Source organism: Brachyistius frenatus, unplaced genomic scaffold (genome assembly GCF_029030835.1).
Source record: "Brachyistius frenatus isolate BFR_SWC_R1_liver_20210118 unplaced genomic scaffold, ASM2903083v1 Contig_12, whole genome shotgun sequence".
Lineage (NCBI taxonomy): Eukaryota > Metazoa > Chordata > Actinopteri > Embiotocidae > Brachyistius > Brachyistius frenatus.
The window spans coordinates 1094200-1350772 of NW_027210611.1; the positions used below are offsets into that span (position 1 = coordinate 1094200).

General features: G+C 40.0%; 10 protein-coding genes across 18 annotated transcripts; 4 read left to right on the top strand and 6 right to left on the bottom strand.

The window, feature by feature from the left end:
- Nucleotides 1–40672: 40672 nt before the first annotated feature.
- dsc2l (desmocollin 2 like) lies at nt 40673–49196 on the bottom strand. The gene is made up of 16 exons (XM_069692046.1): nt 48902–49196; nt 48600–48690; nt 48290–48489; nt 48093–48197; nt 47554–47709; nt 47020–47164; nt 46779–46933; nt 46489–46623; nt 46168–46353; nt 45774–46021; nt 45467–45609; nt 44688–44909; nt 43030–43251; nt 42598–42713; nt 42132–42461; nt 40673–41713 (listed from the first exon to the last, which is right to left on the bottom strand). Exons 1-16 carry the CDS (start codon nt 48950–48952, stop codon nt 41516–41518), a joined length of 2703 nt encoding a protein of 900 aa, XP_069548147.1. The 5' UTR covers nt 48953–49196; the 3' UTR covers nt 40673–41515.
- A 2879-nt stretch (nt 49197–52075) lies between these two features.
- LOC138617241 (desmoglein-2-like protein) lies at nt 52076–60545 on the top strand. The gene is made up of 14 exons (XM_069692041.1): nt 52076–52221; nt 52932–53054; nt 53737–53892; nt 53996–54137; nt 54230–54393; nt 54700–54834; nt 54937–55122; nt 55246–55511; nt 55613–55755; nt 55834–56055; nt 56416–56643; nt 56907–57034; nt 57147–57488; nt 57713–60545. The coding sequence occupies exons 1-14, from the start codon at nt 52168–52170 to the stop codon at nt 58721–58723; spliced, it is 3300 nt and encodes a 1099-aa protein (XP_069548142.1). The 5' UTR covers nt 52076–52167; the 3' UTR covers nt 58724–60545.
- A 1747-nt stretch (nt 60546–62292) lies between these two features.
- On the bottom strand, nt 62293–67010 carry LOC138617242 (tubulin beta-2A chain). The gene is made up of 4 exons (XM_069692042.1): nt 66810–67010; nt 66244–66352; nt 64866–64976; nt 62293–63738 (listed from the first exon to the last, which is right to left on the bottom strand). The coding sequence occupies exons 1-4, from the start codon at nt 66864–66866 to the stop codon at nt 62654–62656; spliced, it is 1362 nt and encodes a 453-aa protein (XP_069548143.1). The 5' UTR covers nt 66867–67010; the 3' UTR covers nt 62293–62653.
- A 1823-nt stretch (nt 67011–68833) lies between these two features.
- LOC138617243 (solute carrier family 22 member 23-like) lies at nt 68834–108486 on the bottom strand. Its single transcript, XM_069692044.1, has 10 exons — nt 107703–108486; nt 100488–100591; nt 100238–100392; nt 82605–82773; nt 80708–80835; nt 78307–78409; nt 77227–77462; nt 75409–75441; nt 73979–74102; nt 68834–73411 (listed from the first exon to the last, which is right to left on the bottom strand). Exons 1-10 carry the CDS (start codon nt 108138–108140, stop codon nt 71854–71856), a joined length of 3048 nt encoding a protein of 1015 aa, XP_069548145.1. The 5' UTR covers nt 108141–108486; the 3' UTR covers nt 68834–71853.
- Nucleotides 108487–114598: 6112 nt separating this feature from the next.
- On the top strand, nt 114599–130747 carry dspa (desmoplakin a). Of its 2 annotated transcripts, none has more exons than XM_069692054.1 (24): nt 114599–114950; nt 115975–116059; nt 116318–116436; nt 116811–116955; nt 118672–118797; nt 118942–119001; nt 119116–119283; nt 119394–119498; nt 119578–119673; nt 119765–119890; nt 120193–120345; nt 120463–120617; nt 120911–121037; nt 121199–121385; nt 121728–121960; nt 122160–122341; nt 122532–122670; nt 123080–123273; nt 123418–123580; nt 123919–124002; nt 124088–124195; nt 124483–124581; nt 124745–126559; nt 127037–130747. In XM_069692054.1, exons 1-24 carry the CDS (start codon nt 114706–114708, stop codon nt 130253–130255), a joined length of 8133 nt encoding a protein of 2710 aa, XP_069548155.1. In that variant the 5' UTR covers nt 114599–114705; the 3' UTR covers nt 130256–130747. The 2 variants fall into 2 exon arrangements, with proteins under 2 accessions (XP_069548155.1, XP_069548156.1); XM_069692055.1 differs by having other exon boundaries at nt 124745–125242.
- Nucleotides 130748–132354: 1607 nt separating this feature from the next.
- Nucleotides 132355–163617, top strand: LOC138617249 (tensin-3-like). 2 transcript variants are annotated; one of them, XM_069692056.1, is made up of 27 exons: nt 132355–132793; nt 139417–139584; nt 139820–139870; nt 140112–140234; nt 140679–140743; nt 141816–141899; nt 142828–142940; nt 143395–143455; nt 143651–143726; nt 143818–143947; nt 144204–144269; nt 145026–145127; nt 149800–150993; nt 154694–154851; nt 154940–155072; nt 155165–155248; nt 156977–157046; nt 157177–157712; nt 157816–157902; nt 158291–158422; nt 159884–159979; nt 160586–160663; nt 160853–160930; nt 161126–161294; nt 161374–161442; nt 161692–161721; nt 161845–163617. In XM_069692056.1, exons 2-27 carry the CDS (start codon nt 139432–139434, stop codon nt 161987–161989), a joined length of 4083 nt encoding a protein of 1360 aa, XP_069548157.1. In that variant the 5' UTR covers nt 132355–132793; nt 139417–139431; the 3' UTR covers nt 161990–163617. The 2 variants fall into 2 exon arrangements, with proteins under 2 accessions (XP_069548157.1, XP_069548158.1); XM_069692057.1 differs by lacking the exons at nt 132355–132793; nt 139417–139584; nt 139820–139870; ... (7 more) ...; nt 144204–144269; nt 145026–145127 and adding an exon at nt 147380–148502.
- A 6599-nt stretch (nt 163618–170216) lies between these two features.
- Nucleotides 170217–175509, top strand: LOC138617260 (insulin-like growth factor-binding protein 3). The gene is made up of 4 exons (XM_069692076.1): nt 170217–170589; nt 171637–171887; nt 172700–172819; nt 174486–175509. The coding sequence occupies exons 1-4, from the start codon at nt 170217–170219 to the stop codon at nt 174609–174611; spliced, it is 870 nt and encodes a 289-aa protein (XP_069548177.1). The 3' UTR covers nt 174612–175509.
- Nucleotides 175510–175562: 53 nt separating this feature from the next.
- LOC138617259 (insulin-like growth factor-binding protein 1) lies at nt 175563–182113 on the bottom strand. Of its 6 annotated transcripts, none has more exons than XM_069692073.1 (7): nt 180840–182113; nt 180260–180748; nt 180078–180164; nt 179846–179992; nt 177044–177543; nt 176725–176853; nt 175563–176613 (listed from the first exon to the last, which is right to left on the bottom strand). In XM_069692073.1, the coding sequence occupies exons 4-7, from the start codon at nt 179883–179885 to the stop codon at nt 176488–176490; spliced, it is 795 nt and encodes a 264-aa protein (XP_069548174.1). In that variant the 5' UTR covers nt 179886–179992; nt 180078–180164; nt 180260–180748; nt 180840–182113; the 3' UTR covers nt 175563–176487. The 6 variants fall into 6 exon arrangements, 4 of the variants coding, with proteins under 4 accessions (XP_069548174.1, XP_069548173.1, XP_069548176.1 ...); XM_069692072.1 differs by having other exon boundaries at nt 177044–177546; XM_069692075.1 differs by having other exon boundaries at nt 177044–177120; nt 177352–179992.
- Nucleotides 182114–182200: 87 nt separating this feature from the next.
- LOC138617258 (adenylate cyclase type 1-like) lies at nt 182201–220704 on the bottom strand. Of its 2 annotated transcripts, none has more exons than XM_069692070.1 (20): nt 219632–220704; nt 216507–216656; nt 216101–216219; nt 210138–210249; nt 195484–195611; nt 194417–194575; nt 193620–193761; nt 192157–192312; nt 189039–189236; nt 188825–188922; nt 188606–188690; nt 187729–187818; nt 187207–187469; nt 186184–186310; nt 185556–185717; nt 185324–185470; nt 185121–185219; nt 184867–184981; nt 184645–184769; nt 182201–184311 (listed from the first exon to the last, which is right to left on the bottom strand). In XM_069692070.1, exons 1-20 carry the CDS (start codon nt 220238–220240, stop codon nt 183892–183894), a joined length of 3504 nt encoding a protein of 1167 aa, XP_069548171.1. In that variant the 5' UTR covers nt 220241–220704; the 3' UTR covers nt 182201–183891. The 2 variants fall into 2 exon arrangements, with proteins under 2 accessions (XP_069548171.1, XP_069548172.1); XM_069692071.1 differs by having other exon boundaries at nt 185601–185717; nt 219632–220701.
- A 13201-nt stretch (nt 220705–233905) lies between these two features.
- LOC138617250 (NAD-dependent protein deacylase sirtuin-5, mitochondrial-like) lies at nt 233906–240020 on the bottom strand. The gene is made up of 9 exons (XM_069692058.1): nt 239950–240020; nt 238585–238686; nt 238312–238445; nt 237766–237991; nt 236971–237058; nt 236783–236836; nt 235456–235579; nt 235178–235293; nt 233906–234906 (listed from the first exon to the last, which is right to left on the bottom strand). The coding sequence occupies exons 2-9, from the start codon at nt 238679–238681 to the stop codon at nt 234834–234836; spliced, it is 912 nt and encodes a 303-aa protein (XP_069548159.1). The 5' UTR covers nt 238682–238686; nt 239950–240020; the 3' UTR covers nt 233906–234833.
- Nucleotides 240021–256573: the final 16553 nt, after the last annotated feature.

The window sequence follows — 256573 nt, forward strand, 5'->3', positions numbered from 1 at the left end:
GCTCCTGTACCAAAACAAACAGGATAAATCTCACCAGCAGAGGCAGTGGTGCAGAGACAAGCCTGACAACAGCCGCAGGGCCCAGCGTCAACTGCAGTCTGCCTAATCAAGCAGCCTTTTGAAAGCGTTGTCACTTTTATCCTGGTAGAAAGAGAAGCACAAGAATGGGGTTTCAGTTGGCATCGGCAGCAATAGGAAGAAAAAAGGAGAGTACGATTTCTGTCTTTAAGATGTTTTGAGTAGCCGTTCTTCAGGTGTTACTGTATAAACCAATGTTGTGCAAAAGGATGTTGCGGGGGATAAAATACAGCAGAGTGGCGTGTGTAGGAAGCAGGTGTACAGATTTGCTGTACAGGATAATGGACTTGATTCATTGCTGTGTGCATCTAAGGAACTACTAAATGATCCAAGGTTGGCTTTGTCAGAGCTTTTATTTAGACATTTTTCCTTTTATAATATTTATTTCTGTATATAGTCATATGGGTACTGAATGGCAAGCAATTAACAGTCCCTGTCTGACCTTGGCAAAAAATAACCACATACCAGTTCACTGTGTCGTTCAGTTATGATGGACTTAGGCCAGCCCCCTCCCTCAACCTGCTGTATGATGGGAAATCAGCAGCAAGTCCTATGTGAAAATTCAAAGCAAACCTGGGTGGCCAAATGTCCTCAGAAATCTGACATGTTTTTATGTTTGCCAAACAATAGCCTGAATTAATTATCTTCTACATCAAAACAGAACTATTTATGATCATAGGCAGACATTCTTTTCTTCTCTTTGCAAACATGAGAAAATGTTGAACCTTTCAACCAGACAACAGAAATATTCATCTCCAATTTAGGAAAATATTTCTCTCTCTCTCTCTTAAATATGCCCAATAGCTGCACTTACATGGACACTCTTTTTTTTCATTCTTCCCATGCCTGCCTATCCTTGTAATGGAAGATTTCAGGTCAACTGTTTTCATGGAATGTGATCTAATACGGTGTTTGCCTGTTCCGTTGCATTTAATCAAAACAGCTGTGTGACATACGTAAACGTTATAAATACATCACGTGGTTCTTAAGGTCCCTGAGGATGGATACTTATCATCCGCCGTGTTGCTCCTTATCAAGCAACAGCTTGATAACAATGAAGGCTTCTAATGGAAGTAATCAAGAAGGCATTTTTGGTGATTTGCATCGTGTCTAAGAGTCCAATAATGTTCAGTTCTTTAAACATTTTCTCAAAAACAAGCTTTCTTCTCTATTCTAGTTCAGTTTGGAAGCTGCCATTTTTGTGAGGTGGATGGAAAAGGAAAAATCCTTCTGCAACCATTTTGATCACTTTGGACCTGTTTATTCTAATAGTGAGCATTTTTATTCTGTTTGGGCTTTTAAATTGATTTTGATCGGAATTAGGCTCCATATAAATGTGGCTGTTGACATGTTATCATTGTTTTAATGATAGAAGCTAATTTTCAAGCTCAAGTACACTTGAAATGATATTCAAATACCATAATTGTACCATAGCCGATCTATTAACATCCTGTTTAAAGCTTTTGTTAAAACTGTACTCTACTTTAAAAGATGAACATATTCCTGTTCGACATAAAGTATATACTGTAACATACAGAACACTGCAAATCTTTACTGTTTGAATTATTCTTTTGTTGAACATTTATTCCGTCAGTGTTTTCAGTTTTGGAGGAAGCAATGGCAGCGAGAGCGAATGACCTTCCACTCTCGGTCTTTCTCCTCCATCCAGTTAAGGGTTTTATAATTATTGGCCTTTACCGCTACTGAATTTCAATGACTCTCTTTCAAATCGAAATAACTCAAGGTTTAAGGTTAATAATTTATTCAAAATAATGAAATTAAAACCATCTCAATGAAAAGTGTTCTCCTTGATTACATTATAAGAAAGGAAATTTGCTGAGAGTATTTAAAAACCTGATAATAGGAGGAACACTGGCAGAATATTCAGTGTGGAACTACTTTCTGATTGAATTTGAACACAAATACTTCACTGTAGGTCTGTTTTACAGTATATCTTTGAGGTTTTTCTCCCATTTGCCCATTTATTTGTGTAATGAACAAATAAAATAACAGTGTGAGAACCCAGCTAGGACTTTCCCACTGAGTTGTGCCAGTACTTCTGTCTAACAAAATGGAAAACATGGAGGGCACCTTACCTCAAAACACATGTTCCTTCAGTTCTAAAGCAGTCAATGAAAAATTTGAACCGAGATGTCACTCACCTCGCTATAACCCAAGTCATCAGAATATAAACCGTTAACTTTATGAAATGGTGTAAAAAGAGATCAGTCGGCACCACAACTGACAAAGCTGACTGACAAAATGCAAGGCCAAATTTGTTCCACATTGTACCTACACACGCAATTCTACTGAAGAGATTATATTATGCTATCATTTTTTTTCTATTGCTGTATTCCCTCATAAATGAAGTGTGGTTTTAATGCAGCGTACTCTACGTTGAGCCAAGTGTGTCATTAATACTGTACATTTCCATTTATTTCCCACTTCCTTTTCACGTGTTATTGTGCTAAATGAAAAGAAAATTACTTTAAATAGCTATTAGCTGTCATCAGCAATCAGCAAGTAATCAAAAGGAAACCCTTCTGTTACAATAACAGGGACTTGCGGGGGGAAAAAAAAATGTCTGACATGTTTTAGGTGAGTTCGCCAAAGCTGAGGACTTAATGGAGGCCATGTTTATAGTTCTCAGCCTCGTCTCTGTTGTATCAATGTCTTCAACAGGGCAAGGAGGTTGAAAAGCCCCTCCACAGAAAATCTTTCAATCTCAGCAAGCTTTGTAAGGCAAATTAAACATTGTTCATATTTAGCCTCTTCCCCCTCCTCAAGCAGGACAAAGTTGACTTTTCTTCTTATCCCATCCGTGCAAAATGTAGAGTAACAAACTTGCTGCAAAAATAAAAATAAGGTTCGCGTGAGGAGATGAAAGAAAAACTTTGGAACATCTGGCGAGCAGACGATGGCAGGTTAAGGTAAACAGAGTGTCCTTTTATGGTAGTACTCCTAGTCTCCTCAGAATCAGAGGTATGATGTGGAACACCTTCAAAGGAGCGAGGGGCCAGCACATCTTGTTTCAATTTATGCTCTCACTGGCAGACATGCTCTTTGGCCGTAATATATTCCAACAAAGAGAATACTGGGCATACCCTCATACAATTATGCACTGACAGAGAGACATGCAAGGAAATGGGCACATTTTCAAACACAGAAACTTAAGCAAAAATATGCATTTCATGCAGACTCATACTCAGACAGTCAGATATTCACAACCTCACATATTTCCAGTGTGACCTTCTGTGAAACCAGGGCGGGAGGAGATTAATTAGTTCACGGCCAGCCCCGAAAATCTCATGCCAGACCTGCATGTCAGCCTGTACAACATCTGGCAGTGGGCATCTGGTGCCATACATCAAACTAGCTCCTCCACGTTTCACGCCCCACACACACTGAAATGTTGGCTCGATCAAACTAACTTCTAAAACTAACATTTGCTTTACATGGGAAAAGGGGGCACTGCAAGGTCCACAGGCAGAGCAGATTCCTGTACCTGCTTTTCAAAGGTACTGTACTTTTTTTGGTTTTAGAGGAAAATAATGAAGGAGAGGAAAAGGCAGCATAGGAATGCTTGTTCATCCATTTTTATTTGTGTGTGTATCCAATTCCGACCTTACGCTCCCAGCCCTCATACCCCCAGCTGCTCCATGCATCCCCCGCTTGCCAAAGCCTTTGATGTGACTAGCTGAAATGTCACGAACCTACAAGCGTTCCAACCGCTTAGAAAGCTCTAATGAACAGAATAAAAAAAAATAAAAAAAAAACCTAAATCTGTGCGCAGGCAACAGCAACCCTGTAGCTGTCACACTGATATCAGAGCAGGTCTGCCCTCCATGTTGAAGCTGCAGGAGAAAAACAGGCTTCCCCTGTGATAATAGGTAGCAGGCTTTAGGCTGTTAAACTGGGTCACTTAGTGGTGCATGTATCAGTGGAGCTCTCCTCTCCCTCACTCTCTCCTTTGTTTCTTCTCTTCTCTTTCTCACTCTTCACCCTATAAACCTTTTTAAAATGCCTACTCCCCAACAGAGCACCGCCGCCCTGAGTACTCCTCTTTAGCCCTGCCACCCACTATCGCTCACCCCTGATAACATAAACTGCATTCCTCTCCGGTGATACCACAAAGTATTACTGTTGCCAGTTATGTAGCAGACTGTCGGACTCCGATGTGTTCTGGTCATGAGGCGGCGCGATGGCAAATAGCGGTGCCTATCTGTCTGCATGCGTGTGGTATTTTATTATCATGTTTCTTTGAGTTCTGGCTTTTTGGTTCTGTAATGAGAGAAAAAGACGGGTACCTTCGCGGCTTCTCCCTCTGAGCATGGTGCCATACTCAGCGGTGGAGTATAATTGAATGATTTTGTGGGGGGGGATCAATGAGATTAGGGATTGTGTTTATTCCTCTGTCGCTCTGGATTAGTGGTCCTTTTATATCTGCCTTGAGGAATAGCATGTACAGTACACACTGTGAACACAAACACACATACACAGACACACACACACACACACCATGGCGGATATAGAGGCAAACATGCTGACAGGATAGCAAGACGAGGTGTTAAAGCTGTAAATGTGCTTAACAAATAGCAAGGTGTTTCCGTTTTAAAAGAAATGACACTAAATTATGAGTCATCGTCATGTTTTTGTGAAAAACCTCTATATATACCTGTTTTCTTTGCATCTGTAGGTACACAGCCTTTGTGAATACCTTCTTGTTCTGTGTACTTTTGTGCATGTTTCAGCGAAGCAGCTTCAGTGGAGATTGTTCGGGGGAATTTTTCTCATGGACTGTATCCTGAAAGTGGGGGTAGGATCAGACGTTTTTATAATGTAGGGAAAGCCTGCGGGCCTGTCTGTCGGGTAAAAGGAGAGTTTGCTATTATTAACCATGCTATGCATCCCGTCCTTCTACCAATCCACCAGTAATCCTAATAATCCAAGCTTGTGCTCCCATCCCTCCGTAATAAATGCCAGATGCTGATAGTACAGATAAACAGCAAACCTGTGTTTTTATCCAAGAAAAATAAAGCAGAGAGGCCCACTGGAATCCACATGCTGGGATGAAAGAATGTGAAAACAACAGCCACGCATAAGCAGAGAAAATCTCTCATCAGCAAGACAAAACACCTTATACCACTCACACGGACAGATTCATTTAAAGTGGCAGGATTTAAAGAAAATGTCACGTATGCACTAATTTTCAACAATATGAGAATCAATTATGCTTATTATCACTTTGAACACTTATATGAGCAAATATAATGGGAAAAAAACTAAAATTTTATAACAAGAATACAAATACATTTCTTGAAAAAAGCTACCTGAAAAGAGCTAATAACATAACCAGAACAGGCACGATGTAATACAGATGTAGAAAGGGAAAAAAAAGAGACAAAGATACATACAGCAAGAGAAGATATCTGACAGTTCAAAGGAATTGCTTTTGGGCTGTTGTGAAAACACAAAGTGTTATACATCCACACCCAAAGCTCTCTGGGCCTCAGAGAGAGTGAAAAGCAGCAGAGCATTGTTCACCCTGATCTCCCTGGGGCTGTTTTTGGGCTGCACAGATTGCTTCCACCGCTCCTCAGAGGCAGGCCTGTGGTGATGGAAGGCCAAAGAGAGGAGATCATGTGCAAGGGGGCTGCAACAAAATGTAAGGGATTTATTTGTTCATATAAACCCACCAAGATTCCGTGGAATCATCACGCCGGGCACTTTGATGCACAACTCTCAGTCGATAATGAAAAGAATTGATGCCGGAATGCAAAGGCAATGTAATTCTCTCATTTTGGTTGAGGCAACAATGAAAGATGGCAGCAGGGAAGAAAGACGGAATAGTAATGTTAACTGCTTTTAAATGGGACCTACAATCAGGTGTCACTATTCGAGTCACCAGGTTAATTCAAATAATTCTCAGAGATGTCACTTAAAGTGAGCGTCTTAATAGATGTTATTGAATGGTTTCTTTTGTCACTTCTGAAAGTGATTCATTTTCATTGGTAGAAGAGTCCGCCTGACCCAGTTGTAGGAATGCTTTGCTTTCCTTTTCCTTTCAACTAAAGAATATTCTGGCCTTGACTAATACCCCCGCACAATACCTTGCCTTTAAGGCTTTTACATGCCCCTTCCTTGGGCACTATTCAGGGCTGAATTGTTATCTGTGTGACATACCAACAATAAGTTGTGGCAGTGTTTGTCATACATGAATTCAAGGTCCCATTCCTTGAAAAGGAATAAGCTGTTGAAAGCGCAACACAGTTTGGAGAGAGTAGCATAAAAAAAAAAAAAAACCCTCACTGATGATATTTCAATGAGCTTTGACTGCGATGATGAACAGTGTAATAATGATACTCATGACAGCACTGATGTCTATGAAGATTAAGTGCAGATGCCGTATTGGTCCCATCGCTGTCCTTATTGCAAACGTAACTTTTACACAACGGAGTGCTAAGCAATGGCCCTCGGTTGGCGATGTTTAAGCAACAACCGTGCCTTTGTTTACTACCTACCAGCCTATCAGCACCCTTCCTCCAGAGGTAGGAAAACAAGAGAAGTGATACCAAGGAGGAATCGATCATAGTAATGGTTTTTCCCTGTGGAGAGTGAAGCCAGGGCAGGTGACATATCCACCCCCATCATACACGGCACAGCACTCCATCACCTCTGTCAGCCTGAACTGCAGACTCCTCATTCTATCCAATCTAGTGGTCCTTTACCTTATCTCTCCAACCAATCCCTTTGCTCTTGATCCTATCCCCTCAAACAATTTAAATTCAGGAGCCTCGCTTTAACCAGTCAGAGTCCACTGCCCTTTTATCACACCAACCAGTCAAATTAATAGCCACTACCTTTACATGCAACATCAGAGGGATCGACGAGGCAAGAGGGACAAAGACGTGCTCCCTGCTGCTTTGCTTTGATACCCTAATGCAAACTAGCCAGACCACTTGAGTTTGTCAGTTTGCAGTGACTGAAATATGAAAAATCTGTATCCTGGTAGACAGAGGCTTCACATTATATTTTAATTGGTAGTTCATCCCTTTTTTTCCACAAATACACAGTGCCTGTTACTGCTCAGTCATGCTAACATGCTGAAATAAACGGAACTAGAATTGATAAGCAGCTTTACAACTATTTCAAGCCAACATTGCTGGATACTCAGATCAAACTAAAGAAATCTAGTCATTTGTGAGGTCTAATAGAGAAATGATATCCTTTTCGTTGACCTCAGCCTTCTCTTTTAGAAACATAACAAATCCAAACCCCTTTTTTAGAGTCTCAATCCAAAGTGGGTTTTTTTTTTTTCCCAGACACTAAAAGTAACGTGTTATTCAAGGTTTCCTGAGAAAGCCGTGACCGAGCATGACCAAACATTGCCTCCTTTGTTGGGAGGATGATGATGGGGATGACTCGTTCACATGGTATCCGAAAAGCCAAAACTGCTCTTTATGTCTCACTCTTCTTTTCATGTTGAATGACGGTGGCCCCCATTAGGCAGGGATGTGTAATTGCATGAGTCAGGCACACTAACAGCTCCTTTTTGTCTCTTTTTGTCAGTCTGCGCGTCACATTGCTGATTAAAGGATGAGGCAATCTGCCAGCTCCAACTCCAGAGTCCTGATTTTCTATATCCAGTGTGTGTGTGTGTGTGTGTGTGTGTGTGTGTGTGTGTGTGTGTGTGTGTGTGTGTGTGTGTGTGTGTGTGCGTGTGTGTGTCGCCGTAATTGTGTGCAAATGTACTAATTTCATGCCCATTTCTTATTTATTGATTTCTTTGTCTCATTATTTGTTTATTTGTCTTCAGTCCATTACAGCATTATTGCCATGATTGGTCTTTGGAATAAATCATGCAGAAGGCTGTTAAGCAGTCAACTCACATACTGTACAATGAGGCATATCTCCGATACATATTGACTAAATTGTGATGGCTTATTAACACAATAAGGATAATTGTTATCGGTAATTGACCAAATAGATACAACTAAATAGGTTCAAATAGCCTCACAAAGACTAGAAGCATGCTAAGATTTTTTTTTTTGTAAGCAGCAGTTTCAATGATTTTTTTTAATGTGAAAACAAATGAGCTCATTTATACTTGAAACCCTCTTTCCAATATTATAAATTACCAGAATAAAAATAGCACTTATTCATGTATTTATCCCCCCATGGAGATGTAATATACTTTCATAAACCTTTCCCAAACCACATCCAAATGTAGGAGCAGTGCTGCATACAGTAGAGTGTTTACCAAGTTGAATGAATGTGCATTTAACTTTAGTAAGATATGATCAGACACCATAGTGGAAACAATTAGAATATTATCAGCCTCTTGCATGCAGTTGTAATATGAAATTTGCAAATCATGTTATGGACCATTACATACAGAACCATTTTCTAAACATCATTACTATGTTCTTGTCGTCCAAAAATTTCTAAAGCTCCAAAGTTACTCTGGCACGCTTCACTATATTTTAATGACAATTTGGATAGCAATCAATGTTAGTGAAGGCTAAATGTTTTTTTGTTTTTTTTTACTACCAATAATCATAAGCAAACTAAACAAGTACCCTTTTGCCATACCTGGAAGCTTAGTAGTTCCCATGAAGATCCAACAGTATTAGCAGCGTCAGTATTACACAAAAGCGTGTAATACACACATCAGTCCACTAGAAGATACCGTTCACATTTTGCTTCACCTTAGATGTGGGCATAATGGAGTTAGGGTTAAGTAAAGATCATGGTTTGGGTTAAAGAAATTAATTTAATATGTACTTCTCGTAAGTTACCTAACACAGGTTGTTTAACTTAAAGATGTTATGTTATATAAAGTAACTTACTCACATTACCTAAAAGAAGCCCTCATTGACTTTTGCATTCTCACAGACTTGAACAGTGGTCCTCCAAGTGAAAGTTCTCTGTTTGGGTCACCCAACCACCCTCAACCTCATTCTAACCCATACTATCAATCTACCCTTGCTGACAACACGCTGGTCAAAAATGCAGTTTTTTTTTTTTTTTTTTGCCTGGTCGAGGCAAAATGAGCCACTGACACCGTCTACGGGACTGACGGTTGTATAACATGCGTCAGCATGACATCAGGCTAAATGAGCCAACAAATTCGCACAATAAAGTGACATCAAATGTGGTCAACATTAAATTCTCTTTCAAAAGTGCATGTCGTCTTTAGTGTGTCACGTTATATTGTCTGTCTCTACTGTCAGCTGGTTAAATGATGGGAAGGAAGTCAGACACATTGGAAACAATGGCACTGTTATCGGCTAACCGTCAAAAATAGAGGTGGGCATGTGCAGCCATTACCTCCTCATACACCAAATCACTTTCTCCTGGTGATTTTTTTTTTTTTAACCTCAGTCTCCCACTAATAATATAGGCTACTGAATGCCACCATTACAGTAAACCACCACAGGTCTGATAAAAGTCCCATGCAGTTGGGAAATGATAGTCCCTCAACTGAAATTTTAAAAAAACAACAACATTGCTCTGGTGAATTATTAATATGACAGCAATTCTCACATTTTTCCTTGTTTCTCTCCTTTTTGGGGCATAATTAAAATATGGAGCCTTCTGACTATGCTGGGGATTAATCTCCCATGGCACATCTCCATCTGCGTGCTGGATCATCAGCCATCCCTCTCTGCATTAGCCCCCAGCTGTGCAACTGTCTACACAACCCAGGCCTAGCACACTGTATAGGGGTACACTAGGGAAAGGGGAGAGGAAGTAACAAGGAAGAGACAGAAAGAAGGAGGTGTGGGGAGGGGTGGGTGTTGAAGAGTAGCAATAAATCTTAATATTGCACATCAATTTTATTTTGTGGAGCTGATTTGAGTATCATTTTCTCTCAAATGGCCTTCTCCACTGAGATCTGATTGATACTAATAGCTTCTATAGCAGTTACATTTATGGAGGATATAGAAGCTTCTTTCTTTTTTTATTGGTGCAGACAGTTGTTAGCGTGGCACCAAGTCAGATTGTAAATTTGGCTCTTTCATGTAATATTACTCTTGAGGGTGATTAGGCTGAAAGCTTTTGATAATCTACCGCTGTCCATACTTGCCCTGTTGATGACACATACTAATAAGATGAGTAATTTCTTAAATGAAAAAATACAATTTATTTGGCTGGAAATGTAAACTTCTGTCTATCTATAGTAGCCAAGACAATTCTGTAGTTTTTCCATTGTAATAAAATAGTCATTTGTATTCTTTTGGTGTCACTATAAGCAGCAAAGTGAAGTCATTCATGATGAAATTACACAGTGACAATAAGCTAAGTGTAGGTGTGGTACATATTGTATGTGTAGGTCAACATAATAGCAGGCTTAAAATGAGCAATGCAATATGACAGTAGTCAGAAACCCATGGGTATATAACTCTCCCAGGCTTTGGATTGGAAACTGTCCCGCCAACTAAACAGCCAAGTATTTGGCTGCATCATAGTCCAGGCGATTTAACAGGCCCTGGGCTCCAGCATCCAAGATATGGTTGATCCAATTTAGGCCATGCTCAATCAACCTAATTCTACAGGGGACACGGAGGCTGGGTACTGCACTGTGTGCAAGAATGGATTGCTCAACAAAGCAGCTTTTAAAGGTCATGTTTTTACTGCAGCCATGACTACAAGATCCTTATGGAGGGCGCCGTTTGCAAACTGAGTATGTAAATTCATTACAAACCTCCAACTCACCAGCGATTTATGCTGTAAACTGAAGAGGCGTCAGATGTGACTCAAAATGGGAGTGTAAAATGCAGTATGGCATCTCCAAAGTCCTGTTTGTGCTGCCTGCACTCTGAGAAGTCTCTTTAAATTACACTGACAGTACAAGTTTCTGACATTACAAGTTTCTTTTGAATAGATAAGTACTATCCGCAATCTCTTGTTTCACTGTTTACTCTTGCTTTCTTGTTGTTGCAGACACAAAGTAATTTCTTGCTAACATTGTAACTTGTCACAAATGTATGCACATGCGCATGTCAACAAGGTTTTTCTGCAAATTCCTCATCTTTCTCATGGGGAGCATGGTGTCATGCTTTTGCTTCTGCCATACAAGGAGCCAATTATATTATCAGCATGGGACCTCCGCTTGACATCGCATGTCCTGATGATATAATGAAATAAAAGAGGTTTCACGCACATGCTTCCACTGTGTCCTTGACGTTTGGAAATGTCTACTTTGCACTTTCTGTAATTTAGGTGAGAGGTATATTTTCAAGGATACCATGGAGTTGAATGTTCTCCACAGGGGTTAGGCAACCCTGTCTTCCATTTCAAGGGGTGACTCTGCTCAGGGAATCATGGATCATCCTCCACTGTTTGAAACTTGCCTTTGTGTGTCTCTGGATACTCATTAAAGCTCCCTCCATATATTTTATTGTTGAATCAAAAATGATACTTATAGTTTGATTATAATATCATGTCCCTTCAAATAATTAAGGGATAGTTATGGTTTATCATGACACAAGTCTTATTTTTTGGTCATCACTGATATTGTTAATAATAACAACAATATGGTTACTTGCTGAATTGTTAAAATTTGGGAACTGAGGCTTGTTTGGAAGAGGATCAAAGTTAAAATGATCATCCAAACTTTCTTTTGTAAGGTTCAGTAGCCTAAAACAATCTTCAACATAATGTATTTCTACTAGAATTGTTTGGTTTAGTATGGAGTTTAATGGATATTTATTTTTCACAGCTGAAGTTATTGGGTGAATTATATTGATTAAAAAAAATTTAACTGCAGTAATTGCAATCATTTCTTAACTATTTGAGTCATTTACAAAGCAAAACTGCCAAACTTTCTTTCAATTTTGATTTGGTGCTCGTGTTCGTTGAATTTAGCTTGGATTTTTCACAAGAACGCTTGCAGTGTTCAGAAAAAATAATTTTGGCACTTTGAGACTGAGCAAAAAAAAACGTGAAACAACAGTTGACATGGAAACTGTCAACTTCATGATGAGGAGAATTTTACTGGCTGTTGGAAGTCATCAAGTCTAACACACAAACTTTTTACAGCAGCCACAAATGTTTGTTGTAAATGCTCAACACGCTGCAATAAAATGTGCCAAGCAGTGCTTGATGCTGGGGTTTAAAACAGGCTTGTTATAATGAGATCTCCCACCAACAAACAGATGTGGTGAACCAGCATTCTGTGAAGTTAACATCTGTAGATAATTGGATGGTGTAGCTATTGTGGAAAACATGTTGCGGGCCCCTGTTCCTCACTGAGAAGTCATTATCAATGTTTATGTTAATAGCTTCGTCATACCAAAGCTACATGTGTTCTTTGACTGACGGGGGTTTGGAAGACCATTTTTGATTCACGTTTCATGGGCGCTTTCCTCCCAGGATCATCGAAAATTTTGAAATCATCACCCAGAGCTCCATTCTGCGGTCGGTCAGCTCCTTGTGAATAAAGCAAACATATATAACATGCAGACAGGTTTGGGCAATTAATTTACCGTTTGACTAAATGTTAAAAAGCCCAACATGTAATCTACTCCAAGCGATTGGAACTTGTGCGTTGACAGGTGCCTGATATGCCAAAAACTCTGTGACCTCAAGCACCTCTGGGGTTCCAGTTTGCAGAAGTCCTGCTTTGTTGAAAGAGAAGTCAGAGGGGAATGGCAAGGGTCATTCAAGCTAAAAGCAGGAACGAGCAAACAGCTGAAATTTAACAGAAGTTCGGTCATTGTCGAACATGACATTGAAAAACCATGATACAATGCTATCTAATGCAATCAGACTGAAATAACTTTTTGTTATACATCATTAATTTTGTGATACTGTGGGCAAGTCAGCTGAGCCATTACTTCTGTAAGTGAGCTAACAGCATAACAACTTGTACAGCTTCCTGATGTTCAGTCATCTGTTTGTATCCATCTTATTTAGGTTTTGGAGGATGATTATTCTTACAGCGTGTCTACGCAGAAAGTATTTTTCAGTCATCCAATTTGAATAATATCCCGCTTCCTGTACAGGCGGCTTTAGGGTTATTTTCCACCGAAACCGTTTGCGTCACGTTCCAGCTCTGACATGCCCACTAGAGCTGATCGCTGCCATTCAAGCCAATGCTTGATATTCAATGAGACGCACTGCAGTGCGTGTCAGCAGCATCGCAGAGGCGGTCCGGCGCTCCACTCGCTAAAGAAAGGCACTAAGTCTATTTTGATGGAAGAGATTGTGTCAAAATGCACAGAGCAGATGATTCAGGCGGGAAGTTCGACCAGAAGAACGCATAGAGCATCTGAACAATTTTGTAAAATAAAACACCCTGTGCAGACTCCCAATGGTATATCACATCGCTACATCAACGTCTACCCTCCTGGTCTTTCGATTAGAACAAGAAATGGTGTTCTCCGCCATCAAACAGGCACTGCATGGGAAATACAGTTGTAGTTACTGAATGTTTCTGCATTAACTGTGTCTGTAGGCTACAGCACAATGTAGGGAATGACAACAAATAACACAAAACAGACAAACAAAATAAACCGTTTAACAACATTTAAAGTGTATTTCTAAGATCCAAGTCTATATTTCCTGCATCCACCACAGTGATTGGGTTATTGGGCTTGGAAATGCCTCCAAAATGTGTGACCTTCAACTCAATATTGTGCCTGAACGCCTCCTGTGTAGAGGCAAACAGAGCACTGGAGCTGCTGCTGCTCTTCTGGTATGCTGCTCAACCTATGCCATCTATGTAGACACGGCTTTAATCCCACCAACAAAGCTCCGACTGTTCAACTGTAAAACAGATGAAAGTGGGCACTCCACCAAACATGTTTCGATCACTGGACAAATAGAAAAGGTGCAAACTGGGATTCAGAGATCTGGGACCATGCTGGAACCAGAGTGGATGTTTGCCTTTGGATACAATGTGAAGACAATGTTATTTCTCATGAAACAAGCATCACCTAAACAAAGTTAGGGACCATTGCATTGACTTCTGTGTACTCCCATGGTCGGTAAAGCTCACAATCTTAAACTAATGACACCTTGAGAAATTGATGCCGGACTATTTTGCAGACAGATGTTGGTGCTGTGTAGTATTAGATAATAATCCCATTTAAAAATGATAGAGCTCACTGACATGTTTCAATGTGTGCTCCCATTCAAAGCACCACACAAGTTAAATGGAAATGGGAGCAGGAGATTCCTGAGCTTCATTCCGCAGCCGCTGGCATACTCGGGGATGTCTAATACTCCAGGCATAATGTTTTATTTAATATGATGTAGTGTTAAAAGAGACAAGCCTTTAACCACATCCAAATGTTCACTTGGGAAGATGTAGGCCACTTCATAGATTTATGATAAAACTCAAGCAAAATTTTCATCACCAACACCAAACATGTAGAATATTACTAGAAAGATGTCAGTAAAAAAAAAAAAAGAATAGTCAGTTCGATTCCTTGCCAATTGACATGACATCAAAAAGCTACGAATGAAATAATGTTTGTGCCAGTAAGGATTAGTGTGTTCGACAGGCTCAGGTGATAAGGATGTGGTTTGGACTGGGTTTAAAGTAACAATTTCAAACTGCATTGACATACTTTTATTATTTCTTGAGTAAAGGTAATATTGAGTTGGCTTGGCAGGTTCAGCCACACAGCAAGATAACAAATTGATCATGAATTAATAAGGTCACTACTAATCAAAAAAGTCCTTTGGTTATGTCTGAATGCATTAGCGACATTAGACGACATGTGTTTAGAATCAGAAGTGTTAGTGAAGGCTGCTGAGGCAGAGCAGCAAATACCAGAGAGTGGGGTCAGAAGGTCAAAGGTTAAGTAAGAGAAAGACCAGACATGTCCGGACATATTACAATTGATTAAATTATTTTATTATTACTTACTGAAATAAATCAATCAGAGTTTCTGAAGGTGATTCTCATCAGTATCTGTATACAGATATTTTTAAATAGATAGAGTCATAGTTTAGCTTCAGGTTTATTGACTACAACAGAACACACTTAGTCAGGGATAGAACAACAAAGTCCTAGGGCACAATCTTACACCCGTTACAAAGCAGCGCGAAGCACAGGTGTCTTTTTTAGTTTCAGGCAGACACAGTTGTCATTTTTCCATTCAGCACCCACCTTGTGTAAACAGCAAATGTACTCTAGCCCATCTGAGCGCCCTTGGGCAAGCTGGTATTAAAATGAAGTGTGGTCGAGTGCCTTGTTAGTGCATTGCTATCTTGAGGATAGCACAAAGCGATTATGCAATTGACCAACAAAATCCTGGTCTTAAGTCAATGGTGCAGTATCTTACTGTTATTTAAGGCCACATTATTATGAGAGTGATATTTGCCCTATATGGACGGGTGCACAATGCACACACAAACATTCAGCAGTGCACAGGCATGTAAAAAAAAAATATATATATAAATATTTTAATCGTAAAGATTATTATTGTGTACATCTACTGTATCAGCACATGCTAATATATGTTTCCTCTGCAGGGAAGTGTTCTTTCCTTATACTTTGCAAATTATGTATTATAGCAATCCGCTGAGTTCCAAGAACACAAGGCTTTTAGAAGGAAATGGGAGATAATGCCCTGATCATGTTTTGCGAAATTAGTGCCCTAAATACAACCATTTTGAACCTCATATTTTTCTTTGCACTTTGCAGATTATCCACCGTTAAGCAAACAAAAATGCATTTGGTCATGCCCTAAATGTACCTGACTCGTGAGATTTTAGATTTTAGAATATAACCCCTTGTCTTATTATTTCCATTATCGTCCACCAACGCCATCAGGATGACGGCAGGCATATAGTGTCCAACATTAAGATAAGATAAAACAAGGCAAAAGAAAACAAAATCATATGAACAAACAATTAGAAAAAATTAAATTGAAGATAGTTTACACTGTCAATATCATGACCTGTGATTATTATTATTATTATTATTATTATTATTATTATTATTATTATTATATCTAAATATCTGCACTCCTTTGCTTTGCTTAGAAGGCAGGGAAGTTTGACTCACCCTTAAATAAAAGAAGTAGCTTCTTTAATTCCACAGCACCAAAATTAAAAATTAAAAAATACTGACCTTTCTTAAAGTTATATCTATAAATTAAAAAATGTCCACACTGGCTAGTTATGATAACGGAGTTCGCCCACCTTCCTGGAGTAACTATAAAAAAAACAACCTGGAAGACTTCCATGTAAAATCCTATAAACAATATTCAATTGCATATGTCGGGGCCGGCCTCCAATGAGACTGTAAGAATTAAAATCTTCCAACATGAGTTTGAGAAAGAAGCCAATCAATTGATTTTGCGTGACTGAGATTTAGTTTCAAAGCTTTTATAAGACCTCAATGCCATGAGCTCATTGCATAATCAAAGTATGGATCAGGAATGAGGCTAACTATTTCAAGCTTTGTCTGTCCAGTTGGTCTTCTTTCATAATAGTAAACATTGAATATAGTATTGTAGTAAAGCTCTGTGTAAGTGCATTAAAAATACACATGAATTTGAAATTGATATCAAGATATACCACTGTGTTTTCATTAACAGTTTGTAATGAATTATGTCTCCACCCACCGTGACACCCATGAGGCTCTCACTGTTTTCTAAACAGGCAAATTGTTTATCCATTTCATAACTGATATTGATTGAAGTAGCTGAAGAAGTGTTTTGTACAGGCGATGAAGTGCTATGGCATGTAATTATCTCCCACTGTCTTATGCTGATAAGGAAAAAAAAAAAAGCCATGTCTCAAAAATGTTAATCCGGGTATTAGACAAAAGTGAAGATGCATGTCTCAGTGCACACTGGGAATTAGTTTTCAAACACTTTCATTAGAGCACTGTGGTTGAAATAACTCCTTTGGCTGAGGAAGCTTTTCCATGGCTCTCCTTTTGCTCTATAGACAAAATAGCTGAGCAGTGTTTGTACCGTAACTGCATAGCGCTAAAATTGTTCTGAAATGGAGAGTGCAGCTTTTTTTTTATACATATAAACAGGTTGAGGTAATTGCTATTATTGGAATATATGAGGAAAATGTGCTGTTATCTGTAAAAGCTTTTAAGCCATTGTCTAAAGGCAGGATTTAATGGACAAATGGAAATGGAAGGACAGGTTTAATATTTCAAGATAAAGCCGTAACACCATTTTTGTTCTGTATTATCACTTCTTATAATTTCATCGTAATTTAAAGAATCTCAGTTCGGCATCACAAAGTGCTTCTGCTAAAACAGGAAAAATAACACGGACTAATCTAAAGTATGAACACACATTATTCAGGAAATTGGTCCCTTTCACACAAAACCATTTAGATTCCTTCTCACCACTGTTTCTTTCACATCACTTTGGACTTTTCTTATTTCTAATTGAAAATATGAACAAATATGTTTTTGCAGAGTCTCACAAAATTGTCTTTCTTTAAAAAAGGTAGAGATACCTATTGTAGTTGCATTCAAATTGTGTCATCTATGGGCCTTTTTCCACCCAGTTGAGCTGTTATCAGACTATTTATTAAGTGGTTTTCATCACATATATGTCACAAATATAGGGGCTAATTGGGGCCTACTAATTAATTAGTAAACATTTAGTTCAATTAAATTGTATTTTATGTGGTCCACCAAATCGCAGTGATACTGTCAGTCACTTATATATAGTGTAATACTTTGTGTAGTGCAAACCAAATTTCACCACAGTTCACCTTTCTGAAGTCTGAACTAAACTGACAGCTTATGAGCCAGGCTTAGTTCTATGGGGCCCTATTATTTATTAATTATTTGGCACACTATAACCTACCACTGCAGATGAAATTATACAGCCACACAGTACTTTGGTTGTATGCTACATTGAGTCGGCCAGTGCACAAGCAAACACCAACACCAGTCTACCTGGTCAGGAATTGACCTACTAACCCAGTCATGGAGATTTGACCCTTGGGCCCCTCTCTGGAGAGCACCTCGGGCCCCTCTTGAACTTGTCAGCCGCCTTCCCATGTCGCTAGTCTGGACAGCAGTGATTTATTCTCTGTGTCCTCGCTACAAGGAGCACTGCAGGGTTGGGAGATGATTGGCCTACTGAGCGGGGGAACAAACCACGGCACCAAGGTGTCACGAACCCCAGCTGGAGCTGAGAGCCAACTCTATCACAGGCACAAAGGAAAGAGCTGACCTGTCATCAAAGCAAAGCAACGCACGCTGCTGTCATATGAAAACTCGTAGGTCCAGCTGTGGTAATTTTATTTTGTGATTTAATGTTTTATTATGTGTTCCTCAATGGAAGGTATTGAAATGATAGAACAGCCCTTTCAATTGAAACATTATGAAAGGTAAACAACAATTAACTTAATAACATACACAAGAGCCTCTAATTATGCTTACTGGCAAGGCACCTTTATTTGTGTAGCACCTTTCAAAGGCAAAGGAAATTGAAAGTGCTATCCATAAAGCATAGGAATAATTCAAAACAACATTCAATGGAAGTCAAATGAAAATTAAAAAAGGAACAAAAATAATGTTTCAGTTACAGTATTCCGAATGCAGGCATAACGACTAGTTGAGGATGAACAGCTATAATCTTATGCTGACTTTAACTAGACATAAACAATTTTATACCAAATAGCAGTGCCAACGTGTCTCACCGCGGTAAGCTTCAGTGCGGACTAAATCACATCCACCCACGCACACCACATCCACTCACCCACACCCACCACCCACTGACAAATCTGTCACAGCCACTATCAGTGATGTTCCCTTTTCTATGGTGCAGCATGTGAGCAGGTGTGTGTGTGTGTGCATTTGTTTGTATGTGCAAGAGCAATAAATCTGTGTTAGCACGACATGATAAATCCTCTTTGCTATTTTCATTGCCTGAATTTAATCTCATTTTCTAAATACGTGCCATTTGATAAAATTCAAAAAGGAACTTAAAGAAACACATCTTTGCAACTAAAGTCTATCAACGTACAGTCTTTTTTTTTTTTTTTTTTTTTTTTTTTTGTCTTCTATTGTTGTTGAAAAATCAGAGACCAGTGGGGTACAAGACTGGTGGATGAAGTCGGAGATAAATTATCTACTGATGTCTCTTTTAAATACCTACTGATGTGTACTCAACCCACACAATCTCTCCCACTTACACCAACCCTCCACTACCACCACTTCTCTCTATTGCTTCCTTATTTGACTTAATGCTGATAAATGAGCCAGCTCTTACCCATTTCTCATTTGGAGTGGCCTGGTTGCATTTACTTTACACTGTCTTTCCCCTTCTTTAGTTATGGACTTGGTCACAAGGACACAAAGGTTATTATAGTGTAATTCTTGTGAAAGTCAGTTTGCATACATAGACCAAATATAACTAGAATATCAGAGAAAGAGCGGGTTGATTAAGTTTACAGAACAGACTTTTTTCTTTGTATATTTTTCGTATTCTGTTTTATTAAATGTAACTGCATGCAATGATCTATAGGAAACCTTTTGCAATGTTAAAAGGAAAAATACTGGAGCTGGTATTGCATTTAGAGAGGAACACTAGAGTTTCTCATTTTTACCTTGGAGACTTAAACTCTTTAAAGCATTGCCATTGATGTAAATTAACACTATTATTCTCCCAACTCTAATTACCATAATTATATACTGTAAAAAAAAAATTTGCTGAACAACTGGAGCAGTATCTCCACTGCCTGAGTGTTTAGTGTACGCTTGCACATTTTTCTTCAGAACTCTTTAGTAAACTTCTCATTCTCCCGGACAGCTTTTTGTGTGGCACCACACATTTTTTTCTTTAAAAAAAAAAAAAAAAGGAATGCGGGTCGGAAGGAGCAACATGGAAAGAAAGAACTGCGTGCAAGCGTGAGAGAGAGATGTCGAGCTTCACTGATATTGCTGGCTACTGTGTGTGAAGCCGGGATGCCATATCTGGGTCAGGCCTCCCAGCCTGGTTTAGGCATCATGTGAGATTCGACAGGGAGCGCTCTTTAACACCAACATGGGCGAGAGGGAGATGGATTTTGAGAATATCTTCTTCCGCAGGTGTGGCACAGTAGATAAAACACTTCCTGGTAAGACAGCTGAGCAGAGATTCATCAGCAGCACAGTGGGTCTAAAACATTCACAGACCAGCTGCTCCTCTCTCACAGCTATTGATGCAACAGAATTGCACTTGAAAACTTACCACTTGTGCCTACCTGTGTCTGTGTTTTTTTTCTGACACAAACCTGCAGTGAAAAGTAATGGTAAAAGGCAGCAGCAGTGTACACCCTTGACTCTCTCCACCGAGCAGTGCCCTCGTGTTACCAGGGCCTCTGGGGTGTAGGCCTGTTGATGTGCATAGTTTAATCAAACTGGCAGGGCGGCCTATGCTGAAAGGGTGTGTTATTTGAGCACATTGCTCTCTGTGGCTGGCTATCCGACTCTCTACTTTCCTTAAATATGAGAATCAGTGATGAGTGCTACAGCAGAAGACCATGTTACTTGTTTTCCGGTGCATCAATCCCAGCTACTCCTACGCTAACACAGTGGAGAGCACACTCCAGGGAGGCTCTGTTGGTCCTGAATTAACTGATGATCTGTTCATTACTAGATGATTTATGCTTGTTCATCATGGTTGTGGCTCCTTCTGAATATCAAACATGTAGTTCTTGGTAATTATAATTATGTATATGTGATTGTAAACAGTGCTTACGTGCAAGAATCCTCTGTGATTATTGGTGCTAATACCATTTTGTCTCACATTACTAAGTGGGAATATTTCACTGCTTGAGTACTTTGATTTAAAATGACATGATTCCTCTTGGCGGTACCTCCAGCTTCTTGTGCGTTCCAACGGAAACATTTGACCGCATTTGTGAGTGGGCGACCTTGTGGCTGCACTTGGTGCCGGCTCAGTGGGGAGTGGAGACATGGAAGATAGCATGAACCTCTCATGTGTTACTGGTTAAGCTCATTGCTGACAGGTGAAAGGAAGCTGCTGGCTGCACCATGTGTCACTAAAGTGGTGCATGTTTGTCTGTAGCTCTGCTTCTGTGGGCCAACAGTGTTCACAATTACAGCAGCTCATTAGAAACAGACCATGCATGGGGAGGAAATGGGAATTAGAAATATTTTTTTGTTCCGCACTTGCAGTTTCAGTAAATTCTGTAGCTATAGATACCTTTTTCACTAATTGCAGAACCTTGCCAAAACATAAGTTACACTTTTGAGAGAAAACTATCTCAGAACAAGAGAGAATGCTGTTGTTTTTTCTTTTATGATCAAGGAATGTGTGTGGGAATCTTTTTCCGCAGGTTTTTTTTTAATTGTGTAGACTTGACATGGATCTGAACTTTGGAAACTAAGGTCTACAAGTATAGCAAAAAGGCTCTTTGTCTAGGGCTGTTCTGTTTTATAAGATTGCCAGGAAGTTGGATACAAATTCGCTCAACTGTGTCGGTTTGTTTGGGGATGTTTGAGTGCAAAGCGGTTTCTCCTCTTCCCATACAGACACCAGCTTGTGCAGCAGACCATGCAATAAAAGTGCTGCCACCAACAGTTAATAGTACAAATTAGTATTTTTAGTTGAACTCTATTTCCAAATCATGGAATAATGTTTAGAATTGAAAATTATATAAAAAATGAAAAGAGCACTAATGCTATCGGCCACCTTTTTAAATGTTTGAACATCAATTAAACTAAAAAAAAACTGATGCTGTGAGGGATTTTAATAGAGCCCAGAACATGCAGGCGCTGTTCTGTCTAATTTGCCTTGAAATGAATTTGCCTCGAAATGCCAGGTTAGAGGACACATCTGTTGATCAAAAGTGCTTAGCGAATCCATGATGCAAACATTTTTTCAAAATAAACTTCCACAGTCTTTGTTACCACAAAGAAAAATAAATGCAGTCACAGTGTGAGACCCCCCCCCAAAAAAAAATGAGGTTCATACTGGCAGCATTTCTAAAATTCTGTAGATGAGCTTCTGTTCATCTTTCTATTTCAAGCAGTTTGGTGATCTCTGATAAACAGTTTTTCTTGGCAAAGCTATTAGTTCTGCTAAGAGCTTTACGCTTGTTGAAACTTGTTTCTTCCTCTTCAGATTGTGAGTCAAAAAGTCTGATCAATGGAACCTCATACAGAGTTGAGCACAATCATTCCAATCAGAGCCAGGTCTGGTGGGTACAAAGAGCAAAGAACAAAAGACACGGATAGCCTCTGGATACTGCTAAATGGGCATGTCATCCAGATGGTGAGTCAGTCTAATAAACTTTGTAAGTGGGTAGGCAGCAGTCAGGTCATTTCAGCAGGACTCGACTCAAACAAACATATAGCAAAGTCTGAAAGTATTACTTTCTTTTCTCTGTAATGCAGTACCTTTCATCTTTGTGTCACTGTGAGGAAACGGATAATATAGTGTCATGTGGAGGTTCTGTTAGTGTCAATTGTGAGAAACTGTAACATCAAACAGTAAAGGCAGATGAAACATGCAGAGCCACACTTGTGGAGCATAAAGCTGAGAAACAAAGGAAAACGTGGACTGCATTGGTTTCTTCATCTGGTCAGCTGGAGAAAATTCTTGGAACAAAGAAGGTTGAATCAATCGTCAAGAGATTTTGTATTGACCACAGTTTGCAAAGATGAAATCAATACTTCAGGACTCAGTCACTAAATGATAACCACCCTCTTATCACAATCTACCCTGCTCCTTTCTGTCTCTTTCTCTCTCTTGCCCACGTGTACAGAAATGCAGACATGCATGCTTGCTCATCCCTGTTCTCCAAGACTAATTACTTTAAATGAAAAAAGCTCTCCTTTGGGGCACCAATTTCACCCAGTGTCTGATGAGCAGAAATTACATGTCTAATGGAATGGAATAGTTGTGCAAATTGAAGAAATGAAACACACTTTTTTATCTTAGTGCCACCTGAAATTAGATTTTAATTTGGACCACACTCACACATAATGGAGTGTGGTAAGCTTTCTTTGGCACCTCTCCTAATTGCCTGTGGCTTTCTTGTTTCTGCAGATCGCCCGCTGTATCCATTATCAACTCCACTGGCTGCCATTTTAAACAGGATTCCTTGTGAGGCAGGAATGTGATGTCAAGACAGCTACTGTAAGTGTTGAAGCAGAACCACTTCCTCTGTCCAAACCTTTTTCTATTTATTTTTTTTAGAGAAGGAGCTATGACTAGAACTTTAAAATAATATCCCTGAAGATGAAAAATAGTCTGCTGACCAGGCAGAGTTGCCTTACATGGCATAAATATTTCCCCAGCTTCTGGAAAAACAACTTGCCAACCCGAGTAACATTACCAAGACTTTGGCTAAACCATCAGCTAATTCCTCCTCGCCCTTTTTTTTCTCCCTACCTGGTTTGCAAACAGATTTTTCACAAGCGGGGCAACTTTTCTGCAATGCTGGGGGATTCTGTTTGTTCAAAGGCGGGCAACATTTCTGCTGTGTAAATAATTATTTACAGGGCTTTAGCCTGGTCAGCAAGGTAAGTGTTGAGGGTCACTTTGACTCAGAGGCAGTTTACTACATTGTTTGGATATTGCAGCCACATAATACTACTGTAGACACATTGTGGTATGAAGCAACACTTCTCTTGATACTTGTTTGGATCGCAGGTGCATTATAATGTGACTAAAAGGCATTATATAACCTCAAATACCTTAAATGTAAACTGATGGATTAGGAAGGAAAAGCCGAAAAAGTTTTGTAGCTTTAACTAAGAATGAACTTGTATCTATAAAGGTTTTTTTGTCATTGCCATAGATTGTATATAAAAATAAAATAAAAAAAGTGTAGCCAATGCTGAAGTGTCTTAACGTGCAATACCACAGACGGCCACAAGGGGCTGGCACCAAAAATCTGTCTCCAACAAATTCCATTTCAAAAAGCATCACGTTTTCTCATGAAATGCAACAAATCTAAAGTATTTTTTTTTTCCACAAGTCATCACGATGTCATCAACTAAAGTCACTCTGAAACATTACTCTGAAAAGTCCTTTTGAAAATAATTGCATAATTAATCAGATATTAGGCCTCAAAGACAGGTATGTTTGGGGGCATGCCTGGTTTTATTGACATTCCTGGGGTGCACTCAGATTGCCGGTATAGGTGGGTGGGATCATTTCACCGGGTTGTCAGTCAGATTTATCCCTCACTTCTCTTCAGCTCATCCAAATATGGTCCCTTCTGGCTCCAAAAAAATGCCAGACCCAAAGCCTAAAAACGTCAGTTCACAAACCAATGGGTGATGTGGTGCTGGGTTGCCACTTGTTCATGACCTTACTGTAGTAAAAGCATTGTGAGTATGAGTGTTGGCTTGTAGTTTTAGATGCATTGTTCTGTTCAGATTGTTGTGTCATATTTTAGTCACATTTTCTCACTCTTGAGTGACCCCTACTTTGTTGAAAATGCTGGTAGTCTAATGCTTCACTCGTAGTAAATGCCTGCACCATTCCTACCACCACCAGCGCATTCACAATCACAAGGCTGTTAAATTTTAACAGGCTCTTTTTTTTCCCCCTTGCTCTGTTGGAGTAAAGGAGGAATAAGCTGTGGAATGTTTGCTTTGCCTCCTCCATCTGAGCCCATCTGAAAACATGTCTGAGTCGCAAAAAAAAAAAAAAGAGCGAAAGAAAAAACAAGATACAGCTGCTGGAGTTAAAAATAAACAGAAACTGCACTTACGGGAAGAGAGCTGGTGAGAGCTTTAGAGGCAGCTTCAAGAGGCTGACCTAACGGCCCAGAGGTCACGCTGTGTGTGTGTGAGAGACGAGGGAAAGTAGATTTAGAAAGTCTCTGAGAATTTTATAAGTCCTGAACAAACTTTTACAAAAAGATAATAAAATGTAAAAGGAGATACTGTATAATAGGATTAAATTTGGTCCAAAATGTGGTGACTTTGCTAAAACACTCTCTACTCCACCATCATTAAATACATTACACTAGTCCAATTTACATTACACTTTGTGTGAAAAACCATTAAGCCTCTTTAAAGAAAAATAACAACATTAATTCTTTCATCCATTTATTAGTTCATCTTTTCTGCTTACTCCTATTCTTCACTATGCGGACCAGCTCCAGCTACTAAGATTCAATGATAAATGAAAAATGTCTTTATCTTGTCTTATTAGGATTCTGCTGCGGCCCACTATGTGCTGATTAAAAAAAAAAAAAAAAGCTTTCATTTTATACATGAGGGAATTCTGGCAGCTGTCAAGATATTCCTCTGATAATGTAAGCCGGAGAGAAAAGGCAGATATGTTGAAAGAATTGCAGTAAGAATAGTAACTTATCAGCAGCACCAGATCCCCCTCCTTGACTGTACAGCACACTGCTGAGTCACCGCCCCAGTGTCCCTATGCTCTCCACTTTACCTCTTCTAGCTTAATAAGCCTGAACTTATCCACTACCCTGTGTGTATATGTGCATGAAAACTGTCATGCGTAACTTACATTGCAATATTAGTTGAGTAATGTGTTTTTTTTATTGTTTGCAGAATACTGCACGGAGTTCGAGTGCAGCTTCAGTGTAAGAGTGTTTTCGTTGAGTGACCAGTGTAAGACTTGAAGTCGTTCTAACAGGTGGTACATAAAAAAGGCTGGCATATCTTCCTGATAAATTGGTTGCTGGAGTATGATGCATTAATTCCAGTACTGTAAATACGTTGTCTTATAATAAATGACATTAAAGAAAAATAAACTGTTCCAGACCCCCTTTACAGTGGAGGTATCACCGGTAACTTTACAGCACAAAAGTTAGTTTATGTCGTTTATAGTTAACCTTTGCTCGAGTTTATTGACTGGCATGGGTCAATAAACCATGCCAGTCAATAAACTCGAGCAAAGGTTAACTATTCACCTCTGTTTTTCATTAGTTTATGACAGTTAATTACATAACTCGTGCAAGATGATACTCGGTGCTTAACCTTCAAATAAACTCACCATTGCATGAGATTTTCTCCTGTAGTAAGGGATTATATTACAGCTACAGGATTTTGTAAAGCCATTTTGAAAGATAAAATGACACGAAGTTCTGTAAATAGACGAAATAGCAGGGTGCAATATAAGCTCTAATGGATGGAAATTGTATGACTCCTCTTGCAGCTATCATCTCATTGTCATGGCTGAGACGGGCAGAGTGCCACAAAGGTGTTGTTTTATTTGAGTTTTACATTTTACATAACGCTTCCATGAAGTTTAGGCGGTGGACAGAAAAATGAGTTGTTCAAAAAAGTTTTGCTTGAGTTGTTGAATTGGATGTCTATGTTGGCTTTAACACAAAAGTGTTATTTCTTGATTCACAAACACTGCCTGTTCGGCCAATTAACCTATATACCCCCTTCTGCCTGCCTGCACAAATTTCCCAACACATTGAAAAACCACTGGCATTTTCAGAGATATAATGTTTGCAGAGTGAATGCTGATGCTCCTCTAAACTAGTTGGTCAAAGGACAAAAGAAGAAATGCATTACATTTACCAATATAGCGTGGAGTCTGTTGCATGGAGAATTACCTGGTATAAATGAAAGCACAGCCAGGAGAGGAAGAGATAAAGTGAGTGGATAAAAATAGAGGAATGCGCCCACCATTTGCAGATTTGTTGTGTGAAATAGCTGGCCATTATCTGGGCAGCCAGGAAGGTTTAGCACAGTGTGAGGAATGTGAAGGTGTGTCCTGCCGTGTAATTAACAGATAAAACTGTTGGTTCATTAAATGCATATGCAGTGTCATGCATTCACTATGTTGGTATTGATCGTCCGGACATCTCCACACACCTCCCCGCTCACCGGATTTCTGACACACTACATCCATCACACCACCTACCTCCACCATATTTATAGAATTCTAATTAGCTCTGAGCTCAAGCCAACATCATTAGCTTTCCACTGTCTTTTTTTTTTATCTTCTTCAATCAGCCATGCATGGTAATAATGGTGTTCTTAGAGACAGAAGCAGTGGGTACAAGGACACAGCATCAGAGAGAAAGAGGGAGAGAGAGAGAGAGAGAGCGCAGGACCAAAAGGTTGACAGTTTAAAATGACAATGAAAAATTGAAGCAGTGGGAGAAAAAACAGCATAACATGTGGAATGCAGGCAAGAATGTCACCTTGGAATAATTTCTGTATGATTAAATGAGGAGCTTCAACCATACCTCTGACGACAATATCTGAAAACAGTCCATACGGCTGCATCCCAAGTAGATGGGTGTGAAAGCTTTGTTTCTCCAACATGCAAGATGAGATTACCAGGTTTAGCCTTCAAACATGACAAAATTTATATGAAAACATGTCAGAAACATTGTATAACTGTTGATTTTACAGAAGACATTTTCTAAATGAAATTGACACCACAACTGCAATGCTAGAGTGTGATATTGTACATGTCAATATTGATTTTTATGCATGGACAAAAATAGAGAGGAAAATAGATTGGTTACATAAATCTAGATGACCACTTGCAGAAACTAGTAAGCTGGATTCCAGGACTCAGTACATTTCCCATGTGTTTTATCATGGCAGTGTGTGTGCGATACACAGAGGATACAGTGTCAATGTTACGTTTTGCCTCACCTTCGTGGAAAGAGTATACACGCGAGTATGACCAGGTCAAAGAAAAAAAGTCATGTGACATAGGTCATGTGATGAAGTAAGAAGGTGAAGAGGTTGGGGTGAATGGACAGAACCACACAGGACTTTCACCCAGAATTAGTGTTTGAGTCCATGAGCAAGCACAAGTCAGTGTGAGTTTTCTTTAGGTGACATACAGTAAGTTACCAACATAACGCAATCTGTTTGACTTACATAACATGCACTACGTAACTTACGTAATATATACCAATACTTTTGTAAAATTACTTATTTTAACTCAAACCGTGATCTTTTCATAAACCTAATCAAGTGTTTTCTGAAGCCTTAACCTACGATAACTTACTTCTCACACCTTGAGGAAGCAAAATGTGACACTGACTGGCTTTGGCATAAAATCAGGTTAGAATTTTTACTTTTATTTTTATCCAGGTATCGGATGACCTTTACTTGTATGTTTTTGTTGAAACTTGGCTCAGCAAGGAGTTTGTGAAAAACAAACAAAATAATGTACGTTCTCCTCTTCCATTACTTGGAACAAGATGAAAAAAAGGCAAATCTATACCAGAGCGTTACAATGCAACAGTGTCTTGGTCGCCATAATGGCTTCTTGCTCAGCTACTGAGGTACATTGATGACTCCACCAAAAGAAATGCCAGAGACAACAAACAACATGTATATTAAAAATGTAAGTGTTCTATGTTCCATCTTAAGCCTTCCAAACTGATGAAAATCTGAATATGACTCATAATGAGCAGTGTGTGTGAAAACACACTCGTAAGTATGTTTTACCAAATTTCCTCTCAGCTGTGTGGAGCGGCACTTTTCAGCAGCCCTACTGTAAATTCATTCATTCATCTTGTGATTCATGGACGTGACCCTCTGGTCTGTTGGGACATAGTATTCACACGCGCATTCACTCACGGACGCACACAGACGCACATTATCACACTATACTCACTTAAGGGTGACCTAATTAAGCCTGGGGGTAGGTGTAATTACATGCAACCTTCATCTGCCCTATTCTCCATTGTTATGGCTACTCGCTGGTTCTGGACTGAGTCACTGTGTGCCTCTGCTGCTGTCTCCCAGGGACTGGACTTTTTTCCAATCCATTACATGTGTAATTTCACAGAGACACAAATATAATTTATACAGCTTTAACTAGATATATTAAACCTTGGCTTTCTGCCTTAATATCTCATTTACTATTTGAAGGAATTGTATGCAAAGTCACCTGAGGGCCTGTTCACTTGGTTTGATATCGGCAAGTTATAAAATAATAATTTAAATGAATAATTAAGGTTGCCCTGTATTTTTTGGTGAGCAGCTTTTTTGTCTACAGACTACGGTTGTGAATTGTGTGCTCTTCTAATTACATACACTAGAATATTGTATGCAGGTATATAAGTCTAAAACCAAGAGAATAAGTTTTAAAACACGCCTGTATGCTTTATGAGGGCTGAAAGCAGTATAGCTCTCTAAGGCTGCATATGTTCTGCTGGCAACAACCATAGCCATTAGTCTCCAGGTTATACATGGAAAATGTTTTACCTCATAAATATACTGTCTGCAACTCTCAACATATGTTTTTAACCATATAACCTTTCAACTGTATTAATAGAATGTCTTTCCACCGTAATATTGGTGATAAACAAGCTTTACCTCTGAGCTTGATAAAATCTTTTTTGTGGATATTTTAAGCTGTCTGAATTCTCTCGATGTATCACCACTGAATATTTAATTAAAATCTTTAGATCCAGATCATTTATTTCAGACTTGTTTCATGTTTACACAGGCTTTCTCTCACTTTATTTTAATATGGATTTTGGCTTATGTTTTTGTTGGTTGCAATATCTTATCCTCCTTAACTCCACTGATGTGCCGGTTGCTGTGTCATTCAAAATTCATGTTGTGTCAACAAGCTTTTCTCAAATCCACAGAGCATCATTTTCAATTCTAGAAAAGATCCCAGACAGATACCACCAAATATTGAGCCGAAATAAAAGAGGTATCTACAATGTTTGAGACAGTCCTCAAGAATATGACCATATAGTTTAATTCACTTTAAAGTGACCTGTACGTTTACACCATGTACAAAGTGATGAGAGAGTCTTACTGTAGCAACATTACACGTTTGTTCATCCTTTCATGGAAGTCTTGACAAAGTATTTTAGTTTTGCTAACCTCCTCTGTCCCTTAACAGTTTTTTGTCACAAACAAAACCTTTTCATAATCTTTCTAAAAGTAGCGTAATCTACCTACGTCTACCCATACTTAAGCACAACAGAAGATTTGAATGGTTTGTTTTAAAATCAGGAAAACCAAGTGTGATACATAACCTATGCCTAATCCAATGTAATGATACACGACATGGTACCTTATGTTTGAATAGAACATTTTAACTTTAAAACAACTTTTCAATTGAAGAAGAATATTAGCATTATTGCTGCCCGTGTATCTTAACGATAGTCAATGTACATGTTGTTGTTGTTTTGGTTGTTTTTTTTTTAAATCTAACCTTTAATTCTGTCCTGTAACACAGTTTAATGTCTAAAAATGAAGATTTCATTTCTCCTTTTGCATGCATTCATTTTACAACGATCATTTCATTAATACCTTCCATGAAAGCAGGTCTAAATCAGGGCTGTGTGATCGATATGAGTTATGGAGGGGTGATGGAGATCACTGATAAGAAATGTTATCACACAAGCTGTCATTTGTGGCAGCAGTTTGCTGTGGGGCCTATTAATCACAGGCGCCCGCTAATACATTTATTCCATAAAAGAGGGATTGATCTGGACAGTGACCCTCCAAAGGTCAAACTCCCTGGGTGCTGGTCATTCTTTGAGACCTGTATTTGCAGGATGCATGGGGCGCTTCTCTAGTCAGTGCTAGCTAATCACTATGCACATATTAAACAAATCCCTGCCCAGAATGAATTTACATGTGTTTAAGATAATGTAAATGGAAATATTTGTACCACAGCGATTAGTTGTGTAACCAGAAATACACCATACTTGATATGACAGCACTGACAATATCAGTGAAAGAAATACAAATTCTGTCATTTCCTATCAATTTATAACTTATGAATTAAAGTAAAATTCTTGCTGATCAATAAGGCTCCCTATGTATGAGTAAAAAATTTTTTATCGGATTGTGGATACAAAAAAAACAACATATGCAGAGGTCCCGGACTGTCCAGGTACATTTCGCACTACTGAGTGGAATTAAAACAAAATGCAACAATTCATTGAACAGTGTTGGAATTGCTGATGATGAGGGTTTGATTTGACCTCTCGGTGGAGAGGATGAAAGGTTAGGGGAAAGAAATGACTGCCAAATGTACTCGCATTGATTTCTTCTCCTCCATTATTCGTTTACCTGTCACTCACAATAGATGGAGTGATTTCTGGGATGTTGGGGTGGCAATCAATGAGACTGGAAGAAGACAGGGTAGCTCCAGTATGTAGGAAACCAGGAGAAAATCATTCTTGTCCTTATTTAAGGGGAAAGACACACGCAGAATATCACACAGCGAGCCGGGGAACAGCAGGGGAACAGGTGATCCTGCATGTAAAGCAAATAGGTCAAGGTTGGCTGTTTGCTGAATGAGATGTGCGTAGAGAGCAGATGTTAAAAAGGACGCATTTTGGCGACACTGTGAAATAGGGTAATTACTGAGGCTAACAATAACACTGCGTTAGATTACTTTGTAACATGAGTGCTGTTTATCTTGTGACCATTGAGACAGAGGATAACATGACAAACTAGTACCAGAACACGTAATGCCAACATTAAGACACGTCTGTTCCGATCTTTTTTTTTGATGGAATGGTTTTTGTTTTGGATTAGGTGAGACTAATATCTCTTTTATATCCCTCTGTTTGTCAACTGGCATCCAGTTTGTATAAATTAGCACAAACCTGGGCGACACAAGAAAGCCACTTACAAAATTTGACATTTAATAAACATATTATAACCTTTGATCGTTTATTCATACAAAAACGGAAGGAAAAAAAATATTTGCCATTTTCCAGAGAGTTATGTCACAGACTATTTCTGATCAGCTGCCAGGCATCCTGCAGAGATTTCAGAAAATGACTGCACACAGCCAAGAAATTATCCAGCAGTTGGGCTAACCCCTGCGAGATGAAAAATTGTCATCTGTACACTTCAGTTTTAAACAAATGAGATGTAATGTTCTAATTTTTGAGGTTCAGAGAGTTGCTGTAGGCCAGTTTTGTTACCTATATAAGGTGTAGTGTGTGTGTGTGTGTGTGTGTGTGTGTGTGTGTGTGTGTGTGTGTGTGTGTGTGTGTGTGTGTGTGTGTGTGTGTGTGTGTGTGTGTGTGTGTGTGTGTGTGTGTGTGTGTGTGTGTGTGTGTGTGTGTGTATCTAAAGGCTTTCAGGCAGAAAACTGAGCTTAAAGAGGTCACCCACACTTTGGCGGCACCCAACGCACAATCATTCAAGATACACGAGTAAAACACAGGAAAATAGACCTAAAGCATAAAAATACACTTCGGGTTTAAAGTAAAATGTCAATCGTTACTCTCTATGTAGATGCAGCTTTAGACAGAGTCAGTCTAGCTGTTTTCCTCTATTTCTAATCTTTATGGTAAGCTAAGTGATTGCTATTGTAGCAAATATGACAATAATTTAAGTCTTATCATAAAACTCTCCACAGATTTAGGCGGCAGAATCTTTTGTGAAATCGGCAGAAATCTGCACAAAAGCAATCTGAAAACACCACTGTCGAGGCACATTCTTTCACATGTAAAAAGTGTTTTCAGATTTTCGAAAACATAGTAATTAAAATCATAAAACATTAACCAAGTGCTAACCAGATCAATCTTGCTGACAGACGCTACACCTTTCAGAGTAGAACACAAGATAGATCTGTAAAAACAGTGTGATGCAGTGATTCATTTTTTCCTATTGATTATCCAATTTAGGAACTCAGTGGAATCAGGTCTTCGCAGACATCTATCACTTGGCTGCCAATTGTCTGGAAATGCAAGCCAAGTGAACTCAACAGAGCACAACAGATTTGTGAGATGCTACCTCTTCTGAGCCAGCTGCATGAGATATGGGGTCAACCTCCTGTGTTTTCCACAGCACACATCATCATTTGCTGCTCTATTTGTGCTCTGCTCGCTATCCAATGGCTGTGTTGTTACGTACCAAGCCTTTTGATAGGATGAGGTTGATCCAAGCCTGACAGCAAATCAATGAATTGTATACCCTTAGCATCAGTGTTGGTGGATATAAAAAATGTCTTTTGAGCTCAAACTTGGAACATGAAAGAGATCGACATGTCGGTGTGGTTTAACTTCCGTGTGGTTTAACTTCTTCAGACATTGGTATAAACAACAAAGTGGTCACAGGGCTTAGTAAGAGGTTTGCTGCTTTGCAGTATTGGATTTTTTTGCCTCCACCGTGGGCATATTTATTCAAAGATAATGACGTTGTATTCTTATATCCTCTTATACATGCAGTGTTTGCAGTTTTCCATATTTTGTCGCACTGAAGTCTCTCAGTGACTTATATACCATTCTTCCTTGTCATGTTATTTACACAATATATGGAATATGCATATATTTGTCCAAATATATGGCAGAAAAAAGGTAGCCCCTGAAACTATTGAAATGTTTTGCCCAAAAATCCCTGTTTTTATTTCAAATTTGAGTGGTTACTCATGGCTTAAAAACTTCCTGAGGATCCTCATCAATATGTAAATTATTTGTTATGGCCATTGAGCTTTGAGGTCTGAGGGGGTTCAGATTTGGTTGCACGCTGTGTATCTTACAGCTTCAACCTTTAGCTCATCTTGTTTTGACACCTACAGTGTCAAAACATTCCCTGAAGTCAAATGCGCAGTGGGCCAATTAAATTCCACTCTACGAGTGTGTGGTTATCAGGGCATAACCCCTGGGTCAGACTGTGTTTTGTAGTCAGCTGAAGTCACTTTCTGCACCCAGCCAACAGACAGGCAGTGAGGCAAATGCAGCAGCTCACACAGAAGGTGGTCTGATCAGCCTTATAGATCTTCACTGCAGGGGTTACACAATGTGAGCCAAGTTAGCCTCCGTCTTTAGGCCGACTTAATGCTTAACATCAGTCCCCAAAATCAACTCACAAACACCCACATGAAAATTGCCTTGTCTCTGTGTGTGTGTGTGTGTGTGTGTGTGTGTGTGTGTGTGTGTGTGTGTGTGTGTGTGTGTGTGTGTGTGTGTGTGTGTGTGTGTGTGTGTGTGTGTGTGTGTGTGTGTGTGTGTGTGTGTGTGTGTGTGTGTGTGTGTCAGGCACTCTGCCTCTCTTCTTTATGCTCTTAATCTACCTGTTTATCCTCCACTCCTCAGCCTGTCTAACCCCGTCTATCTCTTTCTTTCTACTCAGGCAATTCGCATTCTGCTTATCCTTGCATGTTCAGCTGTTAAATCCCAGCAGTTAGTGAAACGTGACAGTGAGATTTTGCAGAGGGCTCACTTTGATTATGATAACTACAGAGAAAAACACGTTGTCAGGTCCCCTTTTTTTCTGTTTCCATCAGATAAATGTATCGGGGCCACTGTGCTAATATGCGACACTTCTGACAGGCAACAACGTCACACTCAGGCTCTTAGTCAGATGTTCTTTCTTCTCTGAAGACTTCCTGTCCTACCAAGATTGTAGCTATCGTCTGTCATCTTTTTGTTTGCGTCACCTTTTTTTTTGTATATGTGTATTCATTACACAGATTATGCTATGCGGTACTTTTACCTACAGAAGTTGTAGAAGTCATTTTATACCAGTAAGATCAACGCAAGCTGTGAATTTCTGTTTGTTCAAAGCCTAACCACCCAACCCAGATTGAACTCTGTCGAGGCAGCCTCAGCTGGATGAACAGTAATGAACAGGACCCGTACTTGATGATTTTTTTTCATGTCATATTTCTGCTCCTGCACCCTGACCTCCAGTTTATTGCACTTCAGTATTCCTGTTCACAAGCAGATATCTCAACCACGCACCTAAACTGCCTTTTGATGTGGTTCAGAGATGTGACTGTGGACTATGGAGCTGAATGGTATCAGCGGTGGTCAACTCCCGTAAATACATTTATCGGTAATTTTAACATTTTCTTTCTCCGTCCGTGCTTTTACCTTGTGCGTCATTCCTGTCCTTGTGTCCAGTGATCACTGCAGAAAAGGCTTGTGTTCAATAATAACCACGCAGATGTTTCATCTAAATCCGGGGAGAATAATGACATATTTATTTAGACAGTGTTTACAGGAGTCAGCACACTCATTATCCTTTTGAAAATACAGAATTGCTTAAAATGGTATTCAGATCCATTCACTTTTACAAGAGGTGGAGTCCAATCAGGTTCTGGACACATTTTGCTTTTACAACTTTCCAAATTCAATTTCAGATTAATGAAATAGTTTTTTCTCCCATCAATATACAATCTATAGCCCATAATAATAGAGTGAAAACATGTTTTTGGATTTTTTTATTTTTTTTTCACATTTTATAAAAGACAAAAAATGTTATCTCTTCAAAATTATTCACACCTTTAATTCAGTACTTTGTAGAAGCCACTTTGGCAGCAGTAACAGCTTTGAGTCTCTACAGGCTTTTCAAACCTGGATTTGGGCAGTTCATGCCAGTTTTCCTGGCAGATCCCGTCAAGCTTTGTCAGATTGGAAGTGAAGCATCTTTGAACTGCTGTCTTCGGGTCTATACAGAATTTAAATCTGGGCTTTCTCTGGGCCACTTCAGAAGAGTTGGAGTCTTGTCCTGAATCCACTCCAGCGTTGTCTTTGCTGGATGCCTTGGTTCACTGTGGTGCTAATAGATGAATGGTCACCCCAGTCTCAAGTCACATGCACTCTGGAGCAGGCTTTCTTCAGGGACCTCTGCGCATTTAGTAGCATTTATTCTCCCTTCAATTCTGACAAGTCTATCTGCCCATGCTGCTGAGAAGCACCCCCATAGCATGATGCTACCACCACCATGCTTCTCTGTAGTGATGGTATCAATGTTAAGCAGTGCACAGTGTTCGCTTAAAATTCTGTCCAAAAACTTCAGTTTTTGACTGATCGGATTAGAGATTATTTTTTCTTCATGCTCTCATTCTTTAAATGCAATTTGATAAACTCCATGCAGTCTGTCATGTGCCTTTTACGTGAGTAGTCTTTGTGTAGCCACTCTATAAAGGACTGGTTGATGGAGTGCTGCTGAGATAGTCGTCCTTCAATCCGGTTCTCCAATCTCTGAGGAAAAAAATCTAAAATGGCTGTTGGGTCATTGGGTCATACTAGCTTGATTACTCATTTAGGTTTCTGTCCTCCTAGAAACACTCAAACCTTTAGAAATGTTTTTATGACATTCAGTGTAAATTGTGGGATCTTATATACAGCTGATGTGTGCCTCTCCAAACTCTGTCCAATCCCTTCAATTTTCCACAGGTGAACTCCAGTCAGATTCAATCTCAAGAATTCTGAAAGCAAACGGGATGCATCTGACCAAAATTTGGAGCGCCACCGCAAAGAGCCTGAATTCTTTTGTAAAAGAGATTTAATTTTTGGATTTTTAAATCAAATTTCAAAAGTTTCTATAAACTCAGTTTAACTTTGTCATTATTATTATAGTTATTGAGTGTAGATTGATGAGAAAAATAGTTTTATTTCATTAAATTGAATTGAATTAGCCGAAAGCAATGACGTGTTAAAAGATGAATGGGTCTGAATACTTCCTGAAGTCACTAACCATGATTTTAAATTGGATTAATGTCACTCAGATAAATAAGAATAAAAACTATTTTAGGGCAATAAATAAGAAATATTTAAACTCTGTGTATGTATTCTACTGTTAATAATAATCGATTTAAGTGAATGCATTAATGTAGTGTCTATACATATTCTTTAGACGTTTTATCATTTGAATCGTTTTACTTCATTAAGATCTAGATGTCTCACAATGGCTTTCAGCTGCTATAGCAATTTGTCTAATTAATATGTAATCTGCACATTGGATTTGAGAATGATATTAAATTCCAGGAAGAATCACAATATCTCAGTGTTACAAGTAATTTAATTTATTGCATAGTTAATGTAAGAGAAGTTTAACGGTACTGTAGATTCTGTCAAATAGTACTTTCAAAGTAGCTGCTAAGATGACACATAATATAGGATTTTGTTAAATCTGTCATTATTTTTTTTCCTAATTACATTCCCTCTTCCGTTATATATATGGTTCCCAGAAATACAGTAATGATGTTCATTGCAATAGCTTTTCAAATTAAATTATACTTTGTTGCCCAGTGTTTGGTTACGGTAACCTATTTAAGTGACAGAAGGATACCATAGTCCTCCTGTGAACTGTGATTTGATGGTAATAATTTAAAAGTGAAAAATACAATAGTCTTTTAGAGCTTGTTAAATATTTGAGTTCTTAAAAGTGTAATTTTTTAAATAAACTGTCATTACTTGTATCAGCCCCCACTGCACTGACACACTGTCCTGGAGAGGTGGTGGTCATTTCCAATCTCACTTTAGTCATAATGAGCATCAAGGTGAAGCAGACATGCAATGAGAAACCTGATCTTATTAGATAAGTGACACCAAACGTAAGTGAAGGGGACTGTGAGCACGTGATGACTGTACAGTCTGACATGTACCACATCAAAGTATGATGAGGCCCCTGCCACAACTCGTGTCCCATCACTTCACTTTAACACTGCTGTTGAGACTTCACTGCTTAATTGAAGTGATTTCGGGTGTTTGATTACATGTGTGACAGACAGAGAAGTGTTTTCACTCCCACTCTCTAAAAATACTCCCCACAGCCAATCTACACGGTGGTGCTAAACTCAGATAAGAGGTAAGTGTGACACCTAGTGTTGCTCGCACTAATAACATCTTGTGTTTGGAACAGCCTGCATGAGGAAAGTCTAACTGAATCATACAGTTTATCTAGTCATTATTAATAAGGCAGTCTGGTTGAGATTAAGAACTCTTTTCTAAGAGAGACCCGAGAACAGGAAGCATTCACAAGAATACAAAACAGACACAAGAGAGCAAAACGATAAACAAGGAATTTAAAATAACAGTTACGAGAATCATAAATACATCTGATCGTAAGCTTTAAAATCTCAAAGTGCAATAAGAAACTGTATTTTGGGAACAGTTTGTAGATCATTCTATTCAAAAAGAGCATAGTAAATGAGACCAGTTCTGCCAACACTAGCCTGTACATGATTGTTACCTAAGTAGTCTCTGGATTGAGTACTCCAGGTACTGGAGAAAGAAAAAAGATGTGAGGTGGTTTGAAAGATTCAATCGTTGAGATTTATAAATTCAAAACATGAGATGGCTATTACCTCTTGACTATAAAGAAGCTCCCACTGTGCTACAGTGAACAGTGATTAAAAGGAAATGTGTCATTTGTGATAAAGCATAACGCACTGTGATACACAGGTTTCAACCACCAAAGGGATGGGCCGCCAAAACAATACAGAATATATCCATAGTCAAGAATAGACATGATGAATGACTGTACAATAGCTGTACAGTTGGACGGAGACAGACATCATTTAATGCTGTACATGAAGTTTGGTTTGAGTTTTACTTTTTGAGTTTTAAAATGTTGAATATGAAATTAGATTAAATAGTTTGCTGTCAAGCCAAATTTCCAATTTGTTTGACTCAGCAATTTGAGTAAAGAGAATCTTAGAAACATTACATCATCACAGCATGAGAACATCTGACAGTGCCATTGACCTTCAGTAATTAAATTGTTTACCAGCCAATTCGAACTATTTATGTATTTGGCCTAGATTTGCCAAGGCACACCTTGAGGGAGTTTCTTTGTCATGTGCATTGATGGCATCAAAAATATCTTGCACATGCCACTTAAAGCTACAAATCCTGAGGCCAAAGTCAACATGGGGTTAAGAAGTTTGTGTGTTCCATGTTCTTGGCAGCCGAAGGCACTCCTCCATTTTGAACTCAGATGGAGCCAAGTGTCCTCAGACTCTCTGGTGGAGGGTGAAAACACCCTATCTGGAGAGATTGTTTTCACAGTATGACGAAAACTAATTACAAGCAATAAATTAATTTCACGCTACTGCTGTAGAATTAATTGCATCTTTACAGAAGTGACTGGAAGTGATGGCTCAAGCAGCTCCGATAAGGGTGGACACACAAAGTGGTCTATTGAATTATGTGGCTTATCAGTGCCATTGGTTGACATCGGGATGCATTTGATAATCCTCAAAGAAATTACCTCAATTGTCATTTTTTGTCATTTTAATTGCAGCTAAGGTATTTTTGTCATGCAGGTCCCATGGCACACACCATATGTTAGGACAGCTCAGCTTGTTGTTTTAGTCCTTTACAGAAAGTTATCTTTTGGCCTATGCTTTTATATGAAATGTGTGAAAATGTAGTTAACACTGCAGTGAATGAGAGAAACCGTGGATCTGCTACCGTCATGTTGAACTTTTTCCTCCCTGGTTCTCAGTTTAAGCTTCGTTGACATATTTCACACTCACTGAGTGGTAACCGCCTATAAATAAACTGTGCGTCAGATGATTTAGCTGTTCAAGTAAAATTCACTCCCAAGTCTCGATGCTATGTCATCACTGTGAGCAGTTCCTTAGTCAGAAGTAAAATAGAGAACATAACTTCCTATACCCGCAACATGTTAAATACTGAACCCTTGGTTTAAAAAAAATGAAGGCATTTCCTCAGCAGTGTGTGTTTCTAAAAATACTGAGGAATTTGTATCATTGCAGCTTCTCATTGCAGATTTCTAGAAGACCAGTCCTAAACAAAAGCTTTTATTTCTGCAGAGACTAGTAATTAAAAAGAAAAAAGCAGGATGTTTATTGTCTATGTCTATGCTAAGAATGCCTTCTTCAGATATTTGGGTTAACTGCTTATTTTCATTATTTTGAGTTAAGTGACTTTTCAAGATTCTCTTAATTGGCCCCAGTGGGATTTCGAGCAAAAACCCTTGATGTTCACATCTCGTTCACATCCTCCCATAATTGTGACACTATTATTTTAATCTGTGCAGATAATATTGTTGTATTTTTAACCAGATTGCAGCGTTTGATCATAGCAAGAGGCCGGTTTCCTTCCAAGAATTAATTTCCCTCTTTTTTCTGCTCTTTGCGATCATATTTGATACTCATCACTACAATCGCATGACAGATGGTCTTTTCTAGACCCTATGATTATATTTCCAGCTTCAGTTTCATTTGTAACTCATCACATTGATGCTTGATTTGCATGGCATCAACAAAAGATGGAGAATTGTTTATGAGCACCAACGCTCTTTGATATTATCTATGAATTAAGTTTATAATCCATAATCTGTGTAATAAGATTATGAGCTACTGGGGATTTCAAATTGGGTTTCAATACATTTATTATATTTTATTACTTATTTATATAGCATAGCTTCTTATCTATAGAATTTCGCTATTTTAAAGGTGTTATTAAAAAGTTGGATGGACCCTACTATAAATTTCATGTGACTGGAAAACCGTGGCTAATGAAGTATTTTACTTTCTATGACAGAAACTACTTCACAATTATGGTAGAGTGAAACACCTTTTTGACGACAGCTGTAGCACTGTTGCCATGGAGACTGGATAATAACAGAACATGTATCATGCTAGAAACGCACAACAAGGACTGGAGTACTGGAGATAAATATTAGCAAGGAGGAGAGGAGTTTGGCAGTGTTGTCACATTGTGCCCTTCACATTGCCCCACACCCTGTAAATCATTCAACAAAATACATGCAAACACTTCTTTCTGCAAAGTAGGGAGTCAAAACAGTAAAGGGAAGGGTGTTGCAAAGCCTTTAGTGCGTCTAGCTGTTACAGCTTATAGCACATTCAAAACAAAATTATTTTATGACTCCTATTTGAAATTATAGCTCCCTCAAAGAAAAGCAAAAATTCAAGACGAGAAACATGTATTTATTTCAATAATTCTAACATGAATAACTTGAGAGCTACACCTATGGTAACATCAGATCCCCTTTAACTTGCAGGTTTTTAGGAATGTTTCTAAACCGTGTAGCCTTTCTTCCATCAGGCCTCTTGTATACAGACAATCATATTCAGACGGTGGCAGGCAGTGGCAGTTCCACCTCACCCCTCCCATTCACGCCCTTGTGCTGACTTTCACAGGATTACTGTGTTGCAATAGCCTCATTGACAGAGGGCTGAAACTACGCCCAGTTGACAGTCAGGAGCCACAATGGAATGTGTTTACACAACATGTACGGTTTTGGTGTCAATCGTCATCATTGTTTCGAACGTGTAATTATAAATGAAATATTCTTATGGGAAGTATTAAAGAAGGCAGTTAAATTATGGTTTTATTTCCTTTCGCTTTTTATTTTTATTTAACATATTTATAAAAAAAAACAAACACTTCAATTTAACAGACAATTAAAATTATCCACACAATTGTGAAAACGTGAATTATGTATACAGATGATAAAAACAAATACCCACATATGTTACTAATTGATAGAAAACCCCCGCAGCCCTTCACTTCATGTATCAAAACAAAAAACTTTATGAACCTGCAAAACCAACACTCCAAAGGCAAACATGTTAATACCCAGTCATAAACAACGCAACGTACGTACAACTGACTGCATCTGCATAGTTTTCAGTGTAAAAGACTTTTAGCAAAAAAAAGTAGCGAAAAAAGAAACCAACACAAAGCAATGGCAGAGCAGTGCTTGTTCTTTTTCTCTTTCATGTTCAGGGACAATCACTCAGATCCCACGCCTCCACATTCTGTGCAGCAACAAGTAAACACTATTATTCTGGGGCGTCACTGTTCATGTCTTTGTGCAGACGTCTGCAAGAGTTTTGAACTTTGGTCCGAGCGTGTTTAAGAAGTCGAGGTTGTCACTGTCGCCGTTGTCACTGCAGCAGCCCACAGAGCCAGCTGCAGAGCCCTCCCCCTCAAACCCGTAGGAGTGGATGATGTCGTCCGCGTATCGCCCGTTCTCCTCTGTTCCCAGATAACCCAGCTTCTGCAAGACAACGTGAAAGGGAGAGGAAGTGGGTTATTTCTCGGTGTAGACTAAGCCTGTGCGATGGGAGGTGAGATACTACTCCCTGTGATAACACAAGGCTGCTCAGGATATGACTGGCAGTCAGATATTACACAGTGAACAAACAACTCATCAACAAGTTAAGAGAAATAATATTTCCCACCAAGAAGTTGAGAAATATTAAAGTTTACTGAGGATAACATCGAGGCTTAGAGAACAAGATTATATTGCACATGAGAGTTACCTGAGCTCTAACACAACAAAGAAGTTATTAAACCTCAGAAAATGAAATGTGTTCGCATCTGGACGCATTTCATTCTGCCACTCTCTCCCTTTTTTTCTTGTATTATAAAAATTAAAAACCCTAAACATGTCTGTATTCGTAAAACAACATTACCTGGTGTAGGTAGCGGCCATTTGTTTGCCAGGTTTGAAGAAAAGCTGAGTCCTGGATGAGGTTTCTGTGGTCGAGGCCCACACCGCTACTGACAAACTGACCTCCCAGCTGCTGAGCATCATACTGGCTGCTATACTGGCCAGAATAGTACTCCTGCATATTAGTTGTGTTGATACCACCCTTATAAATCCCATTCTCGTGTGTGTTTTGGCCTCCGATTGTGCTTGAGCTCTTGTTTCCCACCCATCCTACATTCAGCAAGGAACCCTTAGTTGAGCCCTTTGCTGCTTGTTCAACCCCAAAATGGGGAACAGTGATGAGACTTGAATCCTGTAGAGCAAAATGAAAATAAGAAATCAAGCAACAACTAAATAAATGAAGCAAAACATCTTTCAAATGAAAATATGGTTGCTTTATAGAGATTATATTGTAAGCTCAGGCAATGCCTTCACTGTAACATCCTCACCACTTCGTCCCCTGGGGCCTCAATGTTGGATTTGAGCAGGATTCCACCACTGTCTCCAATATCTTCAAATTCCATTTTGTCTCTCTTTGTCGTGCAGAAAAATGCAAGAAGCAAACCTGCAAATGAAAGCAAGTATGTAAGAAATGAGTGCACGAAGATTATGTTATTGTTATAAGCAGTGCTTCATGTGTGGTAAGCATCACGAGAGAGCACATAACTGCATTGCACACTGTAGAATACTATTGTATGTTTCACTGCTTAGTATAGAATAAATAAACAACAAGAGAACCTTCAGCTTTCTATCACTCTTCCTGCACTTTTACACATGCTCGAAGACAAAAAAAAATGCCTTATTTTTTTGCCTTGTTTCATTATCTACACAGTGTAGTCTACACCAGTCTGCTGGCAAGAAGATAGCAGTGGGGGACTCACAGAGCAGTAGGAGGAGTGCCAGAGGGAACAGCAGAGTCAGTAAACCCAGTGGCCCTAATGACACAGAGCTTTGCTTGGCCAAGCAGACTCCATCCTTGCACTGGCAGATCTTTACGTTCACCGTCTGTGGTCGACTCTCGCCCTGCAGATCTGAAACGATCATGGGAACTTCGTGATTCCCTGTAGGAAGCGCTTTGATCTGCTCCAACGTAGCTGCTGTGTCTGTGGAGGAAACAAATGTAACAATTAACAGGAGATTCTCCAAAAAATGGCAAAAAATACAGTGAAAAATTCATTAAATTTGAAATTTCAGGACAGATCAGATGACTTTAACATACATTTCATCCAAAGATGCAAGTATCAAAATATTAATCCTATCCCATCACAATAGACTTAAATTGCCCATGCTGCAAAATCCAAGTCTCATGAATCCACTTGTACGCCACCTAAAATCTGTGTTGGCACATTATGCTGTCTGATAAGTACAAAAAGAATATAAAAGGTACGTTTGCAGCGTCTCAGAAAAAGTGTCAGCACTGCAAAGTTTGTCCATCAAGTCTTTTTTCAACTGCAAAATGTCCCTTTCACTACATATTATGGACACAGTTATTTTAAAAAAACAACAACAATGTATTAATGAATCTTTGTTAGAAATTTTCATGTTTGCATTTTTGTAAAAACAAAATGGATATCAATTCTATTTTATTAGATTTATTCCAAATCTTTTTAGACTCAATAATATTAAAGTGCCCCTTCACTCAAATATGTTTCTTCTTGTTCCTGCAGTTGAATATTTGAGCTCCGCTTTGCAGAATGATGTACAAGCAGAGTTTGGCATTCAAAGTTTTTTTCAATCATATGCTGACACTGTAAAGTTTCTCTATGTTCATAAAAAGTTAGATTTTTAAGGAGCGGGCCGACGAGCATGATTTTGATATCACAAATAGTTTAGAGGCCAATGTTTGTCAAGTTATAGAAGTTTGATGTGGAAACCTGAAGCCTCCACTGCATACACTGAGAACAGACGTTACGGTGAAGATGAGACATGTTGTGTCCAACAGTTAAACTTCTGAAATTTTAGGAATTTGGATATTCATTGATTCAGGAATTTTTAATAAGGGGAGAATGAGTAGATGTAATTTTAGAAAGTTTAATGAGATGTGATTTTTTTTTTTTTTTTTGTGGAAAAACCATATCAGACAGGCTTTATTCCATGTAGAGTATTTTTTTTTTTTTTTATCTTGATACATGTCTGCAGGGGCTCTTTAATCTTAAACTGAAATGAGTATCTGTATCAAAAATGTAATATTAGTAGAGTTCTGAAATGAACAACTTCCACAACACCCTCTCATGCCTGGCTCTCGCTTGCTCATTAACCAAGAGTGCTACTCTGTCAGATACTTTGTTAATGGTTTATGTTGGAGCACACGGGACAAAAAATGCACTAAGGTTTGTTTCAATAATGCTTTGCTGTTAGTAAACATGTGTCTAATCAATCAATCAATCAATCAATCAATCAATCAATATTGCATGCTGCATAGTGTGAGTAACTGATGCAGACATTTAATAGTGCAATTAAAACACTTTCCAAACAGTTATTTTCCGATTTAATTTAAAAGACACTCTTAGTTCAAATTTGTACAAAGGTAACCACCTACCATTAAATCTGGTCACAGACCATTGGCCATTGTTGTCATGTGGCAAGCTAAAGCTGAAGGGGAAAGAGAAGGGAGACTGGTCTTTGTCTTCAGCCACAAGCAGCACAGAGCCAAGCTCTCCTTCCTTCTCACACAGCACCTGCTCAGCGGTGGGGAGCTCTGGCACATTGTCATTGACATCCTCCACCACAATGATGACTGTTCCTGTTCCTGTCTTGGAGCCTGCAATATATAAGTAATACATTAGTTCCCACGTAGAACAAATGTGGGCATGCCGGCACATAGGAACAGCAGAACGTGTTATTTCTTCGCTGTCAATTATCTGAAAATTTCGGATTCTGACAAGCATTGGGATACGAGCCTAATTATCACTATTACTCACCACACAAGAAAATAAGAGTCATTGTAAATGTCCAGTCACAACGAATCTTGCCAACTTGGTGTAAAACAAAGCCAGGGCCGAGCCGTAAAAATAGGTGCAGCTGGTATTCTTAACTGCTGTTGACTAATAAACTGTCTATGGTGACGTGGCACATAAAATAGACAGTTTCCCAGACCACAGTTTTCTTAATGGCAGAGCTGGTTTACAGAAGCACTGTCTCCTTTTGAGTTTGGCAAATAGCCATCAGGTGACAGATGCAGGTAATGAATTGGTCAACAGCACGGTGTCGAATGGTGCAAAGGTTCAGCCCAATCATAAAAGAACATGAGATGTATTTGAGCTTGTGTTATTTCCTGTATGGACTCCCCGTGGCTTATAGAATTCACGAGCAACTTACTAGCATCAATGGCCTTCATGGTGATATTGTAAAGTCCATCCTGGAGAAACTGCGACTCTTTGTCGATTGTGTTTGCAACCCTCAGCTCTCCAGTGTTTCTGTCGACATTGATCCAGGAGGCTGGGTCCGTGACCTTGTAATACCTAAGACACAATGGGAAAAGTACCTGTTTAATACCAGCACATCCAGTTTAGCAGTCTGAGTCTGCCCTCCGGTGTTTGAGAGAAGTAACGTGGTCTTGAGAATTAGCTGCAGTAGGGTCTCTTATTAGCCACAGTATGCCATGAGAAGATGTACGATTGCTTACTTGATACCATCACTGCTCTTGGTCTCAGGATCTACAGCTGTGTAAGTTCCTATCAGAGTGCCGTTTGGTGTGTTCTCTTTGACGGTGTAGCGGACAGTAGGAGCAGTGAATGTTGGGCCTTCGTCGACATTGGTGACGGCGATATCCACAGGGATGGACAGCCACTGGGCGTTGGTGCCGCTCAGCTTAGCTTCATTACGCGCAGAAATCTCAAGCTTTACCTTTTTGTTCTGCTCATAATCCAAAGGCTGGAAAAACAAGGAACCATAAAAGAGGTGCATTGTAAATACAAATCTGTTCTCATATAGGCTGGAACTTTCCATAAGATGTGTGGCACATTATATATTGTCACCAATACTACTAAATAATAACTTTAATATGAAATCACACTCACCTTTGAGATGTACAGGAGCCCCTCGTTTGTTTCGGGGTCAGTGTCAATCCTGAAATTTCCGGTTTCATTTCCTTTAGTGATCACAAATTTGGAAATCCAGTTTGGTGTGTTTATCAAATCTTTATCTTCAACAGGAATTCGAAGGATAAGTTTTTCGCTTTCGTTTTCTTTGATACTGACATTGTACTAAAAGGAAACAAACAAAGATTAGGTTACTTAGATGACAGCAAATCTTTCAATGTAGACATTATTTCAGTTGTCCAGCTGAATTATTTATTGCCTGTTTTTGAAATGTATCGTCTCCCATTTCAAACCACTTACAGACGTTTTGGTGAAAGTCGGCGGATTGTCGTTGATGTCACTCAGCATAATTGTTGCGGTTGCTGTGTTGGACCGACCTTTTGGTGCACCATCCAAATCTTTGATTTGCACGGGCACCATATACTTGTCTTGCACCTAAAAAAGAAATACAATAAAATGATAAAAGTAAAAGATAAATCACAAATTGAAATTAAGCAAGAAATCAATGTAAAGCACCTGTATAATCTAACATCTGTTACATTTAAATGATAAATAAAGTAAATCATGAACACAATGATGGCAGGGCGCACCTCTCTGTCAAGGGTGTTGGTTGCTGTGGTGATGACACCTGTTGCTGGGTTGATGGCAAACCGGTCTAATCCGGACAAGAGAGTGTACCTGATCTTCACATGGGCGGTGTTTGGTTTGTCTCTGTCTGTAGCGTTCACTTTCCCAATCACTGTCCCTGTGGAGAAAATCATGATCATTTAGAGCACCCAAACTGAATGGCAAATTTCGCTGAATTACTGTTGTGTATTTCTTGTTCCTCACCCACGCTGCTTTTCTCGGGCACAGTAAACATTAGCTTGTCTGTGAATTCTGGAGAATTGTCGTTCATGTCAACCACCTCTACTTGGATGGGCAAAGGTAAATCTGTCTCTTCAATTTGGTCTCTGTTATGAACACGGACCAACATCTGTAAAGAAAAAAGCAAAATTTTACAACGATAACACACAAATATGCAAAGAAGAGCAAAGTATATCGTATGGTTTCTTTTATTTTCAGTGTCAGACTGGTCATTTATAATTCCCATCAACTCTTGTACTTTATGGTCAAATAGAAATGATGCCATCCCGAACAAATACAGATGAATGTTTATTAGGGAAACAAAGCTCAAATCAAAGTTGACAGAAAATGAATCCGCAAGTATTGTGACAGATTCTTTGTATTAAGTGATAACAAACTGAACTTTGTTTGTTTTTTTAAAAGAAATTCTGATTGACCTACTTAACTGTTTTATGACATTTGTGTATGATTAATTCATGAGCAAATAACTGTTTGTTGCAGCGTCTTCTTCGCACTCACTTTAAATACTGGGAACTCCTCACGATCCACAGGTCCGAACACAGTCAACATCCCAGTTTCACTGTTGATTTTGAACATACCAACTGGATTCTCATTAACTCCAGGTCCACTGATGGTGTAGTACACATTGTGCGTGGCTTGAGAGTCGGATACAATCTACAAAAGAAACCAAATAAATTCATACAGATTCGACTGAACAAAACAAAAAAGCTAACAAAGGAGTAGTCTGTTATTCCTGAACTATTCATCATAGTTAATAAGGCATCTGTGTGGCCTCTTTCAGGGAGCAGTGCTATCAAATGGATTAAGGAGGGTCAAAACGTGACTGCATTAAAGCCTTAAGCAAGCTCCAATAGACAGTTTGGTCAAAACAAGTGTAAACAAGAACATCACAGAAATGAGTCATTTTAAAAGTAATGTTGTTAGTAAGTGACTTGCATAACCCGGCAACAATTTAATCACCCAAGAGAAAACGTGTGAAAAGACGTGTGTCGTAGCAAAGCGTGTTTTTTTTCATATTTTGTCAAGATTGAAATTACCACTTCAATGTCTTTTGGAAAAGGCCCCCCGTCATTCTCCAGTATGTTGAAGGGTGGAGGACTCCAGCGTCTTTTAGTGCGCTTCAGGAGGACTTGATCCGAGTGCTGTGGCATGCAAACAAGTCAAGACATTTGTAAAAGGGCCCACTCCCATTCTGGCCTGTATAAACGAGTTAGAATGTACAGCAAAGTCTTACATCCTGCATTGTGTTGCAGACTAGGTGAACTTCCATCTCGCTTCCCGGCCCGCTATTGTCTTGCACCGACACAGAAAATGTCCGACCCCTCGATGACACCGACACAGGAGCTGCAGCTACTAGATCTCCATTTCTTATCGTAAAACTCGTGTCCTTCACAATCAACTGCACGGATTTGGCGTCACAGTCGGTAGCTACAACTGGAAAACCGAGACGGGTTCAGTTAAAAACTCAAAGTGCAAGAGATCGGCTATAACTTTTGGTTTAGTTTATGCAGAGTTATGCCATGAACAAATTATCAGGAAAATACCTTTAGCGATTAGGTGTCCAGTTTGAATTGTTTGTGGCACAACTACGTGGAGAGATTCCGGGATTAAACACGACTCCACATGGGACAGGAGCTGAAAGAGAAAATCGATCCTTCAGTCAGTTTCAAATAGGGTTGACGCATTTGAAAGTTTGTTGTGAAAGTGTATGCTTCAACATCAAATATTGACAAAAACTAAAAGGTACGAACTTTTTGGTATAATGTAGAAAAATAAAGACTAATGTTCAATATTTAAAAAAAAAAATAATAATAATAATTAAAAAAAACGAACTGGAAACACTTACCAAAATTACGCAGATGTTAAAAATGAAAACGTTCCCCATGTTTGAATACATGTTGACGGACTTTGTCCCGGTCCGAAAGGTAGGAAGAGTCCACTTGGTCGATCGGAGAGCGACAGATGACAGATGCGTTGTCCTCGGTGTACTGTCACTCGTCTGTTTCTTCACCTGTGCTCTCAATGCGTGCAAGTCAAAGGGAGCCGTCCGTATCTGTCGTTACTGGCGGTGAGTCAGCGGACACACCCCGGCTGACACACCCAAAGAACCTCCCAACATGCAGGAGAAGCACCTTTGGTCTGTGCTCAAGCGTTGTGTCGTTTTTTACTGAGCACGTAAACCCTCCTAAAAGTTTGCAGGTGTGTATTTTTTTCCCACCAGCAGGGGGAAACATTGACTTAGTCTTGTGGCAGAAGGCTGCAACACCTTAAACTAGACGGCATATAATTTCCCAGAAAAGAGTTAAAGCTGCATATGAACCAAACATAATTCACCATTCAAATGACTTTTACACCGCTTTCTATAAGAGCAGGAGCTCTTTTGTTTTAAATCATATTTTTTTGCACTAATCCTTGCAGCAATTTCTTGTTTGTCTGTGTGTTTGTTTTGTGAGACCTCTCCCAGGTCTACACAGAGCTTGACCTCTGCTTGCCCCTCCTCTCCCCTCTGCAACTCCACTGAAGCATTCTGGTAGGAGGAACAGAACTGGGCTCCTCACTTAACACCACAGGAATGTGAGCTGAATGAAAGCCTGGTGTGTGGGGGCGAGGCTGTGATCCCACAGCGAAGCTCTCACTATCTCTAGAAACTGCTGATAAAAGTTAGAGTGGTCCGGGCCTGAAACAATTGTGGGCCTGTGTTATTTAAACACAAGGATCTACTGTAGGCTGATGTGTGGACCTTGTAAAAGAATGCCCTGGGAAGTGAGACTTCTGCAGGGGGCCTGCAACAGGAAAGGTGAGAAAAATGTCAGGAAGACTGTGAGTCATGGGTGTGGACGTAATGAAAGGGCTTGGGGCTGGAAATGTTTACCAGCAGATGCAAAACAGACTCAGCAAAACTGAAAATGAATTCCCGTGTACAGTAAAACAAATCTATTATCTTTCTGAGTATTCTATGAGTGACACTTTTTCGGATCTCTCCCACACCGTCCACTCGTTGTGATAAACAGTAGAAATATTAGTCACCACCGATAAATTATGTTAATTACCAAAGTAATTTACGAAGGCCAAAGGTTTATCTGAAAGACTCTTCCAATAACTTGGAACTTCTCAGGAGATACACAAATGTCTCGTCGTCATTGCAGTATGACTTTACCTGTTTCATCTTGAACTAGACTGTGTTGTTGCCAGGTCTGGTAGGTTTGGTGGTTGGAACACACCTGTTCACTATTGCTGATATAGTTTTGAACACATCCTCTGCGTGACGTCAACAAATTGTCTGTGCTGCCAGGATGCAGCCAGATTGCCGGAAGAGCAGACTCAGGATGTTTTCAGTCACCGCAGGTCTGAACGACAAATGTGAATCCAGTTGTTCAGTTTATAATAGTGACATACAGCACGTATCCCAGAGGTAAAAAAGTTTCAGGTTACATCTATAAAGCAGACATGACACTCAGCTCTCCACACCCTTTGGATGAGCGCCAAACCACTGGCAGAGTGAAGTGTTCACGTCATACAAGGAGTTATTTTTTGGGTGACACATGTTGCTTACTGGTGCTCGGGCTTTTCATATGAATAATACCGTCTTGATTATTTGGGTGTATTTTACAGTCATATCAACTGAAGCGTTGTCATCAAATAGTTCTCACTTCCCAAGAACTCTCGCCTGCGTTAAAAGTTGTTGCAACATAGTGATTTAATATTTTCTAATGCATTCATTGATTGCAACTAACGTGCCAAAGATGATATCCTTATTAACACGGCACCTTTACACCAGTACATATATAGGACATTGCTTTCTGAGGCTGCTCTTAAATTTTGACTGTTAAGGACACTGAAATGTTTACAGGATTTGCATTCTCCAAAAGTGGCTTGGTCACTTGAACTTCAGACATGTGACACACCCAGCCCCTGCATTTTTTTATTTTTTTTTTTTTTTGTGTAACAAACTCACTCTACTGCATTTCAGAGTCCATTTTTGAAGATAAACCTGACAATCCACATTTTTTGTTGGTTACATTTTAATTCAGTTAGTTTAAAAAATCTCTCAGAGACCATGGTAAGATATTTTTGTTAAATCTTTGATCTCACACAGTGTAATTGCAACAGTCTCTTTCGATCCTTCTACGTACCACCTTTTTTCATGTACTGTATCTTAAAGCACCATCGAAACTATCCATTCATCTTTGTGCTGTGCTTTTATGCTGACTAAAAAAGTCAGTGAAGTCCTTCCTATAGGGCAACCATTCCCACTGAGTGAAAAGAAATGGCACAGTGGAAGCTCAACGCCCATAAATCATAAACCGATACTGTAGTTCCCCTCTCACACCTTTGATCATGGGGGAGTACAGGGTTCACGTATCTTCGCAGCGCAAACTCTGCCTGTGCCAACATGCATCCCATTTAATCTCTGTGCTTCTTTGTAAAGCAAACACACCGACACCTATGTGCAGACACAATCCAGTGTGCCGCTAAATGTTTATGAGCAGTGAAGTCAGAAACTGTGGTGTCCTCCCTGGGAATTTCATGGGCACTGGTGAAGTTTTACAGATGAGTGAGAAAGTATTGGCCACAAGGGCAGATACATGTTTCAAGTGAATATCAAAATCATAAATAAATTGTAGACTTAATCATGTGCTGCAAAGTGAAGGTAGAAATGTTAATTTTGTTGTCATGTTTTATCCAAAAAAGAAAAAGAAAAAAAAAAATACTTCACACATTGCCACTCCAAGTTCATACAAAAAAGAGGAAAAGTACATCTGCCTGGTTTTAATTCGTGTTTGGAGGGATTTTGTTTAATTTCAAGCCACCTGTTTGCTATGTATTTTTTTAGACAATAAAGCTGCACACAAATATCACAGCTACACACAAAGTGGATTTAGTAGCGTCCTTTTTGTCTCCGCCTGTTATCAGCAGCATGCGCAATCAAACGGAGCGAAGAACCGCCTATTGCTGTAAAACTTGTTCCAACCCCCTCCAAAGGGGTTAAAGTCTGTACCCGACCAACAATACCTTACTTAGCAAGTCAAACTGACGCAGTTTCACCTCAACGGGACGATTAAGACGTTTTTTGATTTTTGTTTTTTGTTTCTAGTTTTTATCTTCAAGCTGATGGCTCCACTGCTGAAATGCTGCCTGTTTACTCTGCTGGTGCTCTTCCTCACTGTGAGTAAACGGTTCAGTGTGTGCAACATGTTATTGTAGGTTAATTCCTCTGTGTAGAAAAGCGGATCTGGAACAGGTGTGGCTCCTGTCCGGCCAATGTATTAAACTCGTACGTTTCAGCGATAAAATCATAGCTACAGCGATAGATAGAAAACAGGAGGTAAATGCGCAGTCTCCGTGTTTGTATGGACTCTCACTTATTCTTCTGGAAGGTCACGTAGCAGTTCGTTATTTCCTCTTCAGAGAAGTAGCTGCATAAATAATGTGGAAAAGAAACTTTGGGGTCACTCAGGTCCAGCTGTGAGGTGTAAGTCATTATCACATGTCAAAGAGTCTCATCTCAATTCGATGGAGGTTTGAAGTTGATGAATGATTATATTAAGAGTCCCTGTTTTTAGTGTATCCGATTTTCCCGTTAGATGCATACTAAAAGACATGATTTTTTTTTTCAAACTTTTTTGATGAAGCCACGATGACAATGAAATAAGAAATTCTCTGTAAGCACATATTTTGTTGCTATTTTGTTTTTAATAGGCTGTATACGTAACTGCATAACTGAGATCCCCAAAGGATCATGCATCTTCTGGTGTAAATAATATAATGTCTTAATGAATGTCATATGAGTGAGGAGCAACAATATACCATATGATTTTGTAATCATTACACATGCACAATTATAACGTTTTTCTTCCCTCTTTGTTTACCTGCAGCTTGTTCCTGTGGGGGCAGAAGGAAACGGGCCTCAGTTACACAGACAGAAAAGAGAGTGGATCTTAGCTCCCAAGAAACTTCATGAAAACCAAGATTACACCCTCTATGACTTTATAGCCAAAGTGAGTACTTCTTTGCTCTATTTTTTTTACGAAGAATTATATTAATACTGAATATCCTAACTCTATACTTAGATGTTTTTAAATATAGCTATACAGCTTATTGCAGATATTTAACTTTAGGTAGCGCAACATTTTAATCCTTAAAATACCCATGTCATCGTCAAGAACATTATCTTTGTATTTTCCACCTGACTGGTTTTATCCTCAGGTCACATTTGTAGCTTAGAAGTATGAGTGAGAAGCACTCCTGACACATTCTGGCAGACTTATACATTCATAACGAGTCAGTTCAGATGGGTTACGTGATGATGAATGCATCTTTGTTCAGATATTTTGACACACAAGCTTATCTTGTTTCATATCTCAGCTAGATGTTGCTTTAAGTTTAATTATCTGAGCCATGTTACAATTGTTGTTGTGCCAACTAACAACAATGCAAGTATGTTCAGATGTCAGATCAGACTGAAAACAGTTTGAATGAAAAACAACAGTAATATCACATGCTTTTGTTTACATCTGAATGATGTTCATTTGAAAATATGCTTCATAGAATACAGATTTTTTTTATTTTTCATAATATAAACATACAGTAAGAAGGCTACTGTGATTTATACTTTCATTGTAATTTAAGATGTTATGTTTCAAGAAGGATCCATTCTGTGTTTATGTATCTATATTTCAGATTCGCTCAGATAAGGAGAACTTCACGAAGATAGTATACTCTATATCGGGGCCTGGTGTTAACGAAACCCCTTTTAATATATTTGGTGTTGACAAAGACACCGGCTTTGTGAAAATCTATTCCATTCTGGACCGGGAGAAGACCCCCTTTTTTCATGTAAGTTCAATTTAAAACAAAGTTCACAAGGAGTCATGAGTTGTACAGTGAAGAAATGGTAAAAAAGCTGTTCTGTTTTTTTGCTTTTTAAAACATTTTTTAGTTAAAAGGTATGGCAAAGTTCATCAACCAGACCAACGCTGAACCTGTTCTTGACCTTAAAATTGTCGTTGAGGATGAAAATGACTGCCAACCTGTCATTGAAATGCAACAAGTCGGACGGGTCAATGAATCCAGTGCAACAGGTATTTTAAGATATACTACGTATTGTGATATGACTTCAGAAAAAGAAAACAAAATACCAACAGTATTCAATCAACTTTATTGTGATTTCTAGGTACTGTTGTCATGAAAGTGATAGCTACTGATGCTGACCAAGAGGGAACACTTCACTCCAAGATTCACTATAGCATTGTACAGCAGAGCAACAGAGCTGGGATGTTCTCCATCAACTCTCAGACTGGGGAGGTCATGGTTCAACAGAACACTCTGGACAGGGAGGTGAGTCACTTTAATGACCTCATTAGTAGCTTGAAATTAAATCTTCTGTTGTCTGATGCAACAAAAAAGTTAGCATTTCAGAACATAGTAGCCAAATTTGCATTACCACATTACATAAACATGTTCTACCATAAACCTAATTCCATATTAGTTATTATTGTCAATGATGAAGAAACATTTTGCATATTTCTCTCAATATGCAACTGTAACAGAATTATAGTCATGTTTGTCAAGAATCTTTACATGAAATAAAAAATTGGAATCTACTAATCAGTTTATTGCATCTCTGACTTTTTTGTTTGTTAGGAACAAGATACATATAAGTTGATGATAAAAGCCAGTGACTTAAATGGACTGCCAGAAGGATTGTCAGGAACTGGAGAGATTGAGATCAGAATTCTCGACATAAATGACAATATTCCCACACTGGAAAAAAAATGGGTAAGCGTGAAATGTTCACTAAAACCAAACTATGCTATTCTTCTTTAATAGATGTTTTTGATGATGCTTGACAGTAACTGTTGATGTGCATTTTATTTGCAGTATGAAGGGAGTGTGATGGAGAACACAGTCAATGTGGAGGTTTTGAGGATAAGAGCCATTGACATGGATCTAATGTACACTGACAACTGGCTGGCTGTCTTCAAAATAGTCTCGGGGAATGAGGGAGGTTATTTCAGTATCACCACTGATTCTCAGACCAATGAGGGAATTATCATGATTCACAAGGTAAAGTGTTGTATTATTCTGGTGGATTGAAATTGTGTATAGCAAAAATGAGGGACGTGATTCAGCCATCAGAGTAAACATTACTGCAACATCGGATGTAAGCTGTGTCCTTTATATCTACAGGCCCTGGACTATGAGGAACTAAAGGTGCTCAACTTGCAAGTTGCGGTTTCCAACAAAGCAGAGTACAATTTTGGCAGTGTGTCCATCCCAGAAAAATTGTACCGTATCACTGTTAATGTGATCAATCAGAAGGAAGACCCCCGTTTCCAACCAAGCGTCAAAGTTGTGACCATCTCTGAGGACCACACATCGGTCTCCATCAACAAAGTCATAGCTACTTACACTGCTATTGACAGTGACACACTAAAGACTGCCACCAACGTAAGGTACAGTCACATACTTAAGGTTAAAGATGGTACTTAACAATAGATATATAGATGGATAGTTCACTTTTTGTCCTCACATGCATGGATTTATATAATTTCAGGTATGCAAAACGCCGTGATGACGACAACTGGTTGATTATCGACAGAAATACAGCAGATATCAAGCTGAATAAATGGCCCGACAGAGAGTCCAAGTTCTTGGTTAATGGAACATATTTTGCGGAAATTATATGTATCACCAATGGTGAGTTCTGTCACTATTGCATTAACTGTTGAGGTGCAAAACAGATTAATAATAATCTCTCTTTTGACTTGCTTTCAGAGGTTCCCTCAAAAACTGCTACAGGGACCATAGCCATTCAGGTGAAGGACTTCAATGATAACTGTCCAACACTGATCTCTAAAACTCAGACCATGTGCCTTAAGGACAATGTGATCTATGCCGCAGCAGTAGATATAGACGAGTTCCCCAATTCAGCACCATTTGAGTTCACTGTGATTGAAGGGAGCAGCAAAGGGAATTGGAAAGTGGAGCATCTTAATGGTGAGGACTTCCTGCAAATTCCTGTTAAAAGTGCTTTACAAGGTTAACTTTAAAAAGATATCCAGCTCTAGATTTATCTATTATCTCCAAAACATTTGATTTCTTAAGACTCACAACAGACCAAGAACATACTGGTATTCTAACAAAACAATATTTTATTTATATAGTTGTAGCAATTATTAAAACTGCTGCAAATATATTTTTAGCTCCAAAACACTTAGCCACGGGTGTTTCTCTCTCAGAATATTTGCAGTCGCACACTCAAATTGAATGGAACCTTTAATCATGGCCCCCTACTACCATGTCTGCTTTTTCTTTTTTAGCTGTTTTAAAAAAATCTTCTTTCTTATCTTTTCTCAGACACCGTAGCTATTCTGCGAGACCAGGCCAATTTGTGGCCAGGCAACTACAAAGTGGCATTAAAGATCATGGACCAGCAAGGAAAGTCGTGCGTGGATGTTCAGATAATGGATATAATTGTGTGCACTTGCCTTAAAAACACTAAAACCTGCTTGCACACCACAGCGACTGCAGGTTTTGGAGCTGCAGGTATCCTGCTCCTGTTGCTGGGACTGCTGCTGCTATTGCGTAAGTAGAGTAATCAATACTGATTTTTTTCTCTTGCAGTTTGATATGAATCATTAAATTATTTGCCCAACCCAACCCAATGGATGGGCCACAGGCAGTTTTTAAAAGAGGCAGATGCATTACAACAAATATTTACTTTCTTTCCCATTTGTAATGAAAGTGATTGACTGACCGATTGATTGGACTTCATTTGACCTGACCACTATACAACGACATCTTCTGATACAGTGTTAAATGTAATTTTCAATATATGTTTTTTTCAGTGGTGCCCCTACTGTTGATTTTCTGCCTATGTGGAAGTACAGCAGCTCTCGCAGATTTCAAGGCTATTCCGTTTGATACGAAACAACAGCTAATCTCATATCACACTGAGGGACAGGGAGAAGACAAGGTAGTATAGATCTTCTGAAACTCTTAGATGTTTCCTGCTTTGATAATTATATTATAAAAATGTACCTAACTTGCTGCTTCTCTGACTGGATTATACATTTTTCTTCTCACAGGAAGTTCCTCTTCTGCACGTTCCAGTGGAGGTCGATGGCGGCACAATATATGCCAAGAACATCAACACCTATGGGAGAAAGGGATACCTTGGAGGATTGATTGAATTAGGAGGAGCAGCAGGTGGAGGAGCAGCCTTGGGCAGTGCCATCAACAACTCCACTTTGACAGCTGAGAACATGGACCTGTACAACCAATATAGACACTTCAGTGGGCAGGAGGACAGAGAGTTTGTGGGTACAGGGATGATGACCGGAGGACAAATGAGTTTCAGCCATTACAGAGGTGGGGTCTTTGATGGGATGGCTCTATCTGATGAGTTCCTAGAGGAGTACTATTCAAGTGTGAGTATCTGTGAAGTTAATTAAAACCCCATGTCTGATCCAAATTGTTTATTAATATTCACAATATGGTAAATGCTGGAATTTATGTGTATTTGTTTATTTTCACATTGTCAGTTTTCATCATAAGTATGTAAGATCAAGTAGAAGCTGTATTATTCTGTCACAATTGAAATGACAGTGTTATTGACGTCCCATTCATATATTCTGTCTTTACGTGTTTGCAGAAATCAAACCATGCTGCAAACCAATCTCATCAGAGGGACGGTCTGCTGGTTTATGACTACGAAGGTCAACAGTCTCCAGTAGGTTCTGTTGGCTGTTGCAGTCTTCTTGAAAATGATGATGATCTTGCATTCCTGAATGACCTTGGGCCTAAGTTTAAAACCCTGGCTGAGATCTGTGGAAGATCCACCGTGGTGACCGAGTCTGTGAGTGCAGGAGTTTCTATCCCCCCGATCAGACCAGTGTCTCCTGTCAGGCCGTCCACTTCGACCCACACACATGTCCACACTCACACAAAAACAATCAGAGACAGGGACCGTGTCAACGTCAACACCCTCAACACCTCCAATGTAGCGTCAGGCTCCTCCACCATTATGCAAGAAGAGCGAATCACTGAGAGAGCCCAGGTTCCAGCAACTGTTCCCACGGCACACGTCCAGGACAAGGTAGTGATTCCCAGTCAGACACTGCTCATACAGCAGCCAGCTATGTACTATGCTGCCACGCCCATGTATGTAGTCGAGTCCAAGCCCCAAATGATGCTAGTGACAGGGGGCACCCAGCAATCAGTGGGTCAAGTTGGGCTCAGTCATGGGCTGGTGCAAGTTAGTGGGCTCCAAGGTTCTCAGGGTGTGGTACTCGTTGATAGGGACGTAGGAATGGGTGTAGCGACTGGGCAGGTAGCACAAGGCCGTTCACAAGGATCCGTCTCCAGGTCCAGACAAGTGTTGGTGGTGGAGAGTGGGTCCTCGGGAGGAGAGCAAGGTGCACACTTAGCACAGGGCTTTGTTCAGACAGGACAGGGATCTACAGAGCAGGGCTTTGAGGTCAGAGGTCAAGGTGTGCAGGTGAAAGGTCAGACTTTTTCTCTGGGTTCACGCGGCTCTAAAGGATCAAATGATGACTTTGCCCTGACAGCCAAACCCAAGGTGCAAGGGAGCCAGAGAGTGGTTGTGCAACATAAGAAGGTCTCAGTGACTGAGAGAAATATTGAGTCCAGTACAAGAGCATAAACAAACCCTTTTGTTTAGCCAATCTACATATGTCACACTTGTTTTAACATATGATGACATATATTTCCGCAGACTAAAATTTACAAAACAAAGTTTTTAGTTGTTTATTTTTTTATTTTTTTTTGTATATAAAAAATGGTGGGGGGGGGCTGAGGTGAGTGGTATTCAGTTGGTTACAATCTGCAACCTTAACACTACATGCCATTAATTCCTAAACTGCTCCTTTAATAACAGAATGTGCATTGATTTCTTGGCTGCTGATTGTTAAAATGAGGCTGTGTATGCATTTGTTGAAAGTGTATACAATACGCTATTAATTATAAGTATATTAATGAGAGAAAAAAGATTTTACCTATCAAACAAAAAATGCAAACCTCTGACCTTATCTCCCAACTAAAGAGAAACTGGAAGTACAGCACAGAACAAACTAAAAGGTGACTCCCTGCTTTAGTTAGTTACATATCAGAACAGGGAGTTCCTTGCCCATCCCAGATCCCAATATGCCAAACTATGGTAAGACAGGAACCACTTCACTGGTTGCTACTGGTTAGTTATCCCTGAAGGCTATATTTTGGAACAAGTCACCAGCTGGCAATCACCCACACAATTAAAATGTATCATCCAATTAAAGCGCCTCAAACAACGCTAACCAGACGCTTCCACACCCCAAGAAGGATATGAAGGGAAGGAAACACAGTACATGCAGTACACTAGTACTCTGGAAACACTAGGAATTTGTGTAGTCCCTGAGTCTGACAAAATGATTATAATGATTGTGGAAATGGAAAGTGAAAAATGTATTATTTACACCAAAATATCTTGCATTTGTCACTGGTATGGATTACTATCTCTCGTCAAACCTCAGCAGAGGTACTCCAGGGCCTTAAAAACCACAATTGGACCCTTAAAGTCTTAGTTATTGCTCTTCTAGATTAAAACAGCACAGACCATGGCTGTATGGGAATATTTACTGTGCAGCAACAACTATGATTATCAGTCTTGAGAAGCTCACAATTATTTTAAGAGAAACTAGGGCAAAAATAGAAGCTGTAGCTACTACCATGTTGCATTTATCCATATAGGCTTTCAACACCAGATTCAGTTTCCTGAGTACTGAATTATTTAAATGTGGTGTTATTCTAAATATTCTTGTTTTGCATTTTGTAATATTGAAGCTTTAGCTACGACAAAAGTTGCTCAGCTAACAATTAGATTGAAACTAATCAGTAACTGCTTGGAAAAGGTAAATGCTGGGTTTACTTTTAAACTGCTAAAAGAACCTTCTGCAGAAAAAGCCAAAGTGTTGAAGTGATTGAATGCATATATATGTAGCTAAACTGTCATTACGAATATAAACCAAAGAAGAAAATAAAAGACAACTTCTCTGCTGTATTGTTGCACTCTTTTTTTTATTATTTCTACAGAATATGTGTATTATTAAATTGTACAATCAACCAAGTGTCAACGCTGTAAAAATTGCACAGAATAGCATCCTGTTTTTGTAAAATGTATTTTGTGTCATAATTACCAGAAATAGTTTTCATATGTTGTTGTTTTTGTTTATTTGTGTGTAAAGGTAACATAATTTGGGTTTGTGGCTGGGCAGAGTAATCAAGGATCAGCTTACCAAGCACTGAATATATTTGGTGGAGTCACACTGTTTGATACTGTTGCTGTTGCTGTTGATGAATATGTATTTTCATATCTAGTTTCTCGTATGCTACATGAATATAGCAGTACCAAAAGTACAAATGACAATTAAGTTTTTGTTTTTTAAGTTTTGCACCTCGTATCATAATAAAATCAGTCAACAGATGGGGGATATGGCTGTGGTGGTTCAGATTTATTTGATGTGTGCTATGTCTAAAGTGAATCTGATCAGTTGCATAGAATTTCATCAGAGCAGGTAAAAGATCACATAGTCAAGTATGCTCCCTTGTGAACAAATAAAGAATTCTGAGTGTCAGCTACAGTTGCATTCAGAAAAAGTTGTCTAATTATCTCATTCTGATAAAAATGTGAGCTCTCACAAGGTTTTTCACTTTTCTTTTTTATTTGAAATAAGTCAACTCTACAGTTACCACTGAATAGAAACATTTAGCTTGTTTGGCTTAACAATTGAAATGATCAAATCGTGGTTGTGGCATAGTATTGGCAGTACTCATCATTTCAAAGTTTCATCGTCTTTCTTTAACAATTCACCTTTACATATATTTTTTGGCTTATCCCCTTCTGTTCTCTTTCTTCTCCACCTTCAAAATATGTTTTTTATCATTTTAGTCAATGTATTGTTTTATTGCTTTGTTGTTCTACTGGTATCTAACCAGAACAGGTGTGTCCTCCAGATAATGTCACCTTGCAAAGTTTGTCTTTCCCAATCTCAGACAGAGCTGTCAGTTTATGTTTAAAACTGCTCCGAGCAATTTTGTTAATGAACCTTTCATCAGTTGTGACATCCAGAAGAAAAGTGAGTTAATTTATGACATGGAATTTATAAGACTTGGCCTCATTGAGGTGATCCGACTAACTTGTCATGGATCAGACCTACAACTCTCAGCTCGACCTCGCAATTATCGCTTTCTCTTTTTCTTTCCTCTGGTATTATTTGTTTGAGATAAATATTGTCCTTTGCGCCATTTTCCCTAAAAGAAGAGAAGGTTAATAACATGATTTGCTTCTAATTTACTTATAATAACATACCGAAAAGCCGGCTATTCTGAGTATTTTCCACCTTACTCGGGGCAAAACTTTGCTGTTCCACTTCTCTCTCTGGTTTATTTCTTTTTTTAGAATTTCCTCTTCTGGCCATCATTCATGTCACAGCACATGATCAATCAGCTGTCAAACGTAAAAATGTGCGCCTTCACAACCCCGTCAGAGGCGTGGTTGTAGGGTAACATATTTCAGACTCAAAATCCTTGGAGAGTTCAACAGCCAGTTTCCACTCTTATCTGTGTGACAAGTAGACACTTGACAAGACTGTCAGAAGACCCAAACATCAAGAGTTTCATCATGTTACTGTAAACTTTACATTCTTGTGATCACTTTTGAAATTCTTCTATTACTTTCTCTGCATGTTCTGTACAGATTTATTTATTTGCTTGCGCTGGGCTCCTCCCTTGTCGCTTGGATGTGTGTCAATCTCGTACCTACTTATAATGCAATAGATCAAGCTGTCACAATGGCTTTCACAATTTGCATACTTCTATGAAACTTAAACCAAACAAAAATGTTTTAAGTTAAATGTTTCTTCTGGTTGCTTCACTTTCTTTATACTTCACAAATGTATCAGATAAGTGGCTGCTATTCATTATCTTAAGGGACAAAATGTGTCCAGAAATGAAAAGGTTCAACTGTATGATGCTTTAGTCAACAAACTCACAAAAACACCAAAACAACTGTGTTCCCATGTTTTCCACACAGGACACGTGATCACATGTATGAGATGTTGCAACATGTGAGAACATGGGGAAAATATGTGCCAGTCAAAACACATTCGAATAATGACAGCAGCCGACGCCAACAAAATATTCACACTGTAACTGTAACAAAAAATACATGACATGAAATTTGGATTGGATCTTTTATTTTAGGACTTGTGAGACAATGGATGCATGTTAATGTTACAAAACTGTATCAAGGACAAGAGCATATCTTTTGACACTGGCAAAGCATGACTTGGAAAACCGAATACTATAATACTTGCATAATTTTAGGTTCTAACACCAATCATGTTCTTTGTCAGTATAAGCCATATCTATATGCAGCATAATTTTTGCTAAACAACTATATGTCATACAATGATCTGCACTTTGCAATATTTAGTTGAACATCGTTATCGCTGGCATACTCTTTATTATCTCACTGCACTTGTCCAACAACAATTATCATTATTAGGAAGTGGCTTGATGTTTTGTCAGTGTTTCATAATCAGTGGCGGACATCATGGCGGACTTCTTCCTCATCCTCCATTTCATCTTCTTCATATTCCCCCATTTCGTCTGCGGTGGCATCCTGGTACTGCTGATACTCAGACACCAGGTCATTCATGTTGCTCTCGGCCTCAGTGAACTCCATCTCATCCATTCCCTCTCCAGTGTACCAGTGGAGGAAAGCTTTGCGGCGGAACATGGCAGTGAACTGCTCAGAGATCCTCCTGAACAGCTCTTGGATGGCTGTGCTGTTGCCAATGAAGGTGGCGGACATCTTGAGGCCACGGGGAGGGATGTCGCAAACGGCGGTCTTCACATTGTTGGGAATCCATTCCACAAAGTAGCTGCTGTTCTTGTTCTGCACACTCAACATCTGCTCGTCTACTTCCTTCATCGACATGCGGCCACGGAAGATGGCTGCCACTGTGAGGTAGCGTCCGTGACGGGGGTCACACGCCGCCATCATGTTCTTGGCATCAAACATTTGCTGTGTGAGCTCTGGCACGGAGAGGGCGCGATACTGCTGACTGCCCCTGCTCGTGAGGGGCGCAAAGCCCGGCATGAAGAAATGCAATCGCGGGAAGGGAACCATGTTGACGGCCAGCTTACGAAGGTCAGCGTTGAGTTGACCTGGGAAACGGAGGCAGGTGGTCACCCCGCTCATTGTGGCTGATACCAGGTGGTTGAGGTCTCCGTAGGTTGGTGTGGTCAGCTTCAAAGTGCGGAAACAGATATCGTACAGAGCCTCATTGTCAATGCTGAAGGTCTCGTCTGTATTTTCCACTAGCTGGTGAACAGACAGGGTGGCATTGTAGGGCTCCACCACAGTGTCAGACACTTTCGGGGAAGGCATGACACTGAAGGTGTTCATGATGCGATCGGGGTACTCCTCACGGATCTTGCTGATGAGCAGTGTGCCCATTCCGGAACCTGTGCCTCCACCGAGGGAGTGGGTGAGCTGGAAGCCCTGGAGGCAGTCGCAGTTCTCAGCCTCCTTTCTCACCACATCCAATACAGAGTCCACCAGCTCAGCTCCCTCGGTATAGTGACCCTTGGCCCAGTTATTTCCTGCTCCACTTTGACCTGCATGATGTAATGTTTAAAGATAAATCATGTTGAACAAATCATGGTTTGATTATTGATACAGGTTTTTAATTTGTAGCCAAAATATCAATCAATTGCTATGAAATCCATGGTCCACAGAGGATCGACCCTATTGACTTTGCTGATAAAGTAACTTTTCATCTGGCCCTACAATGAGGTTTATATTGTTGGTATTAGTGACATGTCTTGACAAGTATTGGATGGATATGCCATAAAATTTGTTTCAGATATTCCTAATTCTGAGTAAATCCTTTGTTGATTGATGTTTCCTCTCGCACATCCATTAGGTTTATGGTTTTGGGTGAATAGTCTCCTCACCTATTGACTGGGTTGCAGTGGGGCTTGGTGAGCCTCCCTCAAGATGTATTGAAGTAACTGTGGTGATCCTCTGATTTCCTCTTGTACCATCAGTAGCACAAAATTTCCATCTGTATAATACTTTGTTTTATGAATACCTGAAAAACTGACTGACGTAAATTATTTCCATGAGCTTGATATGTACTTTGGGTTTGGTGACAATTAGGACATATTACAATGCTAGCATGCTAAACAAAATAAGCTTAACATCAACATGTGTTAACCATGCTGACATTAGCATGTAGCTCAAAGCACCAGTGTGTCTCAGTATAGTTTCACAGAGCTGCTAGCAGGGCTGTAAATTGTATTCTTGTTAACATGTTTGTACTGCCCTATGACGCATTAGTAAATTATTTCATAACCAGCAAATATGTGTAGCAAGTTGTTTATGCTTGTGTATTTCATGGTACTGAAAATGAATAGTCATCCTGTGATGCAATTTGTTTGGCCCCTATAGCTTCATTTGTTATCAGCACATCTCTAAGCAGATTGTTTTTTTTCCTAAGTCTCCAAAAAGAGCTGTCTCAGTCTGACACAGCTGCTCACGGGTAATATATCACACTACTGGCACATCACCAAGACACAGAAGCTTTGTGCTCGGAACATACAGTACTTTGCAGTCCTCTCCGGTGAAGCGGAGCACAGCTTGACAGGATGTGGCAGCAGTTGCTGACATGCACATACATGTCAGCACATATGTGCAGTTGGTTCAGGATGAGCGGTGGCATTCTGATTTATTATCCACTCACCAAAGACAAAGTTGTCCGGCCTGAACAGTTGTCCAAATGGGCCGGAGCGAACTGAATCCATGGTTCCTGGTTCCAGGTCCACCAGGATGGCACGGGGGACATATTTGCTGCCTTTGGAAAGGAAGTGAGGGAGGGATAGGGAGAAGTAATTGATGGAAGGGTGGAGTAAGATATCGACAGGCTCACTGTCCATAATGTAAGAACATTTGTAATGAACCGTGACAAAAAAAAAATCCCTTTATTTCAAAAGATCCTCTACAATAGGTGCACCTTAAAGAACCTTAAAGAATATAATTGCAGCAGCACGTTTGCTCATGTGATATTTTATGTAAACAGACTTTTGTTTAACAAACACTAGCCTGCCCATCAAGATGGGTATCTACAGACAGACATCTTTTTTATTTTTTGCACTTTACTTTGGTCCATCTTCTCTGTCTGTGACCCTTCTTGCAAGCAAGCTACTGCAGCATGCTGCACTGCTTATTCTAGACCAGTGAGGCTTTCAAAGTGCTGAGCTCTGCATAGTCCAGTCAAACAAAGATGCAATCTTCCCCTACCCCTGCCTCATTTTTCTTTTCACTTTCACTGCTTAAGTTGTAAGGTTGCTTTCCTCTGTCAAAATCGGCCTAGAATTTAATTAGTCAGATATTCAATCCGCATGCAATAGTGACACAAGGTGACACTGATGCCAGCATGCAACACTGAAACTAGGATCAATAAAATGGCTGCTGCCTGGAAATGGAGATGGGGGTAGACAACTGTGGTGAATATGCAATGTTGCCCTATGGGGACCTTTTATTTAGCCAAAGTGGATGAGTGCTGAGTTTGATCTCAATCCTGCATTGACTGAGACGGTGACTATCTTGTGCCTTTTTGAAAGCATCAGTCCAAATGATGAAGCACAAAAGCTATGCTTTATGATTACTGCACCTTCATGGTGCTGTTTGTCTGTTTAATTTACGCTGGATGTTGGCAACAACATAGGATACATTTGGAATGACCTTCAGCATGCCACACCAATAAAAGCAGATACTCAGATGACACCACGGCACAGCTCGGGGTCAGCCATACAGAGACTGCAGTTACCTGTACTCCCTATAGAGAGGGGCAGAGAAGGAGGGGGGGTTAGAGGAGGGGAGGGGTGAGACAGAGAGCGATATTTTAACAGGTTCAATGTCCTATTTCTTTTCCATGCACTCATGGTGGGACCTACTTTTCCCTGTTGCTAAATCAGTGACACAAGCACACTGTGGCATTGAAATTAGGTCTGTGTAGCATAAGGCCATGCAAGAATGATGAGCAATGGAAACATGTTGTGGTTAAGTATTCATGCAAACATTTGATTTACTGAAAACTTGATTTGCTGATTTATTTTTACCTGATGCCTCATTGTAGTAGACATTGATCCTCTCCAGCTGCAGGTCACTGTCACCTTGGTAACTACCGGTGGGATCGATTCCATGCTCGTCACTTATCACCTCCCAGAACTAATACAGGACAAAAATATTCTCATGAGCTTCAATTGATGAAGAGATTTTGCAAAAAGAGAAGAAAAAAAAAACGTGGCGTGAAAATGAATTTAAAGTGCGTCAGTCCTTGTTTTGGTTTTTGCGCATCTGCTTGGTGGCAAATGACACGCAGCAGTGGGGGGCACATCCCTGCAGCCACTGCCTCCGACCGAAGCCCAGCCTGGACTGAACCGCACCCTGCACGTATATAAACTGTTAATAATTTCTATTAAACTTAGTAAAAGAGATTTGTCTTCCTTTTTATCCAAGAGGCACCAAACTAACTGTTTAAATGACCTGACTTACTACATTATTTTAAATAATCCCTGGAAAAATAACGTGGCGTTCTGCGTTTAAATTACAACTACTTGGTTAAATTTTACCTTTTTAAAATAAATGACTATATATATATATATATATATATATATATATATACCTTCGCCCCAATCTGATTTCCACATTGTCCAGCCTGGAGGTGAACGATTTCCCTCATGGTGCGCTGCGGATGCGGGCAGAGAGGGTCCTTTGTTGACTTGAACGGTGTCCACTCTTTAGTCTCTTGTCGCTGTGTTTCTCAAAATCAGCACTTGCCTCATTTCCAGGGTGAGCGTTGAGCCGGCGAGATAGATAAACGCGTTGCTGGTCAGATGACGTTACATACAGCGTAGCATCCCAATATCCCCGTCAGCCAATAGGAGCGCCCCAGTTTGATGCAGTGGCTCATGCCGCATCATCCCCCTGACACCACCCTGCCCCATGCAGGGAAACCGTTGTCTGCCTTTTTTTCACTGGTTTGAGATTTTTATTTTAAGTCCAGGCAAATGTTCTCCCTGCCAGGATGAGTCAACATTTATCAGTGCAATACTGCAGACTGCAGATAGGCTACATGTCCTGATTCAATCATGCGATGTCTGTGATAGTCAGGAGCAATGTTTAGCTACCTGCACAAAAGAGTCGGTTGTTTCAAAACACTACAAAAATATTATTTGGAATTTTGACATGTTTTTAACCTCGCCATGAATGTTTTAATGCAGATGCTGCAATGAGTTCCGGAAATGACACCATCTGGGACGGAGTGATTCAAGGGAAGGCCTTAAAAATGAGGTGAGTCCCCCACATGTACACGTTGCCCAACTAGTTTCACTGAATCTTAAACACTACAGTGTTTCTTTGCTGGAATATGGCCATGCCTCACGGTTTGCCCTATCTCTTTTAGTGTGTGATGATTTGATTAAACATACTTTGAATAGAGGATATGCATCACTGTATGAGAGACCCTTAACCATGGGTAAAATATAGGAGTCACTTTGGGCAGGGCCCTAGGGACAGCAAATTAGGTCTGACAGTTTGATCCAGACTCAAATATCGCAACAATCGGGGTACTGGATGGATTACGTGAACGTTCCTTGTTCTCCAAGGATAAATCCAAATAACTGACATTTTCTCTGGCAACACAATGACGTTTACAGATTTTAAGTACAAAGGGAAACTTCTTAAACATGTCTTTGTGTAGGTATGTGACCAATGGGCACAACAGCATTAATCACTCCACTATTGAATGATAATGCTTTAGCCAGTAGCAGTGAAATGGGCTGCAACATAATGCTTTTTTTTTTTCGGGTGGCAAATTATACTTTCCATAATATTGTCAGAAAATTATATTTAGAATCTGAGCCTGTCAGTAGCAAAAATAGGTTCCTTGAGAGGACGTACATTGACACGGTGCGATTGCCCCAAGCCTGTTTTGTGGCTCTGAACTGGAGCCATCTCGTTAATATTGGAACAATTTCAATTTTATTTTATTTAGGCCCAAAATTATGAAAAATACGGTCCATCCATTCCTTTTCTTCTGCATATTTGGCGTCGGGTTGTCGAACAAATTAGCCCAGACTTCCCTCTCACCAGCAACGTTTTCCAGCTCCTCGTGGGGGATTACAAGGCGTTCTAAAGCCAGATGAGACGAATAATCCCTCCATCGTGTCTCCCACCAGTTGCATGTACCTCGAAAATCCCCAGATTCGCAAACCACTTCAACTGGCTTCTTTTGATGAAGGAGCAGTAGTGCCACTCCCAGCTCCGTCTGTATGTCAGAGCTCTTTACCCTATCTTTACCCTCCCCCCTTTCACTGGAAACGCATTGGACTTTGTAGCAAGAATACGGACACGAGTCTTACTTCAGTTGAACCAAGACGGAATGGCATGTATAAACGACCCTCGAGCGCATATTCCTGCACGGTTGTAGTTCTTCTCCAAGGTTGAAAAATATCCATGATTCCCTTACACTATATCTATAGCATGGCTGAGGGATTTCGGCAGGTCTGGCAATCCATTGTTGGCTTATCTGGATGCTTTTGAAGAAGTTGCAAGAGTTTTGTTGTGTTTTTTTTTTTAGCTTGGGATCAATTTTCAATACGACCCATGAATAGTTGCTACAAAATTAACAACTCACTGATAGCCATATTTGATCAATAAATAGTGGTTTATTTTAACAACAGGTATGGCTTATATACAAGTGCATTATGTCTGTTAAAACAAAAAACAAAATGACCAAACAATTTAAACTTATAAATGGTACAATCCATGGTTTTTACATTCATTCAAATCTCCCCTTAAAGAGATTTTGAGTCGCACGGCTGAGAGAAGCAAAACCTGAAATGTGTACACTGGGGACTTCATGTCTCTGAGATTTTTATTTGCCAAATTCAAAACAATTCTCACCAGTTCATATGATCCATGATCCTTCATCTAATTGAAACTGGACGCTTCCACACATCTACTATATACAAAGGCATCACCTATTCTGTTTTAGTTATAGTTATAGTTTTTTTTTGTTTTGTTTTTTGCTTTTCCAACATGTCTTTCAGTCTACCCTAATGCTGGTGCTAACATTGCTTTGGATTGCTTTCACTGAACTTGCCTCACTAGCTGCATGGGAAAAAGTGTAAGCAACAGATCTCAGGAAAAACAATTGTATTGTGCCGTGTCGTCAACTTTATAATGGGGTTTTGGCGACACACAATTCAATTTCTGCAATATACGCACACTGAGATAGAGAAGCCAACATTCACAGACAACAGGGACTTGGAGTAATGTGAAGCTACTGACCACTGCAGTCAACCCACTCTCTGCTACAGATGCCAAGAATTCCTTATTCCAAATCCAGCGTTAACACCCTTTTCCACAAAGTAGATTACATGTGGAGTTGATGTGTAACTAGTCATTTCTGTATTGTTTTTAAAACCCCACTTCAGTTTCCCTTATTTTTTTTAATACATTTTTTTGACTGTCAAGGTGACAAGCTCCTCCACCAAAACTGACATCGTATGATTGCAGGTCATTGTGCTTTGAGGCGTAGCAGCACGGCATATATATGTTTGACATTAAATGATCACCTGAATATTTCAATAATAATAATAATAATAATGACATGATGATCTATTAAAAGACCACCCTGAATTGATGGAAAATAGAGCTTTCATAATTTAATTCAAGCTGCATTTGAGAAAAAACAACCACAGGTATGTCTGCTCAACCATTTAAATACCACACGATATATAGCCTTTTATCAGTGCACAGTTCACTTTGATAAAAGTAAAACTGAATTTTGGTACCTGTAAGGTTCTCCATAAGTGTATCACAAGATGGTAATAGAGAATCTTCCGTCAAGTGTTGCATTTGACTCCTGAATGACACCTTAATAGACCACCAATACTCCCTGGATATAGGTGATATGATATACTGTGATAGTTTTATCATATTTGAAATGAGAAGACATCATTCAGTTGGCTCTAAAGTTGTACAGTACCGTGTAATTATTATTTATCATCATTATTATGAGGATTGTTGTAAACAGTGGTATATCCATAATCACACATCCTTCTTTTGACAAATATTACAACCAACAGCTGTCAAGTTACACAAATATTTAAGTCAAGTATAATGCTGTCTACAGATGGACATGGACTTTGAAAGAATAAGTGTTTTCTTAAGCAATAGTCTGTCAATTAAAAAATATCAATGATGTGACCTGTATTTTTATAATGTCATTTTGACAAATGTGTGTAGTTGCATTTTTTTTGTTTGTTTTGTTTTTAAAGGTAAACCAAGCTATGCGTGTGAAGGTATTGAATACACTGATATACATTAACGATGTTAATGCCAGAACATGATTTGGAAAACACACTGAAGGTTAGTGATGCTGCAACAGTTGGTAATCACATCAAACATTTTGTCATCCATGGGTTTCATTTCAAAAAATAGCTTTTGCCTTTTTTTTTTTTTTTAAGATTTGATAGGTTATGTTTTGTTGACAAGTTCACAATAATTTTCATGCTTTGTCCCCACTGCAAAGAAAACAAAATAAAGTGCCACCACACTGAGGTGTTACAAATACTGAAAGAATGAAGTATAGCTTTGTACAATGAGGGCACGCCATGGGAGAGTATTCAAAATAATACTTCGAATTAAAAAACAAAACAGAATCAAGCTCAACAACTAATTATCCATTTACTTACATTGTCACATTTACAAAAAAAAGCATTTGCATACAATACGTTTCATTGGCTGAAAGAATTGGAAAAATAAAAGTTTCTTCAGACCGACAAAATATGGGTCATTCTTTTCACAAAGAGCACTGCTCATACAATGAACTACGTGTTGACAAAAGCAGTTGCGCTCAAACTCATTTCCTAATTCTAATTTATCAATTCGTGATACTGCTTTCAGTCTGTGTTTCACAATTTTTAAAAAGGGGTTTATCTGATTCACTTCACTCCAAATACAGTATGTGGCAGGGGGCAGCACTAGACAGGATTTCCCCAGACAGGCAAATTCTGTATCACTAATGTTTTGGCACTATGTCTGCATTTAATTTTGGTCAGGGTAGTTTTTGGCATTGTATTTTTGAAGAATCACTCCAATTTGGATTGTTTACCTCTATAGTGGCAAAAAGTACTTTGTAACATTCAGACTTTCTTGTCCATACAGGTAAGGCGACACTTTTTAATACAAATATGTTTGACTTACATTTCATTTCAGCAAAAGTACTCGTGATTTCTTTTTTTTTTTTCCTTTTTAGCATCATTGCATTTCTTCACCGGTGCAGATGACACGTCTCGGTGATTGTGGGTATTGTCTCTTAAAAATTACATTGATTTCCCATTCATTTACATCAGAGTAGTTTATACGCTGGTGAATTCCAGTGACATTTATGAACACATTGTCACATACCAGCCTGTGGCTCTCTCTCACTTGCGTGGTCTCCTTTGTTGGTGAAACGCATGAAGGAAGGGGGGGCACGGAGAAATGTACAGTCACTCTGTGAGACATGTCTCCTCAGGTTTAGGTGGGAACAGTCTTCATTAAGTGCCTGAAGCCTGAGATGGACAGTTCTTGCCCCTCCCTCCCCTGCACTGTATTCATGTAGGTGGCTGCCTCCTGGTGCAACACTTAAAGCTTCATTTCCCTCCCGCAGCACTGGATCACGACAATGCCATGACATTGACAGTGTTGTTTTCTGTGCTGGCACTGTCTCTGATAGAAAGGACACCAGAGTCTATGGGGGAGGACACGGTACAGTCCATTAGAGAGGAGGGAGTTGGTTCTGTAGAGGCTGAATCCGCGAGGGAAGTAGGTGCTGAATCTAAGACGAGGAAAGCAGCTGAATCTGGTGCAATGTCTGTGTGAGTGGTTGTCTCTGGAGTGGAGGTCTGCACAATGTCTGTAACGGGGAGAATGGTAGGAGGCGGTGCAGTGGTGTTGACATTAAGTGTGACAGGGGGAGTGGAAGTGTCCACTGGGGGCACATCGCCTGAGTCAATGGGTGGAGGAGGTGTGGGTGAAGGTGAAACAGAAACCGGGCTCGGGGGAGTAGAGGAATGAGGAGTTATATCTTTAACATAGGGAGAGGTAGAATCTAACTGAGGCGGTTGGGAGTCTATGACAGCGGGTATGGGGGAGTCTCTAATAGAAGGAGTACATGTAGGTTCATCTACTATTTCTAACTGGATGGGAATATCAGAGTGTGGGCTAATGGAGGGAGGAGGGTGAGTGGAAATGTCACAGTCTGTCACAGGAACAGGAGAGGGAGCGGGGGATGGAGGGAGGCTTTCATGCATAGATGGAGTAGGGGAGTCTGCTAAGGTAACATGAGGATCCTCTAGCAAAGGCGGGTCAGATTCAGTGACGATTGTGTCGATGTCATTACCCGGCGGGTTTGGAGATTCTAATGTGGTGCTAGGTGGGGGCTCGATGATGGGTGTGGTGCAAATCAATAAAGACGCGGGCATAGTTTGAGGGATGGGGGGAGTGAGAGAGTCCAATGAAGCGGCAGGGGTAGCGCCTGCCTCTCTTTTAGGGGATGGACCAATGTCATTCAATTCAGGACGGGTAGAACTGGTCAGTGGCTCAACAGAATCCAGGACTATCGCTGGAGGTTCTTCTGCATCAGCTAAGAGTGGATCTGTGATGCATGGGGCTTTGTGTAAAGGAGTGGAGGACAGCCGGTGCTGTTTACTGGCATGTGTGATGCCGTCTTTACCCAGTGTGTTGATGGGGGTCTTGGATGAAGATGAAACTGAGTGACCATTGGGGTCTTTAGGTTCAGGCTTGCTAGTCTGCATCTCCATGAACATGGGGACAGATATATCTCCGACCGACGCGGCGGTCAAATCGACAGCGGAGGAGGCGGTGGAGTCCATGGTGGACACTGCAGTGGCGGCTGCCTCATGGAGTGGCGTGTCATGCACTCTGGTGTAGTCCCTGCTGCTCTCAGACTGGGCCAGCAGGAGGCGCTGTTCTCCAGGTTTCCTCGGGGGAAGTAAAGGCTGACGAGTGTAGCTCTCGCCATCAGCCAGGGTCTCAGGGAGTGGCTGGTAGCGTGTCTCAGGCAGCAGGAGAATGCAGATTATGCAGATGAGAGTGCAGCAGGCAAAAATAATGTGGTGAAGGAAGTAGCCCTTCTGATTGTGGAGTTCCATGATGGGTGCAGTCAACATGCCAAAGCCTGCACTGGCCAGCACCAGGCCCAGACCGCCACCCCTGTAGGAAAAGAGAAAATTATTGAAACTGGTAGAGACACTAATCCATTAATCTTGACCTATATGTTGTATTGAAGAATCATCACCTAAATCCTTTAATATAAAGGGTAGCTCTTTTTTTCCCCATGTACTTTTCAGTTGTGTTCTGCCATTTTATCAAACAGCAGCAGAGAGTGCTGCAGTACCACCAAACGCCCTCCTCCACATGCAGTCCATTCCCTTCCTGTCATTGCCTGAGTTTGCCACCAGATGGTGACCTTCAAGCACTGTCAGCAGAATAATACCACTTAAATAACCCCACATAATGAACATCAAGTGCTGTGGCATTTATTCTCTGAGGGGATAACTAATTTGCACAAGATGTGGATTACATTTGACACTGAACTGAGAGTCTGTTGTTTCCAGCAGCTCAGTAGATCCATACCAACATTAAACAGGAGGTGGAGCAGCTAATCCATCTGCAGGATTGTCATTATGAACAACCACTGTAACAACTGACTTAAAATTTTCCACATTTCCCATCCCCCCCTCCTGTGATGGTACGGTCCAGCTCTTTCAGTGGGCTTACCTGATCACAGTGGGTGTGATCTCAGCGCAGAAAAAGATGCTCAGGTTGCTGACTGCGTGGGAGGAGAACATGCCGATGATGGAGAAGGCGACGGAGAAGTTCTTATTCAGCGTACCTGAGCTATCTGCAGACAAAGCAGGAGACACACACATGAAGCAGTTTTTACTCAGTGCCCAGTATAATCAGTGAAGGGACAACACTGCTGTGAGTGTTAAAGGACAAGCACAGCATCATTTATTGTGAAATTTTTTATTTTTTTTATTTTTTTTTACATAATACTGCAGCAATTCAGCTATAAAAGACAATAATAGAATACTGACAATACAAAGCGTAAACATTCAGGATATATGGAAGCAAAGTAAGGCTATAATTGTGAAATTTAACCATTACGATACTTCATATTTTAAATTAAAATATCAGTGAATTTACAGAATTTAAATGCATGTAATATTTTTTCCTAGATGGTTTCAGTTTTTTGATCCTAAATTTGAATGCCTGAATGTAATCGATCTAATTTGGGGAACTTAAGTTACTGAGTTTGAGCACCATTCAAAAATCTTTTTGAAAAAGTTCAACTTATCTTCTGGAAATAAGCAATCAAATCATATAAAATCCGACAAAAGGATTTCAAATTGAAATCACCTCCAATGAATGTAGTCTAGGCTACCGTATATTAAACGTGTCTATAATTCTCTAGGTACAAGAGAATGTGCAGTTTTAGAAAATGGATCATATGGCGGCATTTTAGAGCCTATAAACACATACTTTCTAACTGAATCAAGGAAAATCTTGTGGTAAAGTGCCAAGAAACTTGGTCAACCAAAATGTTTTTGTTTCTCAGAACAAATTTAAATTTTTGATGAGATACTAAGAGCAAATTTAGCCCACAGATGGTTTGAATACAGTGTTTTATGATCAAGACATGTTGAAGATGGCATAGAGAGGATCAGACGAGACTGCTCTGTGATCAGCTCTCGCTTCCCACAGGGGGATTAGTGTGGAGAGAACAAAGAGATTGATAAACAGGGGAGAACAGTGAAGGAAGGCTGGTGGTGAGTTCACAGCTCTGGAACTCACCAGGAAGCTCACCATTCTTTAACACAAAGGGGATGAATAAGGGAAAAGCCAGCCATAATTACATCTAGGACTTCATTATGGGTCTCTGCCGGGCTTGTATACACATAATGAAATACTGCACGCAGCATAGTTTCTAAAACCTCATCAAGATAATGCAGCAACCTACTGTAAGTGATGAGTCATGATTTGAGACAATTCAATTTTGACATTGAAAGAATGTAAAGTTGATATACATGATAGTTGAAATACAAATAATCAAGATTGCTCAATTACTGATGAGTTTATCTTTCTTACTCAAACAGTATCAGCAAACACAAGACTTACAAAGAATGCAAATAAATAGATGAACTCACCTATATTCAGATGGTTACTGTACTTCCCCAGCACTAGAGAATTAAAGAGATACAAAGCAGTCAGGATCACAAACATTAAAATCGTCCCAAGCTGTCAGACAACAGGTAAATTAAATTCAGGGTCAAACATTCAAAACAAAAATATGCAAATATAGCAACAGCTCCAAAAGGAACATGAAACATGGACATAACCTTGATGTGTTGACTCAGGTTAAACATTAAGTCTAGCTTATTTGTAACTAAATAAACTAGTGTGTTCTGTTTTGATCGACTGAAGGGCTTTTTGGTACACATTGACTAAAACAGTGTAATCACGTTTGGTGTCACTGATGACATTACAAATGGCTCTGTTCTATTCAAGTGTCCGAGTTTGTAATTGAAGGGTGAGACAGAGGAAGCCTGCACCATACCAGGACCATTAAACTCAAGCAGCTAAATGGATTTCAGTCAATAATGATTTAATTATTTACACCTTTGCTTTTTCTACTGTCAAAATGGCCTATCGAATACCGGCCGAAACAAAACTACATGACTGGCCAAAAGTTTTGAGAATGACACAAATATTAATTTTCACAAAGTCTGCTGCCTCAGTTTTTATGATGGCAATTTGCAAATACTCCAGAATGTTATGAAGAGTGATCAGATGAATTGCAATTAATTGCAAAGTCCCTCTTTGCCATGAAAATTAACTTGATCCCCCAAAAAAATATTTCCACTGCATTTCAGCCCTGCCACAAAAGGACCATCTGACATCATGTCAGTGATTCTCTCGGTGAGAGTGTTGACGAGGACGAGGCTGGAGAATACTCTGTCATGCTGATTGAGTTACAATAACAGACTGGAAGCTTTAAAAGGAGGGTGAATAAAGAACAAAACATCCTCCGAGAGCAACTTCTCTCAACCATCCAAGAACAGTTTGGTGATGAATAATGCCTTTTCCAGCATGATGGAGTATCTTGCCAAGGCAAAAGTGATAACTAAGTGGCTTGGGGAACAAAACATCAAAATGTTGGGTCCATGGCCAGGAAACTCCCCAGACCTTAATCCCATTGAGAACTTGTGGTCAATCCTCAAGAGGTGGGTGGACAAACAAAAACCCACAAATTCTGACAAACTCCAAGCATTGATTATGCAATAATGGGCTGCCATCAGTCAGGATGTGGCCCAGAAGTTAATTGACAGCAGGCTAGGGCAAATTGCAGAGGTCTTGAAAAAGAAGGGTCAACACTGCAAATATTGACTCTTTGCATAAACTTAATGTAAATGTCAATAAAAGCCTTTGACACTTATGAAATGCTTGTAATTATACTTCAGTATACCATAGTAACATAGGACAAAAAAAATAATCTAAGAAACACTGAAGCAGCAAACTTTGTGAAAACCAATACTTATGTCATTCTCAAAACTTTTGGCCGAGGCTTTTGGCAAAGACAGTTTTGATACTAGTACTAGTATCAAAACTGTCTGAAAAAACCTCCAACAAAACATACATTTCCATGAATTTTGTATTCTTTAAATTGCCTAATGAAGTTGTATATTAATGAATAAAGATGGAAGCATTCTATATTATCTCACTGTTACCAAATCCCATCAGAATGGATTTACCCACGTTGAAAACAAATGATCGTATCTACTTCTGCATTAATGGAGCAAAAGTTGTGAATGCAGCCCAGGTATCAAAATTTGGTACTAAATCCAGTTTGGTACCCAGCCCAACCCATATTTAAACCCAATAAACTACATCACAGTGGTACGATTCCTCAAGAGTGAGATGAATTTCATATGTCAGAGGAATTGTGGTTTTCGAAAAGCACTCACAGTTGAGCAGACCCAGCTGCAGCAGCGATGCCAGGGCAGTGATGATCATAAACATAAGAAGGCCACCACGCCGGCCCATCAGGCCTACGGCTGGGCACAGCGCAATGCACGACGCCACTGCAATGCCCGCCATTGTGTAATAGTCTGCATAGAAGTTATGGAACATGGTGGTTTCTTGGGCTTCGTGATCCATCATGCTGCGGGCAAAACAGTGGTGGATCCCATAACCCGTTAGCCTGGGTGAAGAGCGTGAAGAGGGGAAAATAGGTGAGGTAAAAACATTAGGAAATATCAACAGTATTAATACAGTGGCTATGTTAGAGCATACTAGACTTAAGATGTTGGAGAAAGGCAGAGTGTAAAGCAGTGAAGGGTGAACAGAAATAAAACAAAGGAATGCAATGGTATACACAAACAACAGAGAAAAATAGATCTAGATCCAAACAAATCTAACAGATTAAGAGGTTAGCTGCAGAGGGAAGAAAAAAAGGAACAATTCAATTTCATTTTGTTTGCTTTCATCTCAACGCATCTCGAAAAACTGCACATATGTAAACATTGCCTTATTGACACACAGCAACACACCCCACAAGCACACAAAAAAGACAAGCAAACACTCACACCCTCCCCACTGGTTGTCTAATGTTTCATAAGGACAACGCTCATGTAAAATTTATGCTGACTTAGGGAGTCAGGGACACCGTGCACTGAAGCAGAGGTAAAAGCTGGTTCTGCGTAGCTAGAGATGAAGTCTCAGATGCAGAGGAGAGATCCCATTACACATGAAAAGAAAGGGCAGCACGAATATAGAAGGACAAAAGTAGTGAGGGTGCAAGATCAATGCTGTATCGAGCATCCAGGTTAACAGTGGCATCTTGACTGCACAAAATGCACCTGCATTCCCTTATTTCTCTGTCTGTTTTCAGATACACACACACACACACACACACACACACACACACACACACACACACACACACACACACACACACACACACACACACACACACACACACACACACACACACCTTGACAAAGAAATGGCCAAACAGGTTTCTAAAACACAAGACCAACACTTACGAGTTGACACAGAGCACAACGATATTCTTCCACAGGTTTCTCGTCCCAACCATTTTCACAATACACGTCTTTTTGGGTTTCTTTTGAAGAGCTCTTTGTAGTTCTGGAAACAAGCAAAACATGTTTTGTTTTTTTTACAGAATTAACAATACACTGCTGTTTGTTTTTTTTGTTTTTTTTGTTTGTTTTTTTAACATCAGAAAGAAAAACATCCTTTTAATCTGTTTTTTATTATACTATTATATATATATATTTTGTTATTCTTTATTTTGTCTGTAAAAATAGAGTTATTACCATCAGTGGTAGCAGTAGAAGTCAGAGTTGCCTTTAACCTCAAAAGAATTGTAGCTATCTCTTGAATTTGGTCACATTTATCGTAATTTACAGTAACAGTAAACATTAATAATGAACAATAACCTGGAAATAAGCTTGATAAATATGAAACAAAAAAATATTTTATTCTTAAAATGGGTCAAATTAAAGTAAAAAACACCTCAAATGCAGTCTTTAAATTATGTGCATAGTCCCATTTGTTTATGTTAACATCCCAACAAAAGCATTTCATCAATAATTCAGCATGAAACCAATATTATCTGCCTGCTTATGCACTCACTGACCACTTTATTAGGTACTCCTGTACAATCCAATACAATGAATTGTACTTTTAAAAAAGCTCATACATTTTCAGTTTAATTTTTTTTATAATTGAGGTTTACTGTCTTGAAAGGTGTTTCTAATATTTTGTTCACCCGATTCACATACCTCTCCATTAAGGGGCAGATTATTATAAACTCATATCACTGTTATGCACTGCATTACAAGAACACTACAACCTCAATGATAATCATAAAGGAGAAATTGTATCTTTCTCAGTGTTAACAAAAATGGAAAATATAAACTTTATAAAATAATTCATGGCAAAACTCTTGTACTGGATTCTGCTACATTGTATGAGTGTACCTAAATGTACATCCATCAGGCTCTAGTTAATAATATCATGTGAATTTTGGTTTTCACATCAAAGGAAAGTTTGACAGCAGTATGGCTGCTCTGAAGAGTCAAACAAAGACAACCCTGATTTATTTCAACCACAGAAAATTCCAAATGTATTTTTAATGAGCATGTGTCATCCCACACAGCCAGTCTCCTGCTGCTCTGTGAGACAGGTATGACACCACTCACAGAAAGAACAGTTCCTGAGAGGGCAACACCCCCGAGCCATCGGTGATATGTGACATGGAGCGCGGTGGATGTTTTGGTATCATAGTGCAGATTGCCACAGAAACACACCTCTGCTTTGTGGTACTGTATGTTCACGTTAACCCAGGCATGTGACAGCATTCCAACACCACCCCTTCAAGGTTATTGCTGGCAGAACCACTCAGGCTTCCCAGTGATCCCCCAGCCAAGCTACAAACCTCTGAGTGAGATTATTCCTTCTCAGATCTATGCTAATCATTCCGCTCACTTCCAATGATGTGCCTAATCGGTAGTTACACATGCATCAATCATGCCTCAGTGCTTGAAAAGGTTTCTCAACTCCTCTTCTATAACAGCGATAAGTGGCAAACACTATTTAGTGTTGACTGCTGGAAAGTAGGAAACAGTACAGTAAAGTTTGAGGACAGCCTCTTACTACAAAAACCAAGAGAGGATAAATTAACATATATGGCAATGTACTTTTTTTTTTTTTTTTTCTAAATACTGCATCAGCACACAGTTTCTGAGTTAAAAAAAAAAAAAAAAAAAAGTGAGTCAATTGCACACCAAGTGGTTCCTTTCGGAACCTTTTCCAGCAGTGCCGCATGTTCTTTTTTTTTTTTCTAACTATACTAATAACTACAGTAAGCAACGGCTGAACAACACCAGAAAAAGTAAAACATGTATACAGCATACATGGTGCTGGTGAAACTTAATACAAATGCAATATGCTGTGATTTTTGACAACAACGGAGTTTACTCTGCCTGTGCCTCTGGTTGGTGTTATGCGTGCAGACAGTTACCCGGGGGTCAAAGTGCCTGACCTGCGTCCATCTGCCATCTGTACACTATTGTATAAGGTCCACTCATCCAGGCTATAATGAAATTAATGAATGTTGGAGAGTGTCATAATGTAATGTTCACCACCCACTGCTACCTCTGTGGTGGCATGTTACTATGGTAACAAGGCAGGAAATGTGTATAACCTTGTCAGTCTGTCTTATTTAGGAGAAGCCCAGCTGGAAATACTAATGCACACCCTGCCTTTTAAAATGAGGGAACAGCTTGGCAGATGACACTGCAGCAAAACTATAATGACAAACATGTATTTTAACAAAAAATATCAATACTACAAGTACTAATCAAGGTAATACATCAAAATATAAAGTCCAATTTCTTTAAAGAAGCTTTGATGCCTCACCTGTGAGGATGTTATCTATGTCAAGCTCCATGTTCACTCGATTTTTCTTTGCTATGTGTCCCATGATCCACTTTGAGCGGCAGTACTGCTGAGTGGCCAGCAGCCAACGCAGTGACTCAGGGAAGATCCTGTAAAAAAGACAGTAGATATTCATGTTAACATGACATGAAAAACATGTCAGAACAACAAGAGTTCTCTTTTTAAAAGGCTAAATGAAATCTCAATTAGTTAGCTGCAATACTGCCTCTTGTTTTTTATTAGCCAGTGTGCTTGTTCAACACATTTTGAATATAGTGCAGAGAATAAAACTGCAATGGCAAACCAAGATTATAAATTGTATGCAGAAGGAGAAATCAGTCCAATTCACTTTCAATTAATTTATCTATATAGCGCAAAATCCCAATTTTAGTCATGTCCGGGCACTAAACATAGTAAAGTCCTTACAAAAAAACCTCAAGACATTATAGAGAGGAACCTAAAACAATTAATAATTTAGGAATAAGCAACAGCTGGATGCTAAAAACTCTCTTTTAACAGAAAGAAAACCTCAAATAGTGCCAGGCGCCAAGGTGCGAAACTATCAGTCTCAACGGTTTGGCGTGAGGGGGGAGCAGAGAGAGAAAAGATCAGCATAGAGACAACAGGCAATAAATCTAGGGTAGGTTGATGGGGCCAGTAACCCCAGATCATTAACATGCAGCTGCAGAGCCAGAGATACCTGCAGTTATCAGGGCCCAAATACAGAACCGTGTGGAACTCCAAGACTAAATTTGATTGCATCGAAGAGTCATCGTTGACATGAACAAATTCTAATCGATCTAAAAAATATGATTCAAACCATCCTTTAATCCTAATGACATGTTCCAGTCTCTGTTATAAATCATTGCAGTGTCAGACACCACTGTCTCACAGCCAGTCACCTTTTATCTGGTATTTGTATTACATTATGTTGCACATATTTCTCTTGAGTGGTTTGGTATCTGCTCGCAGAAAGAGTGTGTTGATATGAAAATAGTAAAACAGTGCCACATGTCACAGTTGGTTGAATCTCTATGGAACATGTGTCTAAATGGAAGGGCAGGTTTCATCCATTTGCACTGGTGTGGTTTGTAAATCAACCCTAACCCAATCATCTGTATTTCTGTATTTAAAGAGTCAGCCACTTCGGATGAATTCAACTTTATATAATCAACAGTACAGTAGATCTGAGGACAGGGTAACACAAATTTACATTTTGTCACTCATTCAAACCTACAGGGAACAGTGATTACCCTTATATATGCCAAAGGTGTTGGGAAATCCCCAACAGGTCCTATACTAATGAGGTGAACTATATCATCCATAATGATGTTTGATCAGATTTGTGAGATACCTTTGACTGTTTCTGAATGGAACCCCCCTTTGCTATTCAGGCACACACACCTTTACAAAGCCAAGTTCTTTGTAACTCTGACAAAATCAATATTCTTGGATTTTCTTCTGCTGTCTTTGTACACATCAGCAGTATTGTAGAGCCATGGGCATTACTGTAGATTAAATTAAGGAAAATTAATTAATTTAGTAAAAGAGACCTTAGTTACAGCAAAGGTCACAGTAAACAAAGAGATATTTAATTTAGCTGGGAACTCACTGCTGGAAAATGTCCTTGGTAGTAAGATTTTCTCCAAATCTTTGTTGAAACCACGTAAATCTGCCAAAGCCTTTGTGGCTTAAGAAGGTTTAATTTAGACTATAGAAGCAACAGATGCTTAAAATCGAACGCACAGATTTTGACCGCAGATGGCACCAAATATATCAGAAGTACGAGAGCCTTGTGTAGATTTTAAACACCTTTTAAACAAAAACATAGGACAACTCTCTAACAAAGTGCAGCAGATGCTAAATTATTTTTTCTTACCAAATGTAGGACAGCATAAGCAGCAGGGGACAGATGATGACAGCTTGAAGTACCTGCCAGTCGCGACAGAGGTACGCCACCCCGGGCATCAGCAGCTGACCACCCAAAACTATAAAACTGGCCACCATGGTCATGGAAAATCGCCAATCTGGCAGGCACAGCTCAATCCCTGGCAGAGAGAACAAAGAGGAGAGAAAAATACAGCATGTGTTGTTGTTTTCAGCTCAGGACATGGATACAAAATATTCACAAAAACAGAGCAAAATACCCTTTTAGGATTTCAAACCAGCTTTTTTGTTAGTTCAAACTTGGCATAGCAGATGGAGATTATGCATCACAAAACTAAAATTGCTTGCACCAAATATAATGTCACTTATATAAGTACACAGAAACACAAACATAGAAATAGATTCATTAATAGCTGGTGAAGCCCAATCCAGGAGTTTATTTTAGGTAAATAAAACATAGGTTCAGAACATCGGCTGATCATTCATCAGGGTGACCGAAACAGACCAAATTTGATGAATCAGCTGTAACGTTAACAGAAGACTCAATATGCTATGGACCCGTGTCTAGATTCGTAAGGGAGAGGTTGTAAGGAGATAACAGACACAATGATCAACTGGAGCCGTAGGGTTACGTCCGACTGCAATGTGTAATAAACTTTAACAAACAACAAAAACATTAAACTATTTACACTCACATTTTAGGTTCAACATATGCAATACTTAGTGCATTCAACGTAACAATAACTGCTTAGCAGCTCGAAAACATAACGATGAACTTGTTATCAATATCACAGGTGATGAAAGAAAATTGTCTCTCGAGTGCAAACAGTTTAGACTTCTTTGGATCCAAACGTTTAAGATGATGCCGTGTTGAGGTCGTAACAGTTTTTAGTCAGCTAGATCTAGTCAAGTCAGTTTAGTTCAAAATCGAGGTCTTTGGTTCAACAAAAAAATAGTCTGAGACTACCACACTCGGATGAAGGGATGGAGGAACGGAAGGTCTCTTCCGCGGAACAACAGTTGATCGTGGTCCAACAATCTACAGGATTTTCCAGGTAACTCAGAAAAGGACTCAGATTCCCCATCTGTTGTGTTTTCCACATCCGGTAAGTATGATTCTGTTTCATTTTCAGGTAGAATCAAGGGTTGGCTGGGCCCCTCATTATCAGGCCTCTCAGTAGAAGGGGTTCCAGGTGAGTGTAGAGCTCCAGTAACTGTCTCTGTTATGTCATGTCCAGAAGGCAGGGCTTCCAGTTGTTCCAATGGACCTGAATAAGTCAAGTTCATGCTTGGTTCACTTCCAGGTTTTTTAAGTTCCGCTCTGTGTTTGTCTGGTTTTGGTATTGGTGTATCATAGATTTTGATAATGCGTGTCTCTGTCATCTCGTGATGGTGCAAACTGAAAACAGATTTCATCATCCTCTCCAGCCGAATTGTAACTTTCCGGTTGGACTGCAGTCTGTCTAGTCGTTGGTCTCTGAGGCTTACTGGTACGCTGAGGTTCCTTTTCCTCTACTTGTGATAGGAAGCCAGAAGGGAGCAAGAGGTCTCTATGGAGCGTTCGCAGTGGTCCATCACCTTTCTCTGGTTTCAGAGTATATACAGGCATGTCTCCCCTTTGCTTCGTGACCAGGTATATTGTTGGTTCCCATCGGTCAGCCAGTTTGTGTTTGTTTCTGAGACGGAGATTGCGGAATAAGACCCGATCCCCAACATCCGAACGTGGACTCACAGATAACTTTGTCGAACCTTCTCTTGTTCTTTTCCACCACTTTACTAGCATTCTTGACAGTTACTTGGTAGCTTTCCTCAGGATGGCTTTTCAACCTTTTCACATACTGCGAATGTGAGAGGGGCTGTTTGTTGGTGACAGGTAGTCCAAAGGCTATGTCTATCGGCATAACAACAAACAACAGGCACTTTGCTACAGTGCTGGCCTTTTAATCTCTAGTAGGAATGGCTACAGCGTATTTGGTGAAGTGATCAGTGATTGCTAGTATGTCTTTTGTGTTCTTGCTATCAGGCTCGAGTGAAAGGAAGTCCATGCAGACTAGCTCCATGGGCCTGGATGTCTGCATGTTACAAGTGGAGCTGCCTTATCAGGCGGTACTTTTCTGCGAACACACCTCTCACAAGCTTTCACTTTATCATCAATGTCTGCGGGCATCTTAGGCCAATAGAAGCGAGACCTCACAAGTTCTAGTGTGCTGCTCAATCCCTAGATGGCCCACTGCATCATGAAGGTTCTGAAGCACGATGGGCCTGAGGAGTTCAGGAAGAATTAGCTGCATCAAGGTCTCTGCTCCAGATAGACGCTTTCGGTAGACAAGTTCATCATGAATCTCCAGACACTTCCATTCTTTTAAGACCAAGTGGAGACCGGGGGAATCGGCTTTGAAATTGGCAGGTAAGTTGTTTCCCGCTTCTAACAGGCTAATAACTTTGGCAATCACAGGATCATCTCTCTGCATCTGCATGAGATCATGACGACTGTACTTAGGCATGGTCAGAAGACCAGTGTTTAGGTCTTCTTCCTCGAAAGCAGCAGGGATGGCAGTAGCAGACGTGGCAAGAGATTGTACCAACCCAAAAGAAGGCAAATCACCCTGCATTAAGGCTGTAGGCCTCTGACAGGTTGCAGTGACTGTGTCTGCAAGGAGGAGATGAGGCTCAACATGCTTAACAGACGACAGGAGATGGGATCTGAACTTTTCAATGCGCTGGCAATCCTCTTGGGAAACTATGTTTTCTTCCATCAATCCCTGAGGTCTTCTAGATAAACCATCAGCATCAAGATTCTGTTTGCCAGCTCTGTATTTGATGTTAAAAGTGTACGTAGAAAGCGCTGCAAGCCAGCGGTAACTAGCGGAATCAAGCTTTGCTGTGGTGAGAAGGTAGGTTAAAGGGTTGTTATCTGTGATAACAGTAAAGGTGTTGCGATATAGATAATCCTGTAATTTGTCAGTTATGGCCCATTTAAGGGCCAAAAACTCCAGTTCATGACCTGGGTATCTGGATTCACTACAGGACAAACCTCGGCTTGCATAGGCAATCACACGTGTGTTTCCATCCTGTTCTTGGCACAGGGCAGCTCCCAACCCAGTGGTGCTGGCATTTGTATGAAGGATGTACGGCAATTTTGGGTTAGCGTAGTTGAGCACAGGGGAAGAGGTGAGTTTTTCCAATTATGCCTTCAAAGGCTTGCTGACATGCATCAGTTCAACATTTGCCAAAAGGTTCTTTGGGATTTTGATATTTACATATTTTGATTGGGTTTACCACTCTTTCGCTGAGGTGGAGAGCCAGCAGTGAGGGAGGTAAGTGGCTTGACTATTTTTGAGTAGTCCTTCACAAACCTCCGGTAGTAACCGCTAAATCTCAAGAATGACTGAAGTTCCTTCAAGGTTTGTGGTCTTGGCCAGGTTTTTAATGCTTCGACTTTCTCTGGATCAGTTTTTACTCCCTCTCTGGACACAATCTGTCCTTGATAGCGGACAGAGGTTTGAAAAAACGTACACTTGCCAGGGGAAAGCTTTAGTCCATATGTATATGGTTATATGTTATATCACAACAGGTGATCGTGGTCCAACTCCTCAGGGTTAAAGGTGGCTCGCCATTGCCTTTGTCAAGGAGAATCCAAATCCAAAATCTACAGGGTTTTCCAGGTAACTCAAAAGCCCAGCCAAGACACGGCCAAACGAGGTTAACTGCTGGCACACCGGTGCTTGGACAACTCCCGTCTCTTCACAGAAACTCTCAAAAGGTAGACTTTTTGTTCACAGTTTTTACTATCCTGTGTTTAGCTGAAGAATTTCGCCGTCTCGAGCCTAGCTCGTCTGTTCATGCCGCCTTCACTTCTCTGCGCTCAGACTGCTACCTGGAGGGGTGGGACTTAACCTCCTCCTTGTCTGAACGAAGGTTGACACTGGGTTGAGCAAATAGACAACAACAAAGGAAAGATACTATAACCTGCGCAGTTTTACTACTGGGCTTGACAGCCAAGGAAACAGAACATACCTCTGACTAGGTGAGACAGACAGGCCTGAACAAGACAGAAGTTTAAGTTGTTCTGATGCAACACAGCCTAATTTGCAGAAATTTTGACTAACACTGTAGTTATACTGGGATTTTTAACACAGTAGAGTTTGGTAACTAAACCAGCAATGGAACCACTGCCACCCCAGTGAAAAGAAATATGTCAATTAGTGCTGATATTTTCCCTGTCCAAGTTTCTTAAATGTGAGAATATGTTTTATGCAAGTATAAATTAAGAGTTTTGAATATTTGGTATGCAAATCATTTTTTAGACATTTTATAGACTAGAATATCCACTGATCTTTAAAAAAAATATGTATATATATATATCTATGTGCCCACAATAAATAACTATGTACAGTCGTTCTGGGACTGTAGACAAGACGATGACAGTAGGCTGCTGTGAGAGTGAACTAACTAGAAAGAGCTTCCTTGTGCTCATTTCTCCTCGATCAGAATGGCACTGATTCATTCCCTTAGTCATTAGCATGCACAGCACACTGGCAGCCAGCAAGCACAGACAGTCCAGCCCTTTAGTTACTGTGTGGCACAATAAGTCGTGCACAGCTTATCGAATAAGCAATGTGAGCAAAATACAAGTACAGAAGGAGTGTTATATGTTCCGAAGGTGTTATATGTGTTTTTTAGGAGAAGGGAGAGTTATTTCAGTTTGGAATAATTTAGGGTACAGTGTTATTTATGTATTGCGCTGCAGTGTCAGTAAAACAGCCAGCGGGTGTCAGTGTCATTGTGTGAGCAGCGTATGCGCAGGGAGAGTCCCAGGGAAGACATTGCGTGAGAAAGTCAGATGAGATTCTCCATTAGACATGAGCAGGAAAAAACGCTGCGAATCAATGATCCACTGAAAGATATTTTTTTCCAATTTTCAGTTAAGCTGAAAATATATTAGGTTCTATAAGTGTCAGGGGTAGGACCATGGTTAGACTCTGCTTTGGTGATACTGTGTGATGCTTTCAATGTGTTTATGAGCAACTCACTGTACGGACCGTGTGAGTTAGCCTGTTAGCAGCTAATGTAGAAGGGTGTAAGCCTTAGCAATGAACCCTTCGGCGGAAGCTCACGTGTTCACTTTGTATTTTGACTGTTTCACTGCTCATGATTGTTAAATATTGTTCATATAGAAACTAAAGAGACAGGTTTTACTCAGAATAACAGGAAATATTATGTAATAGTTATTTTTGGGGGGATTTCTGTTATTTAGATAATCGCCTAATGTTGAGTGATATTCTCCGTTAGACATGAGCAGAAAAACGCTGTGTATCGACACTCCACTGAAAGATATTTGTACAATTTTCTGAAACCAATAAATGTGTAGCACCAGATTGGGTCTGCGTGACATCTTTCTGTGTCCCGCTACAACTGCAGTATTGAGGATAGGTTCACATCAAACCATAGAGAATAAACACTACTGTAATACAATGTCACCAAATCTTTTGTCCTGCTTCATTCATCCCTTTTTGTTATAGATCACTTTTTTTTTTCTTTTTCTAATGGGTCTTTTCTGCTGCCCAGGATTGTGAACAGTCTCCAGATTGGTCTTTCAAGGTGACGGGGCCAGCATAATACAGTGAGTGTCGGCGGCCCTGCTTCATTCCAGTGGAAAAGACTGGAATTTCAATTAGGACTTGCCCCCCTCTGAGGACATGAATAATGCTCTCTGTTCGCAGACACTATCGCAGCTGGAATGACAAAGCCAATGAGTGGAGTGCAGGGCGATGGGTGCAAGACCTGCTGAGTTTGAACCAACTAACCTCAAGACTCCTTCTCTGTGTGCTGCTGCAAGTAAAGTGCCGGTTCACTGGTTATAGACTGCATGGGATTGAAATTCTTTGGTTATGTACAAGGCGTCATGTGCGCTGAACAGGCAACTGCATTGTGACCGGAAAAGTACATCCTGAGGTGAGCTGTGGAAAAGTGCTCCCATAGACTAGATACAAGCATATGGCATTACATACTATATTATGATATCCACTAATATGACAGTATTGATAAATACACATACTTATATATATATATACATACACACACACATATATATATATATGTATGTATATATAAGTATGTGTATATATACATATATAAGTATGTCTATAAAATTGAACTAGATGGAAATGCAGAATGAGGCTATGAAAAGGAGGCTTGAGCTCCTTACTCCTGCTGACCCTAATCCTCCACAAACTACTAGATCAGCATTCCCACAATGCTCTGCAGCAGCAGCCTCTGTCCTACTGACATGGATCTACCAATAACTATTCTGATGTCACATCAAATAAACTCAAGAAAGTTGCAAGCCAAGGGTGAGGTGGGACATACAAGCTGTTAAAAAGATAACATTTGTATACATTTGTACAAAAAAACTGATGACAGTGGCCGTGGAAATGACATCATCAACCCTGAGGCCAATAGCTAATTAATAATGGTGATAATCCCCAAAGAAGCTTTTGCTAGTTTGCTGACTTTGGCAATACATGAATATGAATCACAGTCTCTGGTACACGCTACAGCAGCTCACTAAACCTCTGTCAAGTGCACAGCGCAGTCAAGGAAGCCCATTGTTTTACAAGTTAATGTTGACCACTAAAGGCACTCAGTGCAGCCACTCCCTGTACCCACAGGCTCATGTTAGTGGTCACATGGGGTCCATATGACCCCAGCCAATGGTTTCTCTGTCTAATTATGGCAACTTGATCTGTTAAATGTAATCATTGTGATAACAAGGCTGAGGTATTTTTCAATGCTTAAACATAACAGATTACAACATACATTTTTATGGCATAATTATGTGGGGTTTTTTTTGTACTACAGCAGCTGTACAATGGAAGTGTGGACCTGCTTCTTGCAGACATCACACCTTTATTCCCCCTCTGCTCTGTGTCACATACTTCTACTGCTGTGAATTCCAATGCTTCATGGCTAAATGGTACCCTGGTTCTGAATCTCTGAATCACCCCCTACTCCTTTGATTCATTCAGCAATTAAAATAGGACTGGTGTTTGCTCATTAAAGCCTGTTTCCTCCTGCTTAAGAAGCAATCAGTCAATTAATGCTCCATTGGTGGAATTTATATGAGAGAACATCGCCTTCCTCTCAAGCCACACCCATTTAAGAAAAATCAATACACTTGTACTGCTCAAACACAGGCGATATGTGGAATATGTCTTTGCTCATGAGAAGAACTGCTCCTATCAGTTACTACCACAGCTTCTGTTCCTAAATTTGTGTTTTGATGATGGTGGTAGAAAGAGCTTGAAACAAAGTAATTTGCACAATGCGTCTTCAAAAGTGCTTATAGCTGTTCTGTGTGAACACTCAAAGGTGGGCTGAAAAGGCTACAATTATTGCAAGGGGCTAGAGGCAATAGTTGTTTATTTTGGTGCCAATCTGTGGTGTTGCACATGAAAAATTATGAAATTAGTTGATGTAAGAATGAAAACAGAAAGTTAAGAATGCAGTTTAAATCTTGCCTTACTTTTCCACCTCTGCACACCTACCTGTGTGTCCTAATTGGATAGTTTGTTTTAGAAAGCTAGAAATACTGTCAGTTGCAGCCTTTCCCATTTTAGATGTTGGAATAGGATACTGTTGCCTCAACAGCTTGCTCATAGTGGTGTTTAATTGCACTGTGATGTGGTCCCTGTGAAGGTCAAAGCATATGATTCTCATTATTTTAATAATTTTCAGAAATATCAAACTGGGGAGCCCTTGTGTCCAGTGTGGAAGCATTAACAAATGCTGCATTTCTCCACAAACTCAATCAGGCCTTTAATTTGTAACCTGTTTCCAAATAATCAAAGTCTCACTTACACGTAATATTGTGCTAAGTAAACTCGCAGGCCAAGTTCGCTGTCTTCATGTGGGTGGTTTACATCGGGATCATCCAGGCCTTACTGGGTAGGTGTGCCATTCATTGCATTATCAATTCATTGTTAAGGTTCTAAAACCTTCAGTGCTGTGGTCACAGAAATGCTTGGAGAGACCAGACTCAATACAGGCATGTGCAAAGCTGCTGATGAGTTTTTGGAGTGCTGCGTCCGAGTGGCAGGCCAGTGCAGCATTGTCAGCAAACAGCATTTCCCTGATTAGGATCCAGCGGACCTTGGTCTTTGCCTGGAATTACTGCGGATCGAACTGCTTTTTTTGTGTGACGGCAAATTGCATCCTCAGTGGAACATAGTGATGACATAGAAGAAGAAATCAAACAGTGTGAGGGACGGGTGCACAGACCTGTTTAACCACAGTTAGTCAGGAAAGTCTCTGAAAGTAGGACACAGTTCAAATTTCAGTAGCACATAATCATCTGAGAAGTCATGGCAAAAAGCCAATGCACTGACGGAGCATGAAAACACTTATGCGGACAAGGTCAAAGGCGTATGTCAAGTCAAGTAATGGCGATGTAGTAACGGTCTTCTCTGCTCAGTGGCATTTGTTTTAGGGTTGGTGCAGTTAGAGGATCCTATTGATAGTAGATCATTTAAATTCCAGGTACATATGGGCAACAACAAACTGCAGTCTATTTATAATTACTCTGGCAAATAACTTCCAAAGGACATTCTTTTCTTTCCACTCTTCTTTCTTCATATATATATATATATATATATATATATAGAGAGAGAGAGAGAGAGAGAGAGAGAGAGAGAGAGAGAGACTGTTAGAACACAAACATCCTGAGGTATCCTTCCAAGCACTGAGAAGAGGCTATTGAGTAAGAATAAGGTCATACTCATTGATTAGTCTCTTATCTGGAGCTGCACAGAATACCAACAAGCCCGCTAGCCACAGACACTTTTCTTTGATCCATGTGTGCTGAAATTCTCAGCAATCAGGCCAGTAAAACACCACCAGTAGACTATTTTGTTATGATAATGTTTGTGTGTGAGTGTTTGTATGTCCTAACTAACCCCACAACCTTCTTCCCACACACAGAAAGACCAGCACAAAACAGGCTACTGGTTCCTCTGGAAAATACCATGTGGGAATAAAGTGCATTTGTAACATTAAGTCCTGGATTGGCCTAACACATCAGATTCCTCAGCTCGACCAAATAAGAACTGAAGCTGCATTCAGCCTTTTTTTTTTTGCGCACTCATCAAAAGAAAGTGCAAAGGTTGACAAAACTGATTCGGCCCAATCACTGAACTTCACTCAGGAATTTGTGGTGCAAGATAGTTTGAAGTTATGTCATACAATGTTGGCTCAAACAGTAAGGGTTCAACATTATTTCTACTCTGTGTCAACTAGAACATGACAGGAAGCAGTCTCAAAAGTAAAGAGTTATTTTTTATTAAAACAAATAAAAACTCCAATGTAGTAGATACATATTGTTCCTCACCGAACACATGTAGTCTGAAGCCATAAGAGGAAGTTGACTGAGCAACCAAAAATGCAAGCTCTGCACAACAGGGAACTTTAACCCAGTTCAAGGTAGAAAAAAACTGAGTCGGCACCTTAACCCATTTATCAGGAGACTGATAGAGCGGATTGTGGAGAAGAATGAGGACGGTTCAACCTGTGTTTCATGAAAAATACATTTCTCTGGGTGAAAAGCATTTGCACTCTGTTCCCAATCTGTAGTCTGTATCATACCCTGCCTCTATGGATGTTTTACCATCCTTTTCATTCACTCTAGTCATTTTTATTGCGAGACACTGCAGGCAAAAACACATTTTCATGCAATGGTCGGTTTGGAGGTTTTGGGCTACTTTGCTTCCATACTAGTTAGAAAAGTCCAAAATACACTTATATATGTTATTTTGTGACCGTGATTTTTCCTAGATTCACGAAAAATTAGCATATATAAAATGTGAAGAAAAAAAAATGAGCCAATGAATAATATATGAACAAAACCCTCTTCAAAATCCTTTGGCCTTTAATTTTACAATACATCTTTAAAGACCATTTTCATAAAATGACTCTAAAATGTTGACAAAATGAAACAAGAATTTTTAATCTAGCTTGAGCCAATGCCAACATTTCTTTTTATGGAAATTAGTGTATATTTACTTAAATAATGCGTCATTTGAATATTAAAACATACAATTTAACAAAACTTGTAATATGAAAAACTAAATATTGTATTGGTATAAGTAATCAGATGGGGAAGTTTTATGGAGATATCTATTAGTTAAAACGTTTACCCTAGTCACATGTAGTTTCTTTATGAACATACAGATTGAATAAAAAGGTGCATTATTAGGGTCTGTCTGATGGCAGTACAATCTCTCTGCAATAATATGAGGCAGACCTAGCTCCTTCATAGCCATATGGTAGGGAATAAAAAGCTTCTGTCTTCAGAGTCCAGATCTGGCACATACTATTCAGGTTAGGCCAAATTGAGCGATAAAAGCATGCGCACAAACAATTTTAACACAGAGAGGACAGGTAAGGAGAGGAGGAGACTCAACAAAGAATGCAGTCTTTCTAGAGCGTACCAACTAACACGATTCCGACACTGACACAAAGGAAACCATCTTACACACAGAGCTTCTATTTTGCTGTGCTGCCCCATGAGTCTGATCTGTGCAGAGCGATTAATGCCTGTGGTAAGAGGAGGGCACCACGGAGAGAAAACAGCTCATTACAGCCAACACAGGAAGAGTGAGGAAGACGAGGCTGGCCTGGCTGGACTAACCTGACAAAACACAGCATAGCGCTGCAGCAGGAAACATACATGGCCGTTCATCCTGTCTGAAGAGAGGAGCATTACTCCACTATCATAAGGGAGGAAACCTGCACACAGACAGCTGGGGAGACACACATCACCATCTAAAATCTCATGGATGACAAATATTTAAAGAAAGGATATGAGTGTTATATGACCAAATTGATTTTAGCTTTTAATATGATTCCTAAAAATAGAGGAAATGCTCTAAAACTTCTTTGAAGTTCTCTGCTTTTGAAGGATTCAAAACATTTTTGGAATACTCACTTTAAAAATTGAACATTGCTGACTTTGGCATTAAAGTTGTTTTTTAGGCATTTGCTTTATATACTGTGCAACCATAAATGACTTATCTTTACATGCTTGTTACAAATACTGTATGGTGCTTCGTCTGTTTGTGTCCACCACAGCATCGATTCACTATCACTGCATGTATTTAGCAAAAGCACCTCTCCACCTATTCCTCCTCTTCCTCCTGTATTAGCATTTAGATATATATATATATGAATTTTATGCATTTCTTTTAGTTTTCACGTTCAATAAATGTACAAAAACTGTTGTGTATCTCGTGATGCTTCAAATTCTTTCTGAAAATGTACAAGAGAACAAAACTGCCAAAATGAAATGTATATTATTGTTGCAATAACTGGTTAAGACATTACTTACACACTCCTCACTGTAATTAGGTAATAGCTAACACTATAAAACTAGGAGCAGTTAAATAATAACTTCAGTACACTTCAAAAAGTCATGTACAACCCATTGACAAGTGCTTCAGAGTACTGTAGTGCCATTAGTCATTGTATGTACTTCCCTTCCCTGTGTTTATAGTAAAATGTAGTCCTCTCTTTGAACTTGTGTACATAATCATTACCCAGTACATGTACAAAAGGAGTGCCAGCAAACACTACCACAATCAGTAGTGTCTCTAGGCGTGTCAGCAACAATATTACCATACTGATACAAATACAGACTCTATTTTTCACTTGCTAAAATGGGGTCATTTAACATGTTTTACTCCTTCTTCTTCTTCTTCTTCTATCTCACCTTGTCTTGCATTTTCTTTTCCAAACCTGAACAATTTCCCCCAAAAATGCATCTGGAATTATTACCTAAACAAAAACGAAGCCTCTTGGGATAATACAAACAGTGTATGCAGAGCACATTTTTGCAAGGACTCGATACAAAACCGCAGCACTAAATCATCTTGGAAGGCCTTTTCAGCACAGGACATGGTTACATTATCAGTATTCTGTGATGCATACTAGCAGATGTGGTTTTTCAAATCCAAGTTAGCACAGATGCTTTATTTTTATCATTAAATTAACTACTGCCATCTTGCAAAGTGTTTGTTTTTGTGTGACCTGGTGAGGTTGTAACGATTTTTTTTTTATGTGGCCATGATCTCACAGACCAGATTCTGTCTAGAATCTGCTGACTGTATTTTTTTGCAACTTCAAATGCTCAGCACAGGGAAATACCCATATTTCCACCCCAAATGTCAATATTACAGAAACCAAATGTTAGCTAAGAGCTAACAACAATGAACTATGAAATATTCATTGGCTGGTTTAATCTGCAATTCAGAAACAGTTCTTGTGTGAATAACCAGAGAAGAGGACTTGCACGTCAAACCAACAACAGGTGTGTACACTATCCATAAAAAAAGAAAGTACACTAGCCTTCAATGTGAGCTGACTTTTTCCCCAAAAGCAGCGTGGGTGTGATCCACACCATCCTCTATCAAAAGTAGTCACACACGGAGAAGCCGTAAACATTTATGGCCAAGGTTACAGACACAGAAGTCATAAAGCTCTTCATGATGCATGGCCAGAGACTATGAATGAATCATGTGGTCTGTCTGTCGCCTCCTTCATTTCTCTCTCACGCACACACACACACACACACACACACACACACACACACACACACACACACACACACACACACACACACACACACACACACACACACACGCACACATACCCATGGCATGCTTAGGCATGCCACCTCTGACTCAGACATGGAAAGTGAGCTTATACTCCACTTTAGACTAAGTTAGAGACATTTGCTCTTTTTACTTTGATGCAAAGTATACATGTCTTTTAACAACGTCAACAGTTCACATTAGGCAATTTAAGGTTCAAGATGAAAAACATTAAATTGCCCACATGCATATGAACAAATTTAATCCGGCAATGATTTTCGTGGCGAGACACTTCCCTTTAACCTTCCATTATTTCACTCAGTCATAGGGGCCACTTCCCCAGAGCCCAATTCTTTTTCAAGATGGTCATAACATTCTCACACAATCACCCAGCTAGCATGAATCAGCCAGCTCATGTGTAGTGTTTGTTTGTAATGAGGTGTGTGTGTGTGTGTGGGGGGGGGGGGTGTTTACTGTAAAAATGCATTAGTGAGCTGCACCATGATGCAGAGCCATTATATAGGCATGTGCCCTGTGCTGCGATGCTAAAAACGCTCACACTGATGGAGCAATGTGGTATAAATAGCAGGGCTGCATCAGGTGACATTCTATAGCAATTGGCTTTGCTACTGTGCTGTTATGGAGCCAATATACTTTAGATCAGTGAAGTAGAGAGATGCATTAGCTTGGTTTACACATGAAAGGGCTTAATGCTAATATACAGAAACACTTCACTTTCACTAGAGGCGGTGGTATAATTGTATCATGCTGCCTCCAAGTCAAGCACTCTTCAGGTATGAAAAATCGTACTTTCTCAATCCCCTGTGCGATGTCCACATTCTTCTCAGTCTTTATGTTCCACCTGTGTCTCCTTATACTGGGTCCACTGTCTCTCCCCTTGTCTCAAACCACACAGCCACCAGCTCTCTTTTCCTGTTTCTATATTAGGTGTCATATCACATCAGCCAGTTTGGCCTTGCTGTGGGCTTGACTTTGACAGGCCAATCTGGTGGAAGGGATAGTAGCTGTGCACAAATTGCTCCACATTTTTAAAAGAGGCTCACTCATATCCTCAAAGCTCAATGGATTTCTTGATTGATGCCTCCAGGACACAGTGAAGTTATGTACAGTGGGTCAGGAAGGTACTGTTTTCTAATTACCGCGGCACCGTATTTCCAAGTATGCATAAAACTGCAATCTGCAATTATCATATTGTTACTTTCTAGATTGAAATTATGGCACAGAATGTAGCCCAGCCTTCAAAATGCATGAAATAAGACTTAATTGCCCATGGTTTGATGCGAAAGTGTGTGTGTGGGGGGGGGGGGGATTAGTGTACGGCACTGCAAACACAGCTGAAGCTGGGATTTGGCTCTGGCTTTTCCTTTGTAAGCAGAGTCAAACAAAGCAAGCCACAAAAGAAGGTCATGTGGTTTATAATGTTACATGTCATATGACTGACAAGGGTGTCAAGACTACAATGAATATTAGCCTTTACTAAACTCTTAGCATGTGATCCACTTTCATGTGAACGCAATGAAATCGCTCAACAGAACACCTCGAAATAAAACGATTGCTTTTCTCCAGTTATGTGTTATTGAACGACTGTGTTCCTACTCTTGGAGCAGCTCGAGTGTAGTTTTGTCAATACAAAATGGCTGCAGGGCAAATATCATGTGATGGAGGCCACACATGATTAGAAATAAGGGTGGCAGTAGCAACTCAAAACCTGTACAAAGCTCAAACACACGTCTGCCCCACCTCAAGTTGAGTGTACTGTACTGTTCAGTACTATACTATAGCATGAAGACAGAATGATAATTTCCAATGAGTTCTAAATTGTTAGGTAAAAACACGCAGCTTATGTGGGGAAATTAGTTTGTTTATTTCATGAATATGTATAGACTAAAACAGCAACCCTGCAACTACAACAAGGAGGAAATACTGTTTAATCATTGGATGACATTTGTGCTTGACTGATTGTTTTTACTGGTAAATGAGGAATTTGTAGTCTGAATTGTAATGACCGCCTCAATCATGGCACTGTGAAGATCCTGTGTTTACTGTTGATGCAAATGCTTCAACATGGGTTATCCAACCAGTGTCCTCAGTCCTGGTTTTCTACCAAGCCACAGAAACTTTAAACCGCGTATTCAGATATTCTTGGCAAATTCTAGACTGCTGAGCCACTGCTCAACCACGTAGGTACTTGAATCTGATTGCAGAGGGTAAGATATTGCATAAACCTTTCCTAGGATGACTGAATAGAGAGAAAAACAAATAACGTCTGATTTGTGAGCACTTCATTTACTTTGCAATCAGTGTATTGTAGTTTTGTAGACGGCAGACTGTATGGTCAAATGACAAATGCAAAGTACAGTACTGAAACACTAATGCCATTGAAATAAGGAGGTGATATGAGGGAGCAACATCTTCACTCTGACTCGTTAATTTGATTCTCAATACATGAATGTAGTTTACAGTGAACCCTCGTTTTCCGCGGGGGTTACGTTCCAAATAGAAACCGTGATAGGCGAAATCCGTGAAGTAGTAACCTTTATTTTACAATTGAAATAGATAGAACTGGACATTAAATATATCTACGTTACATATAGTCGTAATGTGATTTCAATGCACGATGCAAATCCGTGAAGCAGCGAGACCGTGAAAGGTGAACCGCGTTATAGCGAGGGTTCACTGTATTTGGAAATGTAGCCCTGCAACATTGTAACTGCACCACTAAAGATCATTGGAAAAATAAATGTTTATGTTCCACCCATCAGAATTTCTGATACTGCTCAACTGCTCTGGCATCTAACTGTAAAGAGGTGCATAATTTGTCTTTTTATACACTTGCTTTAATTATGCCTTTGTCTTCAGGTAAGTTGCATTGTTGACGGTATCATGTAGAACAAATATTTCATATAAATTTTCTGCAATGGCTGATGCAATAAATGGGAACATTTGTATATGTCAAGATAAAACTATTCAGATATATTAACTAAGAAATCAAATATGAAGTATTGCAATATTGCAGTGAAACCTTTGAAATGAAGCTGTGCTTATTCATAGCTTAATTAATCTACCAAGAAAGAAATTCTCTTACCTTTTTTTTTTTTTTTTTTTTTTTTTATGATTCAGCTTTACAATCTACATACTATTCTAAATTTCACAAGATAAAAGCAAAAATGAGAGAGAAAAAATGCAAGTTTGTATAATCTGTATAGTAGATATGTAGTGAAATTTACAAAACGGCTGTGCAAAAACCCTCCATCTCCTAACTGCCAGACGGAAAACCACTGATTTACTGAGCCATAAACTGTAGTCTAATGTGAAAACAATAGATGTAGATGTCAAGCTCATTGAAATTTGATAAGACATTGTATAGTTTAACTCCACCCCTTTTGCCCCCCTGTCACACACTCTCTCCTTTGTCCTGGGCGCCGACTTAACAGTCCTATTCTGGGCGTGAGGTAAAGCTTTTCAAGGTACACAATGTGGAGTAAATTAGAATGACAAGGACACTGAGGGCCCCTTCCTTCATCATCTTGTCCTTGCTCCCTTCTTCCCTTCCCTGCACTTTTACAACCTCCATCTGCGCTGGTCAATTACTGTGGCCAAAAAGGCTTTTAAGTATCCATCGCTGAGACCAGAACGTTCATCAGCTGCAATGCCAATTGTCAGGACACAATGAAAAAGTCCCCTCTCTCCCATTCTTTGCAACTATAGCCCAGCATTTTCTACATAACTAATTATTTAAACCTTTACTGTCCTGGGATAAGGTCACATCAACAGGGAGACAATCATTACAGTGTCTAAAGACTCTTCCTGCAGTGATGGGTGGAACTGTGGTGAAGACAAGTTACCACATCACCCCCAACCCCTTCTGTCGTTATCAGATTATTGATTAGCAGAAACAAAGATTAAAAAAACCCCGGGAAAAAGACATGCTGGTGCACCTAAATGAAAGTGAAAGAGTTCAATTTAAGGATAAGCAGGCTGGCAATTTCTAAGTAATGAGAATTTATCCCAACAAAGGCATTCAGTTTAATAAATGTTCGAAGGTCACTGCAACACAATTACTCTTCTTTTAGCTGAATACTACTCTCAGCTACAGGCTACAATTAAAGTGGAATAGCTTTTTGATTGGGTATGTCAGGATGTTAGTGAGAACAGTAACAGTGGGAGGATACTAAGGATTAAGAGAATGCAGTACAGACAAAATTAATACTGCAATAATTATAACAGTATCATTGAAAAAATAAATATATATATATATATACACATTACATAAACAAATGTAAATATTTTAAGCACGCAAGCTATAATGCTGTGGCACATTTGGTCTCAACTTGTGTTTTTAAATTAGAAGTGAGATTTGTGATAGCATTCTGAAATGTAAATTTTTTTTCACATTATTGATTTATAGAAATGTATATTATATTAAAATATTTACATGGCGTTAGAAAATTCCCCGTTTAGAACACTGATCAAAGTTTTAAGTCAACTATAGTGGCAATGTCTTGATCTTAAACTGATTTGGGTGTGTTTAGTGTCAAGTCCAGCTAAAAAATACCCAAAAAGCATTTTACTTGCTGAACATATTCAGCTGTTCTCAAAGCCTTTTGGAATTTGTGCATGGGATCTGTTAGCTTTAGCCTCTTCTCCTAGCATTAGTATTTCTGTAGAAATTATCTGCAAATTTAAACAGCTTTATGAGTTACTTGTTAAGACAAGTCAACAGGAGGCTACAATTTTCAACCAACTCAGAGTTTGGCTTGCTCATTAGCAAACTAGCTACAGGTAAAATCTGCAAATGAAACTCGACGTTTCATGCAACAAAATGATTGCCATTGATTAGGAAGCCTGCCCTTGTTTTCTTTTGTATGAAATCTGCAAAGAGAAACAAGACATAACTGTAACAATGACCGAGAGAGAAAGGGATCCGTGAGGGCTTTTAGTTGAGAGTTACTGAGTTACTTACTGAGGACATAGAGAGAAAGGTTGATCCCTGCCAGACAGAAGCCCTCAAAGAAACGCAATGTGCTGAACATGGGGACGTTGACAGAGAAAGCCACAGTCAGCCCAAACACCAGCATGAACATCACCGATATGATGAGCACTGGGTGGCGGCCAAACCTACAGAGGAAGGCAAAAGAGAAAATGACACATAACATGAAAATTAGCTTTTAATGCTACATATTTGTCGGTATCGATTTATGTGAAAATCTTACCAGTCAGCAAGTATTCCAAACACCAGGTATCCAAAGATGGATCCCACCAAGAGAGAAAACTTTGCAATGTGGACTTTCCAGGCTGAGTCACACACCAGACTCCACTGTAAAGAGAAATATACACATGCTGTTAGTTCAAGGATAATTATGCTGGTTAAATAATTCTGAGATGAAAGATCAATAGTGTTTTAATCATGGTGAATTTCTAATACCAATAATAATTTTATTGAGCATTATCACCACCCTTAACACTGACATGCGAGAAAGATAATCCTCAACAGAGGGGCTTTCTGGTAGTTAGACCATCAAAAATGGACGCGATATTCCCCCAACAATTATCTTGCCTTTATTAATTATTATCCAGACATGTTATTTGTCTTTAGGCTCATTGTTTCCCCAAAAGAGAGAATCTCTTAACAAACTTGCTTGATATTTTTGAATTTCTGATAAGTATCTATTCACTGAGGGATTTAATCCAATATTTAATAGTGATTCTGCCAGTATCAAAAAGCAATATTATTTGTAAAATTAACGTACCGGTGTTTTCCCTCCTTTATGAATGTATACACGTTTATGCTAAGTCCACATTGACTTAAAATGGCCCCAGAAAGTTTAGACAATCATATTTATCCTTTGCAAATCAACATCAGGGATAAAATTATCTATTTGTCTGTTAACCCTTTTCTGAACACATTATTTATTTGCGCTCCTCTACATCGTGTCAAGGTGGTATATTGCAGGTAACTCTGCCTCTCCTCATTTCCCCTCGGAGACTGAAACTCTCCACAGCAGAGTGATTTCCAGAGTGCAAATGAGGCTGTGTGTGCCTGCCTTTGCATGCATCAAGCGCACCCTTTTTTTTTCTCCCCATCAGTTGCAACAAGTTGTGACGGATATACCTGACGCACAATACAAGCAATGATCAGAGAGTGGTAAAGCAGCAAATAAAAAGCCCAGTGAATCTGTTCTTTTAAATGTGAACTGCTCATTGGAAGAAACTCAATATCCATGAATTGTATTCAAACTTGTATTTTTGAATACCACTGGAGTATTACTTCATGATGCTGGAAGAATACATGATTCTGAGACAACTAGCAGATGAACTTCAGAGAGGAGAAGGATATTAAAGTTTTTCTGGCAACATCTGCTTTCCAGCTGTATGTGCTGAAAGAAACAGCAGGAAGGAGCAGACAGGGGTGTGGTGGCCATAGCAGGTGCAAAGTGTATGTTATGCTGACTGACCTTGACCTCAATTCTTCCTCATCTATACACCAAACCCTCCCACTATAAACAAATACATAAACGGATGTTGTGCAGCAGAGAAAACTTTATTTACTTAGTGTAGCAACTCCACCACATGTGGAGATACAAAGTGTACTATGTTGTTACATTTTTCTGGGGCTCTTAACCTCTCATAACCTCAACTATAGTGACCTGTTCAAAATGGAACGCTCCGGGATTACCCAGAGCCATCCAGCCATCACATGATCCAGGCATGCCACTCATTCATGGTTTGAGTATCGATGTCAGCAGAGAAAAAGACAGGGAGGAAAACAAGTTCCTGTTGCGCAATCACAGGGCAACCAAGGGTGTTTGAAAAAATCAGAAGTGGCCCTTCTCCGAGACAGTGACAAATCAACACATACACAGAAATGAAACTCCCAGTCCGTGACTGTACACTTCACGGCTGGAAGTTTATGGGCAGAACCCACATGTGCAGGTGACCGCAGGCAGAAGACCAATGTTTTACCGTCATCTGCATTCCCATGTCACATGCTGCAGACAAAGCACCAATGTCTCACAAGTTTTGAGGGCTGTTGAAATGTGTCACCAGATTGGCAGAGTATTGTAGGTTTTGACTGCCAAGTCTCATTAATGTGCTTTATTTCAAAGCATCTAGCAATTTGGACGTAATGTCAACCAGGTCTCTCTTCAGGCCAGCAGTCTTACAGAGCTTATACACATGTAGGCATCCATACCAAGGTCTACGTAGTCTGTATACTCATAGCTTCAATACCATTGGTGCCCTATAGCCTTAATCGTGAGGTGGGGGTCATTAATCTCGTCTATAAGATAAAGGATTTGGAGTGAGGGGAGGGCAATGACAATAAGAATAATCGCTGGCAGAAGCGTTCAGATAATTTCAATCTCTTGAGAGTCAAGAATAAACTTATTGGTAAGTGTGGTGGTTACCATAGCTTCAATAATGTAAAGCACGAGGGTACTAATTAAAAATACAATCATTAGAGCATGGTCGTGGAAGTGGAGAAGTTCCTCTATTACGGGTGAAGCTGCATCTTGAAATCCTAGTTGAGAGGGATGGGCCATTAAATAAGACAAGATACGCGGGGGTATGTAGAAAACATATAGGATGACATTAATCCATAGCAGAGTAATCCTTCCTCAGATATTCAGTCAGTGTCCCCCTGTCTGCTATGCACCTATTATTCCTGTCACTTGCTCCCTTGCTATTGTTTTGCTCATTTGAGAGTAATGAATAGAAGTCAGTGTCTTGAGTTGGGCTGGACGCACATGAATCTATTAGCTGATAGAAAATGCAGAACAATGAAAGGGCCAAGAGCAAATTAGTCAGAATCCCCAGGGAGTCTGTTGACCTCTCTCAAATGACTGACCACAAATGATCAGTCTACACCAGCGAGTCTCAGATGAAGACGCTCTCAGCTACAGCTGCACATTTGTGCACTCGTTGAACTACACTACAGTGGTGGGTGGTGGTTTCAGAGGGGACGGAGCAGCCCAGGAGGGAGGGAGGGAAAGCACAGGAGGAAGGAGAAATACAGATTGTACAATATAGCACCTGAATGTAAAGAGATATATGGAGGGAAGTGTAAGGAATAAAAGCAGAGACGAAAGAAGTATGGAATAGGTAACAAGCTTCAGAGAGAGAGGGGGATAGAGATGCTTAAAAGCAGTTGTGAGGAGAAGGCAGAAAACACATGGAGAGACTGCTGCATAGTTACTGCCTAGCAACAGACCATCACCGAGGTTATCTGACTCGTCTGCTTCCAAGTGCAAGTTTTGGCGCTGCTGCCTCACCGAGGGGTTGAAATCCTACAATACCTACACCGAGGGGTTGAAATCCTATAGTGTGGTGGTAGCGTCGGTGACGGTAAAAGAAAATAACAAATTACTGTCAAAGGAGAGTGAGTGGAAGTAAAAATGTTAAATCTATACCACTCGTATTTTGTTGCAGTTTGGTGGTAAAAAGAAGTAAAAAAGGAAAAAAATACACATACTGTTGGAGATGTAGCCTGAGGGACTTACAGAGAGCCGGAGGGAAAATGATCTACATGTGACCATGTTTCAACAGACTGTCATGCTGCTGTGGCATCCACAGTATACTAAACATCAGGAGACACTAACACGTTTGACAGGTCAGCTGATGGCAGCTCTATTTTCCTGCTATCAACAAACCTTTGTCAATCAATCTATTATTCATTGCCTCCTGTTGTTGACAGTTGATCAAAACCACACATCTATGTCACCAAAGAGACATCATATGTATTGTTGACGCACCAAAACTCCAGCAACCTGAATTCCATCTCACTATCCAAAAAAATAAACTTTAAACTGCAGCCAAGGGTCAAATACCCCACAATGTTCACCCCTCCCCGTTACAAAACAGCACTTATCAGAAACAAGCATGCAGCTCACACTCATGTCACAGACACAGAGAGAGCCCGAGCAGAGTTTTATCTTCTGGTCACACAGGCGTCTTTCCTCCCAGCTGACGCTGTCAGAGGCTGTCATTGTGTGCTGACTGGGTATCTGCAGTGGGGTCATCGCCTTTCGACAGCTGAGACCATTTCAAAGTGTCCCACACTGATCCAGGGTCTGTGGAAGGAGCCAACCAGCTGGGTAAACAGTATGAAGGGACACAGAACAGAGAGGCCTGCATGGGTGTTCAACCACAGTATCATCTTTCAGATATAGGTGCGCAACCTCCAGCCCAGAGATACTAGGGCCTGGGTGTACCCACCTTTGGGCCTGTACAACATATTTTTCTTATCACTACTTACATTCTGTGAAAAACAATTCAAAAATGACGCTGACATACTGTTTGAGTGGAGTGTGTGCATACAGATGTAGTGCTTAGACAATTATTTTCATTAATCTGTCAATTATCTTATTATCTTGATATTCTCAATTATATTTCTCTATTATTAAATTATGTGTAGGATAAAAATTTTATTAAAAAATAGATAAAAACATGGATTGCAGTTTCTCATAGCCCACTTTAACATCTTTAAATGCAATTATAAACCAAAAATATGTGGTTTACTATTACATATGTCAAAGAACATTACAAAATATATATTTTAATGCTGCAACCAGAGAATGTTTGGCTTTTTGGGTTTAAAAATTAATTTATGAATTAACCGATTTGATCAATTGGCAAATTATTTAAGCTCAACAATCAGCAGAAAATTCATTGACAATCAATATTCATGAAGACATTTATTGAGCAAAAACACTTGGGTTTTTTTCAGATTCAGATCCTCCTGATTCAGACTGGCATCTGACATATTTTAAGACCAAACCAAAGTATGTTCTAAATTGTGATATGTGTACAATCCCAAACACCATTCTACAGGGAGGTGGTAAATACTCAAGTCATCATCAGTACCTGACTGTCAAGTGAATCCTATTTTTATACAAGAACATATAATTCATAAGGCATCAGTGGAAAGGTTAATCTTTGCTTTGAAGAGGTTCTCAGGCCACTATTCCAGGCAGTGTGTGCAGCTGCTACCCATCTGAGTGGGAGTAAGGTAGGTTACAGAGAGACTCTGTCTCCGAGTAATGATACATTCTCATTTCAAAGGCTCAGTTCAATTAAGACGGACCCTGAGGAGAGCTTTGACTCAATTAGGATGGGTCTCGACATTAACCACTTTGGATCTTTCACCACCTCAACGACCGCCGCCTCTGTCAAAGCTGTCTTTCTGTGTCACCCTGAGAAAAAGAAGCGAGCAGCAATGTTGTTTTCCTGTGCTGCTAATCCTGGGAACAAAACCTGCATGGCACAGAGTGAAAACATTTATGTAGCTACACACACACACACACACACACACACACACACACACACACACACACACACACACACACACACACACACACACACACACACACACACGTTGACCTCATGTGATACAGAGGATCAACAGAGAAGGGTGGGTTTAGAATGTGTTGATACATTTTGACAGAGACACTACCACATTTCGTCAGTGTTGGCACTCTGCTCTGCTTTTTAGGGATCGAGTGTCACGGATAGCTGAGCCCAGTCATGTGCCTATGCCTATGCAATCCAAACACAGGGGAAAAACACCAAGTCATCACTTCCTGCTATAGTGTCACGTCCTAGTTTCTGCACAGTGATGGGAAAAAGGGGCCTTGGAAGACTGAGGGACAGGTTGTCAAAGGACACAAGGCCAATGATAAGTACAAGAGTCAAATCTGCTTCAGTTTTGGCTCTATTTCAGGTTTTGTCTGTATGCCATCTGATTCAATTTCTCCTGATGGTGACCTTGTCTGAATGTGGACGGCATGGGTCAGGGAAGACAAGCGCTGCCAGACACTTTTACCAACTGTTCAGACCTGTAACTGATCTGCAGTGGTGGTAGTGTCAACATGACATTCTCCGTATGTGTGCAAAGGCAACACCAATGCTAATATCTACAAGTTACAATGCCTGCATGACAACGGAGTCAGCAGTGTTTTCGTATTTCAGCCTTCAGATGATTCCCATTTTTTAACCATGAGAGAACTGACATGTTTTGGCTGTTGGTAATATGGATCCACCCAATCAATTTCCCTAACACATGACTTCATGTTCAGCTGCAGTTTAGGAATGCCCTTTGTCCAATAAAACAGTTTATCACCCTGGCCTTTTACGCAACCCCACCCCCCAAATTACCCTGTGGATAGTAAATGATATCAAGAATTAAACTGTCCTTCAGCTCACAGCTAAATTAAAAGGCCGCAGCTGCATTTCCTTTGCTTTATTTAAATGGGGACATTATCAGTGATAACCAGATGGACTGTTGGCATCACAGCGCATGCAAGCTCAGGGTGCCACAAGCCCCTCTGTAGCCCAGTAAAGATTCAAAGCCTGGCTTCAAATCAAACGGTTACTGATAAACCTTTTCAGTATGACATGCAACTGCTAAAAAGGTGAGGCTGCTGCACATTAAAATGCGATTTAGGGGCTCTACATGTGGGTGTGTATCAGTGGTTTTGACTTTTTTTCAAGCAAAACTGAACACCAAACATGCTGATTATTTCTTCTCAATTTTACTCTGCGATAAGGGCGAGTATTTTCAAGTATTTCTATTTTTGAGTAATCTGATTTAATTACATGATCTCATCTATATTAATGTCAGGTTAACGGAGTCTTGTGGATCTAAGGTTCATGTTTTCCTTCCCGTACAAAAATAAAACTTGATATCCTGATATAGGCATGCAGCATCCACAATGGAAGAGGAGCTGATAGGTAATAAGATATAAGAGCTTTCCTCCTCCAGCTCACAGTCCAACTATGATTACTTCAGGCACATACAGTCTTTTCAGCTTTGCTGGTACAGATAGCACTATTACAATATTATGCATAAACTGTCAAGGCATCACTACTGAGAGTCACAAACAGACTAAAAGTTTCCACTGTGAAAGCTATATCTCACTGGTGTTTGGTTATGCACCGATAGGGCGGGTAATGTTAGGCCGGGGATGGGGTTGCACTAATGCACTAATGACCTTTGCTCCAAATCAAATGCTCCCATGTCTAGTATGTCCATTACGACAACCGGCGAATTCCACCAGCCCTGGCAGCGTTGCCCAATGTGCCAATGGTGGCGTCTCTCTGCGATAGCCAGGTCTGCCATTGTGCCAGCTGGTGCGATGACTCACTGTCCGTGCGATCTCACCTATACAATTCTTTTAGTTTTGGGTGCAGCGTGAGCCGATCCGTGGCTCTACAGAACAGAAATGACTGGTGCCAGACGCCCCGAGCATTATTTGGACAGAATCTAACGTGACTGTGCTGCTGATTGACGGTGATGCTTTTTTACAATACGTTTAGAGTTAATACGCGTCAGAATTTCCACCTTTTACTAATTTAATAATAGGATTAAAGTGGATATCACTGATGTAATATTATAATGGAGAGGATCCCCATCCCCAAAATGGACAGCTTACCTTAGTAACCACGTTCTGCACAAGTCCTGTGTGCAGCTCGAATGTCCACTCATTGCACCTACAATGCATGTTGGTCGTGTCATTGTGGGTGCTGTAACTTCCATTGGCATAAATAGAAGCTGGTCGCGCGCTGATGTTTTTTGGACTCTCTAACAACGAGGAATAACCTGCACTCTGATTAGTCAGATTGGCCAAAGGCTGGATACATGTGTTGTTTGGCTGGGCGAGGAGGAAATTATCAGAGTACTGGCTGAATCCAATAAATAACGCCGGAATCCATGTCAGCACGATCAGCTGTTTCTGGTACTTCCCAAATCCCCCGAGAAATGGCAAAACAGCACCGTCGATGCGTGTCAGCAGCCCCGGCGACGTGGTTTCGGGGGACACGAAGCCGTTCTCCGGTTGATGGTCCACCGTTTCGAGCTGCACCACGGCCATCGCGGTTTCGCCGATAGATGCCTCCGATGTGTAGCGAAGCCGGGGTTGCAGTGCTACCCCCTGTCGACTCCACAATGCGTCAATGCCCCCAGCTCCGGCGGTGAAAGCCGTGCGCAGTCAATCACTGGAATGGAAATAAGACGCACCTCCTTATTATCAGGAAGCACTTCCCTCCGTCTGCCACCAAAAAAAAAAAAACCGTGCGGGACTGACTGCAGACACCAGCTGACACAAGCAAAGGTTTATTGCAATAAATTAGGCTGAGACTAAGAGAACTATTTTATGATCTGGTATATCGTCCGATTCGTTGTATCTCCGTCGATCAGCTGTGGCAGCAGCGCCACAGGAAGTGCTTCCTCAGGGAGCCACAGGTAACACACCTGCCCATAAAAGCTGCTGCTAACATGGCCACCTGTAACCAATGGTAACTACTTTGTAAATAACAAGCTTCAATCTCTGTGGTGATAGGGCAAGTCTAACACTGACAATGAATAATATGTAGTCTATTCTTTCATGATACAGAGGACACCAGTACTTTTATCTGTATGTTTTTTGTAAATGGCCACTGCTTGTTGAATCTGTATTCATATTTTTGCAACCATAATGACAGAATATAAATTAATCAAACCATGGCAGCCTTGTCCCACACATAGCCTACAATAAAGAAATCATTCAACATTTGCTTAAAAAGTCTTAAGAGAGTCAAAGAAGTTAAAAGTGGTATTGTGCCAAATACAAATGACATAAATCAGAGGCTACATATATGCATACAAATAAACCTATCTTACAAAACATTGAAATACAGAGCAGGCCTCCAGATGTCTTGTCAACAGGGGGTAGGAGGTTGAGTCAGAACCAGCGCTGTCCCCGCCCTTTCCTCTGGCAAACAAAGCACTGCCTATGGATGCAATTTGAGTGAATAAATAAATAGTATCTATAGCTTACTTCAGATGAGCAAAAATGTCTCATACAGGACAAAATTATGTCTGACTGATGTGTGGAGACACTGAACATTATGTGTGTAGTGAGTGGAAGCAGCATTAATGGTCTCCTATTGACAGTGAATTAAAAGTAGATTTTGTCTGTTTATTCTTCTGAGTCTGATCAAAAGAGAGTAAATCACTATTTTTTTTTTTACAATTACTTTGTTGTTGTGTTGAAAAAGTCACAGACTTTACTCACTGTAATAAGCCAAAAGGTCTGTGGTTAAACTCTTTAATTTAGGATTTTTCCACCTCCATCAAGTCCAAGTTAATACATTGCTTTTGCTTCGTGGTCTTTAGCTTCTTGCTGCAAGTTCATCTCAACATTAATGCCACGTAAAGACTATGAATTGAAGAGCTAGTTATGTGAGAACAGAATAAACAGCAGTCAGCTGATTTTTTTTCTTCATAACCTGGCAACCTAAAACTCCTGAGAAATGGCTTATTACTTTCAGGATTTTCAATCAAAATGAGTTATAACTTGTAACTCAAAGCGTAACATTATTTAGGGGCAACAACCCATTAAGTTTCCAATCTCACGTTTCCTATCAACAACATCTGTGTTCAATAAGATCATAATGTAGTTGAAGTTTGCCATTTCCAATTTACTGACTTTCCACACACTTTAAGATGTAATTATGATTCATATATTAGACAGATGGTTGCAAAACTAAATGCTACCCTTAATTGTAGTCTTCTTTTAAATGAGCACTCAGATTCAATCTGACACGTGTCTTGAATTATGAATATGTTTGTGCTGTAATACTCATTGTAATCGAGTTAATGGGGTCTTACAGGGCCTGGGTTAATTAAAGAATATGTGTGATAACAGGGAGTTCAGTGTTGGTCAGGTTTAATTTATACACTGATAAACCACAATTATCTGATCATGTGACAGCAGACTCCTAGGTCACCTACAGCTCAATTTCATTTAGCAATGCTTCACCCTCCTGGCCATTATATGTTAGTACAGACTGCTGTCATTGACTTCGTTTGAATCATACACATTTAATTTCTATTCCTTTCTAAAAGATCAAGTAAAGACTTTTGGTATTTTTTGTTAAAATGACTTCTACTCCATTTGTGACTACATTCGAGAAAACCTTGATGTAATCCCATTTTATATCACAATTGACTTTTGAAAATAAAAAAATTGTATTTTAAGAAGTAACAATATTTAAATGTTGTTGTTTTTTTTGTTTTTTTTTAAATGTAAGTTTTATTTATTATTGCACAAATTGCAAGCATGACAAATCCTGAGAAGCCCCCAGAAGAGATAACCAAGGGCTACTGAGTGCCCTGCAGTGTCTCGTTGCTTTTTGTTACACACTGATGACTCCTGCAGGCAGATGAAAGCAATAACACTGCTGTTTTGTCATAGCAGCCTTTGAGCCTTTTTGTTTTATCAGGAAACAATCATGCAGAATAAGCATTTTTGTATTTTTTTCCCCCATTTGGTGAAGTTGTTTTGATGACAACAAAACAACACAAAATAAATTACTGATATTTCTAAAGGGATAAAAAAAAAAAGTATTGATAGTTCAATGTATTATAAATGTTCTTCTCAAAATCAAAAGGTCTCTACTTTTGTTTTTTTTTCTGCTGCTGAATGCTCTATTGTCTGACAGAAAGGGGAAAAAAGCATTAATGACCAGATCTATTTTGTCTGCGTCCTTTCCACATCTATCATCTAGACAATGTGACAGTGTGCTGAATATATCATATGGCTGTGTGCCAACAGAAACCATTCGCCTTGCATACTAACACTGTGTGCTGATTGTTATCATTCAAACTCGCTTATTACCCTCCCTGACAACCTATGCAGGTGTGTCTGGGCTCGGCCCCCTATGCTATGATATGAGTCAACTCAAGTGTGTGTGTGTGTGTGTGTGTGTGTGTGTGTGTGTGTGTGTGTGTGTGTGTGTGTGTGTGTGTGTGTGTGTGTGTGTGTGTGTGTGTGTGTGTGTGTGTGTGTGTGTGTGTGTGTGTGTGTGCGCGCGCGTGTTGTTCTATTTGTCTGTGTCTGTGTCTGTGTCATAAACTGGCTGGTTATGCATGAGGTGTAAAACAAAAAGAGACAGAGGTGCACCCAAGCTTTCACCCTAGAGTGAGTAATTTATTACTGTTCTTTAGTGGGGAAAAAACCTCACATGCACACGTCATTTTCTCAGTCAGATAGTGTGAATCGGTTTTGACATTTCTGGTTAACGCAGGATTTAAATTGCATCATCATATATTGAAATTAAAAGCATATTCCTCCACAGAAGAACAATGTAATCATACATCTGGGGGCTTTAGTGCCCTTTGGATTCAAAGTCCAACAGACAGTAAAATGTGTGATTTATTACTTTAGTATCAACTTAGATAGGTAAGAAAAACAATAAATTCATGGGGAGTGTCCATGCAGGGTGGACAGGGCATGATTACACAAAGATACACAGTAATACACACATCCATTAAGAAGCTTCAGTTAATATTCTTGCAGATATGATTAGAATGTAGGAGTGAAGGCAGTTAGCAAAAAATATGTTTTTTGGGGGGGCTCAAACTCATTGCAGAATGACCCTTTTCCCTGTTGAAGACTACGGTCATGTCCTCTGTTGTATTCTGGGGAATGTGGGACAGTTTAATGACCTGAGGAGGAGTTTACATCCTTCCAGACTCTTCCGTCTTTCAAGATATTCCACGTACTGACCCTTTCACGGCTGATTCTGATGCTTTTAATTAATATTTTACTAATTTAATTGGAAAATAAACGATCATTGAAATTTTACTTAGAAAAGCTGTTGATACAGTATTTACACCATCGTACTGAAAACATTTTTTGATGATCACAGAGTGGACAAGATGTGTTTATTGCTGGCTGGTTGGCTGACATTTCCCATATTTCTGGACTTCTGCCTTTTGCATTATTATACTGTTTTTATCAAATTTGTCTGATAAGACTTCATGATAAGTTATGAAATCAGTTTTAAAAACACTAATGGTCTTGTAAAGCAGGCCTGAAGAAAGGTCTGTCAGTACTGTTGTGTGAAGCAGTGGAAAGTCTGAGGAAGCATCTGTGTGACGCTAATGAGTGAGACAACGTCAATTGTCTGCAGTTTAATAAACCAGCTGTCACGATTTTTTTTCACTGTTTACTCAGAGCATGATGTCACTACCAAATTCTGGGAATTATATCATACGTGAGTCTACAAGTGTCACCAGGTCCCACAGTTGCTGGGAATCACTCATAACAACAGCCTATTTTGCATTGTTTTTTGATTATTTCATAATGTAATTCTCATTCAGTCATAATTTGTTTTGCGAGCACTTTTAAGGTTTTGATTTATTTTTGATTTATTTTTTTTACCAGATGTCAGTCTGTTGTATGTGCGGAAGTGACAAAGTCGCCTGTGCAACATGTCTCTTCAAAACCAGAACTGCAGTGAGGCATAAAGTTAAATATTTACTCGAAGCCAGAATAAAGAGACAGTGACCAAAGCTTTCGCTTTGTCGTGAAACTGTTTCATGTACATCTGAATGTATTTCATTACAGAAAGAAAGACATACATTATAAAGGGTGAGTGCACTGCATGACAGATGACAGATGACGATTACAAATCTGAGATACCTGCTGTAGTTGCCACACCTTGAGATCCCAGAAAGATTCTTATCCTGCAGGAAAACACTGAAAAGATCCATGCTCAACAAAGTCAGTTGTGTTTGTGATGTTTTCAGTTAATAAGGCCTATCACTTTCTTTTGGAGAAAACTTATAAGGGATTGCCTGGTTTCAGTTAATCTTCCCATTCAGAGTACGGTAAAGTTCACTGCCCTTCAGTTCAGTACATCTCGTTTGGCATGAGAACTGACTGAAGTTTGAAAGGTCGTACATGTTCAGTCTTGCTGAGTCTTTTGTTTAGAGAAGGCATATTAAGAGTGGGGAAAAACATGAACATGTTGAGCGGACCCACCTGAACTAAGCCAGAAAAATAACTGTAGGGTGTGTCGTTTGGTGTGTTTAGGCCTTGCAAGAAACTGTCATTATTACAAATTGAATGTGTGTCAGCCTAGCTGGAATTACAATAACTGCTGTGAGATACTCACAAGTATTCAACATGGACATGTCATGCCAAGTTTGTTAAACACTTTCACAATGTTAGAATGAGGGAAAGAAAGGGAATTAAATGCTTTGAAAAATGTCAGTTCAGGGCGTTGGTTTCTTGAAGTCACCGGTCCAGTTTCCAGCCATGACCGTGCCTCCCTCTCCTCCTATCTCCTCTCTGTTCTCACAATACTATGTGATGTGGTGGAGTAGCTGTGTATGGCTATAGGTCAGAGCTAAAACACCAGAGGGCACAATGTGTCTATCAACAGAGTCAACGGTGTCCTCCTTCAGCTGAGAAAGGCTGTTTGACTTCAGGATAAAGACTAAAAGAATTTCAGGCCTTGTATGGTGATTTTTGTGGCTTAATCTTTTAGTTCCCACTGACTGAAAAAATCCACACAGTCAGAAGAAATCATTCTCAAGGTAATTCTTTATACCCTTAGACATTTGGCCACAATCTTTGGTGCTCACACATTTTTTGAATCATTGCCTCACTAGGTGTGTGTGACCCTCCCCCGTCTCCTTGTCTCTCACACCCTTTCACTTTTTAAAGTGAGTGTGTGCAGACAAATAAAGACAAGCTAAGAGTGAAGGAAAGTGAGAGAAAATAACAAAACAAATGCCAAACCAAAGAGGATCTAGCAACTATATTTGTACTTGGTGACATACGGTGTCAACTTAAGCAATTACACAAAACTCTGAATTCTCTAATGGACTCATTTAGACCTCAGGAATCTTGAACTCAGGATAACAAATTCTTTGTGTAACCACTGTCTTCACTCACTCCAATGGGGAGTCAATGTGCTGAATGCTGTGTTCTCTCATTATGAATCCACATTTGAATCTGTAGTTGTGTAGCAAAAGGGAAAAAGACCAAACAAAGGCCAAGGGAGGTTATTAGGATTCAAAATTTTAAAATCATACAGTGAATTAAAAGTAATTATTTCATGACCCATGATCCCCAGAAAAAAACCCAATAAACTATAATTTCTTGTATTTATTTATAAGGAAAAATAAACAGTGATCAACATCTGGTAATAATAATATTCATAACAGATAGAACAAGCTAAAGGTCGAATATATGTCATTTTTTTGAAGTCAAGTTCTAAATAAAAAGAACACGACTCTTACAAAGTATGAGATATAGCTAGTGTTAAAATTTGCCACACAGCTGAACAAACACATCCTAATACTTTTTTTAAAAACATAGCCTAACTTCCAAACGAAGTTCGTAGAATAAGACGCCAGCCCCAGGACTAACACCCCCCCCCCCCCCCCCCCCCCCCCCCCCAGGATAGTGTTGGCTAGTGTTTCGTAAATACAACAAGGTGTGGTTCCAATCCCAAAGCAGGCAGGCAGCTTCCGTCTATTCACAGCAGACATTATCTGCGCAATAGGAGACGGGGCGGGGAGAGGCGCACGGTCTGTCTGCTGTCTGGAGAGCAGAACAACTTCCAAAAAACTTTCTTAAAACATACAACAACGCAGCAACAATGAGTCTGTACGACTCCACTTCGAAACTGGCCTCCATGGGCCAGAGAAGTAATTCGCGACCGGATTTGTCGGGCTATAGAAACGACGTGTTCGGCGGTGGAAACGGCTTCCAGGGCGATTACCAAGCAGGGGACGGCGGGTACACCTACACCTCCACCTTCTCCAGGAACTCCATGCACGGCGGAGCTGTCGGAGGGCAGAAGGTGCAAGTCAACATGGGTGGGGGCCCAGGTGGGGGAGTGAGGTAAGCGCTGGCCTTTGAACGAGTTTAATAGGATTTTTTTTTTTTTTTTTAATTTTATTTATAAACATAAACTACAAATTCAGTATGATCTTTGAAGAATATTAAGGTGAAGTGGTAATTCATTTACAACATAAAAGGGAACATGTCATCAAGAAGGTTCTAACCTCATAATGCCACTGCGTCCTCACCTTTGAACTACTGGTATACAATCAGTGTGTTGTGGTTCCCAGTATAATTGCATTGTAGGTCCACATGATTGTATAAAACAAATCTTTGTCTATTTAAAGGCATCTGTGGCTGTGAACTCCTGGTTAAAAGCGTCTTTTTCTAGTTTGTTTTAGTAAAATGTGTATCCAAGTAATCCTTGTGGTATCCCTCCTTATTTGTTGCCCAATATTGTGAATCACAATACTTGCAAACCCTTCAATGTTCTCCCACTGCGATCATTTATCATGTCTGCCAGAAGTTGTCAAAGCATTTCCTTTTTTTTTTTTTTTTTAAAGTCTCTTTTAATGATAAACTTATGGTGAAGAAAGATTCAAGTAAAATACAGGGTGTTATCAAACCTATGGTGGAGTTTAAAGTTCTTTGAGAAGAAAAAGCCACAGATTTTTTTTTTGTATCGGTGACCTTTTGGCGACCCACAACCTATAGCCAGTGTTTTAGAAACACCATACATTTGTGTGTTGGATTCAATGCAAGTTTATAATTTTTAAAGTGTGTATTCTTCAACAGAAACTACTGTTATGCTCTTTGGATCTTACATTTTAGTTTCAGTGAAATTCAGTGATAATTTACAAGGATTTATAACAATTCAGTAACCTATTAACTATATTTTCCGTATCTGCTTTTGAAACTCATTTATTTAAAGCTTGAAAAATCAAATTAGTTGAACGTCATTTTCTCAATTACTACATATTCTGTTGACGACTTCTCAAAAATCTTGAACCAAACAAAACTGCGTTTGTGTTCATATAGAAATAAATGCTGTGGGTTGAATAATATTATTATTTTTCATGTGTAGCGTCCATGCTATCCAGCAGAAGGTTTTACTCCTGACGAACCAGTGTCAGGATTTCCTGCAGAGAGCGAAGATGATCCTCCAGAATGTAAGTGTAGCACACATATTAAACATAACTGATTTGTTTGATTTAACCTTTAGTTCTTTGGACAACAGTCATTCAAGAAGGGGCTGCTTAGTTTGGGTGTAAAGTGACATTATTATAAACATAAATACGTTTAAGAATTGCATTGTCTTTGCTGTACAACATACTTCATTGAGTTAAAAAACACAATATCATCAGACACCGTGAAGTGAAGTATAATTTTAAAGTCTGCCAGGCTGATCAGTGTCTGTTCTTTTATAGGGAGGTCCAGCCACGGAGGCCGAGAGGTCGTTGCTAATGGCTGCAGAAACTACGGAGCAGCTGAAGGCCTGTGGCAGAGACCTGCAGCAGATGCGTATACCCAATGATGTTTTCAGAAGGTAAGACAGAATACAGTGTTTGTGTCTCTTTGCAAACTGCAGGTGTGAGCACGTGTGAGTTTGTGTGCAACTTTTGCATATTTACATTTGCAGGTGTTCCTTCATGACCGCGGGCACAAATTTCAGTAATCCTGCCTGCAGCTTAGCATATACTGTAGAGGCGGTGCTGTATGGGCATAGCATGGCAGTGTTTGAGGCTGCAGAGTAAGAGCTGAATCTCATTTCATTGTCGAACCAAACCTTACTGAGGAGCTCAGTGACCTTCACATGCGGTTCACTGTATCTGCCCATCTGCGCTCTTTGAAGTAGCGAGGTCAGTGTTCCCTTTGAAGATTCACATAGTATTTTTTTCCTTTTTTTGTACAACTCTACAGTGTGGATCAGTTCCAGCACATGCATGCTGCTATCCAACAGCAACTTGTCGGTGCTATGACCATAAGACGAAACAGAGGCAGTGCGGGCTCCCTCGATGGGGGGAGGATCTTCAATGATGCCATGGCCTGGATTGCCCAACAGAAGGTGAGCTCTGCATACTTCAGAGACATTTCAGAAAAACAACACAAGATATAAGGCCTGATATTGTTGTGAAATATTTTTCTCATTAAGACACTTTGCAATATTGTTAATGTAAATAAAGTCACATAAAAGACAGGCAAATTGATGTTACTGATCTGTCACTTATACAGTGATCTGTGTTCTACTGTTACACAGTAAATCAGCCTCTTCACACAAGTTTGTACAAATATAATTTTGCTTGTAATTAATTAGTTGGACAACAAGAATTTCATAAACTTGAATTGTTGTTGTTGAAATGTCAACATCACCCACAGATGTGTGTTAAAACTTGGATCCTTCCCATGCCCAGCAATTTTTAACTTGCTTGTCCAGTCTGAATTGCACCTGCAAGTGTTTGCATGCCCGTACGGGGTGCATTAGAGTGGACTTTTGTTAGGGTATGCAGTTACACTATCACTTATACTGGCCTCCTGTAACTGAAACCATCTGGATGCGGCTGCCAGAACCTGATCCGGGAGTGAAAGAGGCTAACAGAGGTGAAGAAGGATTGAAACAAAGAAGAGGAGAGAGCACTTCCATTTGAGAAAGAGACAGAGAGAGAAGACGGTAGAAAGAAATAGAGGAGGGTAAGGGGGAGGCAACAGTGATGATAAAGGGGCCATGGAACCAAAAAGAAAAGAAGTAAAGGAGTGTGATATCTGACACTCTCCACTGAGTCAGCAGTTATGGGACGGGGTAGTTCAGCCGATTTCTAACATGTTCATGGGAAAACGCCCTTCTAGTCTCTTACTCCCACCCTACCAAAACACACCCTTGTCATTCTGTCACCACTTTCAGCCACACCCTTCCACATTTCACCATTCATTTCCCCCCTGTTATCACATAAATAAACTTATCTTATCTGGCATAATCTTTGGACTTTTGCGCTTTCTAAAAGTCCCTAAATAGTTATTCATAATAAACTATCAAGGCCATTTTTTTTTTTTTTTTTTTTCAGCCATTGTACATTGTACATTAGTACATTAGTCCTGTTACTGAAAGTTGGGCTTGTTGTGTGTAGCTTCAGTCAATAATTCATGAAGAAAAAAGGGAGTGGTGAGAGAACAAAAGCCTTGAGTGAGAAAAAAAACTGCAAGTAAAGAGCAGGCTCTGGTTAGTTTGCTGGCAAAGCTCCTATCAAAGCAGAGGCACAAGTAGGGGGGAATAGTTGGAATAGTTTCTTGCTTAACAATGGACATAGTGATTATATGCTGACACCTAGAGGCCAAAGGGGAAAAAGACATAGCTCCAAGGCCAGGGACTATAAACACAAGAGAATATATAATATATCTGCTAAGATTTAGAAATATATTTATGTGTTTTTATTATTGTCCTATAAATTGACCAAAACAATTACACTACTCCTCTAATAAATATTGCCTGTTTGGGCAAGACCTGATCTATCTTATTCCAATGTGCCACAGACCGCCAATATTGTAAACTGTAAATGATTGTTGTTTTCAGCAGGGAGGTCAGAAAGCATTAATACCATGATGGTTTCTTTGTTTTAATGGAGAGTTTTGACAGTAAAAAGATGAAAAATTACAAAAACCTGAATGTTTGTAATTGGTATTTACATATAGTATAAATTTACTTAATATGCATTTAAACAGTAGTTGTTGTATTTCCACAAGTTGTTGTATTTCAGTCGGTAATAAACTCCCATTTTGCCTCTTATAGCGCATGATTGAGACAGCTCAATGGGGAGAGGACTATTCCACCATAGAGAAGCAAATCCTCAGCCACAATAAACACCATAGCTCTATCCAAAGGAGCCATGAAGTAGACCGTGCCAGAGATGAGCTGGTAGGTTGTCTTCCTCTACGTTGTTTACCTGTTTTGAAGCATCATGAGTAAGAAGAATGATCGTCTATGCATTGAGTGTATGAAAGCCTAACATTACATAATATCATTTAAAACTCACCAAAGACTAAATTTCTCTTTTTTTAGAACTCAAGGTTTGACAAGTACAACCTCTCCATCCTGGACCAAGAATGGGACAGCCTGCAGGTAGAACCATACTCTGTTACAGAAATGTTAAAAGTTTGTCAAAATCCATGACGTTTGCATTATTACAATTGTTACTTGTATCGTTTTCATAAATTTGCCTTGTTTCTGTCACAGAAAATGTCTCACAGTCGTGTGAATCAGCTGCATGAGCTTCAGAACATCATTGAAGAGATCTCCCGAGCCATCATGTGGGTGAACGAGAAAGAGGAGGAGGAGCTTGTGTTTGACTGGGGAGACAAGAACATTGACCAGTACATCCCCGAAAAAGAAGAGAGCTACTCTGTGAGAATCTTTGGCGAAACTCTTCTTTCTTCTTTTTTTTTTTTTGTCTTGCGTATGTTGGCTCCACAGTGTAGCCTTTTGGGATTCTTACTTTCTGTTTCATCTGACAGAGACTGATGAGAGACCTGGAAGAGAAGGAGAAGGAGCTAAACAAGCTAAAGGTGAAAGCAGATGGCCTCGTGAACAGCGATCATCCTGCCTTAGATAAGATTGAAGTAAGTTGTTCTGGTTTTTCGGTCTCAAACTGCACATTATTCATTAGTTTTGTACTGATACCTCCGTCTGCACCCACAGGCCTACATGGACACCTTACAGACCCAGTGGAGCTGGCTCCTCCAGATCACCAAGTGCATCCATGTTCATTTGAAGGAGAATTCTGCCTACAGCCAAGTAAGTTGTCAGTCCTGCTTTTGGACTGATGAAAATGGAGCCCCGTATGTTTTAATCCAAATACTAAACAAAACTCTTTGCACCGCCTCAGTTTTTCAAGGAGGCCAATGAGACCTATGCGAAGCTGCAGAAGGAGCATGAGATGATACGAAGCAAATTCCTCTGTGACAAGAACACCCCACTGGAAAACCTCAACGAGCTCCTGAAAAACCTGGAGGTATCATTACACTCTGTTAAGTGCTGGGGATACCTGTGTGTGAAGTACTTCCCTGCAGCTATGAAGTTGTACAACATATAAATGATTTGTTCTTTTGTGAATGACATGGGTGTCAACAATTTGCATGTCTGGTGAGCTAGTTTGGCCAGTTTTTTAAGAGACTGAAGGGAAAGCTTCTGCATGTTTACATTTATCTTGAGGAGAGATTTGAGCCTTAAATGACTACATAAAAAAACGGACTTTGGAAAGTTGCAGCTCATTTATGAATCATTGTCTGTTGTTGTTGTTGTTTTTTTTCACAGAAAGAGAAAGAACGTGTCATGGAGAATAAAAGGCAGGTTAAAAGTCTGGTCAGCAAGTCAAAGTCCATTGTCAGGCTGAAACCTCGCAACCCTGAGGAGAAGAGCAGCAGCCCTGTCATAGTCCAGGCCTTATGTGACTTTAAACAAGATCAGGTCAGTCATATAATTTCTCTTTCTATTACAAACACACGCACAGGCACAAGGTATTAACATATATACTACAAGTACAATTATAACTCATTTGTTTGTATGTTTTGTTTTGTGTTATAGAGGGGCATATCAAAAGGGAATGAGGGCATCCTGAAGGACAACTCGCAGCGCAGCAAGTGGCTTGTGACAGGACCTGGAGGTCTCGATATGCTAATTCCCTCCGTGTGCCTGCTCATCCCACCACCAAACCCACTCAGCATCGGCCTTGCCAACAAGTAAGAAACATGCCAGTGATTGGGACGAATGCAGATCAAACATGGTCTAAGAAAATCCTGCTTAGATGTCAGTTAGGCCTGTTGAAGTCTTGTCAGCTGAAATGGATTTATTATTAATTATTGTATGAAAATGTTATGTTGGTGCTCATATACAGTATTGGATACATTGTGGGACACTTATGTCTCCAAACGTTTTACATTATTCACTTCCTTTGTAAAGTCAATCAGTCATTGTGACTGCTTGGTTTGCGGTTTCTTTTGAAGAGTGACTGATGACTTGTGCTCCTCCCCAGAAATGAGCAGTATTATGATGCCATCATGGCCATTTGGAACCAGCTTTACATCAACATCAGGAGTCTTATTTCGTGGCAGTATTGTGTGAAAGACATCAATTACATTAACAGCCTCACTCTCAGTATGGTAAGATGTCACAAAAGAACACTTTTTTACTCTTGTTTTACTTTTCAAATGAGATATTGTTTATTCTTTTTCCATCTTGAAACACTTGTCGTAGGACTTTGTAGATTTTGCTTACTTCCTGTATGTTTTGCATAAGCTCACCCATCTCAATTGTCTGGCAGCTGTCAAAGATGCGTCCTGAGGAGTACCGCAATGTCATCAAAAGAGTGGAGACTCACTACCAGGAGTTCCTGCGTACCAGCCAGGGTTCTGAAATGTTCGGGGAAGAGGACAAGAAGAACATCCAGAGCTACTTTGACAAAGCTCAAACCCATTATGACACACTGATAATCCAGATGCCTGCTTACAGTGAGTGTAAAATGGCTTTAACTTATCCCTAACTTGTCAAAGCACCTAATTTAACGGTCTGTGTATTTGGTACAGGACACCAATTGAGCCAAACATTGTCTGTCACTACTGAAACATAAATTATTTTTGCATGTTTACATAAAAAAAAAATATATATACATATATATATTATTTACACATTTTCTTTGTTTTTTTCTGCTCTACCAAAAACCCCAAACCGGGGTACATACCGGAATAGGAATTTAGTTTCCCCTAGTAAACATGCAATAAAAGGGCTATTTTTTTTTTATTTTTTTTTTGCTATTAATTTATAATTTCCAAATTTTCCACCAACCAATTCAGAGGATGAAGGGGCAAAGCCTGAACCCACTAAAGAGGACATCTCCAAGAGCACTATCAAAGGCAATACCCAGCCTGCCCCGGCCACTTCTACCCTCAGCATTACACTGCTCAGTAGTTTGCAAGAGCTCCGACGCAGGCTGGAGTTGGCTGAGTCCGGTCTCAACAGTCACCTACACATTGCCCCCGGGGACAACAGTGTGCACGAGTGCTCAGTGCACATTCAGAAGCTGCAGGTATGTAACCTTTCATTTATTTGTGTAAAATATAAATGCAAATATACAAAATACTTTTTACTTGTTCGCACAAGAAAATGACAAATACGTTTCAGATGTCTATTTGCGAAAAAAAAAAAGAGAAAAAAAACAACATTAATTTCCTGAGCAGGCTTAATTGAGCTTAAATGACATTATATGAAATCATGTTAATTTCCAGACTGTGCACCAAGATCTGGACACCATTCATGATGAGTATTTGCGCTTGAGAGAAAGAATTATCAAGCAGCTGGAAGGAATACCTGCAGACTCCGAGCAAGCAAAGTTCCTCCGCTCCGAACTGGAAATCATTAACCAAAAACTGGGAGGCCTACAGGGTCTGTACTCAACCTACCTGCAGAGGTAAATGTCATTAGGCTAATTACAACACCTTTTTATTTATTCTGACATGTTTGAATAAATCCTACACAAAATAAGGTAAAATGTGGGAACAGAACTTGGGGCAACATGCTGCTGTTCTGATTATAAGGTCAAATCAAAGGTTCATCTCAGTACACGTTGATTTAATGTCATGACTGTCTGTCTGCAACAGACTGTCAGCCCTGAAGGCCTTGCTTCAAAGCCTTCTCCAGGCTGAGGATATCATTAAAGTCCACGAGGCCCGGCTGACTGAGAAGGAGACCAGTTCTCTGGATCTTCGAGAGGTGGAAAACTATCGGAACACACTAAAGGTTTGACACTTTTACAGATTTATTTTGAAGTATTATCTCTCGTGTTACAATTTCAAAGGCTTAAACAGAACATGTAATCTTATTCGGAGCCTTCAACTGTTTCTCAGTTTTAATGTTACTTCATTGTAAAGTGCCTGTACAATGAAGAAAATGGATCATTCAGTTTTTTGATTCAATTTGACTGTGCTTCAGTCTTTCAGTCTTTTGTGGCTACATTTAGTTATGATCCCTCCCCCTACACACAACTACTTGCTATTACTTGCTACTCAAGCACTATTTTTTTTGAGTATTTCCACTTTATGCTATTTCCATTCCAATAAAATATATATTGTCCAGGTGCCTAACACTAGTTGTAAATATAATTTGTATAGGATACATATCTAAAATTGAGCTTTTTTTATGATTCTAGCAAATGAAGAGTGATCTGGAGCAAAAAAGAGACCTGCTGACATCTATGGAGTCTGACCTGGCTCGAGCAGTGCACTGGAATGGTCAAATTTCTGAGTCCTATCATAAGTGTGACGTGGATTTGTCCAAGTACTCAGACCTGGTGGGTCAGATGTCTGACCGCTGGCGCCGCATCCAAACACAGATTGATAGCAGGTACAGAAAGATACTCTGCATATGCATGCACATTTCTTCACTACCTATGAGTATTCATCCACATCCCTCTTTTGTTGTTGCTGATAACAATACTAACATTATCTTTTCATCTCTTCCTTTTCCTCTCACTCTTTTCCTCTTCAGAGTGTGGGACTTGGAGAAGCAGGAGAAACAGCTCCAACATTACCGTCAGAGCAGCACTTCCCTGGAACAGTGGATAGACAATGCCAGGAAGCGCCAGGACACCCTTCAGACGGTGAAGCTCCGCGACATCCAGACTCTAATGGACCACCTCAACCAACAGAAGGCACGTCTTATTGTTGTTCACATCAACTTGTTGTGATCAGTTTATAAAATTTTAACTGAACTGATTTGATTTTTACATGGAAGTAGCCACCATTTTCACTTAAACTTAGATGCTGGCAGCTGTGCGCCTTGTTGGAGGTGTGTGGATGTTATGCATTGTACAGCAGCATATGTAGAAAGTCTTACAGATGTCAGTTGTTCTTCAGATAAAACGGTTTATAAGGTTTGTAAAAAATATTGTTTACTATAGTAATTCATGTTCCAGAAGCAGCGCAGACTGAACTGACTGATGTCAAATTGAATCAATACATTTAATGATCCATTTTCTTTATTGTATAGGCACTTCACAATGAAATCAAAGGAAAGAAGGATAAAGTAGAGGATGTGCAGAAAAATTCAGACACCTGTGCTGCCTCTATAAAGGTTGGTAGTCATTTATTGTGCAGTCTTTTGATTAAATTCAAAGTATGGTACAGGCGATTAAGTTCATATTTTGTTGTGTTTTTAGGACTATGAGCTGCAGCTGGCTTCCTACAGTTCAGGCCTGGAAACCCTACTTAATATTCCAATCAAGAGAACTATGCTGCAGTCCCCCGCTTGTGTGGTCAGACAAGAGGTATAAGCACTGGTCTTCCGTGAATACACTAATCCAATTTCCATTTGCATGTTGACATAAATGTTTTGTTACTTATTATTTGCATACATTTGGCAACCAAGTGGAAATTTCAGTAGTTATGATATAATTTAATAATTATTATTTATTTATCATCAGTTTGTTTAATTAAACAGCGGTTATTTGCTTTGTAATTTTAGCTCATGTTTTAGCATCAAGTTTAATCCCTTTATTGCATGTGTCATTTAAAGATATAACTGGAAAGTAATTAATACCTGACTGCTCAACAGACGGCTGACCTCCAGGCCCATTACATTGAGCTACTTACCCGCTCTAGTGACTATTACAAGTTCCTAGGGGAGTTGCTGAAGAACATGGAAGAGCTGAAGGTAAGTACTGGATTCTCCATTTAAGAGAACATTGTTTCTGTAAGTCATAACTCTAGCAAAAATATTAGTAAATAGTATGATAAACAATGGATAAATGAACAAATAGGTTTGTCTAACAATATAAAACTGGCCCTCTTTCTGTTTTTGTCATTGCTCTCTTCAGATAAGGAACACCAAGATTGAGATGCTGGAGGAGGAACTCAGGCGTCTGAAAGAGGACCTCAAGGATCGTAACCAAAAAAATACATCTCTGGAAGAGTCTTTGGCCCGCTTTAAGTTGGAGCTCACTCAATCAAAAGATGACCTCATTTCTATGGAGGAAGTGAAGAGAACCACAGCAATGCAAGTTAATGCCACCAAGGAGAGCCTGGACAGCACACACAGCCAGCTTCAAGATCTTAATGACCAGCTGACCCGCATTAAATACCAGCTGGATGAAGAAAAGAGGAAAAGAAGGTTGGCAGAGGAGCGCTACACCAGCCAGCAGGAAGAGTATGAGGCGGCTGTTCGCCGCAGACAGAAAGAACTGGAGGAACTCAACTGGACCAAGATTGACTTAGAAAAATCAGTGAAGGACAAGGAACGTGACCTAGAGAGGTTGAAGATACAGCTGGAGGATGAAGCGGCACGTCGACGAAATGCTGAAGCAGATATCTCAAAGGTAAGAACACAGTGCACCAAGGAGATTAATCAACTTAAGCAGACATACGAGACCGAGATCCACGTTACCAAGACCACGATCCTGAAAGCCTCACAACAGAAAGAAGACGACACCGCAGAGCTGAGGCAGCAATGTGACAGACTCACTGCTGAGAAGAGAGATGTAGAGGAGGAGCTGAGGAGACTGAGACAGTCCATTGCCCACACAGAAGAGCAGAAAAGCAGAGCAGAGCAGGAGGCCAGCCAGCAGAGGGCCTCAGTGGTACAAGAGACAAGGATGCGTAGTGAGCTGGAGGTGCAGCTGAGAACACTCATACAACAGAGTGGAGAGGATGAGCTCAAATTTAAGGAAGCCACCAAACACAATCAGGAAAAGTCCAGGCAGATCAGCATGCTAACATTTAACCTAGAGGAAGAGGGGAAGAAGAGGAGAGCTCTGGAACTGGAAATCAATCACCTGAAACAAGCTGAAGCAGAACTAAAGGCAAAGAACACCTCATATTTGGAGACAATTAACAGGCTTAAAGTGTCTGAGCAGGAGATCCGTATCACCCGAGTGGAGCTGGAAAAGCAGACCAGTGAGAAAACCAAGGCTGAGCAGAGCTCTGCTCGCCTGCAGAACCGTATCAGGGAACTTCAGTGCTCACTGGATGGGATGGAAGCTGAGTTTGAAAAGCAAAAGAAGGCAACACAAGAGGAGTTCACTCGTAGAAAGAGAATGGAGGCTGAGTTGGAGAGGATGACACGTACCTGCACAGAGCACACCACCATAATTAACACACTGAAATCTATTCAGATTGAGACTTCCAGCTCTGGGAGAAAGTATGAGCAGGACCTCAGGGCTCTCCAGGAGGCTCTGGACAAGAGCCTGAGGGATCATAAAGCCACCAAGGACGAGCTGGCAGCGGTGACAGCTGAGCTGAGGACACTGAAACAGAAGCTCCAGCAGGAACTGAACCGAATTCACGAACTCAACCAACGTAATGAAAGCCTGTATAAGACCATTGAAGAGAAGAGCCGCCAACTGAACGAATTCACTACGGAGATTGAAAAGCTGAAGACTCTGACACAAAACCTAACAAAGGAGAGACTGAAATTGGAGGAAGAGCTGAGGGCAGTTAGACAGGAGAGAGATGACCTGAAGCTTAGCAAAGACACTATTGATGGAGAAAGTGCCACTCAGATCTCAGCCTTGCATGTGCAGCTGCAAAGTAGCACCAAGAGGACAGCAGAGCTCCAGGCTCTCATCAATGACCTGACCAAGGAGAGAGAAAAGCTTAAAACGGAAATTGACAAATTCCAAAAGCAATCGATTGAGGTATTTTTGATTGCACTGAAGGATCACCTCCATATAATACAACTAATATAAATTTCCTGCTTGCATGAATGGTTAAATGTGATTTAATTCTGAACCTAATTTCAAAGTAGCCCTGCTATATTTGACATTACTCATGATGACTTATTTTAGCTTAGCGTTTAGAGTTGTGCATGAAATTCACGTACTTACAAATGCTTAGATATGCAAATCATTCACACTTTTACATGTCACATTAGATCACTGAACTTTACTTACAGTAACCACCAATCACTTTATTAAACATTTTACACTAACATGCTGGAAAATATATGCATGAATATCTGTACATATGTATAATGTAATTTAGTACAAACAGCAATGATGAATGAATGATATGGAATTGAATTGTAATTGAATTTGTTTATATTTTATATGTGTATTTGAAAATCATATTTTGGCATTTTTGTATACTTAATGTGTTTTCATATTTCTTCACAGACATCCATGATGGTGCATGAGTCCCACAGCAAATATAGTGAAATACTGCTTGAGAAGGAAAGTTTGCTATCCAAGCTTAAACTGATGGAGCAGGACAAGAACCGTCAGCAACGACTGGAAGAGGAGCTCACCCGCATCAAGGTCACACTCGAGACTGAGCTTCGTAACAAACAACGGCTGCAGGATGAAAATAATTCCATCTTTAAGGAGTTAAACACTATAAAGAGCCATTACGAGCTGAAAGACAGTCAGATTAGGAAAATTGAATCAGATAGGGATAGAGCTGAACGAGAAAGGCTCTCCCTGAAGAGTGAGATCGAGAGGCTCATGAAGGAGCTAAAGTGTGTTGAGGAAAGGTACAAGAGCCGCCTGTTCAGCTCAGAAAAGGAGGCATCAGAACTGGCTGTCAAAAGAGATTCCCTGGAGAGAGAGATACTGAGACTACAGCAGAGACCCTGCACTCTGAGCATACAGACCCAGACAGATGAGAAGGTCGTAACAATTGATCCATCAAAGCTCGTATTTGACGGCGTGCGCCACAAAGTCACAGCCCACCAGCTCTGCGACTGTGGTATAATCAGTAAAGCTACTCTAGATAACCTCCTAAAGGGCAAAAAGACAGTGGACGAGGTAGCTGCAGACATCCATCTTAGTCTGAAGGGTACAGGCATCATTGCAGGCATGACAACAGGTTGTCAAGGGAAAATGCCATTCACTGAAGCCAAGAACAAGCATCTCCTCAGCCCAGAGAGTGCTCTCATGCTCCTGGAAGCTCAAGCAGCAACAGGCTACATAGTGGACCCTGCATTTAATGAAAAGATGCCTGTGGATACTGCCTGTTCCAGAGGGATAGTTGACACAGAAGACAGAGACATCTTGGTGATAGCTGAAGCAGCTAGCACAGGCTTCAAAGATCCATACACTGGCAAAGTGTTATCTGTGGGTCAGGCTTGCAAACATGGCCGCGTAGACAAAGAGACGGCCATCCGCTTGCTCCAAGCTCAGGAGTCTGTTGGAGGCATCCTGGACCCTGTTCTGAGTGTGTACCTTCCAAAAGATCTGGCCTTAGATCGCAATCTTATTGATGAGGAGCTCTACAGAGCTTTGAACAAAAACCCCACCTGCTACCTGGATCCAGCAACAGGAAAGAAGATAAGTTATAATGACCTTCGGAAGAAGTGTTCAGTGGAACCTGTTTCTGGCTTGCTTCTGCTCCGTGGTCCAGAAAAGCCCATGACAGTGAAAGGTCTCCGTGGGGAAGTCTCTGTCTCAGAGCTCATCAAATCTGAGCTGCTGAATGAAACTGATGTGCAGAAGCTCAACCAGGGCAAACTCACCAGCAAAGACATAGAAGACAAGCTTAAGTCCTATCTCTACGGCTCTACCTGTATTGCAGGGATCTATGATGAGGCCAATGACAGAATAATGCCTTTCTATCAGGCAATGAAGGAAGATCTGCTCATGAGAGGAACCACCCTGGAGCTTCTTGAGGCCCAAGCTGCTTCTGGCTTCATTGTTGATCCAGTCAACAATGTCTTCCTAACAGTGGAGGATGCAGCAAAGAGAGCCCTGATAGGGAAGGAGTTTAAGAATAAGCTGATGTCTGCAGAGAAGGCTGTAACTGGATACACAGACCCAGCCACAGGAAAGACAATCTCCCTCTTCCAGGCTGTTGAGAAAGATCTTATTGAGAAAGGTCATGGAATACGACTGCTCGAGGCTCAGATTGCCAGTGGTGGGATTATTGACCCCAATGAGAACCACCGTATTGATGTCGCTGTTGCCTATAAAAGGGGCTATTTTGATGAGGAGATGAATGACATCTTAACTTATGAGGGAGATGACACAAAAGGGTTCTTTGACCCTAATACCAAGGAGAACCTGACATACCTTCAGCTGAAGGACAGATGTATCACAGATGACAAAACAGGCCTAATACTTCTGCCACTCCGAGACAAGAAGAAGAAGTCAGAGGAAAGCCGCACCAATGTCCTCCGCAAGAGGCGGGTTGTAATTGTTGACCCAGACACTGGACTTGAGATGTCAGTGAGGGAGGCCTATCACCGGGAGCTAATTGATTATAGCACTTTTCTGGACTTATCAGAGCAGGAGTGCGAGTGGGAGGAAATCACTATCCAGGGGTCAGATGGCTCTGCGCATTTGGTGATAGTGGACAGAAAAACTGGAACCCAATATAACATTCAGGACTGCCTGGATCGCGGTGTCATTAACAAGAAGTCTTTCGATCAGTACCGTGCTGGAACTCTAACCTTGACCGAGTTTGCTGACCAAATTACCAGCAAAACTAGCAGCACTGAGATGACCATTGCAGCCAGCAATGTTGATGACATGGTCACCTGCAGCAGCCCCACCCAGGCCGCACCATCTTCTCCTACCGTCCGTAAGCGCTTCAGCAGTATATCTATTACTGTCTCTCCCCCTGAGATGTTTGATGACCAGAGCCCTGTGGCGGCCATATTTGACACAGAGACCTTGGAGAAGATAACTATTGCTGAAGGGCTCAGAAGAGCCATAATCGACACTATTACAGCACAGAGGTTGCTGGAGGCCCAGGCATGCACAGGCGGTATCATCAACCCAGCTACTGGTGAGAGACTGTCGCTGCAGGATGCTGTCCATCAGAGCATCATTGACGAAAGCATGGCCACGAAGCTGAAACCTGCCCAGAAAGCTTTTGCTGGCTTTGAGGATATGAAGACTAAAAGGAAGATGTCTGCAGCAGAAGCAGTAAAGGAGGCGTGGCTGCCTTATGAGGCTGGCCAGAGATTTTTGGAGTTTCAGTACCTGACAGGAGGTCTGATGGAGCCTGGCACTGGACGTCGAATCACCATTGAGGAGGCTATCCGCAAAAGTTGGCTAGATGGGCAAGGGGCCCAGAAGCTTCAGGATACCCGGCACCACCATAAGAACCTGACCTGTCCGAAGACTAAACTGAAGATCTCCTACAAAGACGCTATGGACAGCTGCATGGTGGAGGAAAGCAATGGTATGAAGATGCTGCAGGCCACCTCCATTTCCACCAAGGGAATCAGCAGCCCCTACAATGTCTCTAACCCAGGATCCCGCTCTGGGTCCAGGTCTGGTTCCCGAGCCAGCTCCAGGAGTGGATCTCGTAGAGGCAGTGTTGATTACTCCTCTACTTACAGCTATAGCTTGTCCTCTAGCATTACCAACTATAGCGGCAACGATAATTTTTAAGGCACAGCACGTTACTGTGCAATTTGATCTTTTTTTTTTTTAACAGTTTGCTTTTATATGTTTTTTTTTCTGCTACTTGCAAGGTTTGGGGAAGGTTTGTGTGTTTTAAAAATGTAATCTAATTCTGAATTCATCAAATGTTCTGATTGTTTGCGGTTTTTGATGATTCAGTCTTTCAATATCAAATGTAGTGCTGAGTACTATTCATGCTCTTATTGTAACACGACTGTTGAATGAATATGAGTCATAGCTCATTTTAATATATGGCTTTTTGGAATTTGAAATGCATGGCCACATAATGGATTTTGTATTTTTTTCTTATGTTTTTGCAGTTTGATTCATGAATATTTTTTTTTCAGATAACCTTTTGTTTAGCTGCAAATGCTGAGGTTTAGCTTAAAATGTTTATCTGATCAAGTAACCACCAACTATGAAAATTCCTGCCACTAAAATGTTATTCTTGAGTGATTATAAATAAACTTGTCACAGCCATTTTTATGCATTTACTCATTCATTCACACCAGCTGTGTTGTGGTTAAAATAAATTCACTGTATGAGAAGATACTGATGTTTACATCCAAGGAATTCTAGGAATGTCACTAATTGTCATTCTAAAGCTGTTAAATTACAGACCTGTTTGGCTACATGACACATTTTACAGTTTATAATTTCATATTAGCAGGAGTGTTGGGTTTGAAATTTAAGTAAAAGTAAGGGACATTTTAACCAGCATTGCATGAAATATTGAGATAGTGAGCAAACATGGTTATTACCTGACAAATGGTTACCCTTGTTTACCTTGAAAGCAGAGTTGATTATCTGATTAATTTTGATCGGTTGTCAGTTTTATGATAATCAATAATTTAAACCAAGTCCTTTTATGAGGTTGTAATTATTGGGTATTGCGGATAGCAATATCGTAGGATATTAATCCTACTGAAGGGATAATTTTACATTTTAAACATAAACATAAACGATAAATTTAAACATCACAGGTTGTGCCTTCGGGTTACATTAATACAACTGCCTTGACTTGACACTTGTATTACATTTTTGGTTGAGATTATATACTGTACTGCTGTAACCAAGAGGGATGGGGCAAGATTTGCTCAACTCATCTGAAAGAAATGATAACAAATAAGACCTGAGTGGACCAGGTCAGGTTTCAGCAGAAAAGTTAACAGTTAACTGAAAGGAATGAATTACCAGTAGAAATAGACAGCCAGAAGGAATCCTTAAATGATTATATCGATAAGGCATGGTGAAAAGTGAACAACCAGTTGAAATAGCTAAAAGTATGGATAAACATTTGGAATTGTCCACTAAACAACGAGTAAGTTAAAAGTAGAAGATGGATGGTTGGAAATAGTAAGCTAGAAGTTATGGATAAATGGTTTTTAACAGCAAACAATAATCTATAAGTGATAGGCTAAACTAAATATAGTCACTAAGACTAAATACAAAGCTGAAAGTAGTCCAAAATGGTTCAAATAATTAAAAGTTCTTTATAGAAAGGATATATATTTATGTATCGCTGAAAAAAAATGAAAGTAATGGACAGATGTCACTTTTGGTATCCACTTTTAATTCACTAAGGTATTAAATGAGTTCAAAAATGTGTTCAGATGAACACATTTGAATATGAGATTGATTCTTTTTTGAGTCATCTGGCAGGCCTGTGACGCCAAGCAGAGGAAAATGTTGCAAACTGCTATGCAAAACCCATAAATACTGTGTAAAACAATAATCAGCCAATTTAGACTACAAACATTTATTTAACCTTTCGGATTATAGGCCAACATTTTTCGAGACCTAAAGGTGATTAAATAACTTATAATTTTATATTTCACAGTATAATGAATTACAGCAAAGGGTTTATAATTATGTATTTCATTGTCCAGGGTCTTCTATGAAAAGTTGGGGGGGGGGAGTCCTGTGGAAGTGTGTGTGTGTGTGTGTGGGGGGGGGGGGGGGCGGCAGGAAGTCTCCGTGTGCGTGTGAGAACAAATGGAGGGAGACAGAGGGAGGAGGCCACAGAGAGGCGAAGTAGAGGGAAAGGGGAGGGAACAAGGCAGACAGCCTCAGCGGCGCAGTGGGAGGACTATCCCATGCCAGGACTTGTGGCGGCTGTAGCAGCAGCCTGGACTGGAGGAAGTGTACTGGGGGGGCTGAGCAGAAGCAGCAGGAGCCGCGGTTCAGGAACCGGAGCAAGGACTTCCATTTTTTTTTTTTAATTATTATTATTTTTTTTTAATCAGTCGACAGGCACAGTAAAGGGGCGAGGAGAGCACCGGGACAAAATAAGCTCATAGAAGCCTGAGAGCGCATTCCAGCAGAGGAAAATGAGCCTCTCATCAAACCGCGCTAAGCCTGTATGACGGGCTGAGGGCTCTTTCACTCAGGACTTCACCCCGCTCTCCCTCTCTCTCTCTCTCTCTCTCTCTCTCTCTCTCTCTCTCTCTCTTCCAGCAGCTTGGACTGACAAAGGGAATCAAAGAGGAAAAAGAAGAAGAAAGTATTTGCTTTCACTTTGAGGAGGTAAGGCACGGTGTCTGAACTTTTCCACGGTCAATCATTAGCAGAGAGGGTTTTAAAGTCGGGCTGGTCACTACTTAAAAGCAGGATTAGACCTCCACACTCTGGAGCACCTTTCAACCTTTTTTTTCCCCCCCTTCTCTTTAGCCCTTTGCTCAGTCACATTTCATTGAGTTTGCTCATTTATTCAAAGAGCAAAACAGGCCACTGCTCTTTGTATTTACTTTGGCTCAAACCAGGTGTGTGTGTGTGTGTGTGTGTGTGTGTGTGTGTGTGTGTGTTTGTGCTGCAGCTCTTTCAGTCTGACTCTGGAGACAGAGAAGGGGGTCATTCATACTGAGCAAAAACTGATCTTGTGGTGCCAGTTTTTTCCCCCCCTTCTTTTTAATGTGAAAGAGTATTATTGAAACTCCCCGAGGCTTGGTGTGACCTTTTGCAGTCTTTTTTTTTTTTTTGCTTTTAAATGTTTTCCTCAGTGAATTGTGTTTTACAGTGGCTATAATTTGGGGTTCCTTGCTGTTGTGAGCTATAGTATCCTGAAGACCTTTTATAATGTGAAACATATGGGACCATTCTTGTGGAAGGCTCGTACCCAGTGGAGCTCCAAAACCAATAGGCCTAACACTGTCCTTTGTAGGCTGTTTGGAGTCTTCTGTTGGTGGATAAGTGATGGAGACAAACAGATTGACAAAGTATGACTTTTTCTTTGAGCTACAGCTGCTGCACGGTATTTGCGGCCTTAGGGCGATGCTTTTCAGGCGGCCATTGTTGATGACATGTACAAGTGTCCTTACATCACAGCAGATACAGCCCTTCTTCACCTGAATATCACTCCTTTTCCTATCCCTCCTTGAAAATATGACCTGCATTTACACCCTCCTGCACACTAAACCGTGCAGGTTGTTCTGAATGTTTGCAGCCTGAACTCTTTCAAGATTAGCTTTAATTACAGACCCGGTGAGACAGGAGAAACAATTTTGAACTGGCAATTATAGCTTTTGTTCCTGGTTCTATTTTGAGGTCAAAATCGTATGAACAATATTCACCCCTTCAGGTGAAAATAAATGTGCTTCAGAAACACAAATTGTCTGTTTTTTTCTGACTGATAAGAGGAGGCTGATACAAAGGGCTGGCGGAGCGGCAGATGAATGGGGATCCTGATAGTATGGTTTGGACAGGTGGGTTGGCAGAGGGTTGTGTACTGTAAGCAGAACACTGTAGTCCCAGCATGGGACGGAGAGCACTCGGGCATTCCACTTTGTCACAGTGCTACCACAGCCATGGTTGACATGTGTAAGTCATTAAACAGAGAGGAGACCTGGAGAAGGAAGAAGAATGAAAGCAATAAAGGGGCAAGGACGGCAAGAAAGAGGGGAAAGAAAAAGGCAGAATGAGAGAGTGAGAGTGGGAACGTAATCCATTTTGGAACGCATTCCACTATGACCTCGGGATAGAAAATGGTAATTAGGGAGTAGTTTAGGAGCCTTAAGGGTGCACAGATTTGCTCAGAGCAAGGGCTGTCATTTTTATTTCCTTTTAAAATATCTCATGAAAATGCGAGACAAACACATGCTAGAGTTCCAGGGTTACAAAATAAACCGGCTAAAAATACCCGGCACCCACTTGTGTGGCTTTTTTCAATAGTTCTCATGGTTTGTTTATTTCAGTTCTTCAGCAGTGAATGGGTGTCAAAGCCACAGCATAAACATACAGAGCCCCTGACAGGAAAAGGCCAGAACAAACTGTGGCCTTGTCCTTCTCTGGGCCCTTAAACCAGCCTATCATGTCACTATTGACAAGCTATCCCGCAGTAAGAGGTACACTCTCGTGCCAAGTTTGAATACAAGGCGGTTTGGAACAGTTGAGCTGATGCTATCAAGATTATTAGATGGCTATTAGATGTGAACGCTAAATACCAATAGGGGGCTACAGCCAGGCGACAAGGGCACAAAACAAATCTGTTCTGCTTGTGCAACTTCTGTCATCTGATGGAGTGGCACACAAGAGTAGTTCTTTGTCCCGGACAAACGTATAATACTAATGGGAAAAATGTACCTAAATGTATTGAACGTGCTTAAAGTAAAAAAAACAAAAAACAACAACATTTAAATCCGGCAGCTGGCCTGCAGGCAACCAGACTTCCTGAAGCATTTATGGCACTTTAGGTGTGACTTAGGTTTGCAGACAAACAGCTTAGGAAACCATTAGTCTGTCCAGAGTCTCCCAAGGAGACGGTAGTGTGCTGTATGCATAGCTGCTTTTCCCATCAGGTACAAAACAGAGGCTGTCTCCACACGCTGGCCCCGGTTGAGCTTTATCACCCGTCTTTGACTGAAGGTCTGTAGCGGATCTAGATAGTTTTGAGATGCAACAAAAGGATGAATATCAGTGCACCCACTTTTTACTTCAGACACATAATTTCAGTTTAATTAACCTATAAAAATATTCAAGTTGTCTTGAAATGGAGACTGTTGCCCCAACATGTCAATCACAAACCAGAAGTTTCAACCAACAGAAGCAATTCAGTTTGATTTCAGAGTGTGAATGGGGGAAGGGACACCTTGATTGCTTTCATATGCGTGCAGGCGTAATGTTTGTGTATATTTTCGTTTTCTTCTCTCTCATCTTTTAGTGTTTTGTGACCTATCTAGTTACAAATGGATTAATTGATTAGGTAGCTACAGTAAGACCAAAGTTTCCAATATGACGACTTAAGTCTTGTATTCATCATACTATTCAATCTTTTTGGGGGCTTTGGGAGATTCAATAACACCAAATTCATTGGCTTTGGGATCTAAAGTAGTTTGGAATTTGTTAACACTTTTTTTTTTTTACATTGTACAGACTACACAGCAAATAATAATAATAAAAAAAGGTCCATTCCAAAGAAAAAGTAATTAAAGCTTAAAGTTTTCTTGTTCTGGCAGTGCTGATATCCTCATCTAATTACTGATCCTGTTTTTGAAACAATATAAGCAGTCTTCAACTAAAACTTTTTTTCTCCCCCAATTTGAACAAGGCTTGTTCTCTTTGCTGTATTTCTTCCTCCACTCGTTTGTACAAATATATACATATATAAAAACAATCCATGTGATGATGACCACAATGAAATCACTAATGGAAAATACAGTCAGGGCGGCTGTAGCAACCAGCCTAATCACACACAAACAAACCTTCATGGAAGTGGATTGGGTTGCTGTGGCTCTGTAGAGTCTTATTATTTGGGACAGATAAGTATGCAAAGTTTTTGCAAACTGTTGTCACCGCAGTAGACTCAAAAATGAAAACAAGTATGAGGTCACGGCTCACACGATTAGGCTGTGATTTAAACCCACTGGGTCTGACTAACAGACGCCTGGGGTTTCTCTCTGCAGTTTATGTCTTCTTCCACCATGCCTCTTCTTTTATCTTGTGGTTTACCTGCTTGTACAAAATGGAAGATTCCACACAGTGTGAGCCAGGTGAAGGGTGTGGCTCCTGAAATAGAAAAATGGTTCATTGGGGCACTTTAACACGCTTTAACACTCTTACCAGCATTTTTTTCATGCATAAGGAATGTTTGATTCATTTATTTTCAGCGTTGTTCAGGCTCATTGAAAGGAAGGCATTTGGAATAAGTCCCAAGTGATGGTCATGCATGTGTGAACGTGGCTGACAGCACCAGCGCAGCCTAGTCAAGCACTTACCTGCAGGGGTTGGAGCTGGGGGGAGCCAGACACACCCTAATCCCCCAACATCCTGACCCTAGCAAACCTGTTGCAGCTTGCTCCCCGTAGACCTCGCAACCTGTCTTCTCAAATCTCTCTGCCTGCCCTCCTCTCTGCCAGCCTTGCTCTCACAGTGCCATGGGTGGGCTCTGGATTTGAGTTACTTGGCACTGCTTATTCCGCTTTTGTGAGCTAATGCTGTGCCTCAAACCAGGAACAAAAACAGTCGGTGCAAATTAAAGACCAGTTATCTTTAGTGCGTGCTGGGGCAAGTTGCTCGTGTTGACATGAATGATGAGCGTTGAAATGATGTTGATTACTGCGGTGCTGCACATGAATGATTCACAAGGAATTAATAAGCATGAAGTTGATATCTCGAAGTTCAAAGTTGTATTTTATAATGTATGTGTAATGTAATACATTTTTCACTTTTATGCATCTTTATGGGTTTTATTTGAATTGTTTATGCACATGAGAGTGGTATCAGTTGTTTCCTCTAACTCTCAGCAAGAAAGGAATGAGCATATCTCCCAAAATGCCAAAACTATTCCTTTAAACAAAACTGTTGGGTAGTGATTGGTGTCATTCTTTTACTCTCCTGGGTCTCATTGAGAAAAAGTGTTGGTTAGCAACAGTACTTTGACACTTCCAAAATATCACTGTGCCCCTGCCCTGGACGTACACAGAGCCTAAGTACTGACCGATCTGTTCATTAATTTCCCATTAGTCAACAGTTTTACCTCCGAGTCACATGGGAAATAGACTAACCCTGCCATTTAGCTCCAATAATCCCTGAGGACCTCTTCCCCCTCCGCTTCCAGCACCTCCACCAACACACACTCAAAAAACAGCCTAGTTTCCCCGAGTGATGACCTCTTCACATGGCCTCTTTCATTCCGCTCTGAGGGTTGGTTTAAGCCATGGCTACACTGTCCCTGGTTTATGGCTCCCTCACTGTGCCCCTTCAAAGTAATGGGCTGTAGCCTGGAGTCATCTCAGAGTCAATTGACGAACACATTCTTGACTCCGGATCATCTCATCACAACAAACAATCTGGGTCATTTAAGAAGAATGATGATATCTTTGGCAGTTTTGTGTGTGTGTGTGTGTGTGTGTGTGTGTGTGTGTGTGTGTGTGTGTGTGTGTGTGTGTGTGTGTGTGTGTGTGTGTGTGTGTGTGTGTGTGTGTGTGTGTGTGTGTGTGTGTGAAATATGAAATATGTTACAGTTATTAGACTCTATTGATCAGGTAACTCTTACAAATGTTTTTTTTTAATTCAAGATTTGATTTGGTTTACTGACAGTATTCTAATATATATTACATGAGTTTGTCAACTATAAAACTAGAGCTAAATGATTAATCAATTAAATAATGTTTTGATCAATAAAAAAATTAAATGGGCACCATTTTGGTCATTGTTAAGTTATTTTTAAGAAAGAAATACAAAATCTTTGATGGTTCCAGCTTCTCAGATGAAAACAAATTGTCTTACCATGTTTCTAACTGGTTATACAGAAAATTATAAAACAGTTAATCCACAAAAATAACTAGCAGATTATTTAATAATAAAAATTACCAATCATGTTTGACAATAAGACATTTTAGAAAACAAGAAAACTAAAAACAGTGGCATTACCAGTCATCAAAGACAGCAGTTATATGTAAACATCAGTGAATTAAAAACATATTCAGATCTCCAAATTCTATGAGGGAATACTTTCTTAAATGTTTGAGGATTTTACTCGTCTTTAATTAACAGAAATGGCTTGCCAGGAGTCCTAACCCAACTTGGATTTCAATCTATAAAGACTTCACTACACTGACTCATGACTATAAACCTCTCCCATCTACTTTAAATATTTGTAGTCAGTGTTAGAGGTTACTTTGGTTTGTGCACTTTTGGCTAGTGCCGTCGCTCATGCTTATTTTCTTTTCAATTCATCTGCTGAACCTTTTTTTTTAATTTACAGATTGTTTATAAGAAAACACTGAATATGTTTACAATAACTATCTATATCCTAAAATATCAAATTTGTCCCTGTTTTTGTCGTCTAAAACCAAAGATTTATTTTACAATCATGTGAATGTGAAGACATGCATCAAATCTTGACTCTAAATAACCTGGGACTGGCACATTTTGGCAGTGTTGCCTTCTTTTAAAGTGTTGTCTGCTGTTATTTTTTTCTGTTTTTTTTTTTTTCTTTCTGTTAGTCCGGTAATTGTTGACTTGACTTATTGCTTCAGTCCTGCTGTTGGCAGCAGGCAGCAGCTCTTTCCTCTCCAGCTGACAGGCTGTGCAGGGTGGCAGGGCGGCCATACACAGATGACTAGATAAGAGAGTAAGGGATGTGACTGTGGGGTGTGGTGGGGTGGGGTGGCAGGGGGAGACAGGCTCTCTCCAGACCGCTACAGCAGGAAGTTCATGGCCATGAGGTCACAGGGACACACCATCACTCAGGGATTTACAACAACTGGTTTCAGCCGGAATTCTTGTAAAGTTTTTTTTTTTTCTTTTGTCACTGTTGCTGTGACTGACTGACCGTGGTCGATTGTTGGTGTCCTATCTTTTGATACTACTGTCCTGTAACTCTCTTTCTAATCCAGATAAGTAGCAATTATCTGTCCTATGGTAAAACGTTTATACATGCACTGATACACTTGTTTTGTTTCAACTGATGCAATATTTGTGCGACACACTGTTGACCGTTGCTGCGTAAACAAGATGTCCTCTGTCATATAATCTGGAATTGTAGTCATTCTCTGAAGATATCATTTGAAACATGGACACAGTGACTCATTCTGAGGACTTTGACCATCAAATATTGACTTGAGTAAAGTCTCCTGGTTAAAATGGGAATGGTGTTAAAGAATTGAAGGGCCTTAACCTCCTGTGTTTCTGCTTTGATATTTTTTGAACAGGAAATCCAAAGATTCATGATGGAGGAGGGATATGAACTCGACCTCACGTATATCACTGAGCGTATCATAGCTGTGTCCTTCCCCCGGGGCTGCACAGAGGAGATCTACTCACACAACCTGAAGGACGTCACGCGAATGCTCAAGTCCAAACATGCAGATAATTACCTGGTCAGTGCTCATCCATGTGCTGCTCGCTGTCTCACCTTAAAATGTGCCGTAGCCAAGTGTCAAAGTACAAACAGTATCGATGTCAGGGCTGAGGGGCTTTCATGTGATACCAACATTAAAGTATTGATCTCAGGGCGCATATATTGTCTTTTACTCATGCTAAAACTCAGCGTTAAAGCAGAATGCAGTATTCTTAGAGACAACATTTTAAGGCATTTGTTCTTGTTTTCTTTAGATTATCAATCTGTCAGAGAAAAGACATGATCTCTCAAAAATGAACCCCAAGGTAAGTTTACCCCAAGGCATCTGTTTGGACAAAAAAAACAACAACAACAACAACAACAACAAAAAAAACCAGTGCATAGCAGCATTATTGAATATCTTTGTCCATCTTCTTTGATCAACTCTGTCCAGCCAGCTGCTGTAAACAATATATTATTGGTTGGTAAAGCCCTGGGGACAGAGGATAAGGTCTTCAGTTGTGAGAGATAGTGTATGTGTTCACACTACATAATGGTGTTTTTTAGACCCTGGATACAGGCTGGCCAGACCTGCATGCTCCACCTCTGGATAAGATCTGCACCATCTGTAAAGCCATGGAGAGCTGGCTCAACGCTGACCCTCTACATGTGGTCGTTATACACTGCAGGGTGAGCGTCTACAGGTTGTGTTGTATCAGCTCTATTTCAGATTAGAGTTTTTGAAGATCTTTAAAAAACAATGTGGTAATAAAGTATAATAAAAGTATTTATCTGTCAGATCAAATATTCATGACTAAATAAGCAACAACCAGTGTAAAAAAATGATTTTATGTATGACTTTTTAAAAAAAAAGAATTAACACTGATAAACGTCAAGCTAATCTGCTTCATACATTAGTGTTAGTGCTATTTAGTCAGATTTGATTGACAGGAGCTGAACAATCTATTAACTGTCATCAGAGTCAAACAAAATTAACAACACTGTTCTAACTGGCAGATGTTTAGAATCACATAGTAGAAAATACTCTTCGGGGGCCTTTTGGTGCCTTTAACAGTTTAAAAACACAAGTGCTGCATGTGAATCATTTCCTGTCATCTCTTGTTTGTTTTTTAGGGTGGCAAGGGTCGAATTGGTGTCGTCATTTCATCCTTTGTGCATTTCACTGATGTATCAGCCAGGTAACCACTGCCATGCATCACAACTCTCATGTTCTGTTACTATAAATGTTGTTTTTCTGCTCTGAAATGAGGATCTATCACAACATGAATGCACCCACTCACTCTTGGCAGTGAGCAACATCAGCAACAAACCACAGAAATTCACAAAGACCATGAGCAATGTCATTGCTTAACCACAGCTGATTTATTTACCTCTTTAATTTAGGGTTAAGGTGATTCAGAACATGAGTCAAAGCAAAATCATCTCTTTCAGATTTAAAGGAAAACCGCATGTTTTAAGTTATGAATCACCCTGTATTGAATTGCATGAATCAACTTAGAAACATGTTAGCTACTACGATGCCTTCTGGCAACAGTGTCGGTTTCAAAAAATGTATTCATCATGAAGAAAATCAATTCTAATTTTCTAACCATTGTCAGCCACACGGATTTGAAAGTACTGATGCTTAAAGGAGCCCTAAAGCCAAGAAATGCAGTGAACACTGAGACGGAAACAGCCTGATGTTATGCTGTTATGTAGATCCCTTCTGCACACAGCAGTCATATGTGCATGGTCACACATCAGCCTTTGATTAAGCCAATCTCTGCTTTCCTTAGTGTTTGTGACTGGCTGAGAAAGACCAGCTTAGTCGGGTGAATGTGAAAGACAGAGGGCAAAAAGAGGAGTAGAGGAAGAGATAGGAAAACAATAAGGCAGATTTACAATGGAATAGATTTGGGAGGGGGCAGAGAGAGATGGCCGATGAGAGAGCAACAGAGCTGTGGTGAAAAGGCTGTAGTGCCTGTTGGTTTTAGGTCTGCCTGAATAGCCAAGCTGTGCACACACTCTGGCCTCTCTCTGTCCTCCTCTCCCCCTCTGTGTTTACTTAAGGCTGGCATTCTCTTCCTCTCTGCTGGAATCCTCTGTCTCACTAGTTACTTTCCCTCTTTTTCCATTATAGTGTGTGTATGCATGTATGTGTATGTCTGCGCTGCTCCAACTAAAGTTTGGGAGAACACGAGTCAATTATAGAGCAGAGTGTAATCTCCTCCAGTCATAAGTACCGAAAGTGTTTAACTCTCTCCTTCAAAGTGCTGATCAGGCGTTGGACCGCTTTGCTATGAGGAAATACTACGATGATAAGGTCTCAGCTCTGATGACACCTTCGCAGAAACGGTAAGACCCAAAACATAAGCACGCCCTTCTGTTCTGTAACATACATCTAACCATGTGTTGTTTGACTGCTGCTTTGTTGACCCATATTTCCATCCAAACACTTTGATCCCCACCTGATTCAATACAAAACATAGGGTGTACCTGGTCCTGGTTGTCTGTTTTTAACTGAAGGCCAGTCTTTGTTCATAGTTTTATTGAGATTGGGATCCCATGGTGACCTGGTATAATCCTAACCCTGTGTAATGCTGTGATTCATCATCAGTCACACTGATGGCCCTAGGGCAGAACTGGTCAATGAGCTGTCTTGTCTGCGATAAACCTTCAACAATGACAATAATGACTGATCTTTAGAGGTGTTAGAAAACGGATTTTGTTTCCCTTTTGAAGTTTTTTTTTGTTTAGTACCTTCATATTTAGCCGAAAGACACGAGAGAGGGGTATTGATCCTCTCGAATAAGCTTGTTTTCCAAAATAACGATGACGAAGATGTCAGTGATGTCACAAAAGTTCCTAACTTTAGGCTTGGAAATTGCATATTTTTGAATATAAATATAAATAGTGTGGTGTTTGAAAGGCACAGACCAGGCAGGGAGGATCTAATGAAACAGTGTTATAAAGTTGCATTAAGGGAAGTGAAAAAGCCAGCTTTTTAGAGCTTGGCTGATTATTGCGATCAAAAGAAAAGACACCATGGCCTTGCATTGCATTGACCTTTCTTTTTGTATATGTCACAAAAAGTGTAATACTTAATTGTAAGAGTATCGCTTTCATACAAGCAGACCTTAAAGACTCTTACCTAAAATACAGTGGATGCCAACCTTGCCATGTCTCATACGCAGGCCCCTTGACATTCGCATGTTTTCAGTGGCGGTAATACTTACAATAGTCCTGTATAATGTTAACATTTACCTATATGCTGTCCTGTCAGGTACGTTTGGATCCTCAACAGTTTATTAAGTGGATCCATGAAGATCAATGCCTCTCCTTTGTTCCTGCACTGCATCATCCTTCATGGGATACCGAACTTCGACGCCACAAGAGGTTTAACTCATATTGTTTCCACCATACACAGCTGCAACTCCTAACAAAAAAATACAGCCACTGCCACCATGAAAAAAAGGGAGAACACAGACACAACCACATCACAGCTGGAGCAGAAACCAAAATGGAGTCTTATGTGAACTTTATGTCTTTCCAGCACACAAATGCATGCTCAGACAGATAGAAGTTGTATACATAAACTGAACCGAAGAGCTTCCCAGTTCCCAGTAACATGTTTGCATGCAAATGACTGTTTTCATTAATTTCACTGAAACAACAAAGGTTTTCGTCACATTATGACGCCCAAATCCCTCTCTCACAATAACAGCTTATCACGCCTGAGCTGTGAGAAAAACAGTCTGAAGCTACCCTTGAATGTTTACTCAACAGGCTTCTTGAGGTCATGTTATCAAAGCACCTGTAACAAATATTAATTTGAGACTTTATTTTGTAGTGTGTCGTCCGTACATCAAGGTCTACCAGGGAATGCAAGCAGTGTATTCATCTGGAGTCTAGTAAGTAGCTGACACATGTGGTAAAGTCATTGGATCATTATTGTTTACTTCAAAGAATGCTGGGATACTTTAAAGCAGTTTCTGTTTAAGTTAGCTTTATGTTCATTTTAATTCTGAGTTACTGCTTTCTGTAAATATTGGTAATTGCTTCCAAACTCTGGCTCACTCTGACTGACTTTTCTGTTTTCATTTAAGTCACATTGGTCCGGGCCACAGAGACCGTGTTTGCATCACACTGGAGCCTGCCCAGCTCCTGAAAGGGGACATCATGGTAGGAAAAAAAATACCAAGGTGCATTTTCAAGACAGCAACATCAGTACTAAATGTAGTGATGTGATATGATTTCTATTTTATTTTTGTAGATTAAATGCTATCACAAAAGTGACGTAACGGCAGAGCGTGAAGTGATTTTCCGGCTGCAGTTCCACACGGGAGCAGTGCAGGGTTACAACCTGATGTTTGAAAAAGAGGACATGGAGACTGCCAACAAAGGTAGACCTGAAAAAACTTTGAGAGCAGGTCTCAATGTGCCACTGCTAGTTAACAGGAGCTCATCCGCTCTCAACAGCATCTGCAAAGGCGCAGTCTGGACTTAATTTAGACTTGGCACTTTTAGACCACTAATCTTGTTTTCCCAAACATGTTACGTGTACATAGAGAGTCCGAATTGCAGACCAACAGCACCGTTCAACTTTCCATTTGTGAATGGCATACATTTATGGCATGCCTGCGTGTGCTCATATTTCAGATCCCAGATTTCCAGATTATGGCAAAGTGGAGCTGGTGTTCTCAGAGGCACCAGAGAAGATCCCAGGTAGATTCCTCACTTATTAAAAGATGCTACAGGGAGAGGTAGTTGAAAAAGCAGACACATGGCTCTCCATTTTTTTTTTTTTTTTTTTTTTTTTTTTCGTGCTGTCCTGTGATGTGGACATCCCCCTCTGCCCCCTGGTGAGAGGGGATGTGGAATGCTGCAGAGGGGGAAATGTAGTGTGAAGTGTGTGCTAACAGAGGTAAAGAAGCAGAGCATGTGCTGCCCCCGAGCTCCACAGGAGTGAAACTCTGTGGGGGGTGGGAGGGTGTCTGATATCCTAACATGCTGTAAATATTTTTCTATGTGTCTCTTAAACATATTTCTTAAAAAAAAAAAAATGCTCCTTTACATTCTAGGAGCCTGAAGATGACAATAATGGTCATGTGAAGAAAATGTTTGTCTCTTGCTGATGTAGCTGTTATTTCAGTCAATGGCATCAAGGCCACAGTAAAATCTATATTAAACTTATTTTGGTTTTATTTGTTGTAATTGTCCCATAAAATGCTGATAAACAAATAAATGACTAATCAAATAATTAAATATTTTGGAAAATATGCATATTAGCAGCCAGGTACCAGCAAGTTTAAAATAGCATAGCATTCCTGCAAGGCTTTTACACCTGAAAATACTAGTACAAAAAATATCAGGGACCTAATGAAACATTGAAATTTGTATTGTGTTGGGAATTATAAGATTTGTCAATAATAAATATTTGATAGATACAATATCTACAATAATGCTATTTTCTTTGTCAAGGTGCTGACAGGTGGCAAAATGGGGCAGATGTTATTGTGGACTACAACACGGCAGATCCTCTAACCCGCTGGGACTCGTACCAGAACATCTGTGATGGTGAAGGTACTGTTGCTACACTGCATAGCCGCTACATGAGTTACAATACTTTGTTCTAACAGTGCCAAGGTCTACCGACTGACTATCTGAGCAGAAATATTTCTGTCAGTCTTTTATGAATGAAAGCAGTGTTGTTGCAGTGGTGTTATTCAGACATTAAATGTAGCTTCTCACCTTTCTCGTCTTATTGCTTTTCCAGCTTTCCGTTTGTTGTCTCTGTATCACACAAACACACACACACACACACACACACACACACACACACACACACACACACACACACACACACACACACACACACACACACACACACACACACACACACACACACACACACACACACACACACACTTAATTTATCTCTCAGGGAATTAACACAGCTTGATATGTCCTGTGGTCCATGTTATTTAAGGATTGCAGTGTGATTACATTAACAGCCACACAATCACCACCAGCTTGGTTTACGTTGCAGTCATTGTCAATATAAGTTGACTGAGTGGATATTAAATCCCAGCAGGTAGGTCTTTGTAAAAAAAAATAAATAAAAAAAAAAAAAAAAAAAAGACTTATTATGGTGAGGAAAGGGAAGATAAAATATACATTTAGATTGTAGCAGGATGAGTATGGCTGGAGTGTTTCTTCTGGGTGAAAGACAGGGAGGAGTGTTGTTGTATGAAGGGAATGTTGGGTTCAGAGGAAGAGCAGTTAGTTCTCAAGAGATTTCTGTTTTGTTGTTTCTTGAAATGAGTAGGCATGCTTGAACCATCCCACATATACACACTGTCACTAGCGCCCACACACGCATATATGCAGTATATACTCGCAATCAGAACCACCCTGTCGGGGCATCCCGTCCTCGCTGTGGTTGTTGCTCTCCACTCAACCACAGAATTCACAACAACCTCCCAGAATAGAGCAACGTGGTGGTGGTATTAAAACATAGATCCACCCTTTTCCAGTATTCATTGAGTGTTTTTATAGGCGACATTCAGAATTTTATGCACACTTTTGGGAATGCAATTAAAGCACCACCACTTAAATTTAAGAATTCATCAAAGCAAAGCAAAGACATCAACAAAGGAGCATTTCTTTTTTCTATTGCCTTTATTCTGAAGCATTCATGTGGGATATTTACAGCCTTGTTTTCTCATGTAAACACTACATCTGAGAGGGAAGACTATGAGTTTTGTTGGAATTCTGCATCTACTTACCAGCAGACCTCTGGCAGGCCCAGTTTGCCTGTCAGTCAGAGTTTGGCCAGGAGGAGTAAGTCTAGAAAACGTTTGCCACTGTGATGCTAAGGTTGTGAAAAGAAAACCTCATTTACTTCAATGGCTGTTCTTCAATCGCCAGAGTGTGTGTTTATCCCCACATGTGAATTAGGTGTCGAATTCTAAAAGATTGTTTTTCAGAAAGGTTGTTTACTTAAGTTTATTGTCAAAATGGGTTGTTGTCATTGTATAGCCGTAAGTGGTATTAAGGTTATGTCTGAGATATAACTGTTTAGTCTCTCTAGAATCTTTTCACTAATTTCACTGACTTTTTATGGGTCAATTTACTCAAATTCCAAAAATCCTTGACCCACATACAGCCACGCAAATAGAGGAGTGTAGATTCATGTAATTTATGAGGTTCACAGTTGAAAAATGACATTTAAAAAATTTAACAGCAACATTTCTTTCCAAAAAAGCAGCCCCCTTACTCGGAGTAATCATCATACTGTGCTGTCAGCATTCTTCGTGGGGATTATTTCTTTAATAAAATATATATTTACATAAAAACAGTCACAACAACATATAGCTAACATCCTGACTATAAAGTATTATAAACTATAATTGCTCCAAAGTCTTGACAAAATAATGGCTCAGGAGGAATATATCCTTAAAATAGAAGCAAACTGTCACATGGAAATCGCTGCAGGCCAACCCTCCAAGCAGGAATGGCTGGATCGCAAGTGTGAGTGAAATATGCAGAGCATCTGACCTTAACTTTTAAGACATAAAATCCTGGGAAAGACTGACATCGGATATATGTCTACAAAATGTAACCTATTACATATGTCATTTAAAGGCTCTGTTCCTGTGCTTTTGTATCGCTAACCTTCACCTTCATAATATTTAAGTAGCAGAATTCTTGATTGATAAATCTTTCAAAACCAGAGCAAAATGTAAAAAACTGTCTGCATGGCACAAATTAACTCTTTCATAATAGTTTCCTCAATAGTTAGTTCATCTCTTCACTCCCTGTGTGCACACTGTGTCCTGTACAAATTGTACAGAAGATTTTAAGAGATGTAATTCAGTGTGCGGCCTTCTACACATCAGAGGCATGCAGAACACATGCAGAAGCTTGGGCGGAAGGAAAAGAAAACGAGGACAATCATCATGATTATGCTTTTGACTCACATTTTTGGCATTCGAGAGGATGGTAGTAACTGAGAGGGAATGAAAAGGGCTGGATAATTGCATAGCCATACACAACCAGACCTCCTCTTGTGAGACTAGAGCAGCATGAGGAACAGTTGTGGCCGCGCTGCTCTCTGCACTGTAATTGATGGCTTATTCAGGGACTGACCGTACCACAACAGCCGACATGATGAATGCTAGATATAAATGATTTGACAGATTCTTCTCAAGTTCACTTGCTAAGAACATAAATGGTGAACCATCTATGGCTTTGTTAATGTCAGTGTAATCCCGATAGGTAAAACTGTTTTTAAAACAATTCCTGAACCCCATAATTGGGTTTAGGGCACATCTGTTCTCTTGCCAGTATCGTACACAAGGATAGCAGGCATGTAATTTCATGACACTAAAGAGTGAGCGAAAAAACAACTTGGCAGCCACTTTTCATAAAAATTGCCCAGAGCTGCCTGTAGAAGCAGGATTGCTTTAATTAACAAGTGTCTTTTTACAGAGTGAAAATGTCTTGAGCTGCAGGAATGTTGTTTTTATTCTCTGATCCTCTCTGGGCCCCCCTCTCTTTCTTTCTTCCCCCTTTTTTCTTCCCCTTCTCTCCCCCGGTGTGGTAGTCTCCTTATGCAGGGCAAGAGGTCGGGTTACTGGTTTCCTCCAGCCCGCCTCTGTTCCTTAGCCCCGCCTCACTTGTTTACATTCCTCTGCCCTTATTTGGAGATCTCAAGGTCCCCCCCCCCCCCCCCATCCCCCTTGTGTAGAGTGCAAACTGCTCTCCTTCTCAGCAGAGGGGAAAAAAAGCAGGGCCAACTTATTCGAACTCTCTTGACTTGTGCCCCTTACAACTATCTGCTGGTTAGAAGCCATGTCAGCTCTCATGTGTCAGCATTGTCTCCTCTCCTCTTCAAGTTTCCTTTTACTGGAGACTGGGATTGTCTCATATGCTTACCTGGCAGGGGCAGCGAAGGTAAGAGATTTTTAATTGTTCAGATAAATGTGAGGTGGAGAATAGAATATATTATGACTGGGGTGATGTGACGGAGGAAGATGGCCGGCATTGAGGTTAAGAGGTTAAAAACGTGCTTGCACCTTGAGAGAAGGAATGTTATGAGAGATTTGTTGGAGAACTCCCGGTGGGACTGACCAGCATGAAGCCCTGAGTCGAAGCTGCTGAAGGCGGGATGCAGGTCCCAGCAGAGGATTGTGTGAGGGGGGTTTGGGGGGGGGGGGGGGGGGAGCCATACATACAGGAGCTTGTGGAGAGGAGGAGGAGGGAGCTTTTATCATGCATGTCTGGTATTCAGATCCTCTGGTCATGGAAAGGCAAGTACTTAAGGTGGTAAGTTGAGGTAGAAGGAGTCTTGTTCCAGCTCTCTTTTGTTGAGGCAGAGGGAGAGTGACAGTGAAACAGCAGTTTTACTTATTTGGCAAAGCTGCTCATCCGCACTTGGAATTATTCACCAGCCCTCATTCTTCAGAAGTCTAACAAGGCTGAACTTGATTTTTTGGGGGTAATTGTTGTTGTCTTTGGCGTGTTTTGACTCACAATGACTGACCTCTGTGATTTTTTTCTTCTACTTCTGAGGATTAAGGAGGTTGTTTGGACATATGCAGGGGGTCAAGGGGCAAGCGAGAGGGAGCAGGGTGGCTTAATCACAGCTGGGTGAAGAATGTAGAGGTCAGACAAGATCCACAGCCCTCTGACTGTTGTTGCAGCATACAGAAGGCTTAACATCTCCTATATAACCTGTGCACGAAGAACACCTTTGGCCGTTGCCGTGCTGCTCCACCACCACTACTACTACTGAACAAGCACTTTAACAGTTCACCCGGTGGCCTGATGGGAAATAACAAATTGAACATCTTTGCTTGAAGTAAGCTCAGATCAAAAAGAAGAATTTAATTTGGTTGATTCTTATTAGTATTACAATTTTTTTTCTTACAAATAATTCTGTGATTTGTCTTAATTTAGTAACCTAATTCAGAATGTTTTTCCTCTGTCATTGTTATAATACTCTGGTTACATGTAGTCTGTGTTGTCTGGAATGTTGTCCTTATCAGGTGAGGCGTGATTGTAAGTAAGCTTCGTCAGTCACAGATGTCTTGAGTGTGTTGGAGTTTGTGGAAGACATGACTGTGCATGTTACCAGTGTCTCGTTTTGTGCCGTTCGTGTTTGTCCGTGTGAGTCTCTGCTGTTTGTGTGTCTCTGTGTGTGCCCATACCAGCTGACTGTATGAAGCGCTGCATCTCTTCTATTTTGCAGCGCCACGCTCTCAAGGCCTAGCCCAGGACAAAGCGACCAACAAGAAGAGCCCCAACGGAGGAGAGGCCACGCTGGGCCGAGGGGCCCGCACAACCTCCGCCACCTCTAGCCCCGACCATAGCGACCACGCCCTTTCTGTCAGCAGTGACTCAGGCCTGTCCAGCACGTCTCTGTGGGCAGACAGACCCACACCTGTCACCACCACCACCACCACATCCACCGTCAGGGCTAACCAGGGACCGAGCCAGCAGGAGAAGGTTCAGCTGAAGCGCCTGCTAAGTGGTTTTGGCCTCGAGGATCGCTCACTGGAGGAGATGGATGATCGAGGTCCCAGAGTGGGCATTCAGCAGATAGTCCCAGCACAAGTACACACCAATGGAGACCCTCGACCCAGAGAGAGGGAAACGGACATCCTTGACGATGAGGTCATCACAGGTCATGATCTGCACAGTGTGGACAGTTTAGGGACCTTGTCATCCTCGTGCCACAAGAGCAGTCAAAACTCCCTGCTGTCGGATGGCTTCGGGAGTCCTGGAGGAGAGGAGCAGCAAATCCAGAGCCAGCACCACCTCCACCATGCTGCACCTCCTCCCATGGAGGAGTTTGAGAGATCCTACGCTGAGGCTAGAAGAGGCTGTCTGAGCTCCAGGAACAACTCTGTGGCCTCCTCTAATCCCAGCAGTGCTCAAGCGCCCAAGCAGCATGTCTACAGACAGGGCAGCTATTCCACACAGTCCTGGGTACGTCAGCAGCAGATGGTTGCTGCACAACAGTTTATCTACATGCCAGAGGATGGAAACAATACAGAAAGATACCCAGGAACCAAGCAGGGAGGCAGTTCCCTTAAAGCAGGCCTGCCGTCTGAACCACAGGGCCCCACCAGGGACACGACAGCAGAGGCTATTAGAAACACAGCACCCCACAAAGAACAGGCAACAATAAACAATAACAATAACAACAAAAGGGATGAGGAGTTCAAATCTCTAACGATGGACATTGACAACTCCATTGACCAGCTCAATCAGCTGATCATGGACCTGGACCCCACGTTCGTGCCGGTCGCGAGCCACAGCAGCTCCATTAAGAGGAATGGCGGGACGCAAGTCAACGGCTCGGCCGGCAAATGCTCAAACGGCATCAATCTCAGATTCAACGATAATAATGCAGCAACCCTGAAAAACAAACAGCAGACAGGTAAGATAGCCAGACAGGCTGGGTGTGGTGGTAATGATGATGTGGTGTGGTCTGGAAGTGTGGTTGTGGAAAAGGAATGCGTGATGGTTATCATGAAAAAGTTTGACTAGATATGATAAATAAACACAGCCAAAATACAAGTAATGAAACAAGATGCGAAGAATATTTAAACCCGAGTAGTTCCCCTCCAACAGAATCAACTTTTCTTCCCCCTCACTAGAGAGTTAACTCAACAAAGCACACCTTCTCTCCCTCTCCCACCTGGCGTGTTTTAGCGGCAGAAATAGCAGGGTTGTTGCCAGGTTTTCAGATGTTTTCAGTATGTTTCTGAGGAAAGAGCGCCGTCCAGACTTGTCTGTTTAGCTATCTGAGTACAAGATCAGTATGCTACATGAAGAAATGTAGAGCAGCTGTCATCAACCTCTCGGAACATTGCTGTCTCTCAGTGTTTGAACAGGCTGCACATTGAGAATACAGATATTCACAAAATCAGTGTTTCCTTTAGATTGAGGGCTTACCCTTGCGGGACGTTTTTAGCTCTATATATACTTCACCTCTTCCATTTAATATCAGTCTTCTCTAATAGATGCTCTTCTTACCTTTTTCTCATGTCATTTTGCAGCATCACATTTCCATCTGCCCAAACTCTTTTCTTTTGACTTCTCATCCATGATGTTTCTATTGTAGTGAAATATCTCGTGTGATTGTTGTTGTTAGGTTTGTTGGGCAAACGGAGATTATGCAACATAATGACTCTTGTATCTGCAGTTATCCACCCAAGTTATTTCCTCTTTGTTCAGATTGAAACTGATCCCAGGACCAAATTCAGGGATGAAGTATATCATCTTAGAAAACCGTGAAGTTATTCACAATGTGTTTCCATAACTTTTAGTGTGCTTCTACAAAAAAGCGGTAAAATTAAAGAAACTTTAAGATGATCAAATTCCAATATCTATCTTTGTTTCCCCTGCAGTCAGAGCACTAATAAACATGGCCAGAATAACATCACTTGACATTTTTAACCAAGTCTCATATTGCAAAGATTAGAAGTTTTCTGCATCAGATTTGGCTGAACCTTACAGGTTGTCAAGTTCGGCACTATTGACTCAAGACATTTCATACTTGGTGCAATTGCACTAAAACGCAGTGAAGCCAAGAAAATGCAGAAAACTGCCTGGGTGCATGAATCACACTCCAGCAGGTTCGTGTGGTTGAAGGGGGGGGCACAAGCTGGGGAGGCCTGAGGAATTTCCACAAGAGGAACAAGTGAGCCCACAGGCTACGTTTTTTTTCCATTTGATTCAAAAGACGCTACCTGTCTGCGCATATCCGCAACACAGAAGCACCATTCCAAGAAACAAACGCCAAGGGCTATAAATTGACTAATTTGCAAATAATCTGGAGGAAACAATGGATTGTTTGCTTTTACTGTAATGGTTTAAAGGTTTTGCTGACAGGAGTTGTGGCTGAGAGTCTTTATATCCGTGTGTGTTATCAGATGGACTTAGAGCAAAAGTTATTTATGATAAAGGAAGACTGGTTCCATCATTTGTATTTTTATGAATAATTCATCATGACTCATTCATGCCTTTCTTGCTTGTGCCCATCATGTTATTACATGCAGCTTCCATGCTGTCACTCTTTTCTCTTAATACACTGAGGGCCTGATTTACTCAAATCGGAAATAAAAGGTACTAAATTGCGTGTTTATTCTAAAAGTTTGCACACTTATTTTGCACCTGTTTTACAGGTGATTTAATAAGAGTAATTGCGTCTTTGATATCAGGTCCAAATCGCTCTATTGAAATGAGGTATTTGAGCATGTTAAAGTGATTCCAGCCGTTCTAACAGAACGACCGCAAAAGCAAACGGAAATCTGATCCCATTGAAATGAATAAATAGGCTATAAGTATAACAACAACAAAATGCTATATAGGAAATTATCAGTTTGGAAGTCAATGCTGAGGGAATAACAAAAAGATCAATGGATGAAATTATGAGAAGATGGCAAGATATTAGGCGAAAAATATAAAAAATGGCATATAATAAAACTTCGGCAAATAAAAGAGGAGGGACGGTGGATGAGAACCTCTAACAAACACCGATCAGCAGGTCCAGCTCTTTCTGTGATGAGCAGGGGATTTGGTTTCATTCAGCACCCAATATTGCATATGCATTCAGGCAAACGCGCAAAATGGTGTGTTAAATTGCACATTTGAAAGACGAAATCTTCCCCGCACGTTGTTAGTAGATCTGCTTGGACATTTTTTTGCGGGCGGTGTGGAGTTTGCACGTGATTTTACAGATGCAAACCTTAAGTAAATCAGGCCCTAACTGTTGACCGGACAATGTTTGTATTGGTATCTCTGGTAATATATTATATTTTCAAAAGATTTATGCAAGAACTATTTATAACTAAAACAAAACACGCTTTGACTCTGTGGATATTGTGTAACCAAATCTGTACTTGTTACACAATACTGTTGATATTATATTTCCCATCCCTCCTCTGAAAGCAGTATTTGATTTCAGAAATGATGGCACAGATGGTGGTAGACTGGAGTGAATGTCTGTCAGTCTCTGTTGTATGATGTTTGTCATATCCATGCTCATTTCTCACACCTCTTAACTAACATACTGACAAAATAAATAGAAATTCAGAATCAATGATACACGCATCCACAAAATCTTTTTGATGGACGTATATAATGAAATAGTAAATGGAGAAACACTGCCAAGTATGCATACGACATTGTCTGTGCCATCCATACTCGCCACGGACGAAGTGAGTAATGATCCCAGGCATTAGCACTTCTGCACCATTAGCATTCTTCAGGGTTGAGAGGTCGGAGCTCGCTGGGAGGGCTCAAATTAACACCCTGGTGCTGAGTGGCAGCACTCCTCAGAGTAATCACAACATTGAACTCACACACACACACACACACACACACACACACACACACACACACACACACACACACACACACACACACACACACACACACACACACACACACACACACACACACACACACACACACACACACACACACACTCCACAGCCTCCAGCCCACCAGCCGGACCCCTGGCATTCCTCAGCTGTCCTCTCAAAACATTATGAAAGCCAAAGCCTGGTGTTAGCAGTGTGGTCCTTTTACATTAGCAACTGACCAAATTAAAATGTCACAAATCCCAAACTTTTTCACATGAAAGAATTCAGCTGAATCATATCGTGGTAACGTGACTGTCAAGTTATTGTTCCATTCTTTTTTCTTTTCTTTTTTTTTTTTTTTGTCCAAACTGAACGAATCTGTACATAAAACTAACAAAGTTACACATATTTAGAATACAGTGTAACAAATTTAATGGGTTTAACATTTAATACATTTGTCATTGTCCTTCTTGTTAAACAGAAAATACCTTTATTAGTACTGTGATAATGCTCAAGCTGAGTCTATTATGCCTTAATTTCAGAATAGACAGATAGTTCAATAGCAGCTTGAATACCTTGACCTTGAAGAAGTAGTGTTGAAAAAAACATTTTACTGAAAGCCTTCCTAAAAAGGTACCAAAGGTCAAAGCACTCCTATTTTCCCTGACAGTGTTTTTTTTGACACTTTACTTCCTTGAAATCAGTGATGCCTGTAAATCTGTTAACATTTACTGACCTTTTCTCTGCTGTCTACCTGTGTGTATGCAGCTGTCCAGTCCAGCGAGGGGCGAGTGGGTGTCACACGGACTCTAAGCAGCCAAGGACAGGACGTAATGGGTCACCCGGGCTTCTGTAACTCGGGGTGGGGTGAGACGGAGGAGTACAGGGGCCAGCGGACGTATTCCCCCTGTGTGCCGCAGTCCCAGGTAAATACAGCACGTGTGCACAGTGGATGAAGCTTGTGTGTAAATGACTTTTAGTGGGTTACACGTCCATGTGTGTTGTTTGTTTCAGCATTCCATATTGTACAGGAGTGACAGTGCGGATTACAGGGTCCCGGGCCAAGACATGGACAGTGGAGTGGAGGCCGGTAGTGACATGACTCCACCCACTCCTGCCTTCCCCATCTCTCCACCAACACCTTATGGTAAGTACATTAAGTTTGCTGTGTCATTGTAACCAGGTGTCTCGTCTCTTTCATTTAATTAAATGTCCCATTCTCATGTGCTTTGTTTTCAGTGAAAAATATGTCAGAACTGACTCACCTCAGGCAAACGCCGTCTCCCAACATGCAGTCTTATGGAGGCTACAGAACAGACCACGGTAGGTTCACATCATTCTTAAAAGAGAGCACAACGCTACATTAAACTGTAAAGAAATGCTTTAATCGGAGGGAACAAAGTGGCTTCTCTGTCTGCACAAAACAGACAGTGGAAAAATGGAATAATCGTATCGAGAAATTATTTTCTCTATGATTTCACAGTATATATTTGAAATATAGGAATGTAATTCAATTGTTGCGTGAAAATGTTGATCATTCAACCTATTTTGAAGCCTTTTCATTTGTGACACATTACTATAGGAAACACTTGAACAAGAAAATGTTACATTTTCTCTATTCCTCTATTAGTTCATTTGTGTTTTTTCTTCTCAACCCATTAAACAAAATGAATGACAATAAGACACGCAGTGAGTGGGAGGTAATTGCAAGAGTCTTCTTTCATATCTGCCCAAGGACTGCTTGCTTGGATCCACATGTCATTACAACAGAGCTATTTTGAGCCCCCCTTGCTTTACCTAATAATGGTGACATTGTTGTTCATGGAATTTTAGCAGTTTTAAGACGGAGGCTGAGAACAAAGACGTCTCGTAGATGCACAAGCAGGGAGATTCCTAACCATTCTCTGCCCTTCATGTTTGGTTTTTGAAGAATGTCTGTGCGGTCATGGCCTGCACAGAAAACCTTTTTAGACATGCTTTCACTGTGTTGTTCTTTAGATTAAAACTGAGCTGTTTTGTTTCCCTTTGGGTGCTTGTTTCCTGCGGTCTTTATCTGAGGTGGAACACACCCTGGCTATAAGATTGTTTTCAGAGTTGAGAAAATATGTTCATTTATAGCCTTTGTGGACTTCGATGTAAATTCCCAAATCTTTTCACGTTGCTTTTTTATTATCTTTCTCACAGCATTGTATCAAAAAAACAACAACATGAAACCAGTTTAAGGTTTGTCTGCTAATTTTGGATTCCATATAGGCATGATGCCATCATGCACCAAACCTTTACTTTCTCATTCCTTTTTGATTTCTTATTGACTTGTCTCCATAGAGATCTACAGTATGTTTAAAGGTTGTAGGGCCTGGGAGCAGATCTGTGCCCCCACTGTGCCTCTTACTACCTCTCACCCGGGCAGGAATCCCTGCATTCAATCCGGCCACATCTCCATGGTTACCGTGGGTCAGGGAGCATGGCACAAAAAACATTTCTTCCCCCATTAAAAGTGTTCCTGTGTGCAAAGAGGGCAAACAGGGACAGGAAGAAACCCAGCAGCTCTTTCAGCTTTGCACCTCTGGTTTCTTTAAAAGTAACCCAGTCAAAACCTGAACGTAAAGACTGAGTTGGAACATAGGCTCTTTCAGGAATGTCAGTGGCTCCAGACTATGACTGATTATAATAAAGCTTTTAGATAATTATGGCAATAAGCTTTTAATTTCTAGCTACAGTTGACTTTGATTTGTAGGCTTGGTGAGTTGTGGCAGGGGTAATCAGTGATTGGTTTATGTAAATTGAATGGCTGGGTTCAAAACCATGTAGAAAGCTTTCATTACATTTCAACTCCTATATTGATTGTTTGTTAGTGGCAGGAACCCAGAACTTTTTCCCGAGGATCTTCTTTACATTCTCTGCGGCAAGCTTATTGTGGCTTGTTTTGGCCTCTTTAAGTTTTTTTTCTGCAGTTATTACCTCCACAAGTCTCCATATTAATGTATTAGAATCAGTGTATCTATTTTAATTTGAACTTTAAAAAAAAAAAAATGTTCATTTGTTTACCAGACAACTGCCACAGGACGCTAAGTTCCAAACACTCTGCCTCTATTGTTGGGACCCTTCAGCAGACAGACAGGTAGATATCCGACTCATGCAAAAACTTTTAAGAAACATTTTTTTACCACCACATGGAAGAAGTTAAAGTGTTTGGTTCTCATTGTAAACATTGTCTGTTTATTTTGTTTTTTTTAATTCATTACTTCAAGCTCATCCATAAACCAGTCCTGGCCGGAGCATCCCGTCCTGACCCGCCACTCCTCTTTGAGTAACTACACCTCTGCCAGACAGCCACCACATCACTCCGTGTCACTGGACTACAGCCACCACTCTCCTCCCCTGCACCACCCCCACATCCACCCTGCCCCTAATGCTCACAGCTCCCCTCGAAGCAGCCAGCGAAGCCATATGGCCTGCTATGCTCTCAACCGCAGCCCCGTTCAAAGCTTTGATGAGCAGGATGACTCGGGCCTCGGCTACGGCCCCGACTGTCCAAACATGGGCATTGACAGGGATCTTTTAGCCTCCGTGGATGGACAGAATCTGTCACAGACTCCCCAAATTCAGCCTCCACTTCTGCCTGAGAAGAAGAGGGCGTCGGATGGGGAACATTCGCTGGGGACGACCTCTCCAGCCCTCAGTGGATTCTCAAGTCCCCACAGTGGGAGCTCTCTGAGTATTCCATTCCCCAACGTCTTGCCCGACTTGTCAGCTCAGATCGCTGGCACAGCCTCAACTCTGCCAGGTAAGCTAACCTTTGCTAAAAAAGCTAATGTCCTCAGGGGCTGTCACGTGGCTTGGTTATCATGCACAGATGGGTGATTTGGCCGGTTATTTGTGTTTTCCAGATGTACTGGCCAGCAAGCAAGTTACTGTAAAATTTGTGCAGGACACATCAAAATTCTGGTACAAGCCAGATATCTCAAGAGATCAAGGTCAGTGCTCAGTGTTTACTATTGTTTCAAAGTACTCCCAACAAAATATAAGCGCAACGATGTTGTTATTGCTCCCATTTTTCACTTCTTTTATGCACACAAAAGGTTCATTTCTCAAAGATTTTGTTCACAAATTTGTTGAAATCCATGTTAATAAGCACAGCCTGCTGACTGCAGGAATGTCCACTAGAGCTGTTACCTATGAACAAAATTGAAGAGAAATAAACATTTTGTATGCAAAAAAGAAGTCTTGGATATATTACAACTATGAAAAAATGTGGAGCAAAAAGAATGTTATTGCGTTTATATATTTTTTTAAGTGTAGAAAAGAAAAGAAACATGTTCACATAACAGCAGCCTCACAATCATTATGTTTCTTCTGATTCAGCTATTTCAGTCTTGAAGGACAAGGAGCCGGGCTGCTTTATTGTGCGGGACAGCCATTCCTTCAGAGGTGCCTACGGTCTGGCAATGAAGGTGGCTACACCTCCTCCCTCAGTTCTCCAACAGGGCAAAAAAGGTACAATAGATGTGGATGAAATAAAGACCAGACAACTTTTTGGTTTTGAATATATAAATTTGAGACTTAGTTTGGTGATTGATACCACACTCAAGTTTGTGTATTAAATATAGATCTGAAGTGCGAATGCCTAACTTTGCATGAAGACTCAAACCACAAGTTGTTTTTATGTATAGATTAAACAAACAAATTAAATGTTAACAAGTTTTTCTTTTCTTTTAGACAGAGCAAGGCTACTTTGCAGCCTTCACGCTAAACTAGGCTAAAATCCCCTCAACTCCAGCTCCATACTTTTAATTATTCCAGTTTAGACATCAGAGATTGGTCCAGGAGCATGGACGTCCTGGGAAATGCTCATAACACAGTCACACACAAAGCCGTCTTTAGTTACAGCCCACTGTACTCGCCATCATGGTGGAACCCGAGTCCCTGTCTGTGTTTGTGTGCGAACTCTCTTCACTCTGTGTTTCTCTCCTGGGCATCATCATGATGAAGCCAAACAGACCTCTATTGCCTGATAGTGTTAGATGTACAGCTAATGTTTCACCCCTTAACAAAAGATGTGCTGGGTCCATAAGCCTACTCTGATCCCAGGGCATTTTTTCTGGGAAGCTCCCTGCCCCACATAGCTGTATAACATAACATAACATAACACAACACTTATATCCCAAAACTGGGGCCACAACAAGTTGTTTGCGTGGTTATTTACTTCCTAGTGCATTGGTTTTGCATATTTATAAAATAGAGGGAGGGATTTTCTTTTTTAAATTCAAGACAAGGTCTTGAGAGGAATCTGGCCAAACATTCTCTTGCCATGTTTCAACACAAAAACAAAAGCTGGTTAAATGATGATGAAGATTCACACCTAACTTCATTGTTCAAAATAGGGCTGAAGGATATTCAAACCCACCACAATGTGTATCAGAAACAAGGCAGGTAATATTTTAGGACAAAAAAACAATACAAAAGGGCACGCAGGATGCCCTCCCGCCCTTCTCGCATCATCCCGCCGCTGCGTTCTGACCTTTCATTTTGTCCCCCACTCACACCTGTCTTATTGTTTGCCTTCACCCCTCTGTTGTCCAACAGCATCTGTGGTGACAATCATGACACAGTCCAATCTCCACACTTTGATCTTAGGGCATTACGACTCCTTATAAGTGTGAAACCCAACCCACCTTAAGGAGCGGGCTTTTCTCTGAGTCTTTGTGTCCAGACATTCCTCACACAGACTCCTCCTGCCCCCTCTGAGGCGCTTCTGTTGAACTATAATCCATTTAATCTTTGGGTAGACTGGATGTAGAGATTTAGTATATTTTATGGAACTCGTTAACGCCAGGGAACTGTGTATGTTAATAAGATACGTGTTTTGGAAATGTTATGCGGGTAAACCTAGAGAGTTCTTACCTAACTTTGTATATATTTTGCTGTATCTGCTTTGGTTTCTTTTTTTTCTAACAGGAGGAGATCTATCCAACGAATTAGTCCGCCACTTCCTGATTGAGTGCACACAGAAAGGAGTGCGGCTGAAGGGTTGCCCCAATGAGCCCTATTTTGGTGAGTGCCTGCTCTGTTACGCTGTAGCTGGTTTACATGAGTGACACCATGTGGCTATTTGACTTCACTACAGCAAATATCAAGACTTTAAGAACAATACTGCACTCTACTGGTATGTGGTGGGTTGTAGGAAAGCTCTGTGTAATGACAAACTAGTGCATACACTGTTGTTTCATGGTTTCAGTCTGCGTTTTATTTAAATCCTGTAGTATTTCCCTTTTTTATAATTGCATGTGTGTTGATGAATGCTCTACAGAAAGTTCTTAACATCCATAAAACTTGTTCAAACTAACATGAATGAACAACATGGATCAATGATGAATCAATGACCATTGATTGTATTTACATTAAAATGGGATTTAATTTTATTATTTTCTTTCTTTCTTTTATCTCTTTCAATTGTGTAAATTTTCATTTTAATCTGTAAATATTTTCCTTTTTGTTTATATCTCTTTTATAGCAAAAAATATTTGTAAGATTTCAGTAATGATGCAAAATAAGCAGTAGGCACTGTTGTGTAATTTTGCAGTAAAGTATTAAAAACCAGAAAGTGACGTAGCATCACATCTGACTCTAATTTTGATCTCACATGCTATTCTTTCACAGGAAGCTTAACTGCCTTGGTGTGCCAACATTCAATCACTCCCTTGGCCCTGCCCTGTAAACTTATCATACCTGACAGAGGTAAACATTCACACACATCACATTTAGTTTTCCTGGGGAATATTATCTCTAGAATAGAAAACAAACCTTAAGTTTTTGTGGCAACCCATATCTGTCAGTCTGTGTGTTTAGCTGTCTGACCATTGAGTCATTTTAACTGGCTGTTTTGGTTTCCACTAAATGATCTCACTGATGTTTTTTTGTTCATAGATCCTCTTGAAGATGTTGTGGAGAATACCTCACAATCAGTCACAAACTCTGCTGCTGAGCTGCTAAAACAGGGTGCAGGTAATCAGGCTTCTTAGATCACTCGCTCTGAATAGACATTATGACAAACAGATGATGGAACTGTGTATATACAAAATCCCTGTGTGCAATTATTGGACAGTGAGCCACTGTCCTTGTCCTGTTATTATGCACCTGCGCCACAATTATTTTCACTTCGTAAATCCAAGTGTAATTTGATTTTGTTTGTTGCTGCAGCCTGCAACGTGTGGTACCTGGGCTCCGTGGAGATGGAGTCACTCACAGGCGTCCAGGCTGTGCAGAAAGCCACCAGTATGACTCTGAGCGCCAACCCTCCAGCAACCTCCACTGTGGTCCATTTCAAAGTTTCTTCTCAGGGAATCACCCTCACCGACAATCAGAGGAAGTGAGTGCCCACACGCACTCCACACGATTCATACATGCAAAAATGGACTTTTCTCTAGCAAAACTTTCTCTCTTTTCAGGCTCTTCTTCAGGAGGCATTACAATCTCAGTACAGTCATATTTTGTGCTCTGGACCCTCAAGATCGGAAGTAAGTATTGTTGATTTAATGTCTGAACGCATGCCATATATGGGTTCTCACAGTGCTGGTCACTAAAGAAGCCTTTTATAATTCCAATCCATTGTAGTATCCCAACAAGGGCAGGAAATAAAAACACATGTCTGAAATATGAAAAGAATAGTTGACATTGTCACTGTTCATTTTAAATATGTAGGAAAGTAATATTCACTGTATTCTAGAAGTTCTGCTAAACCGAATTCTGTTATCCTCTTTTCATAGGTGGAAAAAAGATGTCTGCCCATCCGCAAAGTAAGTAGATTAAAATCATCAGCTACAACGAGCACGCAATTAAAGCAGCTATTTTTAAAGGCACTCGGTCAGTTTGAGGCAGATGATAGTGCTGCTGTTAACTACTTTGCTCTCCCATTGCAGGATCTTTGGCTTTGTGGCGAGGAAAACTGGCACTTCAATGGACAACATATGTCACCTGTTTGCAGAGCATGATCCTGAGCAGCCAGCAAGTGCCATTGTCAACTTTGTGTCCAAGGTGATGATTGGCTCGCAAAAGAGTAAGTAGGGCAGAGCTGATCAGCTGGAAAGACGTTTACTGAGAATAGAAACAACAAATGAAAGACTGAAATTATAAATATAAGGCTGTACAAAGGACTAAATCCAAGGACTGAAAATGGTGATGACCTGGACGTTAATTCTGGATATTAGAGGCATGCATAATGATGACCAGCACCAGGACTTTCAGTGACATCTTTTAATAGAAAAATATAAATTCCCTTCTATTCTGTTATTTTTCTTTCCACTGTATGAACTGTAAAAAACAGAATGGTAAGAAATATGTTTTTTTTGTTTTTGTTTTTTTTTAAATAAGTTTTAATGTCTTATACAGTTAGATATAATAATAATAATCAATATATGTTACATTATACGAAAGCTGCTTTTCCTTTTTCATGCATAACATTTTAAGGACAAATCAAGAAAACCTTGTTGTTGCGTATAATTTCTTCTCCCTAATATTTAACCAAAACAAGCTTCATTCAAGCTATTAACATCCCGTAAAGTTATAGCTGATGTAGAAGCACCTCTTTGCTGCATCTGCTCAGCATGCAGTTTTTGCAAGTGGAGTTAAAAATGTGTAAAAAACAGTGTAGCAAATATGTATGATTTGGACCTTAGGTCTGGCTACATCGCATACAGGATTCTGTTATTTTATCTATGCAATGTGAATTTTCTTTATTTTTTTTTTTTTAAACCATGGCCTTCTGTACATGTGCAGCATGTTTGTCGCTTCTTTGAACCTGTTAGAACGTTTTCCTCTTCAGATGTTTTTGAGTAGGACCACTTTTAAATTGTATGGTGTGTGTGTGTGTGTGTGTGTGTGTGTGTGTGTGTGTGTGTGTGTGTGTGTGTGTGTGTGTGTGTGTGTGTGTGTGTGTGTGTGTGTGTGAGTGAGTGAGTGAGTGTGAGAGTGAGTAAGTGAGTGCGTGTAATGAAATGAAATGAGAGAATCATTGAAAAATATTTGAATTAAACCCTAATATATATTGACTTGACATGAACTGGTTAGAAACACATCAATACTTTGCATAGGAGATGGATATAAGTGCCAATTCTCTCCCCCTCTTTTGGGGACTTATGGCCAATAACAGCGCTGCAGTCGTTCAGTATAAAAAATAAATCGGTATACGACATTTTGTTACATTTAAATGAAATGTTTTAAGAAAACACACAGGCTGCTATATGAAGAGAAAAAAAAAATGCTGTCATTGAGCCTAAAACTAAGAAGAAAGAAAGAGCTCGGTGTTGGAATTGCACAAATACATTTAGTATTTAACATATTCAACTAGTCATCTGTCAATGACATATACAAAACACTTGCTCTGGGAAAAAGATCAGCTGATTATTTGTTGGCATTGTATATGAGATGATGACCGTGGAAAGTAATTTCTTTTAACTTTTTTTGTTTTGCTAAAACATTTTATCCTTTGAGGGACCTACAACTACAACCAAGCTGTTGTTATTCATTGCATATTTACACACTTATTATGTTGTTGTCATTTATTACCTGTACCTCATACTTATCTCTTACAATACTGCGCCTCTGTGTATAACATGGTATATGTGAACAGTTTATTTGTATATTGATCTTGCATTGTTTGATGTGTTCTGTAAATAAACAAAATGTTACATTCATGTAATCCTGATTGGGTAGGTTATAAATAGCCAGGACCAGTTGCCAGGCAACCAGCGCAGACTTCAGGAAGTTACAGATCGAGACCAAGAATTAGTGACACACAGCACAGTAAAAAGGCTATTTTTTTTTTAGTTTCGTATGAATTAACTAAATACAATGCAACAGGTTAATTACTGTAGGTGGATTTGTTTTTCCTGGATAGAGCGAGGTTAGTTCTGCAAGTCAATTCTTATGCGAAGCAAAGCTCAGTGGCTTCATGTTTAGCATACAGACACCAGCATGTTGGTATCTAACTAACTATACCTACCAGGCACAGGTCCTGCAAGGTGTCAGGGCTCGGCCACATCAGCTCTGTCCAGAAAATAAACTATCCAGTTCACTTTGCAGCCAGCAGAGGACACTAGCAACACAAAACTTTTGAACTTGCACAGGAGTTGGGGGGGGGGGGGGGTGTTGTGATGAGGCTTTCTTCCTAAGTCAAAACTCCTTTTTTTTTTTTTTTAGCTGTAGCATAAAGGTGAAATAGGGTAGTCGTTGTTACGTGCCAAAGTGGACCACCACATCTCTTAATGAGGCTGACGCACATCAGTCTTGTGCATCTGTACCTTTCTTTCTCAGCTACATTTGCACATGTCTGACACACATGTCCACTGTCTCATTTGTAGAGTGCAGTAAAAGAGGATTTTACCTCCACGCAAGCCTGGACAGGTTGCTCTAAAGGTGCTGAGAGGAGAAAAAAAAAATAAAAAATTGCAGAGCCTAGCCCCCCCCTCCCGCCCCCGCCCCCCCACTACTGTCCCTCCACAGGTGGTGAAAGTGAAGAATTCCCGGGGAGGGCAGGAAGGAAGCGAAGGCCCAGGTGTGGCGACTGCAGAGACCCCGTCTTCCTCTGTTATTTAGTGCAGAGTGGCCTTGAAATAAAAGAAGCCGGGGAAAGTCCAGAACAGCAAGCAACGTTATTAGACTACAGAGGAACCTGTCAGGAGAGACAATATTTCACACCGGTAATAACAGTGCGCAAGCATATAAAATAAATGTAGGCCTAACTAGATACTGCAATAATCCTCCATCAAGTTTGATTTATATGTCTTAATATTTACTATCTGATTAATAATAAGAGAACCATACTCAAAACAGACAAAAATGTGCACACAACCAGAATTAGCCTTTGTTTTCAACATTCTATAATCACTGCAATTTTGATGATATTCCTGACCTGAGCAAGGACCCCTAAGAGACACTATTAATCCTGTCACATGCAGCATGCTTGTCTCAACAAATACCAGCTGTCCATTAAACTCCCCAGAATTAGATCAGTCTGTTCGAGTTTCATTTTGCAGATTAATGTGGAGGTGAAAGGCCCTGTTTATCAGGCTGACAGAATTCATTCTCATTCCAAGAGCACCCCAGCTCTGCAGCATTTTTATGGCCACTTAATTAGAGGGGCAGGGCTCATCTCTTTCCTCTGAGGCAGAACAAAGGTTGGGGAAACAAAAATAGAAAGTGCGTTCTGGGATGGCTGCACAATTTGAGGCCCCTGCTTGTTTTTCAGCAGACACCAAAAACCTTGAAAACGCAGACAAACTGTGGGCTTTTGTATCAGCCATGTTGTAGTTCAGGTCAGGTCAAAATGACACCCAACATCGTTAGTTGGTTGTTAGTTGTTAGGTAATGCAGCATAGCTATTATTTTGTTTTGAAATGATTTCAGACTGTAAGTGTCAAAGCTGCAAATATCTTTACTATAAACCGAGAAACCAAAGACACTTTTTGATGTATTGTTGCCCTGACTGCACTAAAAGTCGACCCATTAACTGGTGGCTTGTAATTTACAGAGCTAACGGGTGCCTGTTGACTTCCACTCTATTCCTAGATAACGTCACTGCTGTAGCTTTGGAGGGGTCTCAGTTGGGACGTGGTCTCTGAACTGGAAAAGTTCTGCCTTTGTGATGTGGATGTATGTTTACAGCATAGTTTGAGCAAACCTGCTCTTGATGTCCCCTACAGCTTCTATCCGATTAGTTGAAATACTCCTTTATCCACATCGCTATTTGTTTTTTAAACACAATTTATTATTGGCTGATAAAAAAAAAAAAAAATTTATACAAGAGGCTCTGCCTCGCATTTGTATGTTTATTTCCCTCAATAACAAATGTGTAGAGTTTTTTTTTTTTTTTAAATATATATACAATTTTTCCTTATTTTCATGGAGCTACCCCTCAAGCTTTTCATGTACCAAATGGTGATTTGCTGCAGTCTTTCAGGGTGCAAGTACTCCTGGTTGGGAATCAGTGGTCTTTACATTAAAGGTGCTCAGACACAGTTATAACCTTTTACAAGACTGCCAGACACCCAACAGTGATGCTTTTCTAACCACAGACCACCATCACTTATAAAATAAATGGAGCATTGTATGGCCTGCATCTGCAAAAGATATTCCCTCCTCCACTAACTGTAATTTTTCTGTTTACAAGTGAGTAATGGTGTGTCGGTATCAGTGGGGAAAAAAAAAAAAAGATCCATGACTGTGTTAGAGTAAATTACACGTATTGTTTGTCTGTTTCATTTGTGCCTAAATCATTTCTCACCACTTCTGTGGATCACACGGAAAAAAAGAAATAAATGGAGCATGAATGAAAAAGTACTTTGAACTAAATTAAAAACCATTTTAATGACCGCATGTACATTTTTACATTAAAATAATGTTTTCCATGTAATTCATTAAGCTCGGTGACAGAGTGAATGAAGTGTAGTAAGAAAAATGAGAATCAGAGTTTTTACACATTTGAAGAAATGTACATGTATGTATGAATAGATGTTCAAATGTCGAGTGTGTCGAGATGAGACAGACATATAGGAAGTGTTACCATCTGGGGGGGATTCGGGGCCCAAAGTGAGCGGCGCCACTCTCAGCCCACTTCCGAGCACTCTGCAATCCGTCACGCTGAGTGCTGAGAGTTCCTCTCTCAGTGTCCTCCACTCTGCTCAGGCCTAATTACAGCATTGGACTGCCTCGGGGGCCAAGCCTCCAGAAATGGGGACCATGACAGCTCCACAAACAGACCACTCCAAAAAAAAACAAAAAGATTACCAGACCCAGTAATTCGATAAAAGGTGGCCTTTGGCCTTTTGGCTTTATAGGGGTTTTTTTCGACATTCAAACCACATGTAATAATCAGATGATTGTTAAAGCCTTGAATGGGTGCCAGTCAGAGCAGAATCAAATAGAAAATATAATCATATTTATCACAATAGATACCTTTGCATCCAATTCATCTGGGATGGGAGTCTACTCGAAAAGCTTTCAGACAGGGGCAGTTATACGAGAGACGGTCACGAGACTATTGGGGGGGAAAAGAATAACAAGAGAAGGTACCAGACTTGTCATGTGATCTGCAACTGCTTCATTCCTCTGTTACTCCAACACACCTCCATACAGTGTGGACCCACACACTCTCTCTCCACAAGCACAGACACACCAGACCCCCACGGCCATCCCAAATTCCAAGTGAGAAAGGGGAAAGGGTCGGCTGGTATTTGAGAGTGAGGGTCTCACACACACACACACACACACACACACACGCACACACACACACACACACACACACACACACACATCCTTCTCCTGGGTTAAACCAGACATGTTCTGCAGACCTCCAGCTGATAAAAGTATGTGCTTTTCCATCTATGAGTTTTGGTACTATAGCTGCAGATTCTTGTGCCTTTTCTCATCACTACACTAACACTATTCCCTCCAGCTGTTCACTGCACCCAAACAAAATCACACTAACAGAGCCAGAGCTGGGGAAACTAAAAGAATCATTAATTTTATCTGGAATGCATTAAAATATTACATCCGAGTTACTGAAATGGAATGAAAATAAACTGATCACACATTAGTAATACACGCTCTACATTTTTCTCTCTGGTCTAGATTAATGTTAAGTAAATTGCTCACTTGTAAATGAATGTTACAGATTTGGTTAAAGGTTAATTTCACCCAACACAAAAACACACGCAAATTCCATGTTGCTGATAAACTTTTAAAATTATATTTTGTAATGCTTTGAAGGACGTTGTGTTCAAAAAGCTTTCTGCACTGCCATAAAATGTAGCACTAAAGGTGACCAATTAGCTTTCTTTCCTTTAAATTCTTTTATAGTTGAGGTTACTGTGCTGCTAAATACAAGAATACACTTAGTATTAAAAGCAGTATGATCAGAATAACTGCTCACAACTATGCAGAAAAAAAACAATCTATGGTTTTAATGAGATTTAAGGTCAAATCGAGACTTCCAGAAGCAGGCATTAGTTTATACTTAGCTGAGAGCCTCAGTGCAAAAAGCTACAGTAAATTGTAATCTGGCTGCTGGAGCCATTGCAGGCCACTCTCAGAGCTTCAAGTGAGTGTGTCTGATTTGTCCAAATCATCTTGGAAAATTGCCCAGATTATGATTTGACAAGCAGTTGTGGTTGACCAGTTCAGCCTTTGACAGCAGGTTATGTTAAACACATGTACAGTAATATCCTGTGTGTGCAAAAACACATTCTTCACACTCCCTCTTTATTGAGTGGCTGCTCTGCAGGACAACATTCCTTCAGTACATTATTCTTGCTCTCCTCTGCTATGCTGAATATGCACAGGTGGCTGAGAGACCCCCTTCCAAAGGGCTATGAGTGGAGGAAAGGGAGGAAAATCAGCAAGCTTTTTTTCAGCGTATGAAACAAATGTTTGGCATTCCACTGAGCACCGCTCTGCTGTAGACCTGTCTGTTAACAGACGGCAGTACGCCAGGGCTTTGTTGGCAATTAACAAATTTGACATTGACTTCCCAGAAATTTCAAAAGCTCAAAGAAACAATGCACTTTAGCTCCACTGCTGTTATTCTATTGAGGTATTTTGGACAGTTTTGTGTGAGTGTATTCCTGCTCTCATCTGTGACCAATTAATAGTGCGCCTAAAAAAATACTACAGATCTAATTACTCAGGAATTTTCTCAATTACATGTGTGGTATGTGTCCTTATTTTAAGGTCTGCTTTGTAGCACTGACAAATGAGCAGAACAGGCCCAACTATGTCACACGTCCAAACAACCAGTTCAGAGACAAATGCTTTTACTGTATGTGTGAGGAGCAAGTACATCAGGTATATTTCTCACATGACACAAAAACACTGAACACCAGATGGAAAAGTAACCTTTTCAATCTAACAATAAGTTTGATTTTCTGTTATGAACAAGACTGCGTGTGTCAGCCAATCGGAGCAAATATTGTTGCTGATTATTATATATTTTGACATCATCTGGCTAAAAAATTGGATCTTTGTAAAACAATCAATCCTGCATCATTAGTAATCATCATCAATCAGATACTGAGCGTGTAAATTTACATTTTGTACATTGGCAGGAGTAGTCATATGTAGCTACTATGCCATAAGTGGATGTTTATTGATTTTTGACAATATACATTATAATGTACTGTATATTGTGATATATTAGAATAGTAGTGAAAATAAAGTGAAAATTAAAGTAGACAGACATGTAAATCATTCTCAGGTGACCTATCAGAAGTTACTCGGTTGGTATTGTATGCATCTATTCTTTAAAGTGTCAGCTGTTCTGCAGCTGCAGCTGTGGTGGCTAACTGTCAAAGCTTGAAATAATCATCAATCATGTTTATTGATTATTGATGATGAATTCTACCTTTTGACCATATACAGGTCATGAAGGGTGATTTGCAACAGCCTCTTGGGCCTTTAGATCACACACACACACACACACACACACACACACACACACACACACACACACACACACACACACACACACACACACACACACACACACACACACACACACACACACACACACACACACACACACATAAACCTGTGACATTGTACACAAAGTAATTTTAGCACAACCTCAACATTAAACATATAAATGCAACCAAGGACAAACATACAAACCCAAATCAGATTAAAACTGAGATTAAGTTCAATGCAAAGTGTCTCTTAACTATTGTTGCAGTGGAGGTGCACTGAAGTAAAGAAAGTTCAATGCCTGAAACACATGGAACAGTCATGGCGCCCCCTGGGGATGAATATGCGCATAGCGTGTTTGGATTTCCTTTCTCTTCAAACTAAGACCTGACATAATGTGTATCTCTGTATTTTGGTAATAACAACTGTTACTTTCTTGAGTGCGTGTCTAAAAGCCTGACAAGGTTATATTTTGGTAATTCCGATCACGAAGAACTCAACTCGCTCAGCTGAGGTTAAAAAGTTGTTAAACGTAGCGGACAGTCCGTTTTCTCAAACGCATTTTATCCAGTATAAATCTCGAAGAGCCACATCCTAAATGCAATTCTCTTGATGCGCAAACCTTCAGCACATTGCTCTGATGTTTAAAGTAATAACGTTGTTGAGGCAATTCATCAGTACACCACAAGGTATTCGGGGGTGTGACTAGTCATTGGGGTCTATATATTGAGATGTTTTGTCCGTTGGCTTTATGTGAATGAGAGAGAAGCTGCCCAGTGAAAAGTCACCACAGTCGGAAAGTGCTCTTCTTCCTTTTTATATGCTCTCACATGACACAATGGATTCCTATTTTCGCGCACTTTGCATGACTTTTGTCCTGGCATCGTTCACCCGGAGGTCAGGTGCGACCGGACCGGTTATCAGATGCGAGCCATGTGACGTTGGAGCGCGGCTTTTGTGCAAACCTTTACCCAAGGACTGCGCCGAGAAAGTCCGCGAACCGGGCTGCGGCTGCTGCATGACTTGCGCGCTGAGCTTCGGTCAGCCGTGCGGCGTTTACACCGGGAGATGCGGCTCCGGACTGACTTGTCAACATCAGCCCGGTGAAACGAAACCTCTGCAGGCTCTGCTGGAGGGACGTGGGATTTGTGTAAACGCTACTACCAAGAAACTAACCGTCAGACCAACACCCCCAGTCAATGAACTACCAGGTATTTCATCGGCGTGCGCCTTGAATCCATATTCTCACGTGCGCTCTTTTGTTGTTGTTTTACTGGATGGAAGTGTCTCGTGATCTTTTTTTATTATTATTTTTTTTAAAAACACATAGTATGTGCGACAGGCTACAAGTACACCTAGTTTTAGGTGGGTTTGTAAGAAGCAGAGGAGCTGGAGAATCTTTGATGACAGTTTGAGAAGATGTTTCTAATATAATGCACAGTCTTGTGGGAGGATTTACAACTGATCGACAAAACTGCACGAATCAATAGAAATCCACTTTATTTGACCCCAAAACATTCTCTACATTTATAGAATGTGGGGTTGAGAATCGACGTTGTAGTAAGTCCAAGTGGGACATTGATTGTAAAACGAGAGGTGTCTCAGTATCAGATAGGTGTCTCCTTTTGTACCTCGGTGTGAGGACTTGAACTTCCCTGAAATCATTGTCAAAGGCTAAAAGTTCACACATAGACGACCGATATTGGCCGATATTGGCATGACCGATATATCGGTATCGGTGTATATGTTGTCCAATATTAATGTTTTTTTTTAAATAACATCATATTGCAGAATTATTATTTTTTTTTTTTTATTTTGGTGTCTTTTCTTTCAAATTTATAGTTATTCATAATTATACCATTTTCAGTGAAGTTTGCCGTATAAGTGCACTGATGTCATTTTGCACAACTAAGTTTATTATTGTACTGTAAAATATATTGCTCCCATTACATATATTTGTCACAAGTTTTTAATGACATAATTTCCTTCAACATATTGACATTTTTTCTTTCCTAATACTGTATTGGTATTGGCTCTGAAAATCCAGTATTGTTCAGGCTGTAATAGAAACACTTGGTATTTTGAAGAGGAAGTCCTCCTATGTGTATTATCACTGAGAATGCCTCTGGAAAAGTGAATATATATATGAAGACCCATGACCCCTAGCTTGTTATAAAAGGTGAAAACTACTCTTAAATGAAAGATCATGAATGTCATTGTCTGCTTTGCAAATAAAAGACACTGTTGTCAAACTTCAGCAGTGAATGTTGAGACTCAGGAAGAGGAGCGGAATTCCACCGGCTCAGGTCTTCAAACCTCGTACAGCACCCACAGACCCACTGGACCACTGAGGCCTCCACTTCACCCCTTTTTCCCCTCTGCCAAGTCAGAAGTCCTGAGACGGGAGCAGCAGAAGAGAACCCAGATCTTTAAAATGGAGGATCTCCCAGGAACACTCCTTACAGACCAACAAAACTTCTCACTGGAGACCAAACAGGAGCCCGAGTATGTAAGTAGCACAACCAATATTTTTCTGTCTTCAGAGCACATTGGAGGAATGTTTTTCTCCTCTTCCTCTGTGTTTTGGTGTTTTTCTCCCCCTGCGGGTGATGAAACGCTTTGGGTAGCAGTGCTGACGGTTGGCAGGAATCATGAGCAGTAGAATGGCATGGCAGCAAGCGGGTACCATGGCCCTGCGGCTGACCTGGGTCAGGCGGTTGTTTGGCCACAAGGCGTCCGCGTGCCGGGTGAACTGAGAGCCAGCGAATGATGGATTGGCCTATGTGAGTGCCTGTTGGGAAGCCATGCTGCTATTTTGATCTTCTCTTTGGCCAGAGAAGTGAGCACACTCTAGTAATGGGCTTTGACTGGCTGCTCTGATTAGTGACCGGAGTACTTGGACTTGAGGACAAGCTTTTTGGCTCCATCTTTGAGCTGGTTAAATTCACTTTACACCCCCTGCCCCCTCCCCCCTCCCCATCCCACCCCCCCTCCATCCTATGTGTGACGTGTACGAGTTCTAAGCAGCTTTGGCAAACCGTTAAGCCTCTACAAGTCAGATGAATCCGTTTCTCATCCGCCACCTCTTTCATATTGCAGCCCCCATTGTTTAGGTATTACAGCAGCGCAGTGTGTGATGCAGCGTGAGTCAGCTTTGTTAAGGTGTTTATTCCCAAAAGCATTTATGTCAAAATCACTGCCAAATTAAATTGTTCATGTTAACCGTCTGAATTGCATCTATATCTCTTTAAGTTGGAGCTGCAGAGTTTCAAATGTTAAAAGGAAGAACAGATAACTGACTATTTGTTCTCTCATTTTTAGGGTCCATGTCGAAGAGAGATCGAGAGCATCCTCAGCAGCCTCAAGATCACCAACATTCTCAACCCCAGAGGTTTCCGCATACCAAACTGTGACAAAAAGGGCTTCTATAAGAAAAAGCAGGTACAAAAAAATTGGAAATTGGCTGCTGACTGTTTGCTAAGATACAGATTCTTGCATCATTATTCAGTGGAAATTGTTCACAAGGGCTGACACATTACTTAATCTTCTGCTTGATACAAACTTGGTTACAACTATGAAATGCTGTAAAAAGGAAATCAGCATTTGACTTTCTTACAGGCTCCATTAATAAGGATTAAATGCTGAAGTGTAGTGACTCAAACTTCAGGTCTCGTGCAGCCCAGTTAAAGATTTGTTGCTGTCCTCCTCTATCCATTGGTAGTTATTAGAGCCTCATCATTGCACCACCACACCAGTGAGGTAGACCCGAGCCACTGGCTCTGGAAACAGGAACCACAGGGGCCAAACCCCAGCGGGGTTGACGGCTGGGACGATGGCCGTTTAACGGGAACCCTCCCAGGGAGACAGACGTCAAGGTGGCCACCGGCACCCCATGTGCTCGCCCCATAATTGCTGGACTTTTGAGAGGCAGACACAGAAATAGAGCTGCAGCCATCCCCACGCTCACATGGTTCACCCACGATCGGGTTGTAATAAATGAGTGGTTCTGACGCATTCATATGGAGGCACTTAGGGCTCCCGCGCCACTGCATCACCGAGGCAGCTTTTCTTATTACACAGCAGTCCCTCCTGCTTAATGGAAGTGTTCTCCTTGACCTGCAATCATCTCATAACCAGCCTCACAACGCCAAGCTCATTGTCTTTGTTTATGTAGAGTGGACCTAGTGTACCGCACTGAGCCCTCAGGCGCTGAAGGAGTGGCAGACATTTTACATCGGTCAGTTTAATTTGGACAATTCCATGATTTTAACTAAAACAGCTCTTATTTTAGCTCTTATTAACAGCACAGTAAATGCCTCTTGGAGAAAACAAAACTACCCAGAGAAGATTTCATGCTTGAAGCAGATGCTTCAAATTTGGATTACTGTAATAGTTTCCTGTTATACAAATTGAGATACATTTGTCTTGCAGCTACAATTGAAAATGTACTTATGCTACATTATTTTCAACATGATTGTAAGATGTGTTTTTAAATCTGATCACATCAGAGAGTTCTACTTTGCTCAGTCAAACCCCCTCTGACATATTGGACTAAATAAACATGTCTTCCCTCCTGATCAGCTCTAACTCCTCCGTGGAGCAGCAGTACAGTTGCTTTTGCCCTTAAAATGAATGGCTGCATGTTTTACTAGAGTGGAGGTTGACCTTTAGTAAAATTGGCAGTAAAATAACAGCCCTTGGGTAGCTCCACAGACTCTGTAAGTCATTTGTAGTACCCATAATTTGGAGCTGTGGGGTATAATCAGCAACAGATGATTCGTACTGGCCACCAGCTTCTGAAAATAGATCTTGGTTCACAGTTGTTCACAAACGGGACTAAGCAAATATTTTACCAGGTTTGTGTTTACCTTTAAGGTCTCTATATGTGTGTGTAACAGGAGGTAGACCATAAAAGCAGCTCAAAATACCACAGCGTGTTGGATAGCCAAGGCTGCGTCGACTCAGCACAATCTGACCATTAATGCCTCTTAACTCTGCTGTTCTACTTCATTGACTAAAGTGGCTTGTTACCCATAATGCTGTACATTCAACTGGATTTGCATATTCAGCTTCCCTCCCTTCACCTTGTTCCTTCCTTCACTTTCAGTGCCGTCCATCCAAAGGCAGAAAGCGAGGCTTCTGTTGGTGTGTGGACAAATATGGGCAGCCTCTGCCAGGTTTTGATGGGAAGGAGCGAGGAGACGCCCAGTACTACAACTCTGAGAGCCAATAGGAGCAGAGCAGGACGGGAGGGAGGGAGGCTGGAAGTGAACAAGAAGAATTGTAAACAAATGGAGACACTGAGGATATTGGAAGAGAGGTCAAGAGATGGCTCAGCCGATATATGGATGTTTGCTATTTCTATCTGTTGCCTGTGGGACCTTATTTCTGAGGCAGAGCAAGGGTAACAGAGGAAGAGTACCAGGACGAGAAAGCCTGTACATTCTGTACTTTTTTGTGATGGATGGATTCATCATAAGTTGTTTGTCTCTGACTCAAACCTGGACAGCTTGTGGGAAGATGATACACTTCAAGAATTCATCTCAGAGGCCTCACCCTGATTAAAATAAACACAGAGAGACTCATCACACACTGTGATGAGAGTAGTCCCTCATTTACGCACAATTAAATGGCATTGCATATGTCTACATGCTTGTGACGTGTAATCATTATTTGTATGCTTGTGATTTGTTCTAAAGACATTGTGAGTGGTCATGGCAAACATAGATATGCATGAATATGTACTTCAGAGTAAGCATGCAGTGCCTTACTATGAATTCCTATTTGTATGAATTCCATTTGTTTCCCCTCCGGTTGCTTCCTGCTCCTCAGGGAGTTGGACGGGACTTTGCAGCTCAAACTTTACAGTGCATATCAAGTTTTTTTTTTATGCTGGATTTGAAACCACAGAAAGAGAGACATTTTTTACTCTGTACTGCGGTTTTATTACTGTTTTGTTATCACTTTGCATAAGCTGAATATTTGAGATAAAGGCCTCTGACCATTGTCTCCGATCTGTGTAGCCAGTGATGTTTTTCAGCACTTGTCTTGGTTTAAGTAAATATGCTGTTTGCATGAATAATGCAACCCTCAGAAGTCTATTTTTACTTAATAAAGGCAGTTTGAAATGATTGTTGTTTTTTACTCTTGCAAAGTAGACGACACATTAAGACATGGATCCATCTTGATAAAATAACTTTATAATTGGATGCATAGCCACAGAATTATTTTATATACACTGCTTTGATAAGACCAATAATGGAATAATGGCATTCCTGGCAAATCGCATTCACAATAAAGTTGGTCCACTGCACGTGACCTGAGCAGCAAACAAAAGCATAAACATGAGATATAATAATCATAATCATAATAAATACTAGAACAGTCAAAAAAGGCAAATAAAAATCCCCAATATGAGAAAGGTGGAGCAGAGAGCTCCTCTCAGCTCCACCAGATCCAGTGGACCTGCAGAGACTAGCCGAGGTAGACAAATGCTGAAAAACCCACCCCAAACCTCACAGTGGCTTGGATGAGCCCTGATATGTTTGTGCGCGGCCACCATACGCATACTTGTGGCACTTTAAGTATTTCCCCCAATACCCGTTGAGGAAACGCCAATGGAGATACATTCAGACAATGTCAACAGGTTGAATGAATGAGTGGCTGTGTTGATTCGTGCCATGCACAGCTCCACTCTTGAATGAATTGAAAAAAAAAAGAAAGAAATGATCCTGAAGACTCTGAAACGGGCTTGGCAGAGTTGCAGACCTGTGGTTTTGAGCAATGGAGTTATTTAGTCAGAAACACAAATATATACAGTGTTGCCCTATTTACAATTGAAAAAAATAGGCAAACATATAAAAAAAATCTAAAAATGACAAATGTTAATGCTGGTACGAATATACAAGTAGTGAATAAATAAGTTTGTGATACATACAGGATGTAAATAATATGAGAGGAAATTTCCCCCTCTAAAATTGCAAAATGAAGTCAGTCCATCAAGTGGCGGAGAAGTAGATCTATATGTTTACCTAATGTTAAGTTACAAAACATGATTGCTTGAATCTATCAATTGTTTGTGTAGTGTGAATGATAACAGAGTCCACTCTTCAGTGAGTGACTTCTTGATGACACTCTGAGTCACTGAGCAGGTCACTCGATCCTGGAAGCTTCTTCCCATTCCAAGAAGAGACACACCAGCAGCGAGCAGGCGGTCCAACCAGAGATGACTCACACTGAAATAAAGACCGCAACCCTCACAAATAAATCACCAAGTAACCTAAGATAAATCTCTTTCAGGAGCTGGAATGTATTTTATTTTGTGAAAACTTCTGAAAAATTCTCACCTGCTTGGCCTTGTAGAAGCCGTGCTTGTCACAGTTGGGGAGGTAGAAAGTTGTTAACTTGTCTCCTAGTTTCTGCTGAGAGCTGGCTATCATGTCCATCGCTGCATCCAGCTCAATGTGACAAGGACCCTGTGCAAAAAAGAAACACAAATAGTGAGAGCCACACATAAACAATGACATCACATTGCAAAATTACATAATTTCAGGTTACTTCTCCAGAAAATCCACACTCCCTCAGAGCCAAGTGCTCCCTCTTGTGGAAGGAGTAATAATTGACTTTGAATCATCTAAAAAAAAAAAAGATGTTTTTTTTCCTCACCGGTTGTACCAGTTTGTTGCGGATGGCATTGACCTTGGCCTTGATTCTCTCTTGGCCCTCAGCTGTGTCTTGCTGGTCTAAGGGAAGGTTAAGCCCCAACAGGTAATGCAGGGAGCTATGGTCAGTTACTACATCAGCTTCTTCTGCAGAGATTTTAGAAAATACTTCAATGTTGAAAGTGATACATAAAATACATGCTGTTTTAAAGGTTTTGTAAAGTTGAAATTTTAATATTTGAAAGTGTTGTAAGTGAGAAATATTGACAATGAAAACATGTGAAAGAGAAAACCATGACACATTAAGTCTACCTTGGTTCAGGTCTTCAGTGCAGACTCCCTGTCCTCTGGTCAGAGCGTGGAGTGGTCTGACTTCACCAGGCCTGGGAGTGCAGTGGAGACCCTCACCACAGTGGGCTGTGTGAACCCCACACGAAACCCCCTCCTCCAGAGCGCATGCCATGCAGCAGCCACAGCCAGGCTCCCTCAGCACCTGCTTGCAGTCTGCTGGGATGGCAGGACAGTCGTTCAGCTTCTGCTGTGTGCAGGGGGCACAGCGGATGGGCTCAGGCCCCACCACTGGGGATGACCTCACCACACCCAACACAGCCAGAGCCACTGCTGCCACAAATCTCAGTTTTTCATATAATCCAAGCATCTCCAGTATTCTGGTGAAATTATTCTGCTCTTTAGAGTTGGCCTTTAAAAGTACTCTATATGAGTGTAGTTTTTCTTCCAAAGAGATTTCTGCGATCAAACACTATTTATATGGGTATCTGGCCTCCAGAAGGGTTAATGATTGACACGTTGACCACAAATATAAAATATTTTTGAAAAGGTTGCCGTAAATGGTGGATGACCCTGGTTGATGTGCGTAGATCCAGGTTCACAAGGTCTGTTGTCAATATTGACGCTGGAACATAAAGTGGTTCTACATCAAAACAAGCCTGTTTTTGACTGACCGAATTACTGAACTGTGTCTTTACCTCTGATGTTATGAAAGCAGTTACAAAAGCGCTTCTATTTGAACAAATGTAAAAAAAAAAAAAAAAAAAGAAGTAGTGAATAATGATGAGCATATAGATAAGCCAAGGAGTTACACGCCATGAGATGATGACTGGTCAGAATTAAAACTGTGACTCTTGCTGTTAAATATTTATTTGGTGAAGTAATGCTGACAGATTGACACTGTTTTGATTCTAAAATCTGTTTGTCCCTTTAGTCTTGCTGGTAAAGGTTCTTATCAGGCAAACAGATCAACAAGGTCATTCCCTTTAGCATTGCATAACCCTAACATTATGGATTTATCTGCTGGAATCACAACATGTTTGTCTGAAGAAAGATGGGAGTAACTGGTTGTTTCCATGGTGTAGTATTTGTCATAACTATCTATGGCAAATGCCAGATGCTATGACTTACTTAATCTGGTGGTATGCACACCAACAGCACTCATGCTGTGTGCTCTATATGACTCCAACATAAAAGACTTCATGTTGGAACTCCAAAAAAATCTCTCATTGTAATAATGTTTAAACCAGGAATGACCAATAAAATGATCAGGATCAATTACTAAAGTTTTTTTTTTTAATGATTGCAACACAGGTTGCAATAAACCCAAGTATGTGTATGTAGATAGGATGATGACGTTTAAAACCCTGGAAACTATTAGTGGTGAGGATCTGAATGGATTACAGCACAATGAGAAACAATAAAATGATGAGTATATTGGTTGTATAAGTATTTGATAGGAAGGCTGTGATTGATTTTAAAATGTAAAAAAAAACCTTACTATTATTCTTTGATTTCACTACAGCACAGGTACAAATATTGTTCTTCTACAATGTTTAATACATGTAGTTGCAGAATGAGCTTATAAAATATTAAAATTATTATGAATGTAAATTACCAGCAGTATTTAGACAAGTTAAAATTACCTCCATTATGACCAACATTAAAATACTATTTACATTTGCTCTAAATATTTCAATAATATAGTAATCTACAGTAGGCTGTAACATAAAAACCACAGTCCATTTAACGAGTATTGCTACTTTATTTTTTCTCTTAACAGAGCTGTACTTATATTTAAATAAACTGAAGTGCAAAAATTAAAGATGTAAATATTCATTTGTCTCTTTTTCTCTTTGCCTTTCTGCGTGTGGTGATAAAGCACGAGACAAGTATGTGAGTACATTCATCAAAAAAGATGTCATATTTTCACTAGTCCAATATAAAAAAAAATGGTTTTCTCATTTCAGAATTTTTTTTTGAAAATGAATAATATTTTGAAAACTCATGCTCAAGTCTGACTGCCAACATAACAAATGCTAACATGTTGCTCCCAGTAAAGATAATTTTGTCCCTGTTGCTTCAGAGAAGCAAAATGGACGAGGTTATCTTTGTGAGTGACTGTGCCCGCTGAGAGAGCTTCAGCCTCTCAAATAGCTTTCTACAATGTAATTTAAATCAAAGAACACCAACTTTAAAGGATATAAATGGCTTCGGGTTGAAGTAGAGGAGCTTAGGCCTTCTGTGGCTGAAGCAGAGATTAATTGGCTACCAACAGAAAAAAGAGAAAATAATGTTATGGCAAATTCAGCAAGGGGTTAGTGGAGGTGCCACACAAATCAAAAAACAATTTGAAAGAAATATTAGTGGAAACCACTTTGCCTTACTTTCTAAATTGTATCCAATGTACTTATTCTTTTTTTTTTTTTTCCCCACTTATAGCAACAAAAGAAACAGTAACTTGCACATTGCATATGGGTGAGTGAGCTTTGATGTTTGTTCTACATTCAGTATTCACCAGTGAGGTCATTGCTTGGTGTGTCCATTGGGTTTCTCATTCATCTGAGGCCTGTGATGATGAGTGTTACTCAACCACCAGTTGATGCGTCGTTGCCTCTTCGATGTTGATCATCAGGTCCACCAGCCACTGAGGAAACAGCTCCTCCTTGGAAATAATTTAGAGGACACCGGTGAAAAAAACAACACTGTAATCCAAAATTAAAACATCTTTACTTCAAATGAACACTCACACGCTGCAACTTCTTCTTGTGGCTTTTCTTTGACTTCTCCACTGATGGCTTATGTGGTGTCTGTTTTTGCTGCCTACTCTCAGAGATCTTAAAAAAAAAAAAAAAGATAATCATCTCTTTTCCATTTCAGTTGTGTGTTGTTAAATCTTAAATAGAAGTATGAGGTGCGCTGTAATTTTTACCTTTATTCTCAGCTTGCTACTACTGGATCTCTTCTCATTCCATAACCTCGGTAGTCCAGGTGGTGCAGCTTCATCACTTGGATCCACAGCATGTGTGGTCCAATCTGACACAGAGAAATTGTACATTTCTTTCTGCTGATTGTGAGTAGATTGCATTTGAATGGAATTCTCCTGGTTGATGGAACAAGACAGCTTCCTAGGTCTCATAACTCTCAGCAGACCATCATCATCATCATCATCATCATCTTCTTCTTCTTCTTCTTCATCTTGTTCTTGTTGTTGTTGTTCTTCTTCTTGTTGTTGTTGTTGTTCTTCTTCTTCTTCGTCTTCATCTTCTTCTTGTTCTTCACTCTTATCTTCTGCCAGTTCGTCCTTTGTCTCCAAAACTTCTTGAAATGGAAAATCCTCCTCTGCTTCGTCTCCTGTTGTTCTTACTTCAGTTTCATCTTCTGGCTCTGTCACTTCATAAATGGGCTCTAGATGTTTCCTCTGTTCCGAGTTGTTTTGAAATAAATAACAGAATACATTTTTGCATTCCTAAAACATATAATATATGAAATACAAAACAGATTAGACTTACATATTGCCGTTGAATGTCCATTTAGCTGGATGACTGAGCTTTTCCTGACATGTAGATCCTGCAGTTTCTGCTGTGAGTGCTGCCAGGTCGTAGTTAGATGATTATTCAGATCAGGTGTGGACACTTAACAATAGACCTTTTACACAGCAGACATTTGACTTGTCTCAGCAGGAAAATAACATTTAAAAAAAAAGCAATTGGAATGTAAAATAAAGAAATATAACCTACTGCTTTGATTTTTCTCACTTATAAACTTGTTAAAAAAAAAAAAAATCTTTCTTTTGCAACAGTAGCAAGTCAGCCGTTGATGCAACAATATGAAATCAGTCAACAGGAAAACATACAATTCAGCATATATGAAGAATAAATTTACAGTAATAAGCGAATAAAAAGTATAAATGAGTATAACATATTGAACACCACAAACAAAACAAAAATACAAAAACTTGTATCTCTTTCCCCCCCTAAACTGAATACCAAATCTTTAAAAGAAGTTTCCTTCCTTTGAAATTCCCCCCAAAAAATATGGATCCATGAAATTACTTGATTTTGTTTTTTTGTTTGTTGAAATCTAACCGAATGTAAATGTAAGTATTATAAAGATATATACATTGTATTCTATATATGACATGACCTAATTTACTCATTGATCCTTTTTAGCCCTGATGACACCAGCGCTAGTGCTATTCGGTAACCTTCATTTACCTTGGATCCCCTTCATAGCCTGACGTTGCCTTTGCCCTGGAGTGATAACATCTGCACATTTGAGCTTTTTTCTGTAAAGTAAAAGCTCTTTCAAGATAAATCCACACTACGGTGGATTGCAAATTATTGTGGTATTTCATTCCGAAGCAAAAATAATTGCAGCATTGTTCTAACTCGTAAAACGGGGGGGAAAAAGCAGACCAGGTGTTTGTTGACTTAACTGTTACACTGAGTGAACCCCAGACAAACTTTACATCAGCCCTGGGAAAACAATTTTGAGACATGGTGACATTCATCTGGTGGTGGGCTGTGGAAGGACACAGATTTTACCGTTTCACTTGTTCTGCGGTGTGGAGTGAAAGCTTTTTTTTAAATTTTTTTTTAGAGCTATTAACTAAGGTGTGAAGAATACAAATATTACATTTTAGAGTGGAATTAACAAGGAAAATAGCCAATAAAAAGTTGTATTTGTTAGATGGAGATTGTTTGCTATGCCGAGGGTAATGGGTAAATATTGTGTTTTAGTTTTGAGATTCTCTTGGTAATGTTTAAAAATCAACAAAAGGTGATAATTCACACTCCCAATCATAATGTCATACACTACTACAACACAATTTTTACATATTTGTTGACATTCATAGTCATACCGATGATGATATTTTATACACCAATATTGTCTTTATTACAAAATATTCAATAACCCAACTTTACACTGTACAAGATACAACATAGTTTACAGCTTTTGGTTATTTACAAAAAGTACGATCTGCATATCAAAGTGAATATATCTAAAAAGGCAGGTTGCAATCACTGTAAGCTTATTGAGTAAGGCAAAAACTTGAAACATGATGTATTTACACTTTTGCAGATCAAGTGACAGTTCTATGATAAAGATACAGGCTATAAAGATATCTGAAGTGCCTCGTATTTCTGAGACTGTATCTGAGAGATGTGCTAAAGCTTATAGTGTCTGAGGATAACTCAAAATGTAGCTTTACTATAACGAAAAGCAGTAGTACAGTAATGTATATGCCTGAAAGACGTCACCAGCCAGACACTGCACCAAAGTTTCTGTGGCCTCAACAAAACGTGTGATCGCACATGGAGGATTTGAAACGCCAAGGCTAAAGGATTATGGTCATGCAACTGTGTGCTTATTATTATCTATGTGATCTTTTCTGTGTAGATGAATGTCATCCTTAACGCCTTTGGATTTCATGTTTGCACCATGTATTGGTCCTCTTGTAATGTCCTGTCGTACTTTGTGACTGGTCTAGTATCGGCATTGACTAGTTTCCATAGGAGCACACATCCAACTCTGTAGAATTTCTCTTTACGTCTTCACACCTTTGTTTGTTCCTTCTATTTACCTGTATTGCCTCCTTATTTCCTATGTGTATCCTTTACCACATTACATTAAACCACTGTGAATCAGGACTGTATAAGAACATCAGATATTTAGGAAATCTTAATTTGTCTTTCCAGTGTTCAAAACGACACGTGTTAGGTTTGCTGATGATATCTGAGAGTCGCATGTGCCAGATATGATTAGCATACTGCAACAGTTTCTTTCCTCTCCGGTGAGGCAGTATAAGGAATACAACTCAAGATCTATGGAGAACTCAGTACTTTGGTTTTGTTTCAATAGGAGAATCGTTACTATGGCTGTCAACTCTTAAAAAGTCATGCACTATCAACTGTAAATAAGTATCATAAAAAGCCTATTTCATCCAGTGAGCTCCGAGTAAAAAAAGGATTGTGTGCTGTTTTGTTACAATTCAGAATTGATCACACATGCATACACACACACTCACAAGTACACACATGCATGCTTACACAAACCAAAAAGAAACAACACCATTTTACACTGTAAATACTGCAATGTATCCTTGGCATAATTGGAAAGACAGTGCAAAAGCAATAGCATTATCAGTCTTTCTCTGGATATCAAAGCACATACCCATTGGACATGGAATATGTGCTACAAAAAAAAAAAATCCCCCAAAAAAATCGATGATGCACATTATACCTGGATCTGAAGGAACCCAAGAACACCACAAATCGAATCATCTGTTATGGAGATGTTAATAGAGGATTTGAGATTCCGGGCGTCTCTCTCTTCACCACAGTTTTTGTCGCAGAAGAGTGGCAAGCAGATAAAAATCCCTCAAAGCACATATTGTCCACATCATCTCTTCATATCTCCGGAAGTTCATATCCTGATCAAGCATATCCTGGGTTGTGCCAGATGCTCAGAATTTATAGGAAATACCTGGACAGCCCTGACTTCTCTGGGTCTTCGACCAGCCTTCTCTTGCTGTATTTCAGATAATTCTTGTCTTTCTTTCTACACTGCCACATCTGCAACAGCTGCCACAGCCTCGATTTCAATCTCTGTCACCTCTATGTCCTCTTCATCCTCCTCGCCCACTGCGGGCACGCAGGGTGAGGGCAGGCATGTTGCTTGGCTGTTGCTGCTGTTGGCAGCGTTCATCTGCATGTTGCTACCCATGCTGGCATGAGTAGTCAGGCTGGCAGCAGAGGAGACCCTGCCAAGATTGTTAGGGACACTCGTCTTGCCACAAGAGTGGATCCGGCGTGCCAGGCTGACAGAGCGCATCACTGATGAAGTGGTTGCCGTGCCCACACCCTGAACCTTCCCTTCCAGGAAGTAGGTCAGCATCTCGCCTTTACCTTTTACACTGACCTTTCCACGGCAGACCAGATCATAGTTGGAATTCAGTAACCGATAAACCTCCTCAGTCACCTGGGTAATAGAGTACAGGAAATATAAATATTTAAGTTTATATTAAACAAAGAAGTAGCTCCAGCAATTCAAGCGTTGGGTTACAGTTGGGTTAGCTCTTTACACCTTTTCAAGTTTGTATGGAAAAGTACAAAACATGCTTCAGACTAAACTACACGACATGGCTCATTGAATCAAAATATGATAGTTGTGGTTTTGTGTTTCTATTTGGTATGATATGAACTATACTTTCAGAATTGTCTTATTTAATAGGTTTCACTCCACCAAACTCCATCTGTAAACCAAACCTTTCTTATACCAGATTGACTTTTGGACTGGAAATGCTTTGTGTACCTGTATTTTTCCCGGTACCCCAGTGCTGTCCATCCGACTGGCCACATTCACTGTGTTCCCCCAGATGTCGTACTGAGGTCGCCTCGCTCCGATCACCCCTGCGACAACTGGACCCACATTGATACCTGCGCAAACACACAATAATGCTAAACTGTCACATTTGATTTCACTTTACAAGTGAACCAAGAGCCCGACCTCACATTATTACAGGTGTAGACTTACCCACTCTGAGGACAAACTCATTGTATGACTGATAGTTGATTTCATCCAAAACGTCAAACATTTCAATGGCGTAGTCTGCTATTGTGCTCAGATGGTCGTAAACTGATTTTTTGGCCTAAAGAGAAGAATTTAACCAACAAGTTAGTGTCTATGCATGAGATCATCCTTCATATTCTTTTCAATATAATAGGTAATGTGCTACATCAATTAACACAGCAGAAGAAAAATAAACAGAAAGACAAATGAAAAGCTACCTTAGTACCAATGGTGGGGACGAGTCCCACAGCTGCCATGTATGTACTGCCAATGGTTTTGATTTTCTCAATGTCTTTGTAGCACTCCTTGTCCATGAGCTGCAAAACACACATTCAAATCCAAGATTACAAAAAAAAACATTTCCAAACTCCTACAAGTGGATTTTAAGTGAAAAAAACCCAACTAAAAGTCCCAATCGCACCTCGTCAAAGTCAGCGATGATCTCGTTCAGCAGTCTCAGGCACTCCACTCCCATGTTGTTGCCATCCAGCTCGATGTAGAAATCATTAAAGTTTGGGATTGAGGCAAACAGGACACCAACTTGTGCGTAGGACTGATAGTACAGATCCTATTGGAAAATAAAGAATACAGTGTAACATATGTCCTTTTCGTCCATTCCTGTGGTTGTTTTTGTTTTCTGCCTCTTTATCTACCTGTTTGTGTGTCTGTCTGCCTGCCTGTCTATAAGCGAGGCTCACCATGTTTCTGGGGTTTGATAGGAGGAAGTGTTGAGCCACGTGTGCAGGTAGAAGATTGAAGAGGATCCTCCTGTTGTCCAGCTTTACTTTCTCCATTCCATCTCTTTCCTCTTCCGCCTGACAAACAAAGCACCCGAAACATCCAGACGCAGTGAGAACTGTAACTTGTTCCTCATCTTCACCACATGGGGTCAGTAAAAAGCATTATGTGTTTCACACCATGGACTGCTGTAAGCCTCATGGTTGGATTAATAGGCTTGGGTACATTACATGACTAATGCTGCTAGTTAAAGGGTTAAATGGCTTAAAATTCAGCTTCAACACTTCAGTCCCACTATGCAAAACACTTAGTGCCAAATGATACCATGCCAAAACAAGCTTCTTACACTGTTTTTGCCAAAGAACAGACAGCTGGCAGCCTAAAATACACAGCCTCCTCACATAGCCCAATAGTTTATACATATCAAATCTGAGATGGCAGCATTTCTGCACTTTTTTTTAAAGCTTATATTATGATAATAAGATTTAAGCTTCTTAACATCCACGGCGTCTCTCACAGACAAATTAATACACACTTCCTGACCTGCACAGCCCATAGGAAGTCCAAGCGTAGTTTGAGGTCAAGTTGCCTGGAGTGGAGGGCCAGGGCACTGACAAAGAGCAACAGAGACAGGATGGGCTCATAGCCCCGGATGTGGAAGGACCCCCCACTGTGGAAGAGACCAACACACCAGTCAGCACTGGACAAGACCACACAGAAAACTATACAGGAGGGTTGAATGGACCCCCCACGGTGTCCAGAGAGATCATGGGTAAAGTCTAACTTATGAAAAGTGTGAAAACAAGGATTTCTTTGAAGGGCAACATCAAAACAAAACATTTAGGAAAGCCTCCTTTGAATGCGGTTGATTTATATTTTTGGACCATACAATATTACATTATTTATTGATGCATAACTGTCTCTAAACAAAATGAGTTTTTCAAAAGAGACCTTTGTCTTATTAACCTTCACAAATTTAACATAATCACTTTTTTTTTTTTTTTCAGTTGCACATTTATGATCTGAGCTCCAATAAAATTGGCCAGGCCCCTCGGTACTGGGTTGAAACGACTAACGCGGTACCATCATCCAGCCCACATTGTCCTTTCAGGCTTCTGATTTGGAACTAATAAGCATGTGTGCTGCTTCAAAGGGTGGAAAATGAAAGAGCGTGTGGGCTGAAGACAAATGACGACTCCTCCACACACATACATCTCAGTACATGTAAAGGCTCTTCTAACTCTTGGTCATCTGTTGGTTCTCTGAATCGAACTAACACTAAACCGTTGCTTGAAATTCACAGCCAATTGCTGCCTCTGATACTCGAATGACGCACGAAATGCATGACAGATCCTAACTGGATCAGGAAGCTCTCACTCTTCTGATAGGATGTGTGCATTGTTGTCATGTAACATCAGGAAATGACAAATATCTAAAGTGCACGTGTGTGTGTGTGTGTGTGTGTGTGTGTGTGTGTGTGTGTGTGTGTGTGTGTGTGTGTGTGTGTGTGTGTGTGTGTGTGTGTGTGTGTGTGTGTGTGTGTATGTGTTGTGCTGTGATCCTCACCCTGCAGTCTTGCGAAAGCCACTGAGCTCCAACACAGTGACATACAGTACCCCAAGAAGAAGCATTAGTGCCATCTTTGGCAGCCAGGACACACGCAGGAAGAGTGCCAGAGTGAGTGTGCCCACCACACAGGACAGAAAGGCGTAGCGGGCACCGTCACAGGGCAGCTCTGCCATGGTGTGGTTGGCGCCGCTGTCCACATCAATGATGACGATGGAACTGTTTGTGTTGGCACTCGCCCACAACCAGGGCATACAGCCCACCTGTCAAAGGCAAACAGGAAGACACGTGCATAGAAAGCGTTAGATAATTATAGGGAATAATTCAATGCTGACCTACATCCACAGTCTGTACTTTTCACAAGAAACATCAGTTGATCAGCAATGTATGGCCTCTACAAGCTGTGTTAATGTACACAGTAGTATGTTCATTAGCTGGATGGATTATTTTTTCTTACTGGTTTGCCAGTAAACTGGGCCATTTGTGGTTGATGCCATTTTTACTTTTGCCATTCTCACTTACCACGCAGGCCTGCGCCACAGCGTAGATTAAGAGCACTATGAGAATACAGAGAGCAGTGCGAATCTGAATGGTCAGGCACCCTGGAAAACACTGCGAGACAAAAACAAAGAAAATATAGATACATGACAGTGTGAGGAATACCAGTATTAAAAATATATGTATACTGTAGATACTACTATATATGTGCAGGCACAACAAGTTTACAATGCCAAAGTGTAATAGCTTTGATAAAAGTATGAGGACAAATGCTTGAAATAAAGCCATGCTGTCATGGAGGCAGAGATTAGGGCAGAATGATTGATCAGCTATTACATTAAAACAACTGACAGGGGAAGCATAAAGTATAATACAACAGCCAAGCAATAAATACTCCTTTCATAAAGATTACAACGTTCAGTTGTTGTTCAACTTGAGTGAAAAAGATGCTGGTTTATTTTAATGGTCATTTTGGAAACTGTAACTTTGTAGTGCTGTTCAACTGTAACTGAGAGATGTTCCCAATATTATGTCATCCTAATTCTTTTAAATGGCTGGTCAGTGTAAGAAAGGAGAGTGAAGAACAGAGAGAATGACAGAGGGAGCATGAACCTATGAAAGCTACAAAGATAATTTTATTTTTAAATAATCAGACTAGCCATCATAATTTAAACAGAGGGGTTTGGCCTCTGAATTGTTATTAAAAGGTTTTATAAAGTGCATTTAAAATTTCACTTGGTCAGCAAAAACTTTTAAAACTGAAAAAATATATATAATGAAGAATGTTTAGCCTGCCAGCTTTGTAAAGCAGAAGATGACAGAAGAGTAGCATCAATAGGTGCATCAATAGAAAGTGAATGAAAAACAGGTGAGGCAAAGATCAGAAAGCAACTGTATTTACCTGTACTCTAGTGATATGCAGGTACATAATACAAGCTACTAGGAAACAGATGCAGAAGACAAGAAGGACTAGTACCACCGTGCCCCTGAGTAGAAAATAAAAAGAGGGAAATGGCAAGGTTAGTTAAAAAAAGACCTGAGTACGTGAAAGACTCAATTAAAGAGATGAGAAAAAGCAACAAAGAAAGGGAGGAACCACAATAACATGTGGTGTACATACTGTGGTATGATGAGAAGGTAGACAAGGCCAAACAAGGCAGCTAGGATCAGAGAGAGGACCACTGCACTGGTGAAGTACTCATCAGGAACCTGGTGGTACTGTGTGATGCCAGAGACCAGGTTAGATTGAGTAACAAAATACTACAGTCATTCATTCATCTCCACAACATCTCACTGTGGTACAGTATTTTTCTGCAGTAACTTAAATCCCTCACCCTCTGCTCACGCTCAGAGCACTTATACATGAGTGTGAGGAAGTTCAGATCTGCCGTGTCTGACTCGGTCTGGCGGGCCTCGATCAGGCGACCGATGTAGCGGTTGACCCGGGTTCTGGGGCTGCTCTGGATCAAGTTAGCCTGGTTAGCGTTGGGGCGGTTCCTCAGCTTCTGGGGAGCCGTTCGCATGGCCCTCCGCTGGCGGGAAGGAAAAATAAATCTTCACTGAAAACTCAAATAACAACAGTTTGATAAATAGGCTGCAGCATTATCATATTAGGAACAAGGGTGAATAAGAGTCAACAATAAACACAGGCAGCTGATTATACTTTCAAATTAGGACATTGGCTTCACACTTAACTTCATTACTGAATGCACCCTGCTGTGTCTAACTGTCTTCGGCAGCCAAAGTGAGCAGCTTTGCAAAACATTGGGCATTGGAGCAAAGCCAGAGAGTTAACATGGCAGAGCGGATGTTTGTGTGTGTGTGTGTGTGTGTGTGTGTGTGTACATGTAAGTGAGCATGCTGGCTGAATTGTGCAGCTCAGCACAGTATGAGGGGGGCAAAATGGGGTGCAAGGATCACCAGAGTGTTCATGAGTTCATGACATGACAAGAATGTGTACAGCTCACAGACTTCATTGATTTCAACCTTTTCTTTCTTTATCTTCTTCATTGCATCTGTCCTTCCCTGCTTCTGTCTTTTCTTTCTGTCTCTGTGTTCTCTGCCTGTTGCTATATACTCTTCATTCCTTTCCCACCTCCACATATTTCCTCTGTCCCCTTCCTTCTTCTTCCCTGCCCATTTTCTGTATATTCATACTTATTTCTTTATTTCTTTTCCCGCATTCGTAATTTCTTCCCTTCTCTCTTCCCTGCTTACGTCTCTTTTTCCATACTTTCTTTTTCACTTCCCCTCATTCCCAGTTTCTGTTCAACTTACCGACCTCTTCTTTTTTTCTTTCTCTATTCTCAGTCATTATATCTCTGTCAATCCTTCACACTCTCTTTTTAGGTTATTTACATGGTGGTCTGCAGATGCTAACCTCTCCATATGTTTCATATTGCCACTCAGTGTAGCGCAGGACACATCATGCAGCCATGTCTGCTGCACCAAAAATCCTATTCATTCTACCCTTGTCCCTTGTATTGCCTACCTTCGTGCCTTGAATGCATATGTCATTTCACACAATACAAGTGTGTGTGGTCTGAATGTAAATTTAACCATCAGTAGAAGGCTTATATGTGACATAACCTGTCACCCTTTTCCATTTTTGTGTTTTATACTAATCTGCCCTCTGTCCACAATGTCAGGATACTTCATTACTGGTAATGTAGTAATAAGGGGGACGCACAATCATGTAGTGTGAAGTAAAGATCTTCTGCATGAAGCTACAACACTGAGGGCCACATTTTAAAACCAGGAGGATTATGCTTAGTCAAACTTTTTTCTAGCACAACAGCTCTTGACAAACATGTAACACCACACACACACACACACACACACACACACACACACACACACACACACACACACGCACGCACGCACACACGCACGCACACACACACACACACACACGCACGCACGCACGCACACACGCACACACACACACACACACACACACACACACACACACACACACGCGCGCACGCACACACGCACATTACTTATAAGCTTAAACATAAGTACCACAGCCCTTTGCCACCTTTATCTTAACCCTTTAAGCCCTGCATGAAGCTACAACAAGCAGGGAGAAGACTTAGTAAAACTATTATTAAAATATGGACACATATACTGATATTTACACATCTGAACAAATCTCACAAGCGTTCCCTTTATTATTAAAAATATATACATATTTTTTTTATCATGTTTTATTGTGGTTGCAGAGATATACTCTTTTTATTATGTGTATGCAATTTTCGAGCAGAGGCCTAAAAATTAGGTGTGTTTTTAAAAGGTTAATCTTAACCCTGGAATAAGCAACTAACCTTGTGGATCCAATTTTTGGAGGTGAGTATATAAAGGTGTGAACCTGTGTTGTCTGATAAAACATTGCGCACAAATGCATCTGCAGCTCATATATGTGTGAAAATATGTGTTGAAACAGCCAGTACCAGACTTGCACAGCTGCCAGGCCGCACAATATCTTGACGCACAAGGTCAACAAGTTCCTTGACAGTTAGACAAATTGCCAGTTTCACTGACAGTATATGCAGGGTGAATAGCATGTCAGTGTCTGGCAGAACCAACATACTGATCTCTTCATCACTTCAAATTCCTTATGACACTGAATCCGTCCCTTTTGAAATACCTGTACTCCTAATTCATTAAGCAAACTATTTCCTAACACAGCATCTAAAATTACCTGTTATTATTTGTGTCTTCATTGAAAAAAAGATTTAAACCTTTCACTGCAGGCAAAATGGAATATTACTGTAGTAAACCTATGTGAATGAGTTTTGGTATTCAGGTGAAAAACACCTCATGACACAAAGCTTACAATTCAGTGTCTGCAATGGAGATCGGTGGAAGGGAAATGCACAGAAAATTGCCCAGAACATCAAACTTCACTAGGAATTTAGCTGTACTGCAAGGATCACTGCACGAGGGCAATGTATGATGCGCAATGAAATCACATGGTGTAAAAATGATGGATATGGATGCATATCTTGCACATACTAATATCTATGTCCATAATTATGTGTACATTACTGAGAGAACACAACTAAAACACAATACACTTTGTTGCTCCTTTAATGTTTGCCATTTTCCAAAACTCTACCAGAACTATTTTCTATGGAGCTCAAGCTTATGTCTTAAAAATCTGTGTTGGCCTTGTCAGAGTCCTGATGTTAAGCTCATTAAAATATTGTGCGATCGCCTGAAGTGAGGCTTTTTTTTTTTTACATGAAACACATACAATTTTTGTTTTATAAAAGTACTGTAGAAAGAGAGATTCAGGTGATGTTTAAATAAAGAGATCAGGCCACATTTATGAGCATTCACAGACCCAAACAAGCCTTTACTATTTTCTCTAATGTGGGAAACTCTAGACAGTTTATCTCTTGCACGAACAAACACAGAAACGTCAACACAGACACTGAGAGTTTATACCTTATCACCGTCCTCGCAGTTCATGACATTGGAGAAGGGAATCTCAGCCTTGAACATCTTCCTGCAGTGCATAAGCTGCACTAGTAAGTAGCACACAGTTTTGAACTTCATCTTTTTGGCGGGCTTTATATCCGAAAGAATCAATCCTGGAAATATCTGTCACCAGATAAGAAACGGGAACAAGGATTAAGTCATGATACCCCACACAGTAATAAATATTATGTAAGGGTCTATAAGTCATGCACAAGCATTGGACAGTATGCTCGTGCACACATGCTCATGCACACACGCATGCAATCATTATAGTCAGGCTCAGGAATTTAAACTAGGTAGTGGTTAAAATAAGGTAGGTCAATCCCTTAGATGATTTTAATAGTTTTGGGACTCAGTTGCCCTCATTTCCCCTTCTAAAAGCTGTTTCAGAAAAAGTGATGAAGATTACATCAAAGGGCCAGAGGAAAATGTTTGCGTGTCATTTGTTATAACAAATATATTCTTATTTGATACATAAAGTTACAAACATGTCTCAAAGTGGGAGAAGCAGCCTACACAACATATCTTCAGGCCATTTCTTTCTCTGAGCCACGTCTTTGAAGAAGTTGAACCATCAGCTATGTTAAAAGGATTAGCAAAGTCTCTCACATGTCAAAGAAAAATACACGCAACTGGGATGTAACTGGTTCGCATAAAACGTAACCTATGTGCAAGCCTTATCTTTCATAACGTGAAACCTGCTGCAAGGAAAGGTAATAAGGGTTGGATGGAGAGGAGAGGAGAGGAGAGGAGAGGAGAGGAGAGGAGAGGAGAGGAGAGGAGAGGAGAGGAGAGGAGAGGAGAGGAGAGGAGAGGAGAGGAGAGGAGAGGAGAGGAGAGGAGAGGAGGAGAAGCCTGTAGAGTTATACAGAGACAAGACTGAAATTCCCTCTCCAGCTGCTTGTGGCACATCTGTTGGAGATGTACGTGTTTACGTCAATGCACTGACACACACATATCTCTGTACGTTTGTCGGACTGTGCAAATTTGAGATGAAAAATGCCACGGGCTGTTTTTTTCTTTCTCTTGATAGCCCCAGTCCAATCCATTACAGGCTGCAAGGAAGATCAGCTCAACAGCAAATGTGTGAGAGCTCAATCATATGATGCTACATGCTGCAGTCACACTATATTTCTACTTAAAGGATGGTTTGCTTTGTATATATTGGCACAGAGGTAAAAAAAAAAAACTAGTCAAGATAAGCCTCTTTTTTCAACCTAGCCTGCTCTGACTTACCATGTAGGTCCGATAATATGGATTACCATACGCAGAAGCTTTGCTAATGTGTATGTCTAGATAATAAAAGGTTCAGCTAAGGCCATGATGTAATAAATAGCAGCATCCGAAGATAGAACGACTATTGCTATCATTTTAATAATGTTGCTCATAGATACACAGACATTCCTCAACACAGAATTGCATTAAGATACCTTCCGGCGATGAGATGGCACAATAAAGAAGGTTTCGATTTCATGTTTTTGGAGGAAGGCGTTCCTTTCATGGCCATTTCCAGGCTCCACCTCATAGTCTCCGTTTAGGCACTCGAGTGTAGATCTGGTGATGTGAACTTTCCTGTGGCACAGACAGGGCAAGCATAACATGTAATGCAACTATAGTCCCAAAACCTGCGCAGCTTTGTTACAAACACTTCTGAGCGGGTCATTCGCAGAAAAGTCAAGTGCTGAAGGTGTTCAAAATAAGTTGTGAAATGTTGCTCCTGCAGGCATTTTACAAACATAAGATTGACCAAATTACCTATTCTTCAAATAGTCAATACAAAGTGCTCAACACAACTTCTAGCGGTACACAAATAATTCAGGTCTGTTTATGTGTTTCCCTTCATTTCTTTGTCCATTTAGACTCTGATCAAGATATAATACTGTTCAAATGTTGGTCTGTTTGCACTATTAGGAGCCAGCGCACACCAATCCCTTTTCCCTTTACAGTTTTAATATTTTTTTCTATGTAAACAGGTGACAATGCAGCCATGAGGTTGAACATAGTGTGTCTCTTCTGCAGCTTGCCTTGTTTCCTGATTTTTTTCTTAAATCAACTATCAGCACTTTAAAAAAAAAAGACCTGCATCAAGACATACTGTGAAGGAAGAGATGTCAGAAATATTGACACCTTACTTTAAAATAAGACATCAATTCTAAATCAAATAGACAAATGTGTCTCCACTGTAGCTGTTGTAGCTTGTATGCCCATATAGCATTCATGTACTGACCCAGGTAGTCCTCCAGCCTCCATCACGTTGGCCAGGGTCACATCATTTGACCACACATCATATTGCCATTTCCTGAGGCCCAGCACTCCACATAGTACCCGACCTGTATGCAAGCCCACACGCATGTTTAGGTTGACCTCTGTGGCCTCGGCTACTGACCTGCAGGGACAGAACACATGGAGAGCTGAAGTGAGGACATACTGTAAGCTATCTATCTATATCTATATCTATAATTAGGCAGAGCATAAAAAGACAGCACTAAAGAGATGGACAAAAAAAAAGAAACAGTGACATTAGCAATGCATTGCGATGTGCATTACTGTACACGAACACTGGTTATTGAATAATACATATGAATATACTAATATTTAATTAGTCTGTCAACTACACTTGCTTATAAGATGAAATGTGAGCATAATAGTGAAAGGATTTTTTGTTCTCATCAGCAAACCAATTAACCAAAGGTTACATCAGAGCTCTTTTTGTGTAATTAATTGAGGTCAGATACAGGTTATACACACATCCTAAATTAAGAATATAAAATCTGTAACTGCAAGCATTCTTTATAAATAGATATCTGTCAAGATGTGGAGAGAGAACAAAAACTGTTAAGAAATGCTCTACTGTGCTCCAACATACCAAAACAGACTCAGAACAAAAAAGACAGAGCATTTCTGTTTAATCAGCATTGGAGAAACAGTCTGATCTTAATTAACAGACTTTTAGTGAAGTCATGAAAGTACCTGATTTAATCTGCTTTCTAAACTTCCTTTTGGGTACCCTTTTTTTTTTCACTGCCAAACTATGTAGGATATTATAGGAAAACAAGCACTTTCCAGCTTAATAAAAAGTCAAAAACTGCAGCTAATTTTCTTTCTCTATTAAAGCCTTTACTCTTGACTAACTGTAGTTCTGCTGGCTCAGATGTTCAGTGTTAGAATTCACATTAAATGCTGTGCTCAGAATAAAAGAAAGATTAAATGGCTCTTTAGACTCTCAGTGCCTGTTTGGGATGTTAAATGAAAGTTGTTCTCAGTTTTCACCAGACAGCTTAATACAAGACTCACGTGATAGTGTCGATCATGTCTAGACCCATCTCTACACAGCAGTGGGCGTGGTCAGTCTTAGGTTGGGTCAGCCCCGACACACAGTAGTAACAATCCCCCAGGATCTTAATCCGGCGACAGTGGTTCTCCTATCAATCACAAAGACAGAATGAAGAGAGAAATATTGTCCCAAATCAGAATGAGCCAGTCATCAAAATCTAACCTTAATTCATCATGGTGAGTTTAGCTACTGTTTTAAAGCAATAATACAGCGCAAGAAGGCAGCATTCCTCCTGTTTAATCAAAGTCACACAACCGGTGTCTGAGACCAGGGGCACTTGACAGAAAAATTCTGACATTTAATTACAGTTTTTCCATTACTTTGATTACACTGATCTATATCTCGCAGTGTAATTTGTTAGTATAGCTTCAAGCTATCCGTTGCTGCTCAGTTTCCAAGGTTAACTGAGTTTACGGTGCAGGTGGTTTCAAAATTTTAACTTTGTATTTACAAGGGTGATATCATCATAACACTACAGTTTACAATGTAAAAAGCATGTCAACTCTGAATGTTTTAGGGCAAAATACAAGTGAGATACAGGTGAGATAAAAACTCTGCCTTTCATCAGGTCAAATTATTAGGGCCTGAGCACCGATGGTGCAAAAGCCCTATTGTTATCCAAGGAATTATTATTCTTTTCGTTCCTTATTTTTCTCCGTAAATAACTGCATTTCTGGCGGCTTTATCATATTCAAAAACTGATGAAAGTTGGTGCACGTGTGTTTCCCGGCGAAAAATTTCATATTTTAGTGGAGTCGCGAGTGGACTTGGTCAAATGGCTCGCTAGCGCCCCCTACACAGATGCCCCGGCAAAATCGGTGGACGTGTATCACACCGAGACGTACAAAAAAGTTCCATTGCACCATTATGTCAACTCAACAGGAAATCCGCCATTTTGAATTTAGTTGCCATTTTTAACGATTTGCACATGTTGTACTTTGTTTAACTCCTCCTAGAGATTTTGTCAGACTGACTTGAAATTGAGTTAGTTCACTCTTAACATGTTTGGGATGAAACGTTATCAAAATAATTTGTTTTCATCGATGGGTGTGCCCGTGGTGTGGCAGCTATTTTGAGCATCTCGCCATGAAACTACAAGTTGCTTTAAATCTTATGTACATGGACCAACCTTCTCCAAACATTACATGTATGAAAGCAGTCCCGCATTGAAGACACCTGTATGGTAAAATTCACTGATAGTCACAGCGCCCCCTGGTGGCAACTGGAAATGCCATTTTTCATACTTTCACATGCTACGTCGAGCTGGTTGATCACATGAACCTAAAGTCGGGTCAGAATAGCCTAAACATGTGGTTGATGATATATTGAGAATTCCGTTCGACTTTGTCAAAGAGCTTCGCCATGGCGATGTGGCAAAGTTTGATGTTTCACTGTGACGCAGGAAGTCGATATTTAAGGTCAAGGGATGCTTGAAATCACATGAAAAGTGGCACATACATGGTGAGACGATACATCTGATATGTGTTTTGCGAATGTACAAAAAAGCCTCTTGGCAGCATGACCTCAACTCAACAGGAAGTCTGCCATTTAGAATTTAGTTGCCATTTTTGGTGAATCCCACCTGTCATATTTTAACAAACTCCTCCTACAGACTTTGATGTACCGACCTAAAGTTTTGTCTGTCCTATCTTAACACCTGGGAGATGAAAAGTTATCAAAGGAATTTGTTTTCGTCCAACGGTGTGCCCATGGCTTTGCGGCCATTTTGAGTATCTCATCATGAAACTACAAGTTGCTGTAACTTTTATTTACATATTCCAATCTTCCTCAAACATTACATCCCTGATAAAAGTCCAGCCCTGAATACACCTGTATGGTAATATTCGCTCATAGTCATAGCGCCCTCTGCTGGCAAGTGGAAATGAAATATTTCCTACTTTCACATGCTTCATTGAGCTGGTTGATCGCATGAACCTAAAGTCGGGTCAGAATAGCCTTCAGACATTGATGATGATATATTGAGTTCATGCGACTTTGTCAGGAAACGATAAAAATATTAAAACTGCAAGCGGGGATACGCGGTCCATCGCACGCTGCACGTCGGGGAGCCAGCGTCCCTGACCCACCGGCTCCTCAACATGCACTGTGCGAGGGCCCGCATATCACTGCTTGCAGTTTTAATACATATATATAATTTTGTGAGGATGGCTTAACATTAGTGGTAGGCTTCTGAATTTGTGGACAGGCAGGATATCTTGTCCAACAATCAGCGTATATTTATCAAGATTATATATGTAATATCATATACAGTATGTAATACTTTGAAACATTGAAATATAGTGAAAGAAGGTTAAATGCTGCTGTTGTTGTTTTTTTTTTCAATTATCCCAGTGGTGATTCAGACTTCAAGTCTGACAAATTCCCAGAGGTGTCTTGAAATTGGGTAAAATGCGAATGTCCGGGTGTCATGGAGCTAACACCCTCTAACACAAAAACCCTAATTCATCTCAGTGCTGCAATATGTCTGGTTTAGCTAACTGTTGCAATGGACACAAGTGTCCTTCTTTATGTGTCATGTCAGATGGGATCTGGTGGGCCACACTTGCTTTTTCACAAGACTTTGTAAAAGTTTGTTGTGTGAAGCAAAGATATCAAAAATCATTTAAAGAGTTGTTCAACATTTCGGGAAATACACTTTAATACTTTACACATCTGTATAAATATGAAGCTGAAGCCAGGAACTGGCTAGTTTAGAAACTTTTCCTTTTCCTCATTTCTAAACTTTGTGCTAAGCAAAGCTAACAAGCTGCCAGCTGTAATATCATATTTACTGTATGATAATGGTTATTAATTTTGTCATCTAGTGAATTTGTCCATTTCCCAAAATATGTAAGTGTGGCTTAGAGTCTCTTTACTTCTTTGCATTTCAAAGAATAATCTGTTGACAGAAATTTCCTTATACTCATAAATAACCTATGATATTTCATACCAGTGTGATTGTTTGACAGCATAAACATACATAACTCGTAAGTGACACCACTTACTGTGTGATCATACAGTTTAGAGCAGACAGATGATGGGCAACAGAAAGTTGGCTTTTTATCATAGAAGCGACATGGACATGCCCACTATATTTATAAAAATGGACAGATATAGGTAAGATGAACCTGAATGTGTATAGCACATGAGGTATACAACTTCAGTTTCATGAGTGAAACAAGAGCGCATAAGAAAGGTGATTTTAATATCCATGTTGATAACCCCCAGGACAGAGGGTCCATAGAACTATGTGGTGTCCTTGATAACTATGGTCTGACTCAGCATGTGACAGGGCCCACTCACAACAGAGGGCACACTCTAGACCTAATCATCACCAAAAGTCTAAACATTTCCAAAGTTGCTGTGACTGATGTTGCACTCTCCGATCATTCCTGTGTTTTCTTTGAGAGTGCTATCTCTTTGCGCACAAATGTCCAAACCGAGGTTGTTACAAAGTGTTACATCTCTAAAAACACCAGTGAACTATTTATTCAGGGGTTCTCCTCCACACCATCCCTCTCTTGCATATCAGTCAATGAGCTTTTAGATAGCTTCAATTCTAAAGTGAAAAATGTTATCGATGCCGTTGCACCCACTAAAGTGAAGTCTGTCTCTGGTAAGCAAAAGTCTCCTTGGAGAAATGGCCCTCTGGTCAGAATAGAGAAATGAGAGTGTTGAAAAGCTGAACGCAGGTGGCGAAAAACAAATCTCCAGGTTCACCGTGACATCTATAAAGAGAGACTTCACATTTATAATTTAGAACTGAGAAATGCAAGGCAGTCCTTCTTCTCTGACATCATTACCAAAATCAGTAACAATACACGCGCCTTATTTGCTACTGTCGACAGGCTAACAAACCCTCCAGTGTCAGTGGCTGGCTGAGCTTCACTCCACCTGGGCCATGCTATCAATTTGCCTCCTTTTTCACTGACAAAATTTAGAAAGTTAGACAAGCAGTCAGTGCCTCCACACCAACCACAGGATATGTGTTGTCCCCGTCTCCAAATAATATCCACTCAAATTTCATGGCACAATTTCATTCAATCAACCATGGAAGCCTTGAAGACATTATACAACATCTGAAGTCCTCCTCCTGCTGCTTGGATATTCTACCAACACACTTTTTAAAAAATATTTCTAATTGCATCACCACTGATCTTTTACAAATTGTAAACACATCCCTTCTCTCAAGTGTCTTCCCACAGGCCCTAAAAACTGCAGTTATTAAACCACACCTAAAGAAGGCCAATTTAGACACCTCAATAATGAAAAATGATAGGCTATAATATCAAACCTCCCATTTCTAAGTAAAATAATTGAAAAAGCTGTTTTTCAACAACTGAACAACTTCCTGGCTGTTAATAACAGTTTCGATGTCTTCCAGTCAGGCTTTCGACAGCACCACAGTACTGAAACTGCTCTTGTTAAGGTTTTCAACGACATCCACTTAAACACAGACAGTGACAGAATTTCAGTCTTAATATTACTGGATCTCAGTGCTGCATTCAACATGGGTGGCCATGACATACTACTAGACAGACTAGAAAACTGGGTGTTTGTGTCATTAGCTAATTACACATCAGAGCGGACTAAAATGACATGTGGTGTTCCCCAAAGTTCAATTCTGTAGCCTCTTCTGTTCAACATCTACATGCTTCCACTAGCTCAGATCATTGAAAACAACAAAGTGTGTTATCATAATTATCCAGACGACACAAGTTTATATAACTATATTGCCAGGGGACTATAATCCCATACTGGGATTATGCTGGGTAAATGCAAAGATAAACAAAGATAAAACAAAAGTCATTGTTTTTGGGGCCAAGGAAGAACGATTGAAAGTCAGCGCTCAGCTTCATTCACTGATGTTAAAAACCACAAACCAAGCCAGAAATCTAGGTGTAGTTATGGATTCAGACCTCAATCTGAACAGCCATATCAAGACAATTACAAAATCAGCCTACTATAACCTGAAGAATATATCAGGGATTAGGGGATTTATGTCTTAACAGGATTTGGAAAAACTTGTCCATGCATTTATCTTCAGTAGACTCGACTATTGTATCGGTGTGTTTACAGGTCTCTGTAAAAAGTCAGTCAGAACACTGCAGCTGATTCAGAACGCTGCAGCTCGAGTCCTCACTAAGACCAAGAAACTGGATCCCATCACTCCACTTCTGATTCTTTACACTGGGACAAAGAATCCACTTTAAAATCCTGCTGTTGGTTTATAAAGCACTGAATGGATTAGGGCCAAAGTACATTTCTGATTTCCTGCTACCATATGAACCATCCAGTCCCCTCAGGTCGTCTGGGACTGGTCTCCTTTCTGTTCCCAGAGTCAGAACTAAACATGGAGAAGCAACGTTTAGTTTTTATGCTCCACATATCTGGAACAAACTCCCAGAAAACTGCAGGTCTGCTGTGACCCTCAGCTCCTTTAAATCAAGACTGAAGACTTTTCTTTTTGCTGCTGCCTTTCACTAAACCAGATTTGAGGATGTCTAAAACTGCACTGTAACTTGTATCCTATTTTTAGCTTGCTTAATGTTTTAATCACAATTTTTAATGTCTTAATCACTGCTCTTAATTGTTTTTAAACATCCTTTTCTTTTGCATTATGTTTTGATGCTTTTAATGGTTTTATTTGAAGCACTTTGAATTGCCTTGTTGTTGAAATGTGCTATACAAATAAAACTTGCCTTGCCTATAGCAGACACGTATGTGGCCAAATAAATCAGCAGAGGCGCAAATCCAAATGGCAAATAATTTAAGATAAGATAGAATAAAACATATATGAGAGTGCTCTGTGAGACATTTATATTTCTTGATCATCATCTCGTGGAAACTCATGAGGATTTGAACCCGTACTAAAATGGCTCCCACAATGCAGTGCCAAATCAAAGGATCAGTCTCACTTTAGGGAATAAGGTGAGTCACTCTCACTCTTTCGGGACAATAAGCAGCGGCATGAAAAGACGGCTTACAAATATAACCCATTATTAGAGGATATGAGCAACGAGACATTCATTGTACCGGGGAGACCAGGTTACCGTGGGCGCCTCCTCATAACCGTTTATTGTTTCCATGGAGGTAATGGGAATGCTGGCCACGCATGTGAAGAGCACAAAGACTCATAATTATGCACATCGGTGGGCACAAGACAAGACAGATGCTCTATTTCTAACATGGAAGCTTCATGAGTTTCAGCCTAGCAGGATAGCTAGGGCTAGTTCGTGGGATCCACAGTGTTTGCCTTGTGTAGGTTTACCTGCTGTGGTCATGCTTGCTCAATGTCATGGAAGCAAATATGACATCTATGTAAAATATATTCTTAAGACACAAACCTAAGGAAAGAGCTCAATGTCGTAACCTGTTCGCTGAGCCGCTCTTGACAGTTTTACCCTGGGAAGACCATATTTTGGTAAAACATTATTCTGGTTACAAAATTCAAAATTGAAAGAATAACTGTTGATTCAAATGAAGATTAAACATTCTTTCCAATCAGTAATCAGACACATAGATAGACTCTGCACCATTATATATACGCACAACATAATTATACACATCAATATTATTATTTCATGTTAACTTATATGATTTTCACACAATGTTTACTATATTTGTAGTGCAAATATGATCTTTTTATGGTGTGTGTTTCATACATATTTACTATGGCACCTGTCTCTGAAATATAAGGAAACTACAGTATTGCATACGTGTGTTGTGTATTTTACTACAACAGTGTATACCTATTTAAAATGCATACTTTTATTCGCATGCCATATGTATTTATCTGTATCTTGTTTTTACTTTCCTCTCTGGTTTGTTCGTAGTGCTGCTGTTAAACCTTTGGCCTGTTTGTGTATTGGCTCTCTTGAGATACACTTGACAACATTTTGTTAAATTCAGTGACATTGAAAGAAGTAACTGATATATGTTTTTCAGCTCATACTGAGCTATTTAAATATGTGTGCTGCTGTAATACTAGATGGTTTTGTAAATAGTTAAAAAGTGAACCATAATTACATTTATCGATTTTTCAATACATAAACTCCATAGGTGTGTTTAGTTTGCTCAAACCTAAAGCCTAAGGCCTCATTGTAAAAAAAAATATATATCCAGTGCTTTTAAAGTCAATCACAACAAGAGGTACCCTATAAAGTTAATTTAATGAATGTTATTTTATGTAATCTTTTTTTTTTATATATATATATATACCAATTAAAAAATATAAGGTCAATGGAATGAGCTCAGTGCTGAAATTAACAACAACATATACTGTATTAGCTTCAAATTACTTTTGCCCTAAACACTGAAAAAGCTGAGCTTCCTCTTATTTTCTGCTCTTTTGAGACTTCCTTCACTCTATAATTCTCAAGAAAAGGCTACTCTGAGCAGAAGTAAAGTCTGAATTACACAAAGAAATCAAGCTTATTTACATGATAAATTAAATTTGGTGTCCTCTGGGCTGGATCTTATGATAATCACTGATACAGCAACTATTAAGATCCTTTAGGATGACACTTCGATGCTCATTTTCATTTGACAAGAAAACCTTTCTCATTGGAACAGAGCCACTTAGATCTCTTCAGGGTTACTCAGGGCAAAGTGGGGCAGGAACAGATGGTGCCATAGTGAGGCATGGCTGAAGCTACAGGAAGCAGGGAAAGCCCTGTGACTTACACAGTCTCCTACTTTTCCTGTGCTAATCTGCAGAGTGAGGGCTTAGGAGCTGATTCAGACCCAAGCAGGATTACCGCTGTCATGTGACTGAAGCATTGTGGGCAATCTTGGTAGTCATCAGCATAGAAGAAAGATGGGCACTGTATATTAGGGAGAGGTAGAGTTTGACACCTATTTACAATTTCATTTAAAAAGGAATCTTTGTGTTATGTTTTCAGTGAGGTCTAAAACAAATTACAAGCACCACCCTTCAGAAATGTTATGCAGTTGTGTTACCAGGCTGCTAATATACAGTATTCCACTAGGCTTGCAGGAATGCAAATTAGAAAACAATTAAGTTTCACACAAACAGAGGGAGATAAAAATGGAGAGACACAAAGACACAAACACAGGGAAGGGGAATCTTCAATAAACGATAATGAAGAAAAAGATGAGCCAGCTGAGAGTCGCAGTTCATTTCCTACAAGTCCCCAAAGGAGAGAGCGGTACACACTGTGCTTTGCCTTTGATACAAAGACAAAGATCACTGCTGTGTTGATGGGGCTAAAGATTAGAACCTCCACCTCTGTAACTTTGGAGGGTTGAAAGGACATAAGACAGAAGGCGTGTTTGCTGCTATCTACGTGTGAATCCGTTCTTTGTTTGATCACAGTAACAGTACACCAACTGAAAAACATCTTTTGCTGATTCTAATAAGTAGCCACATGATCTTGTGCATTTTATATCAGCATTTCATATGCTTGACTACATTTTTTTCGAGCTACATGGCTAGTTGAAGTATTTCATGTCGACATGTCATCAATATGGAAAAACAGTGATTTATTACAATCTGTTGGGCAAACTCTTTAAGAGTGCTACAGAGGTTCTCGCCACATTTCCCCCTGCACCATTAACTTCTCTCCATCTCTGCCTATCAGTGGATATTTACCTTTTAGTCAGCAGCTATTTTATTGATTTGAATTCATTACTGTGCAACAACAAATTAAAAAATATATCAACACTTCCTCCACCCACCACAACCGGGTGGGTTGGAGCGAGTGGGTGTTCAAGATCTGTTAAGTATTATTGTAGTTATATTTAACCGGCAAATAACAGATGCTCACTGTTCGGAGGCTATTTTGTTTGAAAGGATAGCACTTGTTTTCTGAACATTTCATCCAAATTGGAAACAAGGAGCACGATTTTCTTGGAGTGATTATGAAGAAATCTGTTGAAATATATTTGAGTGGTCGTTAGCATACTTTTGGACACTTGCGCCTGCAGTATTTGTAAGTAATATTGCAAACACATACAGTACAAACACAGTGAATCAGATCTAAAGCTGAACGCTGATTTTTTTTCCCCGACATATTCCATGTATATCATCTTAATTAGTTGTGGGTGATTGTGATACAGCAGTCATGACAGTATAGCATCATTGACCATGATGAAGTGAAAGTATAAGTTCTCTATGAAATAATAGAAACTGAATTTTTGATGCACAATCGATTTATATAAAAAAGAAAAACTATTCAATGACACAATATTTCTGGAAGTTTGTAATTGTATTCCTTATTAGCTTTTGGTTCATTACAGTATTATAAACACATTATGACCAGCATGACTGTGAACATTGTCACTATAGTTTCAGTAGTCTGGGGACAGCCTTTCCATGAAACCAGTAGGAAGCTGAGTGGTTCTTTTAATAATGAAACTGACAATTTGTAGATAACTGGAAGGTTCAGTCATACTTTGCCCTAATAGGGCAAGTTATCCATTACAAATTTACATTTGAAATCCACAGATTTTATATGGTTTTTTTTTGGCTCTGGAGGAAACATTGTCAAATCTGATAAATTACCCTGATTAAGATATATTTTTTGTGTGGGCTTAAAGAAAACGTTTTCTTCTTTTAACAACAGCTTCATACACTAGGATTGCTTAGTTTAAATGATCTGACAAAAGATGGCAGTTGTAACAAAAAAAATCTGATAACTCATTCTCTGGTGCTTCAGTATTGATAATTACTTAATTTTGAAGTTTAAGTTGCTTCATGGTATGTTCACTCTGATAACAACCATCGTCAAGGTGTTTCTTTCTTGAAACAGAAGTATTTTTATTCTCTTATACACCTCTGTTATGAACCCAAACTGGCTTGTTTTGGCTTGGATTTTGCTTCAGTCCACAGTATTTAGCACACAGGAGTCTGAGGGAGACGACAGGACCTGGTGGTGATCCATGCATCTGCTCATGAGACGAACCCAAACAGGGATATTTGATTGTGTTTACACCCAGATTTTAGTTTCTGGCAGACAGCTGTCACCATGTGGGCAGTGAACAGTTCCTGTTCTCAGTTTAGGAATAATACAAAAAATTGTCTGCACAGGATTTTGTATTATACACAGTATGCCTGCAGATGTACAAAGCCATTTGGGCAGGCCTTTAAAAGCTATGTTTTTTCCCCATAATAGTTTACTTGGGAATATTTTAAGTCGTAGTTCCTTTTTTTAATCTTTACTAAAATCTTTTTCGGGTATTAATCTTTGCTTAGTCAGTTCCTCTACTTCATGACATACATATCATTTTTAAGCCAGAGGGAACTGTATGGGCAGTTGTCTGTCAGATATATTGGGTGAATTGTTCTCCTTTTAAATATTCTGTACAGTGGAAAAAAGAAAAATGACTCAATATGGGAGTGATCTAAACTCCAGCACCCATTCATGAACTGTACATGTAGCGAAGGTTATTCTGTGAGCTTTCACACTCACATGTGAGTGAATGAAAAGGAAACTGTAACTTGTCGAGGAGGTACGACACAGTAGATAGATAGATACATCATTGAGCCGTCCTAAAAATGGAAACATGAAAGAGGGAGAGAGCGCGGAGAACCAGAGGGCATAAAAGACACAGTTGAGGGAAGTAGGCTGCATGTCAATCAAAAAGCTGAGAAACAAGGAGCGGAGGAGTCTGAAAGCTGTGATGCAAGGAGGTGTTGCAAGAGGAGAGAAAAGAGAGAAAAGAATGAAAAGCTTTGTGAAACCCTGCTGCGGGAAAAAGGAATGACACACAGACACAAAACCTCATGCCGTTCAGAGCTATTAATGTTATATAGCACCACAACCACCATAAATTAATCACAGAGTTCCTCTCAGCCAAAGTTGTGCGAGGATGCTGGACAGACTGTTAGAATCTCAGCCAGGGAGAGGAAGTGTTTATAGAGTGAGGGGGCCTCAACGACACCAGTTGGTGTGTCAATTTACATCTTTGTCTTTCAAATAAATGTGTCTCATCTATTAATGTCTTTAAAAACATACATTATTGTTGTGAATGTGACTCTCCATTGTTGCCTGTATTTCCTGTAAGCATCAGTCAAGTTTGGACCATTTCTACAGTACAGTAAACTCTGTCACTTCAACCATGTATGGAATAATCATTGTTTCCTCTGGATTTCAATCTGTTTTTTTCATCGCTTCAAAAAATACCAGGTTTGTGTGGTGATAAGGTTTCAAAGCTTTCCTGAGATGCACCCCTTGTCTTTGGTCTCAGCAGTAGTCGGCAGATTCTCACCCCTGGTGGTGAAGAGATATAATTGAGCCTGTGTTCAGGTGGGTGGTGGGAATCAAACAGCAAATACTGATCAGTGAGTGGGTTTCCTGTAAACTTCAATTTTCAAACTTACTTCTACAGATCAGTCCAAGAAAGAGTGACTATTATTTTGTATGTACCCTATTATAATTTCTTATGCTGCTGCCCACTGAGTTGATAGGCTCAGTGAAGAATCACACCTCCAACAAGGTAATCCAGTTTTATCACATACATTACAAACAGCATCAGTCGAAGAGATCTCCTTCGTTCTTCTTCAACATAAATGTGTTTAACAGTGACAGTCGATGGTAAAATCAATGACTAGCCTTTATCTTTTGGTAGCAACCATTCTTGTACACAGAACAGAGACCTAAACCTGACATGTGGCTTTAAGACCTGGTTTGACAAAACCAGAACTTCTACTGTTCTACTTCTACAGATCTGGATCTGATCAAGGACCCACAGCTTTTGGCTTCATTTAAAGGTGTATTGTATAGGATTTAGAGGGATCTATTGGTAGAGTGTAATATAATATTCATAATTATGTTTTCATCTGTGTGAGATCACCTAAAATAAAGAATTGTTGTGTTTGTATTAACTTCATAACCCGCCATGTTGCTCTGCTATGTTTCTACGGTAGCCCAGAGCTGACAAACCAAAACACCTGCTCTGGAGAGGGCCTTTTGTGTTTTTTGCAAGTTTCGTGGCCACTATAGATTCTCCTAAATGCTTGCAAGGGAAGGGTGAGTCAAGGGCAGCTAAATCTTACACACTGCACCTTTAAGTCATTCATTACTGACTTAGCTTATCAGACAAGACATTGGCTTTACCTTCTTTAAATCTGGGCATTGCTTATTCCTTTGCAATCCAACAGGAACAGACAAAAATGTCAAAAGAGCTATGCAAAATAATATTCAAATATTAACAGTGGGAAAAGGGTTGCTCATATGGAAAAAACTAAAAAAAAATACTTGTCACCAAACTCTGTAGTTCAACTCCTCAACTTCAGGCAGTGCCTTACTTTCTTGCCAGCTGGAGCAGGCCCAGGAAACACTAAGCCCATTGTACGCTACCTGGCTGTCATCAGAGACAGACATAGCAACTAGAGGTGAGCATCATCATGCATTTAGCAGCTAAAGGGACAAGTGTTTATCTTTAGATACCAGAGCTAAAAGTGGAGTCATTATTGAACCTACATTCCCCAGCGGTTGAAAAACACAACTTCAGATAAAAGCTAATGTAGCTCTGTGTCAGATAAGTAAATAGGTAATTTCACTGACATGCTAACATGTATAACTTTGCAAAGAAATAAATCTATTTTTAGTTTCCAGCTTGTTTTTAGCTGCACACAACTAAGAATACAGAGGATAAAGATGGTAGTACTGAAATATTAGTTTGACGTGATCAGATGTACACTTTTGGTTGCACAGGTGATAACTGTGTTTTTGTTACGGGATGGTTGAATAGAAATAGTACATTCACTCTGTAAACATTAGAGTTGATTGATATGGTGATATAGATGAAAAGTGGCAAGCAGTTCTTAAAAGTTCAACAATAAAAATCATATTTTTATCTAATGGCTAGGATAACATGTAGTGACTATGTTTGAAATTCAGAAACTAGAATGAATCTTCTGGCTACCTGAGGCTAAAAGCAGATGACACCGTGGTCAGACTCAGTGAGTGGAAGCTATTTGATAATGCTCGGCTCAGATTTGTTGCCTTATATTCATTTGTGTTAAAAATTTAGACAGCAGAGAGAAAAGGAGCCTTGGTCTGCTACATTCACAGCACTTTAGCAGAACACTTTGTTCCTGGGCCACTTCCCATGCAGCTTGACAAGTCCAAAGAGTGGACAGGTGGTGTGGGGATGGTGCTGGAATAGTATTATGAGATGATGCCCAGTGGCCATGTGGCATCGCCCGCTCTTCGTATGCAACGAGAGGAGTCTGCGTGCCCACAGTGACCACAGCTATGAGTCACTGGCATTGCCACTTCCTGCCAAAGTGGATCAGAATGAGTGGGGCTCTGGGTCAGGGCAAGGCTAGAACATTTGATGACAAGTTTCATGACTGGGGACAGCCTTTCAGTGTAATATGAGGCTTCCGGCTAGCAGCCAAGCAGAGATCCGACCAATCTATTCAGATGTAAGGAAGAGAACGACAGCTCACATCACAACAGAAAGAAATTTGACATAATTCAAGATATCATTTCTTCCAGACACTTTCATCTACTTTAGGGAATGAAAGTGAAACTATATAATTTGAAGCTAAATTAAACTAAATGTGGCATCTTTGAAATTAAGTCAAAATGCAGCTTTCGATAGGACAATAGTTGGGTAAAAAAACTGAACCAAGAGTAATTGGAAAGGCAGTCACAATTATTTGACAATTACAGGTCAAATGAGAGTCACTCTTTTTAGTAACTTGTGCCTGTAAACAAATAAGTTAAAAATAGAAGGTATCGACACAGCCAAATAAAACCTTCTATGAAAGCAAAAAAGGGTTAGTTGTAATCCCGTGGATTAATGGATTTGACATAGGCATGTGCCTAGTGTAAGTAATAGAGGCCAGATTACATGTAGCTGTGACGGGGTGATCCACAGGAGCTCAGGGGTTCAACCTTCTCACCAAACAAAGACAGTTTGTGTCAGCCAAATTCAAATCGCAATTGATGGACCATCTTTTTTTAAGAGATGTGTTGACTCTGAATAATTTGACTTTACGTCAAAGGATACATTATATTTTGATTAAAAAATGTCATAATACCACTGCTGATAGTGTCATATTATAAAATAGATTAACTGCAAAATTCACAACAAAAGTTGAGCGGATTTCCAGCACCTAAATCGCAAAGAGTAATATATTGACAGATGGGAGAGCTGAAATCTTTTCCACATGCAAACCAAGAGCAATTGGGACAAGTACAACTCTGCACTCCCATCATTCCTTTCATTCACACAACTAAAGAGGAGACAAGGTTTAGCCCTGGGTCAATCTGCCTGAGATTAAAGAGGTCTGTCAACTCTTCCTCAAATGAAGCGCTTGATAATCATATTAAGCATCATATGGGCTCCCAATATTAACTATGACATCATGCTAAGCTAGTGGCATGTGCCAGCAGCCTGTGGCCAAACACAGACACAGACACAGACACAGACACAGACACGCACGCGCGCACACACACACACACACACACACACACACACACACACACACACACACACACACACACACACACACACACACACACATTGTTGTGTTAAACTTTGGACAAAGACTATGCACAGAAGAAAAGAGCAGGTTTGTATGCCAACAGTGGCTGTAATTGAGGGATGGGTCTTGTAAAAAGGGAAACGGACTCACCGTGGCGAGCTCATCAAACTTCCCAAACAGCTCATTTAGTAGTTTAACCAGCTCCTGGGCTGTGCACTGGGAGGCCAGGCTGGTGAAACCAACTATATCTGCAAACAGGATGCTGTAACAGAAACAGAAAAAATAATATGAGTCAATGCAGGTTATTTACGACCGCATGTTAAACTGTATCAAGGAAACAAGATTATTGGGTGCCTGATCAAATTAGCTCTCAGAAATTTGTCTAAAATTACATTTAGGAAGCCTGAGGCAAAGTCAATTTGAACATTCTCTTTGGATGATGTGTAAACTAATCAAAAATTTGAATTAATGACCTGCAAAAAAAATAAATAAAAATAAGCGTGAGAGAGAGAACCTGCTCCATTCTCTAACTGACTGGCAGCGCAGTCAAGCAGAGCAACTCAAAATAGAAGCAGGAGTATTCTCACGGGCATCAGAGAGGAGACATGTCCTGTTAGGAACTGAAGAGGAGCCATTCTAGGATATAATGCAACCATCAAGGTGCTGTCACGGTCTCCAAGTGTACTTGTATTTCCTTTTGACTAGCTGCATAAACAGTAAGATTCAAAGGGCCAGAACTGAACTGAAAACTATATATTTTTTAGTAAGAAATCAGCATAGATATCCTTAGTATGCGATTTGGTTAAAATTGTATTCGGCAAAAAGAAGCAATTTAAGTTTTATTTAGTCTTCTGCCTTCATAGTGGCCATAAATTAATGTCTTATGAATTGAACCACATGGAAGTTATGACAAAATTTGTTCAAAGTCATTAAAAACCACTGCTCTCCAATATTAAGTGAGGAAACTTTGAAAATATCAAGAATTATAAACAGAGTTTGGTGTGTTTTTCGAAGTGACCGCAATTTTGATTTCAGAAGCCGTGGATGATGATGGGAGTGTTCACTGTGCAGCCATTTTTACCTTCAGTGAGTGTGCAGTCGGAGTACCGGTCAAACACTGAATAATTTGGCAATCAAATCTTTTAAACAATGTTTTTTTTATTAATTGATTCTTGTAGTCATTGAAAAGAACTTTGCACACCACTAACTGGATGCAACATATCTCTATTACCTTGTATTACAGGCTAACTTCACCCAGTCAAATCAATGAACCACAAAGTTCGCAGTAGAAGAGCAACACGCTTCAGTTGCACAAGTTGCAGTCTGAGAATAGTTGAACGTCAGTAGATGATTCTTGCTGTCTCTGTGAGGAAAATGTGTGCATAAAAGTCACTTTTACGAATAATATTAAGGTGTTGTTCTGGTTTTTGAAAAAAAAAAAAAAATGGTCGCTTCTTGCTGTCGTCACATGGAAACCACACCTGTAACTGTCAGTAGTTTGGCATAGAACAGTACCTGGTTCGAACCACAAGCCCACAGCTGGAAGCCTGACCTGAAGCCTGAGATTGATTCTCATATGATTGTATAAGTCCAACTGCTTTTCAAGGTAACAAAAAGTGTGAAGAGTATAAACTTCAGCTTGACTAAACTTTGCATTCAGAGAGTTGACAGACTTTTTCACCTCTGTGCCATATGAAATTTGTGCTGATTACCATATTTGATTATAGCTTGACAACATGTCTTGGAGGTGAGGTTACTTGTGTTGAAAACAGAAACTTTTCTCATGCAGGATTTGCCCTAGCTGCTGTGTGGCAGTGGAGGGTGTGATGGGATTAGTCAGCAAACTCTGACTGTCCTGAACAACTTGTCTGTCTGCAGCTCTTGACTGATGAACAGACTGTTGCCTTCATGTTGGCTCAGTTTTCAAAGTGTGACAGAGTGCTGGATCTCTAAGAGAGAGCTGCTAAATGTCATTTTGTTGTCTCACAGATGTCCCTGTAAAATAAGGGCAGTGGTTTGTGTTAATATTTGGATTACCAACCATCTGTGGCTGACAAATATTTGGAATCTTAAATATTGTGTTAGTGTAAACACTTAAAAAGTTTAAATTGAAGAAACCCAGAAAAAAATTAAATGTTGCAATGATGCATGGATCAATGCACAAAATAAAAAACTAAAAAACTACTGCAATGGAGTACCAGTGCAAAGTACATTTGATGTGTGCAGTGAATTACCCAACAATTAAGCTAAGAGCTGGATAAAAAAAAACCAAATAGATTTGAAGACAAGGCAATTATTTCAGAGCTCTGATTTTGAAAAAGGCTGAAACTTGAAGAAATGACTGAGTGCCGCGTGACTGTGCATTAAGTAAAACCATCCATGACATGCTGCAGAGAGCATCCCCTTGAATGCATGGACCCAGTGTCTCATGACCTGACGTGACCCTTGGCTGCACTTAGTTCATTTTGACTGTGTTTGCCTAATTTGAACAACATTCACGACATTGTGTTCACACGTCTGCGCAGAGCAGACATGCACAGAGCATAAGTCCTGTGGTCCATTCAAAGTCCAGGTCATTAAAGCTACAGTACGCTCGGTTGCATAAATGCAACAGGATAGTCCTTTAAATCAGAATGCCTGATCAGTTCCAGATTTACAGTGATACCGGTCATCAGTGTCACTATGATGTACTTTATAAATACCATACAACATTAGTCAATTTAAAATTAGCCACACATATTTGTGTTAGTGACTGCATACTCAGCTGATAATTTTGTTTTATAATTCATTATCTCACCTGCACCAGCAACTAGTTCCACCTAACACATTGTAAAGGTACATAAATCCAGGGATACATGAAATAAGAGAACATACTCTGTAATTATTAGCCATATTCACGTGCCCTCGGACAGGCAATCTACATCAAACAGACAGATATATATATATATATATATATGTTGTGTTGTGTTGTGTTGTGTTGTGTTGTGTTGTGTTGTGTTGTGTTGTGTTGTGTTGTGTTGTGTTGTGTTGTGTTGTGTTGTGTTGTGTTGTGTGCTGAGCATGCAGTTAAAATCTCAAACATCTGTGATATATGTTTTACTTTATAGCACTACTTTTAATATACGTCTGCATAACATGATTTCTATTTAAATGGACATGTGAAAACTGTATACTGTACACACATTCACTGACATTCGAAATGTGTTATGCAACCTGGTGGATTTACCTGTGGATTGCCAGAGAAATTTGACAGAATTTTTAATTTGTTAAGGGATAATTTTCCTTCAGGAATCTCACACCCTGAAAGGACTCGTGTTTTTTTTTTTTATTATTATTATTATTTTTTTTTTTATCAATTTAACCCCTGAAAAGCGCAGATATCACAAACTAGGACTTGAATGACCTCCAGCAAACTCTTCAAAACAAACACTGCAGCTTTTTTTGCAACAGCTGTAAGTAACTCTTGTCTGAGTCTTTGCCTTTGCTTTTGCCTTAGCCAAACCTAACTGTACTGTACCATAATCACTGCTGCAGATCAAAACCTCAGTTCAGCGACAGCATCGAGGTAATCTCAGTCAATTAACTAAAAGCAAGCGCTAAAGTTCACTTGAATACGGCATACAATACATACCTAATTAATCCTGTGGGAAGTCAAACTTTATAATGTCTAATATTACCTAATAAATCCCCCCACTCACAAGCTCATTCATCATTTCCTCTCCAATGGCACATATTAGAGAAGAGTTATTCCTCCCAATTATGCTAATCTTTTATTTCCCTCTGTGGGAGGCATTACTGAAGCTATTTTGGCAGAGGTGATTTCAACTGAATCACATAACGGAATACACAAGCCATGTGCCAACTCAAGGGTTAACTTTGGATGGCCCCTCTGGAGATACAGTATGTGGGCAGTAGACATGCTTACACAAGGCCAATAAACGGGGAAACTTTACAAATATAAACTGTAATTTAACAAAGGGTAAGTGAGCATCTACAAACATTATAAAAACCTCCAGTCAGTTACCCAAATAGGTCATCTTGGAAAACTTTGAGCCTTTTTATTTTTCTGATATTTCTTTCATTGCAAACTCATTGAATGCGGAAAATCATTCCTCACATCCTTCTCATCATTGTTTTTTTCTGTGAATTATTCAATGCAAAGTTAACTTATATAATACAAATTTTCTTTAAAGGCTTACTACTTTATATGTCAGCTCAGCAACTTTGTATCTGTTTTGCAAAGTGGATATAATAACCTTATTGGTGGGAATTTGTTTTGCCTATATTTACTGTATGTGCGTGTGGAAAAATAAAATTATATAAACAAGCTTAATGGAAATGTTTTTTAATTGTAAAACAAAGATGGGTGAAAACATGTTCACTAAATTATAAAGTCATGATTAGTCTGAGAGCTCTTAAATTAAAAGCATGATGTGATACAAAACAATGCCTGTTCATAATTCATTAGTGTTTTAATCATGTAAAAAATAATGATGTTAATTTTTGGTGGTGACATGATAAATAAAGTGATGATTTAATTACTGGTGGTTTAAAAATATAAATTCTTCTAGTAATAATTTTTTTTAAATTTTTTTATCATATACTTTAACCCTCACTAATTAAAATGTGTGTCGATAAGGTGCTATAATATGACACATATGTTGTTAAATACTATGTCAAAAGTCATACACTTTCAGTGATTGATAACTATAATATTCCTTTGATTGGATTTTAATCAGACTCTGCCCACAGTCTCAGAACATAATAAAGAAAAGTGAATAAAATGTGCTGCACACAGTTTCTAATTACAGTCCACCCAAATCACATAAATCTAGTCTGCATCCAGTCTAGATCACCCTCAAAGGGTGGCGCTATCTGAAGGAGTTCAAGGCACAAAAGCAATCAGCACAGCTCCACAACAGATCTGTCCATATTTAACCAGCGTGTGCACACATAGGCGTACACGTACACACACATACACGGCGCATTACGCAACCAGAATTTAGTCTCCATTGCATTTAATCCCCTGTAGCAACTTAATCCTGGGGCTAAGCAAACTCTCCTCCTCAAGCTTCCCTGCTGCTCTGAGAACACAGAGGAGAGGAGGACAAGGAAAAGATAAGAGAAGGAAACAAGGAAATGCCACAGCATGGAAGGGAAGATTTAACTATACAGTAAAATACACCGAGCAAAATGGGTAATGCAAAGGAGAATAAAAACATCTGACTTTTGCAGAAAGTGCAGCAGGGAACGTCATATATTCAAGCTTACCTTTTTCTGACAAAAGGTCGAAGGTCAAACACAACTAACTCGTGAATCAGGAGGAAAAGTGTCATCGTGAGATGCAAATATGCACTGAATGCTGTAATTTAGCAAAACGATGAGATTTTTGTACTTGACTTGAGGATTTCAAATTTTGTATTCAGTTGTAGTTACTTTGCAGATTGGGATTTTACAAAGAAAATGTATGATCAGTTCAGAAAATATGAATAATATGAATAATAACACGAGTGATTGCATAATCAGCGCTTGATATTTTATTTTCCTAATGATACCACTTTTACTTTAGTGACTTTTTGAATGCTGGACTGTTGCTTTTAAAGCAACATTTTACATCATGGTGTTGCCACTTTATTTATCAGAGTCCACGCAGCATTTCTCTATCAATGGTCCAAACTTTGGTACCCATATTAAATAAATAGAAAGTGCAATTTAATGTTTTTCCGAGGACTTCAATGTTATCTGGACTATAAAAACAAGTAACTTTAGCTAACCCTTGATATTCAGTATGGGGAATTAAATATTTCAGTTTTAGCAGCCTGGGGTGGTATTAATGTTTTAGGACAATGTTAGGTCAGATCACACAACATCGTATAGCCCTCAGTGTTCCTTCCAAAGGACATGTTTGGTAAAGTTATTCAGTTCTTTTTTTAGCATGCATTGTAATGCATTGAGACAGTGCTTGGTCCACTGTTTTAGCCGAAAATGAGGAGAGAGTAGTATCTCCAAATGCCACTGTTAGAAGTGGCCAGGCTTAAGTCACTTCACAGCTGGTAGTTTAAAGGTCACTAGGACCGGTCTGCAGTTGTGTTGCATTGATGATAGAATCCTACCTGACATTGTCATGGCGCTGGATGTAGATTTTGTGAAAGATCCTTTCTGGGGGCTTCAGGAAATCCTCTTTCATCTCCATAGCTACGTTCCTGGGCAACAGACTCATTAACAGGCGCTCCTGAGTGTGTGTATGTGTATGTGAGAAAGAGAGAGGATGGGAGGGGTGGGGAGTGGGGGTGGGGGGAAGAAAAGATAAAGTAAATCATTTGTACAGTCAAACTGAGCAAAGTTATCATAGGAGAAAGTGTTAGTGGCGATAAGAAATGTGCTAGACAAAAAGGCATGAAATCTAACAGAAATGAATAATGTGTTGAAATGACTCACAGCATTGGGTGTGTGTGTGGGGGGGGGGGGGAGAACACATCTAATTTTACCCACAGTTTAAGCGGTGCACGCTGCCTGTACCTGTTTCTCATTCTCATCTTCCATACGTAGTTTCTCTTCTATGTAGTTGCGAGCCTGGAGGAAGGCCTTCCTCTGGGCTCGTTCTGTCAGGATGCGCACAAACAGCCCTGACAGGTTGACACTAGTGAACAGTACTGTGTTGGCAACCAACTGCAAAACAGAAAAAAAAGGAAACACAGTTTTAATTCTTTGGTATAGTTATTAAAGACACATACAGTATTAGGAAATCGTTAGGGAAAGCTGTGAATGTTCTAACCACAAGACAATTTGTGCATTTAGTTCATATTGCAAAAGACATCTTTATATATTCTTTTGTGTGTCACTATAAATGCATGGGTACTTAAGAATGATAAATGAAAAGTGAATTTATATCTAATCTAATTTGTACAGTAAATAACCAAATCTTGAACATGTAACTTGTTTGATGTTCTATCTTTGTGAATTTGTTTGTGTGCACTGGTGCATAGCACATTCCAGTACAGTATACACATAAACATATATGTACATTTGTGTGTACATATGCATATTTGCAAATGTATCCCTGCTATTGAGTTCCTGAAAATGGGGTTTAACTACCCCAAAGAATCCTTTTTTTAGGTTGTTATAGTACTTTATCAATTTATTTATGTGTTTTTAACATACAACATGTATAAGTTACAGTCTTTGATTATGTTGTCCAATAAGTAAAATTGTTGAGAGAAGTGGGGCCTAATATTTCTCTATTTTCAGTGTCTTTGGCATTAAAAGGTCTGAGAATCTGTGCTCTGGTTCATCCATCACAACAGATGCACAGCAGCATGGCTGCTTTTAACCTTGTGCAGGACACAATGACTTTCTTTTACTTGACTGAGGTTGGCTGACACTAACTTTGTAAACAAACCCGACACAGTCCTACCTCCAAAATGTACATGAGCAAGCTGTCACTGTGGGTAATAATTAATATCCATAAAAATAAAAAATAGAAATCATTTCATTCAATCTGTATTCATCATTAGTGTTTTTATGTCGTCAATCATGGAGCATATGTGACCTCAAGAAAATACATTATACTTCATATATAAGAAGTGCAGCGTCATTTCACAGCATGTATGTTTCACTGATCATCATAAATACAATTCGTATTATTCTTCTAAAATGCAACAAACTTCTAACAGCAAAGACAGCCGTGTTTCCCAGTGCAGTGAATCATGAACTGCCTTGAAAAGGCTGTTTTTTTTGGCAGCAGCTGTCTGTCTCTGTGATTGACAGGAGTGTTGGCAAGCATCAACATGTTCAAATGGAGCTCAAGTTACTTTACAGCCTGGAGTAAATAAATGTGGACATCTGAGTTAATTGGTGTAAAACACTTAATCTTGTCCTTTTCTGAGGTTATAACTGCAATTTTCCCACAATTGACCTTAGTGCACTACTTAAACACTCTTGCAGCAATCTAACCCATTAAAGATATGTATACTGATACGTTGCAATAAAATTACAATCGTCACGTTAACTCTCGTTTTGTAAAATAATTATTTTAAGGTGTGTTATAATGTTGATATATAGCTGCAGCAATGTATTGCATAATAATAAGGCTAAACAATACAAGGTTTCCATTTAGTATGTTGTCGATGTTGTGCTTAATGTTAATGGTTGGTGATATAAACAATCTCTTGAGGACCGGGGACCTTATTTATAGTTGTCATTATAGTTACGTAGTGTGAATGTGCTTTGGATTGGGGTCTAATTTATTATATTCTTAATGTTATTGTTTTATGCTTAAGCATATAACATTTTTCTTGTATTAATACTGTACTTTTATGAGTCTGTATTCTTGAAAGACAAAATGTAAACTGTGCTCACTTATTGCAATGCATGGCAGCAAGACACAAAGCTGAAGAGTAAAGAACCAGAACTATCCTATTTTTCAAGGTATAGTGTGCACTTGCTTTAGTAATACGATATCTAATGTAGACTGAGCCGTGGATGTAGACAGTACTGTAGGCTGAGTGCCTGGGACCTATGTGGGTGGTAGGTACAAGCCCGGGTTGTGCGGGGTCATGCCACACAGCTCATCTCTAAGCTTAATGGATTAGCTATCTCTGGTGCTAACACTGTCCTTCACATGGCTATGCAGGTACCTCATAGGCTACATGCAGGAAAACAATCTCCCCCTGCAAATACGGCGTCATCATCCGAGGGCGTGATGAACTGATCAAATCTCAATTTAGTTTCCGAGAAATGCACAATCTTCATTTCATATGTGGCACGTAGGCACAAATGTTCCATTACCCCTGGAGGGTTGACTGATGTGACATATCTTCTTTCCCCACACCTGATGACAGACAGAAATATGTGTGTATGTGTGTGTGTCTCACCGTGACAGAAAAAGGTACAAAGATACAAATGTACAGAGAGTGGTGTACCAATTTCTATTTCAGATCTGAAATGACATACATGACTTTGCCCTCTTTTTCATAACTGAAACATATACTGTAATGAAAGCAGTGCGTCCCTCCAATTTGCCCTACTTCTGGTGCTGGCAGGATGTCACTCAAGTTCTTTATTTCCAGCGAGCTCCTGTGGGACTGACAGTCACGGCCATATAGAATGCTTTGCTTAGTCTTTTCTGTTTGTTTGTTTGTTTTCTTCAGGCCTACAGGTATGCATCACCACAGTTGTGCAGTATCTCACCTTTACTTCACACTGACAAATATGTAGAATTTATTACAGATAATTGTATTTGAGACGAAGAGAAAGGGTCTTACTTTGTGTTTGTCCACCACATGTCCCCGGGTTCTGATGTAAAAAAAACTGCTTTATGGCTTACAGTTGTATTTAACGCAATCTTCTAACTTGTCTTTTTTTGTAACTAAAACTGGTCCAGGCAGAAATAGGGTGTTATCGCTTTTGTCAGATTTGATCAAAGCCTGAGCAAAGCCCATCAAGTGTAACCACAGGGAGCTCTCCTTGGTGCTGAACAGACGTTTAAATTGTGTGTTTCTGCCATGGCTTCATGTTATATTTCACCACATTTGCGTGCAGATAATATTGAAATTATAATGATAGTTATATACATACGGATACTAAAAGTATCCACGATTACCATGCTGCAGAGCCACTATAATATTGGTGTAACATATACTTACAGTTCTCCATAGTTTCTGTGTTTTCATCGTGACAGAAGTGGCAGTCACAATTAAATGCGAGATGGAGACCATTATTCCAAACACAACAGCCAAGAGTGTCCGCACAGGTAGAAGCACATAGGCGACGAAGGTGACCAGGATTAGTTGCCACATGCCTTGCTCCGGGGACGTCGGGGGCTCCATCCCCATCGCGCCCAGGGAGAAGGGACAGCAGAGGAAGGAGAAAGTGAAGCCGAAGAGCAGGGTCAGGTTAACAATCTGTTGGAGCTGAGTCACTTGCAAGTACTTGACATTAGTTACGATGAAGAGGGAGACGAAGATGACACAGTGGACCGGATGGGACCCCTTGGAGATGGTGAGGCTGGGGCCGGACAGCAACTCCACCACGGCAAGTGTCGAGGACAGGAAAATGAGGACGGCCAGGGCTTTGAGGGTGGACGTCTGCTCCAGTTTCAGGTTGTAGTTCTGAAAGAGGGACTCGAGTTCTTTGCAGTCGAACTCGTCCTCGCACACGATGGTGGTCAAAGGGACACCCGGTGGACAGTGACTTCTCTTCCGCCTGGTTTTGACTTTCTGAAACGGTATTTCCTCCATGTCAGTGCCATTCATAAAATGAATACCTGCTCACAGCTCAGCTCAAACGGAACACCGGATCCCACGCCGACACAGACCGTAGCCAACGGTAAAAGACGCGTACAGCAGGCTGAAGGCAGAGCGTCCCAGATTGCGGAGACTGGCCGGTGGCCACAGACACGCTCCACACTATCCACAGGTTGGACTGTGTTGTTCATAAAGATCAGCTTGCGAGCAAACCTTCATTTCACGGCTGTCTTTGAAGACGATCTGCAAAATATATGCAGCCTTTCCCAATTTTAGCCTCCGTTTGAGCGCCACGTGAGGAGCACACGACGTCTAGTTCTGATGGTAACAGCTTTTTGCGGGGCTCAGATAGGATCACGCCTGCGCATTATGAGGTGAAGATAAGACAGGTCTCAGCTACTCAACACACACAGTCAAGACGATTTGACTGGTGCGGCTACAGAGCGTCCCTGTCCAGTCTGACAGAACAGTGCATACATCAACCGTAATGGAAATGTCCTTTTCTTTTCCACCTGCATATGACATGTTTCCATCATTAAAGCCATTAAGTGCTATCTATTTTTTTTTTTTTTTTTTTTTTTTTTTTTGCATTTAGCCCACTGATTCGTTTATACTCATCTCCTTTAAGGACACACATTCATACACAATACAATGGAGAGAAAGAAGCAGAATTGATAGCTGTACTGCATGTCACTCTTTTCAGACCGTCATTCATGAAATCCTACTCTTTTAAGCTAGCAGCCAGTGTATTTGGTTGGCACAGACTTTGGATAACATGATTGCATACCATTCATCATAAAAACCTGTGTGTTGCCAGTGAAGCAGCCACCCTCACCATCAGCACCCTTTTGGCATTCAGAGGGTGGTGTCTCATTTATTACATGGAGAAGATTAGTCATCCGTCACAGGCTGCCGTTGCCATGACCCGTCAGTGCCAGAGAGGGTGTAAGAAAGTGACAGATGGATGGCCCATGCCAAAGTCCAGCACTCCACCATGCTACCAGGACACTCACATGCCTTCTGCACTCTCTCTCTCTCTCTCTCTCTCTCTCTCTCTCTCTCTCTCCCTATCTCAGCTGTTAGTGTTCTGGCTTTCACTGATCCAACACAGCTATGGAATGAGTGTACACAGTGTGACAGGTAAACAAAGACAGTTGAAATGGATGGGATGCAAATGGAAACAGAGAAGTAAAGTATTTGACAGCTTTCCAAATTCTGAGACAAAAAAGGAGGCAACTTTCTATACGACTGGTAAGACCACTGAGTAACATCAAAGCAAGTGATTTGTGACAACAACAAAAAAAGAAATATTTTAACATGCTGTATTTCTCTATTACCAGCTCTAATATATCTGGTAATAGAGACAATTAATCAGCAGCAATTCTGATTATCAATTCATCAGTCACTTCTCAACAAAGAATGCCAAACATTCTCCATCTCCAGCTACTCAAATACAGAAATATTGTTGCTTCCTTTGTTTCATCCATCCATTTGTTATCTATACTCGCTTTATCCTGGAGCCTATCCCTGCAAAGGCGGGGTACATCCTGGACAGGTCGGCAGTCCATCACAGGGGCAACACAGAAAGACAAACAGAAGCAGACATGGGCACTCGCATTCACACCTGCAGGCAATTTAGAAACACAAATTAACCTAACATGTGTGTTGTTAGATGATGGGAGGAAGCTGGAGTACCCGGAGAGAACATGCATGGGGAGAAAATGCTAACTTCACACAGAAAGGTGATTGTAAATTAAATATCTACATTTTGAAAAGAAATTACAAGCACCAAGAAGATGTCACCTGGAAAACCATAATAGATAAGGAGCATTCTCCACTATTTTGGGGCCAAACAGATAAAGAACCCTCGAAGACACATTTTAGGGTAAATAATGATGATAATAATAAATAATAATCAATTGTGTCTCTCCATGTGCATCATTCTGCAAGGTTATTAACTCACTTTAAGTCAAATATTAAAGTAAAGTTATAAGCAAATCCTATTTTGAGCGCAGGAGGAACCAAATTAAAATAAATACATTAATTAACAATGAAAAGAATCATTACTGCAGCCCTAGTTGATATAAACCTTGACATCTTCATCAAACCTTCTTGCTGTCACTCCAAATGACTTGTCAGAATATTCAGCTCTGTTGCTGTGTCCACAACACTAGACTTCACCTTTCCTTCTTGTACGCCTGCCAGTCTCATGTCTGTTATCTATCCCTGCTCTGCTGAGAGAAAGATGTAGGACACACACAGGGTGTGGGAGACTTTTACACTGATATTCTGTCTTATCTAGAAGGCTTTTTTCCCCAGTCACTTTTCACTGGACTTTATTAGCTAACACATAAAAAACACTCGTGTTATTGTGTGTCACCTCTCAGTGACTGCCTCTCACAAAGGTGATATGCAAATGAAACTGTGCAGTGTTGTCATTTACAGTCTGTCGACCAGAGTGTAATTCATCAAGCACTGATTTTCTGTCATCGCCTTAATCAATAGTTCAATATTCCTTCTGTAGCATCCCTTAAATTAATCTAAATAATGAGCACTTTCAATTGACATCTTGCATTCCGTTGAGGCAAACGACATGAAAATCAACAACATTCAAATTTGTATATACTGGATGTAGCTGCAGGTTTGCAAATTTGTTTTTCTCTTTGACTGTGGCAAATTTCCACTTGGTTTCTTTGCATTTGAGTGAAGGCGTGTAGTATTCCAGGAGGACCTCTTGGCCTGTTTGTGGCCAGGTACATTGTTGGATGAGAGAGGAGCCATCGTACAATATAAATGTGTTATTCCCTGTGCTTTTGATGGCTTCAGGTGTAAGTGCACGGTCACACTCTGCCAGCCCTCATCTTCTGAGAACAAAGAAAGGTCTTGTGGGAGTTCACACCACAAAGCTGTTCTCCAAGGGCATCGGACAAGGAGACGGCAGCCAGCTTCCTGCTGCCTGCCTCTCTACTAAAACTCATCTTCACTTCCTCTGTGTCAGTCTTTCTATTTCTGTCTCGTACTCTTTCATCACACAAAAAACCTCTGACTGAAAGACATGAAACAGCTGAGCATCTGAAATGATGCAAAACAGCTGATTATGTATCTGACATATTTACATTGCAAAATTGTTATTTGAATAACTACTTGATGACTCAACTGCCTGAGCTCTCTGGAGCAATTAAAATGTTCTTCACCACATGTCACTTGTATAGCTTTTTTCCAAATGCTCATTTAAAGAATATAGAAGATCTTAGCAGCCAACATTTATGTAGCGTTTGTATAGAGACTTTTGTCCATGTCTCATATTTGGTTTCTCTTGTAAAATTGAGCAGTGAAAAATGTCACTCTCATTCCTTCTAAAAAAAATAATGCATCAACAAGATTTTCACTGCCTTTAATTATCCAAACAGCAGGGTGTTTCAGAATGTGGAAATAGAGAGCTCAAACGCCATTGGTTCCATCAAGGAAAGGGACAAGAGGATAAAAAGCAAATGAAAGAATAAAGCATTGTGTATACCGACTCCATCTAAATAGTGCTTTACACTTGCTGTCATCAAATGATCATCTGTAATGATAGCCCAGCGACAGGCAAGTCCCACCAGTGTCCAGATGTGGTTGAAGCATCGCTGGTCTTCTAATCACAGACACATTGGCTCAACACCAGCAAATGAAACAGCCAAGAGAGACCCAAGAGAGGACTTGCAATGCATGTTGTGAATTAGCTAATGTCAGCCATAATCAAAATGTGCCAAGAAAAAAAAAAAGCAGCTTCTCTCACAATTGCCAGTCAGGTGCACTTACCTCTGAGAAAATGGTTCGGAAGGATAAGAAACGCTTGCCAGCTACAAAGGATGGAGTGAGAATATAAGATTTATATGCATGCTACTTTCATGTATTACTTTCATAACATGTTGCTAAATCAATTTATTTTCCTTTACTTATAAAATAAAATATAAAACATAAATCAAATATGGCCACAAGTCATCCTGTTTTCACATAAACTTAAAAAAAATGAGTCCAAATCCAGCCTTGAGCAGGAGCCTGCAGAACTCCATTTGTCAGGGCTGAAAACACAATATACTCATAATTACCAAATCAAAACTGGACTCGCGGGGGAAAGAATCCACAGGCTTATCCTTTACTCTGCAAACAGAATGATTCGTCTCCAAAACGTGTTTACAGTCACAATAGATAGACGCTATATTACCCCAGGAATCCTAGATTCAAACATAATTCATTTGTTGATGGACATCTCCCCAGTTCAATGACAACAAGGTCACTGGTTTTGACTACAGTGGGTACAGAAAGTATTCAGACCCCTTTAAATTTTTCACTCTTTGTTTCATCGCAGCCATTTGCTAAAATCAAAAAAGTTCATTTTATTTCTCATTAATGTACACTCAGCACCCCATCTTGACAGAAAAAAACAGAAATGTAGAAATTTGTGCAAATTTATTAAAAAAGAAAAACTGAAATATCACATGGTCATAAGTATTCAGACCCTTTGCTCAGTATTGAGTAGAAGCATCCTTTTGAGCTAGTACAGCCATGAGTCTTCTTGGGAATGATGCAACAAGCTTTTCACACCTGGATTTGGGGATCCTCTGCCATTCTTCCTTGCAGATCCTCTCCAGTTCCGTCAGGTTGGATGGTGAACGTTGGTGGACAGCCATTTTCAGGTCTCTCCAGAGATGCTCAATTGGGTTTAGGTCAGGGCTCTGGCTGGGCCAGTCAAGAATGGTCACAGAGTTGTTCTGAAGCCACTCCTTTGTTATTTTAGCTGTGTGCTTAGGGTCATTGTCTTGTTGGAAGGTGAACCTTCGGCCCAGTCTGAGGTCCAGAGCACTCTGGAAGAGGTTTTCTTCCAGGATATCTCTGTACTTGGCCGCATTCATCTTTCCTTCAATTGCAACCAGTCGTCCTGTCCCTGCAGCTGAAAAACACCCCCATAGCATGATGCTGCTACCACCATGTTTCACTGTTGGGATTATATTGGGCAGGTGATGAGCAGTGCCTGGTTTTCTCCACACATACCGCTTAGAATTAACGCCAAAAAGTTCAATCTTGGTCTCATCAGACCAGAGAATCTTATTTCTCATAGTCTGGGAGTCCTTCATGTGTTTTTTGGCAAACTCTATGCGGGCTTTCGTATGTCTTGCACTGAGGAGAGGCTTCCGTCGGGCCACTCTGCCATAAAGCCTCGACTGGTGGAGGGCTGCAGTGATAGTTGACTTTGTGGAACTTTCTCCCATATCCCTACTGCATCTCTGGAGCTCAGCCACAGTGATCTTTGGGTTCTTTTTTACCTCTCTCACCAAGGCTCTTCTCCCACGATTGCTCAGTTTGGCTGGACGGCCAGGTTTAGGAAGAGTTCTGGTCGTCCCAAACTTCTTCCATTTAAGGATTATGGAGGCCACTGTGCTCTTAGGAACCTTGAGTGCTGCAGAAATTATTTTGTAACCTTGGCCAGATCTGTGCCTTGCCACAATTCTGTCTCTGAGCTCCTTGGACAGTTCCTTCGACCTCATGATTCTCATTTGCTCTGACATGCACTGTGAGCTGTAAGGTCTTAAATAGACAGGTGTGTGCCTTTCCTAATCAAGTCCAATCAGTTTAATTAAACACAGCTGGACTCCAATGAAGGAGTAGAACCATCTCAAGGAGGATCAGAAGAAATGGACAGCATGTGAGTTAAATATGAGTGTCACAGCAAAGGGTCTGAATACTTATGACCATGTGATATTTCAGTTTTTCTTTTTTAATAAATTTGCACAAATTTCTACATTTCTGTTTTTTTCTGTCAAGATGGGGTGCTGAGTGTACATTAATGAGAAATAAAATGAACTTTTTTGATTTTAGCAAATGGCTGCAATGAAACAAAGAGTGAAAAATTTAAAGGGGTCTGAATACTTTCCGTACCCACTGTATATCCTAAAAGCACTGAAAGCTAAATATTAACCTTCAGATCTGTCACAGTTCACCTGTTTTTTGTGAAAATAATTATGAAACATTATCTGTTGAGATTGGGGTTATTTGCCACGCATACATTTTTGAGTAGACAGACTTGATCGCATGAAATGTTAACAGTTATTACTGTTTACTGTCCAAATAACATCAACACTTTCTACAATTACTGCAGATGTGTGCGATTTTTTTAAAAGGTTTTTTTTTTTTTGAAAAACAAATATATAAGTAAAGTTTTAAGTTAACTAATACTTAATATTTTATTAGGAAATGTTAGGAAATATAGTTTGTGGTCTTTTTCTTATGATTTTTAAAACTGATACATTTTTCTTCCAATAACAAATGTGAGAGGTTAAACCAAATAGGTCCTGTGGGAAATAGAGCTAAATATTTTAAGTAGCCTCAGTAAAAGTCAATATTTGGTGTTAAAGTTCACATTTTACATCTTCAGCGAGAGGCTAGGTTATATAACACATAATTTATTATCATTAAATGAACTCCTGATGCAGAAGCCTCATTTCCCTAAACAGTACACATGGTATTATCCTATTTTCTCACATGACAGCTTGCTGATTGCAACCTTTTGCTTATCAACCTACACATCTGAGGGATGTGTTCAGTGTCTCTGCCGTTACAAACAACACCACCTTTGTAATCTTCCACTCACATCAGCATTGAGCAGGCATATACTCTTTAGATGTTGAGTTATTTAAATTGCAGCCTGAAAAGAAAGTGACACACTTCAGATTTTCTTTTCTTTGTTTATTCATCCCTTTTTCATTTGGTGTGGATTACTGTTACTGCTTTTTAAATGACAAATAAATCTAGTGACTCAAGACACATAGGGGCTATGCTGTCTTAAAGTATTGTACTGTAGATGGGAATTAACAGGAGAAAACTACTGCAGAGTAGAGCCTCCAATAACACCAAACACTGAAAAATGAAGAAGCAAGGCCAAAAGCTTGTTTATGATGACAAGAAGTAACAACCGTGCGTGTTTCGCAAGTGTTTCAGTGTGTAAGCTTAGGATGGATCAATAGCCATCAGGTGCATGAGATTCAAGTGCACCCTCCCATTGTGAAATCCTCTTAAAGCTTCTGATAGTTCAAGTAATCTAGGAGCGGCAATATGTGTGTGTGTGTGTGTGTGTGTGTGTGTGTGTGTGTGTGTGTGTGTGTGTGTGTGTGTGTGTGTGTGTGCGTGTGTGTTCGCGTTCAGTCCATGTGCCTTGTCCCCTCCCACAATGGCTGCCTTCCAAAGTATCACGTGCCCCGCTGAATTTGAGTGTTCACCGTGCAGCACATGAGATTGCTGACTGAGACTGGCACAAAGAGAGAGCGATAAACAGACATAGAGACAGAAAGAGGGAGGGTGGTGGTGGGTGGAGCCTTGTAATCAGCTGTACTGGAACATTTAACCAGACGGTGAGGGCTACCAAACTTGAAGAGAACTTCAACAACTTGGGCTTTATTTTTGACCATAATTTCTACATAACTACTGCCTAGGAACATTGGTGGCCAATTGTTTGGCCATTTCATATAAATCCCATTTATCTAGTGGCAAGAATGAAATTGAGCATACCTGTAATGTTGGGAACAAGCCTTCACTGCACAGAAAATCTATATGCACAGCTACAACAGAATTGTACTTTGGGTATTTCTTTTTTACAGTTTACAGTATTTGTTTTGTCCTCATGAGGATGAGGTAGGTACATGTTTAAAACCTGTTTGATCATTGACTGCTCATATTCTTCTGCCTCATCTGCCATTTTTTTTTGTTGATAGGAATGACAAAAAATAAATAAAACAGATTGGTTGTATAAAACTAGAATGTCCTTTTAAAGCCTGTCATATCCCACCAGCATGTTTCCAGCTGCAGCATGCAGACCTCACTGTACACCGTAAACTCAGGAGGTGGTGGGGACCAAAAACAGAGCAAACAGGAAAGTGAATTATGGACTTATATTTGTCAGGGCAACTGTTTGCAAACATATCGCATTCGGAAGATAATGTTAACATGAACTTATTGCACTATATCCAAGTGCCCAAAAGAATAAATGAATAAAGGATAATTCCATCCCACTTAGATGTTATCTTCTTGTTGTTTGACCAAACAAACCGAGATTTGGACACCAGCCTGTGACAAAAATAACTTCACATATTGAAATTTAGATGTATCCTTTAAGCAGGATACAGGTAAAAGTGGTTGTCCTCCATACTAGCATTATTGCATATTTTTTAAAATGTGTTTATATATATATATATATATATATATATATATTTATTTTATCTAATCCTCTTAGACAGCTGGGAGAGCAAGTTGCACCCAGACAATATAGACATGGTCATATTTCCTTAAATTTAGTGTACACTATGTCACAGCAAAGCCTGTTTTAAATTAGTGAAAAGAAATAAGAAAGAGAGAAAATGAAACAGATTGTGGCATAAAATTAAACATAGTGAGAGAGACAGATGGAGATGCCTGTGATGCTGGTCAACAGACACCTATGTGATGAATATTGAGTCACATCTAGGAAACAGGCAAAAACAGAGCAGGCTGATTGGAGGCCTAACGGATGAGACTCAACAACACTTGGAAAGGCATGATGTTGAATAGGAACTGGATATTGAATTTCAAAGACACAAACAACATTCAGCAGGCAGGGAGGGCAGAGCTTCCTCTTATGTGTGCCTTGTGCTGTTGTTCTCATAGAGGCCAAATACCTCTCTGTGTGAGCCGGGGCTGGTGATCAATAACCCGGAGAAAGTGGCCGCTAGCCTTGATCCTAATTAGTGCAGGGTTAGAGCAGATTAGCTTGCACCTGAGCCCCTATCTCAACCTTTCTCAAATAACAACTCCCTCCCAATCAGGCTACCTAGAGGCACCAGCATCAGCATAATTCAGGGCTGCAACGTGGGTGGTGGGAATAGACCTCACTCCATATATGAAAACTGTCTAGTTTTTCCTTACATCTTATTCATCATTTGTCTCACTGTGGGAGTATCAAGCTTTCAGCACCTAGAAGATCAAAAGTAATATGCTAAAAATGCAATGTAGTGTGGGGACAGGTGCGTCTTTCAAAAAAGGGTGTGGGGAGGGTGATTAGTGACAAAGCTACTTTGAAATAATGATAGTTCTCATGGCAACAGAGGGATTAACTGTAAACCTTTGTTATTGTAGCCAAGCCCAATGAAGACACAGAGTTCAGGGAAAGGTTAGGAAGAGGAGACCATGAGGAGATTAGTATGTGTTGCTAGCGCTCTTGGTGTGTTAGCGAGTGTGCATGAGTTTGCATGCAGGCAAGACAAGCACCAGCCTCTGGTGTTGTGAATTGACAATTGCTATAAATAGAAAACCCCTATGCTTTCATAAGCCTCTGTTGATCAGTTTCACCCTAAACCAAGTTAAATAAAGCTTAAGTTTTAAATGCTATTATGAATTCTAATCAATTGATTGAAACATCCCTTGGTTTAGTTTGTTTTTATTCATTTGATTATAGTGATACGAACCATATACGTCACTCATTATAAGACATATAAAAATCATTCACTTAATGTATTCATATTTTTTTTAAAAAGGACTTATTCACTAAAATATTAAATACATTCACCCATCTCGCTGTTTTCAATTTACTACAAAAAATAAATTCTCTGCATTCTATTTCTATGCTACATTGAAATAATTTAGATCCAAAACAACCATATATAAATTTGGACTTTGAATGTGCCCATATAACACCTTTGTTCATCTCTAGTACACTCAAACATGCATAACTAGTCTGTTTCCTGGCCATCTAAGCATTAATAAACATGGATGTTGTGGCTTGGAAAAACCGTGGTAAGTATGCCATCTAACTTTTTGATTGTATCATAACACCTTCTGACAACTAACATAACAAAAAAACCTTTTCTCTTAAAGTTTTTATGTGCATTCGACTCAAAGTGTGTTAACTATGTCAGACACATTTTGAATCATAAAGCTAAATTGTCAGCATACAGAAATAGAAATCTCAACTGCCGATTTAACATCCACATTATATCATTTATTTAAGTGTAAGAGTCCTAGATTGATCCCTGTGGAACACCACGTGACCAATCCTGGATGTGACAGAGTACAATTTTAATGTAATTACAGAATATGATTACTTAGGATAGGTTGTAATAAACCAGCAAACTACATGGTTATCTTGCCGAGCAGCCTCCAGTATATAAATTAGAGGCCGCTGGGCGAGGAATGCTATTAAAAGTATCAAATGCCTTTTGAAGGTCAGTTAAAAAGCCTATATATAACCGTCTCTCCATTACAAACCTATATTAGTCAGATAAATAAGGGCTGACTCAGTGGAATATATTTTGTTTCATTCTTGATTGGCTAAAAAAATGTTTGGAAATTTAAAAAAAAAAATTGTTTACATAAACCATCAAACTTGTGGCACTCTTTCAGAAACGTTTAATGCCAGAGGAAACAGAGGTTAAATACATTGGTAATTCTCCCTCATCCTTGTACCTTGTTTTTTTTTTTTTTTTTTTTTTTGCAACAGACCAACACTGGCCTACTTAAGTAAAATACAATTTTAAAAAGTCTACATGGGGAGAGCAACCACTTTTTCCATAATCTGGAAGCATCGCTATCCCTCCTTTTAGCTTTATACACAGAGTTATGTATCCCTCAAAATGTAGTTTCTTCTTTTAGACTAGCTCTAGTTATTGTTATGCCACTTTCCAGCAATGGACATGCAATATGTTAACAAAACTTGTGAAAAAAAAGGCACTGTACTCTGGAAATGGCAGAATGAGCTGTGTCATGCCAAACAGATGCTGACAAGCTCTGTGTAACTGTAAAGCTACAGTATGTAGTGTAATGTTCACAGCTCTTCGCCCAGCCTGACCTGGTTTACTCTGACACTTCTGCCAGTCTGCATACACAAAGACAAATCACACGAGAGAACACACACACACACACACACACACACACACACACACACACACACACACACACACACACACACACACACACACACACACACACACACACACACACTCACAGATCCCAGTCAATCTCCCTACTCATTCAGTGACAGAGATATTTGTAGAGCTGCCACCGAAGATGAAGAGTCTATTAACCTGAAGTCATTGGGGTCAGACAAGAACTTTTCCTCCTTTTACCATTTCATCCTTCCCCACTAGATTCATGAATGAGCTCCAGGACTTGGGAGCAAAGTTGTCTGCTCTCTGGCAGCTTTGCTCGCATCAGATCCAGAAATGACTGTATCAGACAGCTGAGATTTATCTTAAGTGCTTCTCCATGTACTTTTCTCCTGATGACAAATGGGACTTGGCCTTACCTCTCCTTGAAGGGAGGCACCAGTAATAGAAAAGGAAATGAGGAAATCTAATCATGGCAGCGATGATGATGATGATGATGATGATGATATACATTAACAGATGGAGATACTTTGTGGCAGTCAGAACGATTTGACTTTTGGATGCTAATTGTTGAACAAAGCAAGCAAGTGTCGAGGCATCATAGTGGAATAACACTTGACAGCATATAGTGCCAGTGTTTTCTCAGCACATGTGCTGTTTCACCAGTGTGGGCCAACTGCACTGTGTTTGTGGTTTTGTGGTGTTGCAATGCTGTGTGGACTAAAAAATGTATAATGCGAGCGCTGAAACTACAGTGGGCATGAAATGAACTAACCCGAAGTTACTCCCCTGAGATCCCAAAGATGGATTAAATGCCTGTCTGTGTGTGTGAGCCTGTCCGTGCACGGCCGCATCATTCTCTCTCTTCCTTAATAAACACACACACACACACGCACGCACGCACACACACACACACACACACACACACACACACACACACACACACACACACACACACACACTTCTTAAGATAACTCCTTTATGACTATCATTACACTAACATTAAACTGTCTAATGAACATAACCTTCCCCAGCTAATTTGAATAACTCCCATCTCTCTCTCTCTCTCTGTCATTTGTACTAAATGACTTCACAATATTACTTCAGTCAGTCAATGAAGATAAACACTAAGTTTTGTTATGCATGAAATTGTAAGATAAATCTGAGGGATTGCAAGATGAGTAAAGCAGAGAGAAGAAACATTTTTCTGTTTTTAAAACTTGTTCAATATTTGTAGCTTTGAAGCTTTGGAGTTTCCTCGGGGATCTAAAATGAGATTTTAAAAAAACGAAATAAATTGCTTTTTGGTTAAACTACTCAACGGCAGTAGACATGCTGTATGAGTGTTTGTAACCAATGATCAATGATCGCAAGTTGACACTGCGGCTTTGAGGGGTTTAACACTGCACACAACCACGAAGAAAAAGGAGCAATAATATAATCAATAATAATAATAATTAAAACTGCAAGCAGTGATATGCGGGCCCTCGCACGCTGCACGTCGGGGATCCGGCGGTTCAGGGCAAATGTTAGAACCCGTGTCTCCATGAGCTCGTTTCCAGCGCGGAGTCAGCGTCGCAGACCACTGGACTATCTTCGGCGCCAACACTCTGGTAAGATTCTACTTCACCAAGGTCGCTATTAATGGTTCAGATTCCACCTTGGCCTGTTGATGGTGATTCAACTTTTAGTGAAGTTGAAACGTTTGGAGAAATTGAAAAAGTTTTGCGTACACTACACATTACAGGAAGACATTTAATATCACCGCAGACCCCCTTGAAAACACGTGTATCTACTATCTAAAGAATGTCTGCGGCAATTTTGGTGGCGTTTGAATGAATAGTGCGTCCGACAAAATCTTTAGGAGGAGTTCGTTAAAGTACATGTGCGAATTGCCAAAAATGGCGACTAAATTCAAAATGGCGGACTTCCTGTTGAGTTGACGTAATGGTGGGTCGGAACTTTCTTGTACGTCTAGGTGTGATAAACATGTCCATCGATTTTCGTGCATGTACGTAAATGTAGCTGCCCGGGGCACCTGTGTAGGCGGCGCTAGCGAGCCATTTGGCCACGCCCACTCGCGACTCCACTAAAATACTAAATTTTTCACCGGGAGAGATTTTTGTACCAACTTTCATGAGTTTTTGAATATGATAAAGCCTCCAAAAATGCATTTAAAACTTTCAGGATAAAAAGAATAATATTTTTACGAGTAATAATAGGGCTTTCGTACCTTCGGTGCTCGGGCCCTAATAATAAATAGTGGTTATTGAGCTTTACTGGTGAGCATAAAACCTCAGCAGTGAAGCTTATTTTTCTACTTAGGCAATCATTGAACAAAATAGTAGAAAAAAAAAAAAAGAAATAATATTGTAACAACACATGGAATTGATCAAGATCCCTGTTAGAGATCAGCTATGACAACAGAGGCCACCTTGTGCTGTCTGCTTTCCACTTCAAACTGTTTCCATTTTCAGCAGCATTATGATTGAGCCTGATACCGTTTCCTCCGCCTGGCTCAGCCGTAACAACTCGGAGTTCACTGATGGCCTCGGGGTACTTAAGTCTGCGTTTCCTCTTACTCATGCATACTAAGAGAAGAATCCGAGAGGATGCAAGGTTGTTTTGTGTGTCCCTCTCAGAGCAGTGTTATACGTTACTGTAGAAGTGGAATGTGGGTTTGAAAGCTACATGCTGGCATCTACTGTTCACATTGGGTACATACAGTTTTGTATCCTTCATTGTGGCATAAAAACAGACATGGATGCTTTTTTTTTTTTTTTAATACACATTTAGTGTTTTAATAGTTATGCTCTTCAGAAATGCATTGGCAGTTTTAATGTAATAAAACATTAGAAAGGCATAAGAAATTGTGCAGAAAGTTTGTGGAAAATCAGGTTTTAAATGATTGTTTTTATTTTTAGACAACTTCCACCCGCAGACTGAACATAATTTTTTTTTAAACAGATAATAAGATGTATAAAAATGTATTGCATGTATCATGAATAATCCATGACGTGTAACTAGACTGATGTCATAATAAACAGAGACGCACAGCAAGTAAATGCTGCTGATTCAAGCCTAATTGAATTTTTCCTCTCTGTCCTTGGTCAACAGTGAACTCTGTACACTTGAGTAGATCTCTGTAACATTGGTTAAGGTTTAAATTCAGCATTTGGTCATGGTTGTGTAAACAGTTCAGAAAGGCACAAGATTATATTATGGTTTGTACATCTCTTCTTTTGTTGGAAAGAGACAAGCGGAATACTCCTCCATTGGCACCAGAAGTGACTTATGTTCTACAGCGTCATTTTAGAGCACAATATTTCTACAATATAACAATCTGTTACCAGCATCTAATATGAAAGAATACCCTCTGATATCTGAGGAGATATTTTCCTCTGCAAAGAACTACGTGTATAGTGCATTCCCTTTCTTTTATCAAGCGGCATAGTTCCCACTGTTCTAGGCAGCAAACATGTAAAACATACAAAATCTTGATCCCATCTGAATCCAGTTTGTGAGTTACATATTCAAGTATTAATAGAGCCATCTCAAAAATTATTTACAACTCTCCCTCTATCAAGCATTAATAGCTAAACAGATTTTTAGACAAAGATTTGGAAAACTGCAATGAAGTCCCACAGCTTTGGGTTGCATTAGACTGTAGAAGAAGCCACCCACTGCTGTTAAAAAAGTCAGTCTGGTGGCTCTTAAAAAACCTCAGACTCATGTTGTGCCAAAGCTTGAGGCAGCGTGGTTCCACATGGTCCCTGGAAATGGTACCTGTGTCACAAATCATACACAGAGAAAGAAAAACGACTCTCAAGGTCAGATTTTTAGTTTAGAAGGTCACTCATTGAACGTGGTTGAGAGGAGGCGACTGATTAAAGGTAGAGTACTGTGAAGGCACCTGGATGTGGTGTAAGCTGCCAGTGGATGGCTGTAAGGGTGCATTGAATCAGCAGCACATATCAATATATTTATACATGTTCGTTTTCCTTCTAAAACCAGATCGACAGTATAGTTTTATCTCCTTCAATACGGACAAACTTACGTGAAATACTCCGTTTTCGGTGTTGTGCTTGTATTAAACTCTGCCACTGGAACACCTCTGGATGCAACCCGGGGGCCAAACATGGCAGCTGGATAAACGATTGAAGAGGTGCCCACCTATAGGTAAACAATAGGGAGCAATGAACCCAGTGTTAACTTGAAATCGGTCTTGTATTTTAGGTCAGGTCCTTGACAAATTCAGGACAAATATTGTATTGCATCATAGCATTACACAGGAGGAATGTATGCCATGGACGCGTCAAAGGGAGGATAACTCACCACAAGACAGAGGTCACAGATTTCCATTTCTTTCTCCACCTTGGTCACGATATGAGAGTCCAGTGTCTCGCCAAAAAACACCACGTTGGGCCTCAACAGACCATGACAGTCTCTTTCGTCACACCTTGATATAGCAGTATCGAACAGCCGTTATATTAATTATCACAGTACAACTAGCTATTGCCCAGAAGCGGAACTCCATGCACACAGACAGGCATGTGGCCAGAAGAGCAACATGCTTGTTAGATATCTATGAACCATGAAGCAGCCGCCGTCTCAGTGTTGCTACTGAATGTCACTGTGCAACTCTTTAGTCATATTTTGTAGACATACTTGCAGAAAGGCAGAAAGAAGGTTGGAATATCTATAGCACGCTACTGCCCCCAAGTGGAGGACTGCAAGTCAAAAGATAGTCCCGTGGCCAGAGTTGCACAGGGACAATTTGCACTGGGTGCATTTAATCTGCTCTCACACTGACTTACAACAGCAGCAGCAGCACATTGCTACATCAGTGTAAGAAACATTGTGCAAGTGAGAGACACCAGCAAGTGCAGTTTTGTCAAAGATCACAAAGCTCAGGAAAATGTCTGTAAACATTTATGCTATATTTATGAAACGAAAAACAACAGAGAACACTTAATGAGATACGCAACACAACAAATCCATTCATACAAGCCAGCAGACCGGGAGCAGGTGATGAGGGAGAGCTGAGAAAGACAGAGAAGAGCAGAGCAGGAAGACGCAGCAGCTCCAGCAGAAGCTCAAACGCAGCAGGAAGAGAGCGGAGACGGTGGTTATATGAATAGCACAATGATTGCAATCTAAAAAAGAATTGACTGTGTACAACCAAACGCATACTTCTCTGGTGGTTGTGTACAGAGAATTCAGTTTACTGAACCTTTAATTGAAATTTAACAAAACAAATTTCTCGCATCTTTTTGTTTTTTTGTTGTTGTAGGATATTCACATATTGTGATTTATCACTACTGATGAAATCCCTCTGTCCTTCACTTTTAATACTTCCTCCCTTGTCAAACAGACTAACACCTGTTTTTTTTTACAGGTAGAAATTTGTTTTCCTGGGGATTGTTGCCCAAAAGAAATTTAGTAAATCCACCAAGCTGACAATATTTCAATGTTTGTAAAAAAGTATCCCATACGCAATTAGGAGAGAGGTCAGCTAAAGTATTGCATCATTTTGGTGCATAAAAACAGAATTTTTGCAATCTGCCTTTCCATGCTCTTGTGTCTGACGGATCACAGTGTGCATGAGAAATGCAGAACAAACAGCTTAGTGTTATTAATATGAAGTCAAAAGAAATCCCACCTTGGCAGTTTATCCACAGGAATCTGGGCATCAGCAACATATGTGCCAGGTGCACTGCACATTAAGAGAACAGACACTGTGGGTTAAATAGTACTTCACCCATGAGGGGGTCAAACTCAAGGGTTCAGGCTACAAACGCTAATCGATGTGTATGAATGTGTGTAGCTTGTAGAGGTGCTGCCTCTTACCCTTTGCCCTTTAAGGCAGCACAGATGGGGTTTCGCTTGTTCACGGTCACATGTCCACAACTCACACAGCGTGTCTCCATCAGACTGCCTGCAGTTACACACAGAGAAACCAGCTGTTTTTCATTTGGGCCTGTTGGAATCACAGAAAAAAAAATCTCCCGCCCACCAGGATCTGTTGACAATGACAGCTTCTTGATGAACTCATTTACACACAGTCAAACTGGAGACAGATTTTAGCAAAAGAGTCAAATGTTTTAGGACTACTTTGGCCATGATCCACCCAAGAAAAGTATGAAAACGGAAAAGCCAGACAAACTAGTCTCCTTAAGACCGAACCAACACTTCTACAGTTGTTCCACTGACATTAAATTTGTGGCTAACTCTGTGGGTTCATGTTTGTTCAAGAGAAACGGCTATGATTCAGATGTTTCCATATCCCCAGAAAAATCACTATGGTGCAGTCAAAAGATTCTAATAACTACTACACGTGGAGCAGCTTCAAGATTAGTTATATATTATTAATCCAATGGGAAAATGTATCCTCTGCACTTGACGCACTTAAGCTATTTGCTCAATTTCAAAACTTGACTTACCAAAATACATTATATATGTGCATCTGTTTTAGTGTGGAATTTCTCTCAACATAAAAATCCAGTGCAACACAAAGCCTTATCAAATAAAATTAAAAAAATATATATATAATTACAAAAGGTCTCAGCTACCTAGCTCTTTGGACTTTCAGTATAAGTGAAATCTAAACACGGTTTGTAGGTTTGGCCACACTCTGCTTCTCACCGTGAATCTTGAGCACGTGTTTGGACCCAGCCTGTCGGTGCAGGTCGTCTATGCACTGAGTGATAACGACCACGGAGCGTCCCTGCTTCCTCAGCCGAGACTCACACTCTGCTATAGCCAGATGGGCAGCACTCGGCTTCTTGTTCAGCACCTGCTCCCTTCTGTAATGGTAGAACTCCCAGACCTGAGATGGGTAGCGAGAGAAGGCCTCCGGAGTCGCCAGGTCCTGAGGGTACATCCACAGGGGCGTGTTTTTAGGATAAAGCTCAAAGGCTAACAAGGTAGCAAAACAAAGTGTTACAACTGAAAGGTAGCATATCCTGAGTGTGAACATCTCAATTATGGAGAGTTTTTTCGTTTTTGTAATTGAGGATAACTTTTAAATCTTTCCCGGAGGTAAAATACATCCATTGCACAACAACAACAACTCTGAAACACAACTGGAAATCAGAACACACTTTGACCTAAATTAAAAGATAAACAAACAAACAAATACAGCCATGTACAATTGTGTGCGTGTGTGTGTTTTGTGTGTTTATCAATGACCTGAGACTGCCACTTCCTCCACTTCTCATTTTCTCCCCTGAAAGTTGGTACTCCACTCTCTGCACTCACACCTGCCCCAGTGATGATTGCTATGTGCTTGGCTTTGGAGAAGGCCTCGCGGAATTCAGACATGCCTACGAAAATAAAAGGACAATAACATCAGATTGCGCCATTTAATTGTCTGCTTTTAAATGTTTACAATGGAACCCCAGCAATATTCCCACCGATGCTGACATCCAAAGTTTAACAAAAGGAGCAAAACTTTCCTTTTACCTGATTTGGGTCTTGTGTCAACTAAGGGTCCTTTCGTCATGTGAGTGGAGCACATGCGAAGACCAAGTGCCATGACAGCTCGATTTTGGAGAAGCATTGTCACTGGAGGATCAGATGAACATGTGAAAAACATGGAGAATATAAAAGGATGGAAAAAAAAATGAAGAAAAAAAAGAAATCAGTACAAAATCCAGATTCTTATCTCATTTTACCTTTATTCTCAAACACTGGTTGTTTGAGGGGAAAATCGTTTTTTCTAAATATATTAGATGCACTTCAGTTTGAATATTTTCTTCAGCAACAATTAAGTGCAGAAAAGTTTTTTTTGCTCCAAGTAAACACTTGAGAGCTTAATTCAGACAGAGGCCTGCCCTTCTAGATTTCATTATCTGTTAATATTAATCTGTTGATTATTTTCTCATTTAATCGATTAGCTGTTTGGTCTTTAAAAGTGCCAGAAAATAGTGAAAAATGTAAGCCAGTGTTTCCCAAAGCCCAGGATGTCATGTTTTATCCCGACCAACAGTACAAAACAAAAAAAAAAAAAAAAATCAGTTTATTATTAACATGGAGGACTAAAGGAACCAGAAAATGTTCAAATTTAAAACGCTGGAATCAGAGAATTTGTAGCATTTATTAATTAAACCATGACGGTTCATTAATAGCCAAAATAGCTGCGGATTAATTTCCTGTCAATCAACTAATCGTTGCAGCTCTATGTACAACTGCATGAAGGGGATATGTTGTATAATATTACTACAACACATCAAAATGAATGAAGGGTATGGATGCAAGAAAAACACATGTTTTGCAACCGCCCAATGAGAGCAGTGATACTCCTGTTCTACATGTTGCAACACAACTGAGATAACCTGGTTTCTGGCACTGATAAGGCAGGAAATGTGCACGCAATGTATGTCAAGAGGAATATGGAAGCAGCGTTTCTGTACAAACCATTGGAGAATAAAACAAACAAGTGGGCGAGCCGCAGCAAACTCAGTCAAACGTGTCTGAACAGGTTTAACAGGATGCCCAGCCTCATGTACAAAGTGTTCACTTCTTAAAGACCGGTAGATATCCCGCAGAAGTTACAGCTAAGTTGCGCGTACTTCTAGGGCTGTTTGTTAATCACTTTCTTCCAGTGTATCCAGGCAGCCTTTACTTCCAATAGGAAAATAGTATACAAGTAACGACGCAAGCTGACAATGCTGCTAAAGTCCTTTACAAACTCCGGAGATGTGCTACATTGACATAACGTTTGATCGCTCGGGATCAAAACGTCACATAAGCAGGAACTACCGTGAATACAACTATTTATGGGTAGTATTAGCTGAGAACTGGATGAATAACCATTGGGGCACTTACCTCGAGTGGTATTCCGACTGTAAAAGTAGAAAGGCACGCCGAGTTTTGCTTGTTTACCTCTGTCTGTGTAATTAACCAAAAAAAAAAAAAAAAAAAAAAAAAGAGCCGTAAACGTACCGCACGGCGTCGTAAATTCAGCTCTACAAATTCACAAATCTGCGTGATTTTACGCCATCTAGTGGCAGACTTCTGTAACTGGGGTTCATTCAGTATGATTCATTCATTCTCCCTCTAAAGTCAATGGGGACTTCATGCTACACAGAAGAAATGTTTTTAAACAACTTGAAACTTAACTATCTATAGTCTGGCACAACAATTGTAAATTAAAAATCTATCGGGAAATGAAACGGCCAATGCCAATGAAGTTGTGTTTTTTTTTAAAAGTGTCTATTATGGCCATGGTTGTATGCCTCCTTGCTGCAATTTTTATTTATTTTTTTTCCCTGTGGGACTGAACTGAGATCCAAAATATTTCAGAGCAGACCACACGAAACACATTCTCCTTCAAAATAAATTCCACCTCTTAAAAAAACATTTTTAGTATTCATAAATATTTGACAAAATCACACAGGCTATCTATACATACCATTACACATGTATATGCTACATATAGGCCTACATACTGTGTACACTGTATAGCCTATAGCTGCAGGCCCTTTGTTTTCTGCAAACATATGCTATAATTAATCATTTAAATAAATAATTATTAAATTACTAATATAATTTTTTTGTTTTTGCCTATTTAAAGTAGGTGGGTAAAGCAGTAATTGAGGTTACATATTTTTAAACACTTTGTGAATTGGAGTGGGCAGCTTTTTCTGAGCGCAGTTTAACAATAATATGGTCAAATTTCTTCATCCCCCCCCCCATATTTTACCACCTTTAAATTTTTTACCACCAACGCCTCTCTCTCTCTCTCTCTCTCTCTCTCTCTCCTGTGTGTGTGTGTGTGTGTGCGCGCGTGTGTGTGTGTGTGTGTGTGTGTGTGTGAAGTCCCTCCTCCCCATCATCAATAGCTACCTCCCAGCGTATGAGTGGCCGTAATTCTGCATCTGCCCCAGTCGGCCGGCAGTCATCACTGGACACTGGGTGTTAAATTGATGGCGACCACTCCAGCCAGCAGCACAGACCGCCGACCGATAAGGAGACTCCGCTCCAAGAGCGATACCCCATACCTTGTTGAAGCCCGACTCTCCTTCAACCTGCGGACAGGTAGGTGCACATCTATCCATCTTACCCCCCTCAAATTATTCTTGTGTAGATTTTTTTTTTTTTTTTTTTTTTGGCCAGATGTCGTTATGTGGATGGACTGAGCGGGGATTATAGTCTGAAATACGATCCCGTTTCACGCGAAAGAAAAAGCTGCCACAATATCCTTTCATGGCTGTAGTTTTGTTGCGTGATTTAACGCCCCAGAATGTATTCGTGGATAGCTGGAGATATTCTTGTAAAGCAGGGGGATATGTGACAGAAATGTTATGCAACTTTGTAGACTAACGCTGGGGGTTACTGGCATGATCTGGCGTAAAAAAAAAAAATGCTGACAGTTTAGAAATTAAACAGTATTTTTTTTTTTTTTTTTTTTTTTATTAGCTTGAAATACCGTTGATGTGTGAATTTGGATTTCGTCAGCATTTGGCAGCTGCTACCACTGTAATTCAACGCAGTTACATAATATGGAGAAGCTTCAACGTGACCTGTAGTAGCCCAGGCTGTGGCTGTGACTGTGTTGCACAGAACAATGGGACGGGACATCCTGTGTGTTATGTCTTTTTCTCAGATTTTAATCACATAGATCTTCTGTCTCCATCACCCTTTACAAAGTGTGTTGCATCCCCTGTTACCATGGTGACTTGGCATTTATGCTGACTGAGTCAACAGAATTCAGATCTTTTGCCCTACAGTGGAATTAAAATAGTTTGCTGTTTAACCAAAAGATACCGTGCCAGTCATTTAATACTTTAAAAGATCTTTTCTCTTATTCACTGAGCAGATTGCATGGTGCCCACATGTTCAATGACTAGAATGGCATCACAAGTCCTACACTGTTTGTTCCCTGGATGGCTCTGGGAGGGGGGGGCGGGGGCAGTCCTGAGAGCTGCTGCAAATTAATATAATCTTGCCCTATTATAACAGCTTGATAGGGGCACACCCATCACCCACTCAGCAAAATGTAAGGATCAGTGCCACAAATGTTTGGCTGTTATCCTGTATAGCGTACATGATTTTATAAGCATGTATTGTAGCATGTTTTTGTTTTCCTGTTTTTTGAAAAATGTCAATAACTCTACTTATTTTTACTTCATTTTTAGCCTTATTGAAAATACAAATAAATGCTGTTTTTTGTTGTTGTAAAAACAGAATTACATGACTATTATATGCTAATGTGAAGATGTCTGAGCAGTGTGTCACTTCATAATGTGTTAATCATTTTTCAGTTAGTCATTTAGCTGCAAAATGTCATGAAATAGTGAAAATACCCAAGGTGACTTCTTTACATTGCTTGGTTTTTTTTCCCCCCAACAGTCCCAAATCTCAAAGATGGTACATTTTAAAGAGATAAACAGTGAACTGCAGCAAATGCTCACTCACATTTGAAAAGCTGAACCAGGATATACATTTAAAAATGAATGATTCCTTGTCAAGAGTGTTTTAACGACGCTAAGTAGAGCTTGTGTTATCTCAAATCGGGACAGTCTTTAGGCTCCACAGCAGCTCCTCACTTGCCAACAATATGGTAGCTGTATTGACAGCTCCCAGGTGTGCAATGGGAGCCCAGGCACTACTGGAAAAGAGCACGGGCGCTCCGTTGTGTTTTCCTGGAAGAGTGAATGAAAATACACATCCAGGCTACTCTATTTGTGCCTGTGAGTGTTTGGCCTGTGGAGACAGGCTTGTTGTCGATGACAGGACACTGTCAGCTCGGTGCTGTTGTTTATTTCCCTACTCTACAACAAACTCATGCAAAGCATGAGGATGGTACGGGGGCGATTTGTACAACAGCGCTGTTGACTCACTTCCACCTGAAGAAGTGGAGCAGGATTTAGCTTGCTTATTGCCAAGGAAACCAAAAGTCTGGTGGTTGTGTGCACAGGTGCCTAATAATGATAAATGACCAGGGCTGCAGGGGATGTGAAACAAGAACTAAAGGCAATTATCTCTGTGTGTTTCACGGCAGGACGTTGGCTTTGGTTGTGTTTTTCCATTATAACGGTTTAAACACGAGACAATGCGAGGTGATTCATAAAGTGTGCAAAAGAGTGACAAGATCAAATTTATTTTCATACCACTGAAAATTGTATGAGTTTTCAGAAATGAACTGCGTCTTCTCAAAGAGCAGGATCACAGCAGCTTCAACTGGTCTGTTTTTAAACAGTTGTTACTTAGCTGAATGCTGAAAGTGAGTTTAGTTAGCTTGTATATGGATCAGTCGTCCCTACGGGTGTTCCATTTCGGTCCCAACTTGGACTTTCACAGAGATAAGGCTGTAGCATACAAATGACAGATGGGTTTTTAATGGAATCAGAGAGTATGTATGAAACATGGCTTTATTGCATTGACCCGCTTCGAGTCTGAACTAATCTAATTTGCACCTCAGCTAAATGGCTCTGCACGCAGTCACAGAGACATAACAATATAATGGCATCATCTACCACACAGCTGCCAACGACTGTGTCATCTGCCATAAAGCATTAAGGGGAGTAGGTGGAGATGGATGGTTGACCCACCTGTGAGGTTTGATTACAATCATTAATGCTGTTTATGAAGCTTTAGATTGTTTGCTCACACACACACACACACACACACACACACACACACACACACACACACACACACACACACACACACACACACACACACACACACACACACACACACACACACACACACACACACACACATGCTCATCTGGAATAGCAGCTAATAAATGACATGTTTGTGGAACTAGAATCTTTAGATGTTTTTAGCTAAAGGTCCTGTCTATGGGTATTTCAGTGAAAAAGCACAGATATGGGCATGTGTGCTCATGTCACTGCATTTTTGTGAGCACAAAGCGTGCATACGTACAAATTTCTTGTTAGTGTGCAGTGTATGTGTTGCCTGCTGACACAGCATCCATCACACTAGACGAGGTTGCCTGCTTGTTTTTATTTGTCCATCATTCAGCAGCTCAGCTACAGCCCCATCTGTTTTCCGTCTGCAGACTGAAGCTTCACACTAGAAATTCTTCCAATTACAGGAGCTAGGCTCTTTGATTTGCCACTAACATACTGCACCTCCGCAGAACAGATCAGACATTGTGTTTTCTAACATATTTGCTCACATGATCAGCTGATGATTTTTACTCTTTGTCTCAATCCCTCCTTTCTGTAAGATTCCTTTGTTGTTGAAACAAATGGATGCTCATACTGTATTTGTCCAATACTTTCAGTATATAGGAAACAAAATGACTGTGATTGATGAAATAGTTTATTGTATAGTTGTATTGTGAATGCAATGCAACTATACTGATATTGTGATTTAAACAGGAATCAATACAGAGCAGGCTTTCTTTTTATTTTTTTTTAGCTAGAGTGAATAAATGAGGGGTGTGTCAAATATATTCTCCACACTGAACTTGTCTCTATTTAAAAATTTGGGCAAGGCTCATGAATGCCATGTCTACGGATCATGCAGCATTATGCTAAAATACCAGTCTTAACTTCCACCTTCCATCCTTGACTCACAGGTCAACTTGTTCTTACAGATTGAGTGAAATATTTTGTTCTGTCACATGGAACATTAATCACAGCACACCTATATGATAGTTGTGGCAAACAGCTGGATGTTGTGTGGGGATGCAAATGGCAAGAGCTCCTATCGTTATACCTGGCCTGCATGCAAATAGAAACCCTGACTTGGCTGCACTGCAGATGTTGGAGGACAGATCATATAGGGAGCCTTAGCTCTGTTGTGCAAATATGTGTTTGCTTCCTTACCATCAAACAACATGCATACTCTGTTACAGTTTAAACACAACTGCAAATGTCTTTAAGCACACGTATAAATATGCAAAGGGATGCAGCTTGACTCTGCCTCAATGTGATGTTAAAACGTGGCTCGGTGTTGGAGCCACATTCAGCCAAAAAAAGCTAAACTCAACTCATTCACCACCCACCACTCCCTGCTTCTCCTTCTGTGTTGCAGTGCCCGTGTACTGTAAGCGCTGCTGTACAAAAGAGTGCAATCAATACACACCAGATGCATGGTGGGACGGGGCAAATTTCTGCTGCAGAGCTTTGTTTGCCAGCTAGCTTTACCTGAGGATTCACAGTATATGTTAGACAATCACTTAAGAGAAACACCGAGATGTAGCTTCTCTAATTGGATGTGTGCAGATTTTTTTGTTATCTTTGATTACTCAGCATTTAGAAATGATTTGCATAGTCACTTTCATGACAGAAGATCCGGTTGGATTATTCCATTTTTGTTGAAATGAAAAAGGCAGGTAAAGGTGACTGCAAGGACAAGAAAAAGAAGAATATTCATTCACCAATTCAAGCTTGCATAAGCTTTTTTCAAAGAGAAAGTGAATTTCTGATTAACTAGTTGGGCTGGAGCCAATGCAGAGGCTGTTGAATTTGTAATGTTTTTAGCTGTTTGTACTGACACTAGAGGCTATTAGCAAATGTGTTTAACAAAGTGGTGATAATTAGCGGCAAGAGATTTATATCAGTTCTCAGTCTCTGTCGCTTCCAATTTATCTTTCCTTTAAAGCCCCCGTCCTCATCTTCAAAACACATGCACGGCTGACATTTCAGACCATCATATGAGAGACTTACAGCACTGCATTTGGAAAAAATAAACCAAGCATCCATCCTCCCTACTTGGTTGCAAATCGGCCTTCTTGTGCTCAAGCATCCCAGGTCTGAATAAAACATGAGTGTGGAAAATCTGAGTAAAAAATAGCAATGCTATATCCAGGACTCTTACTGGATGCTCCTGCTGCATTAAAGTTCAATTAGCCATCAGTGTCACATGGCCAGAACACCTGCCAACCTCCGTAGTAGGATGGTTCAAAGGAAAAGACAGGCAGGCGTCTTCTATGAGAGCCCGCAAGAAGCTGTATCTGTCTCTTTTGCTCTGCTTTCTTTTCATCTCTCCGTCAGACTTGGAAGTGTAGAAAAAGGCTTCTGGCTCTGATGTATGCCACCTGAGAAATAACGCCTTTTTCAAAAGCCTCCCAAACTGAAGAAAGTGGAATGACAATGTGCTTATAGGTCATATTTATAGTAAGTGTGGATGCACACTAGGCAGAGAGGGGTAAGGACTTCACTGCAATATGAAAGGCGGCATGGCCACGGACCAATTATACTGAAGGAGAGCTCTGCCTGAACCACTGCTACTCTTTAATACAGAATTTAAAGCAACATGCAACAAAATCTGGAGGGTACAAAGAAATATAACAAAGGAAGCAGCCCACAGTATCCAGTCTGTCGCCTAAGGGAAGGGCGGATGATATTCCTGATATCTGTGATGACAGTAAAATGTATATTCTCAGCAGATAATGTCAGGCACTTGGGAGGCATACTCTGCCATCCTTTAAGTGGAGATGATGAATGTATAAAGAAAGGCATTTGTTGCAGGTGTCACCGATTCAGTTCCCATAGTGCACCAGCTCTTTAGGACCTTTCTGCTGAGTAAGTGTCTTCACAGAGTCAGAATCTCCTCAACACTGCTGCAAACTCAGTTCAATCAAAGCTGCATTGCACCACTCAGCACTCCTTCAAAATTGTATTCTATTTCTAATGATAAATCCCAGGCTACGTTTTGAAAGCAGGTTAATATTTCTATTAGTTAAAATATGGTGGGGGTGGGGGGAGGGGACCTTTACTTTAATAGATTGCTCCTTATTATCATACTATATTTAATCAACTATAGCAGCAGATGTTTTTTTAATCCTCATTCCAGGAGTCATTCTCATACATTGTCAAAATATAATGAATGATATTATACATTTTACTTCTCCATGAGCTTTAAAAAAAAAAAAAAAAAAAAGATTTTAACTTTCGTTGTTATGCAGTCTCTCTTTCAGTTTTGTTATCAATAAATAATGAGTGTACTTTTCATGGTGGAGTGTAAAGCTTATTTTGGAGTGAAACTCTTCACATGGAAAAGAGAAGGGTTTGCCTCTACACAAACAATATGGTAATTTATGCCAGTACTTTTCAGACAGTTATGTAAGTCTGTGTAAAGATAGTCTAATAGCCTACAGGATAAACAGCTGGGATCTGAAGAAGCAGATTAATCCTGTGAAATTAAGTGACTGAATTAACGGGGCATTTTACGCCTATCCTTTCACCAGCAAATCAAAGATCCAATGTAGAATAGATTTTTAAATCAATTCACTCTAACTGCAACGACAAAATGATGATTCTGTCACATTTTTTTAATGGTGTGGTTGTAATAGGCTGTAAATTTACAAAAAAGTTACAATAAAATACAACATTATCATAAATTAAAGTAGAACTCTTAAAACATCTAATCCAAACGTCTTGCAGGATACAGCCAGGCTGCATTACCTTGTGACATCATTACACGGTAAAATCAGCAAAACATCTGAATTGGTTATTAACCTTTGTGTATTAACCTTTGTGTATTCACCATTTCTTGCTTTGATACTACCAGTAGAGATATCCTCAAACAGGACAATGTGGCAAATGCTATTACCTGCCACCTCCTCCTCTCCCCACAAATCCGTCTCAGATGATACTGTCTACATTGTCTCATTTATTGACAAAAAACAGCTACAATGTAATCACGTGCAAATTCTTTTGAGCTTTAAAACTAACTAAATGTTGTTTTACATGAAAGTCAAAACAATTACTTTTGAGTAAGAGCTTTCCACTTTGACCAAACAGTTTATTTTCCTTTTCTCAGTCTTTCTAAAGGACTAAAACGTGATGCTAGGAGTTGGGGTCAGGGAGACATTGGGATAACATTGAAAACCACCGCTATCGTTAAACCTCCACTTTCAGAGGGAGGTACAGTTTTTAAAATTACTCAAACTGTATGGCTGACTGTATCATTGTCTAAAGAATTATTTTATAGGAACACTTGAAATTATGAAAACGTATTACATAGGTAACTAAAACAACTTTTGATGTGATGTTATATAATGCTGAGCTACCTGTGCCTGAAACCAAGAGATATACGTCTTAACTTCGGCAGAGCCAGTAGAGGCCAAAGGGGACCTAGGCTCTTTAGTTCAATGTCTCCTCCATAGTGTGGTGTTCATTGAGGCAGCAGGACAGATGCAAGTTGCAGTGTGAGAAAAATCAGAGGGTGTCTGCAGAGAGAGAGAGAGAGAGAGAGAGAGAGAGAGAGAGAGAGAGAGAGAGAGAGAGAGAGAACATCTCAGAGGAGTGGCACAGTCTGTCTACCAGTAAGTGCTGCAGAGCTCACTGGAGATTGCTTTCATTTTACACATTTTTTTCTGTTTCTTTAATAACCAGCCAGCTGTCAAGCAGTGTAACTGTGTTCAAATATGACCAAGTCTTATTACCCTAAGATGCTTTTGTACAGCACATCCTGTCCACAGCCATTTCCAATGCCTGCAGGAAAATGGACAGTGTTCTTCTGTCCCTGACTGCACCTTTTCATACATGGGACTAACAGCCGCTGTACAGTTATTACAGAGACGTTCGCATACCCTCCTCAAAAAAAGCAGGAGTTCGTCACCCTCGATCACGTAGCCTGCAACTCCCTTTCTTGATTAATTGAAAGACAGACGAAGTAGAAAAACCTCAATCTGCAGTTTTATTGTGCTCTGCAGAAGCAGGGCTTCGTGTGGAACACGAAGGGACAGACAAGAGAGGTCTGATGTTCCAGACAGCAGATCTAATCAAAGATTTACCATGTATGTCCTGCAGTTACATCTCTAGTCTCTCAAACTTAAAGATTACAATCACAGATAACAATTTTTAATGCCAAAATGTTCTGTGGTCCAAGAGTGATTTTGCCTTTCACAGCTGCACACTCGCTCACCAACAATTGTTGCCCGTCTTAATTTCATGGGAGGTGGCCTGTGAAATTAAAAATTAATCAAATGATAGAAAGTATAAGCAGAATACAGTCTGACTCTGGCTGAAGAAACTGAAGCCGTCCCTGGAGCACCACTGCTCCCTGGTGGAGAAATGGATTTTTGCTTTTGCATAAGGTTAAGGAGAGGTGCTGACAGGATTTAATGGATATAACCACCAACAGCTTTAAAAGCAGATTAATCTATTAGGTCTTTAATGATGCAAATATTATATTCACATCATTCCATATTGCAATGAAGTCAGTTTCTTACTTTACTGAAAAACAATCACATACAGATTGCAGTTAAATCAAGCCAATAATGAACTTTTTACTGATCAATATACAGTATTTACTTGTCTCAATTGAAAATGTAAGCAGTAAGGAATTGCAAGTTTTACAAAAACAGACTTTGCCATCATCAGTTTGACATTCGGTAAGTAGAATACTGTACTTACAGCTCTCCACTTGTAGCTTAGAGGGGGGAGATGTTCATCATTGCGCTATCCTCTTCATCCTCATCCACCACTGTTGCAAAGTCAAAAGTGAGTGTTAAATACAATAATTAGTCATCCTTTTTAGAATTAATTAAAAACATTTGTCACATGTCATGTATGTCAGGATCCCTATCTGAGCCCGTGTGTTTTTCCCTTTGTTCCCCTCCATCTCCTTCCCTCGTGTGTTCTGTCATTCCCCGTGTTTGGTATTGTCTGCCATGTGCTTTATATTTTGGTCTGTGTCCGGAGGGTGTGGATTTCTCCACTGGCCACCTCACACTCCCACTGCAAAAATAATGTTGTCCTGTAAGTTGAAATCCTCAACCAGTGCTCCTTTATTTGAAGGAGTAGGTAATCCAAAAGTAAAGTTTAGTCATTGTCCTCGTGTGTGTATCAATCCAAAAGTTGAGATTCTGGTCCGTGTGCGTAATGAATGTATCATTCACTAGGATAGTTTTTCCTTCGTTCTACCTGGATAGGTTTTATAGCGTGTGTTGGTTCTTATCTGGTGTTTAGATGAACAATCAAGCAATTCAGATGTCCTCTGTGGAAAGGTCCTACGGCCGGCCACACCGCGTCCCCGGCCGTCCACAGTCTCGGTGGGCTCAGCTCGCCATCTTGAAATCTTCCAGATTCTATCTGTAGCTTAAAACCAATCTACACAAACAGTGCAGACTAATACATTATTCTGTTCATTTCCTGTTTCTAACATGAGACCTCATGAACATCTTATTCTCATCCTTAACCTTATAATGTACATTATAAGGTTAATGTACATTATAAGGTTAAGGACCAACATCAACGCTGTCTACAAGAAGGGGATGAGTCAACTCTTTTTCTTGAGGAAACTTCGATCCTTCAATGTGTGCAGCAAGATGTTGGAGATGTTCTACCAGTCTGTTGTGGCCAGTGCGTTGTTCTTCGCCGTAGTCTGCTGGGGGAGCAGCATTGGAGCCGGCGACACCAACAGACTTAACAAACTGGTGAAGAAGGCCGGCTCCATTATTGGCTGCAAACTGGACAGCCTGGAAAAGGTGGTGGAGAGGAGGACGCTGAACAAACTATTATCCATATTGGATAATCCTGACCAGCCTCTCCACCACCTGCTGCAGGGACAGCGGAGCACTTTCTCCAATAGACTCCTCCAGCTCCGCTGTCACAAGGACAGATACAGGAGATCATTCCTGCCCACTGCAATAAGACTGTACAATTTATCACCTCTGGCAAAATCCATCACCGAACAATAATACCGTTGGTTGTATGTTTGCTTAAATCTTTGCACTATTGTTTAGTTAGTTTTAATTTAATTATTCTATTTTATGTTATTCTATTTTATTGTGTATACTGTGCATTTTTATATTTTATATTTTTTGCTGTTGTTTTATTGCTTTCCTGTATCTATAAATGCTGCTGTAGTGAAAACATGTCCCCTTGTGGGATTAATAAAGTAACTATCTATCTATCTATCTATCTATCTATCTATCTATCTATCTATCTATCTATCTATCTATCTATCTATCTATCTATCTATCTATCTATCTATCTATCTATCTATCTATCTATCTATCTATCTATCTATCTATCTATCTATAAGGTTATACTATAACCAACTACTAAGGATATACTTTGGTTATAATGAGTTGAATTACCATGTCATACAATAACTGGCATTTTAACCTTGATAAATGAATTATCTTTCATACTTTAAATTGTAACATGTCTTTTCATAACTTTTATACATCCTTTTATCACATTACATTTTAACATGAACTGAAATATTACCCACTTATTATACGTATTTAACAAACAATATGGACTCAACTACAGTGTAGCTGCACTGCAAATCATTACAGTGGGTTAATCACACTAAAATCGGCGGGTTTTAATGTCAGCAGAATGAGTTGAAATGCATCTTTAAGGCCTCATCGGAATGTAACCTGCCCCGCGGACCAGCTACGTTGCAGGCTTGCAGCCAACTACTAATTCTAATAATCCTTTTTGAGCAAATTCAATGATACAACATGCACCAAAGCACGTTGGAACGTTAGACAACATTCTCATTACCCCGATTGTTTTTTTTTTAGGAATAGTATCTGAACTCTTGACAGTGTGTACGATGCTTGCGCTCTGTCTTCACAGTAGCCAACAAGTTAAATATAGAAGCATTATTTGCAACACAATCTGACTGACCAAGCCCTTTCATCAAACAACCACCTGAAGTCATCTTGTGCCTTTCAAGTCCGCTACGGGAACTAAAATCCTGGCCACAAACAAGGCACGAAGGTTTTTTGAGGACTTCCTGTTGTGAGGTTTTAGTCGGCTGAAGCATTTTTAGTTCACGTTGTCGTCGTCATCATCAACATACTCATTGTCATCAAAAGGTTGAAGCACCCCTCCCAAACAATAGGGGACTATTTTGGAATTAAGTAAAAGTTCCTCAACGACCTACCTTGTAAAACTTGGTGCCGAAGATGTTTGCGAATCTGAATTAGTGATTCTACACACTCTTTAAAGACAGAAGGGGAAAGACCGAGCCAAAGAGAGGTCTGGGAGTGGATGGAAACAAAAACAAGCTGCAGTGGTCAGAGTATATGTAAATTATTTTTCATCTTTGGCATTTCCGTAAAAATGTAGTGATGTCATAAAATTATAAAGAAACTTTTCTTAAAACAGCGCCATGTACATCAGCTGCCAGCTGGTTGTAGATGACAATAGTTAAATCTTGATGTCAAACCTATGCTATTCAATAAACATATATTATTAAATTGTAAAAGTATTTCCACACCACATTGTACATGTCAATTACATTTACAATTACACAAGCATTTACTTGCCTCTGGGCTGGCTTAACAACCTACAGCTAAAAAGCTGAGCATTTAAAACGGTGCAGCTTAATAACCAAAACTGTTACAAGTGTTGGATTAGTGCTGTTGTTTGTTTTGTTTTTAACTGTAATTGTCATGGCATTATTTATTTGTGTCAGGTACCCACTTGTGCAAGGTTGGGAACAGGCAGCAGCTTTTCCAGATTACTGAGGTATTTTCTCATCAGAGACTGAAGGGCGAAACACTGTTGGGAAGATTTTCTAAAAAGAATACTCACACACAAATCTTGAAAATGTAACTAAAAAGATGCACTCACTTGAGTTAAACTGAAAACTGCATGCAACAACTGAGTTATTTACTTTTTAAACTTTTAAAGTCTAATGCCAACAAACTCACCTGATAAAACACATCCCTTTGCCATTGATCATCCACTAGACTAGAGTGTCAACAAGTTTCAGGAAGTTTGCAACTTTTGCCTCGACCTCAAATCCCAGTGTCTAAGACAAAAACAAACAAAAAAAACCTAAGTAAATGCAAAATGGCACAACGCGTGAAAGAGGTTTAAAAAGAGAATCTACCTCTTCATCGTGCTTTGTAATGTAGTAACAACCCGGTTAAGATGAGGCTGGAGGGTCTGCAGGCTGGCAGTCAACCCTGCGGCACAACTCTAGCACCACCTGTCGGCATTTCAAGACATGACATGGTTTAGTAAAGGTTTAGGGCTTATCACTAAATATTAATCATTAAAATCATCACTAATGTTGTTTCATAGGGATTCCGGTGATTTCCACCCCCCAGTTATCAGTGGATCATTGTTACTGATATCATCATTTGCATGTCTTTAATTATATAGCTGGAAGAGGTGGAGCCAGTTTTATAAGGAGCAGTGTATAGGATTTAGTGGCATCTAGTAGTCAGGATGCAGATTGCAAAATAGTGTAAACCAGTGGAGTGGTGTGCACAACTATGTTGGCCACAAAACTTGAGCAAAATGCCAAAGCCCCTCTTTATCTATACATAAAGGGCTCATTCTTAGTTCAAACAAAACTTGTTTGAGGTATCGTATCCACTAGTAAAAAACACAAGTATAAAAATTATATTCCATTTCTGCCCCAAAATATTACATACCGAACCTACTTTACCACTATTACTATAAGATTACTTTTAATGCGGTTAGACATTTTAATCAAGAAGAATCCATCTTATTTCAGTGACTGCTTTCAGATTTTATGTTTAAAATCTCACAATGGAGAATAGTTGACAGCTGAACCTTTGCACGCAGACCCATAACTAGCTGGACTCTTTTCTGTGTAAGTGAGCAGCTCAGGTGCTGTTTCCAACACTGTGGTGTTGAATTCTTCCAGCAGATCACAGTAAATCACAGCTCCCTGCTTCTCCATCTCCCACAAAGCTGCAGAGGAGGGACGATGAGGCGGAGAGAGGCGAGGGGAAAGGAATCTGAAGAAACAAATGTTGACAATGTAAGGTTTAGGAATAGATACAACGAAGTAAATGTCGCTAGAATGAAAACTAAAGACATCTATTGCGGCGTTACATTGTTTCGGACAATTTCCGTTCACATGAACGGCTATGTCTCCATACACATCACTTTCAAAGGTTATCTAAATTGGAAAAAAAAAAAATAAGTAAGCTCTTTTTGCGTTGTAGACGTGAGGATATTTGAACATGGCTATTCGCTGGCAGCACTGTGGCTGTGGGAATGCGTCTGATTGGAACATGGAAGCCACGTCCGACAACACCTTCTTCCGGAAGTGACTGCATGCTCGGCGTCGTTACGTAGAAACGTGCACGCCAAACAATTTCCTCCAATAGACAGTTTGCGTGATATTGTTCCAAAATGTAGACACGATCAATGACACTGATCTGTGAATTCAGTTGTGTAAATGTGTGTCGAAAGAAGCACAACAGCGCACGAGTTACAAGTTACCGGAGTCAGTTTGTTTATCGTGTTATATAATTATGTGTTACCAAATTACCAACTAAAGCCACTAGATGGCGGCATTCGGACAGATATTAAATACTCTAATAAACTGGGCGGCGCTGCAGTGAAGAGGCCTCCTCAAACTGGCAGTGTTGAAGGAAGTATTCAAATCCTTCTCTACCAAAATAGTAATGTAAAAATACTCCAATACAAGTAATAGTCCTGGATAAAAAATTTGTAAAAGTGCATAAGAAGTAGCAGCAAAATTAAGTTGAAGTACTTTGTATTAAAAAAAAATGCATTGGTCTCTGATTTATATGTTGTTATTTAAGGTCATATGACATCATTAGATCACCAATACTGAATATTAATACAGTGTGTAAGCAGCATGTTATTGTTGTAGCCACTGGAGGTGGATAGTTTGAACTAGGCTACTTTAATCTAGTATATACATCTGAGGGGTCTTGAGATGATTACTGCGAGAGAAAAGAAGAACATACAAAGTTCTGATGCAGAAATCTGTTTTCACTTTTTGGACTTTTTCCCTAAGCTACAGTTTGATGTTTGCTGAGATGTTGGATTATTTGAACATTTGTTTAAATAAACCCATGTAAGAAGTTTAAAAGGAGAGAGGAGGGGCGGGGGACTATTTGAAAGAGGACCCAAACACAAGATACAGGAGGCAGAATTTGTGCAAATTGAAAACTTTACTCACATAGTAACTACTGCAGGTTTAAGGTAAAGAAAGAACACAAGGAGAAGGCAAAAAACTCACTGGAACTGGCAGAGGTCGTACGCGATGAGTAATAAGCTGGAAAGCAATGAACTCGTGTGACGATCTGGCAACTGAAAGAGGGAGAGGCAGAACTAAATTGATGGCTGGGTGCTGGGTGGCTAATTAAACAGGTAAGCTGTACCAGAATTGGTGTGAAAAAAACACAAGGGCAGGAAATAAATAAACAGACGTAGGAGGTGAGTGATTTTCAAAGTAAAATCAGAAACTCGAAAATGCAGAACCATGACAGTGGAGCTGTAGACTCAGAAATCTGAAATGTGATCCAGAGAATTCACTGCTTTTTGTAAGGCGTCAGAAGCCAAAAAGGTTGGAAAACCACTGGTTTCATCTTTAATAATGTGTTGTATTTTATGTGTTGGCCCTATGATAGACTGGTGACCTGTCCAGGGTGTACCCTGCCTTCGTCCAAAGTGAGCTGGGATAGGCTCCAGCCCCCCTCTGGCCCTGTTCAGGATAAAGCGGGTATAGATAATGGATGGATGGATGGATTTCTTTAAAATTTTCGATTGAGTCAAAGTCATCTTAAAAGCAACTAAACCTGTCAAATGACCTAAATTTTGTGGAGTGAAAAGTACAGCATTTCTTTCTAAAACATAAGCTAGTGGAATGAATGTATAAAGTAGTATCAAATTCTAATACTCAAGTAAAGTACAAAATTGTACTAATCCTAAATGCACTTGAGTAAATGTACTTATAGTTTCCCCCACTGCCAACTGGCACTGCAACAGGTAAAACAATTCATGTTCCTTTGACTTCCTTTTGTTACAACTTGTAAAATAAACATTGGGCAAAATGTCATTGCTTCATATATTGTAATAAAGGCTTTTTTTTTTTTTTGCTTGATAAGTAATTAGTATTCATACTCAATGTTACATGTGGGTTTTGTTGTGTTTTTATTGTCAATTTCTGGAGGCAAGTTTATTTAGATGTCAGTATAGTTTTACAGATGAGATGAGTAGAGACAACTGCTTGAAAAATATATATTGATCCTGGTTGTTTTCCATAAGAAACAAGTGAAACGGTGTTTCCTTAAATTTTAATTTTGACATTTTTCATTTGACAAGTTTCTGATAAGGTACATTTCACATGACACATCACCTGATTAATACTTTTTAAACACCTGACATCCAAAACTTTATCCAACAAAATCCGATAAACCGAGACAGTACAATACAGATAAGAGGGGAAGGGGCAGAGACAGGAAGGAGTGAATTATAACAGATGAGAAGTGAGCAGTCATCTGTTTACAGTTTTCTGGAAGTGAAGTCACAGGCATCTTACCATAATCCCTGACAGTCAGTGACAGTACTGTCTGAGCATTCCTGTTGGCTTTGGCTTGAAGAAACAAGCAGGTGCATTTCTACCTCACGTTCCTTTGACATTTGTCTGTCTCATTCTGTTTGATTTCTTTTCAAAATTAATACATAACTGTTTCACAAGTGTTGCGGTCTGTGGACTTTACATAATCATGTCACATTACTCCGCTGTCTGTCAGAGAGAAGAT

What these genes read in the sequence shown, in the direction of transcription:
- LOC138617243 (XM_069692044.1), bottom strand. Translation starts at nt 108,140, where the DNA reads ATGGCCGTGGTGCAGCTCGAAACGGTGGACCATCAACCGGAGAACGGC. An exon ending in CTTATGCTGTCCTACATTTG is followed by an intron (nt 80,836 to 82,604) that starts GTAAGAAAAAAT and finishes TCTTTTTTACAG; the next exon opens with GATCTTCCCTGAGTCACTGC. An exon ending in GCAGCTGGGTCTGCTCAACT is followed by an intron (nt 75,442 to 77,226) that starts GTGAGTGCTTTT and finishes TTAATTCTCTAG; the next exon opens with TGCTGGGGAAGTACAGTAAC.
- LOC138617258 (XM_069692070.1), bottom strand. Translation starts at nt 220,240, where the DNA reads ATGAATGGCACTGACATGGAGGAAATACCGTTTCAGAAAGTCAAAACC. An exon ending in ACTTCCTATGGGCTGTGCAG is followed by an intron (nt 185,718 to 186,183) that starts GTCAGGAAGTGT and finishes TTTGTTTGTCAG; the next exon opens with GCGGAAGAGGAAAGAGATGG. An exon ending in GCAGACAGACACACAAACAG is followed by an intron (nt 185,471 to 185,555) that starts GTAGATAAAGAG and finishes ATTTTCCAATAG; the next exon opens with GATCTGTACTATCAGTCCTA.
- dspa (XM_069692054.1), top strand. Translation starts at nt 114,706, where the DNA reads ATGAGTCTGTACGACTCCACTTCGAAACTGGCCTCCATGGGCCAGAGA. An exon ending in ACTATCGGAACACACTAAAG is followed by an intron (nt 122,671 to 123,079) that starts GTTTGACACTTT and finishes TTATGATTCTAG; the next exon opens with CAAATGAAGAGTGATCTGGA. An exon ending in CTTGTGTGGTCAGACAAGAG is followed by an intron (nt 124,196 to 124,482) that starts GTATAAGCACTG and finishes ACTGCTCAACAG; the next exon opens with ACGGCTGACCTCCAGGCCCA.
- LOC138617242 (XM_069692042.1), bottom strand. Translation starts at nt 66,866, where the DNA reads ATGAGGGAAATCGTTCACCTCCAGGCTGGACAATGTGGAAATCAGATT. An exon ending in CTACTACAATGAGGCATCAG is followed by an intron (nt 64,977 to 66,243) that starts GTAAAAATAAAT and finishes TCCTTTCCAAAG; the next exon opens with GCAGCAAATATGTCCCCCGT. An exon ending in GCCGGACAACTTTGTCTTTG is followed by an intron (nt 63,739 to 64,865) that starts GTGAGTGGATAA and finishes TACATCATGCAG; the next exon opens with GTCAAAGTGGAGCAGGAAAT.
- LOC138617250 (XM_069692058.1), bottom strand. Translation starts at nt 238,681, where the DNA reads ATGCTTCTCCAAAATCGAGCTGTCATGGCACTTGGTCTTCGCATGTGC. An exon ending in GCTGCCTTAAAGGGCAAAGG is followed by an intron (nt 236,837 to 236,970) that starts GTAAGAGGCAGC and finishes CTTAATGTGCAG; the next exon opens with TGCACCTGGCACATATGTTG. An exon ending in CCGAAAACGGAGTATTTCAC is followed by an intron (nt 234,907 to 235,177) that starts GTAAGTTTGTCC and finishes TTTGTGACACAG; the next exon opens with GTACCATTTCCAGGGACCAT.
- LOC138617259 (XM_069692072.1), bottom strand. Translation starts at nt 179,885, where the DNA reads ATGAGAAACCCAATGGACACACCAAGCAATGACCTCACTG. An exon ending in GCAACAAACTGGTACAACCG is followed by an intron (nt 176,854 to 177,043) that starts GTGAGGAAAAAA and finishes TTTTTTGCACAG; the next exon opens with GGTCCTTGTCACATTGAGCT. An exon ending in GCTTCTACAAGGCCAAGCAG is followed by an intron (nt 176,614 to 176,724) that starts GTGAGAATTTTT and finishes TCTTTATTTCAG; the next exon opens with TGTGAGTCATCTCTGGTTGG.
- LOC138617260 (XM_069692076.1), top strand. Translation starts at nt 170,217, where the DNA reads ATGGATTCCTATTTTCGCGCACTTTGCATGACTTTTGTCCTGGCATCG. An exon ending in CCCAGTCAATGAACTACCAG is followed by an intron (nt 170,590 to 171,636) that starts GTATTTCATCGG and finishes GTCAAACTTCAG; the next exon opens with CAGTGAATGTTGAGACTCAG. An exon ending in CCAAACAGGAGCCCGAGTAT is followed by an intron (nt 171,888 to 172,699) that starts GTAAGTAGCACA and finishes TCTCATTTTTAG; the next exon opens with GGTCCATGTCGAAGAGAGAT.
- LOC138617249 (XM_069692056.1), top strand. Translation starts at nt 139,432, where the DNA reads ATGATGGAGGAGGGATATGAACTCGACCTCACGTATATCACTGAGCGT. An exon ending in GAACTTCGACGCCACAAGAG is followed by an intron (nt 142,941 to 143,394) that starts GTTTAACTCATA and finishes TTTATTTTGTAG; the next exon opens with TGTGTCGTCCGTACATCAAG. An exon ending in CTCTCCACCAACACCTTATG is followed by an intron (nt 155,073 to 155,164) that starts GTAAGTACATTA and finishes CTTTGTTTTCAG; the next exon opens with TGAAAAATATGTCAGAACTG.
- LOC138617241 (XM_069692041.1), top strand. Translation starts at nt 52,168, where the DNA reads ATGGCTCCACTGCTGAAATGCTGCCTGTTTACTCTGCTGGTGCTCTTC. An exon ending in AGAACACTCTGGACAGGGAG is followed by an intron (nt 54,394 to 54,699) that starts GTGAGTCACTTT and finishes TTTGTTTGTTAG; the next exon opens with GAACAAGATACATATAAGTT. An exon ending in CCACACTGGAAAAAAAATGG is followed by an intron (nt 54,835 to 54,936) that starts GTAAGCGTGAAA and finishes TTTTATTTGCAG; the next exon opens with TATGAAGGGAGTGTGATGGA.
- dsc2l (XM_069692046.1), bottom strand. Translation starts at nt 48,952, where the DNA reads ATGTATTCAAACATGGGGAACGTTTTCATTTTTAACATCTGCGTAATT. An exon ending in AGGAGTTCCCAGTATTTAAA is followed by an intron (nt 47,165 to 47,553) that starts GTGAGTGCGAAG and finishes TTTTCTTTACAG; the next exon opens with ATGTTGGTCCGTGTTCATAA. An exon ending in CATGAAGGCCATTGATGCTA is followed by an intron (nt 44,910 to 45,466) that starts GTAAGTTGCTCG and finishes TATATATTGCAG; the next exon opens with GCTCCAAGACAGGAACAGGA.